Source organism: Hetaerina americana, unplaced genomic scaffold (genome assembly GCF_022747635.1).
Source record: "Hetaerina americana unplaced genomic scaffold, ioHetAmer1.1.p SCAF_7, whole genome shotgun sequence".
In the NCBI taxonomy this organism is placed as follows: Eukaryota; Metazoa; Arthropoda; class Insecta; order Odonata; family Calopterygidae; genus Hetaerina; species Hetaerina americana.
In genome coordinates this window covers 39,523,672-39,812,029 of record NW_027287316.1, presented here as the reverse complement: position 1 = coordinate 39,812,029, position 288,358 = coordinate 39,523,672, and the positions used below count along the sequence as shown (strand labels likewise).

Here is a 288,358-nt window from a genome sequence, read left to right as displayed (position 1 = left end):
AGGATGTCACCGGCTTAAATTCGCGTGGGGAGGGGGGGGGCGGGGTAATGGGGGGAGTGATTCCGTAACAAGTTGATGGACGTTTTGAGGATGGAGCGATGCTCGCGGGGCGCTGCGTGCGGGAGGGACTACAGCCGCGGAAGCCTTTAACTCGGGCACTGAATATGACCATAGGCCTCTTCTCTCTCCATCTTCCGCTCCTGTACTAAACTTCACCGTGGTGGGTTGTAGTAAAATAATGGATAATTATCCATTATTGAACATCTACATGATAGCCTGTAAGCCAACTGCTGGTGTGTGGTGGGGGGTGATGCAACACCAGGTACACAGCGTCAAAAATTAAGTTTTCTTAATTGTTTTCACAAAAAATATGTACTTTAATTAAGAAAATGTATGGTAATTAGCACAGGGACAAAAAAATACGTTATCTAAGTGTGAAATGAACTTATGCACATGAGAGAGGAGCTTTTAGGAACAAGAAGGGCGATAAAATAAAAACTAGATGAAATACACGTAATGACAACAAAGAAGGCTACTTAGAATGAAAAAAGGGAAATATTTTTCCCTGAAGCGTAGTCGCTTACAGTTAATCTGATTCACTATCGCTGGTGGGGAAAATGGTGACATAAATTCGTCTAACCTTAATATCTCTAATTTTATTTCTTGGGTTACTCCGCAAAAAGTTTGATTGCCTCAATCGCGATGCAATCGTCTCGGCTTCATCGTTTTTCAACCACTTGAACTCGGTTGGAAAATGTTCAGACCACCTATGTATATGTATCTTATGGTCCATAAAATAATTAGTCTATGGTTTCATATGTACCAAATTTTTTCGACCATTTAGCGCGTATGTTATTTGAACCGGACTCCCATCGAAAATATCCAACATTTACCGAGAGCATACTTACTCCAACACAACAACCATATTGGCAACCATGATTAAGTTCAATTTTGCACTTCAGTGCAAGGAATCATCATTATCATTGATTCATTGTTGGCTCTTTCGTGAGGGAGAATGAACAGCGCGTTCGTGCTGAGTGTATAAATGCGGACGGAAATCGAATGGAATGGGACAGGGGAGCGTGAACGAGGGAGCATAACGTACGACCTTCCCATGAAGTGTGCGGTGTGGAGAGGACTGTAGAGAGCGGAAGGGAACCGCGTCCCCGCTTGCACGTGCGTGGGACGCAGTCCCGGCTCCGGATGAGGCATCGCTCGGTGCGGGGGCGCGTCTAAATCACGTGGTGAAAGGATGCATCCCTTACCCCCCCCCCCACTCCTCCCCCTCCCGCATGTAATCCCGGGCCCGGTTCGATCAAGCGGGGCCGGTGTTTTGACGGGAAGGTTTATTTTTCTTTCTACTATGTTGCTGGCGCCGGTTTGGTCGACGGAGTGGAGTGTTGGCGCGTGTTCACGCATGCCATTATCTGTTTCTAGAAGGGCTTAAAAGATGGCCGCATGATCACTCGTGATTGTATAGGATTAATGAGTTTTTGGGAGTGGGAAAATGGTTCACATTTCCACCCAATGGCCCAGTTCTGTTGCCCGGGATGGCGATGACATTACCGGATAACCTGAAGAGCGCAGGGATCTCCATAATTTATCCTCGAGCACGCTTTCCGCACTGAATTATGAGGTTTTTTTTGCAGACTATAAAATCATGAGTATAAGTGATGCTCTCCGTGGGAGCATATGGATGCCAAGTACCTCTCTTTCTCGTACACATGCTTACCCGGATGATAAGTGATCAACTCATTTTCAACAAGAGTGAACCAACCGTATCATAGCATACGATTCATGACCATTCACTGTATTATGCCAATGGACGCGAATGGATGGTTTAGATGTGTTCTCTTTTCTGAATTGAGTGATGCACATTTCACGATATTTATAGTTTCGCTATGATACTCTCCAATATCTTTTTGTGCTTAGCCCTTTGCCCCGATCCAGAGATTTCCTGTGGTGAAAAAACTTCCAAAGCATACTAAAATTTCGTATTCGATCCTTATTCAGGTATTTTAAAAATTTCATCTAAATACTAACCCCTTGAACTTTTGCTAATCATAAAAAAGTGAAGTCTTTATGTGTCGAGCATTTTTTGCTCTATACCCTTTACAGTCTAGAGTTTATTATATCTATACTTTCGGTCTCTTTCAGACCACGTTCATTTGCTAATACGCATGACGCAAGTGTATTTGTTAACCGAAAAATTCTGAAAAAATCAGCTGTGCCATGGTAAAAGTCGTATATTATTTAGTCGGAAAAAGGGTTTAATAATTTGTAATGATTTCCGATTGTGAAATATTTGTCAGCATTTTCCAGAGGGGATACTTAAGCAGATGAATTACCATCCTTTAAATATTAAGGCGTGCATTTTGTTCAAGCCTAGCCTTTCGCGGCTACTGTTTATTTTCTCCCATCCTTCCAATTCTTTCCTCGCGCTAAATTTTTTCTGCTATTATTGATGGCGCAAAAGGACCTAGATGCCGGTCCCTCACGCCCCCTGACCGGCGCCATCACATTCGTTGACGTGAGGCTTACTCATGTTCGGAAGTCGGTGGCGTGATTTTGTGTCGTCCGCAACGCCTCCTTGCTCGCCTCTCTCTCAACCCTCTTCCCTCCTCCTAAACTCCCCCACCCCCAGTTGTCCACCCCGGTGGAACCCGTCGCGTGATTGAACGGGATAATTTTACAACAGGAATTGGCATTGTCGACGCCATCCTCCCCCGATCGATGGGCAAAGCACCGAAGACCCACACCAACCACCCTCCACCCTTGCACGCTCGGGAAGAAAAAAAGGGCCCTCAGAGGGGGGGGAGGGAGAAGCAATCGCAGCAGTGAGGCCCTCCACCTCTCACTCGCGCCTTCCATACTCCGTGTCCGTCCGAGGTTACACGGTTGAAATGTGTCCGCGGGTGGTCCCGAACCTACTAACCCCCTCCCCCGTCCTCGCGTTTTTGAAACCCGCGCGTTTGCGACGACGAATGCGCTTCGTCGGGTCACGGGCGTGCCTTCCGCGGGTCTGGCTGCGACGTCGAATGCGTTGAAACGACCCGGTGTCGGGAGAACATGGCCGCGTTCATTACCTCGCCTAATCTGTCACTGGAAGTGACCCAGGAGATGGATCTCTCTCTATCCCCCCCCCCCCGATGCAGATCCTTACAGTCGAACGAATTTCACATTGAGTGACCCGAAATTTGCACAAATGTCGGACCGCGAATCGTTAAATTCTGTCAGGTTTATTTTACTGTCAACTTCAGCTCAGACAGATGTTTAATTTAAATTATTGATCATTTACGACGAAGAGGGTTTTAAAGTCTATTTCAATGTGACGGACACTTATGACGGTTTACCCAATTTATTTCGCTTAACATGGGTGGCATTTATGTTCCAATGCGTGTGATCGGGTTCATCACCGCTGATTATGTGGACACCGGCAGATGTAAATGAATGGGAAGACAAAAGACCAGCAGGGTTTTGTTATTGATCGTTGACTATCAATTCCTCCAGTAACCCTTTTACTGAGACGTCATTTTCTTCTGCTAGAATAATTTTGTCGTGTCAACAAGATAAATGACAGAGCGTAAGAAATTTGTAAAATCGAAGAAAGCCTTAAGGAGAGGCTTTGATCTCATGCCTATCAACTCCTTGTCCAAAATCTTATTTGACTCTAATGACTGGTTATCAATCCTAGGATTTGTTTACAACGGATCTCCACGCAGCCCTCCTCTGCCTCTATTCCCTTAATGTTCTGTCGACATAATGAAAAGTTGAATGGAATGTTGAATGAACGGTTATCCATATTAGTCAACTTTAATCTTGGTTGCAACGTTGTATTTGCCTGTCAATACATCAGTAGGGTGAGAATTCCATCAGCAAATCCAAAGTTGTCGAAAATATTTCGGGAATACATTTAATCTTGTTTCTACAAAGGCTCTCTCGTGGGATCCCGTCGGCATTATGGTAAGCGAAAAGACGTTCGGAATACGATTTATCAGGGCGTTCAACAACGAGTCTTTTGAATGACAGGAATTATTCGAGTGGCATTGGCAGTTGCTACCATTAGCGATGTTATCATTTCCTTTGCAGCCATTCCGGTATGTTTACATATTCATATCCTTACGTTCGCGTCTTAACAGCACGGACACATAAATTCTGCATCTACCTGAAACCTTGAAAACCACCACCAAGGTGTATGGCAGAATTGATTCAATACCAGCCGTATGACATCAAAAATTAAGTTTAGCTTGAACGTTATATACCAATAAAAATGCAAAATATTTCAAATAACGGAGGTAATGTTAACCGCAGCTATGTTCACTACGATATCTAAGATTAAAATACTTTCGCTTTTGGTGCGTGCTATTTATGGCAAGGAGAATAATTATATAAGGGTTAGATAATACATTGACCATATGCTTGGTGACGTGATTTAAAAAGTGAATAGTTCTTAATTTTTAAGTTACAAATAAATTAGTGAAATAATGGAAAAATGTAGATAATGACTGCTCCAGGTACATGCACTGCGATATTCAAGCGTGAATCACTTTTAGATCACAAAAATAAGAGGAAATAATATGGACAACATTCTAGGTTGCCGAGGAAACAAAGGCTGTATTTTTAGTTAACAAAAATAGGTGAAATAATTTTTTTTAAATGTTAATAGCGTAAGGTACAACGGGATATAACGGTGCAAAGGCACGACGGTTTATAAACGTGAGATACTCTTTTGGGCATGCAAAACTGGCAGCTGGTAACAAGAAGGGCAATAAAATAAAGATTAGATGAAATAATGACCGCACACTAAGCTACTTAAAAGTAAAAAAAAGTTTCTTCTACCACTACTTAAGCGCTAATTCTGATACCATTTCGTCAACGGGAAAAATAACATCCTAAATCTTCGAATTCGCATTTAGTTATACGCCTACCGAATTCCTAATGTTGCAAAGCCTACTTTTCTGAAAGCTCTACCCTATTAGAAGTTTCGTTCTCATATCTTTTGATGAGTCAAATGTCAAATCATGAGATCATCATAATTTAATCTTATATGAGACATGCGTCAGATTTTGGCGATTTATAAAATTGGTGATATTTGTTTGATTACTAAGTTATACTCTCTTTACAACATACGTTGCGTCTGTAAATATACTGCGAATATGCTATAGCTGCAAATATCACATTTTAATAAAAAATACTTCATCCACTCGAGCTGAGAGATCACATTTTTGAAAAACCCATCGGAAACAAGTTTTTCCCTTGAAACTTAATCTGTATTCCATCAAGTAAACTTAATGCATGTAACCATATGCACAATGAATATATACATACATGTATTTCTGCTTTTGAACATATGTAATATATAATATATATTTATACATCTCGAGATTCATTTGAGGAAACTTGCAATATGCTTGGAAATGCCCGGATGGAGGAGTGCTACGTTCATCACCGCAGACGTGAAAAGACCATCGCGGGGTGAGTTTGCGTGCCGCGCTCGACTTTCATCGTGAAAACTCCTGGGACCTACGAGAGAGGGGCAAGAAAAAGGTTTTCGTGGGATCGGAAAGGGTGCCATGTGCTGTGGGAGTGAGAGGGTGGATGAGAAGTTTGGGGATGAAGTGGAGTGGGGGGTGGAGAGGCGTGGGAAAGTAAGAGTGGATGGATTAAACTGGGCCGGGAACACCGACGGGAGGGAGTGGGACAGTACCCCAGGGTGCACGCGTTCCGTTGAGGGTGAAGCCGGAGGATATAAGACCACCGGGATTGTGTTTGGGAGGATGACGGTTGCCATTAAAAGCAAGGAGTGTCGAGGGAGAGAGGGGTCGGGGAGAAACGTGGAGAACACCGGACCTACTGCCTGACGCCACAATCGCGTAGTTCTTGCCTTCCGAACTCGTTTCGGACGGAGCCAAGTTTATGTCGGCTCGGATCTAGGGAGGTCGGGACTTCCGTTTTTCTCCCAGCCGCGCGTGACTTTGTGCCTAGCCACCCGGTAAATTTCGGGTCGTATCTCTCGGCCCGAGTCGCGTTTCGGCTTGACTTTCAAACCGCCTGATGTCGACATGCGCATAATATACGGGGGGCTGTCTCGTAGGTTCACGGCGAGCATTACTTTTTTCTCAGTCCGGCCTGTTACGTAAAAAAAGGGAAGAAATATATGCATTTGAAGTGCGAGCAAGACATAACCGCTGTTGCAGTTGTTCCTGCTTGCGTCACCTGCATTTTATCGCTGTACCGATCCCATGATAACCCGTGACAGTATTCGCTAACGAGCCTCAATTTCCGTCTTCAAATGTCGCTCGGGTAATTATCATGTCATGCTGTGGTAATTGCTGCAATTTCGGGGAATTATGGGGGAGGACGTGCTATTATTATTATGTATGCACACCACTCCTTATTACGTATAAATAATTTCAATTTTTCAGTTAATATGGAGTCGCTGCATTACGGAATTTGGAGCAGAAATTAATTCTTCAAGGAAAAGCTAGATTTGAAAACTGCTAAAGTTGCTGCCACGTTGCTCTGGCCTTTTTTTTTGCTTTTCATCATATCCAATACATGCACGCAGAACCTAAGTTGGTAAAACCGCACCACTGATTACGAGCACGTACACTGAGCGCAGAAAATATTCACTGCTGCAAAAATAGTTATTCCCCTAAACGTGCATCAGACCTTTACATAATCATTACGACTAATTTTCAATTACACTGTAATTTTAGCAACCCTCATGTCTCTCCTGGTAGTTCTATGATAGGCTCATGTTTCCATAGTGCTAAATACATAAATCAAATGTGACATCTCTTGGCCCTTTTAATTTCGGATGACCTCGTTCGGCAGCAAAATCAGGTTTGGACAGTTGTTATATTTGTAAGGATAAATGTAAGTAATTGAAAAAATATGGATAGATAGTATAGCAGGAAGCCCGAGTAAAGATGTTCTGAACAGATTTCAAGAAAGATGATCAGGGATGTTGACTAGTAAACGCCAAAAAATTGGAATGTGACTTTGACAAGAATATTCAACAGAATTGCTTATCATTATTGTGATTTAATTAGAAAGGAATAGGGAAATTAATAAATCATGGCAGAAAAGCAAAACTCAGATTAAAGAATTACAGTATTGAAAAAACAACCATGGTCAATCATACTGCTCTATTTCACTACTTCAAGTGAATCATGGCACCTATGGTATAATGGTATATTTATCTTTCGCAGTGTTGCTTAATTCCCCCCCCTTTCTATTGTTGATTTTTATACATCAGTTTTAGACTTACAGAGCATATTCTGAGGGAACAGTACAATGGATAGAAATTTGCACCCCATACCTTGAGAGGTAAGGCACCAGCAGATGGTACCACTCCGAATACGTATTAGACTGCGAGATGGCGAATTGAAGAGAAAGAACGAAAGAGAGAAGAAATAAAAGGGGGCAGATAAGGGCGAAAGGGAAGAAAGAAAGCAAGGGAGGGGAAGGGGACAAAGGGCGGGGAAGAAGGGAGACATCCCCCGCTCAGCGGAGCCAAATAGTTGCGGTAAGAAAAGCGTATTGTTTTAGAGACAGCTCCTGGTTAATGGAGTCCTAGTTTTTGGCAGTGGGCTATAACTCTTCGTATTCCAAAGGCGTACCCCTCTGTCCCCCCTCTTCCCACCCCGCTCCACACCCCCGGCCACCCCTTCGGGGCCGAGTGTGGGGAACGTGGGACTTGATTCGTCCAGACGTGGTTTCCGCCACCAACCTCCTCCTCTCTCATCCCGTCTCCCTCGAACTAAGCCTCATCCCCGGTTTTCACCACCCTAGCCCCTTTTGTCCATTCCGACTTGCCCCCCCCGTCCCGCCCACTACTCCAACACCACACCCTATCTCTCGTCCCCGCATTTTTCCCCCAATTCGCCGTTGTCTTTGTCTACCCACCCCAGCCTCTCGAATACTCCGCAGCTTTCTTCGTGCCCTCTTATTCATCTCCTCGTCCCATCCTCCCTCATAATCCTTTTATATTACGGGAGGGGAAGGGTTGAGGGAGAAAAAATGTTTGCACATTTTTTACTCGCTTGAAAACGGGCCCGTTCCCCGGGCTGACTGTGCTTTTCCCGCCACCAGACGTTTCCTTACCCTCTCCCTTGTGTCTTCCTCATCCTACCCTCTCCTCCTCTTCCCGCCGGAGTCTTCCCACGCGAATGCTGACGGTTTTCGGGTGCGAAGGTTCCACATTGGTCGTCCCTTCTGCGCAACGGGCGGATATTGGCGTTCGAAAACATGACTTTTTTCTCGTAGGAAGTCCCAGCACTCGATGGCGTGAAATATATTACGTCCGGTGGGGCCTTGCGGGATTTCTTCGCTACATTCGGAGAGAAATAAAAAAGTAACTTCGCAAAATGCGCTGTTGGACGTGGTTTGGCGGCAATGCATCGGAGCTCGTGTTTCTAAACTCCGAGTCGATTTTGTAACTCAAGGAGCATGATTTATATTTCTATGTGCACAAGAATGTGCTCGGATGAATTTTGGACAGAGAATAATTCAACCCAGAGAGGAAAGAAAATTGTCCAGGGGTGAAAAAGATCGTGCTCTGGTATTCTTTTGGCCCAGAGTTTAGAAATTTTTGCATTAAGCCAGTAATAATCGATCAGTACATTATCGTGATTCGAAGCAGTTACGCGGTTAAAGTGTGGATCGGGGTTTAATCCAAATTATGCAAATTTAACGGACATAAACGAAACGACTACGCTTATTCAACTCCGAAGTTGGCAGCGTATGGGATGGAGATGACTATTTTAAAGTAGGGGATTTCACAAGGATTACAGAATGCCGCTTTCAGAAAAAGTTTCATGCTTAAAAACCTGCATTGTAGGAATTGTGCAAGAGGTGAACGGTGAGGAAGTAAATTAAATCGGTCGAAATAGGCAAAAATATTGCATCATCTTCTCGAATTTCAACCCATTTACTCTAAAAAAGTACGAAGCGATAGTTTTGAATGGGAGCGACGAATGGAATTTAAACGATAGCAACTGTCGCGCAGCGTGATCCAGTGGCTAGAAACTAGAAAACCATGTGCCGCGGATAAACATGACCGTAACTTATTGTGGAGAGATGGGAAAATGGGACGAAATGGGTAGAAGCACAGGATGGTAGCGGATGGAGGCAGAGGGTCGTAGCTAAAAGGATAACCAGGGCGAATAAAGTTGAGGAATGGAAGAAGAGGAGGTAAATGGGAAAGAAAATCGTCTAGAGAGGGACATAGTCTCTCCCCTTTCCCCCTTGGAGGCTGGCCGTTTTTCTAGGGAGCTCATCCAAATTGGCCGAGAACCAAAATGGCGCTTAGCGTCGAGGGCTGGAGAGGTAGGGAAGGGAGAGAGAGAGAGAGGTGTCCCCCCTGCAAATGAGAGCGACTTAAAATTGACTTGCGGCGATGCTTGAGATTAGTCCTATCATGAGGAATCCTTAAGAGTTTTCAGTCTCCGGAAGTGGCGGCGTCATTACTTCAACCGTCCCGGCTAATGTGGTGATTCGACCAGTTGTTGTCAACGAGGAAGAGGGTATTTCACTTTCCATTTATTAGACAAATCTTAGAGAAAGCGACACTCCATCGGAAATATGTTCGCTCATTCGCTCGAACGATACATTTTTCTCAACGATGAGACTGAATTTGACTACAGAATTTTCCTTTTTTCAACCAGATTATCGTATTTCTTTTACCAAGTCTGTACGAGATCTTCCAGGAAAACCCTATAGGCCTATCGTGGGTGGCCTATAGAAGAGGTGAAGGGGCAGCCTCTACCCCTACCCTTATGTGTAAGTTTATGTCCCATGTCTTAGGGCTTGGACCGAGGTGACCTCGACCCTCACCCATTCTAACCAACCTTCGAGATAATTACGGCGTTTCTAAGTTACTTACTTTGTTCCTGGCGTTATTGTATCAGTATTATTCCGTAACTTGAAATTTTAATAGCTTAATATCAATGTGCAATATTTTAATATCAATGTTACTTTGGTCACGGGTATTACAGAACGCTTTATGGTGATCATAAATTTTCTGTTTGGGAATTAATGTTTTTAAGTATTCGTATCTTTACTCTTGATCACTCATAGACAGTTTTTTTACAAATGTACACCGTAACTTGGGTTTTACAAAATTATTCTAATTACAGAAAATATATGTATTATTATGTATCATTCAATTTCTCGTGGTAGAAGTCATTTATTGATCAAATAATAATTTTATATTTTCCGTGAACGATAAAATGATCCTCATTGTATTTGGACTTGCTTCGTACGAATGTCGTAACACCAACTCAGTTCCAAATATTTTCATGATCGGAAGAATAATGGATTGGGTATAAGTCGATATTCACCATTCAACTCTTTCCTAAAATGGCTCTCAAAAAGAGGTTCACTTGACCCAGGGACGTCAAAGGCCACAGAGAGGGCATATAAAACATGGCGGAACTGCGGATAAGTTTCCCTGAGTGCGTACGTTCGGCACATTTTGTGAGCTCACATAAATTGATGTGTATTCATGAATAGAGGGTAGGACAGAAGCAGAACACGGCGTTTCATAAATCTTCCTTCGGAAACCGACCTGAAAATTGGCGAATTTTTTTCCCAAGCATCTATTTAGTCATTCGCGAGGGTATTAATACTGGAGCAGTCGGGAAAATAATGGCTGGTCCGGAAAAAAATAGATGATTCGATGGTATTATTTTATTACTATCCTTTTAATTACATGACACGTAACTCGCAATTCTTTTCATGGGAAATTTAGTTTTATTTATGTTGTCACCGCATCCACGGAAATCAGTCTCATTGGTTTTTCAAAGGAAGCATCCGTGTATAATTCCCCTGCCAACTTCCCCGTGCCCTTTGAGGGCCACAAAATGACCTGAAATATTTCCGAGGTCCATAGCGTGTTTGGATCGTCAAAGGCTTTTGGGAAAATATCCGATTTAAATTTATATCCAAAACGTTGAAACGAGCTTTCGACAATAAATTCTATCAAACATGATACATATAAATTAATAATCAAGGCGCCGTTGGTGCTTTTAATGCGTTTGGAAATAAATCACATTCTGATTATTAATTTGTGATTGAAAAAAATTTTTGATGCTGAAATTTTTTCCAACCGTGCTCAATTTTTTTCCTTTTTGATTAGGTGTATTAATAACGTATCATCAATCACCGGATACGTATTGATCATGGATACTTGGATTATGGAATATGGATAATCGGTGATTGGATAATGAAGGCGAAATGGATTATGTTTGACTAAACTTTTATGAGAATCAAAGACAGGGTACAGCGATTGCCTTGTGTTAAATGTTGTGCGCTATTAACAAGCATTCCCCAACTCAAAACCATTCTAAAAGCTTGGTATGAATTTAGACAAAACGATATGAATGAAAAAAAGCAGTAATTGAAAGAATCCGAGACAGAACCCTTAGCTATTGATGCTAGAAACCTCATCATCATGAAATCGCTCTTTTATCGGTTTTTTCAAATTTCATTAGGCTGCGGAAGTCATATGAATTGTAAATGAGGAAATGCTGGGTATAAATCAGCCAAAACAACTATTACATATACTTTTCATCACTTATTAATTGTTCTGAATGGAAGTAAAAGTACTGAAATACTTGTATAACGTGACCATAATGTCGTATTCCTTATTTTAATTTGAATACCACATGATAATAAAATGTTTTTATAACAGTTTTCCTTTTTTCTCGGAAGTTTTCCGTTTTTCAAAGTTTTCTAATTAATTCCCTTAAATATCTATCTTTAAAAAGCCTATACGATTAATGATTACTACCTTTAATAAGCTAGATAAGACTTATTTTAAAAATGTTGAAAAAAATTATATTTACCCCTTTATCTTCCGCTTTATTGTCACCTTCGTCGTTTATTTCCAAATATTGATACTATTGAATAATCTACTGCAATGAACGAACATCCGTAGTAAGACTTTTGTTTTTGTGTGACAAGGTGTTAGGAATTCCAGGACGAGTTCTTAGATAGATTTCTCTAATTTTTGATCTACAGGGAATTTCGGAAATTTTATTTTATGCTATGGCGTGTTACTGAACCCAGATACCTAAATTGATATCCCAAATCGACATGAAACAAATTCAAGATTAATTGGTGAAGGCAGGACCAGCAGGGTTCAATCGGGCTTCATCGAAATGGGATAATGATAAGTGAAAGATAAATTCTTGGCATTATCTTGTTTAATTGATGTGTTTAAATATGAGAATAAATGTAGATAGAAATAAATAGTATCGAGAGTGCGTAATTATCGTCAAGCGTGATTAAATAGTAAGGAAATGAGAATTCAGTTTTCAGATACGTATCAGACTGTTCCAAATGAATACGTATTATAGCTTCGTCGCCCCATTTAATTCCGTCATTCTCTTCCACTTATATTTTAGGAAGTGTTACAAATGGCGAATGAATGCATTTTCTACTATATTCCTGTGATAATGTGCTTATTATTTATTGACGCTGTCTTAGGCTAGAGGTCAGGATGTACAAGTACTGCCCAGAAGGTTCTGGTTCACATTACTTAGACAACGATGGGGACCTTTGGTTTTACCCGAATTGTATGGGTGCTAGATAATCATAACAAATCGCAGATGGCACAAGGAATGGAATCCACCCCGCAATTTCATGTGCAAAATTTCACAAACTGTTTGAGCAAGGTTAAATGATTTTAAGACACTTTTACAATGGGAACGACAGAGAAATTATTTCCACACAACCAGAGTTTCGTTGTTCGATCAAGTGAATCTTATGGTTACCCGGGTCATACGAAAATATTTTATCTGTCGTAGCTACCGTATTTCAAAACTTTACTTAAATCAATAATTTGAAATAACATGTGGTTTCTGAAATACTTGTTTTATTAGTTGGAAGTGGCACTATGCTCATCTATATTCTAGTCTTTCAAACCAACTTATTCGTTGATTACAGTTTTTTAAAGCATTACATGTATTATAAAGTTTATTGCCCTCACGTGAAATTAGGGATTTAAAGAGTAATTATATTGAATGCGTAAAAAATTTAAATAACCAGGAGAAAACACTATGGCCTCTCAATGGTCAACCCTATCAATTAGTTGCAGGCAGGGATACCGGAAACCATTGTAAAATAGCTCCTCCCTCTCTTTCAAATATCAAGTTATTTTTTTCCATAGCAATCGCCTCGCTCACCTTTGTTTCGGGGTTTTCAAATTCGGTCAAGAAATACAACACGTCCACCCGGGTTTAGAGTCGGCGAAGAGAATGGTTTGAGGAGAAATTCGCCAAGACCATCACAGCGAATACTTGAGCCGTAGAAGCGTGTCGGTGGGGAGGAGAACACGGGGAGAGGTGCCAAGAAGAGGCGGGAGATGGGATGCGTACTGAATTCCTCGCCAGCCACCACTCGTGTGATTTGTCATCTGAGTTCTGTTGCCGCCGAGTTTCTAGCGGTGAGTGTGGCTTTGCGCGCAAGACACGAAGTCGCCTGCGAAGCAAACTCGCCGCCGAAGAACAATTCTAATGCTCCAAGTTATTGACTCTCGAATAATTTCTGCAGAGTCACACCTTCTTCGCCGTATTCGATTAGGCTTGCTTATGGTGTGATCGAGATTTAGGTATTGAATAAATTAATAAACAGATTCTACCCATTATCCTTCGAATAATGTTACTGTTCACAATCTATTATCTCAATTGATAGCTGTGCTTTCACGCATTCACTCAGTTGAACGGGTAAAACTACCATTAATTAAATTCATCACGCACGTGGAAAATATAGAATAACATATCTACATCTACAAAACACTCCGCAGGCCGCCGCTAGGGCGTATTTCCAGCCTTTTATGCATGAATATTCATTGGTGTATAAATTTGTATATGTTTGCGTATACAGAAACACGCGTACCGTTACACACATTTTGTACGAGCATTTCCATGCATTTCTTTCATCATATCCGTACCATTAAAAAGGTAAAGGATGTTTTTCTTTTGGAATTCAGAGAGCTGGAGGGGGTTACATCTGATTTTTTTAGATTGTTTACCCTGCGAGGGGTTTTCTCTCTTAATTTTATCCTGGTGATTAATCTGCCAATCTCATGCAGTAGTGGAATAATTCTCTCGTTTTCACTCATAAATTCAGTTGTTTTGTACCTCTCTAATAGTTTTAGTTTTGCTTGCTCTCATAATGACTCACGTCCTGGTTACCTGACACGCTTATTCTTTTCCCGCGGCATTTTTTCAAGCAGTTCTCCTGATGCCCTCACAAGTTTATTTCAAATTCAGTGGCAATTTGCATTGCATGTATGCAAATACACAGAAGAAATGTCCGTTTGCATTATCATCATCATCAGTCCTTTAATTCGAAATTTGCTTGACTCCAATCCTTTATTCTTTCTTGCCCAGCATTCTAATTATCTTATGCTCTGGTAGCTCTTCTGTCCTAAGTCCCTCGTTATTTGTCCCTTGGACTTCGGAATTCCTCGTGGGACCTTTCCATCCATTCTACCTTCTATTATATTCTTGAAAAAATCGTCGTTTTTCAAGGCGTGACCAAACCAACTGGTTCTTCTTTTCTTTAACGTTCTCCATGCTGTCTTTTCCTTTTCTCTTCTTCTTTGTACTCCCTCATTTTTTAAACTTTATCTGTCGGTTTATTCTCCAGCAGTCATCTCCAACGCCAAGTTTACAGGTTTTATTCTACTCTGATCCGAACAATGCCACTACTCACATGAATTTTTTCACAAATTGCTTTCTTGTTTGTAGTCCTATCTTCTTTGAGCAGAGGAGTTGCTTAATCATCATCAACGCCTCCTTAGTTTGAGCTACTCTGCGCTTAATATCCCTTTAGCTTCTACCATTCCATGATTATGATGTTTCTAGGGTAGGTGAATGCTACCACTTGTTCTAATTTGCCCCTGCCAGCGCAGCATCTGCCTTCAGCTTTTCTCTTCCGCCAATTAGGATTTTTGTTTTCTCCTTGTTTTATGCTCTTTTTTGTTACTTCTCTTCTAACCCTTCTTTTTTTACGCATCTCCTTTATTTTCTTATTCTTTTTACTTCTGATTTCGTTCGTTTGTCTTTTGGGTTAGTTAGTCTCTAATTCCTAGCTAGGAGGAGGTTTGATGATAAATTGAATGCTACTGTGTGTAACCCTGTTCCGTTTTAGGATAACAGTTGGCGCTCTCCTTACTTAATAACTGTTTTCTTTAACATGAAGCTCACCAGGCAAAGGAGAGATAATAATAAAACTTTATTCGCAGTATGCAGGGTTTGCACGGTGTCATAATAAACCGAAAATTGTGTATCATCTATGAAATCAGTATGCAGCACAGGAAATGATGTTATTCACATTAAATAGAAGTGTTTTACAAAATATAATTTTATTATTATTATTATTTTATTATTATTATTATTTTATTATTATTATTTTATTATTATTATTTTATTATTATTATTTTATTATTATTATTTTATTATTATTATTTTATTATTATTATTTTATTATTATTATTTTATTATTATTATTTTATTATTATTATTTTATTATTTTTATTTTATTATTATTATTATTTTATTATTATTATTTTATTATTAATAACACGTTCATGAAATTCAGTCCCTGATTAAAAAGGTTTATTAGGTAGGTATGCTTTAAGATTTCGTTTGAGCGCATTCGAGGAAGATACTTTTAAGTCAGGAGGAAGCAGATTAAAACTGTTGCTCCGTGGTGATATGGTCCCTCATCGGTACATACCCTCCACAAAACATTCAAAACCATTTTGTTTCAAATAGATGCGATCAGTTTTTTTTCCTTTTATCATTTTTCTATGATGACAAATGGAGGTTATTCCGTGCCATACTCCTTAGTTAACAATGTCTGAGTGCTCTCATTTGTATATGATCTCATGTTAGCTGTCCAAAAGCCCAAGTAATAAATATACCCAGGATAGTTATAGACAATTAATGAGGCTTTATGGTAAACATTAATTACAGAGTCTATGTGATTCTACGTTACCAGTAATCTGATATGTTTTCTCTTTCAAATGTGTTATGCATACACCAGCGTGATTTAAATGACTGGTTTCAGGATGAAAATATTTTATCCACCCACCTTGTTTTTTATGTTATTCCGTCGGATTCCTGGGCTCGGAGCCCATCATCCTTCAACCCTTTTGTAAATTTTCGGCCAGGGAACGCGCGCTGGCGCGGCCGACTCGAATGCTTGTTCGCCGGAATTTTACATCCGATAGATATCACGCCCCGAAGGTCGATAAAGATTTCTATTTCGGCTTCCCGTAAACTCAATCGATGTGTACACAAAAGACGTAAACAAATGCTATCGCGTGATTTTAAATCGAATAACCCTTCCCTCTCCCAATCCCTATCCGTCCTCGCCCTTCACCCGTATATATATGTATATATATATATATATATATATATATATATATATATATATATATATATATATATATATATATATACATATGCATGGATGTATGTATTTTATATATATATATATATATATATATATATATATATATATATATATATATATATATATATATATATATATATATCTTCGAAATGGAACGCTCTTCGGCGACGCACAAATATATAAAAACACAGATGTAGATTTTTAGAATATAGAGACACAAAGAAAGGACACTCACAATTTGTTATTTGACGTTTCGACAGCACGGCTGTCGTCTTCAGATTCAGTCGTGATTCTGAAGACGACAGCCGTGCTGTCGAAACGTCAAATAACAAATTGTGAGTGTCCTTTCTTTGTGTCTCTATATTCTAAAAATCTACATCTGTGTTTATATATATATATATATATATATATATATATATATATATATATATATATATATATATATATATATATATATATATATATATATTGATGGGCCGCCATGCATATTTATAGCCCCAGGGGTGATTTCCGAGACACAGGTTGTTCCCCGGTTGCGTTGTGTTTGTGTGTGGGGGGGGGAGTAGGGTGGCGGGTAAAGGGAGGATGGGGGTGGGAGGAGGAGGGTCTGAAGGCATTTGAAATGACTTGCGGATATTATTCCTCCCCGGAAAAATTTCCTGTCTTGAATATCTCCGACGAAATGGCAAGCGGCAGGGTCGGGAGGATGCCGGGGGTGGGAAAGGGCGTATGGGAAGTGGGGCGGTGGGTGACGCCGGGGGACGTGGTTGAAGGGGGGTTGAAAGAGTGATTGGAATGAAGTGGGGGAAGGGTATTGAGAAGGGATACGAGGTCGGTAAACTTAACGTCGCTTCTTCTTCACTTGATGTGTTTTTCGTAGGCGGGATATTTCTTTCCATTTCCCGTCACCTCCTTTCTTAGGCAGTTTATTTGGAATTTATGTAGAGAGTTGTGAATGGTTTGATGCGAAATTATTATTTACTTTTCCCTTGCCGATTCATTTCAATCCAATGTTTCTTACTACTGCGCCAACTGAACGATGACACTCCGGTGTGACCTTGAAAATGTATGCAAACACTGCGGAGGGTAAAAATGATCACTCTTCGACGGTTCATTTTTTTCATTCCGCGTGCATTCATTGCTGAATGTTTACACAATAGGTTAGTGCAAATAATACTTAAGTAGTCGCTTATTTGATACGAATTACTTGAACGAATTGTTGTACCGGGATGCATACTTATGTAGTCATGATATATCTATAATGCTTTTCTATATATTCTCCTTTTATGTTTGAGCTCTTTATTTCCCCAAAAGTATGGCATCGTTCAAATGTGCCATTCACCGGATTATAGGGAAAACTATCTCCATTGCATAAAAGAGAACATATGCAATACATAATGAACAAAGATAAATAAAATTAAATGCGCCAATGAAATTTTAGAAAGTTTTCTGATTGTGTACGCAACAACATAGCTAAAATCGTGGTGGAAACGCTTGAAGACCATATTTATTTCTCTTGATTGATTTGAGGATTAAATTACATAAATTTTAAATGTGAATAATTATGTGTTTAATTTACGGGTGTGGTCATAATTTCATGGATGCCTCACGAGAAATTTTGAGAAGGTTTTGGGCTTTTGTGAGTAAGAACAACATTGTTTATATTAGGTCACAATGCATGAAAATCACATTATATTCAAATCATTAACTAAAAAAGATCATGCAACATTAATTTTATGCGTGGGTTAGTGTGTGCGGTGCAATTCATATCCGTAGGGTATAACAATATCCTCACAATTCCTTTCCTCTTTCTCGAATACGCATTTAGAAAAATATCGCATGAGAAAAGTCATACCCACAACCGTCCTATTATACTGACACCATTTACTAGTTGGTAGGTATAATATAACATCGCACCCTTTTTGCTAGACTAAGTTCGCAACCCATTGATTTGGCATTATCACGTATTAATATTCTGTCGTTGAATCTACGACAGAATCGTGCCAAAACCGTAAAATTGTTACAAAACCGAATCCCCAATGTCGCCGAAATTTCGTAAACTCTGGACATTTTGACGCTACTCTTGTATTAAATCTTTGACATTTTTCCTGTCGTCATCAAAAGTTTCTCGGAAGAAATTGGATGCCACGGGGTGAAAATTATGCCATAAAATTTCATTATAAGAGAAGATTGGACAACGAAGTTTTGTAAGGGGGCTTATGAAAATAGGGATCGGGATGGTACGGTGGCTAATGTACTCTCTTCCCACCCCAAGGTCCAGTGTTCGAAAGTGGCAAGAGGTTTCAAAGGCATCCCGATCACTACTTAGGATGCCATGTTGAGAGCATTTACATCTATCTAACTAGATATATTTACGTCGTATTCTTAAAGTTATTGTTAGGGTGCGTGGCAGGGTGTGACTCAACATCAGTCATGCAGCATCAAAAATTAGATTTTTCCAAATTTATAGTCACCAAAAATATGTAAAATAATTCAAATCATGGAGACCTCGGTAACAAAAATTACGTGCACCAAGTTATATGAGTGAAATACCCTCCTACGCATGCGAGACGAATTACTAGAGACATTAAAATGTAATGTAAAACAATCAAATTCCGGGATGAAACAATGACAACATATGGGCTACTTAGAATGAAAACAGTATAATAGTTCTTCCCTCTATCTTTTCACTTTACGTTTTTCTGAGCTCTAATCGTTTGCGGGATAAATGGCTTGCTAAATATTTCGCTTTTATTTTTCTACATTTACGTTAGCACCAAGTGGAATACTATCCGTCGGATGAGATGCCTAATTGTTCGACCATTTAACGCCTATAATTGAAAGAGTAGGCGAATACTGATGCAAGGTTTCTCTCTACTTATTCTTTCCCCATTCCATGATCATCCAACTCATACCAAATTACCCACCTATTCCTGACGGCGTCAATTACCGCAGCCATCGTTCTCCTCCCCTGTATTAACCCCTACTATTACTACTAGAGTAAATCGTCTTCTACGTCGAGGGTGTCTCTTTTGAGTTCTAAACATGAACAAATGCAATATTATTTGTGTACTAGGAAATCATAAATATTCTTAGGTAACTCCTTAGGAATATATCTATTGTGAATCTATGTAAGTGTAAAAATCCTCTTAAATTTATTAGTTTTTTCATATTCAGATAGCCTTATGTTTTCTAAATATTTCAGCTTTGAGTGGATAGTGATAGAACAGAAGAGTGATATCAATAAAAGATGAACCTATGCCAATGTATATGTAAAATAAATACGTGTACTAATAGTCATAACTTAGGATAGATAATTTAATAAATGGACGAGCTCAGAAAGCAACATACGAGTATATAGGATATACCGACCAAGTATTGCTCGAAATGTATGGTCATTTCATCCATCTATTCTATGTTAAAAGTAAGAAGTAAGCTTCTTATTTTTACATATAAAATCGATTTTCTTATTTTTTAAATAAGTATTTTCCCTAATTGTGTGTATTTGTTTTCACCACATGAATTTATTTTCTTAGTTTTCTAAAAAGTTAATTCGCGTTTCTAATCATTTTTCATTAAACGTATACCATTATACACGTAAATACTTACTTTTATAGTGATATTTAGATGTAAACTTCCTAGAAGGATTATATCAGAGTCTAACAACTTAGAGACCTGCATAAATTTAACATATTATGGCTCTGTGAAGAAGCAGTTTTTCAAAAGCGGAATAACTGTACTTACCGTCTTCCTAGTGTTAAGCCATATCTTGGAGCGTCGTAAAGTTCCATTATCGCTAATATGGGTTCAAAACGGTCCATGCAGATATAGCGGCTGGTTTGCAAATTGGGTCACACCGCACGCCGCACGTTAGCTCCGTAGCAAATCACCCTCCTAGGCTTTTACCAGTCATATCATCGCTGCCTGGCTACTTTTAGTTATAGCAAGGGTGAGACCGCGCTAAATTCGTATTTTGTTATAAATTTTACCTTTATTTTTAAGTGGAATAATCCCTTTTCATCCCACCTTTCGAAAAAACCGCAATTAATAATAAAACTTTTCCATTTACGCTCTTTGTTTGCCAAGTACTGGGAAGTTGATTGAATGAATTCGATTTCTCTTCAAATAAATAATCTAAAAAGCAAAGTATTTTCCAGCGGGTAAAGCGGTGCAAGTCAAATCAGAGGCGATAAGCAGATCTTTGAGATTTAAGAACTCGTCCTTCCTTCTCATCATTCACGACAGAAATATCCCAATTCTCACTATAGAAAGATATATATCATTCGTTTTTCATAATATGACTTAATCGCAAAATAATTCATTGTTTTACCCACCATCGATAACCAAAGGTTAGTGATATGAAAAGAGGTTGTATACAAGCCAAGTTATATGTAAAAAAATGCGCATATTATTATATTATGAGTACTCTAGTGTAGTATTTCGAACACTAGATAAGCGTATGCAGTGTAGAAATTGTCAGGTGTATAAAAAATATCTTATCCCTCTGAAAAGAGCTGGAGAATCTGTTTCCAAAATTATTACTCGTAATTAACTTCGAAAATTTGTCATAAATGTAACCATTTGCTCACCTACATAATTCCAAAGACTGGTGACCTACATCCCAATGTTTATTTTCCTATTTCAGCTCGCAGGGTATTATGCAGGCGTATATCCCATCGCTATGAAGAATTATTGACGACGTGTTTCAGCAGTATAGGCTAAAGTCACCAACATCGCTCCTACATAGGTCATTATATCCCCGTGACGCGGCTGGCTAATTTGAGCAGTGAAGGAATTAGGTGGAATCCGATTGGGGCACATTCCAATGAACAAGATTTTCTACGTGAAATCCCGTGTGCAACTCTGCTCGGTAGTCTAATTTTCAGTGATATCCAATCCCTAATAGATTTCCATATGTTATAGAACGCGCGTTCGAGCGAAGTAGATAGGCCGTCCGTGTGATGGGTCGTTACACTGTGGAATTTTTAATTAGTTTCCATTAGAGATGGCACCGGGTTTCCATTCCTTTAATCCCTAAAATCCACCACCTATCCCCGATTGCTCGTGTGACTTAAGCGATGATCTCCTCTATGTGAGACTGCTCAATTTTACGATTGTGAATTAGAGAGCGGAGAATGCGGGCCGGGAGACACTTGGTCATTAAGGTCTTATTTGTGGAACAAACCCAATCGCAGTGAAAGGTATTAGAAGCGTCGACGGCAGAGAATTTAATCTAAAGGTTAGCCCATTAATGGGACCTCAATTTAATTTGACCGGAAATCAGAGCGTAAAATAGTGTCTCAGCCTGGACAGCAGTCTCAGCAGCTCGGGTCTCGTCTCGAACTTTTGAATAAAGAACCTGAATTATTTATCCCTTCTTCACCTAATGTTTTGCTTTCCAATCCTTAAAAATTTAATGAGTGCAAAACTACTCAATCGTCTCACACTTTGTCTATTCACAGCGTCATTTTTCCATTTGCAAGATATTTTGTGCAATCTCTAAAACATGACGCTCGCGTACAATTAGATATTGAGACCAAACGTCAGAAAAATTGACCATTGGAGATTACCAATGGCTCTTAGATACTATATTTATACCTTAAGCATGCCTATAATTACGTTTATAACAACACTTCCGTGCACTATGATTATATTTTATGCCTAAGAGGTATGGTGACAAATGCCAATTACTTCCTCACAGCCTGGATTGCGATGGGCAGGTGACATCGAACAAGCGTCAACATTGAATTTTCTTCCTATGCAACCATATTTTACGTTTCTTGGCTTTTCTTCACGTGACTAGATAATTTAGTTTCTTCTTTCTCACCGAAATGTGGAAGGAAGCCCAAATTCCGCATTGGGGCACTGTCAAATTATAATAAAGGATTAAACAAGTATACCGTCTTTATAGCCGTTTTATTGTTCGAGAAATAATAAACTGTTTTTTAACTTCTTGCTCCACTGACTGGATGCCATGACTGATGGCATCCAGTCAGGTTTTCCGCTTGCATGAATATGGATTTGCAGGTCTTTTCGGGGATTTTTAGAGAATACTTTTTTCTATTTTTCTTACCCTTTAAACAACCTTCTCCTCTCTAATCCCTTACCCATCTCACTTAGTGCTTCCAATCCCAGTCACACACGTTTTCGGTGGATCGCGGGGTAGTATGCAGATATAGATGTATCCCTATATTACCGCTCGACTACTGACCAAATTGTCCCGGCTGTAAAATCAGGGTTATGATTTTAATCAATCCCATCTAAAATTGAGTAGTGCAATTTTACAGTGTCGAGAAACTTCGAGGGTAATAAAAATGGAAGATGTGGAGCTATTGGCTGTTAAAGTAATAATCTCAAGAAAGAAGATCCTAAGGCCAATAAAAATAATTAAGAAGAAACTCCTATACCGGAGTTGACTTTGGACGGTGCCTGTGCACATTCCTCTTCTTAGTTCAAGTGCCCTATTTGATTTTCTCCCCGTTGATGGTCACCTGTGTGACCGAAATACCGGTATAGGAGTTTCTTCTTAATTATTTTTATTGGCCTTAGGATCTTCTTTCTTGAGATTATTACTTCGAGGGTAATATATTATTGTTATTATATCGGCATAGGGCAAGGATCTGTCCCTCCTTATCCCGTTAATGCGTGAATCTCACGTCCCTTGGGGCTTTTTTCTGGGTGGGCTCTACCCACGCTAGTCAAAACCAACATTTGGTCCGACTGGTGTGGTTACGGCTCCTAGTTTTCACAGGTGAGACGCGTTTTACTCCCTGATGTGCCGCATTCCACCAAAGTAAAGTACCCAAAGGTTGATTTTGGTAGTTAAGAGGTGATTCTACTTCGAATAAACCCCTAGGTGTGTGAAATAAGCACTCTCAAGGTAGAGAAACGAATTCCTTCCCGTATGAAATCGATTTTTTTTTAGCGAAGTTCTGACATTTATGCAATATCACCGCTTGATTTGTCCTTGAAAGGCATCATCCCGGATTCTAACGTGGAACTCCGGCCAGGAGTCAAAATCTATATGTCCGTTATGGTACCCTGTTGCCCATATAATTTATTAGATTCATATTTTGAAATATTTTTACCGTACCAAGACTTGAATATGGGTCATCTAGAAAGTAATTAGGATGAGAGTAGGATTTTAATTACACTTCCCGTCACAATGGGCAGGGAATGTTAGGTCACCAGTCATTCTACTTCTACTCCACTAATTCCACGTTCACATGATACTCAGCGGTCCGCCGAAAGTGCTAGTGGAAGGGGTCTCTAAATATATGTAACGTGAGTATTTTACGGTTATTAACTACTCCACTGACTACATAAAGGAAACAAATTAGGAAACCCATTAAAAATTACCTCTCCAGGAAAGATACTAAGGTTCGCGTCCTAACCTTGATAAATATTTACCCGGGAGATTACCAAAGGAAATCAGTAGGCCACGTGCACAAGATCAAGGGGATCGGATTAGGTGCTGGTGTTAAGGGCGGCCGGCATTGGGCACTACTCAGAGCGCTACTCAGGGTAGGAAGGTGGGAGAAAGGGAATAAAAGGCTGCAGCGGGGTAACTTCCTGGTATGAGGTGTTTATTATGGGAAGCCACATGCCGCAGGAAATCTCTTCCCCTCGGTGGACGGCGAGTTCAACACTTGGAACAGTCCCAACCGAAGTCACCCGCTGCGCATGGCCTCTGACTTTTACGCAAACCACTCAAAACTTTCCTCATCTCTTCCGTTTAATTCTCCCTTTGCGTACCCTCACCGATATTGCTATGGCGCACCGACGGCACTGATGCATTTTCCATTTTCTTTCCTTTAAATCTACTCGCGGAAACTGTGCTTGGATCAATTTCTTCTAATGGTCACATTTGACCTATGGACCCATATCCAAGGATACTGAGGGGACGTGGCGCATTAGGCTTGGTGGGGCACACATTTGAGAATTATTCGAGTCCTCATTTAAGAAACTAGACTTCATTCAACGGATTGTGGGTAAACGGAAGGAGAAAGCATGAGTGTGGAGGAATTTCGCATTGTTTCGGCCGTATTTAGAATATGGGGCGAGTATTTGTGAACCATTGGGGAAGGTTCTAATTAAGAAATTGGATAGCGTTCAAAGAATATCCACCTGACCCGTGAAAAACTATTGCCAGAAGAAGCAACTGTTTTATAGATAATGGAGAAATAAGGACGGGAATACCTCCGGTAACTTAGAGCGTGTCTACTACTGAGTAGGTTGTTAGTAAGTTTCAGGAACTAATAATTTAGTTTTGGAAGGGGAAATTATTTATGCATAGCACTTCGCTGGTTGGGATTGGGTGAGTGCGGTGGTTAGTGTGCCGTCTTCCCATCCCGATGGAATTGGGTTCGAATCTTGACAGAATTCGTGGTAATATGGATTTCAGAGATCTTCTCGCAACCCGTTAGGGTGTTAGGTGGAGAAAAACTCGTGGAGAACGGCGTCCATCGGTTAGAAATTACATTTTGTACCCTATCGTGTCTGCAGTTAAAAGCTATTATTTTATGTATCAGATCATGTCAATGCATGCATAATAGGTGCCGTAACATCCACCGTCACTCGCCACATGCCCCGCTATTTTTACACATGAATACATACAAATACATTTACGTGTTATCTGTTTTATTTTTGTGTTGTATTGTGCCTTCCAAATGTCATATTGCTCTCGTGAGTGCTTCTACATCATCGATATATATGAAGGTAAATAAACGCATAAGCATTTTAAAACAAGTGTGCTTATATATATATATATATATATATATATATATATATATATATATATATATATATATATATATATTCTATTCTATTTGTGTTATATTGTGTCAGCCCATTATTGTGCCGCTCGTGTGAGTTTTTCCGTACAGTCGTTATATATATATATATATATATATATATATATATATATATATATCCTGTACCATGGGATATGATAAGTAACATAAAAGTATAGTTAAAGGCAGTGGTATTCAGCTTTTGAATAAAGATATAAAACTCGTAATCTAACATCCTGTGTAAAAGTATCCTGGTGAAATACACGCTGGGAACGATGTATACATAGCCGTAATTGATCCCTAATGGCAAACAAACATTTCGGTTTACCCCGCTTGACGTCGCTCGTACACGGGGCATGAAGTTGGTACGAAATGACCTCCCCTTAATTGACACCTCTACCCCGAGTGTACAACCCATCCAGGATGTCACAGACGTCACCATTACTACCTCCCCTTGACGATTACGTTTCCCTGCATCCAATCCATCGCCACCGGAGAGCGGCCCTCTAATGGATCCGCGCGCGTGGGTAGGGCGGCCGGGGTACCCTCGGTAATCCCAACACTCGCCCACCCTTCCCTCACCCCTCGACTCCGCGGCCCTTTCCGTGTCCTCACTGCAAAGGGGCTCACTTTTCTCATCCAACTCGCCTTTTCACACATTCCCGCATGCGAGGCAGCGCGAAAAACGCGGCACACACACTGCCAGATATCCCATCCGCCGCCGTATTGCGTACTCGGGGGGTAACGTTATGGTAATGGTAATAGTCTCAAGAAAACACAGGCGTTTCGTATCTTTCTGAAAGTTACGTCTTGCCTGATCTCTTCGTGAATACAGAAGCTTCCAACCAATTTCCTTCAACACGACCATCACCTTATTCCTCATCGTATCAATCTTTAACATTTCCAGCGAATTTCCTCTTAAACTTTTCAATTCCCTTATCCGCACATTCATCCATGGATACTTTCTACGAATTCTAAATGTGGCCTAACTAATGCGTAGTAACACCTTTCTCCGACTTTTTCATTACATTTTCCTACAAATCGAAAGCTAGCAGCTTTGAAGCTGACCCTCATATTCTTTCCGTGTGTGTACTCATGACAGTTTTGATGCCAGTGTGGCACTCTAGAATTTTGACCTGATCTGAGATAAGAATAGATGAGAGTTCATCTCACCTATGTTATAATTCACGACTTGTTTCTATTTTCTTTTTATGTTGCAACAGTAACAAACGTATCGTACGATAACTTAAACTCACTGAATGTGCTCAATCACAAATCGAAAGTTACTCTGATATTTGCTGACCTAACACCCCTTGTGTCTCCACTATATTCCTCCTAATGGTTACTCACAGCACGAGAGATAGGTGTACACTGAGGATTGATGAAGTTTCAATTATATACGAGCTATCAGGCAAGTCGTTAAGAAAGGTAACGGTCCGTTTACCTTTCTTAACGACTCGCTAACCAATATAGACGAGTTACGGAACGGCGGTACAGACGAGGGAGTGCGCGGCGCCCAAGAGCGTGGGAGCTGGCTCTTCTCTTATTTAGGTGGGTTTCGGGGGTAAAGGCTATCCGGAGATGCCTAAAGGGGCATTACTCACCGACGGAGGGGAGGGAAGAGTGGATCGCTAAGCAAACCTAAATTAGCGAGAAACGCAGGACGCGAGGCGGGAACATGGAGCCGTGACTATCGCTTAATCGTCGGACCTATATTTTAAACGAGTCAGCCGTGTAACTTTGCCCTCGGCCTAAAGGAGGAGTGTTTATCGCCCGGATTAGTAATTAGCTGTAAAATAGGGGGAGTGTCCCGAGGCCAAGGAGCTGGAGGAGGATGTAAACGGTGTGCACAAGGGCTCTCCTCCATAAACAAACCGAACTTATGTGGATACCGCGTCCGATTGAAATACTGTGCCTTGCGGCATTCTGTGAGGCAATTCGGCGAGTGTTAATTTTTTTTTAATATCTCGGCAGCCTGTCTGGTAAGCAGTGTTGCTGGACTCCGCGAAATATTGCGGATGCCATCCACACCATCACACTGAATAGCACATGGCAACAATGCATGGGACGGAATCGATTATCTCTTAGATAACGCGAGAGGCACGGGAGGGGGAGGTCTCGTGGAAGTATTCCAAGAACCGTTTCCTCCGACCCTACATAGATCCCGAATCACTTAATCGGTGTTCATTCTGTACCTTTAAACCGTAAATATTCCTGGGACGAACGGTTACGTAAGTGGCCATATCTGGTCTGCTTGACTCTGTGAGGGAAAACAAGGGAATGGCATTATTTCGGTGTTACCTGATAAAAAAAATCAGCTTAACGTCGTCCAGAGACGCTAAGTATTAAATCTAAAACTTCTAGTCTCAAGTATTGCGATAGATAAAATAGTACTGAAAAATTTAGCGATAACTTGGCTATTAAGGAAAGACGTTACCCGTGGGTTGTAAGCCTACAAGATATGGTGGCTGGTAAGAACGGAAAAAAGTTGACGAAAATAAATTCATATTAAAAGTGCCCTCCAAGGTTGGGGAAGAGAGGAACTTTTTGAGAGAAATTTGAAGAAGGCAGAATATGCTGGATATACGATACTGAGAGGCAATGGGATGATGTTGAAGACAGTAATAGGGGGAGAATTACAGGCGAGTAGAGGAAGAGAACAAATATTCACATTGAACGGAATGAGAAGAGATGGAAAGAATTTCAGTTGAAAACATGATATTATTAAATTGTTTCTCAGGATATTTAGAGTCGTGCTAGGCTTAGGAATACAGCAGTGCCAATCCCCGAATTTATCTAAAACCTACTCTCATCGATAGAATAACAACTAATCCTGAAAAATCTACTACTAAATAGTAATGCCCTGATTCGGGTTGATTTCGAAATCTTTACACTGTGTAAATCATAAATGCATGTATTAATGTGATTAGAGGAAGATTCTGGTAGACCCTTGACTATTTCAAAGCATCTGACAGAACTTTCGAGACTTCTCAATCCGATCTCGTGTTTCCACAGCATTTTTTTCTTACAATGGCCATAATTCAGTCTATTATCCATCAGTCTTTTGAACATCTATTAATTTTCCTACCCTTCTTTCCCTATATTCTCCATTATATTTTTTTATTTTATTCCCTAATTTTTCACCTTTTGGTCTCACTTTATACTTAAGTCCCAAATCAGCATGTATTTCTATTAAGAGTTGATTTTGTGCGGTCCACAAAAGTAGTTTACATACCATCTGAACGTCTCCCATTTCAAATTATTGTTTGCTCAACATTATTTCCTTCTTAAGTCTTTCTTTGCGTCTATTTGCTTTCATGTCGTCCTAAAAGCCCATTCTCTCCCTTCGTACTCTCCCGGCATCTAACATTCTCTCTTTTGTCAATACCTTTAAAAGCTTACAACCGCTGAGCATTTCCATCTTTCTCAAACGTCACTGACAAAGTTCCTATCTTCTTCCATCATATTGAAACTTTGGCGTTAATTTTCATATCCGTCCCACTTACCTTTTCCCACATTCCAAAAGTCTCTGGAATATACGCATCCTCATGTCCATCATCCTCAAAGGCCATATTTCGAGCCCATGTAGCTGCGGTCGATATCAATATCTCCTAGCGGGAAGTCTGTTTATGCTTCATTCCATCAAAAATCTTCAACAACCTTCCTTCCTCAAAATTGTTGGCAGAGTGTTTGAGATGTCTCCTTAAATTGACAACTTATTCATACAATTAGGTGACAAATTTAAAATAGCGGTTAATAGTGGTTATTATGATAAAAAACATTTGTTAAAAATGATATAAAAAGAAATAATTTAGCAAAGGGTGCAATTAAAAATTATGAGTACGATTTAATCTCAGATACGATTTATACCTCAACGCATCTAATCGCGCGTAAGAGGTTCCTCTCCGACAAAATGCATAAGCCTCTGGCATGGACTAGGAAAGGAGAAATTTGGTTACACTAATTTATGAACGAATGGACTCATTACCTTAAAGCAAAAGGATGGGTGACCAACCCAATTAGGATAGCAGACGAGTCATTTTCTTAAAGTCTCACTACGTCTTGTATTTTCTCCTGTCCCCGGGAGTAATTTCGTACTATAATTCAATTCCTTGCTCCCCAAATAGGCATGCAAGAAAGCTGTGGTACATACACAGGAAACTCCTGACAAATGAATCTTTGCTCTAAAAATACAATTCGCTTAGTATTTTAGACGCATCTAATCATAATGAAATTTCATTGTGCGGTGAAGGTATTTTTTTATTTTATATCATATAACCATCGTCTTGTTGATTCTTTGTCACTTTAGAACTTAATTGTCGTCGGCAAGATATAATCTTCAGTGCTTAAACTCTTCTGAGGGAGCAAATCAGAACGAGTAAAACAGTAACATTTCCGATACACTTTAAGAAAAACCTAGCAAATTGCCCGAAATTTTAGGTTGAAAAAAAAACATAATTATTATCTAGGACTCGCATACGGCAACAAACTTGATGGGTGGATTACCCAGACCTGGCTACTTTTCTCAGCTACCCACTGAAAATTAGTTGTCACAATTGACACGGTGAGAAGGCCTTTGAGCATCTCCTATCGTTTGCTGAAAGCAGATGGCTTAAGCAAGCTGGGCCTCTAACGTGCTCTTGGAGTACCCTCTCAAGGAGGCCTCACGTGGCAACTGATGTATATCTAATGAGGCTTAATGGAAGTAGGCGTGTGGGCGCTAAAAACTTAAGGGGTCTGCAGTATCTGCTCCATGCGGATGTTTAGAAGGAAGAGAAGGAATGGGAGAGGATTGTAAAAAAAAGAAGATCCATTATTACCTATTGAAGGAGTTCGGCCAGTTCTCGAAACAGCTGCCTCGTACTTCTACATATGCAGCCTCGCAAAGACTGCTGAAGAGGTGATGTGCGCAAAACCTTTCATGATGAGTTGAGTCTAGCTGACGAAAGGAAATAAACAAGGCGAATAACGTATTCCTCCTTGTCCAAAGAAAACTAAATTTTACGATATACGTAATACACTAGGGCAAGAGTATGCTTAGCATTAGTTTTCTGTTTACGTAGTTCGGTGAATTTTGTGCGTGAAAAGCGGAAAAATTGACGTTGAAGTTCTTAAACTTTATGTTTATCGGAATTTTGGGTCCCACTTTCTTTTTTTATCTCTTATTACAGGTAAATGCAGCTAGTAATGAACTCGCTAACGAGATATCACAAGGGCGCGTTTCTTTTTAATGACGAGTGCTACTCTCGCTAAGGTAATCCTCAACAGCCTTTCCGTATTTTACTAATATCCAAGTTACTTAGAAGTTTGACATCAAAATGAAACAGGTCATAAATTTTTAAGAGAAGCAGAAGTATGATTAAAGATGCAATTGAAGGAATTATTTTCAATGAAGTTTAAGTGAGATAAAATATAATATCAGGTGTGACATGATGGAAATATTCGCAAGGGAAATTTGCGGCTTGCACTTTACCACTTAATTTATGTATAAAAGGCTTGGAAAATTGTAAGTATTTATATTTACTATGACAGAAGGAGCGTATGGAAATTCGAGACATAATATACGATGACAATGCAGAGTAATTGTTTGAATGAGAATTTCGTAGTTTTACTTGATTGAATAAACATGTCTAAACACGCCTTTCATGGGGAGCACATATCAGGACAATATGCGGATCAGCTTTAAAGAAACTTGGCTTCATAAAACGGGTGGTGGGGAAATGTAATGAAAAAGTTAAAGAGAGGTGTTATTTTGCTCTAGTTAGACCTCATTTGGAATATGCCGCAAGTATTTGGGATCCGTGGGAGAAAATTTGGCAAAAAGAATTAGATAAAGTCCAGAGAAAATCCGCTAGATTCGTTAAAAATTGTTATGATAAAAACACAAGTGTGACAGGTCTCCTAGGGGATTTAGGCTGGGAACCACTTGAAGTGCGGAGAGAACAAGCGAGACTTAGACTTTTAGAAAGGTTCAGAACAAACGAGTTTAACTATGACACTGAAGGAATTCTAATGGCCCCACACTACTTAGGTAGATCAGACCACAAAGATAAACTAAGGGAGATAGATTCCAGGATAGATAGGTACAAATACTCATTCTTTCCCCGAACAATCAGAAATCATAATAGTAAGAAACCGAAGTCACTTTAGAAATATTAAAAACGTTGAATTTACAAGTCGGAACAAAATTAAACACTATAGAGATGTTAGGTATACTTTCAGGTGCATGTGTATGTAAGGTGTAGATTGAGTGTTTGCATGCGTGTGGGGTGTAAGTGTTCATGCATGAATTTATGCCAAGTTTTTTTTTTTTTTTTTGATATATGATTTTGTGGTTATTGCATGCGGTTTTTTTTTCTTTTTCTTTTCTAAATTACGGGTGGTGTCCTAGAACCCCCCGCCACACGCCCTTGCGGCGGCTTGCGGGGTATTAAGTAGATGTAGATGTAGATGTCTATGCGTACATCTTACTCGATAAGCTGCCAGTAGGACTTCGATATGAGCTTAAGTCACCAGCCATTATTAGGCTAATTGTTGATTTTTAACATTAGTGTTCGAATTTACTAAGGCGATAATTTGTACTTCTCTGGTCGGGAGCTGTTCAAGAGAAAAAGTATTCCATATACCGATATTTTCGGCAGACATATCCTCTCCACATCAAATTGCGATCGCATATCAGTGTACAGTGTGATGTGGGCTTAGAGTAATTCCCTCTCACATTATTCCCTCTTGTGATCCAGAAGCTAATTTATAATATTTATAGTTTTTTAACAGCTCAAATGGTGCATTTTCATGATTACAGCGGATCCTAAGCCTTTATTTTCAAAATAGTGTGACCCTTTCTGTTGGTTCAAAAAAATGTTATTCTTTTTGTATCTCCTTCAATTAAGAAATTAGATAACGTTCTCATGCGCATGTTCCCAAGCTCTCGACGCGTAATCAATGTGAAGTCTGACTAACATGAAATTGTGTCTCAAACTCGAATAATTTCCCACTACTATTTGATAAAGCTGAGATTCTTTAACTCAACTTTGCAAGCGTTCAAAACGTGTTTTCCTCGAGTTGGATCTGATGCTCGATTGACTCTGAGGAATTTTATTAAATCCGTTTTGCTCAAGTATACATACCCTCCTTGCCTGATACGTGTAAGGATGAAAGGATTCATTTTTCCAGCAACATATTACTGCATACTTTTTCATATACACTGTGTAATTGGAGACCCGCTCCAGACAGCAAAACTCCCAACTATTGAAATAGGAACACTAGATTGGAAGAAATTATTGAGACCAGGAACAGGAAAATAAACTGTTCTTCGATCCCGGATACATTTTTACCTCCCTTTATTTTGTCCAACACGCCTATCCTTATCCTCTACTCGCCACCCTTTCCTAACAGTAATGCCTCTATCACAGTTTTCCACATTCCATCACCAAACATTTTTCATGCTTCCCAAATACTGGCAGCGTACTCCAAAAGCGGTCTAGCTAAAGCGAAGTGACACCTCGATTTTACGTTTTCGTCACATTGACGTGCAGCCCGCCCAAGAATACCTAGTTTTTTTTCAGCTGACCCGATAATTCTGTTGATTCGTATGTGTTACCAATGAAAGGTTTGGTGTGAAATAATGTAAATTTTATGATGTGACAGATGAATAAATCAATTCCATGCTTCGTAAGATTTACTATTTTCACATCTAACGCCCAACGTCTTCTCTTTGGAGTGAAATGATTCAAAGGGTCTTCGGAAACGTACTTAAAATCCATAAATTATTCCGGGATTTGCGCAAAGTCAAACTCATGTCTACCTCTTGAAGCTCGTAAAAAACGCCCGCTGAGGCGAGGGAACGTAGAAAGGATGAACGTATGAGAGGGGGGGATGGGGAAGGAGGAACGGACTGGGAAACTTACGCAAAGCAGTCCGAGACAGCCCTAAAGGCGTCCCTTGAAATGAAACTTATACCTACCCATTTCCACTTTCACCTCGCCTCCCCGTGACTTCGTTTCGTGTACACTCCTTCACGGGTGAGAGCGGAGATTGCCTCCAAAATAGATGTTCCCGCGCGTTAAGCATCCGCGCTCCCCGCATCAAAATCCCCGGCCCCACCCACCCCGCGGGGAGACAAAAACTCTCCCTGTCCCGCACTCCTTGGCAGATATCGCGTCGGTCATTTGTCGGTGTTTGGGATTTCTTTCATGGGTCGTGGGATAAGGAGATAGAACGGAAAAGCAGAGAGAAGGGGAAAGAAAGAGATGGAAGTCAGGAAAGGGTTTCGGAGGAAGACTGCCTCTTCTGGGATGAGGGAAAAGCTTTGGCAGTCTGCCCCTCTCCCTTACCTCCTGCGTGTACAAACCGCTTTTCCCGAAACCCCCTTCCACAGCGTTAGAGCCCTCCTTCCCCCTCGCCCCCTCCCCCTACCTTATCGCCAAAAAGACCCGAAGGATCGGCGTAGTTCCATGGATGAGGGGAGAGGAGAAGTAGGCGAAAAAAAAGAACGCTAGCCCGCGATGTAGGCGTCAGTCCGGCGGAGACTAAATATACGTGTGCACGAAGCGAGAGGGGACCCATTGGGGGTACAGGTACGACCGAGACCTCCCCACCCCCCACCCTTGGTGCCCATAGCTGCGAACCCTGGGAGATTTACGGTCGCGACCCGGGAGGGCGAGTTCCTTTTTTTCGTAACTCCCGTCAATAAAGACGCAGATTCCTGCAGTGTTTTCTTTCGTTTATGCATACGTTTTTTTTTACAAATCTAGGCCCAGGAGTAGAAAAAAAACCTGCGGCAATAATTTCGGCACATATGAGAGTTCCCTTTTGGGGGGGTATCGGATCTGGCTGAGGGTGTCGTGACGGCCATTTCAGTTGGGGATCCTTGGGCACCTGCGGGGTCGGAAACGTCGTGTTTTGGAGTGAATTTATGTCTGGGTTTCACGTTTTATTTTCTTTTTTTCCAGTTCTCGTATTTCACTCCCGCCCATAACCCGCATCTCTTTGAGTCAGACGCCGACTTGGATGAGGCGAGTGTCGCAATGAACGAAATGAATATTTGATTTCCTTGCGCGGTTCGGGACTTTTCAGACGTCTGCATGTATCTATTTTAGTTCACATTTAAGCTAAACAACCATCCACATTCAAATTTTACATCTAATGTATTATATTACCCGCATACATGTATAAATATTACTCAATGTTGATAAGAAAATGACAGCTGTCAAAATTGTGAAATGAAATTGTAATTTCTTTACATCTACATGGCACCCTGAAAGCCACAACAAGGGAGTTTGGCGGGTGAATATTCCACAAGAGACATGCAACATTTAAATTATGTTCAGCCTGTATGTTATTTACCAATAAAAATACAAAATATTTCACATAAACTCGGTAATGTTAGCTACAGACTTAATACGCAGAGGTTTCCAAGTGCAAAATACTTCTCCACGTATGTGAGGCGAGTTGCTAGTAACAAGAATAACAATGAAATTAGAGTGATTTAAAACATTGACAACATAACAGGTTACCTAGGAGTTAAAAAGATGAAATTTGCCTCCTAATGCGGTAATTGTCAGTTATTCGGATCCCTTATCGTTTTGACACCTATACTCGTATATTACGTGTAGCAGAAAATGTGTTCGGATGACTGTCCATCGTCATTAGATATAACACAGTTAGATCTTGTATCAGTTGATAATTCCCAGGCATTGAAATGCGATGTTATACATAAATGGCTGTGGAAAATAAAATTCTTATTGTTTCACTCTATGTAAAATTTTCGCAAAGCATAGTCTATTACTACAATTCATATCTATGAATATTTTTACCAGTAAAGGCAACCTAAAAGTGAAAAGTCTATTCATTTTTTTGTATTTGCGACTTCGCAGAATGCATAAACAGATAAATGTGAATTCAAAATATAAATCAGTTTTTATCCTCGTCCATACTTGAATGAGTGACTAGTGTCTACAGATACCCGGGATCATTTTTCAATGAGAAATAGGTGATTAATTTCCTTTGAATCAAATTTTTAATTGGAAGAGGGAGGCTGCGAAGGAACATACTGTTTATGCTTACATCTGCATTTACATAATATCCATGTTAGCCACCACAAGGACGTAGAGTGGGGAGCATTAGGCTACCAGCCATACAAAGGCATTATTGAAGGTCACAGACATACAGAGGGCTTACCCAATGGGTTATCGTCCTAACGCACTAAAAACGGAGTCCAACTGCAGATCGGAGTGCCCCTGAAAAATCCGCCGCTTTTGGAATGAGAAGCTGACATCTTGTCTTCCCTGACGGATTTCAGAGAATTTAAAAGAAAAAAAACACGGAGCTTTTGAAATTTAATTGTAAAACTAGCTTGTTGTCATTTGAAATGAACTTTTGTTGCATTGTATGTGGACCATAGGGTTTGTTAAAATGATAGAAGATATTATGTCATGAAGAAACTGCTGGTATTTTCTTACTCTGAAATATTTTACTCTCGAAAAGAAAGTGTAGCAATTGACGACGCAACCAACTTAACACAATGCCAAATAATTTGTAAAAATGTTGAACTTTCATTCAAAATGAATATTATTGGTAATTTTTATTTTATAGGACTATCAATGCGGAAGTAGCTGACAGTTTATATCGGTGTTAAGTGCCTGCATTATATCGTTTCGATCACCGTCACTGTTATAAACGTCACTGCCGCGAAGGACTATAGTATGTTGCTCATTGCTTGATCTCCATTCTTTCTTCGACATTTCTCCTATCCCTACTCATCGAATTCACGCCCTGATAAATTGAAACATCTAAAATACCCTTAAAATAACTGTTGGATTCCACCTTTCTAAAACCTATCATTTCACTTAGAATTTCTACAATAATTTGTTAAATGCATTATTCAAAATATTGTAAAGTTAAAATTGCGGTAGATAATTGCTTTTCCTGTAATTATAATCTTAACCCATCGAAAAGGTTACCAGACATTCCAGTTTGCTAACCGAACCATACATATGTAATGCCTTTTACTGTCGTAATTACTGATCCTAATCGCTTTTGACTAAATATCAAAAAATTAGTAAAACCTCTATGGTGGGTAATATACCGTTGATGGAAATGGCGTAACTAGAGATGCTATCAGAAAAAAGGCAATGTTATTTCCTCTGCACCAGCGTTTAACTCTTGCGATTTTTATTTATCTCCCAATTTAAGTCGAGCATATAATATTCTTGCTTTCATTAGTCTCCGCCAAGGCATTCCAAATTTAAATTTGGGAAATCAAAACCTGCTAATGTCAGCTAATTTTACTTCTCGTCTCTACTTCTTTAAAGGTAGGTTAGATATATATCCAAAAGTTTTAAGTTATATAATTCAATGCTTGCATTTAGAGAATTTGAAAGATCACCTGTAGCTTAGAAAACCTGGCACCACTTATCCACAGATATATCGTGACGTAGGTGGGATTAATTTGTGCTCTTAAATAAATGGTTGAAACGCCCGTGCCGAACGCGAAATCCGATCTGGTTTTTCTTTGACGTCTCGTTCCAGGCATTCCCGATTCGTGGCAGTCCGCCCGAAAAAAGCCTGGCAAGGGGATTCGACACACAATCATGGGAGGAATCTTCCCAACTTGTTGGAAGTTTCCCGCCCCATGGGAAGACTCTGAGAAAGGCCGCCCCTCCCTCCCTTCCACTCGCGAGAACATCCTAGTTTAGTGCTACCGGACGTCAAGTTTTTACGTAATGCCCCGCTTCTTTAAACGTCCGGGGTCGTCCGGACGGGATTTAGAGATTACAGTCCCAATTCCTGCAAAGAAAATATGGATGTAGGGTAATATATATGTATATGTGTATATATATATTTTTCCCCACCGCGCCCACGTCCACGACCGATTCCCTCGACGCTCTTCCCCTGTCATCTTTTCCTCCTAGCGCCCTTTCCCTAGAGACCATACCCCCCTTTCCCTCATTACAAACCACAATTCCTTTATTCCACTTTTATCCAACAGCCCCATTTCCTAAGCCCATAATTCGTTACTATTCTTTCTAAAGCTGGTGGTTGTTTATCCACTGAAAATTTAAAAAAGCTTCGGTGAGCGTTGCGTTTATTTGTGGTCCTGTATTTAGTCTGTTCGTTCGTAAATATATTCATTATTTACGTTCACGAGTGCTTTATATATATATATATATATATATATATATATATATATATATATATATATATATATATATATATATATATATATATATATATATATATATCCACACACACGTGCATACATAGACAATGCAAACAATATCCCAATGATTGCTTCAGAAAAATTTTGAATCTTAAATTTTTGGGAAAACGGGTTAGGAAATATTTGTCCAATTTTTTTATGCCTTATAAATTAATTATGTTTCAAAAAGCAAGCTTAATGTAATCTGTTGACGCGTGTGGGTTGAAGTACTCAGTGGTGGTACCGGCGTTCAAGAAAAAATGTATAAGGGAGAAATGTTCGAACTTCCGGATGCATACTACCTTGATCAAAAAGTTCCCGGAATAACCACCGTGTGGCGCTCCCATCGTTCCGATTTGAGTTCTGTTTTTTTTGTTAAATTGGTACATCTGTTGTTGATGTTCCCTTTAAATCTTAGTGTCATAACTTGACATTTGCAAAAGTTACGGTCGGTTTTCGGTATGTCCATCAGTGCTTCCTGCGATTTTTCCATTACTTCCTCTCGGCTGCTAAAACGCGTTCCCCGTAATGGTTTTTTAACTCGATTGAACAGAAAGAAGTCACAGGGAGCCAAATCAGGTGAATTCGGTGGCTGTTGGATGGTATTTGTTGCATTTTTCGTCAAAAAATTACGAATAATGATAGCACTGTGCGACGGTGCGTTATCATTGGTGCAAAATCCACGAGTTTTCTGCCCACATTTCTGGTCTCTTTCGGCGAATTGCTTCACGCAAACGTCTCATAACGCCCAAATAATACTCTTTGTTTACTGTCTGGCCTTCTGGCAAAAATTCATGATGCACTACACCGTTGTAATCCATGAAAACCGTCAGCATTGCCTTCTTTTTTGACTGAAAACGACGTGGTTTTTTTGGTCTCGGCTCATTTGGTGAACGCCATTCACTTGCCTGATGTCTGGATTGCGTGTCGTACTCATAAACCCACGTCTCGTCTCCAGTAATGATCCTTTTGATGAATGTGGGATCGGATTCAGCCTCGCAAATCATGTCTTTTGCGACGTCAACACGGTCTCTTTTTTGCATGAAATTGAGGTCTTTTGGAACCAACTTTGCTGCTACACGACGGAAACCCAAATCATTAACCACAATGTCTTGGGCGGATCCATAGGCAATGTTCAAGTCCTCCGCTATTTCTCTGATGGTTAATTTGCGGTTATTGACCAACATTTCTTTTACTTTATCAATTTTTTCACCGACTTTCGATGTCGATGGTCTGCCACTGCGTTCATCATCTTCGATTGACTCACGACCACTTCTGAACCGCTCGTGCCACTGGTAAACGACCGTTTTTTTTAGAGAATCGTTGCCGAAACACTTTTCCAACATTTCCAACGTCCGTCCTCGTCTTCTTTTTTTGCCAAAACGTTCCCTCTTGACGCTTGGCTTGCAGCTGCCCGATGATTTAATCATTCAGCTGCTGTGTTTGCGGCTTCTTAGCCCGTCGATGAAGGAAGGTCCAATCAACTCCTTTTCCTTTTCAATGGTGGTTGGTCGTCGTCCCGTCCCGTTGCTGCTCTTGGGCGTTTGTGCCTTTCCCAGGAGACAGGTTTTAAGCCGCCGATCGACCGCAAGTGCTCTTCTTTTTTGCCTTCAAGCTCCTCGTAAAAGGCCGTCGCGCGAGTCTTGATGACATCTCCAATGGGCGCAGTTTCAGTTAAGGCGTGGAGAATTTCTGCGGCATAGTTCCAGCCAAGCCCAAGTACACTGTTGAGTGCCCCTCTTTCCGTTACCTCCAAGTGGTGGAAGGCCGTCTGAGTCATTCTGCCACTCCATGCCGGTGAAGCGTACATCAAGATTGGGCGAATTGCCGCCACGTACAGATACGTCTTTGTCTTGATAGAGAGGGACGGTGAACGCAGCAGCGGCGAGAGTTGTAGTCGTCTTCCTCTTGCCTTCCTGGTGGCAGCGAGGGCGTGACTTTTGAATGTCAGTCTTTTATCCAGTATCACGCCTAGATAGGTCACCTCTTCCATCCATGGCGCCTCCTCGGTGCCCACGAGGATTTCTCCTGGTTCTCGCAGTCCTCCAGGTGAAAAAAGAATCGTCTGTGTCTTTGCGCTGTTGACGCTGATTCGCCACAGGGCGTACCACTCCAGCAGTTTGTCTACTGCTCGCTGTAGGTATGTTGCCGCCATGTGTGCTCTCCGCGAAGTGGTCACTATTGCTGCGTCATCCGCATACAGGGCAACCATGGTATGTCGTCCAAGGTCTACCGGGAGGTCCGCCGTATATAGATTAAAAAGTATCGGTCCGAGCACCGATCCTTGCGGCACGCCTGCGTGGACCTGTTTCGGCTGTGACAGCGCGCGTCCCCAGGCGACACGGAAAGTCCTTCCTGTCAGGTATGATGTTAGCAAGCGGCGCTGCCAATTTGGAAACCGCTGTATTGCAAGTTTTCGCCTGAGACCAGCGTGCCATACCCGGTCGAAGGCTTTCCTGATGTCAAAGAACGCCGCCGTTGAGCAGCATCGCCGATTGAATCCGGCCGTCACCTGTTCCACGAGACGGACGAGCTGGTGTGTGGTGGAGTGTTCCTCTCGAAAACCGTACTGTGATGCCGGCAAGATTGAGTAGGCCGCGATGTGCTTCAGGAGATGTGGCAGCAGTACCCTCTCAAGCAGCTTTCCCAGGGTCGCTAGCAGGGCGATCGGGCGGTAGTTCTCTACGTTCCTAGCGGACTTCGGCGGCTTCGGCAATAGGATGACTTTTGCCGATTTCCAGATGGCCGGAAAATGTCCCATGGAGAAGCAGGCCGTAAAGAGCGTAATCAGGTGAGTTGCGAGCGAGACAGGCATCTGTCTAAGGGCCTCGTTCGGGATGTTGTCCTCTCCTGGTGCTTTCTTGCAGCGTAGTCGTCCAAGGGCTGCTCTCAGGTCGTTTTCGGTAACCTTCGTTACCGTCATGGTGCCCTCCTCCGTTGTTTCATCCTCTTCAGGAAAGTCGCTAGGATCATCCGGTACCAGTGGATCCGGAGTCGACGTGAAAGTGGCCTCCAGCGTAGTTGCTGCAAATTCAGCCTTTTCGTCTTCCGTGAAAAGAGGGCCACCAGGTGAGTCGATCGGTGGGTCGATCCGAATGCTGTGGCGAAGAGAAGCTGCCATTCTCCAGATGCTCCCATCTTCGGTTCGGAGGGAAGCAACCTTCCTTTCCCACGTCGTCTGCCTGTGGTCCTGGATGAGCTGCCTCACTTCGGCTCGTTTTCTTCTAAACCGTGCCCCATCCGCGGGACATTTGGTTCTTTGAAATCGTCGTCGAAGCCGATTTCTTTCGCGGATGCGGCGAAGGATGGAATGAGGCAGCGTCAGATGTCCAGAAGGGCGTATCAGTTTTATTGGCACGGTGTTCTGTAATGCTTGGTCCACGCCAGCTGTTATGACAGAAGCATATTCGTCCAGCATAGCTTGTGACGTCAGTGATGGCGGCTGTTCCGGTAAAATGTCGGACAGGATCTGCCTGTACCCTGTCCAGTCTGTTTTATCCAGGCATCGCACCGGCCGTGGGGGAAGTAACGTTGGGCAGCATCCCAGATAGGCGCAGACTGGGTAGTGGTCGCTGTCCAACGTCGGTGTCGCCACGAGAGAAAGCGAACTCGTGAGCCTACGGTGCAGCGCAATATCTAAGACGTCTTCGCTCCTGCCGTGATGCTGATGCGTTGGCCCATGTGGACCCGCGACGCGTACTCCATTGTTCTGAGCCCATGTGAGCAGCGCTTCACCCCGAGGGTTCGGTGTAATTGAATGCCATGCAGCATTCTTTGCATTTAGATCCCCGAGAAAAAGCGACGGCCGTGACCCGGAGAAGATGACTTCGAAATCCTGTGTGGCTAGAGGTCGTTTTGGGGGGAGATAGAGTGACCCCACTGTGAGAGAGCCGATCGAAGTATCTACTTCAATGGCTGTCGCCTCTAGATGCAGTCGAGCTGGTAGGTCAATTTTTCTCGCAGCCAGGTCAAGCGAAACGAGGACCGCCGTGCCCCCTCCTCTTGTTTGCCGGTCATCCCGGTAAACTGCATAGCCTGGAACGCCGTATGAAGTTCCAGGACGGAGATGAGTCTCTTGCAGACAGACGATTGAGATTCTTGCCTTCCGTAGAAAGGCAAGCAATTCAGGGGTCTTTCGCTTCAATGCGCCGCCGACATTCCATGTGGCTAGGATGATAGATTTATTTAATTCTCGCCTATGGTCCATTTTGGTTTGGGAAAATAGTGGTAAGGGCGACAGTTAAAGCTTGCAGCTGTTGTTGCAATAGCGCAGCAGAGGACGTCAATGCTTCCAGGATGGAAGAGAGGGATGTAGCCAAAGTTGGAGTCGGCATCTGCGAGTCTGCAGCCCGCCTCTTCTGGAGAAGAGGAATTTTTATTTCTTCTGCTGTCTCCCTGGCGACCGGAGCCGGCGTCGAGAGTGGAGGAAAGTCAAGATGCTTGCACATGGTCGGACGTTGGGTTGCGTTGGTTGGGTCTCCCGGCTTCGACGCGTTGAAGGTACCAAGCGTCTTCTGTTGAGGAGAAGGCAGCTCTGTTTCAGCGGCGGTGTTCTTCGCCCCCTGGGTTGGTGCGCCTTTCCTCCGGAGGCTAGCCATCTTCATCTCCTTCTGTTTGGCGTAGACAGGGCAGGTCCTGAAAAATGCAGGATGGTTTCCTCCGCAGTTACAGCAACAAGTCTTCTTCCTTTCCGTATCCGGACATTGGATGCCTTCATGTGCACCAGCACACTTGTAGCATCGCGGGGCTGCCGTGCAGTTGGAAGATGCGTGTCCGAATCGGGTGCACCGGTAACACATTTGTGGCTCCCTGTGCTGATATTTTGCCACCCTGACACGGGAATTGCCGATGTATCTTATGGCAAGCATTTCTTTTGTTTGCCATTCAGGGTTTTCCTTGACAACGACAAGGAAGAAGGTTCCCTGCCCTACCAGATGCACTCGTTCCACCGGAATCCCCATGGCGTCCATATCTTCTTTCAGTAGCTCAACTGGGTAGGTACACGGAAGTCCACGAACCGCGTAGAAATTGGCTCGTAGGGATTTCGGGCCCCAGGTCGAGAATTGTGCATTTGACTGCACCAACAGCTGCTTTATGGCCGCATAATCAGCCGCAGTCTTTAGTTGAAGTCTCGTCGAGTCGGTTGTATGGATTGCAGTAAAGGACTTGTCCGTTGCCTTGGATCGGACAAGTTTCAGCAAGGCCGCGTGGTCTACTACATCGTATATGATGAGTGCCGGGGGGCGTGGTTCCTTTTTTCGGCTTGCCGGGGATCCAGATGGTGCAGATGAATTTTCAGCCTCCATCGCCACGGGAGCAGAAGAGTTGTCCGTGTCCGGATCCGTGACGAGCGGTGAGAATTTATTACTCGTACTTACCGGGCGCTTATTAGTTGCTTCTTCAATGGAAAGGAATGGTGCGCTACGCTTCCCGGCTCCTCTGGGATCCTTGACGTGTCGCCAGTCGTCGTTGAATTTCGCGGCAGGGGCAGACGGCCCGTTCTGATGCATGGAAACGTCCATATTTAGAGCGCCGGCAGTATGAACAGGGTTTGAAGAAGTATTTTCCAGCTGCTGGTCGAGAGGAGTCCTTATAGTGTCCGCTGGCAGCGGCACGATGTCCATATTGGGCGCCACCGGCGCCTTGCTTCGCTGTCCCTCGATTATTTAATGATGTCAGCAACCAGGGTTAGAAGTATCCAGTAGAATATTCCAAGGGAGGCGTACGTCGAAATTTCTGTAGGTATATCCAGGTCTGATGGTCTCAGGTCAGGTCTCCAACGTCCGTGCGCCACTAAATCCGTTTTTTACGCAAAATTTAATACAAGTTCGTTGTTGCAAATTTAAATCCATTTCTGCAATTGTAAAAAATCGCCAACACACACAGAGATAGATGTACTCTTGGCTACGTAACTTTTGCAAATGTCAAGTTATGACACTAAGATTTAAAGGGAATATCAACAACAGATGTACCAATTCAACAAAAAAAACAGAACTCAAATCGGAACGATGGGAGCGCCACACGGTGGTTATTCCGGGAACTTTTTGTTCAAGGTAGTATAGTGATACATCAGTGCTTGCTGATGAAGCATAACTTAAACCATTTCAAAATTGTCGGGTACTTTACTTTTATTTCTTCAAAATGTTATATTTTTCTATGTCCAGGGTCACCCCCACCTCATCATGCCGGTCATCGTCAATTGTGTATTTATTACTCGATGAAGTTCCCTTAGCAATTCTCTGGTTTTCCGTCTCGTTAAATAACAAAGACATCAACGGCTAACATCTCGCAGCTTGCGTCTACGGCCTTTCACGGGAATTGCACCGCGAACACCAAAATTCGGGACCATATTTTTTCCACCCGAGGTTTTTTAGTTACGCGACCCGTAAGAGACCCAGCGGAGGGCCATAATTTGCCATCCCCTTCCCACGGGCTGCATTAAGCGGTTCCTATCCACTCTCGAACCCCCCCACAAAGCTGCTCATCGCGAGACGATTGGAGTATGGTTCATGTTGGCACGTCTGGCCGTGCCGCGACGTGCGGCGGGCGGGGAGGTAGGAAGAGGATCGGTTATTTTCTTTTCTTCCGGCCGTAGGGCCCGAAGAGGAGGTGGTGAAGGAGGGAATCCGGGGAAGGGAAAAACTTATAAATAAACCTTTTGGAAACGGTCGTTATTTTTATGCGAGCCTTGTCTGGAGGCGGGGGGGTGAAGGAATGGGGTGGGGAAGGCGGGAAGTCAATCTGTTAGTTGCGTGAGTGAGTTTGTTTTGATAGAGTGACTCAAAGGGTGGAGGTGCAGACTTATATGGGGAGTTGTTATCGTATAGGGGTGAGGTGGCCATCTCTAAGGCTTAGGTCGGCGTTATGTGGGTTAGAAATAAAGCAGCGAAGGTGGCAATCGAGTGAAAAATATGGGGAGGAGGCAAATGCAGGTAAATTTTTAAAGTGAGGACATTGGCCATTCTCCGATTGATGAATTTGTAGCATGTTGTGTGAATCAAACTGTTTCCGAAGTCAAATTTATTTTAGAGCGGTATGCAAATGGTAAAATGTATCTCTTTAATCTCGGACAATCTTCCCTAAATATTTTATGCACGCTTCTTTAGCGGGAAACTTCAAATGAAAATTTCCGGGGGTGATTGTTTTGAGCTCCATGAAAAACAATATAGGGGTGGATCCAAAGAGTTTTGCAATGGATCAATCCCTCTCCTATCGGGCAATATTTTAGGGCTAAAGGAAATTCAAAATTGCTATTATTTATGTGCGCTAAAATAATTTAGCATATATTTTGTTCCCACTCATAAATTTAAATGCCATAAAGTGCATTGCTTTCCTTTAATTGTTGTGATTATTTAAAAAGGTTAACATGATTTACATTCCTCTTCGTGGTAAAGATTTTATGCAATTATTTTTTAATATATGCAAAAATTAGCCCTCCCCCTCCAAATGTTTTCTAGATACGTACACATATAACGTATATATTCGTAGGGTAATAATTATTTTTGTTCCGTTATGAATGTAAAGTAGAGTGAGAGAAATTTGGAAACATGCTTGGGAAGTAGGGTCCTGACCGATGGAAAATAAGGACCGGTCAGCAAGATTTCACAAAAAGGAGATCTGTCACTAAACACGTCAAGAAATATGATCCTGGAAATTTGGAAAATCATTTCAAGGTATATGGAGTACACATTTCCGAGGATGTCCGACTCTGCGTGCTGACTACAGGAGGAAGGAGATTGAATGCGATAAGTGACTGGTGGAAATAAAAATGGGCATATCGAGTGGCTGAAAAACAAGTCCTGCGGAGAGTGGGTGATGAGAGTAGCTTTTAAATAACACTGAGAAAGAGAGACCATAAACTTAATGGACATCTAGTGATACAAAGCAGCCTGCTTCTGACTGTATTGGAGGGGAAACTGAGGGGACGAAACGCAGGAAGGAGTCTGAAGGACGAAATATATTGTGGAGGGCAATAGGACGAAGGGACAGAAATACGCAAGGAAGAAATCATTCAAAAAGAGCAATAAAATGGGCGTTGGAAGTCAAAACAATTAGGAATAAAATTTGATTAATGCTTCAAATATATAGATCAATGGGATATGTGTTACTGACTAGAAAACTTCTCCTATGTTCTGTAGCTTACCTTATGTAAGAACATACCATAGGGCAGTTAAAACTCACGTAAAGTGTTTTTAGTTCCCTTGTGCAATTAAGTCGCACGTTTCAACGATTTGACTAATATACCTAAGCACCTGTAGAAATCAATTGTGGCCAATAAAAGAAAACAATCAGTGAGAACTTAAGCCACTAGTGAAATGAATGTACGTAAACATCCACGAATGTATATTTATTCGGGAATAAAAAAGGGATACTATTTTGTTTTGCTCTAAAACAAAGAAATGAAATTTAGGTACTTCGTTCAAAATAATTAGTGTCGTAATTCTTATGGCTTAAAAGCTAAAAGGAATTATGTTCTTTAAAAACCATTCCTGCAGAGATAACAAAGAATACATTGGATGCCATTGGAAAAATATTTATTTATTTGAGGGTAGGAGGGGAGTAGGATGACTATTTTTGCCAGGAGGTGCCATTTGTATGACGAAAGTTATTGAAAGCACTTCTACTCTTAATGACCACTTCTGGTATATTTTCCTACATTGCTCGTCTATCGTACCACACGGATTACCTTCTTCGTTGTCCGTATCTCCAGCTATCGCCAATTAGTGTTTTGCAAATGGTGAGGTGAATGGTATCGTGTAGGCTGATGATAAATCAATAAAGATGTCGGTCATTATTTAAACAGGGAGATAAATTATTTTTGAGTTGAGAAATAAATACTTATTTTTATAATAGAATTTACAATTATGTAAAATCGTATTTAATTACAAAGCATCATAATTTTCTTTTCACTAATTCATATTGTATCTCTTATACTAACAACCTTAATAATATTTATCACCTTAAGCGGATAAATTTATTTTTTAGACGCGTACACCTACCCCAGGAGTCATAATGACCCCAGGGGTAACATCAATTGTCGCATCTCAGTTGATGAATATTACTGAGGTGAGGTTCGAACTCGAGACGTTAGAATTGACAGGCGAGTGCACTACTGGGTTAATTGCGACGCTTGATGCGCATAATGTGAATAAAATAGGTCACACGGTAAGGGTTGATGGGATTTGAACGAGGCAGGACTGAGAAAGCGTTTTTAAAGGGTTCGAAAGAGGAGGGGAGGGGGGGGGGGTTAAGGAAAACCTCACAAATGGGAAACGAACTATTGGCATATGTTGATTGATTGGCCTCGTGGGCGGAAATTACTTCTTCATCTGAACTCTATCGACCAATCAGTGCCACCGTAATATCGGGTTAAAGTCCTGTTCCATCACGTCATTAAGCCAATGGTTCCAAATTGGATTTTAATGTGGTACGCGGAGAACCCATCACGGGATTATCAATGTTGCAAGAAAAAAAATAAGTGGTTCAAATGTAACTAATGCGCTGAAACAAGAAGTTTTCATCAAATGGGCGGCGGTTGAATGTAATATGATGAATATATTTGCTGAAAGCGACAAAATTGAGCGAAAACCGCAGAAAATAATGTTTTGCTTTTGGGAAAAAATGCGTCTTCATTGTGCTTCTCTTATCATATAAAAAGCGACAGCTGAATTAATTTAGGCAATAATTGACCCATTGGGGTGGTGGAATTGAACCCTTAAAGCTAATCAAAACGCAGATGGTAATGACCACTCCTATCTTGCAAACCGCATGTGCATATCAAGACCTAGACATCATCAGCAGGTGCGGAAATTACTTGCACGCCTGATGGCCGTGCCTATGCATTAAATCATCGTGTCGTGTTTGCAAGGAATAAGCGATTGAGAAGGCTTAAGTAGCATTATTAAGTCCCCAGCCTGAATAAGTGGTTACAATTTGGGATCCCGAGTCAAAAACTGAATTTCGGAATCGGAAAAGGCACGCAGAAAATTCGTTGATCTCATAAAAAATCGTTATAATCGAAGAGAAAGCGTGCCATTATTATTGGATAGAATGGAATGGGAGCCGCTAGAGGTGGGAAGGTTGTATGCACGGAATAAAATATTAGATAAATACAAATAATTCGAGTTTCGAGCCGATGGAGAGGGAATAATTATAGCCCCGCGTGATACTGATTGGCGAGCCTAGATGGAGGGGTTGAAGGGAAATGACTGTCGCGCAGATGGATATAAGGAATCCTTTTTATTCTCACAATTCGTGACAACAGCAGTAGGAAACATCACATGCGACAGCTCTTACTCCTGAAAATATAATGATACCCAACGCTAATAATCACCAACTATCCTTACAGCAAGAGTATAAGGCTTCATTTGGAGACTTTTGACATGTGTTTGTGGAAAAGAAAGGAAAAATTAATATGGGTAAGGAAAGGAAAAAAAGCGAAGAATATCTAGGCATTGCAGGGGAAGATTCACGGTTTTTGAGAAAAATTCGAAGAAGTTTGGACGAGTGGGTGTGCAAGGGATTCTGACTGGCAATAGGGTACTAAAAGTGGAAATAAAGGGGGGAGAATATTCGAGGGACGAGGAGGGTGAGGAAAATTTCGAGACATTTGGACGGCAGGGAGCGAATGTAAAAGCTTGCAGAACGAAGGAACCTGTTATTGTAATGGCCGTACATCAAAACGGTATTTTGCGTCGTGATAGTCAGGGCTTAAAAATGTAGTGTTGTAGAGTATTACTAGTAGTAGTATTAGCATCGAAAGTATATGTCTATCAAAAACCTACCATAATCTGGTAGACTACTGCTAATAATTTTCGTGCCTGCACTTATAAACGATGACGTAACACCGCCAGACAAAAACCCCTCATGGCGATGCGTAGGGATTGATTTAAACAAACAGATGCCGTCTCTATTTTTTGTTTAATTGAATTTAATTCATCCCATTTTGAATGGAACTTGAGCTAGAAAATGAGAGAAAGAAACGTCCGATTCGGTGGGCCTAGATGTGTCGTCGTGACTATCCGATTTGTGCGCGCCAAAGTCAATCTCACCGGAGCGCTTTGCTTCCAGGGAGGGGAGAAGGGTGGTGGAAATGGAAGGAGGGTGAGTGAGGCACGGGGTGGCTCCGTTATTAGCGCTCGAGTTAACGGCCTTCGATCATGCTCCATCCTCGCCGTCAAAACGGGACGCCATTTTCCAGTTTTCGCGCACCACGAACGAGGGCAAATGACTGCCACTTCATTATGCTGAGGGGAAGAGATGACGCTGAAGAGTCCCCCCTGATACCGCCGCCTCCAAACCCCCCCCCCTCCTCCCCCGCTACTAACCCCACGCCCGACGTTATGGGTCATTTCGCCGACCCGGTTAAATGGATGGCCCCGTCTGGGAAGAGGGCTTTTATACATTCACGTATACGCGTGCCGATATTACGCCCGTTTTTATTTTATGGTGGATCATAAGACACCATCGAGATGGGGTGGAGAGATTTTTTATTCATTCATTCATTCATTCATTTATTTATTTTTCTATCTATTTTATTTTAACGCTAATGGATTGCCGACACTCGCGTTCGTTCACAGCGACCATCTCGATCAAACGCGCCATAAAAAAATTGAGGCAGGAAAGGAGAGAGAGGGGGAGATAGGGAGTTTTGTGGGAGTTGGGAGACCGTGCACAGTTAATGTCGGAAGTACAATTAACGCCGAAGTGACCTGGGTGTGAGGGAGTTCCCCTTCCGCAACCAAACCCTCCGTACAAACACACCAGGCCCAAATGATGGGTTTTGGGTGTTTACGCCCGGGCATCGAGTGTTTAAAAACCCTTTTTCACACCGGCGGCGGCTCCAGCGCTCGAAACGAGCCCCCCTCCCCCTTTCCTTCTCTCCCTTTCCCCCTCATAAAAGAATTTTATTAACTCTCATATCCGATTTATTATCAAAGCTCTCCTTTTAATCATCCTCCCGACCCGAAATCTCAAAAAGGTACTTCTATCAAATCTTTTGCCCTCAGCGGTCGGACTCTCCGCGGTGTACCGGTCTATTGACGGAGGGCCTCTTTGAGTGTTAATCCGTGAGATATGTGTCGAACATTGAGTGTATTCATGGGGCAGCGCGGTGGCGAGTCGATTGGAAGAAAAAGATATAACTCCGGTCTCGGAAGTTATTGGAAAAAATACAATTGTGTTTATTGCTAGAATGAATGGTCTCTGAAGTAGTGCTTACAAAGAGCGATCAGTCGAGTGATTCATATTATATTTATTCTTTGGTCAGGCACGAATATAAAAGTAGGTAAATAGATGCAAAAATCAATACATTTAAAATTTTTTCAACCACAATCGATTCGTGATATCAAGAGTATCTTATTTTCCTTAGTCGAATTTGTCGAATTAGTTAGTGAGGAGGTGGATAGTTCCTCAAGGCTGACACATATTTCCGCTGACATTATTTTCGAATTAAGTGCCATTTCCTTTTTGAGTACGCTAGTAAACAATCCGTCCGCAGTTAAACACTGCGACTTCTCCGTTCACTCTCTCTTTACTAGTATTGTGATGACGCTGAGTGCAACTCCAAAACTTCTTGTAATTTAGGGAATGTTTTGCTTGGTTCTGGAACGTAGTAACACAAAGAAGAAGAAAGGCGTCATAAACCATTTTTAGTGGGCCCCTTCTGACGCTAATCCTGCTTACGAACAAGTCTAAAGAAAAGCGTTTCTGGATCATAAAAGCCTCTTGCATCTGTGAAACTATCTGCTTGTCACAACATTGTTGGAAGTTTCATTTTAGTAGCCGTCCGTATATTTTTCGTTTTCCCCGTATTTCTCAATACCTGTCATTCATAGGAGTATCCAGAGAAATAATACGAGATTGCAGCTTACTAAAATACCACCTGGATATCTTTCTCTCCTCAAACTCATTTCAATGGACAAAAATTGGCAGTCTTAGGTTGGAATTTTCCGAGTCGATGACGAGGGAAGGAATGGGGTATCGGGCTTTTTTTTATGTGTTCCCTCACGGAATCTGTACTCCAGGTGCATGGCGTGTTGCAAGATCAAATTTACCACCAGAAAGCCTCAGAGACTTTGGTTTAAATTCTCTCCCACTCCTAAGAGGGGAAAACCGCATAGCGGCGATTCCCAATCTGTCGAACCTTGGCGTGGCATTAGCCGATGATAAGGCGCCAGTGCGGTCATCCTCACGTAATGCTATTTCGGGCTTGCACGGAAATAAGTACGATTAGTGTCTTGGAACTGCATTTTACTTTGATAAATCCTCTTCGTGACCACATAGCGAGGATTTTATGATAATACTTACGGTTCTAGAATTCAGTTATCACCAAGGAGATCGGTTTTATATGGATAGATATACACTATATTCCAATGTTAATGTCCAATGTCCAATGCCATGTGGGGAGTTAGTAACATACGTCCTTCGGGGATAAGTGGCTGATAAAGATCTCATTTTTTTTACTACCTTATTTCACTTCTTGAATGATGTATAAAAGTTCCCAGCGACTTTGCGTCGATATTAATTTTTCATACGTACTTCAGTAATGTTTTTATGAAGCAAACATTTCCATTATCTATCGTTATATGACGCGTAATAGTGCATGCATATTGCTATACATATATCCCTTTTTATAGTTATATCATGTATCACTATCATTATTTATATAAATATCACTAATAGTAATTTTTTCTTTTCAGGTGAGTGACAAGTTTTACTGCGCGCAGAACTTCAGGGAGTTAAGACTCCTAACGGTGAGTTGTTAATTTATGAAGAAGGTAATTTATAATCCATGCTTTCAGGCAACTTTCGAGGATAATGGAACTCCAATTTAGGTTATAAAAAAACACCCCGAAAGAAATTTCCCGTTTACACGACGTCGCCTGTGGCCTTATTCATTGAATTTTCAATTCTCAGCATTCAGTTAGTTTTTCGGAATGGAATTCAACAGAATTAGGTTGATGTACTATTAACACAGAATCTCGACGAAAATTTTTCGCCTCGTAAAAAGTGAAAACTTCACCATAATCCCTCGGAGGAAAAAGAGAAACGAATTAAAGAGTTCTACTGCGTAAACGACAGGCGGAAAGTAATATGAAATTTAATGACAAGAAACATGAATAATTCTAACTTGGATTCGAATGGCGAGTCAGGTCTGGCACAGTAAAATTGTACCGAGTTTTGTGATGCGAGTGGTGGAGAAACAAGCAATCAGTCATAGGTAATGAATTTGTTATAGGTAGTTACCAGGGTTCCATAATATATATCAAGGCTCCAGAAAGATAGGCATATACTGCTTATGATCATCTATTCTTCCTGCTACTGCATTCAAAATATACGTTATCTTGAATGAGTTGACATTCTAATAACTTAATATTGGGTCCGAGAGGTTGGTATGAAATGCAGATGAGAATGACCTCAGATAAATCATCTTGTGATTTTGATGCTGCAGAGCGGATTAATTTTACTAAGACAAATTGCTATACTCGTCAACCAGCGATTTGTTTTTTTGTGAACTAACGACGGAAAATCTTCCCTTCAAATATATGCATGTGTCCTCACGTGATAGTTCCCAGTCTCAAACTATGGAATACAAAATTGGCGACAATTTTCCAGTGTTCCTGTTAATTATTTGACTAAAAGTTAACTATGAATTACTTTTATTTATTTTATAAAAAGAACAAAGACGCGACGTGATAATCGATGAGCGTCAAATCACGATGTGCAAATCCAACATGTAGATTTGAAATTAAAACTCGTGAGGCAATAAATGCGGGCAAATATCTTTCCAAGCCCATTGGGCGGAGAAGTTTTACCCCAGTTTTTTTTATTTAGTTGTTAAAAATTACATTTTATCTCTGACCGTCATCGAGGTCATTGATTAAAAGGAATAAAAAAATCTCCTCGCACGGGGGACGGGGGACATACATTTTATTCCAAAAAATTACCGGGAATTAATTATTTTTACTGAAAAACAAAAAAGAAATCCGACTTGCTGACAATAAAACGGGTGGAAACTTCGGACGCGCGGTCTGTTGGGCAGAGAGAGGGATGCGCGGTCTTCCCCCCCTTTCCCTCCCCGTCAGGGATGAGGCCGGAATCCTCTCGGGGAAGAGGAGAGATCACTGTCAACTGGCGGCCGGGACACCGCGTCCCGGGCCGACGCCGAGTCGCGGCTCATTAAATCCCTACGTCCCGTCCCCACGCCTGACGGTTCAAAATTAGAGGAGTCTCCGCCCGCGGGGAGAGGGAGGAGGTGGAAGGGAATTGGAATGGGAGAGTGTGGAAGGGCGAAGGAGTGGAGAGGGAAGTGTTCAAACCCGTTGACGTTTCGGTTCGATTCCCCGGGGGGGAAGGAAATTTGCCGCGAACCTCTCCCCTCCCCTCCCACTAGGCCACCACCCCCAAAAGTCTCCTCCCCCCTCCCTACCCCCGACCCCATTCCCTACTTGCGCGGCACAGAGGTGAGGAGAGAAGGTGGCGCGGTGAGGATGGAGAGAGAGGGAGAGATTCTGCGCAGTTACTCCAAAGTAATTTCAAAAGTGCACCGTTTCCAAAAGAAATGGATTGAGCCCGAGAGGAAACTTCACTGGGGCGGTGGCGCTAGGGACCCACCCGATGGAGGGAGTGGGGGTGGACGGAAGTCGTACTCTATCGTGACCGGAGCTCCTTCCCGGACCCGGAGTCCCGATACCCTCGTCCCTATCCTGGGGCTCACGATGTGTGCCGTGATTTCTTCCCGTCTAATGCCTCTCGTCTGATGGAAAATGGGGCTCACGATTTCCTTTTTGAGCAGCCTGAGGAAGAAGACGGTGGGTAATATTTACATGCCTGACTGGAAACCACTGGGTTATGAATACAAGTCGTATGGGTTTGATGCCGACGTAGAGGGAATGGTTCCAGTCCCTCCCCCCTGCCCCTCGTTGCATTCGTGTGAGAAACTACAGGGAGAAGTTGGAAACTTGACTCCCTGGTAGTCCCGTTTCCCCTGAATTGGGGAAACATTTGCCCTCGCACATTTCGTGATCTCAGCAGTAGAAAACATCACGTAACTCAATTCAAACGACCCGTAAATAAAATGTTACTTGTCAAAAATCACCATTTACCTACCCTAATGGTAGATGGCTAACCATCTATCCTTACATCTTCCGTATTGTACCCTTGTCGTTGCTTTCAGAGTAAGATACAAATGAAGTTACGTGAATCTCTCAATTGCTACACTTTTTATCGAACAGAGAGCATTATAAATTCCATCTTCCACATCACAGGATGTTTTCATGACATTAGTTCTCGTTTGTGGTTTCTTAAAATAAAGTAAATATTAATTTGAAATTCACCAAATTACAGTTCAACTGATACAACATTACTAATTTTATGACACTACTGAAAACATTATTAGAGGAAGCTTATATGTACGTATTAACTGTAATGGAAAACAACCAGGCGATTGGGTATAACCAAATGCATACAGATTTTTATTAAGAACATAATAGTAGAGAATATAGAAAGGGAATCTACGCAAAAGTCCAAGGAATGAATAAATCTGACAAAAATGTAAGGACTGTTGCCAAATTGCATTTTAAAGAAGCGCTTTTGACGGTGGAGCTCTCGAGAAGAAAAGAATATGAATGAAAAAAGGAGAGGCTGGATGACTTCCGTCAACCAGTCATCGGAACTTTGTTCCAAAACTAATGCTAATTCGAATGAAACTCAACTAGCTGGAATTTAAGTTGGCTTTGATGAATGCAAATTAAACATGATATACTTGAGGAGTATTTCTGGTATAAATTGGGGACTTGAACGAATATGAATTGAAAGCACCGCACGCGCGCTGGTTTGGTCTTATTGTGAGAATGGATACGGTTTCACTCCCTAAACAGATGCATGTGAGAAAATAAAATGGTTTCCAGAGTCATTGGCAAATTTGATTCTCAAGACAAGGGACATCAGGAGTCTCAGAGCATTTATAAAGCCCTGTATGCATGTGACACATAGGGAATAAGTATGAAAGGATAATAAATAATACCCGCATGTAAAAATTGGTAAACCTTAGTAAATTTCCTTAAACTAACCAAAGTCGGGATTTTATTAAAAATATTCCTAAAAAAGGGAACGCTATGAATGAACTGTAACTTTATCTGTATTTATTGACCAAGACAATAACACTCACTTGCTCAGTATTCAACAGAAGTTTGCTTTGGCAGGTGAGGGTAGAGCTCACTTGATATTTAACCCGAAGGATGGGATAACGTGGTTTACTCAAATAACCAAGAATAAGACGTGAAAGTAGGTGATGGGATATTAAGGTAATTTCTTTTTAAATACCAAAATACATTAAACCAAAATCTCATGATGATGATGGAATAACATAGAAAATTTGTACCAAAGGAGAGTATTTCCCGTAACAACCTAAAACCAGACTTCTTCGAATTTGGCCACCCCGGTGGGGACAGTTGTGAAGGTCATTTGTTCATGCAAATCGGCTCGGGAGTGCCCCTCCGATTATGCTAATGCAATCCCAGTTCCCCACAGCACGCGGTGTCTCCCCTCCCTAGGGAGGAAGACGGGACGAATAGGGTGCAATTGGACCTACCCCCCCCCCATCTATGGCGCGCGGTGCGATCGGATCGCGATATCCGAGGGTGGGTGCGGCGGAACGAAATGGATCGGGAGATCGGAGGCAGGTGGTGGGGGGGTGCACGCGACACAATTCGGGGGTGTGAGGGCCTGGTTGTACGCCCGTCGGAACCGATTTAGGATTCGTGGGCGGAGAGTGCTCGGGGAGGTGGAGACACCTGTCTGCCGACTCCGTCCCCACCCGCGGACTCTGGAAGCCACCTCCGAATCCCCACCTCTCCATCCCCCTCTCCCTCCCCCTCTCCCTCCCCCTCTCCCTCCCCCTCTCCCTCCCCCTCTCCCTCCACCTCTCCCTCCCCCTCTCCCTCCCCCTCTCCCTCCCCCTCTCCCTCACCCTCTCCCTCTCCCTCCCCCTCAGTCGGGGGAGGGTACCCTGCCTGCCCAACCCGCCAATCACATTTCCGCGGCCAATAGGGATGTGGCGTGACTTCCCTCATCGGTATGGGGGACGAGAGAGATGGGGGGGGGTACGTAGGGGGAGGGGGGCAAGGGTTGGGGGAGGTGACCACTCAGCGGCGGGTCGGAGGGAGGGGAGGGTACCGATGCGGGTGGGTCAGTCGCGTGCCCAAATATTCTTGGTGGTGGACGGAACCCCTTCCTACCCTTCCCCCGTGCCTATCCCACCCCCACATCTCTCCTGAGCCTCTTCCATCTCCCTCCCCCGTCCCGTCCCGTTCCTCCCAGGGCCGCCAATCAATACAAACTGTCACTTCCTGCTAGTCCAATGCCTATTACACGCGTGTGTGCGCATCGCACTGCGTATTTTTGATGACCCACCGACTGTCTCTCTCTTCCTCTAGGGCTGCGCGAGTATTCGAACATTAATATCATCGTATTTGTGCATACCACAATTGTGAAATATATCTCGAAATATCGAATGATATTGCAAAATATCGCATAAAGTACGGTTTTGCATTTGGCATAGCATGAGTATCGCTATATTGTACATGGCATATGTAACCTAATAATCGTATAACACATTATAGCGCTCGTCGTAAGGCATCGCAGGACATAGTTTTGTGATTGCATGATATTGCAAAATGATACCTGTATACGACACTTCCGGATGAATATGGCATAGCGATGTTGCGTGAATATCGCAATCGATAGCTTGCTATATTTTACAGCACCACCTCACGAGGACACGTAGGCATTTCGTTGTGCGTGATCTTGCGCGTCCTCTGGGGAATTGCCGGGCCGAAATCAAATCCACCTGGGGAACCCTGGGGAGGGGGTATGGTGTTTTCCGCTGGCAGAGCGGGCAGGAGTCAGCGTGGCTACAATTCCTTCCCCCCCCCCAATTTCCCAGTCCTCATCCGCCCTCGCTCTCTCTCTCACTCCCTTGCTCCCGGACATCCGTTTCTCGACACGCCAAGCTTTGCATGATGGCCGTTGGTGATCCAGGTGTCCGAGGAGGTCCCGTTCGCGTGGAATGCCGCCACGGATGTACGGGGGCTGTTTATTGGGTATCGATTCCGCAGAAGTGAATGTCAATGAGGAGTAAGGTCGAAGAGTCCTAGTTCGATTAATATTTTTTTCTTTTCCCGACCTGGTATTGTGGTTCTAGTCCATGACCGGATGTGATTGGCAAATACTGAGAAATGAGTGCATTCGAGGATTATTGATGGGCGTCAAATGAAAGTAGATAGTTAAAATATTTAGATAAGCGGATCGGTTGAATAAAACTACAACTTGAACAATGTGCTAATTAGATGGAATACCAGTGCTTCTCCCTGAAAGTGTTTGATTTCTTAAGTGAAATTCATTTGGATAATCTACCGCATAAGTCGATGAATATTTTTTTATTTCTCTACGGAAGTATATTACTACGGGCAATTGTTTTGTTATCAAATATTCATGTTTTAAGTTCTCAGTATTCGAGGATGCTGAATATATTAATGTAACGCAGGATTAAATGTATTTTGAGTTATTATATAATTAATTTGAGTATTGTTGTAATAAGAATCATATATGTCAACCCTGCTTAACCCCAGAACCTCTATTTGATCGTTGAAACGTTAACTTTATATCCATAATTGTCTTTTTTGTGTTTAAGTTTTTTAATGTTTAACAACATGTTATGCATATGTTTGTTACGCTACTGAGTGTTTATTTTCGGATGATATATACTCGTATATTTGGTGTAGAACGAAATGGTCGTGTGGTAGGTAAAAGGTTGGGCCCCTGACTAGAGGGCCCCGGATTTAAATTCCATTTGGTACCACTTAAATCCAAATGTATGATTTGCTGGCTAATAGAGGTTCCTTTTTGTTAGTATTTAAAAGTAACTAAAGATGCGATTCTTTAGACTTCCAGCCTTAGCGGTACCTCTCCAACGCACAAACATTCCCTGCCAACGGTTAAAGCACTTTGCCGGTTAGTATGTCATTTCGCGAGTTTTACATCTTTGCCAGCTTGTCATAATCGAAACAAAACCCAAGGAGTAATACCCCGGGTCCGTTTCACTAGTCTTAATAAAGTGGCATCCTTTCTGAAAGCCTTGACATCTAGCATATCGTTAATTACTGGTACTTCGATTGGTGGCACTGAAAAGCGAACTGGCCTTACCACCCGAAGTTCGGGAAGCCTAACTTAAACTAACTTACATTATTAATACTTAAATATGCCTGCTTTAACCTCACCTATCATAATCAACCTTCCGATTGATTACCATAATGAAGATTTAAACTGCCCATTACATTCACTCAACTGTATTTGTCTCGGTGGCGACTTCATAAACTATCTCAGGGGCTATTCTCAATTATGGCGTCGAAATAGTCGTATATTTGAATGGTTCTAGAATAGAAAACCTCAAAATATCTAACCCTTACGTAAGTAATGAGATTTTAAACTAAGTTTCCAATAAAACAAATATCAAAACATTGGTGTCATCATCTATGCGTTTTTTGTCCATGGAAAAATTTGCTGGTGGAGTTGTTGAAAGCTAATAACAGGCAATTCTCTGCTGAGAAATGAGTCCATAGAAGCCTTAAATATTTTACGGCTTTGTGTGGAAACACACGCGTGCCCGGTTTGCATACAATTGACGCGTTTGCCCGGACGTGAAGTAATAATGGGTGGGGCGCGATGTTTTTGAACGCCACGGATCAATTCCGACCGCTACCGAACCTGTTTGAAGCAAATAGGTTGGTTATTTGTGACGTGCTCCGCGTGTCGCGAAGATCTCTCCATTGTTATTTCCACCGATCCGACCCATTGCGTGCGCAGCGCGAGCAGTTTCGCCTCTTGTTTATTTCAAAAGTGGACGTGATTAGGCGCGCCATTATCCGGAATGTAGTCATTTTAGCAGGCCTGTGGGTATAAAGCTCGTCGAGTTTGAAAAATTCGATACTCCCACTTGAAGTTGATGGCTGTTGAATGGAGTGTCTGGGAATCTTCCGAAGTTTTGTGGTTGACGCAGCACGTCAGCGTCTGACTGCGAAGGCATAATAAAAAAAATATGTATTCCCGAGGAAAGTTATCGAGAAACAAAAACCAGGAATAATGGCTGCCCCTCAAGGATGTATTGGGTGCCTTACTCTTGCAGACATGCATTAAGCAACATTCTCCTTCGACCCTGCCCACTCCTTTGCATGTTAACGCGATTTCACTCAAATTTTTGAGTCGGTTTTCATACAGCAGCGACAGTAGTGGACATACTATATTTTCGGGGTTTTGTTCAGTATAAATGACTGTTATTTAGCGTGAATACGAAAAATGAAACAATATCGTGCGTACTGATTAAATAAGGTTAATGGAACACCTAGAGATGCAGTGCAAAGTAAATTTAATAAAATGAAATGGATATGTTTGGTGAAAACTTTATATTACGTTATTCCATGACCTTTAAAATACCGATTGGGACATTGGACACAACACGTTTCCACATCAAATGTCGCGGATAGGTTTCGTATTGGTTTCGTTATTTCTACTGTATTTTCAGACTGTCACTAAAAGCGAAAGCTAAGAAAATAATTTCTTTTATTTGCAAATATGATGATAGCCATGCCGTATGTCGTATTATTAAGTTAACATTTGCCATGTGAGCAGACTTTCATATTCGATCTTTAGATTCCTCTGCTACTAAGTAAGTGGGGTAGAATAATGGAATGGTGTATCCTATTATATATGACTATTGAAGTCCTAGGCTTAATTGGCAATGAAGCTTAAAAAAGAATGAAGTTTAAATAAAGGAAGTGCATTGAGCATTCGGGGTAACTTATTTCTAGGATTAACTTTGAGGCTTAAGAGATCTGGGTCTTACCTACAGCTGGCAGTCCCAATAAAAGTTCATAAAATATTCCTAAATTTAAAATAAAGAGTGTTGATTAAGTTCTCTTCTCATGGATATTTTTCGCTGGTAAGAGTAGCAAAGTAACATCCTTATCTGCAGACTTGGAGGCCGCGTGTTCAAATCCCGCCTAGGTGGATTTTCTTTTGTCTACAGCTTTCATTAGACATTCGACCTTCATTTTTTGTACCATTTAACGGGTTGTGGGAAAATGTAATTAAAAAGTAAGAGGGATGTGTTTATTTAATTTGGTTATGCTTCCTTTAGAACACGCTACAAGTACCTGAGATACATGAGAGAAAATGCTAATCAAGGATTGAGTTAAGGTTCAGAGAAAATTCAATAGGATTGTTGAAAATTGCTACAAGAAGAGAGTTAGCGGCACGGGTTTTCCGGAGGAATCAAGGTTGGAGCCTCTCAATTCTCAAAGAGAGCAGGCTAGACATACTCTTAGAAATTTACAGGGCACCGGAATTTTCTCGCAACACTGAGGGAGTTATAATGGCACCAACGCAAAACATAACAAACCCGAAAAAATTAAATTAACTTGATTACTAAGACTTGATGTTTGGCCAAACGCAACGATGATTACATAGCATTACATATATGAATATAGTGTATATATACCTGGTTCCCTAACACCCCGCCAAACGCCCCTGCCTTCGGCAGGTGTTATTGCCTTTGGGGGAGCAAGCATTTCGGGGTATTGTGCCGATGTAGATGAGGAGGTTGATGTTTGTGAACGTCTATGTTGTTGTTTCACGTTTGTAAGCTCATGCAAGAGACCAAATATTTGCGGTTTTTGGATTTATGCTAAATTATAAAAAGAAAATAAACAAAATAAAACAGTTGAAGGGTGAACCACAATATTAATAGTCCCTGGAATCCTCTGCATCTGATTACAGGGTTGGAAAATTAGCCTGTAGCATCGAGAGATAGATCCAATGTGTACATAATTTTGTATCAGTAAAACTACGTTTTCGAAAAAAATGGCCCATTTGCTGTTTAATACCCAATAAACAAAATAGAAACAACATTACAGCTTCAGGTTTAACTTTGTGGAATTCCTTCATTATGAGGGTAAAAAGAAACTTTACAATAACTTATTGTGGAAGTGTATAGTTTATTTTTACCCTCATAATGAAGGAATTCCACAAAAATTCCTCTTAAAAATAGAAACTAGTTTTTGGATGCTGTTTGGTGGCTTTGATGCGTAAATTCAGGAGTAATGCCATGCTTCTAGCTGTAGTGGAGCCATTATCCTAATATTAGACTGACTATTTGGAACTCACGAGCGAATGCATAGCATATATTTCTCTCTCTTTGGTCGTCCCTCTACGAACACACACCAATACTATATTTTTTTTATATTTGGCCACGGATATGGGAAAATAAATGCATATGCACCCGAATCGTTTCCAAGATGGACGGCTTCCAGGCACCCTTTACACTGCATCGCATTGCGTCGGTGAGCTTCCAGGAGGTGTTTTCCTACCAGCGTCAATCGGTGGTGAAAATGTTTCGTATGAATTTGCAGCGGTCCATTTTGGAAGGCCCAAGAGTCCCACGCGGGTTTTCCGAAGGGCCTTGAAACCACGGGGTGGAAAATGGGGCGGGGACTGGTGGGAGAGGAGGGTGATGGAAAGAGGGAAAAATTGTTAAGTCCCCGATAGGAGAGGAGATGCTGAGAGGGATACAGGGATCGGAAAAACGTCATTCGACCTTACGCGGGGAGTGGATCCGGTGCCGCCCCAGCGCCGGAAATTGAATGATCGAGTCTCGCACTTATCCGCAGGTTTCAACGATTTTTCCCTCCAATTCCGATTCCCATGTGCCCATATACAAAATTGAACCCGCTTGGTTTTCACTAAGATTAAATTCCTACCACCTACCTACCTACCATCTTTGGTAATAATGGTAGTTACTCATAGTTCAACATATAGGCACAGAAATACTCAATTTTCAACGTTTCGGTCACCTGGTGAAAATTTTAGCGGAGACAAAAGATGGATTACCTCCGATTAGAGGTGTATGTCTAAGCCAGACTAGAATTTATTTTATGTTTCTTTCCGCACACATGGGCTTGGCCGTATCCTCTAATCATACAATATATATCAATAGCTCAAAGGAATCAGTTCACATAATATGTTGCACATAAGTGAAATTGATATTTCGTAGCGTGAGTATACCAAACGCTTACGATTAGGGAGAGTAAGATCGTTATGTAGACAAACCGAAAGGTAAAAGCATCGAGAATAGTAGGGGAAGTATTGAAAGTAAGAAATTGAAAGAGAACGTGTGCGGAGAGGGTTGAAAGAGATGAGTGGAGTTGGACAAGTGACAAGCTGGGGTGGATGAAAGAATAATAGAAAAGAGAAACGGCATCAGGAACAAAGTCATTCGTCTCTCGTATCCGCGGGTTGTTGTCCATTTAGTGCACACTACCGGCGGTCAGATCCGATAATTTTCATAACTTCAAGAAACGCTTAAAATTGACCACGGATGGGGGAACCCTTTTCCTTAAATACGAAGATAAAAGCATCGAAATGGGCAGGGAAAACGGATTTGTGATTTTCTGACACAAAAGGGATTATGTCATCGGTTCTGTACGCGATGATTTCATCAATAGAATTTTATCTATGTTTTTTGGATGTGCTGTGAAAGGAAGGGAAAATTCGATTATGATACTCAACTGATTGTAAAATTTCCCTCAGAAATTTTCTAAGCATGCTAATGGAAATCTCGAGTTACCGTCTTCTTTTCGTGCAAAAACTATTTATTCTCATTTCAAAAACTCGTACTTAGCGTGCTGTTTCTACTCTTGAATCCGTAGCCGCCCGGGGCTTCCTTCCTTTCTCATTGTTATTTTCCACATTCAGTTAATGCGCATTTATCATTTGCAGATATCCTCAATTTTTTAATTTTTATATTTTTTCCTGGCCTTTATAATTCAGACAGAATGAGCACCAAGCATTGAAAGCATCTAGTGCGAAACGCGCCATTCCATAGCATGCGTCAATCTCTTTATAATTTTTAGAGACTTTTTACTTATTCCACCATTGGAATATTACCGTAGCAGTACACTTTTTCGAAGCATCGACGATTTTTGCTCGTAAGGAAGCCCTCCTCCTCGACGTGACAAATGGGTGCGTTTGTTCCATCTCCTCGAGAATGAAAATCCTCATGGTCACGACATTTCCCACATTTCCCCATCTAGGTGATGAAAGCGGCGGGTGTTCTAAATGAAGACCGCTGTCTCGTCCAAAGCCAAAGATAATTTTTCAACTAATAACCGTGCTTCCTGGTAAAAAAGGATGAAAGTCGCCAGACCCCCGTGTCTTTCCCAACTGCGGAAAGACGTGACCCAATGACAGACATTCTCCTTTCGCGCAGGCCGTGCGTGCCACGAAATCAAAAAAAAAGAACGCTGCAGTACACTTCACGGCAATCTGTTCTTTTTATAACTGTGAGAGTCAACCTATTCATTTGATATGGTTGTCACTACCGTCATGATCAATGCAAATGTTGTAATCCCCGTTACGGCTCTCCATCATTCATTCGACCGAGTAATAAGCCCGATAATAAATCTTAATTGCAGTGACCACCGACACATATTATCGCAGACAAATTTCACTCGCAGTGACGAATTGTGTACAACAATTAACCCGCACTTATGATAATGTCAGAAATTCGTTTACCATAATACATCAGTAGGAGCAATCTTACTTTTTGTCGATTATCCTACTAAGTTTAAAGGATGGGAAAGTAAACTTAAAAATTCAGCTTTTGAAATTTTTGACACTCAGACTTAAACAAATGGGATGGTAAACGTAATTAAATAAAGCAGTGGGAAAACAACATACTACTGCATGTATAATTGTGATCAATACACGGGATGGTTACCCGGAGACCCATAAAACGAAATGCGATGGTGTGTGTATTAGCGTAACCTTCGTTATAGGATGCGAGCATCTAGCAGCACTTAGGTGGGATTCACTCTTCATTCCATCTCCTGTTTTTGTGGCTTAAGGTTATACTATAGTTATACGGCTGATATAGTTTTCAATCACAGCTTTCGAGATTCTTAAATGTAGGTTGACGAGTGAAAATTTTGTAAATAAAAAAAACATTCGTATATATTTTTACCTGAGTGTAGGCTCCTAATAACTTCGTCCACTTCAAAAATAATTTTGAGTGTGCTGTAAACTTTGTCAGCCATGGATTTAGCATAAGATTTTGATTCCATACATTTTATCCCTACGGCTAACTTTTGATGTCACGTAGTTCCGTGGGTTTGCATTGTGACTATTCTATCGTTAGATCTACGGTGTGGCTCGCTTATGTATTCTATAAAGTGGAAAAGAGGTGGATCAAGCGTAATTAATATTTAGGGAATCAAATCCTAATTGTAATGGCAGTTTTCAGAAAATTTCTGGTCATGTGCGGGAATACTCATAAAAAAATAAAAATTTTCTCCCCTCTATAAATGCAGAAAAATGTAAAACCTCTGTAAATTTCGTTTTTAATTCATATTCGTATTTAATTCATGGACATCTATGAAACAGATGAACTATAATGCAGTAATTGGTTTTGAAACAGTATCAAGACAAAAATTTTAGGTACTTTAAAAGTATGAACGCAAAGCACCTTCTAGATAAGCGTTCTCGTAGCAATGTTCTTCATTTCGACACTAAGTGTTCCTGAAGTTCTCTATTTTTATTGTTGGCTAGTTTATGTAATCCAATAGAGACCACTACATGTTTTATTGATATAAAATATGATAAGTAAATTCTGTTACCTAATCGGCCGAACGGCTCCAAGTTCCTCTTGTTTAACATTCTCTCGTTACGATCATCATGATTCCTTGTGACAGCGATAACTTCACACTCTTCCCTAATGCTCTTTATTTTCGTCAAATACGATAGTAGTATAATCTTCATTCTAAATGTTATGCAACAGAAAAATTTCAATACAAAATACAATAAAAGGCAATGTTTATCTTATACCATAGTAGTATGATCCTCATTATATATAATAGTAGTATATCAATGCAACAATTTCAGAGTGTAAAAATCATTCGCCTTGAATGGGACTCGAACCCAGATCCCTCAATATCCGGTCGAGTGCTTTAGCCAATTAAGCTACCGAGGCGTCCTCTTAAACTCTGAAATTTTGGGGCTTTTAAATGAACTAGATGTTGTGACGAAATACCGTACATGCAATGTCACATGCATTCGTAGTCGTGCGCGAGGCGCCACTGTCCATGAGGTTAAAGGCAACATTAAACACTTATGGTGTTAATACTTTGACAAATTCCAAAGAAACTGCGGGAGATGCCGCAACAGTAAATTTTAACGGAGTCATCCGCTAATGTGCATTTCAATGCAACAAGAGGACGCCTCGGTAGCTTAAGTGGCTAAAGCACTCGAGGGAGGGATTGAGTGATTGAGGGATCTGGGTTCGAGTCCCAGTCAAGGCGAATGATTTTTACACTCTGAAATTGTTGCATTGAAATGCACATTAGCGGATGACTCCGTTAAAAGTTACTGTTGCGGCATCTTCCGCAGTTTCTTTGGAATTTGTCAATAGTAGTATACGAGGGTCATCCGGAAAGTAGTACCCGTTCGTGAAATAAAGACACAAAAGTAAATATTAACAAACATAAAAAATTTTATTTGAAAGAGGATACTTTAAACTACTTCTCAACATAATCTCCAAGCAAATTAAGGCATTTGTCATAACGTGTGACAAGTTTCTGTATTCCTGCTGCATAGTCCTTCGCCGCCAGCTCATTGAGATACGCGAGGGACCCATCTTGCACAAATTTTTGCATAATGCAGATGGTGTTTAACAATTTCATGAACAATTGTTCGAGAAACATTGGGAAAATGCTCACAGATGTCATCAATTGTGACGCGCCGATCGTTCCTCACGAATTCGTCAACTGAGCTCACCAGTTGGTCTGTAATGACAGACGGTCTCTCCGAACGATCATCGTCGTGTGTGTTCCCCCTCCCCATGTTGAAGTTGCGACACCACCGCCGAACAGACGACTCGTCCATTACATTGTCTCCATACACCTCCTTTAATTGGCGATGAATATCACATGGGCGAACGTTTCTTGCATTGAGGAATTTAATCACTGCCCTCACTTCACAACTGGCGGCGTTCTCAATTTTTTTAAACATTGTAAACAATCACAGAAACAACACAGGCAATGCTAGCGTCACGCAACTTGGCTCAGAGAAGGCAGACAAGCCACTGAAGCTATCTGACCTCGTCCAGCGGCTACTCGCGTCGTCAGCACTTCATGCGGCACGAACGGGTACTACTTTCCGGATGACCCTCGTATATTGAATATTATAAATGGAATGCTCATTCTGGTCCTGCTAAGTCAGTCAGCCACATAAACAAAAATAATAACTATAAAATGTTGCGATTATAAACTTACATATATTCTGTGCCAGGTTTTGCTCCAAGCTCTCGTCCATTCATATGTGATAACCAGTCTTTTATTCTCCTTTGACATGCCTCCATGCTCTCTTATGAAAAAAAACTACTTCAAATTGTACACGGCAATGAAACTACAGCCGAATTTCGAAGTCTGGATAAATTATATATTGAATTTGATGTTTTGAAGCTCTACTTTGTGAAAATTTATGATCACTGAATAAATAAACTTGATATTGTTTTTTCCATGAAAAATGCGAAGTTCATTTATTCAGTGAAACTATATATTGTCCGGAATTTGTGACAAATGCGAATATAATGGAACTAAGGAATAAAATTTAATTTTTATATTTAAATGAACTACATTTCAATCAATAAGAGGGTGAATGTATATGATCTCATCTCCCCAAATGGACGATGCAGAGATCACAGAGGCACGGGTTGCATAATTTATGCTAATTACTCCGAATAACTACTCCGTTTTTTTTTCAATTTAAATCTGGAGCGAAACATTTGCAGAATCCTAGAACTTACTTATTAAGACATCCGGCGTGATTCATTGGAAGGAAATTATCATAAAAAAGAGTTTATAGCATTTTTCCACAGAATAAGTTTAAGAAACGGCTTGCGTTTCGACTCAATGAGTCGTCATCTTCAGGTGCAAGACTTTGTACCTGAAGATGACTGACTCTATGACCCGAAACGTGTGTTCATAATTAAAACTATTTGGTTGTAAAAAATGCCATGATTCTTTTTTAATGAACTAATTTAGTAGTCTTTCACCGTCCGACCGTTTTCTAAGTCGAATTATTGCAATTTTTACCGGCTCCATCGCTCAACTTTACTCGGTAATGGTTTTCCCGCGTCGCCGTTGCGAGAACATTTCTGCGCAGTGCTCCAGGGAGAGAGAATGCGATCCAAAGAGATGTGAAAGGGGTTTGTTTCGGAAAACGAAACGTCAAATTGATTGCCCTGCCGTCCTTCCCACAGCGATGCATGATCCCTCATCCCCCACTGCCAACCCCATCCTCTTCACCACTAACCCTCCTCCCCATTCCCTGCAGCCCGCTTATCCCGAAAAAAAAACCCTCGTTTAGGAACCTACGCTCCCGTGGCCGTGGCACCCGAGGAGAGCTTTTCCATGTTCGAGATAAAATCCGTGCGCATTTTGAGTGACGCGGCTTCACCGCACGTCTCACGTCACGCGTCACCGATCCTCGCGTGCTGTTGACGGGATGTCGGTGAGCGGACGGGCATTACGAAGAGCATTAACGCGCGCTCTCTCTTAAAATTATATCGGGCCGCGGCACAATGGGAGACGGTCCCTCGTTGACGGAGATGTACCTGTATGCGGCAGTGGCGTCCCTTCGCTCTCGGGATCGGGGAGGCTGGGGAAATTTTTTGGGGTGGGAAAACATCCCGGCGCCAACGGTGCATTCACGGGTAGGGCTCGTCCGTCGCCGATAACGAGCAAAATCATCGGTTCGTCCGGGGGGATAGGGATAGAGAGAGAGATATATATCTATGGCGTCAACAGTCCGATCACGGGGAATATCGGCACGAGTCGAGGGACCTGGACGTTACAATAGGGATGAAGATTTTTACGGTGATCGCGCGCGCATTTTCCTAAAAAATTTTGAATGAATACTGTTGCATCCATTGAAAGAGTTATTCAAATGTCGTAGTTTCGCCGGATCGAGTCACTCATCGGGGATTGATGTTACGTTGGCTTTGTTAATGCTTACATTTTGGTAAATCCACAGCCTTTGACGCACTTGGAAAACACAATTGCCTGTCTTGAGTCTTGTCAAAACTGGGAAAATGAAGAGCAAAAGTTTGAATTTTTGTTTTCTTTTTTTTCACCGAACGATAGAGTGAATTTATTGTTCCAAAAATGAATTTTTGTACTGATATTACTTCCATATTTCTACTTTTCGGCGTAGTGAGTTACTTCCCTCCATCATGGTTGATTGTGTAATATAAAATAACAATTACCAAGGAATATTCAAAGATGACGACTTTTTTTAGTTAATGTGGACATTTTTAAAATATTTGAATTCATTTCGTATCTCTGTATTCATTTTCACACTTGCAGCAATGCAAAATATTTTTAGAAAGCTCCCAACATTGTTTTTTCTCAAAGGTTACGTTATGCCTTTATCTTTGTACTAATAATTTGGCATGCTATTTTGGAAGGAATAATTAAATGTCATTCATTATTATACTTGAATATTTTTATAAAAGTAGTGAACGCATAAAATTTGAAACTTAACTTTAAGGTTGATTTTTCCTTTATGTTTTAATAAGAAAATCCTCTCCAGCAAGAATTTTAGGACCAATGAATTCCTCATTGATCATAAATGGTCTAAGAGATCCTAGAAGGGGATGTATAGCTCTGTATCCTTCGAGAGTTTTTACTCCATCCAAGTTCTTTCTAATGATGGCTTGGTGGACTAAGATAGAATAATGGACTGGTAAGTCTGGATGAAAAAGCAATATTCTTCAATTAAAATATTTCTGCAAATATTTTCCACGTTTTTTTTATAGTTTCCCAAGCTGATGAAATCAGTCTCGGTTTCTCTTGCAGATTGAATCATGATAATTTTGTATAGAAGTCGATATATTGTGATGCTTTTATATCACAGGCTTTTCTAAATAAGGATTTTATATACGTATATTTTTACTGAAAATATGTGCGCATATTGACAAAGACTAACAAAAAAACATGCAAAAAGGCCATGCTGAGATATCGAGATTCGGTATCCGTCTCTGAAAGTTCAATTTTTATCCCCATGCAGAAAATTATTCATAGCCTTCCGATAAAAATAAATTTTCCCTGAAATGATCTCTTCTGCGTTGTATGGAATACTTACGTGATCATCGAGGGTCTTGATATTTGGAAATGAAGAAGAAAGGAGAAAATGAAATGGACGGAGAGGAAAACAAAGGGTAAAGTTCTAACTATGGTTGGGAAAGTGAGGCAGCTGTTGGGAGAAATTCAAATACGGTTGGACAAATGAATGCAGAAGATACTAGGACGCAGTGTGTTACTGAAGATTGTAATAGGGACCAGAGTGTAGGGGACGTGAGGAAAATAAGGGAAAGAATTGACATTTTGGGTAGGACCAAGGGCGTTAGAAAGTATGCTGAGATAATGAGTGATTCTCGTAATTTGAAGTATGGGGTCTAAAGATATTTGGTGTCATGTTATTTCAACATCTGAAGTACTATGGTGTGTAGTGCCAAGAACGACCAAAAATCTAACCTAAGTCGATAGATTATTACTAATAATCATTTACGTGGCTTTGAATGCTGTATGTTGCATTTACAATTGTTTTAAAGGACTTTAAATTGGACATACTTATTTGAGGAAGGATTCCCGTATTTAAAATAAACCGAGGTCATGAAAGCGAATTATCGCTTTGGCTTATGAATGTTAGAAAATAATATTTTTCATCAATTTTCCTATTCCTTAGTTCTATCTAAGGCATGGAGTACTTTATTCAGTTTTTGTCCAATTTTAACTCCGATGAGCCTGCCATTCTAGACCGACCCGACCATTGAAGGCCACCTCAAGTGTGGGGGAAGGAGGAAGTTGATGCGAAGTTCGACCTACGTCGTACCACCCAAACGTTAGAGACGCGTTGCTCCTGCTGAGGGAGCTCATGACTATCCGCATTAGGTGTCCAAATCCGCAGTAAGGAGTCCTCGAGGCCCAAATTTGCAGGGATGGAAAAAAATGCTACCACAGAGGATGAAGCGAAGGAGGTAAAAAACTTTTTTGGAAAGATTTCGGAACCGAAAAGAGATTCTTTTAATACCTAAAGCCCGTTTTAAGTGAATTGCACTTTTAAATCGCCCGAGTAATTTAATCCGTCATCCCGCGTTTGAGGATCTCGTTCCCCAGGGGCGAGCGTGTGCGGTTGAGGACCCACCGGGAATGTGGGCAACGTCATCAGCAGAAAAAGAGAGAGGTGGAGTGGGGAGAGAGTTTTGGGAATAAGAGCCCGTGCACGTGGTCTCCTTGGCTAAACACATTCAAGAGGCTACTGAGCCTTCGCAAATAATTAAATTCATTGACTGCGGCATCCTATGCAGTAGCCACGTTGGAAGATGGGTGGGGGTATGGACGAAAGCTCTATGACGTAACGTCTGCAGGAATTTGGTTACCACTATTGCACATGATCAAAGGCTCGGAAAAATAAGTGCTAGTAAAGTACCTTCCCGTTCCTTCGGACGCGTAAATTTTACGAGAATAATTTCAATGGAACCCCTTGAGAAAACGAATTCTGAAGCCACCCCATGCCACCGCGTAAAAATCTTTGATAATTTTGATGATTGATTATATCTCGCTGATAGAGGTAGTATATTTAAAGATCCACACCGCGGCCACGCTATCAGTCAATCCCATCAACATGACTCGGCATTAAGTTACCCCCTTACAATAGGATGCCATCTATCCCACTCCCGACCAATCGATGGCCTAGGCTGTCAGCGGCAGCCGCGATTGTAGCCTAGGGTAAGGAAAGATGGATTGTCCGGTATTACACGGCTCTCGATAAGCACAGGGGTAATTTATAACTAACGGTGTTACGTGCCCTTTTCAATTCATCACCTATGATTAATTCGATCGTGAAGGTGGAGGCACCAGTGAGCTACCGTTGGAAAATTAATTTGCTAGAAATGACTTCGGAAAAACGTAAGAAATGAAAACATATGTATGGCATCAATATAATGTAGGTTACTTCTGGTTATATTGCTCCTCACATGCTCTTTTAGGAAAACATGCATTAAAGAAAAACAGGCTACGGAGTTATGAGATGAATAAGTTCTTAAAATTATAGCAATTTGTCGTATCAGTCACGAAATTTCGAGAAATCGAAAGATACTATATGGTAGGAATATTTTTTAAGAGAAAATTTATTTCATCAATAAATCAGTCAAGAGTTTTTCTGCATTCTTTTAACTGTATATTTATCCTTTAATTTTTTTTGATTGAAACTAATTTTTTTGGGCTAGTTTTAGCCAAGATGGGACGAAATCAAAAAATACATATTCTTATATAGACCATCGTACATATAAAATTTAAAATTCATCGATGCCATCACTAATACGAAAAAAACCGACAATTTGCTATGTAATTTTTAGAAACTGAAAAGAAAGATATAAATAATGAAAAAGTGAAGGACGAACCAACACCAAGAAAGGCATAGACAAGAATCTTATTTCCAATAATGATACAACTTATTTCCGCAGTAAAGAAACCCGTATTTTTGACCCTTGTTTCTATGCATTTTTGCATCAAAACTTATAAATATATAGGATGAACAAATTTTCAACGGAAGGAAATAATCATTTGAATAAATAAATATGTGAAATCAATGTTTTTACGTTTTAGGTATCTTCATTGGCTCATTTATATGTGCCACTGTCTCAAACCTACTAGTGCACAGATTTGACAAAAAACTACTAGAATGACTTATTTGATACGTGAAGTTTAACTGGACCGTGCATTTTACCAATGATAAGGCACTACTTCATTTTCGCTGTCCGTGCACTCTTTCCACAATATTTTCACCAATTAACCGCAATCTCCTCTCCTCGTGAATATTCTGATCGTTGTATTATAAAAAACTACTTTCAAGCAGGACATACTCCATGTGTATTAATTGTTGTACATTTTTATTGGTATTTTTTAATTATATTTCGTCTTTTTGGTCTCACTCCTGGGCTTATCCCTAAAAGTGATTGATTTAATCCCACAATTGTTTAATAATCGTGTTGTCCTAATATCGTTTCAGTTGTTTTGCTGCAAAAAATGTAACCCTGACAGTTAAATGAGCAAATGGAAGTAGTTTGACGATCAATTGTGCCATTATTAAAACAATCACCACGTGTGCATTGTGGAAAATTATTTCCCCGTATTAATTCGCCCTCAGTCAAAGAACAGACGCAGACTTCATGGAGTAGCCATTTCATGGATAAAATAATGAATCATTTCTGGTATTTATCCAGGTTGTAACTTGAAAATGGGCATGTGAAATTTCATAGCAGAAAAACCTGTGTCTAGTTGTGTCAAATATTCCTTACCGACGAGATAAAGCACTTCATATTCAAATAGGGACACCATCTTGGCGGCACTATCATGATCTAGTCTAATATAGCCTATTATTATTTCTATCTTTTTCTTACAACACTTTAAGTTTTCCGTCTCCCTTTTGAGGTACAGTAGTAATAGTTAGTCTACGCTTTTAATACAGCATAAATCTAATATTTGAATTTCAATATAAAATCCCCTTTGCGCGAATGGATACAGGAATCAAAGGGCAATTTTTTACGTTCTGGAAATCTTGCGGGAGAAAGGAGATGGTACCCCCTTTACACCCGACTTGCCCGGCATACCGCACACACGGCCCCTAGGACGTTTCTATATCCCCTAAGAGTATCGTTGGGATATCTTTTAGAGAAAGCAGTCGAGGAACAAGGCGTAGAATGGGCAGTGGAGATGGTGGGAAGGGATAGACGGTGTAGAGGCGGATGGGGATGGGCTTGAGTGAGTAGTGGGGGAGGAGCGGGTGATGGATGGAGCTTTCGGGTGCGACCACCACCGAAATCCACGCCGTCAAATGCACACCTCGCCCACCGGAAACGCACATCGTTGCGTCACCGCGCTTGAGGACCAAGCTCGATTTCAATGGGAAACTTGACAATTCCACGCTTTGACGCCCCTGACGTGTGATATAATTATCCTATATCAGGTGCAATGATATAAAACTAACGGTACCATCGATTTCGTACCTTGTGTAAACAGACGAATCAATGATAATTTTTGCGTGCACATGAATCCTTTGCGCGAGATAAGTTATATTCGTTCCATTTGGTCGCAGATGATTTATCTTTGATCCTGTGGTCTCAGATAAGAACATACGAGCGTACAATTGGTGTAAATCAATTTGAAGTTCAGGGACACGCTTAAATAAGGGTGAATACATTTTTCACTAAAAATTTGCATCACATTTTGCCGTATTTAGCTCGATGAATGTCCTATTAAATCCCAAATGCTTCGTAATATAGGAAAAGAAATACGTTAGGTAGAGCTTCCACAGTTAGCTTGATAGTAAAATACCCTAATCTTACTATATTTCATATCATTGATCTTTTATTTACTCCATCAATTTATCATACATTTTCTAGATTGATTTACAGATTTTACGTATTATTTACCTTGATTTTTTTGGGGCTTTGAAAAACATTATGATAAATTATCTAATATGCATAATTAACTGTTAATTTGCTTTTCAAAGTAATACAGCATTTTCCTGAACCCGATCGTCGAAAAATATTTCTCCTTTGTTTATACGTGATGTTACTTTTAGCATTTGTTTATTGTTCTTTACCACCAAGTTTTGCTTTAATGTGACCATCAGTTAAATCAAAAATTTCTGGTTATCGAATTACCTTTATGCCCATCCGTATGTTGTTATTTTTGCAAAATAACTGCCATGGTCACCGCATTATGCATCGAGCATGCTTTATTTGCCGACAAAATCATTTGGTTGCCTAATGAAAGATTGGAAAAAAATAAACGTAAATTATCATTTCATTGATGGACTCAAAAAAAACCGTATTTTTATGATAAGAGAAAATGGTTTTGATTAACGAGAGGAATGAACATGAACGGTCCCGTTATTGTTTTCCAGAAGGCGGCGGAAATGGAAACGGGGAAACTTCACGGCACCCCATTTTTTAAATATACATTTTCCATTACTCTTTCTCCAAAAGCTAATGCACAGTACCTTAACCGATCCATGCCGAGGAGTACAACAAAGCGCTCCAGTTCCCGGCGAGCCAATATCGAGGAGAAACTACGCAACGGAATCACGAGAGAGACCTCTTTTTCCCAGTCAGGCATAGATAGCTCTTGCGACACGCGGAACCGTTTATGTACGTGTACATACTTTCGTCCATGTTCTCTTCAGGTATTGCGCCGTAAAATTACCGCCGGACGGGAATGAAAGTTTATCGATTACCGTTAATGAAACGCACGCGGGCAAGAATTGCCCTAATGACTTCACCTACGAAAAAATGTTACACACACATATAAACATATATATATATATATATATATGCATATATATATATATATTAAAAACCATTAGTAATCCAACGCTCAACAACAAAAAGGTCAGTCGTCCAACACTATATATATATATATATATATATATATATATATATATATATATATATATATGTACATATATATATATATTTATATATATATATATGTACATATATATATATATGTGTGTATATATATATATATATATATATATATATATATATATATATATATATATATATATATATGTACACACATTCTCTTTAACGTATCCTATCCTTCCTCTCCTTCCCTATAACACCTCTCTCCTCCCTGAAACCCTTCTCCATGATAAATACCTGCTTTCATCAACGGCCTCCCGTAAATATCAGAAAATCCGTCATCTCCTTTTGTTGGCCGTCGCGCGGTGCGATGGCGAATGCGGAGAGACGAGGAATTTGGTTTGAATCCTTTGGTGGGGGTGTGGGGCACGTAGGGGGTAAGAGGGCAGGGGAAGAGGATGCTCGGGGGTTCCAAAAAGGGGTGGTGAGAGGCCCAGGGGGTGGCGGTCGGGGCGGGGGAGAGGGCTTGGGGATTCACTGTTTCTGCAAGCGGATGAAGTGGATGGATGGGTGGTGAAGGAGAGAGAGAGGGAAAGACAGACAGAGAAAGGGATGCAAGAGTGACAAAGGGGGTGAGTAAAGGCATTGTGATGCCTCAGCCTCTCTCCTCCTCTCCTCTCGCCTGTCCACCACTCTCCTTCTGCGCCGAGAATGGAAATCAAGAATTTAAATCAACACTTGGAAAGGAGTGAATTAAATGCTCAAAAGTATTCGGCGAGCAATCTGGCTCAGTGGAAAATTAAAATAAAAAATTCGTTTCCCTCTTGGGATTTTTTAATATATTAGCGTGCGACATAATTGCACGATCATGATCAAACGTCAAAGGCCCGCATGAGGATGCTTGACGCATTGAAAACTCGATTTTTTTTCGACAAAATACATTTTTGGTCTCGTGATGCGTGTCGCTGAATATATATTCGGTGTCAGAATTATCACCTTGATCGATGAGGACGAAATAATATTATTTATATTTGCGGAATTGTTTCGGTGTTCATATCAATTTCATCGTAGATTATTACTCCTTCGTCGACGGTATAGTTTTTCGGAATAATCACCAAATTACTATCGGGTTCACCGAAACTTTGGTGTCGAGAAATCCTCCGTCAGTGGATCTACTACGAATTATTTTGGTAGATGTGTATCGAGGGAAATTATCCCGTACATTATTGCCACCCTTCCATCTCAAAAACTGTTTTGACCACCCAGTCAGGAAATAAAACCCCGAGGGACGGAATACAGCCGAGTAATATCATTCTCGCCCTTTAAGTGTGCGTCGTAAGGTTCCATCAAAAGTATATAAATCTATACGCCTCAAAATCGGTAACGAGACGGAAAAGTACCTTTTGTGAAACAATCATAATTTAAGAGGGAATATTCTCTCGTCTAATTATTATTTTGTGTTATTCCTGTAAAAAGCTAAAGTAAAAATGTCCGTAGAATTTGGGATTTATCAGTTCAGAATATTCAGACACGTAATTCAAATTCGTCACGTACTAGGTGGTTTGAAAATGATTTAATGTGGAGGCATTTAATTTCTATTCGGGCGATAAGGCATCAGTTTTGCACGTTCGCGTTTTTCTCTCATTCTCCCGAGAGAGATGGGCTATCTTCGTTTAAAAATAAGATTTCGTAAAAATATGCTACCATGTAGTCTTATGATTTATATTTTGACAATTCTCATTTTCTGATTATATAAAATGATAAGCTAGAAATTCCGATTCGAATATTGCATTGAAGGATTGATGAAGATGGATCCAAATACAAGAAATTATAGTAGATTGGGGTATTTTGATAACAAAGATAAACTTTTAATTTTTATTTTACGCTAAATAACACAACGAAAATGATTTTACGGCCCGTTTTTTTAGTAAAGCTTCTCAAAAAATAAATTGACGAGTAGTCTGTAGACGTTAGTTAGAATTAGCAACGCTAAATAAACATTATTTCCTCTGCAGAATCAAAATATATCACTTGCCAGAAGAATGGCAATAACATTTTAAGTAACTCTGAAGTCAACCCGAAAGCATTGGTTTTGTTAACTGATCAGTTTTCCATTGTTTACGAAAATTATGAATCACTAGGATCTCTTTTCAGATTTCCGGTTAATCATGTGTCACAATTGTCATAGTTTTGAAAAAAATTTCATATTCCCTACGCACCTTTTTAAAAATCTCGAACTAATCCCCTTTCCCAGGCTAATCCCAAGTGCTTTCATGTATCACCACAAAACGAGTTCTATGACTAAGGCGGAGTAATTATTGGCCCCTTACGGATGAATTTTTAATAATAATTTTTTTCCCTTCCGAATGAATCATTTTCAACAAAAATTCTTTGGAAATAACACCTACCAGTCGATGGAAAACCCTGCGCCAGTGAATATGGTGCGGCGGATGTGGAGGCGGCTAGAGGAGACAAGTGGGGTGAATCGAGGTATAGGGGAAAGGGTTGGGGCGAAAGGTAGAGGCTTGAAAATGGATATTAAGTCCACTTCATTTTCATGGACTGAATTTAGGATTTAATGCTTTCCATCTGCGTGGAAATAAAAAATAAATTGAGTATTTATTTGACTACAAAAGGGCATTGTGATACAAACCCCATCATAAGAGCCAGCAGCATTATATGGTCATGCATGGAAATTTGTCCATCGGTAGATAAAAGTATGAAGGAAATGAGTGGGGAGGTATGGAGGAGAATGTAATTAGAATATGTAGTAGGTTACAATAAAAATTTACTACGCAGTAATTAGTAAAAATGGATGATTTTTGCATTTATAGAGAATGATGAAAGGGGCTTTGGATTAAGGATGTTGAGAAAGACCTCATTATAACTCATAAATGCAGCGTGGCAATGTACGGCACGGAGGCATGGTCACTGAAGCAGGATGATAGCTTTCAATTGGAGGCTTTTAAAATGTGGGTGTGGAGAAGGATGGATAAGGTGAAGTGGACTGAAAGCAAAACAAACGATGAAGTGCTGGGCATGGTGTGGCAGGAGAGGGAATTGTTGGGAGAAATCATAAGGAGACAGGAAAGATGGATGCAAGGCATATTGATTGGCAGTGCGATATTGAAGTCTGTGATCGAGTGTAGAATGTTAGGCAAAACCGAGGAAGGGACATGAATATGATAGGGATGCTGGATGGAATGGGAGGAGGAAGAAATTACACAGAAACGCAATGGGGCTTATTTCAATGTTCAAAGTCTGAAGAAAGAAATTACAGGCATGTTTTGTTTACAGAGACAAGGGAATTGTTGCTGAACCATTTGGCAGCTTGCTGCAATCAAAAACCTACGTAAATCAGTAGATTACGGATAATATTGATTCATACAATATCCGCTCCATGGAAACTATTATAGTTTGTCCATGAAATCAGTGATAAGTGAAGTGAACATTTAGTCATTGCAACACTATTACAAGCAAGGATTATGAAAACTATGGTTTTTATTTATCTTGGGGTAAAACATTGGATGATGATCATGTTATGGATATCTTTATTCTGAGTTGATAGGCTATGATTGAGCAAAATATTATTAATAATAACGTATATCTCAATCAAAGCTGATAATATCGCTAAGTCGTATTTGATTTTATTGGGTTTATTTGAGGACGTAACAAAAAATATAGAGAGAGTACTCGTGAGATGGGTGAAATTAAGGATGCATACAGTGCATGTTTAAAAGATAGAGATAAGGTACATTTTACGCCATATACGAGGGTCATCCGGAAAGTAGTACCCGTTCGTGAAATAAAGCCACAAAAGTAAATATTAACAAACATAAAAAATTTTATTTGAAAGAGGATACTTTAAACTACTTCTCAACATAATCTCCAAGCAAATTAAGGCATTTGTCATAACGTGTGACAAGTTTCTGTATTCCTGCTGCATAGTCCTTCGCCGCCAGCTCATTGAGATACGCGAGGGACCCATCTTGCACAAATTTTTGCATAATGCAGATGGTGTTTAACAATTTCATGAACAATTGTTCGAGAAACATTGGGAAAATGCTCACAGATGTCATCAATTGTGACGCGCCGATCGTTCCTCACGAATTCGTCAACTGAGCTCACCAGTTGGTCTGTAATGACAGACGGTCTCTCCGAACGCTCATCGTCGTGTGTGTTCCCCCTCCCCATGTTGAAGTTGCGACACCACCGCCGAACAGACGACTCGTCCATTACATTGTCTCCATACACCTCCTTTAATTGGCGATGAATATCACATGGGCGAACGTTTCTTGCATTGAGGAATTTAATCACTGCCCTCACTTCACAACTGGCGGCGTTCTCAATTTTTTTAAACATTGTAAACAATCACAGAAACAACACAGGCAATGCTAGCGTCACGCAACTTGGCTCAGAGAAGGCAGACAAGCCACTGAAGCTATCTGACCTCGTCCAGCGGCTACTCGCGTCGTCAGCACTTCATGCGGCACGAACGGGTACTACTTTCCGGATGACCCTCGTAATATCAGCTACAGCCTATAGCAGGATATCACAGCCTTTTGCACAAATAAATTCTCAAATTATTCGTGACTCGTGAATTGTTCGTAAATGGAGTTTCAAAAGGTAATATGACCATGTAACCACGGAGGCATTAACCTTTTTTTGTTTATGAATAATTATACAAGTGAATTAAGAATATTTGAATTTATGGTCGAATTATTTCCCTTAATTAATCAGTGTCGTCTGGTATACCGATATACATATACTAGGTAGTGCGCGGCCTTAATATTCTCTTCTCCGATCGCAGTAGTATGTACTCCCGAGTGTTCTGTGCCTTAGCCTAAGTCTTTCGCTTGTTTGGTCTCTTTGTAAATGGAGATGCTCCAATCCTATTGTCTTTCATAACCCTGACACACTTATTTTCTTTTCAAAACAATTTTTGACAAATAAGTACTTCATGTTTTATGAAAACTTTTTTCTGCTCGGAGTCGGTTTCATTCCACATTCGGCATCAACTTGTTCTAGTCTTTTGTATATCGCCTACTTTATTACGTATGTGTACATATGATTATGCTTGTGTGTGTATGTATATATCCATGTCTATATATTATATATGTATATATATATGTTTATATATGTATATCTATGTATATATATGTATATATATGTATATATATATATGTGTATATATATATAGGTATATATATATATATATGTATATATACATATCTATGTGTATATATGTATACATATGTATATATAATATTTATATCTATATATAATATTTATATGTACCCTGTGAGTGAGTGTTTGTACATACAGTTTGTACATACATGTATAGCCCGTTCTATTTGTTTCATTGTAAAATTTTATTTTCAATTTTATTTCTCAATCCTTAAACTTGCTCGAAAATTTGACTAAATCGCGTGAGAGTAACCAATAACAGTTGATTTCACCGTCGACATGCCGTGACCGTAAATGACATGATATTGTGTATGGACGAGGTTGAGGGCAGGCGTGAATTAAAGGAGATGGGGGAGAAGTGAGCAATGGGGCGCGGTAGAGGCGATCGGGGGGAAACAAAAGGCCGACACGTTTTTTTTGCGATGACGCTGGGGTGAAGAAAATGGGGTGAGTCTTTGTTTGTGTGCCCGGGGCACTGCACCCCTGCGGACATCACTCCGTGCTCGTGAAAACACGATGAATTATTGTGGCGCTCGACAATGGATCCAAACGGAAAATAAACAGAATGGGTTGCGAATGGTAGCGAGAGGATCCGGCGCGAGAGCTCAAAATAGATACCTTGAGACCCGAAAGCATCGAGTGAAGGTCTTGCAAAACGAAAGTCACAAAAACCACGTTTTATTGGGACAAAAAATATATGCCCTCGCTAGAAATAACCTGAATTGCATAAAAGACCGTTTCTCTGCGCAACACCGTGCAAGGTTAACTGACCGTACTTGCAAATCGTGCGCACACCAGAGTTCAAATTGAATTCATAATCTCTCTCTCAATTTTAACACAGTTTTTTTGCTTCGACAATGGAATGGGTTACGAATATCAGTCGTCCATGGCCTCAATTCGTGACTTTATGAGAAGCACATTAGGATTCAACCAAAAAAACAAATTTTCGTATGAACTACAAGAACTCTTCTCTCGTAATGATAATCGGTACGATATATCTCATTTAACAGTGACAGAACAATTTAACGCGTAGCTCATTTCTTGCAAAATATCCTCTCTTATTTGTGTCAAGATGTGTTAGGAGCAATTTTTCATTGAGTATGTTTTTCTAGCTAATACACGTACTTGTCTTATGTTGTTAACCTTATGCTGCTCTTCAGAAATAGTAATCGTGTTAGTAATTCACATTTTAGGTATTTCAAATTTGAAAATCATTAATATTCCCAAATTCTCGCTTCAAAGGTTTTTGAAGCTGCAGAGTGCTTATCATGCTGATTGCGTCGGTAACTATTCACTTCTATTATTGATATTCATGATGGACTGAAGAAATCAGGATATATCAAGGTCCAAACGTACAGTCTGTATTTGAAAACTACAGTTTAGGTCAATTGTTTTAGCTTTGATTTATCGTTCATCCTGAAACTCTAAAATTTGTTCACGGTTTATATTCTTCCAGGAAAATGGTTCTTTTTTACTGACACTTTATAGCTTATGACAGTCCCGAAAAGTACTCGTAAAAAACTCTGTGAAATTTTAATGTATCGTGTAACAATTGAAAACCCCTTGAAAATTCTTATTCGGGAAATCTTTTACGCATATCCAGCCGAATATCTTCTTTTTAGAATAGCAAAATTAGCAAAGCACATTACTAACAAGAATGAAACCTCCGTTTTTCCCTTTTTAACAAACGACTTTCTCTCGTGAGTGGAACACCATCGTACAAGCGCGAGGCGTTTATTTTAATTTGTTTTTGGGAGAATTTAGGAAGCTATTAAATAACCGCCGAAATTTTATCCGAGCCTACCACACATATTAAATTAAATTTACAATCTGGAGTATTTCCTGCGTGTCATTATATTAGGGACCATGCGTATCTTGGAAAAATGTGATGATAGTTGAAGATTAAACTGTTCTTATTAAGCACTAGTCTTCAATGGGTACTTATTTAGTTATTGAGTTAATCAGATGTGTGGTTTGAGGGATTTATCATGGCATTGATACAATGTTAAATATGCAGGTTAACTTTGTCTGCTGCCATAGTTAATACAGAGACATATAGTATATGCGTTTCCTTAAAGCCTTTCCCCTTTTGGGGTTGGCACTGTCGAGAAAATATGACTTAAGGTAATAGCTGGAAACTCACTCTATTTATAATTTTTTGCCCTATCCTTTTTTTCCGTTTTTCGCCGCTAAAATTTTCAAAGTGGTGCTTCATGCATACTGTTTCATCTTGTGACTACTACGTTATATACGCTATCTTGGCAGCCAGTTATCCAAAAATCACACATGAAATTCTCTGTCAAGTCTGGCCATTTCCAATCATGTACTCTCCTCTAATTATCTGCTTTATTATTTCAATCTCATCCATTCTCAACATCAAAGAGTAAAGCACTATTTTAAATGTGTCTTCCTGTCACCCATGGATCAAATACACATGTTTTCATAAAATACTAGTGATATTTTTTTAGCAACATGCCATTGAGCCAAGATAAATAATTACCTTCCTGCGATTCTCCCCGCGACCACTACTTTCAAATGAACTACAAGCCCACACACCAACCGAAGTTCGCAACGGAAGTACTTGTATACCCAAGGGATTTTCTATCTCGTCAGATGATTTATCCCCCAACCGTCCCTTCTTCACCCCGTGCGCACCTACTCCCGTGTTCGCAAAACCAAAGCTTCCCCCAGAATGTGCATGCAATTCTCAAAGGTCCCACGACTCTTAAGACACGACTATACCACCACACACCGTACCAGTTCCAACCTTCCGGGAAAGGAAGACTTTCTTTTTAGTTTTCAAATTTTCTCGTAAATTTCTCTTAAACGCTCTTTCTCCGCTCCCCAATTCCCCTCTAAATTTCCTCAACGAGGTATTCTAGCTAGCGGGAGTAAAAAAAAATTCCGACCAAACACAGAAAACTTTTCCGCATAATCCATTCTTCTTTATACCCTTCCCTCTCTAATAGGACCGTTTTGTACTCTAACGCCGCAAGAATATTGATGACCTCTCTCGAGGGGAAAATAAGGGCCGAATAAAAATAATTGCCGGAGAAGTGTTTTGCATGGGAATCATCCTCTCGACTGCGGGTAACAATTTTTGGTCATTTCGGAGGCGGGAGACGTGAAGCGTTCACTAACCTCGGTGGCTAATGCTAGGTGTTGGGCGAATGGACGATTACGAGGGGTTGGGGGTGCTGAGGGATGGAGGGGTCGTGGGGGAGGGATACGAGTGGCCCATTGGGAGCTTCGGAGCCGAGAGCGATTAGCGAAGAGATGGTTATTTGTCCGGGGAGGGAGGAGAGGGAGGAGGGAGGGCGTTGGGGGATGGGTGGCGGGGGAAAGGGGAAAGAGAGAGAGTACGAGGGGAGGGGGAAGAAAGGAGCGGGGGCTTATTGTACCCTAGGGTGGAACGTGGAGCAATTTTGCGCGAAAAGGAGTAGGTACCCTTGTATTTTTCACTGTCCATCGGTCTGCAATTCATAAAACACATGTTCTCCCTAACGACCTCCTAAAAATTTAATGTAAAACTATTTCATTTGCGTTGAATTTTTGTAATCGCATTGTTCAAGGCCACAGGATCTACTGTCATGCATTTTTACATCGGTTGTGTTCACGTTATTCATCTCGCAAAAAGGGCAACTCATATTTGATTTTTTCTAAAGATAATACTCGTGAATTAACATTATCTCCCAGACAATAGTTTTACGATAATTACATTGCGAGTATTAGGTATACAATATTTTTGCAAACACTTAATTACCGTGAAATTATCCCTTTCCAACCCCTACGCTTCGTGTTTAACACTCCGATATAATTTACAATGGGTACTCGTACCGAAGTAAATGCATGTATATCATTGACGATATGGGACTGAAATTCAATCTGAAATATTCTAGTAAAATAACAATACAGGTTGATTTCAAAACCGAAGAAAAAAGGTATTATTTCCCATCGCGATTTGATAGAAACTTACTCGCTATCGACCGATCGATTATCTGATTCTGCGGTGGAGTGGAGCGTCCGATAGTTATGAAAAATGTAAGCAGATCATACGTAAATGAAAAGGAAACATGAGAAAAGATGGAAACTTGAAATAATCCACGATATCGAAAAATTAATAAAAATTGTGAAATAATGAGGGAGGAAGGGCAATCGGTGGATATAAATGAATTCATTAGCCGAAAATTATGAGAATAATTGCTTCAAGTAGAGACCTATGTGAGGAAATCGATACGCCAATCAACCAAATAAGCATTGACACTGAGAGATAGGAATTGAAAACGATTTATTTTACTTGTAAGAACAGTTCATTGGATTACTGCACTCTTGAATGAATGGTGGTGCACATGAAAATACAGATGTTAATACAAATTCGCGCGTAAAAAGACGAAAAGCACGACCAAAATGACTACATCAACGACAAGGAAAAACTTAAAATAATTTCGGAAAAATTCTTTTAGGACATAATACGAAATGGGCATGAGGAGTGTTTGAAATATTTTCCGAACAAAGCTTACAATGACCTATTTTCATGCATCCTTTGACTAAGAATCAATAGAAAAAATTATAAAACAGTACACAGAGTATAAATGACATCCCTTAATGGATTACTGTCAATTGCATTAAGTGAAGCGTAGGTGGAAAATAGTTCACTTAAGACAATGAGTAGCACTATGCGACTTCAGGCGGATGGTATGAATCGGGATAAGAAAATCAACGGGAGTGATCGGTACATCCATGCTATGCGTTAGGTTGGGATATTTTCTTCCACATTATAGTCTAGAATTATGTTCCATTCAGACAGAGGAATTTGCTGACATGGCGAGTGTATAGAATCAGTGGGAGGACACCAGGGAAGGAGGAGGGAAGGGACGCTAGGAGAAGGAAAAGCGTGGGAGGTGGAGATGGTGTGAGCAATCTAAGAGCCTTGTAGCGGACGGATATATCTTTATCTCTCCCTCACACCATAACCTCTCCCCACAGCGCACTCCCACTCCATTCCCTCACGCGTCTTCGATCGATTTCCTTTCAACCATCCGAGGGGTAGAGGAAGGAAGGACTCATGCCGAAGTGGAGGGAGGCGAAAAGACGAGGTCCTGGGGGCCCCTTGCCTGGGGGACCTTCTCCTCCCCATGCAAGGCCCCCTTTTTCTTCCTCGCCGAGTGCCTCTTCCGCCATTGTCGTCGAGGGCGTGAGATAAGTTTGGTGGCGGCGAAGTAAACAGCCAGCGTCGGCATTAGTGGTTAGAGCGGAGGGGGGGAAGATACTGTGGGAGGGACATGATGACAGACGGGATATTCCACGTCCTGAAACAGCTTCTATTAAATATATAACTGTGTTTAGGATCTATATTAAAATAACCTAAGGAGTTCCTGAAGATTAAGAATAAGTGAATACTTGAGAAATAGTAACAGCAATAGTCCCGCCAATAGGAATTAAATTTTCGAGTACCGTGCATTAAAGAGGGATCATGACATTTTTAATTCGTATAATTATTGTGTCAAATCTATTATGTAGTTAATAATATGTGCAAAGTATATGTGGTACAAGTTTGATCGATTCGACTTTAGTATTGCGTCAGGGGTAGCCGTTGTTAAGTTGAAACATGCTCGGTTCATCTACGCTTAAGATGGAGGTAATACTCCATGCTGCATAGACACTTTGCTATCGCCTTAAAAAAATGTTGGACGATGCTTATTAAATCCTGTAATTCTTTTTCTCTCCTCTTTATTGAACAATTCTAGTGGAATTATTGTTGTAGTAATGTACCTCTTAAGAATGAGTATGCTCAGTCTAACCACCGAAACATTTCTGAGCATCTTCTAATAAGACACTACTTGACACCCTTCACTACGGTAGACCTTTAAGTTCCAAATACTTTTATATCCCCTTATGCCTTCTAAAATTCCTATTCTGTTCCTAAATTTACAGTAAAATATAGTAAAAAGTGCCAAAGATTTTATTCCCTTGATTTTAAAATATTTTCCGGATATGTATAAAAGCGCTAATCGTTGATTTATTTATGGATTTGGAAGCGATAATTAAAATAAAGACCAACGGGTCACGTTGTAAACGTTTAGTTGACTGTGACTCGAAATGAAATGAATGAACCAGTCAAAAAATGCCGTTCTACTTCATAAAAATCCTTCCACTCTCTTTTTAATGTGTTATTCATTATATTAGTTCCCCAGCATCTATATTCCACTACCTTTTAGCGAAATAAAAATTTTAATTTTATTTTCAAATGATTTTTGAAACTGAAATGTTGTTCCTTATCCGTTTTTGTACAAAATTTAATTGAAATATTCAATGAATTTTGGACAACTGAATCTTAGATGATGGTTATGTGGAATCTCAGTTTTTGACGAATGCTCTATGCCTATACTTGTGGGAAACTTTTCTCACCAGCGTTTAAAAATAGATTTTCTGACATATTACGTGACTGCTTTCCACTCAAATGACAATCGAACAGAATCAGAACTCTGAAAAATATGAGAGAGAGATAAGACAAAGATAATCTCAAAAATTTCGAATCCAGACTGTTTGGCATTCGAATTCGGATCAATTATGTCTGTTTACGCAAGCAATGACATATTTAATCAATTTTCCGTGGAAACTGCGATTCATTTATCATGATTTAGATAACTAGTGTATGGAAACTATTGTATATTTCACATTCACGTTCAAATCCACCCCATGGAGGCCAGATAATTGATTGATGATCCGATAGAAAAGGATAATCTTAGGTTTCATTGCAGGTACTGAAAATGCTATTAATAGTTTCGTATGCATACTTTATCTTGACCTTATTTCTGGTAGCTCTCCGTGAAATTTTCGTTATGCTAACTATTACTAATATTATCTCTAGCATTAGAAGGTTTGTTACTGTAGGTAGAGAGAATATTGGGGAACATCATTTAGAAAAAAAAAACAAATGTCAAAGTTTCACCTGGGCTTTTGGGAAGAGATAACGTTACTAAGAGCACTTCAAATGTGGAGAGAGTGGATTGAAGAGCTAATGGAGCTTTTAAAACTTTCATAGAAGTTAGAACTTTAATTGTGTTGAGAAATGGAATGCATAAATGGTCTTTTTGTATGGCATGAAATATAAAGAATGTATGAAGAACTGAAGAAAGAAAAAATGTAGGCCACACAAGAGTTGACAACTGGGTAAAAGTTCTCGCTATATTTATTATTATATTAGGTATCATACAAAACGTATATTTCACATTAGGCTACCTAAAATACCTCATCATCAGTCTTTCAGTCCTAAGATTGGTTTTTCGCAGACACCATTCTTCTCTATCCAGGTTTTACGTCCTTCCTATCTTAAGAAATATTACTAAGTTTCAATGATTTCATTCCCTTGATTACAATATTATTTTCAAGAGACGTGTGGTCATCAGTAAGAAAGCATAATTCGTTAAATGTCATCGACTTGGAACCGATAATCGATTGGGTATAGGGAACCAGAAGGAAATCAAAACCTACCCATAACTACAATCACTACTAATTGTAAAAGATTGATTATACCTGCATTTTTATGGTTACATTGTAGAGTTAAAATAATTACCAAACACAATAAGTATCATAAACCCATTTGTAACTCTGAGCGTGATACCTGCTGTGCATCCCTGTTTCGACGAAATTACTCCAGTTCTTCACTTCTTGCACACCAGAGAAGTGCGTGTTCTGAAAAAGGATCATTCTTCGCATTTCAGCTCAATTCAAAAGCACGCATCCCTCCGGAAATTAAAATGTGAGCATCTCCTCGGATTTTCCTCCGCCCCCCATTCCCCTCCATCCCGTTCAAATCTGGTGCAAACGAAATTGAGTCGTACGGGTCTGACGGCATCCGCTCACGTCAATAATCCAAATATCTATCCGCCATGCTGCCCGGTTCCCAGACGTATTTTAAATAAGGCGGGCGTGAGATGAATATGGATTAAATATTACCTACCGCGAAAAGAAAAAGGGAAAAAAATCTTTTTAAATGGCCCATTGGAAGAATTCGACCGAGATTTGATCATTCCGTTCCGATTCCTCTTCGCCCACCCTCGGAAGCACGCGGCGGGAAGAGGACGATAATGGCAAGTGAGATCGATGGAAGCGCTCCTCCCCATTTCCCTTTTAATGAAGAACCATGGAAGGCTCCTCCTCCCAGTTGGGCAATAGACACACGAAAAGCCCTAGAAAACGACAGAAATAAGCATATCACGCTTTTTCGGGGTAGCGGCCGCGCTGCTCTCATTTCCCACCCCCTCCCTCGAAGCTGTTTGCCCCCACGGCACGATCTCTTCCACGGAATACACAGCGCCGGATACAAAGGGGTGGCATAATTATTATCCGCGGAACGGCAGAAATCCTTCTTTTTTTTTGAGCGCGATTTTCTCCCCATTCCCCCTCCATTTTCTCTCCCCGCGATGAATAGGAAGAAAAGGACCCTCCTTTTTTTCTAACCACCCACCGCAACTCCACCCCCATTCCACCCCACCTCCTGCTACTTTCTCGTATTACTTTTTTTTATAGGGAAACGGGGCGATCGGGGTTTAGGTACGGCCGGGATCCGCGTGGGGGGAGGAGGGCGGAGGTGGGGATGGAAAGGAAAGAAAGGGATCGGTGCGATAATTACGACTCATCCTTTTCCTATCGGAAAGCGGAGGAGCAGCGCCTAGTTCCCGGAGCGTGACCGAGTAGCACTTTCAAGCCCGGAAGATAATTGCGTGCCTACATCTCTGCTATATAGTCCTAGTAAACCCCTCTCGTTTTATGGTCTCGCTTGTTCTAGTAGCATAAACGGTATTCAAATGACAAGCAAGATCTAGCGAACCGCACACCTTCAGATTTGAGTCCCCAAAAATTGCATCTGTCATCACCTGTTGGTTAATAGTGGTTGAAGGGAATTCAGAGATTTCAAAGAGTTCAACTTGATCAACCCTCTGAATATCTACAGAATCCTTATGGTTAATTTTAGTTTCCAAAGGCGTGCGTTAATGATACAAACAGATTCCTGTGACTGGCATGGGTTCTGCAGTAACCTATAATTTGAGCGATGAACTCTGCTGGATTAAACTTGAGCTGGTGGAGTAGTTCACATATTTTGGCTTGGTAGGAGGGTTATTAAGATAAAAAGGAAAGATGTATTTGCAAGAAGGCGGGAACTGATAGTAGGAACACTATGAAAAGGTGTAAGGAAGAGGATAGTTAGAGTATAAATAAGGAATGTGGCGCTCTATGGATCAGAATGATTTGATTGAATTTTTTTGTGGTCATAATTAGGTCAGTTTTACAGCTGCGACAGTTCCAGTGGTAATTTATACGTATATGCACTTCGACGTATTGAATCTCAGTTATAGGTTTGGTGCCGGCATTACTCATTATTCCCAAGATCTAATCATCTTACATAATTAAGTAAATCATCTTACATAAGTAAATCATATTAATGTAGGCATATTAAAGTAAGTAAGGCATATTAAATGATAGTTCGATATTTAGCAAATATGTAGGAATGATCCAGGGATCCATTGAATAAAATTTAAACATGGAATAAAAAATGTTTAAAATTTATTCCATTCCGCATTAAGGGAATGGCGAGTTTTGTGACTAGCTACAGATGGCCTCGGCATTTTTTTAAGGAAACCCATGCGTCAGATTTACTGCCTCCAAGATCAATGAAGAGTGTGTGCATCCCTAATGAGAGGGATTGGGCCTATATTCAACTAATGACTCTCGCAGATCCAGTGACGACTGCTTATCAAAAATTTGAATACATAAAATTAAAACCACATCAGGCCATATTGTTTTTTCAACTAATGTTTGTCCAAGATTCAGTGATCGTCGTTAATATGAAATTCAAATACAAAAAGTTAAAACTACTATCAGGTAACTTCATTCATTTGAAATGAAAGGACAACTGTTCCCACCTAGTAGTTAAATAACAGTGGAAGCGGTCAAGCTCTGGAATATTTAAGGGATAACGTAGAACTCCATCCTTCTGTTTTCGTTCACTTAGACATCCGACACGTTTGCTTAGTAGGCTGGTTTCGTGAGAACTATGAATTAGGTCTTAACGATTTATTCATCAAAAGGCATAAATGTGCTGCTCAAATGGTGATGGGAAGGAAGTGAGGAGCGTGTTCAATGAGCGTCGCGCAGTCCCGTGGCCTGAGGCGCGCGGGCTTCGTTTCAAAAAGTGTTGTTGCCCTTAAGAGCCTCCGGTCGCGGGCGGTAGCGAGTTCCACTCATCAGCCGCAGCCTGCGGCTCCTCCGGGGTGATTAGATCAGGACGGGTGGCCCCAGTACTACGACGGAGAATTTTGAGTTGGAATAGGAAATTATAGGAGAGGTGAAGGAGGGGAGATGGGATTCAGACCTAAGATAGGAGATGGGAGGCATGATACTCTGCAACAGAGGGCATAGTTGGTCTGGCTATGGACGGGAGTGTGCGGTAAGGGCGGAATCAGATTTTAGCAGCTGGAGCCTTCCTTAATATGTGGACAGAAGCCAAAAATCATACTAAGTAAGCACAAGGCAATATAATCAATTGATTCAAGCTTGATTTATTTTGAACATTTCTTCATTTTTAAAAATTGGAAAAAAAAATTTTTCATACTTCCCACAGTTTAATTTAAATCACACAACGCATTTCAACGCTTGAAAATTAATATTTCGACTTAAAAATACGTAAATAATTAAAAATTGCTGTGCGGTTTAAAAGAAATCAAAATTTGGGCAGTCAAATCCTCTTCTGAATAAAAAATTCTCGAAGGTTGGCATGATAGGCGAGGCTAGAGCTCACCCTGACCCAAGTACTAAGGCGAATGGGATGCTCATTCAGGGTATATGGGAACAATACATGTATCTACGCCCCTTGCAGGTTTCCAATAATATCCAGTGTCCAGAAATTTTTAAAAATCCAAAGTATCTGGGTGGAGGTAGGATACTCCATGGGAATCACCCAGACCCTCCGGAGAGAATACGATCACTTTATCCACTATACAGTCACGCCGCTGCCATCCAGGGCAAATCTATTGTATTCGCTCAAACACGAATCCGTGGGCTAGAATCTTTCTCAAACACCTCGATCATTTTGGGGTCGGATGAGGGAACGACAGGGATGCACCTTACTCTGAAAGTTGCCATGAGGACTTGCGGTAGTATTTGTATGGTCATTAGTCGTGAGGACAATTCAAAATAAGTAAGTTATAGTTTACTGCTTTCAACGTTAGGGGTCAACACAACAAATTATTATTATTAAACAGGAAAACTTATTTTATTTGCCACTTCGGGAATACCTATGCTGTGGAAACCGTCATTATAAATTAATAATAAATTTATTTTCCAAGATTATTCGGGTCTCCCACCGGGTCCACGTTCGTAGGTTTGCCGACGTTTCGATGGCCGAGTCGTCCATCGTCTTCAGGGCCCTGAAGACGATGGACGACTCGGCCATCGAAACGTCGGCAACCCTACGAACGTGGACCCGGTGGGAGACCCGAATAATCTTGGAAAACATTATTCGCCGGGAAAGTACCAGATCATTCAATAAATTTATTGCAAAAAGAACATTACATTTTCAGAGCTAAACAAACGTTCGCAATCAAGCACAAAATACTAAATGAAAAGGTAAATCATCTTAAAGTAAAACATTTTTCGTCTTTTACAAACATCCAAGATTTTACCACCTTAAGAAACTTTTTTCAAGGTCTAACATTTTTATTTCCCCAGGAAAGATATTAAAAAGGCAAGATATGCTTTTATTCACGGGTAATTTTATATGACGCACGGGATATTTTCTACGATTTTCTCCAAGAATCGTGTGTGGAGAAAATAATACCTCATACAGAATTTCTGTGTCTGTCTGTTCCTCAGTCCATTCCACTTAATGTTGTTGTGGTCTCATCTACCAATGTAATACGGGGGGTTAGCGTGATTCCCTTTGTGTCAGGTGGGCGTGTAGGCGGTGAGGCAATAGATGCTTCCACGACCCTAAGGGTCACCGGTCAGTGGGGAGGAAGTGGGGAAGGAGATGTTTAACGTTGAGAGGAAGGGGGTTGTCGGGTTCCAGCAAATTACTGTTGTATTGGATCGCAAGGGATGAGAACACCGATGGGGAGTGGTCGGAGATCTCTCTTCGCTTTCCCGCTCTTTCTGCCTTAAGACTTGGAACATTCTTCGCTTTGAGACTAAACATTTTCTTTATCACCAAATATTAATTGAAAAGGTAAATCATCTTAAAAGAAAACATTTGTCTTCTTAGGGCTCGCCCTCTTAGATGTGAAATCAATATTTACTATCAGTTAATGGCGGTGAAAAGTATGCAGAGCTAAATGATTAGTTATCTTAGGTAATATGCAGTATGTTATTAAAGGATATTTTGCATCTCGCTAGATGGGACTTACAAATGAAGCAGTGCGTATTTCCATGATCCATCAGAAACCTACCCTAATCCAGTAAAATACTGATAATAATTTTATGTTGTTCTCTTAAGTAGTGATTTATTAGCCTAATGGATAGATGACTCTGCTACTGGCTAGAGGGCTCGGGTTTGAATCATATCGATGCTTTAAACTTCACACAGGGCTTTTTAGTTTTTCTGATGGCAAATCTTCCTAGAAAGCTGCAAGGGAATTAGGAAAAGGAACTGGCTCTTCTTTTGAGATGTCTAAAATTTACACTCCCTAGCACGTGGAGCGAAGTGAGGCATATGTTAATATATTAACATATACGAAATAAATATCAAAAAAAGAGCGATAGCATCAAAAATATTCATTCCATTCCAGAACTCGTTGCCCTCCTCATCTCCTGGATCTGACGTTTGGATCAAGCTGTCGAGAACTATTGGTTCTCCAATCTCCAATCGAAAAATATATTCCCATTTATTGACCCCGTAGTCATAAATATAATAGTTAAGAAGGCAGTATTTATGAATATCACTGTGTAATCAAGGGTGAACGGAAAAGATTTGGGAAAAACGATCGTATACCTTTTACCCGTGTTTGTTTGACGTTTGGGAAGTACGGTAGCTTGAAGAGCCCACCAGCCGAAAGTCGACGGTTATCCCTTAAAATAGTTCCAATTTCGAGTATCCATTCCAGGGGTGGGACAAAGGGAAAACATTGCTTATGCTGACAACGAAAGCTGGGATTGGGGCGTGGGGAGAAGATATACGCCATGTGGAGGACGAAAACTGGATGGTGCGGCAGGGAAAGGACTTAGGACCGGCCGGCTGGATATTGGACCGGTAGGAGGCTGAGGATTAATGATCTCCCCTAATCGCGAGAGCTCCCCCGATTTTCCCCACACCCACCTCCCACACCCACCGCCACCCACCTCTCTCAGACCAACCATCTTGTCCTTTGATATTTGTTTTCATTTTCTTGTTTTTTTTTCACATCTCTCCCATTGTTATCCCCTCATGGATGTTTTCTCTGTTGAAGATGGAGCCTCTTTTTTTGGTATATTTTTCCCTCATTCTCCTTCTCATAAGTTTCTTTCTACCCTACCCCCGGTTCTGCCGCTGCGTGTTTGCTGACCGAGAGAGAATATTCCGCGAGGTAAATTCGGATTCCGATGGAAACCGCACATTCTGGAATTTTTCAGCGTCGCCAACGCCACCTCTCCCGCGTGGTGGGGGGGGGGGAGATGAAAGATTAAAAAAAAAGAGAAAAAATGAAGGAGGAGGGGCGTGTGTAGGGGAGGGATCGGATGAAAGTGGCCGCTGTTGGACCGATATCCCCACCGATATCCCCCCTTCTCCCCCATAACCACTCCCTCGTTTTGACCCACCCCCTAACCCCGTCCTCCCCAGTCGTCTACCTTACCCTCGAACTCCCCACGCCGAACATCCCTCCTCGCCCCTAGTGACGTCTCTCCCATCCTTCCGCCCACCGGCGGACAGGGCGAGACGCAACCCCGCCCCCCATCTTCCTCATCCACCACCGCCGCCACCCCTCCTCCGTCCCTTTCACTCTTCCGCTATGTTCCCCTTGACGTCTTCCACGGTCCTTCTGAGCCATTACGTCAAGGAGGTGGACGGGTTGCTGGGGATGAGGGGCGGAAGGCGGGCGTCGGATGCCGCCTGCCACGTTTCCGTCTCTGCAGATGAAGATCGAGGTCCCCATCCCTCCCTCTCTCACTCTCTTTCCTCCCCCACCCAATCGAGTAATTTGCCTGTGCGGTAGCCATTTTGAGTTCAACGGTCAGGGCATTCCTCTTCCCTCCCCTCCTCCGATCCACAGAGCATCGCCGATATTCCTTTGAATTTATCTCTTGCCATTTTATTTGTGTTTATTCCCTGCTCTGTTGTTGTGAGTGGAGATATTGATAGGAGAAGACCCTGAGGCAATGTATATATAAGTTCCTTAATAGTTACTGAAACTGTATCATAAGGATATCTATTTAGATATTTATGTGTTAACAAATCAAATATACAAAAAGATAAATGTATAGGTTTAACTACTCAAATTAATTGAATACATGTATATTTGTACTTTTAAGTTTTTCTTATATCGATATCAATCATTAGTCTGTATTACTTCCAATGTATCGTTTTCTTAACGAATCAACAAGGTAAAAGGATACAATAGAGTAAATATAAGTAAAAATCGACGGGTATAGGTCACAGTCTCCAGCCTTTGACATTATTCTGCAGCTTTGTGCCCGAATAAAAATTTAATCATTAAAAGTATTGTAATATGAAATAAGCAAATATTTTTCATTAACGTGAAAATGAAATTACAGGTCTCTTACTATATTCATGCTGAAAGAACTGAATCGCATTATTCAATTCATTTTTGGCAAAATACTTTGAATAACTATTTAAATAAAGAGTTATTTTTTTAATAAGAGGCGAATATTAACTCAACATGTACATTTGTTCCATTATAATAATAGTTGAGGGATTATTTTGTATCTCATTTCGGGTGGAGAATGGTCATAAGTATTTAGGGTCGGAAAAGAAATACTTAGTTATTCCACATATATTTTATTAAACGCGACTTAGGTTCCGACTTACAAAGTCATCATCATGTGTTTTGTTACTCTCATTCATTATTCTCAAGTTAGTGTCATTTGTAAGTCGAAACCTAGGTCGTGTTTAATAAAATTTATGTGGAATAACTAAGTATTTCTTTTCCGATATGAATCGCTTCCACAAAGTGACGCCTCAAACCATTCTATTCAAGTATTTAGGGTTTGTGTTTTGTAACTCTCTATGATATTCTGGTTCTGAGTTCATCATTACATATTTTTATTTGATATTGCTTTTTGAAGTCTCCTCTACAGATATACTGCCAAGCTGGCATTAAATGCTTTCATATTAATAAATATTATTCTATGCAAGCATATTACCTTAAATTTTAGTTTTTGCAATATATGATCTTGAAGAAGGGATGTATTGCGAACTATTTTATTCATTTTCATGCGTCAGGTTTAGGTTTGACCACGACGCGTACAGCTGGATTACTTTCAACAGGGAAAACTTCATTTTGAAATACCTTAGTTATCGCAAAGATGGCCATATTTTGAGGGGATGGATGATATTTTTTCATTGATGTCGTTTGTGGTAGGTACAAGATAAGAGCTATTTATGTTCCAAATTCTTTCTCCAAACATTCTAGCAATTTAATGGTTTTATTTCCTGGTATTGAAAGTCATTAAGACTCAAAAACCTCCACTAATTTCTTAAAGTAAAATATTCTCGAGCCCCAGAGCTTGAACAATTACTTTTCATTTCTCTTCTCATAAGTAATTATTCGGCTGTAAAAAATATCATTCGAAAGTAATTATCGAATGAAATACAAATTATTATTTTTTCCAAGGGGAGCTATGCTATCACTAAGAAAAAAACGTGTGGGTTTCCCTCATTAAAAATGAAGTTTGCTCTACGGCAGCAAGACACTATTGCCACTTGATGACTCCTTTCAATTATGAGTCACGCCGGGGAGTTTGGCTAATGAGGGGAACTCAACATGGGCGAATTCGGTGAGAGAGAGTCTTGATGTACTAAAAAACGGCGGACAAGTGCTTAAGTAAAACGCTTTCTATCGAGACGCAAAATAGCACTGTATGTATCTAAAGTCAGTGACAGCTACACTATTGGCTATATAGGTTATTTTAACCGAAAAGGAAAGATCGCATGAGCTTTTTTTACGAAGTGGGGCCATTTTTAATACCGCTTTGTTTAAGGGAAATGCTCACGCCTCTATTTTCTCTATTTTTTAATGACAAGGCTGTATTCACCAGAACATTGTTGCATCCTCATTCTCCTCGGAAATTTTCATCTTAGGTAACTAAATAACGAATGTAGGGGGCTGGAATCTATAGCGATGAGGTGCGCCGTAACGCCTCTTCCTTTTATTATTATCAGGGCAAGAAAAATATAAATAGCCATTTTTGTCTTGCAAGATGCAACGAGGGCGTGTAGCAGGGGGTGTTATGTCACCAATCATTGGGGTAATTATTAACTGAATATCATAGACTATGCTGACTGCTGCTGAGGTTAGGAATTGTGAGGGGCGAAAAGGATACCTTGTAAATATAGGTTCTGCAGTAGATTTCCATAGATGTCTTGCTGTGATCCTCGCTTACCATTATACTCGTACTGTGCCGCTAGTATTTAATCCTTCCGTGTCATCGTTTAATTCGAGTGATTTTGAGTTTTCCAGAAGTCTAAGCTGTTCCTGAAATTTTCCTTTTTCCAATGAGTTTACACAAAGGTATCTTTATTTTTTCGTAATGATTCTTTACAAAAAGAGACAGGCCTTCTTTGTCTCGTTTTATTCCGCAATTATATCCTCCTGCGTAAGCTCCCACATTCTCCACGGACATTCAAGGCGAGGTGTAACGAAAGATCAGTATATTAAGGAATACAACCATATTAAATACGCAAAGAAAATATTTAAATCCTAATGTAATTTTATAAGCATGTTTTTAGTTTCTTCTGATAAATTAATGAATTGGTATCATCTCAAAAAACCATTTCTCGGGTTGATCGGTGTGGTTTGATGTCATTTACAGATTATATATCACTATGTGCTTTTAATACGAGGATTAGTAAATTATTTTGTTCCTTTCAGTCCCCTCATTCCTCCATAACTCCTTCCAGCTACATTTTTCACGACTTCTCGTAATTAGTCCTAGACATTCTTCTATAGTCATTGCTTTCCATTTGCCCTTCAATAATGGTATTTCAGTAAGAATTCGTTCCTCGGGATGTGTTCAATCATATTCCCTCTCCTTTTTTTTCAAGTGCTCTTCATAGACTTTCTCCATTCACTCACTCTTGGAAGTGATTCTACATTCGTTGCCCTGTTCCTTTGTTTTATTCTCAGTATTATTCCTTATTACCGCACGACTATTACCAACAAACTTCTTTCCTTTACCGTCTCGTTCCTCTCAAGACATATCCTTAGAAAAAGAAACTTCATCTAAATATTTTAAAGAATCGATTCCCTATATCCATGCTTGTACTGTAGCATATATCTTTGATAACCATGTAAAAGAGCAAATCATGCAAGGGCAAAAGTATATGCTGAATGAGAAGTGCTGAATGAAAATAATATCATGTTGATGTTGGCAGTTTCTACAGGGGAAGGAGTTAAAAACAATCTTCTAGAGAGAGTAATGTTGTGGTATCATGGGCTTTTCAGCTGACTCCATGTAGAAGTACTCGTAATTACACGTCCGTTATTCCTTTCTCGCGCATAGTTGTGTCCGTAGTTATAGGATCGATTCTCTTCGTCCGTTCTATTTAATTCTCCTCACGAAACGTTTTCCATTCAGCATGCCAGTGTTTTACGAGGCATTTCTCCCGCTGCACCGTAAGAGGAATATAATAAAATGAGTTTTCAAAAGTTGATACATTTGACAAACTCATAGAAACTGCGGAAGGTGCCGCGACAATAACTTTAAATGACGTCATCCTCTACTGCGCAATACAATTCAGCACTTTAAAACTGTAAAAACCATTCGTCATGACCGGAATTCGAACCCGGAGTCCTTAAAATGTTGAAATGTAAGAGCTTAACCTCGGTAAACCTAACTGGCTGTGCTCTCGGTCAAGCATGGAGGGATCCAGGTACGATTCCTGGTTAAGGAGAATAATTTTTTCGTTTTGAAATTGCATTGCATTGACATTTGGTTTAACCATTTTCAAAACGTTGAAAAGGCTTCGTTGTCTGATATAATCCCATCTCGTCCCCTGAAAGAGATGAAAAGTTACGATTCCAATGATGGGAAAGAGAGTCTTCACACAACAATGAACTCCCTTACCTTTCGACAATATTTGTACTTGTTTCCCTGCAAGGTTATTTTCCCCAGCAGCTGTCAATTAAATCTCGTCCGTCATATTGCATCCCTAATAAACCTTCACTCATAAATCAGCTTAATATTTGCCTTCAACTGTTTCACTTCAATTTCGAATAACTCACCACGGCGAGGTCCAAGTGCAATTTTGATGCAGTTCATGGAAGGAAATCGGTCTTGCATGTTAGCTGACTGGGTACTCACTGCCTTTTAGAATTCACCCGGGAAGTTTTCTTTTTTCCCCTCTTTATAATGGCACTCTGTGGCGGTCCGTTCCCTCGCGGCGTGATCGTTAGATGGCCGATAACGGAGTTTCAAAGGCGTCTAGTGGTTCCAAGTGCACGGGAATGAGGAAGGAATAATTGGTGGCCCCTCAGCCACCTGTTCCCTTTTCCGCACTCCACGGGAGAGAACGAGAGATGTGGACAATGGAGCATTCGAAAAGGCCCCTCATCCCACCAGTCGGTGAAGAATGAGACGCAAAGGTCACGTGACAAGGGCAGTTGAACGGGGGGACACTCACCGTGGCGTTGTATTGACACCTGAATTCTTTAACTTGAGTTCCCTTGTTCCCTTCATTTTTAACAGGAGTGGAAAATTGGGAGATTTTTTTGCCAAGCGAGCCTCAATTCAGACATTCAAGGGTTACATTTTGTGACGCAAATATCCATTCTCATTAGCATCGAAAGCCTTCTTTTGCGCCAAAAGTCATCCACGAGGCAGCAGCCCGTTACGGGAAACACGGATCGGATCTAATTAACGACGCAATCACCTTAAAACGTATCGAAACCTTCGTTTTATATTGATTCCTTGTCTCAGCTACTTTCATTGTTATTGCGACCCTCTAAAATATTATTTTGTCATAAAATATCTTCTCGTGAATAAAATGAGACCATTTAAGAGTGCTCTTACACCGAGCAATTTGGAATGACGGTTGTTAGCCTTCTACGACATTGGCTGTTCGGGTGTTGAGAAGGTTTGAGTAGCGAACCTTTGAACGCAAAGAATGATCTAAGAGAGAGGGAATCTTTTACGAGAGATTTCGAATCCTCGCCGAAGTCATGACGGGGACAACTAATATTTCTCGGAGTTCATCTACATCAACATCTACTAAATACCCTGCAAGTCACCGTAAGGGCGTGTGGCGGGGGGTGTTAGGACACCACCCGTTATTAAGAAAAAAACTGCATGAAAAATCCACAAATGTATTCAATTTATACGAATTTCTAAAAATTTAAAGGATACGAGGGTGAGTCAGGTGAAAGCCTTAAAACTGCACTGCAATTTTGGATCAACTTGACCAACTTTCGTTTCCTCTAATGGTAGTCATGGCTTTATCAGTGGCCCACAAGTAGCAGAATGATGACAGCAAGCAATAATACGGGGCAAAAATAGTGTGAATATAGCCGTTTCATTTTCAACCTGCACTGCTGAGAAAATGCAATTTTTCTTTCGTTTATTCATCTGTGAAACACATCTAAATTTATCGACGAATAAAAACTCTGAATGGTGATTCACTTACATCACATTTTCAATGATGTCTGGACTAGAAGTTCTTAAATAGTGTTATTTACATGTTGGACTCCCCTCGGCCTGGACAGGAATATACCGTATTGTGATGGCAGAGGCTTTTGGAGTAGGTAAAGCTATAGATTTTCAATAGAATTCCGTAAACCTTCGAAGCGCTGCAATACTTCATTTGTACACCAGCAGGGCTACATATGAAACATTGTATGAGTGAAAGCCTTTAGTATTCAAGAAATTACGGGATAAAAAATATTTCATTTTTATGGATTCCATTTGTCTCACTATAGTATTAATATGAAAATATACTTTTATTATATGCGTGCAAGAACTATAAATATGAATCTAAAAGCATATAGGTAATAAAATTTCCTTCAGTAAGTTTTTTCAGAAGTTACTCTTTCCATCACGAAATATTTCTCCACAAATTAAACAAAATGGCTGCACAAAGCTTGCAAAATGTGTATGTCATTCGGCCCAAGGAAAGTATTTGAATGTTTCAATCAATCAAAAGGGAATTTATAGATGGTACTTACTCGGTGTAAACGCTTGTTGAATCCAATTTCTACGAGAAAAAAATCATTATTCCGGATGCTAAATGATTTCTGCTTGTAACCGTAATTGTGTTACTTTCAGTCGCAAGGGAAACGCGATCGTTGAGTAAATAAACTCATTTCCGTCGGCGTAATATTTGCACGAAAGCAATCGATTTATCGTTGCCGTTATTTTCCATTTTTTCCTATTCATTTCAGTCCCTTTTCAAAATGATATTTTCACGGAAAATCAAAAAACTAATATTATCAATAACTGAATGGGGTTGACAACGAGAAATTCTCCAGGAGCCAAGCGTATGCTGATACTGTTCCTGACAACAGGAAGTCTTTAAACTTCTCCCTGCATTAATAACTACCGGAGGGAGCTTTCTGGCGTATTAAAAACTACTTTTGGATTAGAGCTACATAGATTTTTAGCCTAGTTTATACGTTATTTACAAGGATGTTTGTATGCTAGGTGGATGTTACGAATTTGCATTGCATTAAAATAAAACTATTTTTCATGTGCTGATTAAATCATTTCTAGCAGTTTGGAATCCAATTCGGCACTGTTTTTTATGCATATAGAAATATATATTAAAAAAATACATGTTTGAAAAAAAATTTTAAAAAAATGATATGTCGGTCCTCTGGCTCTTATTTACAGAGGAATTCATGAAATGTATGATTCGCTACTTCCGATTAAGAGATTCAAATGTAAATCATTCCTATCGGAAGTATCATTCATGCAAATAATAATATCCTTAGAGAAGATAATCAGTAGTTACCAAAAATACTAATGCATTTTTGTGTAGTTTCTTTATATATACCCTATCTTGTATTTTCTCTTGATAAAAAACAGCATTTGATAGTTTATCTACGTATAATCTACATCAATAAATCGCTTCATAATATTTTATAACAGTGCATGTCGAGAGGGGTTTAAAAGAAACCGACAAATTTAAGATCTGATTGATTAACAACTGTATATTATGTTAATTAATGTTCCGCCAGTTGGTCAGAACTGAATTGGTTCCTCCCAGTTGTCCTTTCCTGGACATGGAGAGAGCTTCGTCTCATTTTAATTTCACAAGAATGGGATACCATTCGTTCAACTGCAGTACGCTCGGACGTGCCGAGTGAGATCATACGAGGGTTCCCATAGCGCAGGCACGACTGCGGCCAACCGCGGACGGGGAGACCCGTAAAAATTCAATACCCCTCACATATTAAATAAACTAATAGTCTGGTCTATCCGCTGCCTCCCTCCCCCCTTCCAACCTAGACCATCGATCCCTCGCAGGTAGTCGGCAGGTGAGGGAGGCGAACGGGTTATGGTGGACTCTCCCTCTCCCGAGAAACACACTAATAAGACGCGGGAGCTCCGTTTGTCGAAGTCTGTGGAATCCGCTTTATTTTCCCTCCTCTCCTCCACCGTCAGCCTCCGAAAAACTGCGGCGGGAATGTGCGGGGAGAGGGGCGAGATGGATGGGGTGAAAGGTTTGGGAGGGAGAAATGCGTGCGGAGGGTGGCTGGGAAGGAGGAGGGGTTGCGTATACTGAGTTCGTGGACGGAGAGGTGTAAAAATACATCCACACACGCACAACCCTTCTCTCCATCTCCCACTCTCTTCCCGACCCCGTGGGAGGGGTGAAAGGGGTGCGTCGCGGAGGTCTCTGAGAGTTGATAAAAGATGGCGTCCGGGACGGGCCCGGGTGCGATGGAGGGTTGGCGGAAAAGGGGAGTTGAAAGTGGGCGGGGTGATATGGGAAAAGGTTGGGCACCATTTCTTTCTCGCCATTCCCAGACCCAACAATGGAGAGAGAAGGGGTGTTCGCTCACCCCTTCCCCTTAGCCCAGCCCATCAACCCTCTCCCACTCAATCCTCCCAGCCTCGCAAACCACCCACACCCACCTTCTCTTTTGTGGTTGCCCTACCACCCCCTAAAAAGGGTCCTCTCTCTTTTTCTCCCTCCCCGAGAGGAGGAGACGCGGGGTTGTGCGGGAGGAGAGACGGGGAAGCCGAAAGATGGATCTCCGATTTCGAGGGTGCCAGGGAGGGAGACAGGGTGTGGGGGCGGAGTAGGAGGGAAGTGGGGGGGGAGGAATGCGGTGTCGCTGCGTCGTCATGGTGTGGAGAGGAGGAGTGAGGGGATTCCTTGTGGAAGGGGGAGTGTTTTCTTTTTTATTGGTCGGGGGGTGGGTTTGGGGGTGCTGATGGTTGGGTTGGCCGGGGGCGGGAAATGCTTCATGCGCCGGGGGGGGGGGGGTGAGGGGTGACTCGACTTAAAGCTCTGGGTGACGGAGTGCGACCAGCGTTGCGCGCGACGCAATTTTCGCCATAATGGTGGCTGTTATTATGTTATATTATTCACCTTCTTCCGTGCGAACCGCCATGGAATGCGTTTATTTCAACAGTTTCTCGCATTCCCCTTTTTTTCTTTTCTTCCGCACATATTTCATCCTTTCTGGATCATCTTCTATGCTTTTCTCAGTCCATATATCACCATTATTCTTCTTGGATTTTTTCCTGGAAACCTTTAAGAGTTTTATAACCTGCAACTATGTGACGAACGTTTTTTGCGCCTTTGATGGGCTTTGTTATGATAGGATAGTTTGGAGACCTCCATTTTTTTTCTTCAGTTATAATTATTATTTATATTCATATTTGATAAAAAATATTTATTTTGTTTCCTAGTACTCGTTCATTGGGTCTGTGTAAGTTTGAAGTCAAGAATAATGACGTGAATCGGATTGGTGCAGTGAATATAGTGCTGGCACCCCAACCCAAAGACCCGGTTTCGAATCCCAGTGTTGGTAGTGTTCTTTACAGAGGCATACCGATCCCTACCATGCTATGTGGCTTCGTTTCATGAGGTGAGCACTTTCAGTGGAGAACGCCATCCATTGGATTGAATGACAAAGCGTAGACGCATTTCGTTAAGAGTATCCTTATGTCGATCCCTGGGTTTCCGTACGAGTTTTTCCATTCTAACTGCATGCCTGGACTATAAAGAACACTTGCAATAACTCGAAAAATTCTGCACCTGCCTCTTGTGACATGGACTATAGAACTTATTTGTATGTTTTTGCACATAAAAAATCAACCATTCAAACTGCGCATACAATTTTCAGGACGTCTTTTGTATGCGGCGCCGCTTCGATCCTGCGTAAGCAATATGTACGTGGCCCCGCGAGAACCCGTCGAGTCTTATTATATCTCTTAGAATTCTTATATATGTACCAATTGTGTGTGTGGGGGGGGGGGAGTTTCGATTCCGCGGTGCTTTTGTTGGCGGGATATTATGACTCCGCACGCCACCGGGCATTTTTCATCCACGTCCATACACACCCCGCGTGGCACCGCAGGAGCGTGTGGCAGGGGGCGTTGGGATAACATCCGTGAAAATCTAGAGGGAGGAGGAAGCTCGTAAAGTGGAGATATGTATTTTTATGTTCTGGCACAGAAAGCCGGAGAGAGTTAAGGGTTCTGTTATACCCAGAGTTTCTCTTTACGTTTCGCAGTAATAACCTTTTGCTTTGGAACCCTTGACCTCAGGATTGTTGATGTACGAAATGGCAAGAATTTAAGACTCATTAATGTGAAAAAGCATGATGCTATGACAAGATTTATTTGCCAACATAATGTTAATGTTTCATCTAATTCGTCTATGCCATTGTATGATAATTTAAACATTTGCTATGCTTTTATTATTTTTTTAATTTAATCATATTTCTAAAAATATTTATTTGCTAGAAATGAGGTGATCTGAGTCCTGTGGCTCACAGTAACCTATCGCCTCGATTGAAATTTGTGTGTTTTTCGAAATTGTCTCACCTGGGTTTTGGTCTTAAAATGATAAAATGTGCGTCTCAATAGGGATTAAAAAACAGTATTCATCGAGCGCATATAAATGACGCATAAAAGACAAAGAATATTGATGGAGGAATAAATTAAAATACTAATACCGTTCGTTTAGACCCTTTCATTGAGAGTTAAATAGAAGAAAAATTTGGAAATTCATCGCAAAGAAAACTTTCAAAGTTAGTACGAAATGCGGAGAAATTTTCTTAAAAAAATAAAAGTCTGTACCCCAATGTTGGAACAACAAAGCGTGCAAATTTTTCTAAAAGTCTTCATTTGGAAAATCTTAACTCAACTGAGGTCTTCGTCAGATGAAATTGATTACAAACGTCATAACTATTCGAGTTAATCCCTGATGCCCTGCGAATAATTACCGCAGTTCCATTCTGCATCGATCAGTCAAACAATGGTGGCAAAAGGGTAGAGCCCTTTATCAAGAAAGAAGGCAATGTAAGGGAAGTAACTTATTCAAAACGTACAAGTATTTCAGTAGTCAGTTTTTTTGTCTTATTTTTTTCGTTTAGATGTGTTCGAAATAACCCGGACACTCGCCTAGGCGACGTTCTATTCGGCCTTCCACGGACTCAGATATTCCCTCTCAATGCCGTTTCTTATTCTACTCCGCTGCCTTCCGAAACCATTCGCCCCCCCCCCCCTCCTTCCTCTTCCACAGCTCGGTGAAAGGTCGGTTTCCAATACCCGCCACGCTTATGAATACGTCAACTGCGCTTCCCGTCGTATCGCAAATTGTTCTCGCTCCTCGTGAATTTCAACCGTGGTGGGAACAGAGGAGGTGCTTTTATTGCATTGCTATTTGCCAAGGTCATTGGCTCGGTAGATCTTAAAACGGTGGGTAACCGAATATGATTTTATTGCTAACTAATATGTGCCGTAATTTTACAAATGCTCTGATGAGTTCATTTGTAAAGTGACCATATGGAATCGAACAGTCAAGCATAACGTAGTTATTGGTGAAAAATATTAATTAATCATGATTAGGCAAAGTCTTATGAGAAATAAGAAGATAATATAATTTTAAAATGCGACGCAATTGAATGTTGTAATTTCCTATCTTTAACTAGTTACCGTCGGTAACACCCTTAGTAATGTATCTCAATTAGAGAAGGGGTCTAAATGTATCCTCGTGTTACCTCTTTTAATGTGTGTGTGCGTGAATTATATTGCACTGAGTATTGAATGAGAAATAATTACATACAGTTCAAGCAAGTCATGACCTCAGGGGAAACATCTTTTGCGTGATAAAAGGAAAACACCATTTTTTCCTAATCGAACTTTCTCAGAATATTGTGAGTTGTTAAGTCGTTACAAATATCCGTACCAAATTTGGAGTTATCTAAATATTTAATTGTAATGGAAAAACACCTTTCGATACCTTATAGCATTGTCATGAGTACACAATTATTTTTGAAAATCTTATTATTATATATCATCTCTATGGACATCCAATGTTTATTTGATTTCGCCTGGCACCATACAATTTAATCACTCCCTGTTTTAAACTTGTCCCGTGAAACTATGTGGGACACAAAAGAAGTTTAGAAAAGAATATTTTTCAATTACTTTTCAGACTGTTATTAAGTCACAAAACGTGTTTGCAGTTGCATGTGCAGCGCATTCATCATATAGTAATGAGAATTTTCTGAGCAAGAAAATTTATCTTTGCCACTCTTCATCATAAACATTTTGCACAGGCCGTTCGCTTTCCCCTTTTCAATTTCACCTTTTTTCCTCTCGCTTCCTTTGCTCGTCTCCCTCTCTGCCGCCGATTATTTCATCTCTTTCGATCTGCGTGTCGTAGGTCGATAATCGTTTAGGTTAAAAATACTTTATCGCCGCGTCGCGGGCGACAAAAGGCGACAGTGGTGCCAAGCAAACGTTAAGAGGTCAATCCAGACCGGCCGGCCACACGCACGGCTCATTGAGTGGGGGATATGGGCCCGGCGCGTCCCGGATTGGCCACGCGGACCGGCAAGGGGGAAGTAGAATCGGCCGAGGGAAGAGGGGCGGGAGGGTCCTTCCACCTCCTTCCCTCGAAATCGCTCTAACATGATCTCGAAGGTGCTCGACGAATATTAATAGTCGGAGCTCGCATCCGCATAATGGTGCCTTTCGATATGCGGGCGTAGAGGAGGATGGAAAAAATAAAATGGACGGAGAGGAAAACAAACGAAGGAATACTGGGCCCGACTGGAGAGGAGAACAGACTGTTGGAAGAAATTCAAAGAAGGCAGGAAAAATGGATTCGAGGTACGGCGAATATTGAACAAGCGAGGAGTAGGGTAGGAAAATAAGTATTATGTATGTTTGACGAATGATGGGAAACAGGAATGGGTATGTGGAGATGAAGCATGATTCATTGGTTTAGCCTCGTGATGAGCATCCACTAAAAATCTTCTTTAACCGATTTAAATAAAATACTAATAATATTCACATGAATTTCTAATCCTTCAGTTCAAAATTGAGGAAGCATAATTATCAGATAATGCTACCGTAAATAGTTCTAAAATGTAACGTTGTATTTCACCAAAATGTGCCATGATTTAAATTAAATCTATATGGGTAGTAAAATACTATTACCGCATTATCTGTTCCGTTCATTTTTTTCTCGAATTCTTTCCAACCGTTAACTCTCTTCTCGGAACATATCTAACGGTTTGTTTGTCTATCTCCTCAATAGATAAAATTTTACGGGAAACGCCCATTCATTCGATAATTAATTCGGAGTGCACGCGATGTGTTTAGATAATCGATTTGGAATTGTAATGAATTAAGGTAATATTTAATTAACGAGGGACATTCAAAATATTCTTCTTTGTTTGCCATGAGTTCGGTTAAATCCGTGCAGTTGATTCTGTTGAATTTCAATCAGTTCGTTCGTTTTCCAGGTAACAAATATTTGTGGGTCTCCCTGGCGAACGCGGCGTATATCACCGTCAACCCGTGGTTATCCTGGATGCGGTCGCGGATTCGATTAGCGGTCTGGTGACCTTTCCCAAACTCACCGCTGCGCCGAGCGCAACGTAAGTGGTCTTCAGGTCGAGGATTGCTTTTGAACAGCTCTCTATTGAATTTCCTCCTGTCTGATAACTCACTTCGATAATAATTTGCAAAGAGCAGAGACTGGTTCCCAAAACAATGGCTGAAAATCCACACGCAAGTCGAATATCAATGAGGTGGATCATCCAATGCCAGTCTTTACATTTCAGTTCATACAGAATTTGAACAAATGCTTACCGTACTAATGACATTAATATCTTAATGGCATGAAGAATTCTATACTTCACTATTCTGATGTGAATATTTGGATTTTCTTTTAAATACATTCCGCGGCGTATTCTGATATAGTATTATCTACCATTCGCGGTGTATTCTGATATAGTTATGTCTTCGGCATTTCCTAGAGTGATGATTTAAAGGCATAGGCGTTAAAGGTTATCATAAAAAGAGAGTAATTCTTAAACCTTATGTTGTGAAAAAGCGGGTTGAAAAAACAAAATTTAATTTCGATAAATTATTAGTAACCTTAAATTATTACCTGCACAAAAACATTCAATTCGAGTTTAAACTCAATAGAAGAGGAGTACAATGGCGAATTATAACTTTGTAACTTCACATTGCTTTTAATTTTAAAATTATATTTTTTCATTATAAAATGAATCGATTCAATGAAGTTACTCCTCAAAAAAACCAATTATGGAAGAGTGGTAATTTGAGCGCCGTATTACCTTAGCATGTGAGATCAAAGTGAGAAGGTAAATTGACTGCCGAACCAATCGAAAAAGCAATCATTCTAAACCTCAACGAAACACAATTCGAGACCACAATAATAGGATGTATAACATTGAAAATTTCAATTTCCCAAGTCTCCAATTGTCAATTACTCTAGTGGCCAGTGACTTACCTGTAACACCCAATACCGTTGCACCGTGAGATATGCAAGTACATTTTATTTTATTATGATAAAGGCCGAATAGTGCTTTCGGCTACATTTGATTAAACTTATCTCATGGGGAAACAATAGTGCGTAGTTGTAACTTAGTGAGAGTAAGATTCTGTATCAAGGTTAAGGAAATTACAAAAATCTATCAAATTTAACGAAATCAGGTATCTTATAACAGTGCGTTGAGTTCATAAAGTTTGTGATAAAATTAATGGCATCACGCAGCCAAAGTATTTTATGAGACGGAATGAGACTGAAGCCGCATCTCAAGTTTGAATAGACCCTGGAATTTAGTCTTCAGCAAGCCAAATTTCGAGTGCCTTTCAACGCCATCATCGTCAGCATTTCAATTCGACGAAATTGGTTGCCTGCTTAGTGTTTCATTTTTCTCTGGCCAATGTCAACATCTCTATTATGCCCTTACAGCTTTTCCGCCCCGGATCTCTTTTCATTTGGCCTACGTATTTGTCCCTCGGACTTCCCTGCTTGGCCTTCCCTTTTCCTTATGTTTCTTTCCTGAAGTCCCCAAGAAAGCCATTGTCTCACGGAGTCCCCCATCTAGCGAGTCTCTCGTTACCCTTACGGAGGTTCACAGGACCTTTTCTCTTCTGCTCTCCTCTGTTCATTTCCCGTTTCTCATTTTATCCCTCCGTTTTATCTTCGCCCTCTGCCTTCAACACTAAGTTTCGAAGGCTCTGCTCCTTTTGTCCTGTAGACCACATTCCCCACGAATGTTTTCACGTCGTGTCTTTCCCTTGTTTGATACCTTATCGTTTTCCGAAAATCCTACAGCCGCTTTAATGCGATTTTATGGACTTATTACGGAGAAAAAAATGGCCAGAACTTGAGTGACGTTTGAAAAAATATTTTTAAATCCGATTTTAACGTGTTAAAAGACTTAAATATCAAGCATAAGAAATTTAAAAATGACGCCCACTTATGTATTCACTGATTCCAATTGAGATCACTTCATGAAAATTATCTTTCACGCATTTCTCATATCCTGAATTCTTCATCTCTGGTTCTTACGGTTCATTTTTTCCAGTTTTCGTTTAATTCTAATTTTCAGGATTTTTTTTAATATGCAGTTTTTGAAATTCCCTTAAGTTGAATTTCTTAATGTAGTCGTTATTGCTTTTTTTTTAAGACTTCTGATACAAAGAAATGGGGAAATATATATTGTAGAGACAATTTGGTGGTTTGAGAGGAAGGATTACGCGCATGCGTGGTTCATCAATTCAGAAGCAGTTTATGGCCCGTCGCCTGAACCCTTCTCATCGTGGATATTCCCTCAAGACACTCTCGGCTGCCTTGCGGATGACGGGGTTTCCTCAGTTGATGGTTTACGTAGAAATTGTTTCCTCCGTAACGCCGCGAAGGCTACTTTGAAGTAAAGGGCTCTGTAAATAAGAGCAAAAACAAATGCATTTCTATTTCAGCTATTTCATCCCGGGTCACGTATTACAGCGCATGCTTTGAACAATATAATTGCCAATGACTGAACAGCACATCCTCAAACTACGACGAAGCCTTGAAGTTAGATATTTTGCCACATTGTGAAGACCCGCTCCCCAAATTACAAGTTCGCTATATCCAATGACAGGCTAGGAGGTCTTCAAAAGGCCAACAGATTGTGAGAAAATTAATTCCATACCAGAGGTTGGTTGGTTGGATGGCCATGCAGCTGAGGGGGACTTAAATTCATTCGATGGGTTGGTTGCTTCTTCTCTCGCCCTCTTTGCAAAACTTCTTTAGTAGCTCGATCTTTTCAGTTGATCATCATTCCCTAGTCGTACGTGTGTGAGTGTGTGTGTGTGTATCTAATCTCGTCGCTCCAGTTTTATTTTCCCCGCGGTTACCTACGTAATAAGAGCCGGAGGCCGCGTTTGTATTTTATGTTTCCGGGAATGCGTGAGAGGCGGACAAAAACGAGGGAACCCACTGCGGAGAGACGAACGCAATGGACACTGCCGCAGAGCAGTCCGACGGCGAACGTAAAAAAAAAGATGATTTCAGAAATGCCACGTCAACTCCAGAAAGTTGACGGCTATTGCATATATATATATATTTTCCATTCTCTCTTTTCCGCACTCGAGGAAAGAATCTGCCGTCCGTGCACCAAATTCCGTGGCCTTCGGTGGGTGTAGTAGTGCACTCGGGCTCACGGCAAGAGTAGTGACTTTTCTTTAGTGTCACCTTTGATTTCATTTTATTACTCGGAGATTTATTTTTAATTATGAGCGGATTCTGTATTACGGAGAACGAACGACTGGGAAAAAATACGTATCATGCGCCACGACCGCCACTATGACAGCACTACCATGCGCACAGACTTGCATATGCACGTACAAAAAGAACCTATCCACTGTCTCAGGCTTATAATTTTTCATTTTTTAATAATATTCATGTAATCAAATGCGTGCTGAATTGGAAAATTCTGTACTTTTTCTACGTCTAGCAGTTAGAACGTACTCGTGTTTTCTGCGGGCACTTCTCTTGGTACGATGCTGGGCAAATATTTTGCTTTTAAGTTGACGCTATATTTTTGTGTACTTGATCATCCGACACAGCAACTGTCTATAAAATTATAAAATTCTTAATTTAGTTTGACTTAGTTTTCCCCCTAAAAACTTCTTCTTCTCTTGAGACCCTCGACCGAATGCGTACGTATTTAAATGCGCATTCAATTAAGTCTATATGAATTATGCATTCTATTTGCAGTTCATTACTAGTATATGCCTAGCCTAAGTTAGGATACATGGACTTTAATTTTATTAATGCTTTCATAAATCAGCATATTAACAGCCATCCTCCAGGTTTCTCTAGCTCCTTATACCCTGGTAATTCATTCCCTATATCTTTAAACAATAGTTTCCTGTCTCTTCTCTGTATTTTACTGCCGCTTGACTTGGCCATTTTACTCGAAAATAGTCCACATTCTACATTCGAAGCGAAGCTTCATTATTCAGTAGCATGAGCAAAGTTTTCGATCAATGCACGTTCGTTTTTAAGTCTGTTATTGCATTTAGGCTAACAAAACCATAGATGGTTGAATTAAATCTTGAAAAAGACCATTCTGATTCCTTCTTCCATTCACTTACATGTGGGGCATAATATCGGTTGCCCCTTTTTTCCAATTGGAAAATTTATGCGACTCATCCAATATACATACGTGGCCATTTATGTAAGTTACTTTGGCTTTTTTCTTCTTCAAGTTAGATCAGTTTTCATCTTTGTTGCATCATCATATCTTCCACCTAATGACAGTTTTTTCCGGACATAATTTTTTTTACGCAAGATTTTAGTAACAACTATATAATACGCTAGAACTATAAACGATTTTTTTGTCAATTGTGGTGAAACGAAAAGAATTTGGATAAAGAACTGCGAATAACGCGAAAACGAGTGTAAAATATAATCGCGATGGGGTTTCTTCATATCATTGTAAAACGTAAAGGTAACTTTAAAACTAATTTTATATGGATTTGAAAAATATGTAAATTTTTCATAAAAATGTGAGTTTACTTTGAAAGATAAATCCGCATAATAACTCCCGAACATGAGAGATGAAGAATAGTCAAGTAATGGTGTATTCGGTGCCGAAAAGTACAGGTATAGGTAGAAAGGTTTGTATAACTCCTAATAACTAATACAAACTATGAGAGAGAGAGAGATTAGCAACGTAGTTACGCTGATGAGGGCGTGGAGAACTGAGTTTGCCATATGAAGCAGTAAAATGAGGATACTTTGGGAGGAAGAGAAAAGGTTTTAAGGGAATAAAAAAGTTATTGAAGGCATTTGGACCAGATAGAATACAAGTAGATTCGTGAACCTATTCAAGGGAGGGAGTAGATTTGGTGAAGATGATGTCATGGACGAGAGGACGTATGCGTAGACCGTTGAGGCGGTACGTGACTATGCTCTGGTAGATAAGAGGAAAGGCAAAAGATTAGGCCCTGGGATCCATGGAGGCATCATGATGAGATCATAAAAACTTGAAAAAAGGATGATTGAACGAAGACAGAGAAGTAAAAAATAGATGGAAGAATTCATTTTTATGGCAGGAAAAAATGGATAAAAAATATGCGCATGTTATGATACGCATGGGGAGATGAAAAAGGGTAGTGCGTAGAGTTAACAGTTCTCGCAGAGTGCACACCTCGTCCATACCTCTGGACAACTTCAAGCGATGTGGAAAGGAGTGGTAGAGGAAGGCGTATTTGACAAGTAAATAAAAATAATGGTAGACTGTATAAAATAACTCATATACTGGTAAGAATTGTAAGGCCAATCTTTATTATCCCAGTGGAGATAATTAATATTGGTTATCCTCCTTGAATCTATATATATGAATACGTCTTGTTGTCAGCCATGGGCACCATTACAAAAGTAGTAATTGGGCTACTTTCGGATAAAAATGTCCAGGATTAACCCAAAAGGTTATAAAAGAAAATGAAAAGCGTAAGGATTATCTACTAAAGACAGAATTATTAACTAAGAATTCGAACGAATACCCAATTGTAACGTTTATGGAGAATTGAAAAAATGATAAAATATACTTATAGCTGTACGATTTGAAAAATTGGGGTAGAGTGAACCCCTTCGAACAAATTTGGTTGAAAATGTAATGTTGGACCCAGACATTAGCCATGATTGTAGATCAAGTTACGGGGTAACCGGGTTGCTACGTGATTTGACGGTCAGAGAAAAAGAGAGTTACTTCAAGGGTGTAGCCATTCAAATTGGCGTTAATGTAGGGCAATGAGACATGGCAGGTGAATAAAGCGGGAGAGCATGCGGAAAAAAAATTTCACTGCAATGGAAATGAGGATGATGAGATCTGGGAGTAACTTAAGCGAGGCAAAATTAGGAGCGAGCAAATTAGAGAGGCACGACAAAGATGGGGAGAATTATTAAAGTATGCGCGTTAGATGAGTTTGCAATGACGTGGGCATCTAATGAATGGGGAGAGAGGAGAACTACTTTGGGGGCAAGAGTGATGGAAGTTCTGGGGAGGAGGGAGACAAGGGTTGGATGGGATGCGTGGGCGACGCAGAGACCTTGATGAGAAGGGAACTGCGACGGAGGAGGGAGCGAAAGATAAGAGTGTAATGGAGGAGGGTGGGCGGTCACACAGCTTCCACCACGTGCGCGCAGGGGAAGCAGTGAAAGGAGGAGGAGAAGGGGGGGAAAGGGGTGTCACTCCCCGAATAGCGTAATAAAAAACACCCAAGTACTGAACCCTTGGACTTATAACCGTTGGTACTGTTTCGACGGAAAATCCTCGACACTGAAAACCGTCTTGATGCTCTCTGAAATCTGCTAAAGAACTTCATCACCTCCAAACGCAAGACTGACTTACGCTTGCCATCGCAATTTGAGGAAATAAAATGCATATGAAGAGACGCCAAAAATAAATGTTTTAATGATTATAGATAGATCTAATAAATATAATATAAACGTCTTAATTTGGACGAAATTGAGACCATAAGGACCCTTCTTCCATTAAAGCCTTCATCAAGTATATAACAATAATAATAATCAAAGGAAATATAAAGCGTCATAAGATAAAAAGAAAAGAATGGTAATGAAGTTTATGTATCCACGTGAAAGTGATTCTAGACAACTCGGGAGGAATCTTCCGTTTGTACCTCAATTGCTTATATTTTTCTGTTCGTAAAAATTATGATTAGTTTTCTCATTATTATATTTTGTGGTTTTCGGCATAGAATTATGGAATCGATTCGTATTAGAATGAAAAACTAAAACTCCGTGATATCATAGTATTATTTTTAAATACGATTCGGGTTTCGGCGTTCAACTTCATCTTCAGAACCTGATATGGACGTCGGACGTCGAAAGCCGATTCGTGTCTAAATAAACATAAAGTACCGTTAAATCACAAAGTTATAGTTTTTCATCCTTTCTTGTTGTTTTTTCAACTATTTCAAATGGGCTATCAGTCGCAACCTATATTGTCTGAGCTTTTAGAAAAAGTGTGCAGTTTTTTACGATTAAATGTCTTTTACTACAGCAACAGCAAAGGGAGTTCTACTCACAATTTTGTGTGCTCACAAAATTCACGGTCTTTTGAAGTGGTTGCCAAAACCGAGAAGTTAAAATACGATGTGAATGATGATAAAAGTAACTTTTTGATGCTAATTTTTACACCTTTAACTCGCATGCATTCCATCACCCATAAGTGTTTCGAGGGTGAAGCAAGCACTAACGAAAAGGAACGTTGAAAGTGGTGACAGCATCAAAACTTTGCCTGGGTGATTGCGTTCAGAAAAATAATTTGCATGAATTTAATAATTTTGGCATCTATTTCGTTAGTGTTTTATTCGTGGTCCTATCTCATAATGGAGATTATTGCTTTTAATATTCATGCGTCAAAATGATCCATTAATTCATCTGATTTGATCAACTTCAATTTAATCCCACGTAACGACGGTTTGAAAGCGCTTTATTGTCAGTTTTTATTTGATCGTGGCAATGTGAATTGAATCGTGCTCACCGATATTGAACTTTGAATGTCACGAATGAAAAGTTTCTCCGGCGTACTTCATATAATTGATGCGTTCTCCAAATGAGAATGAGAAATATACCTGTTCCTAAGCAACAAGTCTATTGACACAAAAATGAAGAAGAATATGTAGTACAAAATTAGAACAGATTAATTCCACATTGAGAATTTACGATAAATATTTTTAACGAGAGGAGTTAAGGTTTAATTGAAAATTTCAACGAAATTTGAAGAAAGTTTTAGCTTAAAATGTGAAGAAAATAAAGTGATTTATGAAACTATGAGAGATATAAAGATATACTTCCTCAAAAGGACAAGAGGCTAAAATCAGACTAAGGACAATGTACAAAGAACTCTGGGAGATTCACTACAAATGTGTAATGTAGTAGGAAGTACGGCGGCTAAATTAGTTAAAAACACTCGATTGGAAATCGAAGGATCTGGGTTCGAAATCTTTTAACGTGAATGATTTTACCAGTTTGACAATGCTGAATTTTAGTGAAAATAACTTGGAGTCATCATATCAAATTGCTCTCCCTCCACATCCGGTACGACCTTTTCAGTTTTTTAAAATATAATTTTTAAAAACCTAACTTTATGCCAATTTTGCGTAATTAGCTATTATTTTGTCTGCCTATACTGCAGGCTTCAACGAGTCGGCAAGGTAAGCGGTAAATTTTGGGCATAGCTTCGCCATTGACCATTGATTTGGGATGATTTGACAATATTACACCCTTGAAATTACTTTCATACTATGTTCCTAGATTTTAGTTATTTTAGCCATTGAGAGCATTTTGTGAGTAGCTATATCAACAAAGTCTCAAGCCAAGAATAGCATATCAAGGTCCAAGCAAATGTCCTGTAAATAACTTTAGGAATAAGAGATCGTTGAGACGACTTGGGTTACAGTAGCCCAAGGGTCATATTATTATTCATCATAATAGCATAAGCCTTCCAGGTCTGAGTTTATCATCGAAGTCTCCTGCGTCTGGAACTGCTTAAGAAATTAATGCAACTACGAAAGCACTCCCAGAATCACGAAATTATTCATCTGGACCTTGTGAAATGAGAAAGTTCGTGAGAGACGAACGGAAGGAGGGGAAAAGCTTGGGGCAGCGAGGAAGCGAACAGGTTTCCTATACAATATGAAGGGCGATAAAAGTATGATTACAAATATAATTAGCGTAAACGAGAATTTAGACTGAAAAAATGGACTTGATCATTTACTCATTTATTATGTCTGGAAAAGTGAAACAAAATTATTTTTATGCACTCACAAATATAAATATCTTCATAAACGAACGCACTTCAGCGATGATACAAATATATGTTTTAACTCTATATCAACACTTAACTAACCATAGAAGCAAAAAGATAGGACACTCACGAACATATTTAATTCTGAAGACGAAGGTCTTCGGAATTAGAGGAACCTCAAATATATGCGGGAAAATAAAGATATAAATTTAGAGAACCGAGGCGTGACGCGAGAAAGTAAGTAAAAAACATAGATCACACAAAAAGTTTCCTCGAAGATATTAAATCGTCGATCTTCAGAGCTACAGCCATCTTCAACGGGAGAGAGGAGGGAATAGCACATGTTTATGTTTTTTTGAACATATTTTATATCAGAGACGCAATAAGCATTGGCACAAATATAAGAGGATACTGGCGGAGATAAATTATCTTTCGGTGGCCAGTCAATCATCATCGGAAATAGGGGAATGAATTACCGGAACCATGCATTCTTCTACGTCCGACATAGCGACCTGACCATAGAAAACGTAAATTATCGCCAACATCTTTCCTGTCTACGTGCTTTCATGAATCCTCGTCATAGGCAGTATGCGCCTTCGTGGTGGTTTTTCAATTAATGATAATATTAACAGGTATGAGTGGCAGTAGTTAATAACTGGTGAAGACATATGAGTAGATCAGCATTCACCCGAGAGTGCGAGAGAAACTAGGTAAAACCTCGCAGGAATCTACAGAAGTGTCCAATTAAGTTATAAATATTATTAATATGCACACTTTGCTGAGTATTGGGCAGGCTGGACAAGGTCATAAGTAATGGTAATTATGATCCGTCTATGGCCTTCATTAGCCAAATACAGTCCTCGGACAAAATATTAGGATTAGACTCCCGTAACGTCAGATAAGAACGCCCCTTGCTCCCGTGGGGCAACCCGCGACTGCAGCAAAAGCCATAGTCGAACGCGCCAACATGGTCCTACCACGTCGTCACCTGCCCTTTTCCTTTGCCAGCCCTCCATCATTCAATCATCCGTTCGTTCACAACTCCCCGCACCTGCGAATTATCAAAGGTGGGCGGGACCCCCCCTTGTCGGCCCACGAGGCTTCACACACGACCCCGGTGCACTGTTTTTAAAAACCCTGCGAACACAAAGGGCATGTTCATGGGTGGGTAGTTCAAGCGGGCGTAAGGCTCCTTTATTTTTTTACGGTGCTAGGATAGGCAGAGAGTGTGATGAGGGGGAGAGACTAGGCGGGAGGGGCAGGAGGGCGAACGGCGGAGGCGGAGATTGTGGTGCGATGCTATTGGGGTGGGAATGGAGCCTTTGAGAGAATGAATGGAATCTCCTGGGGTGTGGAATGGGCGAATATGAACGGGGCTGGGGTGCAGGGGAGAGGGAGGGTGAAGACATAATCGTAGTGAGACCAAGAAAAGGTCCGACCCCTGGAGATTTCTTCGGGAATAAGAAACTTCTACTGGGTGGAGGAATAAAAGGTGTAAAGTTCGAATTAATCGGAAAAATCGTCGGGGTGGAAAAAAATAAATCTCTGGGAGGGGGAGGAAGGGGAAAAACCCTGATCGAGGGTGCTGAGGAAAAAACAATTAATCGAAAATCCACTTCGGGGGCAATTAATCGAAAGAACTCCCCTCAGTGTGTGGGTGGGAGGGATCAGAAAGGAATGGGAACCGATAGGTTGAAAAAAAAACGATTCTTTGCGTTGAACTTCTCGGAACCGACTTCTTCAAAGATCAAAATAGGTTATTACTCGAGTTTCCGGGGCATAGTAGAGTCTTCGACGGAGCCAAAAAATATGAGAATCAAATTATCTCTCTTCCAGGAGGTAATTCCACTCTCCTGGCGAATTCGAACTGGCAAGGCTTACGTGGTTGGTGGGGTAATGCGTTTGGATGCATACGGGCTTGTTTACTTAACTCGAAACTGGGTTCATCATGTTGCATTCAAACGGATTAAAATTGAGAAGTAATTTCTTGACTTAATCACGTAGACTTTAGACGGGTTACGGAAAGTATTTACAATTGGAAAATAAGTTGTAAAACATTTAGTTATGTCTCCTAGACCGTGGAATTGAAACAAATCTGTAAACTAGTTAGTAGACTGGACACTTTCTGTATTTTTAATTTATGCCAAATTAGTACAAATGTTCGGGAGCAGGCACGAGCTAACAAAACTGCGTACTTTCAACACCATTACTCTTCTTGAATTAATTTCTTGCCAAATTTTAACTTAATTATGTAAAAACATGCCCCGAAAGGCCAACCATGAAAAAAGTTAATAATTATCCATAATATGTACAATTTTTGCAGGGATTCGGTTTGTGGCTGTGTCTTTAAGATGGCGGCCGGATATTTGTTGCCAGTTTTGAAAGCTAATAAACTAGTTTAGGAAGCTGTTAATTCCACTTTTCCCTTGCACCAGTACAGATCATCGATCGGTTAAAGGTAATCCATTTCTTGTTAATGTAAGTTGAATCAGATTCCGATGTTCATCAAATACAAAAATACATTGACATCCATCCATCTAAAAAGTGGAGCAGGTTTTTTATGCACAGGAATGCCTACGGTTGGATTTAAAAATTCAAAATTGGTCACCTTGGATTTAAAAGTGTCGCAGGCCGTTCCGAAAGTGACGGCAGCATTGAGCCCTTAAATGATTAATACCATTGAAATGGAGAGTAAATATTGTTCGAGTTGGATATACGTCTTGGATATCCTATGAAATCATCCGCAATGTTCTTTTTTTGCTTTGAGTTTTTGGCAAAATGGTTCCAGAAGAACATGTCAGCAAGTGCTGAAATTTTTGGCAGGATATGATTACGAACCAATCATGCAGTATGACAAATTTATATTTTTCTTAAATGTTAGTGGGTTTCAGAGAAATTAATATTTCAATAGATGGAAATGTTTCTGTTTGCACCTTTATATGCACTCTTTTAAAATGCCACTCTACGTGTCCGTAAAGTGTGTCTCGTTGGGATATACATGAGGGCAATCAATAAAAGGAACTCTCCAATCAGTTCCCAACGACATCTTCAATAGGCAGCATGAGAGTTTGACTTTAAAAAAAAAGGCTCAATACACAGTAGGAAACATCGAAATAATTATTTAGCGAAAGTACCAAATCGCTGCAAAAGCCGTCAATCTTGGTTAGGTGAAAACAAAGCCCAAAAAATACGCTACTGTGTGTAAAAAGTTATTTTTTGATCACCGATGCTGTTGTTAATTCTTATAACACATCTAAAACGTGAGAAAAGGACATTTTAGTGCATCAAAATTGGTGCGAGAAAGCGGAAATAGATCATATGCATCGTGGAACAATGAAAGATCGCATTAATTACTAGTTGTTCTGATAGTTTAGGATGTGCAAATCGGTTCGAAAACTTGAAATGATCTCTCCAATCCGCCGTCGGCATTTTTAATGAGCGCTCGTAAACCAAAGCTTCCCCATGAAAGTTTCAAAAGCCAAAATATTTTAAGACACGGGAACGGCAATTTGGATTTTACGCCGGGGAATAAAGCCCGTCGCGCGGGCGAAATATCTCCCGGGGTACTATTTGGGGGGGACGGGGGACGGAGGCGGGTGGGAGGAAAAGTGAAAATTTTATGATAAAAAACCGAGGACCCTCGGAGCGTAAATAATAATGCCCGAGTCGGGAAAACCGACCCACCCTGCGACACCGAAAACGGTCGCGGGAAAACACCGATAAATCCCCATTTGCTCGGCAGTACCCCCCTCGAAATGTTTGTTTGTACGTTATTTGTATGTATGTATATATATATATATATATATATATATATATATATATATATAAACCGACCATTCATAACTTCGTTTTTGCCTTTCCCTCCGCTCCCACACCTGGTAAAAAAAAAGGATTCCCGACCTGACCGTGTACGCAGGATACCGCTTTGTAGTGTTTCCAAAAGGGTGGGGAAGGAGAAAGAGTATGTGGGCTCACAATGCCCATGGCAGGAAGGGGAATACTAGGGGTACTTTGGGAAGGAAAACGGGGTACGTTGAGGTGATTGCGGTAGAGGCGGACGAACCACAGGTGGAAGGTCGAGGGAGGAAAGGAACCATCCTGGGACAGGGACAACGCCTACCTGGCAGATAATGTGAACAAATCTAGTCTTCCCTGCGCGAGAATAAGTCAACGCAAACGCTGAAATTGGACTGGGAAATGAAATGTTTTCCTAATAAAATCCTTTCTCATGGGCACCGTGAGATTGATGGGACACGTGAATGGAACGCGTTTTAAATCCGCGGGTGAGGCGACGTTGGCCCATGGAGCCCGGAGACCGAGTTTGCAACTCCTAAAATTTATCACTCTCGTCTTAAAGTTTCATGTTGACCTCTTACGTCGGAATCGCATGGCCTCAAACTAAGCGACTGAATAATTCACGTAGTCTCCCGTGTCCGTCTTTTTCAGCGCCGTAAATTCATTTTCCTAAAACCCTGCAAACCATTTGTTTGTTGATTTGTATTTGGCAGAGGTCCGATTCCTCCACTGCACTTGATTCATACGTTTAGAAGCGTGCGCGAGATGGAGAGCGATGGCTGTTTAGCCAGTTTCTTGCAGGAGCGAGGGCGGAATGGACGCTTACGCCGGAGTTGTTTCCCAACTGACAGACACGTTCGTCTATCATGAAAGTCGCGGCCTAGTTTCGGCAGCAGAAACTGTATGGAAGCACTTTTTTCTAATGAAAATTATTTAACGGAAACAATAAATGTATGCGCAAAAGGGGTCCGAATCATCAATTTCTTTTGTAATTAGTGTGAAAAACGTATTTTTGGTATGTTTAAGGTCACCATAGTTCCCTGTCGGCTTTCCCTTCTTGTTAGATTAAGAATTCATATATTATTTCTAGTTTTAAGTTTCACCTTCTCGTAAACCACACTTCCACCTCAGTCATGTTTTTTTCTTCAATGCCATGCGTTTCTTATGTACAATGACCGGTAAAGGAATGAAAGGAAAGGGTACTTACCCGCTTGGGCAGTCAATGAACATTTGTGTGTTACTCTTTTTAAGCCGTTTTATAACTCCTAAACCAGTCATATACCAAGAGGATTGGATCTAGTTGAATAAATGTTGTCATATAATTACGAAAAAAACTACAAGTAACATGTTGATGAAGTCGTGACAAGGTAATCAGTCGAAGTAAGAGAAACGAATGACATCAATTTTGTATGGATGGGTATCCCACACCGTCGACAGTGACTTCTACCTGTCACTAGACTCATTCTCATTATGATGAACACGTAACATATAAACCAGACACTGTGGGACATAATTTATGCAAATGGCAAAATGCAAGCATAGATGAAAAGTGTGAGAATGATGATTCCCTTGCTATGATCGGCTCCTTGCGAAATATTTGACAATAAGGTTATTTAAATCTTTTATCATCCTACGTACCTTGCAGAGTAAAATATGCATTCAAATATTCTGTTGAATATTATTACTCTATCCTCCTCCTCAGGGTAGAAACAATTTTAGTGTTGTTATTCCCTGGCGGTGTGTTCACAAGTATTGACTTGATGGGCCCGAACGAAGCAACTTTAAGCTGTTCAAATACTTCGGGTGTGACTTACATCAAACCTTCAATTGAGTACACATATCAGAAGAAGCTATGTTTCATTTGATGAGTTGTAGGAATTGCAATGAAATGTCAAAAGAGAGGTTTTTTTCACTTAAGCTGGGCCAAATATGGAATGCTCAGCAAATGTTTTGCAGCCTTGTGAGAAAGCGTTAATTTAGGATTCATAAAAAAATTTAGAGGAAATTCGTAAAATTTTCCCTCAAGCGGCTTGGGACTGTTTCAGTTTAGCCCAAATCAGCTGATCGCTGATCTGACATACACTGCGATACACTCTCGTGGTGGCCTGCAGGGTAAGATGCGGATGCATTCCCAAGGTCACTAATGCAATACGTAATATATGAGGAGTTTCAGCATAGGCCAGGGCGTCGCATCGCCCGCGGGTCACAATCTCGAGCGTAGCATCCGTGACTTCGTGACCTCGGCGTTAGCTTAGTATAATTAAGCAGCTGCTTTTTGATGTATATTAACCGGAATTTATCCATCTTTGGTATCAAATGATTTCAAATGTTAGGGGAACAATTTAGCGGTATTACTTTCAATGATGTATCTCCATTTCATCATAAGAGAAATTTTCGTTTAAATAAACTTCGAGTATAACTTAACGAATGCATTCTTTACCAAAAATTCCGTTTTTTCTTCATTCTGCCCAATAATACGACGTCTCCAGCTTACCCTACTCTTACAGAGTGTCTGATTCTGCTGGTGACCGGCGTGGTCATAGGTGTTAGGGTATTTGCGTAACACCATGAGGCATCCATCTACAATATAGCATCGTAAATTCTAAGATTGACGTGCTGCAACTTTTCATCCTTCTATCTGTAATTGTCTTCAATTATTGTAAATCTTAAATTCTATGTTTTTCATTCCCCTTATTTAAACCTCTAAAGCGTAATTCCTCCCAACCTTCTTGTCGTGTTTATTCTTTTCTGGAAATTTTTAACTTTCGCGGGAAATATTAGAAAACCTAGAGAATTTTCTCTGAACCTTATCCAATTCCTAAATACGAGGATAAATACGATGTAAATGTTCCCTCCCATTATTCCCAAACACTAGTTATGTATCTCAAACTCGGCCTAACTAAAGGGGACTAACACCTCTTTTGTACTCCGTTATGCATGGAATTTACTTGAATTTTTCCCACAATCCTCCGAATGAAACCTAAGACTGGCCCACATCTTCTTCTGATGAGTGTGCTCAATGAATGGTTCAGTGTACAGATACCTGTAAGTATAACTCCCAAGTACTTGACATATTCAGAGTTGCTTAGTTCAGGCATCTCTATTCTAGGCTCTAGAACGTGTTCCTTTTTTATTTGCATCATAAAATTTCAATAATATGTGAGCTTGAATGCTTAATTCTAATTTAATTTTGAATGCTCATTCATTCTTAAATCGCTGCTTAATAATAGAAGTTGAGTAAATTTGAGATGCGAGTAAAATTATATAACATTTTAAGAAATATATATTTTTTGAGAACTATGATTCAGTGTATGATTAAGTGTCGTTTCACCAAAGCATCTCATTGAGATATCTCAGGTAGATGGCTGGACATAGTATTTCACGAGAAAGTCTTAGGAAAATATGGCTAAGTATGATGTACTACCGTAGAGGTTAACCTAAGAGGAAAGCATCAATTGACGTGGGGGAAGAAATCGGGTAAGTTACCAAGATCCTATCTAGGGTATGCGAAACTGCTCGCCAGTTTTTCTGTTACCTTGCCGCAGAAGTTTAAAAAGCCTATGACAAGTAGCATCATATGCATGTCCGGCTGTCCTTGGCCTAGTCTTCATAGCGTCTCACACATTCCATATGCAAACATGCGTTCACGGTGTGAAAAGTTCACGGATGCAGGGCACAGAGGCTCTGCGGAACACATGTACTAGTGTGAGTTGGCAACGGGAATTTCACATTTTTAAGAGATGATCGCGTCTCAACTACTAAATAGCATCCGGTAATCAATTGTCATTGATTCAACCGAGATTGAATCAATGACAATTGATTACCGGATGGAGGAAGAATTTGAGACTGCCATAATGCGACGGCGGGAAGAGATAACGGTTTGGGCAAAATTTAATCCACTCGCTATTGACATAATTTTCTATGGTTGGTTTTAATTTGAAGGATAATCAAAGTGAAATTTCAAATTAATAGTTATAACAACTGTCCAATTAGTGCATTCATATAATTTTTATTGATAGATTTTGCCACATTTTTTAGACCTTCATCAATAATAGAGTTTTTCTCCCCATTGTGATTTATCTATTTTACCTCCCATTTCTCTCATTAATTTCTATTTTTCTCACTCTAGCTTTTTTCTAATTACCTATTTGCTCATTTTGGTATTCGATGGCCCATGTTACAGGAAATATATACTCGTATATCTGGAACAGGAAATAGAGGAAACAATATTATGTGCAGGTAATATGGTTGTGACTCTGTATTATCACTCAAGTTCAAATATTTGATGGAACCCAAGAGCTGGTTTTCTTTTCTTAATATCACCAGCCTAATAATTCAGGGCAATGTTTCGGAAGATTCTTTGATTTTTCAAACATACGCACATTTGAGAAGTTCCCAATAGAAGATAAACACACGCTTCATTGCTTTGCAAAAATACATCTGATAAGTGAAGGCAGTGAACTATTCGGATGACGCAAAGGAACTGGATTTTATAGGCAGTTGAATGTTCGCAGATGGTAACTGACTTGAGTGTATTTTTGGAAATGAGGGTAAACTCTTGTACTTCTTCTGTGGCATCATGTATAAGTATATTTCAGCCACCCTGGACGTATACTTGGACCACGCGTGGCTCTTCTTCATGCTCTTCCATCTCACTCCCAGTCACAGTTTCATAAACAAAAGATCTGAAGGAAATGGATGCCGCCTGGAATACGAAATTAGTTGTGTGAGCCCCTTGGCTTGCTTCTACACTTGTATTTGTTGTTCTGATTTTGGTGAACATCAGCAATTCACCAACGATCGTAAGAAATCCGCGGGAAGGGAAATTAATTAAACGAATTGACCAATCAGATTGTCCTCGCCTAGGCGTTAATTATCTTTTTGTGATTGGTCGAGCTGTGCTTTTCAGAAACTGGTTAAATTCTCATTTTATCCATTTAGATTATCGTCAGTGTGACGCAAATTTTAAGCGTTCAAGTTGGCTATCTTTCGTAATTCATGGTGTTTATTTGTGATGAATGAATAATGATTGTTTATTGGACGACTTATTTTCGAAATAGTTTTCCATTTCATAATTAGTTTTATTAAATATTTTGTTTATTAAAGGAATCGCAATAAATGACAATCTCCATTGTTCGCAGATGATGAAAAATCCATATATACGGATGTGTAATACGGTCTCAGAAAACACTAAATCCAAAATTAAGAAATATAAGTTGTTCATGTATAAAAATCAAAGGTGATATTTTTTATATCTTGTTTTAGATAATAGTAATTATACATGGCACAATTTATTAACCTCATGCAGAGATCCCACTTTATCGTAATATCATTAGTAGTAGTCTATCGGTCGGGGCAGGTTTATCGTGAGCCCAGGGAATTAGAGCACTATTACAGGACCAAGCCCCGTCGATCGCAAAAATAAACACCCTACTTTACAATTAACTATTTTTTAGCTCCAAATATTTTCTAACTTCTATTATTAAATCCGAAATGTCTAATCTTTTAACTCCCCTTACTCTCTCACCCAGTTTCCTCCTCGCTATCACAGTTTCCACCATTCCATCGCCGCTCAATGTGCTCCGCGCCCACTTTTCCAACCTCATTTGAGTTTCATCAAACACGTTTCTCTCTTCCTCTACCATTCCTAGAACTTCGTTTATTTCCATCTCTATCTATTCTATATTTTCCACTATTCTCTGCGCCAGCGTCTCAAAATTCAATAAATTACCCTTTTCCTCTACGCCTCAACTACCAAAATCTCATACTAACTACTACTAGTCAGATCAAAAGTTAGATTTCCATTATATACCAAATATAAAAATATCATCCTTGGTTTTATGACTTTAATTTTTTATAGTTAATTTTGGATATGATATCAATTTGTTATAAATTGAGATTTTAAGATTTTAACTACAAACGAGGGTTGAGTTAACATCAATGATAAAAATGTGCTGTACCCTCGACGAAGTTGACCCCAATGAAGAGTTTTCATCCTTCCCAAGGGTACGGCAACATTTTGGAGGGTCTGCTGTAACCGAGAGGAAAACACGAAGCCACAGAATTATTTTTTCTCGTGTCTCAAGGCAAGTTTATGAAGCTGGGGCAACGCTGGTGGGATTAAAGTCGACGTGGCACGAGGCCTTAATAGCTCGTCCAGTGGATTCCGCGCGTTGGCAAGCATTGAATCTCTCGGCAATTAGCAAATGTAATTGGATTAAGTGATTTCTCTGTTTGTCACGTACAGAGAGGATTGCTACTGAATGCAAAAAATCACAGTGTGGTGGGCCCTAGTGTTTCCATTGCCATTACTTCACCCCTCTTTATCTTTTTGTCATTCTGTTCTTCTGAAACTAAAATAGTCGTTTCTCAATAAATTTATGGGTTTGTGTATGTTCGTTCCCCATGACATTTTTGACCATCTCTGTCAATTGCAAGTGTAATCAAATGGGATTCCGCTGCGCTGTTTAAACATATTGCCATCGCCAGTTAAATCTAAACATACGTGCATTTCTAGGAAAGGAATCATTTCATATTTCCCCTAACAGACTATGAGGGGTAGATATAATTATAGTGGTCAATATTAAGTACTTGAAAGTCTCGATAGCATCGCGACTGATATGTATAATGCACGTTCGGAGAAATTATGCGTTGAGCTGCATCAAAGTAGCTTGCTTTCATCAAACAGGTATCTTTTGAGTATATATACGAACGAAAAGGTCATGTGCCCTTTCACGTAAGTTAGACCTAAACTCGAATACCCGCCGAAAGTTTAGAATTCCTTGCATAAGGATATAATTTCTGAAGTGAATATGGTACAGCAAACAGCTTCTCGATTCGTGGAGAATATTTATGACCGAGAGGGAGAGAGAGAATTTGGAAGAGCCTCGATTGGAAACTACAGGAAGTGCATAGACTACATCCATGGCTTATCCTCCTGGTGTAATACAGACTGTATGAGTTTAATGGTCACAAGATGTAGTAATTCAAGCCATGAATAACATTGGCAGATTACAGCAAGGGGTAATGGGAAGTCGATTGCCAGGAAAATGATATGGATCCTTTTTCCCTCCCACAATCCGAGAACATGAGAACATAAACCAACCCAGACTACTCGGATTATTGGAAAATGAAGTAAAAGCTATATGATGCTCCAGTTTAGTAAAACCTCTGTTTGCGCAATGCACGGTGACTTGGAATTTCCTGCTCCACGCCCTTTGGGCGGCGACTTTCAGGGTAAATTTTTGATTTTACAATTGTAGATTGATTCAAAATGTCCACAATTAACAGTTTATACATGTAGAATTTCATCAGAGTATTACAAAAAATACCAATTTGATCTTTCCACGCAACTAGGAATGATTCACCAAGCTTAATTTTTTTATCAAGTTAATAACAACACGGAAATAATTCCTGTAAATAGCCACATGCGTTGTGTGTTGAACCACTATCATGGAAATAATTTTACTAACTCTGTGGCGTTCATTGTTTACGGTGCGAGGAGTTTTTTTACACATATATAAACGTTCTGAGTTGGTAATTGCACTCCTGTATTTAGTTAATCTATAACATTTTATTACTTCCCAAGACTCCTAAAGACACCACGGAAACTGACGTTTTTCATTTCCTCTGTTGTGATAAACGCATATGTGGTGTAGTGAAACTGCATACGGTTTCGACTGAAAATAGCAAACTTGCCCATTGTCTACCAAGAGAGATTCTAATTCTTTGGCGTTTTGAATCATTAAAACGGCGAGCAAGGGGGAAAAATTGTAGGATAGCACGCAGTCATGCGTCGTAATTGAAAAGCACGGCGAACGACGTCAAAATCAAGTCAAGTTTCCCCTCAGCGTTTTGCGGGTATCCTCCCCCGACTTTGGGAATCCATTGTTAATGTTTATCAATGCAATCCGAGAGAGCGAAAGAGAGAGAGAGAGAGAAACAGACGTTCGATACTCTTCAGATTACTTACGGACCCATGAGAGCGCGAATCCGGCTCTCGCAGTCGGGACCCAGGGCTCTGAGCACTGGGGACCCTGAACGCGAATACGGTCACCAGTCGGGTTGAGGGGCGAAGAAGGGAGTAGAGAACGAATTCGGATACGCATTTTCGCCACCCGCACCCCACAACTCCCTCATCCCCCCCACCCCACAGTCCTCCCACTCTTTCGCCCCAAGGAGTCTGGGGTACCGTCGCGTTTCAATCGGGGGAGGGTGCAAGGTGAGAGGTGGGTGCGAGAGTGAGTCCGTGGGTGTGCATGCGAGACCGAAGAGAGAGAGTGTATGTTTGTGTGCGTGGGGGAGGAGAGGGGGAAGGGAAGGGGAGGAGGGGGTTGATTTGGGTAGGTGGACCGTGGTGGGAGTTAGGGAAGAGGGTGGAAGGAGTAAATCAGGCGTATGAGGGTTAGAGGGCTTAGGAAGGAGGGGAAGGGTCGGGGAGGGGACGGGAGAGGGTGGCGGAAGAGGTGGGGTGGGAAAGGGTCACGTGACGTGTGCGGATGCGTCACTGCTCTTTCGTTGCCATGGTAACCGTGACCTGGATCCACGGCGGCTGGAGACTAGGCGTGGAGCGTGGCGTGGAAAGGAATGGAAGGTCGGGAGGGGGGGAGCGGGAGTGGGCGGGGCGGAGGGAGATTCTAGAGGAGGCGAGAAGGAAGCAAAGTTATTTCCCTACACCAAAAATTTTGTCGTATACACATAATACAATAAACTCTAAGGCCCCAATGAGCGGTGCATGCGATTTTCGCTTTTTTTGTACTTTGCTAGGATCGAGTATTATATAATAATATTCCTTCCGCAGTGTTCTCTCTGATGGCACAAAATATTGGCTATAAATAGCCAAGTGTTGTAGGAGCGTGATGTAGTTACGTGCATGCAATCATCTGCTAGGCCTCTTTTTTAGCACGCTCTCGTGCATGTATTTATTTTCAGTTAGCTGAAATATGAGTTCCGGACATCTTATTTGCAAGACAGCGAAACACATTGCAACTCCTGGTTGACCTGTAACTGGAGTATGATAGAGGAAAAATAATAATTGAACCTGAATTCCTAGATTTAACCTAATAACTGGTAGCTCCTCTTGCATTTTCCAAGAGGTAATAGATGATTAAATGTATTTATTCGAAAATCCTATCTTGTAGACCCTACTCTCGTTAAATCTTTCCTCGTCAAGTCCTTAGAAGAATAAAATATGATGTCAGGCAGTTGGAAAAATATATGGAAATCTAAGTGACACATGATGACCCGTTATCGGAATTTTACGAACACTAATTAATAAGAGTGTGATGAGATCCTTAAAGGATATCCTTGGAGAATATTTCTTAAAGCTGCAATTCGATCTGGCACACCGTAAAATGTAAGAAATTAATGAGTCCTGACACCATTTATTGCCATCAGCAGACTCCGTATGCGCAAATTACATGAACTTGCAAATTCCTGTGTAGATGAAAGAAACCGGCTGGCGAAACCTAAGTACAATGCAGTAACCTTTGCAGAACGGTGAATGCATTGCGAGGAAGCCATTATTTATGCGCAAACATGTACTTGCTACCTAGGTAAACTTGGTGAGGTTGGAGGGAGAGGAAAGAGGGAGACAGATTAGCTGAGATAGGGAGGAGAGGGTGGGGCGGATGCGTGGGCGGGAGGAGGAGTTTGAGCGGAGGGTGAGGGGGTAGGACGGGGGCTATCAAATAGACGGCGGGAGGGAAGGGCGGAGGTGGCAGGGCGGGGCGTTAGGAGAGGACCCGGGGAGGTAGTGGGCCCATATTTCTTGGAAAAAGGAACGCGGAGGCAAGAGTCGATGACGCGCCCATAAAGCAAGCACGTTCTATCAATAGCAGACTCAGATAGACCCCCCATCTTTTTCTTCCTGCCGGCACCCGCAGCATCCCCTTCCCACGCCACTACTCTATCCTGCTCTTCTACGCGCCGCAAGTTCCCCCCTCGGGCGGGCTCGAATGATAATCGGAAGGGGAAGGAAATATTTTTGCTTTCCCTGCCTCTCCGTCCCATCTCTCCTGACCGTCGGTTGCCTCAAAATTCCACGCGACCTGCGAAGGTGAACGGAAGAATTCACCCGGGGATATCATATCCATTCCAGGTCCAACCCACTGAAAATATTCGTTCATTTGCAGCAAGATTCGAATCTTCCTCCGGAGAAATTGTGAGGAGGGTGTCGAAATTTTAAAAAGTACGCGTGACAGGATTGTCGGAAATTCATAGGAATATTTTATTATCGGCGATTGGAAGAATCTGATGGATTACAATAAGCTCTTTTTAAGCAATGGTCCCGGGTTCGAGTCCCGTCTTTGGAGTCATTGTTGAGTACACTCCGGTTAGGTGAGGACGCAACAGGAAAATCTGAGTTTCGGGAGATTCATTGTGGTTACTAGATCGAATGAGTTATCGGCACGCATAATCAAATAAATATTAAAATAATCGCAGTTAGTGCATGCACGACTGTTATATAAACACGAATCATTCTATTTTTATGCAGATGCAGAAGAAATAAAGTTTATTTTGACCTGCGGTAGTGCAAAGGTACCTCATGTGAATTTAACTGCCGAATTGACAGGAATAAGTAATTCTGTATCGTGCGCACATTTTGTGATGACGCAACGCTAATGAGTTTAGCAAACAATACAATATGATCAAGCATTTGAACTTAATTTAAATTTTGACCTAAAGTATCCGTCACCAAATATTTTCAATTGTTAGTAATGTAATAATCCTCCCTACGTGCTCTAATTGTTACTTGACGTTTAAGCAGAAAAGGCATTAGGATAGAACAAAGGCTATCTATGCCATTAATCCGCGTAGAGTTGTAGCTTTGAGCATACCTGTATAATCTTTTCAGCATCTTCAGTATTTAGCTTACACATTATGGCATATACGTAAGTCATGCAGTAGTATCTCTTCTGTCATTTATACTATAACGTTGTCGAGAAAATCTTCATCTGCCTGAACGCAGTGCAAATATCTTGCGAAAGTTCCACCCGCGACAGAGTTTTTGTTCCTCGATCAAGACTTTCGGCACCAGCTTCGCGAACACTTTCCTCATCGCGAGATCCTCTGTTACAATGGTGTGGAAGGTTCCGACTGAAAGGCCGGTCTCCTCACTGATAAGGGCGATGATTTAACGCCTGTCAGAGTCAAAATCGTTTTTCACTTCGGCCACCTGATCAGCGGTTCGAGCACCGCGTCGGGCGTCCGACGCGGTGCTCGTCTTTGACGAGCTCCCAATCTTCCTTAAACATTTTGTGCGACTCAAAAACTCTTGTGCAGCTTAAGGCATCATCCCAATAAGCCTATTTAATGAGTTCAAGGGTCCCCGATGTTGATTTCCCGAGTTTAACGCAAAACTTCACAGCGTAGCGTTGCTCGACGGTGCGCTCCATGCTGGCGCGAGGACACCACAAACAACCACACGTCACAAAAATCCACATCCTGTCTCAACGCATGCCCGGAGGTACTGAACTAAAGTGCGCCTGAGTGGTGGAGGACCCCTTTACCGAGCCGATCGGTCGGACCCCCATCCACCGCTCCGTTGAGGTTACAGCGAACCAGTCACGATACTTATTGTACGGACCCTGTAGATGTGACATAGTGGAAATCAGTACCAGTATTCATAACATGAACATATTTTTATGCAAAAGGAGAGAACGGAAGTTTTACTCTCCATTATTAAGTAGATCAATAAATGCCTTGGTAGATAATATTATCACTTAATATACCATTATCAATTCATAACTATATATTTTATCCTTTAAAACTATGTTATCACGTCATGTCAGGCGCTTTTGATTTAGGATAAGTTGAAAGAGTGCCTATTAAAAGATAACTATCGGCGGCGATGATTTACGAAATGTTAGTGATTAAAATTACAAGAGATAAGTTGTGTTTCCCGCCTGATTTCACAGTAATAACCTTTTAAAGTTGTGCAAAAATAAAAAAAGAGCAATAGTTCTCGTTCACTTAATTCAAAACCTTAAAGTTTTCCTATTTATCATTTTAATTGGACGAAAGTGGATGTGTAATTATAATGAGCATACACCGACACCATTTTTACTATTGAATCGAAACTTATTCTTTGGAAAGATCATTATGCTCTGAAAAATCCAAATTCACGTTGAATTCATAATTTTTCTCGCTTGTGGTCTCACGTTTAGACTCTTAATGGTATATTTATCAGAGTATTGCCTAAAGTATAAATACAAGTGTTTTTGTCCTCTACTTCCCTGTATTTATTTAAAATTCATTCGATTCTCTACACTACTGTATTCTTCCAACTCGGTTAGCTGTTTTTTTCTTCTTCGGGTTTATTCCATCAATTCATTTCTACATCAAGCCTTAAATCAAGTTATCATTTTTTTCATCTAAATCTTCAAATAACTTCTCGAAATTCGTCAAAATCGCACTTTAGAGGACCTCGTTTATTCACATTCTTTGCCTTGGTGGCAGCTTCCCTTAGAATATAAAACGTATCGGTTATTTAGCTATTATGTACTCTCTCCACTCACTTTTTTAAGATTATTGTCGCAATCGCTTCCTGCTCACGATTGTCATTTCTTCTCATTGCAAAGTTTTAATAGTTTTGCTGATTTATCTTCTCCGGTAAAAAAATTAGGAATACGGATCGCGTGGATACAATTTAAACATATGAAATGAATCCCCTATTTTAGTTGAAGCAGGGTAAAATAATAATATTCCATTTAAAAAAAGCCTAGAATGCGGTTATTTTTGAGAAATGTACTCCGTTTTCAGTATCCAGAGGCTTTAATAATGTTCATTCTCGTTCATATAATCAAATCAAAATTTCATCCTTTTACCTCACATCTGTGGCTGAAAGTGATGCGACCGGTCTGAACGTAAACGCCTTATTCCATTTGACCATCGATTTCTTTCCAAAATAGAAATTGAAACACACAGTAATAGACGTTTTACCAACAAACTTGTTATAGAGAGTAGTGGATTCAACAGATAACGAAGATATATGACAGTTATGTATGTATATATATATATATATATATATATATATATATATATATATATACATACATTAGTCTCCTTAGAAGACTCACGCGTGCATCAAATTCCGTCTTTCCCGGACGACGCGGGCATATCCTCTCCCTTCCATTCATCTCATCCTTCCCGCTCCCCCTCCCACATACTAAAACCTCCCCTTTCTCCCCAGTCGTCTCTCTCGCATCGTCTTCCCCCCCCGAACATTTTCCCACCTCCCTATACTTTTATTCAGTGGAAAAAATAAATCACCTCGTCTGCATTTCGCGTACGCGTCAGGAGAGGTTTTACGCTTCTCAATTTGGATGAATCACAAGAAGTGAATACGCCTTTCACTTACCTGTATCTGAAAATTTATGATATGATTTTCAAGGAGAAAATAAAGGACGTACGCTTCTCAACTCAGTATTACTCGAAACCTTATTACTACCATATTTCATCCAATTGCCGCTCTTCGTATTTTTATCCACCCCCGTTGATTTTATATTTGAATGTTGTGCTGAGTTTTTTTTTGCATCCACGAGCCTGGAATTATTGTATTACTTCAGTGGATCAAGTTTTATCTTCGCTTGAGGGGTATATTTTGCTCGCTATAGCTAAACTCGAAATATGATTTTTTTGGGTAACAGCAATTCTTGGGAAAATGTAATTGGTACTGTGAAAGTAACGGAAACGAGTACATCTGAGGATCCGTAGCGAGATTTCTATGCTAATGGAATTTAAGTTTCTAAGAACTGCACTGAACTCAGATTTACAGTAATCTTTTTGTCCGTCGGCATTGATTTGTTTTTTTTCTGATCATCAGTAGATAATTACGAACTCGTATATCAGCAGTTTAAATATATTAATCGAATATATATATATATATATATATATTAATTAGCTCGTATAGTAGCAGTTTAAATGCGGATAAATTGACCTGAGATCATTCACTGAAACAATTGAGTTGGGTAGGTGATTGACGGCTTAAATGCGTGCAAGACGATTTGAGTTTAAAAAAATATTCACTCTGGATGAATGATTAGTATTGAAAGTTGAAATGAGCTGAACTGCTGTTATGATTCCTTCATTCTTGTTTTTTTTCCTGGCTGTTGCATATTTACTGTCCAAGCATTATCTTTTTTTTCTTCCTCTTTCTATTCCTATTCTGCCCTGATCTGATACATTTAAAAATACATTGCAACAAGATTTAAATTAAAATCCGTAACGATAAGTTAGATATTATGTATCCTCTAATTTACAAAATAATATTCTGTGTGATAAATTACAAATTTTAAAAATATTCATTCAGTTTTCTCGTAGTTTTGTATTCATGCTTGTTCCGTGAAAGTTGAAGCTCACAAAAGACATCCATGCAAACCGTATCTATTTAATCATGGACCATTGGAAGAAATTTCAAAAGTCGCAGGAGTTTGCACTTGGGTAAATATCATCTGAATCCCCTTGCAAAAACCTGTATCTTCTTTTTTCGATCTTTGTTGAATGTTACGAAATGAATGGCCTCAAATTGGGCAGGTGTATATTTCTCTGCTATGAGCATTATCGTCATCCAATTTGCTCTGTTCTCTACAAACAAATCTCAACAAATATATAATCCAATACGTGCGATTGGCATCAGCGATAAATTTAGCCATTCTTAGCAATTAGTAAGGATCAGTAACAGCATCGGAGAGTATATTCTATACTTATTCATAATTTTCTAGTATAACAGTAAATGGTGTATGATTAAAAGCTGAGCGGACTTAGCAATATTGATGATAGTTTTCCAGTAGAAAGATTAGTATATTTTTTTAGTTTTCACTCTTCTTTTGCCCGTTCGGGCGTCAATAACACCTTAAGGATTGTCTCATGAATCCATGGATTCTACCACAATGGCCTTTTTTTTGCTCTTCTCCAGGTTATCTCATTAATTTTCCGGTATTGATGCCTCAAATATTCACTCACCTCGTCCATTACCCACTCCTAAGACCGTTCTCTCCTCCATTTTTGAAGGTGAATTTTGAGACTTCCCATAAACAGCGCGATCAAAAGTCGATTCATTTTGCAACGTACGACGACCCAATCCTCGATAATTCATCCGCTAAGACTACTCCTGTGCAAAAACGCACCTTTATGCCGCTCATATGATTTCGTCTCGGGAGTGTAGTGGAGAAGGCTGAGGGTAGAGAAATGAGCCTTGCAAATTCCATCTTCTCCCAGTGCGCGCGTTGTATTGAATTTCGTTAACGCGGCTATTCGTCAGCGTCGCACCCGCTTCCCCTCAGCACCCTCCCATCTCTCGCCCAAACTATCCCCTCCTCCTCTGCCTCCTCCATCTCAACCCTCCTTTTTGACTCGTCGTAAGAATAGTGGCGGAGGGAACGGAATGGGGGCGTGTGGGGAGGGAGGATGTGGCGGGAAAAACTGTTGCGAGGGTGGGTGGCACATACGTAACTTCCCCGTTCCTATTCTTATTCTATATTCCCTCTGCCATCAACCACCCTCACCCACCCAAGCGCTCCAATCTGCTACTACCTTGCGTATAAGGGGCATGGCAACTTCGCGTTCGCCATCCCCCCCACCGTGCATTCCCCCATTCCACTAAAAGTCCTGACAGAAAACGTCAAGCGATACCATTTTGGTGTTCCGCACCAAGTAAGAGACAAATATGGAGCTTTTATTATTCTTTTTTTTCTCTCTCTCTCTACCTCTCTCCCCACTGATTCCGCGGCGCTCATTACGAACACATCGTCGCTCGCTTGAAAATTGCGTTCTTTTTTTTTTTGGAGGTGGCACAATGGGGAGTTGAGGAAATTTGTACGTTCCAATTTGCAGTATCGCTTTACAAACTACACCCTTCCATGAGTAGGGGAGGAGCTTCACTCTGACTTCATTTCAATTACGTCACTCTCTTTCAAGGGTTGACATTATTACTTCCGCTATTTTTTAAAAGGTATTTTAAGATCAGGCTAACCTTTTGTCAACTAGGATTTCCAGGCTTGAGAAAAAAATCACGTATTTGTTATTTTTTTTGGTAAAATTTGTGAGCGAAAAACGCGAAAGCGATAAAGTGGTGTTCCTTTTAGGTATAGTACGTGATTCTTTTCCTTTCAATTCCTAAATGTCCTATCTTCCTTGCTTCAATCCCCTCCCCTCACCCATTTTCAATGATGAGCTTTGTTCATCCCCTGTCTCAGGGCGCCTTAGAGTGGCTTCACGGGGTCGATCCGAAGATAAATGATGTGGGAGAGGGGGGTTAGAGGGAGTTATGGACTCGAAACTCGTGGGAGGACCGGTTGGATCGGCAAGCCTGGGTCGGGAGCAAAATCGAGGGAATCATCTCATTGGGTGTCAGATTGAAATTGAAGCGACTGATTGATTTTTTTTCGATGGGTTTTAAATCTTGCGCAAATCCATGTTTGGAGACTTTTCCATCCCAATGCTGTCTAATAAACGCAAAACACGTTCTTCGGTCCTACCAGAATTTCTTTCATGCATTTATTTTTTTCTAATTTTTCATTAATAAACTATTTTCCGAGCTGAGTATTTCTGAAGTTTTGATTGAACTTGTCAAAGTATTCACTTGGGTCAAAGTTAGCATAAGGGATTCTCAGAAAATATGTAAATGTTACATAAGAAAAGTAACTAGTGCCAATTTAAATTAATTTCAATCGTAGAGTTTGATATTTTATATTTAGATCTATTAATACAGACTGAATTTTTCCAATTTTCTTCTACTTTTTATATTCCCAAAGACAAAAAGTTTATATTTGAAGCTTGAAAGTTATTGTCCTTAGAAATTTTTGCAATAGACCATTAAGATATTATAAACGTTGATCAGAAATAATTTGGTCTTTTGAAATGTTTTAATCATTAGGTTATCCGAAATATATGCATTGATTAACTATGATAAAATTATATAAATTGTAACTTTGGAGCATATTTCTCCAGTGCCCTATTTCAGCAAAAATTGTGATTCCTAAATTAGAATTCAAATGAATTTACTTCATAGTAACCAGTTTATTGTGTAATTAGCAAATGCGAGCGATTTTTCAGGGGGAATGGACGTTCAATAAATTTGTTTTAGAAGTGATAAAGCTGAATTCTATAACCACAGATATCAACCTCAAGGCTGCTTTGAAGGATGGGGTTAGATTTTGGCTAGTAGTAAGCGAAATTACGTGTGAAATTCACACATCAGGGGAGGGGACCAATTCTTTTCCCTATGCCACCTACAGTTTCCCAGGAAGATGGGACCCTAAAAATCACATCACGCAGCGAATTGTGAAGGTGATGGCACCTAGACTCGTCTCCGGGTATTGAGCCTGGTACTTCCGGCTGTAGCCCAGCGCTTTACCCACCAGACTCCTTAAATTTTGCACAGATACAAACATTAAGGATAATTTTAAAATGATGAATCTTCCAGGAATAATGAATCTCAAATTAAATATTAATTACAACAGTGAATGTTTCCGGAATCGAAAACGTTTAACGGTATTTATTTTGTAGGAAGTTGGAAACCATTTTCTTTGTAAAATAGCTCTCTTCGGGATAAGTTGGAATTTATTAGTCGATGCAAAACCCTAATTTTATCATAATGTACCTCATATTTTCTCCAATTTTGAGATGTATTTCGAAATATTTTGAAATATTTCTATTTGTTGGAATGTAATACTAATGAATTGGCCTGAATAACCCCAAAACAACATACTTTGCAGATATCTCACATCAAAATAAAAGTGTATTCTCCTTCGAGCAGTCACGAGGGTTTGCGGCGGTGGGTATTTCCATCACCAATCATTAAGACCATTGGTATTTAAGCTAATGATTGCTTCGGATACCAAATTCTAAATAAATAGTAGTGTGTCGCTTTCTGTCAGTCCATTGCGAGTCTTCATGAAAAGGGCAAATTTTCTCTACATTTGGTTAAACTCAGTATTTACGTCCTCCTGGACATGATTCCGAACGCTATTTACGTAATCTAGATGAATTAAAATCAACGCGAAATAACACCTCCATTCGAATATGTTTTCATTATCCGTTTTATGAGTTTCTTTTTACGAACGAGTAGATAACAATTCATAAAACGATATGAAATAATCTCGGAAATAAGATCTTCTTCGTAAGTAAAGGGGGGTCGTTGAACCTACTTTCTGGAGAGAAACGTTTTCTAAAGGCGATTACTTAAAATGCCAAAATATTGCGCATGGCATTCGAAATTATGTGGTCGTCCTAATATATAAAAAAAAATTAAAAATAAATGCTTTGGACTAGGTAATGTTTTTTTCCCTTACAAATTAGAAAAGTTTGCTGAAATTCTGTTGAAACTCTTGCCACACATTTTTAACTTTTCTTCTCAGAAGTGGTATCCCTAAAAAAAGTAATACGCTATAAAATATTATTTATCCTCATAAAATATATTATAGAAAAGATTCCTTTCGTTGAAAAAAAAGCCTCTCTGTAAACTGAATTGAGTCCACCTAGAAACTTTTTCAAAAACAAATTATACTTTATGACTTCATGGCGTGATTCATTTTAAGCAGACAGGGATATGCTTCCAACCAATGGCGGTTATATTACATTTGACATAGTTTTAAAAACAAATCTTCCCTGAAGTAACATTCTACGGCACCCAAAATATTTTTTTCAAATTTTTATTCTTGTTTTGTTATGCTCACCATGTTATTTAAGAATATTGTCGTCTTAAACCTGAAGCAAATCTTGTGTTAAAGGGATTAAATACGCCAATTATTCAATTTATTTTGTGCATCGATGATAAATAGCTTGCTATTCCGCAGGAGTGTTTCTCAATCAGCTTCTCTCAATTTCAAAGACGCTGAATGTGATTTTAGGCGGCCCTATGAATATTTATTTTGGCATTAGCCTTAGGGCATGTCAATACTCCCTTACTTTCTGATTCTAGCATGTTTATGATCAACGTTATTTTCGTCGTGATCATAGTACAAACAAATCGTACGATTGATTTCTTGTCGTGGTGTAAGGACGTTATTACGACGCATTGCGACGCAAGGGTCGTACAAGCAACATTGGTGGAATCCATTTTTGTAAAACAATACAAAATTTTCTATTGTTAATCTTTCAGAGCCCCTCGTCTGGGATTTTTTCAGAAAAATCTGTTTGTGTACTTACAATGAGATTGTTTTCTCAGGTATTATATCCAAGTTAAAAGTATAAAATTTGACTTCCGTTCGTTCCTATCACAATAAGACGTTCAGAGTGAATGTTTTAGTTTCGTATTCAATGAACCAGTACCTAAAATAATGAATTAATAATAAATAGTCGTAACGAAATCTCCTGTGCATAAAATAGAGATAAAAAAAAACTTGAAGTTGGCGCATATACATTTTCATGATGTTAAAATGTATTCAAATATTCCAAATTACCAGATTTCAGACTTTAGCAAGCGTTTCAGGGGCCGTTATTGTGGAATAAATTGCTCGCAAGCTGTTAATATTATTTTCGGTGCTCGGCGTTCTATACACTATTGACTACCGATTTTGGTGATCTGGGAAAAGGTGCTGTTATATTTTGAAGGATGTAACGCCGGCCACATTGTAATAAAGTTGATGTCACAGTGCAGATTTCGTGGTTGATACATACTTAAACCAGAAGTAAAATTTCATCACTGCCTGACCGGAGGCGGTACACCTTTTGATAGCTCCATCCTGGTGGTACGAGGGTTAATCAAAAATTATGACTGCATGACTTAAAAACGAACCCACTCCTCCCTTTTATTTACGAAAAAAAAATATGAGACCATTGGGAATTGTACGAGGTGAACATTTTCCATCTCAACTTTGTGGAAGTCCCTCGTGATTACCTTATTGCGGAGCCATCGTCGTAAATTATTTTGCAAACGTTGGATACCCTATCTTGTTTATTCTATAGCTAATTGCAACAGGGAGAGGAAGGATTACCTGCGGAAATTAGCATTCTCTCGCAACGTCATCATGTTGATTACGTATCCATATTGATGACGTCGAGCGATTTTTACTGCGTCGCCGTGTTAGTGACGTCACGGGGTTGGCGTCGACTTATATACACCGAGGGTCTTGTTGAATCCTCGCTATTCGATTCCGTGCCAGTGATCGATTCGTTTTCCCCGACCCAGTCGCGCATGATACGATTTCGCCGCATTTAATGATATCAATGCATCGGCTTGAGGAGAATGCCCAGCGAAGCTTGGCGAGTGATGATTGAAAGACGGAGGTGGTAGGAGTTCACATTTCTTACTGATCCTGAGTGGTTTTATATGCTCAATTTATGAAAACATACCTAAAGTCATCGGTATATGGAAAGAAATCATCTTAATGGTTGTACACTCAAGTGGAATAGCGCCAGATACTCTCAAAATGTTAGAAAAGCATGCATGATAATACCTTTGGCCATTAGAAGTTCCTACGTATTCCTTGTTCCACATCAGTTTTTCCCTTCATCTGAACTTCAAAAACGTATTTCAATATGTTAAAATTTATTAAACGCAACCCGACTGGAATGAAAATTGAGGTATTTCTTTTTTTTTTAATTGAGGCTTTGGAAGTTTCATTTATATTATGCATTACATATTTTTTTGGGTTTCTCTTCGAATGGTTTTTTGTAAATATTTAATAACAAGAGTGTCCTCAGGAGAATTCTTCTGATGAAACTCCCGGTAAGGGAAGCAAAGCGTTGATTATTTTTCGAGAGAAGCAGCTAATCCGGAAAATGTGTAATCTATTTGTAATTATACGAAGCAAAGTGATGCATTTCAGAACAAACTTTTAGCTTATTAATAAAATATAATCTGGCGTTGCTAAGTAAATAGCAATAAAAATGGCTCTTTTCCTAAACAGCATTGGATTTTTCTCGGTGAAATAATGTTTGATAACCATGATTAATTTTTTTAGCGGGTATTCTCCACGCTTAAAATCCTGTCCTAAGGGATTTTTCAAGTGACTAAAATGCGTTTTGTATTTCCCTCAGCCATCCAATTTCTTGAGAATCTCATTGCTTTAATTTTCTTGCTATTAATTCTCATTCCATGCCTATCGTACGAAATTTGCAACGCGCCTGAGAATGATTGTATCGTCATGTATTGTAAATATGATCCCGCATACTTAAAATGAATACGATTGCTGTTTGAAATAATGCGTGCGCCCATACGAATGCAGAACTTAAGCAGAGACCAGGAATTGGACGTTCTCTTCCATTTAACATTTTCAAAATTGTCTCATTCAAAATGTCAGCCCACCGACCTGCTTGCCCACCATCCGACGGTATTTTCCCATCCCCTATCGCCCCGCTGGGATCTCCTCCACTACAATATGTAGATATGCACCGACCGTCAGCCATTCTCTAGCGCGACAACCCACGAATTTTAATGTGAGCACGAGCCCTTTTTACATTTTGCGAAAGTCGTTACTCCCATCTCACGAACCGAGACTTGACTGAAAAATGAATCGGGGCGTTTCTTTCGGGGACGGCAAGGCATCACATTATAGGTCAAGCCGAAACGGCATCTGAAACACTGGCTTTCGATATAATTATCAGATTTTTGCCTTCTTGAAAATTTTGCTTATGTTCCGAGGACTATTGGGACGAGATAAGTATATCTTTGTCATTTTTAAAATCACAATTGCACTTGATTTCAGAAAATGCTTCTTGATGACTGCGTTATGCTTGTCGACAGTTGAAACAAAATAAAAAAACTCACAATCACCGTAATATTTTAATTAAAAACAGTATTTAAAAGAAGATAAATACTTGACTTCATAAACATTAAAATATTGACCATCATTAACTGCTTTCTACATCAGTTAGAGTGCACATATTTTTAAGGAAATGTGCCTATATAAAGATTATATAACCCAGGGAAAATGAATTTTAATATTTTGTAATTCATGGCCAATTCTTTTTTCGTTTTTCCTATTTCAATACACATCCACAGCTTCAGCTCATTCATTATTTTACATGGTTCTTTTTAAATCAACCTAATAATTGTAACAAAGAGCAGCTGCAGGGATTAAGAATTGGTTTTGATTATTCTTTGCATACGTCAAATACGAGACACAGTAAAATTATGCTCATGTTTAAGATAGGAGGTCCTAGTGGCAATTGCCTTAGTGCCAAGTTAACACTGAAAGAAGAATAAATATTCCTTTTACGTTAGCTATGTCACAAGTTTCCGTTGATGGAATGCGAGTTCATCGTTTCAGCAAGTATTCAATGCGACAATCAACCGCGAAGGGTTTATTGGAATGAATCACTTTGTAACGAAACTTGTCACGACAGGTTTTAATAATGCGATGACGGAAATGGCCATATCGCATTGCTCACAACCTTACGTGAAAAACTATTTATCGATTTAACAAGGACAATATTATTAATGTACATCATAAAAATCGTGACAATTTAAAGAGCTACAGTTACAAAACGTTTAAAAGAGCGTGTTAAATGTTAAGATTTATGGGACAGTATTTTACATAGAAATTCATTCATTGATCAAGATCTTTAATTATTTACTCAGTAAAACACTCTCCGGGACAATTTGACCGATGCAAGATGCAATGGTGGCCTTACCATGCGAATGCACTTCAAGTCATATAATTAGACCACATGTTGTGCCACTGTATGATATACAATTAGGATAAAGTTTTTTACGTAAATAATTATTTGTTGGCTCATAAATCACGTCATATTTTCATCTAACGTCGATACTTATCATATAAGATTAGAGTTGGTCATAATAAAACAAAGATACAAAGTTTTCAACACACAGGTAGGCTAAGGCAAACTAACCTGGGAAAAATACAATAGAACAGATACAACAGTTCACCTGTTTATTGAGTTTTTTTGGAAAAATACTGGCAAAGTATTATGATTAAAAGAAGAACTTCGGTTGGTAAATAAGCTTCTATAAAGAGACGTTGATTGACGATAGTCCACTTAAATAATGATCTTAAGTAAACTATAGTGAAAACTGTATCATGGAGCGTATGTTTGTATGAATCGGACACTTGACGGCAGAGAAAAAAGAATAAGCGTACCTTGGAGGTATTTTTGATGTGGTTCTAGGGAAGAATGGGAACAATACAATAGAATGGTCAGAGAGGAAAACAAACAAAGTTCTGGGCATGGTCGGGGAAAATATAGACGGCTGGATGGATTAATTCGAAGATGGAATGACAAGTGTTTGGATGAGATACCGAGAGGCAATGGGATGCCGAAATCGACAATAGAGGGGAAGATTCTGGGAAAGCGAGGGAAAGAGTAGACATTTTGGTTGTATTAAGGGAGATAAAAAGTATGCAGATATAAAGAATGAGTTATTTTAATATTTAGTATGAATTTTAAGGATATGTTGTGCTACGCTAGGAAGAAATTACTACGAGTGCAGTAGTATTTGAGGCCATGATTCATCAAAAACCTACCTTAACTCGGTAGACTACTTCTAATATTCAGTGTGCGAGATCACAAAAATGATGAGGAGGGGTCTTATTTTTTTAAATCTGTAGCCCCATTGTTAAGCATTTTAATTGGAGACGTGGCTTTGGTGTGGATACATGTCATAAATACAGCCGGGATGTCAAAGATCTCATGTTTGGGTCCGTGTAAAACCATAAATATCGATTTTTTAATTGATAAGGATTTTCTCTAAGCCTAGAGTAGAGCCTCATTAAAATCACTCTAATTTCGAAGGAAACTCCATGGAGAATACTCAAGCAGTCACGCATATCAGTTTTTTTCTCGTTAATTTTTGGAAATCTTGATGTAAAAAAAATTAATTTTCACTCGAAGCCATCCATATGCACGGCCGTCAGCAAAAACTGCCCGACCACTGAAAGATTTGCTTTAAAAAATATCGACCGAGTCCAGTGACTTTTTTTTGGATCTAATTTTCACCAAATTATGCACTCCACTTCTCGTTAAAAGCGCCCAATTGCAGTTTGGAGGGGATTTTTTTCAACTGCTGCCCAGCCAATCCAATATTTGGTTACAATGTTGAGGGCATTTTACTCACGTAGCGGTGCAAACCTGGCCTTCATCTAAAGTAAGCGATTGAGCTTTAATATGACAAAATGCATTTTATGTATTCATCGGGAGTATTCAGCCACATTATTAATGTGCTGGTACTGGCTTTTGAAAGTTTTTGCGGGTGAAATATTTTATTTTTTTATTTAGCATGCGCAGGGGTTTACATCGGTAAGCAAGAGGAAAAATTTCATGACATGGAGGCTCTCAAATATCTTGATCTCTAAAACTTTGGAAATATTGACGTATTCGTATTGCTGCCAATTAACTATACTGACGGTCAATTATAACTTGCCTAAAGTTTATCATAACATCTTAATCTGAAGGTGAAGATGACTAGGTAATCCAGCAAGGTTATTGTTTGATTATTAACCGGATAGTACCAGGTTCAATTCGAGTGTAATGCTTTCAGGCAGCATCTAAAATCCAAGCGAGGTTATTTTCTGGCAGTTAAAACTTTGAGAGAAACTGAATGATGGGGCAAAAAAAGGATAGGGCTTGTCCAGAATTTGAATATTATATCACCCTGAATTTGAGAATATTATATGCCTCAAGTTCTAATCAGCGGTGATCTCTAACCTCACCAATCAAAGCTAAATTTCGGAATGATAACTCTATGGAGTAAACGCCGTTCAAATAGTTGCTTCTAGTTCAAATTAAGTTAATGTTTGGTCCTAAATATAAGTAGCTTTGTCTCCCAGGCGCTTCCCTTTCTCTAATCGGCAATATTAGCATTTGGCCCAAAGAAGCTCTCATTTTTTAATTGAACCCATTTTGAATGATAACGCACTAATACTGTCAAGGATCTATGTACTAGCTCGTACAGTGGTCGGGATCAGCCAAGTATTCCACGGTCAGAGCAATTCTATTTTGTTTTTTTCAAAAAGCCCTCGAAGACTAACTTAATATAATATATCGCATTAGGTACCACCATTTCCATTAATTTTAGGAGGCATATAGTTACCTTGAATCCTTGAATGTAGGTATCGAATAACTTCAAACTTCGACTGATTCCTGGATCTAATCCACTTTCAATAGTCTACCAATAGTCATAGCCGCGCCGATTGGAGAAAAGTGAACACGTTTTTTATGTTGGTGTTCACTGAATGGAAATCAAATGGTCAATGATAGTTTTATATCACTCAAAGTAGGCTTGAGTGCCTTCGCAGCCATTTATTGTCAATTAAACAAACGTTTTCACCTTTCTCCAATGCTCGGAACGCCGATGGCTGTTAACATGCTTTTGAAAGTGATAGCATGCTCGTACTAGGGATATAAACAGTTCTCAGTTTAGGTCTTAAGTAATTTTATACCTAAATTCAAGGGATCAAAGTAACTAGGCACTTGCTAAAATTAACCGATATACTAGTAACAAATATAGTAGAACGTATTCAATTACTCTTCGAATGTTTTTGAAAGAAATGTATAAGGATTACTCTGACTCCGGGATGCTTGGCTAATTCCGAAAACCCATCCGGTAACCGAAAAGGACGATCTCTCTGTTTGAATTCGCGTATGACTAATCATCCAAATAAGAAAGGTTCGCCCAATCCTCTTGACAGATACATTTTCCGTCAAATTGGATCAGTTGACCTAAAAGATCGAGCCTTTCAGGTTCGTTAATGCTCATTCTTTTGCAGTAAATGGTTCTGAAAATTGGATGCGCGTGATCCAGCCAGTTGGGGCGTCAAAAATTTTATTATCGCGCAATCCTTTTGGTTACCAATTACTTCGATAAATACTTCGAGTTGGTACTCCTATCCTGTAGTATCCCTTTTATTACCCTCTGCCCCTAAACCTAATCCCGTTGAGCATCGGTTCTTCCAGTTTCCTCGTGGATTTAAGCCTCTCCCTTTACAACCTGTGATAACAAGTTGAAAGACGAAAATCGTGCAATTAGTTTCGTGCGCATTGGATCTGGAGGATCTTGGAACAAGTTTGAGAGAAAGAGAGAGAGAGGGAAAGGGGTAGAGAAATATAAAATTCGATGGCGGGGTGTAGGAGATTTATTGCTCAAACTCTTGGAAAGCTGGAAATGTGGGTTGAGCAGGTATAAAAAAGGGAAGTGGCATCTTAAATGATGAGGCGGAAGAGATGCTCATTTGAATGTGAAGGAGGAGAAAAATGTGAGTTATTTAAGAGTGAATTAAGTGGAAGAAGGAATATCAGGAACTAAAGAGTTCTGCTGGTTGTGCTGGGAGAGAAAATGGATTTTCCTCTCGAGTGACGTTTCAATCAAGATTTGCTCGTGTTTAGGTTTTCGGGTTGCCTAAGCAGGAATGAAGATTATAAAGAAATTTTTTTTAGAAATGTCACCCCGGAAAAAATTGCGTCATCTGTTAAATGATAAATTTTTCCTACCGCTTCCGATTTCTCAATGATTTGAATGTTCAATGACAGTAAACAATTTACTTGGCAAAATCAATTCTGTGGTAAGATCAGAAAACAACGTCTCACCCATGAATAATTCTCTCACGCGGGAGACTAACTTGCGTGCCATTGTTTTCAATCGATTTTTATAGGATGGTATAGAAATTGTCAGATAATTATACACCCAGTGAAAGTAATCCATAGTCATATATAATCATTGGCATCTCAAAAAATAAGGCATTCGATATTGTTATAAAGGTAACAGGCACATTCGGGTAAATCGAATGCTATCCACCCAAATTAGTTAATTTTTCAATCGCCATAAACATTTATTTTTATCGTTGCCCAATGAATTTTATATAGTTCTGCCATATTTACAGATCCCTTCCAAAAATATTGAGATACAATACATATCGTTAAAAAAAATCTTTAGGATCCAATTGCGGCTTAATTGGTTATGATAATGCCTTTCACTTTTGGCGAAATAACTAAAACTGATTCGGATAGAAAAGGAAACGCGACGGTGGGTCGGAAAATGATGGAAACTAGGAATTGTTTGGCTTTCCATATTCCCACGAGAAGTAGATCAACTGGCAGCTTTAAGGGAACTTGCAATAAGATGCGCACTGCCTCTCGGGAATGCAGGAAACATTCGCATTTCTTTTGCTCCAGAAGTTTGTGTAATTGAAAAAGCACAATTCGAGGCGAGGCTTTGAGGATGTTTGCAAATATATCTGTGCTCGGTAATGTAAAGGGACCTGGGAAGGAAGAGCAAACGGTTGGTGGATAAGGTGTATGTAAGCCGCGCAAGAATTTTTTCAAAGAGACTAAAAGACGAGAAATACTACAAGTCTCAGAATGTATGAGCAATGCAAAAATAGACGTAAGAATAATGCAAGGGGGGTAAGGTAGCAGGCAAGGAATTAGTGAAAGAGAGTGTTTTCTATGATGGCATGAATTCAAGATTTATTTGACTGAGCATAATCCAAAAGAAATCTACGATTAAACTAAGATTAAGAAGTATTAATATTATATGAATACTTTGATCAGCATTGGAATCAACCAAATTTTGATAAATTCATGGTCAAATGCAAAAAGCTACGTTGAATGTCAAATTGACGTGGTGATTGTACTGGCATTTAATTTGAATCCGCCAAAAAAAGATTGGAAAATTTATCTTTGTCTGCCACTCTTTTTTGTTTGCCCTAATGGTCAAAATATCCTTTATTAACGACATTTAATCCCCAACTTCTTTAGGAATGCCTACCTTTGTAAAATCTTTGGCAAAAATAGGGATAGAACATTGACGTAACATGTTTTTAAATAATTGATTTTGCTACAAAATATCTGAGAACACAATTATCTTTTCTGTTTAATTTCAAAATTGATTTTTAAGTTGTCTTCTTGACGCAAGAGGATAAATAAAGAGGATTTCAGGGTGCCATCTTGAAACATTAAAAATTAGACGAGAAAAGAAAAAACTTATAAAAATTCATGTTTTCAGGAATTCACTAACTTTTATCAGGCTAATTATTTATTCCTTTCACAAATAAATGTGTTGCATTCTCATTGCCTTAATCAAGAAGGATTTTCTTTAAACAAAAAAATAAGAAAAAGAACGGTGAAAAACTAGTTAGCATGTTCCATTGCTTTAGTGTGCAATACAATTCTGCTAGTGTACCTCCCCCATGACGCAAAATATTTTCTACCGTAAAATATATGAGTTTTTGTCAATTTAAATCATATACATAAATACAAATATACTTTACTTCATATTGTATTAAAATGTTTCAAACTCCAAATCAAAGTCAGGTCAAAACAGCATTCAAATATATATTGGGTATGCATACATAATTATACATTTATATATATATATATATATATATATATATATATATATATATATACTAGCGATAAATATGTGAAAAAGGATTAATGAATATTCTACGCATACATTTGTATAACTAATATATATATATATATATATATATATATATATATATGTGTGTGTGTGTGTGTGTGTGTGTGTGTGTATGTATAGTGTATGTCTGTTTTAATTCATACACACAAATATATGTGCATATGTATGAATATTTGTATGCATGTATATATTTTTGAATATGAGTGCGGATAAGTGTTTTTATATGTGCATACATATCTAAATATTATTAATATGAAATATTGGTATACATATTGTTGTTTAGCTCAGAAATACTTATGCATGGATGCATGTACAATATTTAAACACACGCACACACACATATATGTATACATGTAAATGTAATTTCGAGGAAAACACCCTGAGCGAGCGAGGGAGGCGCAGGGGATAAAGAAGCGACCTGGAAGGTGAAGGGGGAGGGAGGAGGAAAATGAGTGCAGGGTGAGGAGGAGGAGGATGAGGAAGGAAAAGGGGTTGGTGGGCGGAGTGTGTTTGGGGAGAGAGGGGGCCGAGGGAGGGAGTTTCGCCGGGAGGAGGAGCGGGGGGGAGGAGGGCGGAGGGAGGGAGGCGGAATAGAGGACGGAGCCTTCGCCGAGAAAATCGATGACGAGCGAAGCGGGCCGCCTCCCAGCCAGGAGCAGCAGCGGCAGCCAGGAACACGCCTTTCCTCGCCTCCCCCCGCCATCCCCCTCCCTCCCGATCTCCCGAGCCTCCAGGGCTGCGGGGAAGGGGAAAAGGGGAGTCCTCCCACGGACCCCTCCAGCCTTCCAACGACCACCTCTTCCTCCCGCCAGCCTCCACGCTCGAGCATCCCCTCCAGAGCCTCCAAGAGCTCCAGCGGATGCGTCCCACTCCAGTTGGTCGAAAGGCCTCCCTCTTGCTCCTCTCAGAAATCCTCACGATCTTCCTCCCCCCCCAACCCGAATCCGAATCCTGACCAGCGACGGGATAGGGAATGATAATAATAATCTTTTTTCCCTCAAGTTTTCCTCATACACTTAACCAATACTAGAAATAAAAAAGATAATGGAATCTTTATGTAGTATCTGTGGTAACAAACCAGGGGTGGGGTGACCAACATTTTACTCTAATCCGTCAACACGAAAATATAATGTTAATAATTTCACAAAATGTGTGGGAATAAAAGTGTTTTTACGTAAGTTACGCCAAAAACAAAGGGTACCCCAAATTATTATATGATAAACAGAGAGAGTAATCAGAAGAGCAGACATTGCATACATTAATCATTAAGGAAAAAATGCACATCTCATGTTCCTAGCACAACACATACGTGACTTGATGAGCCATCGCCCACAAATTTACCACTCTTAAATAACATTATTTTTTTGATTAAGTGGTAGAATGGTTTGTATTCCTTGAACACACTGTGGGGGGGAAGCCAGGGAATAGTCAGTGTGTTGGAGAAGAGATGGGAGTGTGAGTTGGGCGATGGAACTGGGTTGAAAACAGTGAGTGAGGTCTACTATTTTTTATTCCAGTCCAAATCTCGCACCCTCCTCCTCTCCATTCCTTGCGTTCCCTTCTCCTCTCCCCTCCCATCATTGACTCCTTCAATCTCCCCTCCTCCTCCACCACCATGCCTCCCCAACATGCCTCCTCCTCCTCCTAGCCCATCGCTGCAACAGTTGCAGCGAGGGTGTGGTGGGAGGAGGTTCAAAAATAAAAGAGAAATATTTATGCGATGTGAAAGGTGGAGGAGGAGGAAGGCGTTCGGAGTGACGGAGGAGGAGGAAGGAGCGTATGGAGGGTACGGGGGAGTGTTAAGAGTGGGGGGGGGGAGGCGGGCTTCGCAATGTCGGCCGCGTCGCTCCCCAGGGTAGGATCTGAATGAGTCGGTGAGGGCCTGAGCATTCGGCGGCCGTGAGAGAGAGGGAAAAGGATTCTGTGTGGGGGTAGAGCGGAGGGGGTTTCTGCATAGTGTAGGAGGGGAGGGGGGAGAGTGTGCAATCCCTTTTTCTCTACCCCTCTTCACGTTAGGTGAGGGGGGGTGCGGTGGGGGGTATTTCGGGTGGCGGCTGGGGGTGGTTTTGTTGGTGCGCGCTCTTGCTGGAATGTGTATCCCTCTTCGCGCGTGAATGCGGCGTACTCGACATCGAAACATGGCGGACGCTGGGCGTTTTTTTAAGGGTGCCAATGCGATATCGTGAGATATGACGCAGAGCTCCCAAGCACCAACAACTTCTCCTCGCAGGACACCGTTGCGTTACGCGCCTTGAGTAGAGAAAAAACGGCTTCTGGAAGACGTTTGACTGCAGCGGAATCAAAGCCTTGGTGAACACATGTACTGCTCGCCTCGTGTTAATTTTGCACTCCCTTGAGAGGTTTATTTTAATTTCTTCCTTCACATTCTCCATACTCTGATGGGAAATAGTGTTGCTTTCATGGTGATATATATGGAATGCACAAATACATATTTTAAATCTCTTGAGTTCATACACCGAAGTTGGTAATTTTTATTCTTCTTTTGCATTCCCTGTACGTATCATTAGAGAATTAATTGAAATCATCAGTGTAAATCCATAGGCACACTAAATAAATGAAATTAAAACTTAAGTGAGCAAATATAACAGTCGCTTAATATTTATTTCCTATGATCTTCAGTTAATAATTGGGATTTGTTTTATGAAGCCACTCTATGCGTGCAGCAGAAATCAAAGCATTCACTATTGGATAGGGATTTTTTTACTTTTAAATAATCGCGCTTTTTTAGGTAATTTGAACACTATCTGACTCTGTATGATATTTCTTTTTTGTGCGTGTGCATTTAAACAAGTATAAAGTCATTTATAATATTATGTTTGCCAATGAACCGAAGTGCATTAAATTAATCAAGGAGATTTAGGCCTATAGCTGTTCATTTAGTGTACAAGAACCATTAAAACATTAACTATAACTGACGCAAACGAAGTAAAATAAACTCCTATTTAGGCTTTCAATATTTGTATATGTATAAATATATGTGTATTTGTGTATATATATGAATAAATAAATAAGTAGTAGTAGTAGTTTTGAGGGGAGGCGACCGACAGCTAAGGTCATTTGCGCCATAGGGGATGGATAGGAAAGGATGAAGGGTGGAGAGAAACCCGGCGTCGGCATTAGCCTACTCTTTACATAAATAAATAAATAAATATATATATATATATATATATATATATATATTACAAATAAAGCAAAAGAAGCATGGTGGAAGACGCAGTGCGAGGATATGGAATGTCTGCAGAGGAAGGGTGAAATCGGTGCGCTGTACAGCAAAGTTAAATCGTTATCGGGTAGTAAGAAAGAAAGAGCTATGCTAACAGTTAGAGATAAGGCGGGTAAGGTAATAGTTTACGCAGGAAAGATCCAAGAGAGATGGAAGGAGTATATACAAGAACTGTATAGTAAAGAACTCAGACCAACAAAGTTAGACATTGAAAAAGAAAACGACGTAGAGGAAGACAGCTTAGGTCCAGGAATACTAGACAATGAGATAGAAAGGGCATTAAGGGAGATGAAACTAAATAAGGCCGTGGGGGTAGATAACATTCCCGTGGAACTTTTAAAATGCTTAGGAAAGTGTGGGAGGAAGAGGCTATATGGGATGATCCGTAGTATTTATGAGGAGGGAATTTGGCCGGAAGACTTTGTGAGATCAGTTTTAGTTCCTATTCCGAAAAAGGTAAAGGCCACGTCATGTGAGGACTACAGGACAATTAGTTTGATATCCCACGCAGCTAAAGTTGTTCTCAGGATCATAAACAAAAGGATACAGAGTAGGGCAAATGATTACTTAGGGGATGATCAGTTTGGGTTTAGGAAGGGGAGAGGTACGCGTGATGCCATTGCAGTAATGAGATTATTAATCGAGAGGAATATAGAACACAACCAGGAGGTATTTGCCTGTTTCGTAGATTTCGAAAAAGCGTTTGATAGAGTGAATTGGGAAAAACTAATGAGTATATTGAAGAAAATAGGAATAGATTGGAGGGAAAGGAGGCTAATCCGCAACCTGTACATGTCTCAGACTGCTCAGGTGCGGGTGGGAAACGGGGAGTCAGGATGGGCAGTGTTGGGAAGGGGTTTAAGGCAGGGTTGCCCATTATCACCGTTGCTGTTCAACCTGTATGCAGAGGAAATGATCAAAGAGGCATGGGAAGAACTCGAGGTAGGAATGAAAGTGGGCGGGGGATTCGTAAAATCAGTTAGGTTTGCTGATGACCAAGCTTTAGTTTGTCAGTCAGCCAAGGGGCTGCAAGCATTGGTGAGTGAATTGGAAATTCAGTGCAACAGGTATGGGATGAGAATCAATATTAATAAAACAAAGGTTATGCGATTTTCTAGAAAGAAAAAGGCCAAGCTTAACATTAAAATAGGAGGGCAAAAACTAGAGCAGGTAGAACAGTTTACGTATCTCGGTAGTGTTTTGGACCAACACGGTCAAAGTAGTAGGGACGTAAGGAGAAGAATTGCGCTAGGCAAAGAGGCTTTCACAAGGAGGAGGGAGTTGATGACGGGGACTTTGAGTAAGGATGTTAAGAAAAGACTCGTAAAAACTTTGATATGGAGCGTAGCTATGTACGGTGCGGAAACGTGGTCATTGAAGCAGGAGGATAGACGTAGATTGGAGGCTTTTGAAATGTGGGTGTGGAGAAGAATGGAGAAGGTGAAATGGACAGAGAAGAAAACAAATGAGGAAGTACTTGGTATGGTGGGCGAAGAGAGGGGTTTGTTGGGAGCAATCCTATGGAGGCAGGAAAAGTGGCTGAAGGGGGTATTGACCGGCAGTGGGATGTTGAAGACTGTGATAGAGGGTAGAATGTTGGGCAAAAGAGGAAAGGGAAGGAACAGGATAGGGATGCTGGACGGGATGAAGGGAGGAAGAAAGTACTCAGAGATGAAGAGGGACCTGATATAGAGTAGGATGATGGATTTTGTGTTTTGTTAGGAGTAATAAAATATTTGTTTGGTAGTTTTGTCCGTCCAAAAACCTTCCTTAACCGATAGATTACCTTAAAAAAATATACCTATATATATATATATATATATATATATATATATATATATATATATATATATATATATATATACATACACACACACACTCTTAATTCTGAAGATGCAGTCTTTCGGTCGAAATTTCAAATACTATATATTCGTGAATGTCTTTGTGTTTTTGTGTATAGATAAGGTTTCAATCAAAGATTATAAAAAAACCATTAACAAGGTAATCAACGGCGTGTGAAATTCACGCATCAGGGTAGGGGGGCCAGTTCCTTTCCCTGTGCCAGTTCCTTTCCCTGCGCCAGTTATGGTTTCCCAGGAAGACCTGGTAACCGAAATATCACATAGCTTGGGTGGAGCTGCAGGTATCCTGTGAAGCTTGTCCGGGAATCGAACCCGGGCCATCCGGTCACTAGTCTAACGCTTTACCCCTGGACTACCGCGGCCCATTTATATACAGTCAATATAACATTTGGATGACACAACAGAACACAAAAATAACATAGAAAACACGTAATAGGATACTCACATTTTAGCAAGTTAGAGCTTCAAGTCAGATTCTGAAGGGAATCCCTCTGAATCTGACCTGAAGAAGGCCTATGAGAAGGCCGACAGCTCAAACCTTCTGATATATGAGGGTCCTTTTACATTTATTTTTGTCCTTTAGATTATTTTTGTGTTCTATTCTTCCGTCCAAATTTTATATGTATATAAAATATATATAAACACACACACAAACATACACGCACCCAGACACTGTGGTTGGGACCATCGTAATATTAAGTCATCGTAATATTAAGTAAGTGAGTGTTTTTTTTATTTTTCCCTTACATGTATTTGCAGTATGAACATACAAATTGAACCCATGTTTAGACACACCTATAGAAAACTCCATTTTATAATGTGAGATTGGCGGTATATATCTGTGGTAATGTATTTTTGAGTAATAATTTCATTCGTTCATATCGATATTGGTATTGGCTTTCAAGTGGGTTGATTGTTCCCACTCCATATAATATCTCCTCATCCTACCTTCCAGCCCAACAAGCAGAACTATCCCTATTCCCTAAATATTATTTCCCCTCCCACCACCACCTTCCTCATCCATTCCCATGGAGAATAAAGCCACCTTGACGTTGTGGAAAGGTTCCTTTGCGTGTCCTTTTGACTTTTGGAACTGCATTGGCCGGGGCGATAATTGACCTGGTAAGGTCACAATCCCAGATAGGTCGTAGGAGTCTGGGAAAGGTCCACAAAGTGTCCGTATCTCTTTGAGGTTGGATGCTGCAAAGTGACTGGGTTGGCCGTATGAAGTGATGGTCTCTCGTTTAAACACTATCAAGGAATGCAATGGGAAACCACATCAATTAGTACAGCAGAGAATCTCCAGTTTGAGATGAACGGGATCGTGTTTATGTCGAATTACCGGAGGGATCAGCTTAAACGGATTACGGCAGATTTTGAAATACATGAACGATATAATGATTATGGGCAGAATTTGCTCTTTTTCAGGAGTAACGTTTAATTTTATACTGTCTTATAAATACTAAACAAAATAAATAAAACTATTTAGTAAATACAATTCAAAACATTCCATCCTACAGGAAATGAAACGAGATATTTTCCACTCACGGGATACCACTAAGTGCTTACAGATAGGATCAATTGATAATATATTTTTTTAATTTTAATAATGTTATTAAGATGAAATAGATTGTAAGGTAAATGAATTTTAATGACAGGTTGTGCCAAGCGTAATAATAGGACGAAATTGGTAGGGTTCGAGCACCAAAAAAAAATAATGAAACAGAGACTTCGGATCGGAAGACCCAACTTCAAAGCCTTACAAGTGACACTCTTAATTGAAAAATGATTTCTCAGTTCTGTCATACAAATAAGTCAGAGGTAAGAAAACCATAAATTTCTTAAAACTCAACTGTATCCTGTGACAAAAAATCACATCCTTTTCGCATGAATCGGAGCATTGAGCAATTGAGACGGAGATCCCAGCCATGGGCCATGGTCCTAATAAACTCGCGATCTATTATCATGAATAACGAAATAGATATTGTGATATGAGAACGGCTATCACCTAATTTCAGGTATTAATCTAATAAGAACAAAAAATTGAAGTAAATATAAATCAATGGAAATATAAAACATCCAGTACCACACTCGATTCATTTAAAATAGTGTAATGTATGTACACGACGGTATGTAAGGCAATAATTGAAAGAACCCAAGAGGCTATGGTCTAATGGTATTTCAGCTATGAATGGACTGAGTAGTAGCATTCAAACGCTTGATATTTTTATCGCGTAAATCACAAAAAATCCCATTTCTCAATGAACACCTAATTATGTCATTTTACACTTGAAGGATAAATGCTGCAGAACGAACTAAACAAGAGCAGGTGAGCAGTGAACGTTGCTGGTAATATTTTGGAAGCAAAGTTGGATAGGCATTTAGACGACAAGCATTAGTGAAAGAAGTAGTTACAATAATGATGAAATTGACGAAGAAAATACTAAGTAAAAACGTGAAGGGAAGGTTGTATATACTAATTTGAAACGTAGCACTGTATGGTTCCAAACCTCGTCTTTTGGAGTAAGTTGGACAGAGACTAACGACGAAGTATTGAAAATGTATTTCCATGAAAAAAAAAGTTGCAACGGGAAATCCGAAGATGACAGAAAATTTTGAATGGAAGAGATATTGAAACGGGTAGAGGGTATTAAGGTTCGCGCCGGAAGGCAAAATGTTAGGTAGTTGGGGAAGAGGAAGGAAGAGGATAGACTGCGTGAATAGCCGGCATGAAGAAATGAAGATAGTATACAGAATTGAATTAAGAAGTACGAAAGGAAATTAAGTGAAAGTACATATGGGAATTATTTGTCCATAACAGTTAGTGACTGCACAAACATAACCTTTAATGGGTAAGTAAACAATGGTGAAGAATGGACACGCACTGTCAAAAAATAATAATAATAGTAATTTACACTTAGGTCATTGGTGTAAAGGTGAAGGTGGTTTAGGCAAATGACCGCCCAACACCTAACCTTAACATGTCGGACACCTATGAAAATAGGACTGGGGAATCTTGACTTCGGACCCGGCCAAAAAAACTTCTCTGCTAGCAGTATTTTCAATTATTTATGGATTCCATTTTGTTTACGAATAAAAAAAGTGAAAATTTCCCTGTACCTTCATGCTGTACGATATAATAAAATCATGCATTAATTCAGACAAAGCGAAACGTTGAGCCAATGCGATACGGAGAAACCGTAGTGGGCAGTGGCTTAAGTGAATGCCTAAGGTCAAAATCACGATGCTCAACGATAAAAATCAATGGTCATCGCCAACGGGGCACACCGTTCACCCTCCGTCTGATGGTAGAAGGGGTCGAGGTGGGCGGGTTCGCTCGTGGAGCGCGTGTAGACGAATGGTGGGCACCCCGCTCTATCGGACGCACGTGGGTCGAGATTTATTTTAATTCATCCCCGGTTGACTCCCGCGCTGAATGGAACACTTTGGCATTTCGACGAAATCGTGAACTCACCCGTCTCCACGCTGGCCTTTTCGAGGTCCTACCCTGACGCCCTCAGGGTTGGACCTCGAAAGAGTTAAAACCAAGTGTCGTGGACCGATTGGGGAGGAGAGAGAGGTCAATCCGACCCGGTCTCACCGGGAGGAAGGTTTTCGACGCACGAAGCCCCCGACGCCTCGCGCACCCCTCGCCCACCCCCGCTCGCCAGCGCGTGTGAGATCGCTTCTCCCTGGGCGAAGGGGACGGAGGGGTGGAGCGTCTCTTCCCCGTGTCAAGGTCAGCGTTGGAGGGAAGAGAAGGTCACGCGGGGCGCAGCAGGTCTCGGCTGTGTGGAAGGAGGACGGGGGGGAGGGGGTGGGGGTTCGGCTTGCACTGTCGGCCGTGTGACTCCAACCCCTAAGCGGCGCTCGCCCCGTTGTCCCCGAGATGACGGCTCGGCTCTTTTAATTCCAGTTCGACTGAAATAAACAGAAGAAATCCTTCCCAGAACGATCAATTATTGGGAAAAGATCATTCAGGGCATATATATATACACGATTCAAGAGCGTGGCTTCCCTTCGCGCACGCTGATTCGTCGACTCCACTCATGTCACGCAGTTCCGATGATAAAACTAACATAAAAATCCCACTACTGCACCAGGTATAATTCGTGAAGGTTCTTTAAAATCATTGGAAATGAACAATTATACCTGTACCCAAAAACTATTGTTTTTAATGCTACTAGAAATTTCACCGTTATTCGGCATCATCAGGTATAAACATTGAAACATTCTGATGAACACGTATGCAATACGAAGGAGATGTGGCAATGGGATATTTTAACACAAATCATGCAAATATTTTCTACTCATTGTTTTAAGTTCAATCTTTTTTTGTTAACCCCCTCTTCCCCATATATCGTGTGAATACATGCATACCTCATTTTAATTCTTAAATCTCGGAACAGGACGCTGTATATCAGTTTAGCGATCAGTGCCAATATCATTTACTGCTAGATTTGACGTAAAATGTGCAATATGTAATAAAAATGTGCATCAGCATATTTCCTCTTGGTCGTATAAAATATGTGTAGTATGATAGTTCATCATCACAAGTAATCTATCCATCGAAGATAGAATTTGAAGGTTCTTCAAACTATAACTAATTACGCATCGCGTGAGCTATCAACTTGTTTGACCTACCTTGTTACCTTCTTCAAGCCGTAGTACTATCCACCTGCATCCATACGGTCCAGAAAGCCAATTTCATGCCTTCATCTTGCTCGCTTACCAAATATTCCCTTCGCCCTTTGTTTTGGCCTTCCACCATCTTGTTGTGCAAGTTATGTTATAGTGAATGAGGTGTCTCATAACCAGATTCAGGGTTTTCTAAGTGTTAATCTCAGCAAATGTCACATAAATAATATAATTACGTGTCTATAAAGAACAATCCATGATATGAAATTTAGCCATTGCGTTTTGGATAACATAGAATATTTAAACTTGGATTTTTTATTATTTTGGTTCAAATAGCTTGTGGATGTCTATTTACCGTCATTTGAAGTACTAGACATTTTTACGAATCCTTGATGTGTTATATGATCAAGAACTGTACAGACATTTATTCCTTGAGTAAACTGAAAATCGAATCTGATCTCATAGGAAATGTTGAAAAATATTTTTTTTATAAGAAAACAAATCAAACGTTCGAGTAGAGAAATTATATAAATACAATTTGTATACGAATCGACAAAAACAGATTTCTCTCACGTCCCACTTATTTACTTTCAATCTGCTCTTCCGAAAATAATTCAATGTGAAACAATTTAGAGAGGGTAAAAATTTGAGTCTTAACATTTGTCAAATATGAGATCAAGGATGAAACTTTTGCACGGTTGCTCCATAATGAATCTTGGACGCTAAATGCCGGTGGTCATGCTGTACCATTCTACGTAAACTCTTATTTTATTTTATTTGATATCCACACTTCTGTATTTACCTGAAAAAAGGTATTAATTGTGCACTAGAAGTTATTTCAGAAGTAACGCAATATATGCCTGTACTGAAACTATTTTTTTCCCACCGCCTTGAACTCAATGGAGGTATTTTTTATAATGGACTCGTGCAGATTTAGACGTCCGTGGAGATCCTGGTAATATTCTTTTACACAAGTACTTTATCATATGAATATGTGATTTGGTTCCCGATCTAAAATGTATGTAAATAAAATTCCATGAATGCATTAGAGATAAAATTGTTTCAAATCCAGTTAATGCTGAATGTATTACTTTGAAAATTCATCGAGTATAACCGTTGCGTAAAAGAAAATTTTATTAAGCGATTTCGCGACATGCCACATCGCTGAGTGCCACATATTTGTGTGTTGGGGACTCCTTCCCCGAGCTTTCCGTAAAAAAAATTACAATGGTCTTTTGTCGGAGCGTCTGAAAACTGTATTTTTCCCTTCCCATTCCTTCCAGGTGCGCGACGGAGCGAGTGAGAGCGACGTGGGTGGGGCAAAGGGCTCGGAGGAGGTGCGGAGGAGGCGGTGGGGGCGCCGGGCGGTGGTGCAGCGATGGCGGAGGCCCACTCCTACTTGGGGCCCACTGGGATGGTGCTTATCCTCCTCTGTGTCGCCCAAGTCACATGGTGAGTGGCCCGAGAATAGCATTGCGACATTTCTATTTTTCCTCACTCCTGCATACCGGCGTCCTAGCTGCCCACGTATATATAAAATATACCTACTAGGTAAAGTGAAGCGCCGTTATTACTTCTTTCACACCCTCTCACCCACTCTCTGGCCGGGAATGGGAGTGGTGATGAATATTTATGTCGGTGGATGTTGCGCAAAAAGAATCTTCCCGCGGAATAAATGGGGAAGGGCTGAAGGAAATAAGGGATTAAGGGATTATGCATGAGTGTGTGTGTATGTATATATATATATATATACACACACACACATATCTTCGAAAAAGAACGCTCTTCGGTGACGCACAAATATATATAAAAACACTGATATAGATTTTTAAAACATAGAAACACAACGAAAGGACACACATATGCAGTTTTGACGCTCCGACGGCACGGCCGTCATATATAACCATAGTAATAAGTAGACCCGAGTAACACCTCCGCAGTGTTTGTCCCGCGGAATCCCGTCCCTCGTGAATTTCGTCGATATCTTTTTGAGTCTTTTTAGCTCCTTGACGTGTAAAAAAAGAAGTACTGAGGAGCCGCTGGGACGGAAGGAACCCTTAAAGTTTCGTTTTTCGGCGTATTTTTCCTCACTCTTATACGTGAATATTGTGCGAAGTCTAACGAGAATTCTCGAGATTTAGGTGATTAAAAAAAAGAAATATTTTTTCCCTTCAGTCCCTTCAAGGTTTTCTCTCCGGGACGAGAAATTTCGCTTAGATTTCGCAGGTAACGACGAGGAAAATTTGTTATTCTGGAAAACACGCGGGTGTAAATGGTCCATTTAGACTTTAAAAAAAAAATTTTGACGCCGTTTTATATTCATTGTAACGTGCATGGGAGTCAAGAGGCTGTTGTATTACAGTGATAAATCATTTCTTAAACTGAACCGGAACATGGGATTGGCGCTGAAGATTAGTGCCCACTTATAACACTTCCGTCTTGTTGAAGTTCAGGTATTGGGTATGGGTTCTCATTCTTAGTTATTCATTTGAACTCATATAATCAGTAAAAACTTAAATATATCCTTTCATACAATTTCCTTGGAATGGATTATGTTCACTTTTTTTAGGCTGTCGTGCAAAAGCAAGGATTTTAAGTGAGTATTTAAAAAAATTCAAGGCTTTAATAAAACGTTTGTATGTTAGCTGTTTTTTTTGCTTGTGCATATAGAGATGATTAAAAAGGAGCATACATATTTGCAAATAGAGGAATCAAAACTACTCTTCCTAACTTAAACTTGGATGACCTCAGTAAACGCAACCCCGTATTATTTGGTAAACAATCTTAAGGCGAAATATCAATGCCTTTTTAGCTAACTTCTAATATTTTGCCAATTTAAAAATGTATTTAGTGCTGAACAAGTTTTATTCTTTCATGTGCAAATCTCATCTTTGAACTATTGCAAACAAATGATCGGTTGAATACAGTTACATTGGTCTAATGATAGGTTTAACCAATGAATAAGCTATAATGACAGGAAACACACATCTGTCTTTCCACACAAATGCTTAATGCAAATTTTGCCGATGCCCTAAATTTTTTACCCTATAAAACATTTAATCTACATGAAAAGTTTGTAATGTATCCAAACTTGTAATTTAGCATATAATGATGAAAATAGATAGAGCTGCTTGTTCTGATACCATAACATTTACAGGTATATGACGGTATCATTTTATTTGCCTCCACAGATGCGAATTGGCTAAAAATAACGGGAGAATGATAAATGATAATTATTTTAGACCTTGTAGTTATTTTAAATCATGATATCCTCTTAATAGGACATCTTTTGAGATACATTTTTATGAATAGGACCGCTACTAGGTCCCACAAGTTTTCAATTTTCTATCTATGAAATTTTAAAGGAATAAATTGTGTTTCAAACCCTTCCAAATATGGCGCATTGTAAAAAATTATTATTTCCAAAAAAAAAGCTAAACGGCTTATCGCAAAGGAGAGCCATAAATTCAAATCAATGCCAGTAAAATATGAGAATTTCCGGGGCAAGCCACAGAAATAGATGTGAAAAATTCATTTGTCATCACTTGCAACGCAAGTAGTAGTTGGTCATATTTTTCATCAGTTATTTGAGTGAATTTAACAGATTTATTAAGTTGAAAAAAAGAATTTCGCAGTAAAATCCGCATCGTGGCCTCATCCTTTGCCACCGGGCTAACGCTCAATCGCTTTTTAATTGAAATCCATTGCAATGATCTTATTTAAACCGCCAGTTTATAAAGTATTAGGTGAACGCATTGCCAAATATTGAAGTTTCTCGGGTATTTTTATTTCCGCTTCGCGCTAACTTGAATTGATTTTGTTATTTGTGCATGAACACTCTTTGTGCATTCATTAATCGGTTACGTTGATGTGTTTGACAATTCTCACATATTTAAACTTTAAAGTTTAAGCGGAAATGAAATTCCTCAGGTATTCAAATTAGTCTAACAAAACCAGTTCAATTTCGTGCAAGGAAACGGTTGAGGAGACAACAGATATGATCTACGATAAAATGTCCACTCATATCAGTACTTGCCACTGTGCGTGGGTCTTTTTTTATGAGTATAAATTTGCCCTTCGTAGGCTTCCATTGTTTGTACGGAGCTGTGGAGCGTTTTTTTATGAGCCTTGTGCTGAATCATGTGTTAAAATTTCATTGTGTAAGTCTGCATGGTTGTTTGCTCTTATATTCTTGTGCTGTATAGCTCCTACTATACTGTTGTGATGTATGTTTCTGTGTAGTCAATGGTAATATTTCTTATAAAAATGTGTCGCTTTTAAGTAATTATCGAGTGCTTAATGTAAGTATCTTTATGCATTTAGAAAATATATGTGCTTTTTTGTAGACATGTGCCTTTGTTTTTTTTTAATTATTGGGGAAAATCCTTAATAAATTATAGATTAAATTGCATTTCAGGAGATTAATTGAAGGCTGTAATCCTTGTTGAATTAGTTTTGCATAAAACTTTGATCATTTAGAATTACAAAATGTAGTTTTTTTACAAGATTCATAGTATTATAAATCTTTTGAGGTAATATATGTGAAGGGGAAGAATTATGAATCTAAAATTTATTTGGGTATTTTTGAACATTCCTTAGTATTTTTGCCAAATTTCCACAAGAAATGAGTGAAGATCAATACCTCAACATATTGAAAAGTAATAAGACTGAGCGTGAAAGAGAATACATCGTAACTACCATTAAATCTTATGCATAATTGCATGAAAAGTATTTTATTTCGAAAGAATTAAATATTTCAATTAGATGATAATAAAGGACTTTCCTTGAGTAATGCGCTCTATATATAAAGGCTTTTAAGGGCAAGATGACGAAATATAGGTAACTAATATGTGAAGCATCCATCATAAAATCCATTTGAATATTAAACAGGTCCTGTATGTGTTGAAAAATATTACACTGAATGTAGAACCAGATGAAATGACTATTTTAAGCATAATTTAAGAAACTCATATAGGGTTCGTCCGGAAAATAAGTGTACTGAGCTCAGGAAAAAAAAATTATTACACTTTTACATATCTTAAGCTAATATTCCTCAAAATAGGACCCTTGTGAGTCGATACACTTGTTCCAGCGGCGTTCCCATTCCTGGAACGCTCCCGCGAAGGCATCATCGGGAACCTCTCGAAGACACGTCGTCACGGCCTCTTTGACGGCGTCCAAAGTCCCGTATCGCGTTCCTTTCAAACTCCTCTTTATCTTCGGGAACAGAACAGTTCTCTAAAAAATGTGGATCATTTTTGCAGTGATCCGCAAGTTGTGTCGCGATTTCCAAACGATTGAGTCTTTGATCATCACTGAGCACTTTCGGCACCAACTTTGCACAAATTTTTCGCATCTGTAATTGCTCCCTAATAATCTCGTGCACTATTGTTTTTGGCACATTACACTGCTCTGCTATCATCCGAACACTAAGACGACGATCAGAGTTCAGTACATCGCGAATTTTTCGCACATTTTCGTCGGTGAGTGTCGTTGATGGGCGTCCAGGCCGTGGTTCGTCGTCGACCTCTTCTCTGCCCTCCACGAACATCTTGTGCCACCGAAAGATCATGTTTCTGGACATGGCTGACTCCCCATAAGCCTGGTTAATCATACCGACAGTTTTGGTAGACGATTTCCCAAGCTTTACCGCAAATTTGATGGAATAACGCTGCTCCAAAAACTTCGGCATCGCGTTCCGTGACGTGGGTCGAGCGTGGAGGTTCGCGTTAACAGAGCTCCTCACTACACCACAGCTCAGAGCCGACTGCCTTTTTCAGCGTCGCTTGCCAACATACCCCCCTCCAATCGCAGCCCGTCAGAGCGGTGCTGGGCGCGCCTGGAGCGGCGGGAAAAAATCAGTACACTTATTTTCCGGACGAACCCTGTATATGCTCTTCTAGGGAAACCATTTGTCTATGACGACAATATTGTAATAAGCATGCAAACTGCAAAATAATGGAATATTTTCATGGATCACAATTATCTCATCATCATTGTGTAAAGCTTGAAAAAATAATTTAGAATTGCTGTTCATGTGTATAATTTTGCTCAATATATTGGTGATAATCACCTATTGCGTTGATATACCAAAACATTTAATGAATTTTGCCAAATACTGCTATTCTCTTTACGACTAACATTTTTACATGCCCAAGATTTCATCGTAAAATATTTTACCGATAAAAATTTTAACCGTGAACTTTGTATGTGTTCCTAACTACGTATATTTAAGAACCATATTAACCGTTGTTTCGTGAATTTATAATTCATTCAGTATTTAAAAAAAAACTTTAAAATATTTCGGTAAAGACACATGCGTCACGGGTTAAACTACTAGTTATACAGTCACGAAAATACAAGTACATACCAGTCACGAAAATATCCCTCCTTTTATGTTGCCGCCATCATTATTCCGCTTGAACGGGTTGTTACCTAAAAGGTTGCTTCCCTAATAGTGTTGCGTCATTTTATAGGAATATTAAGGAGATTATAGGTACTACTACTCTTTTGTAGGTACTACTACTCTCTTTCCATGACTTATTTAAGCGGATCTGATGAAATCATTACAAAAGTTCTTGTTTCTAATGGAAGGAAACATTGCCCACTTTAAAAGTACATGAAAAACAGCTTCGCTGACTTGAATTATGAGTGTAAAATATTGTTTCACCGTAGTTTAAGGCACCTTCACCTTATTATGATTGAATGCTATAGGATAAATTTGTACTTTTTACCCACACCAAAGTCTGATTGGAATTTGAAATGTGGTATCATATGGCTCTTGAAATTTTCATGTAGGTCATATCGGACGCATTAGTTTATCCTTCATCTCAAAAAATATTTCAAGTTTGCTTAAGTTAAATGTGTGGTTATGGAAGAAGATTTAAAATCAATCTTATCTGGAGACTTAGAATTTTCATTTCTTTTATTGATACAAAAAGAAAGAATTTCCAACTTGCTTGACGCACATGACAGGAACAGTGATGGTACACGTGAGGAACAAAAAATTGAATCCTCGGCAGCAATTGAATCAAAATCTTAATGCGGAGCTCAACAAATTCGGTCGGTTATTGCCCATGCAATTGGTATACTCCAATTTAGGTTAACAAATTTTAACTGGAAGCATTCCTGAACAGATTTAGCGAGTTTTGGGAATTACATTAAATATATTCGCACAGATTGATATTCACGTTGAGTTCACTGCCGATTCTCATGGAATATGCTCTATCTCACCTAGTAAACGAAATAGATAGAAGAATAATGATCTAAAAATTCAAATTCTTTGATTATCGTATTCAGAAAATAAATATAGTCTAAACAAACGAAATACATTCTAAAAATGTTGCCCTCTGCCGAAGCATTCTCATTTTCGGCTACATTTTTACTCCAGAATAAATGAAAAATACAGTTTGTGATGAGTAGTTTGCTTGTAATTAATTATTTATCAACATCTTTATTTAAATTTTGTTAAATGAATGGGTGGAAATGTCATTACAATTGGTTTTATGGGCAAATGGTAAAGTTCAAGCCATTGAGACTCGGGAGGCCACCTTATCTTTACATCGTAGTCTTGCCCCTTTTGTCGGGCTGCTTGATATCATCGCACTTAACTTCTATGTGTCATTTGACTCTACGCAAATTGCTGCTTCTCCAATCTCCAAACTTGGGTCAGTGTATATTCTTCAACTAATTTGCCACATCGTAATACTCGACGCTAAAATTAGCTTTCTAATTGTGCGTCTCATGGCTAAGTGTCTCCATTATTTCCTTCAGCAGTGACTGACGATTATTCCTGCCATAAAACCATACTAAAACATGGAAACCACAATTGGCGAATCAAAAATATTACGGAAATTTCAAAAATAATTACTAATTTATAGGCTCATTACATTTTTAATAAGAAAAAATAATTGCAGTCTTTTAAAATTATTATATTGAATTATTTTCCTCGAAGAATACTCTTCAGTGAACGGTAAACGATATTTTTTGCAAAATAAATATCGTCAGAGATAAGATTGGTTTATATTTGAACATTCAAGTTATGCTCTAGCTGTGTTGTTGATGGTGATACCTTGTCACGGTGTCTTGGGGTTGCAGTAGAGGAAAATGAATGGATTCACCTTACCATTTCACCTTTCCAGTATGGAAAATGTTAAAAAAAAATTTTATCGAGACTCTCATGGTAAACGCGGAAAAAAGTATGCCAAATATCAACGGTTTATTCAAATGATTTGAGCCACGCCCCGAATTCATTTGGCGAACGGTCACAAGTCATCGCTGAATGCCGAGGAGCGGCGTGGAAGTGGCCCATTGCGACGAATATAGAGTAACTATTTCCACTCGAGAAAGCCCGGAGGTGTGTCTTAACTCTCCAATCAAACCCAAAACTCATAGCCTGGGTTTTATGTTTTCCTCCGCACCCACGAACCATATCCCTCCCCCGCTTTCCTCCCGTAGCGAGCCCGGAACCCATACCCATCTCTCCCATTATCGTCGGGCTTCTTTTGTCATTCCCCCGCCCTCTACCCATTCCAGGGAATGTCCCGGCCGCCACCACCTCTCCCTCTCTGTTTACTCTTCAGGGAATCCCGCCCCGAGTGCCTTTACCCTTAAACGCCCCGCGCGTGGGGATAAAACCCTACGTTGTCGGAGTCCTCTCCTCCTAAATGGCGCGGAAAATTCCTCCTTCCCATCTCCCCAGTCCTCCACCACACACCCCCGCGCCACTTCTCCGTCGCTTTTGATTGCGTGCACCAGCGGTTCAGAAACTTCACGCATCTGCTACCCGCTCCTAGTCCAACGATGCCTTATCCTGCACACCCGTCCACATTCTCCTCCCCATACTCTCTCCCTCTCCCCCTCGCAAGTAACGGCCGGAGTTGGGGTTATGGAAGAGGGGGGGGGGGGGGAGAAGTGGCAACTATCGCGATGCCCAATAGTTTGAGGCAATTTCACTCTCTCTGGGAGCTCTGGAATTGACCATCAACCCAGGACGCCGTTTTGTAATGTCCGGTCCGTCCCTGGGATACATATTTAGGGCCGCTCCCTCTGCTTATTCCCGGCGAAATTTGGGTCGTTCTCTCTAGCTTATTTTTTTCGCCCATCCCCGGCGGGAGTTTGCGATACGGAAATAGTTTTCTAACGGATCCCCGCCGTTATGGTCGGGAACAGCTGACGAGGCGGTGGGGTTCACGGGCAAAAATGCATTAAGCCTTACCGAAACGGGCCTTAAGAGTCCCCCGCCCCTTGTGAGGCCCTCGTACCAAGTCCCGTCCGCAAAGCTTTATGGCGCGGCGGTCTTCGGGGATATATTTCAATAAATATTTACTTCAAAACTTCAATAAAAATCTCCCTTCCGTTTTTATCCCCTTGTATAATTGCTCATTCAACGAAATGGTTTATCATATTCTTTGACGGCTAGCCCCGGGATCAGTTGATATTATGGGAGAATTAGTGGCGAGCGAAGCCCATACACGATAAAACCTCACCAGAGGCATCGTCTTAGTGTTCCTTCTGAGTAATATACGGCACTGAAGGCCTGGATTCCCTATATCATATTTATTCCTTAATTGAACCTTATCATGGAAATAGTGTCTTCTAATAAAAAAGGAAAATCATTTCCTGCTTGTAGATAAATGCTCTTAAAATATCTTCAAAATGAAATAGATGGAAATAAAAATGAACAAAAGAGGCAAAATTCATGGTAGGGAGGAGAACATTTTTGGTGAAATAAATTTTTCATAAATGCAGGAAAAATGAATAATGTATGAAAAATGGAAATGCAGGGCATATTGAGAGGCAATTGCAGATGAAGACTGTGACAGGGTAGAATTTTGGGGAATAAGAGGTATATGGATGAAAAAAAGTAAATGTATTAGACGGATTGGAGGCTGGAAGTTTTTATATTTAAAGAACTTTGTACTGAAATCCAGGTTTTTGAGGAATCACAAGTATTTACTGTTTTGTCGAAAGGGGGGAAAATGTGGCAGAGTCCTTAGTTCTTAGAGCCATCAAAATTCCACATTGACCACAAAACTATTCTTAAAATAAATATCTCTGCGTAATAATAATAGACTTGGAAGGAAGTATTAATTACGTCAATAATATTTCAATTAAAATTCAAAAGTTAAGTCAAATTATTACACAATTTAGTGTTTTCTGTTTATTAATAACTTCCGACCTCTCCGACCACTGCCAGAGATGGATAGACTTTTTATGAAGTATATTGAGCGTGCTTTTGGCATTGAGGGAATAATTAAGACCCCGTACTATAGACTACAGATATTTTAACAGTTTAATCGAGTGTCAGAGAAAATTAGAGCAGTGAACTTCTCTTAATTTAAATTTTAATAATATCCTCGCTCAATTCGCTAAGTCAAAAGTAGGTTAAATACTTCCACGTTTTGATCAGAAAGGTCTACCATTTACCTTTTGTGAAAATTCTATAAAATTGTCTAAAAATTCCCTAAAATTACATGAACAATAGTGTCCTAAAATCACCTTTCAGTTTCACGTGGTGTCTCGGCATTTAAGAAATAAAGATAAAATCTATTTCAATTTAGTCAATCAGAATACTACACTTCACAGAAAGTTCGAAGCAGTTTCCAATTCAAACGGCCAAAATTATACATTTCCCCGCCAAATAAAGGGACTGTTCTGTTGCGGATCGTCGCATAAGGGCCAATTAGAGCCTTATTCCGAGGAAGCCGTGCTCTAATGAATATAAGCAAGATGGAGAATGACACTCGTTGGGAGTTATGAGGTTTTGGCTGGAAGGAAGATGTATTCAGGTAAAAAATAATGTACGCTCAATGTACGAAATTTATGTACGACTTCCTTGCAATTGACACTGGCGCAAAAGTACACGTAACGCCTTGCAGTTAGTTGGTTGTTTGAGAGATAGCGATGGTAGCTTGATCACTTTTGAGTACCCACAAAAACAAGGTGACGTGACATCAAAATACCCTCAGCCGTCGGGGTCAGACAGTAACAAATCCCAATTACTACTAATTGTGAGCGTGACAGGCAAGTGAGACCGGAGGGCATTAATGTCGCGCGTAATTTTTCTCCCGTGTTAAATCCGATAAACAGCATGAATGTGACAGAACAGTTTGAACTGAAAAACCGTTTATCTCCCTGTGTTCCATACACTCGTTACTTGCCATTTCAAACCCACGCCAGAACGGTCTGAAATAATTCTGTGCCAGTGATTCCATGCAGCTTCAAATTGTCTCTTTAAATTCCAATTATATCTCCAAATTCCATTCAAAGTAATATTCTTTTTTATTTTAGTCCGTAATGTTTTCTAAGGTAAACCTCAATTTTTAGAGGAAACCATTTTCAGTAAAAACTTCTAATGCAAAAATGTCATACTTCCATGTCTTAAGTAATTAATTTTTTTCCATTGGGCTAAAAAACATTTAAATCTTCTCTCCGTGGAAAGACCCTTTTAATCAGCTACTGCACAAATTCACGCCGAATTCGGCTTGACTAAAATACATTTAACTTATTGTTAGTTTTCAAAAAACCAGCGAACTCAGGTTTACATAGCAACCGTTTTTTTATTGAAACCAAAGAACGCCTGTAAATATACGAATCATTGTTGGCGTTAATTTTATGTAAACAGCGAATACGTTTTATTGTAAACTGAAATTAAGAACACACTGGACAAAATGATTATTACGCCATAATTGAAGGATCAATAATGAACCACGACAAGCAATCATACTTCTCACAAAATGATTCACGCTTGTTTTGGAGTAATTTACGTTGGCGAAATTAATCATTAATATTGTAGACCATAATATAAGGCAATCACAGTGACTAGATTTTGATACCATCTGTTAGTGTTTGGTCATAGATTCTGTATTAGTTGTAGTATTTAGGGGAGGCGACTGACAGCTGAGGTCATTTGCGGCAAAGGGGATGGATGGGAAAGGATGAAGGGTGGAGAGAAACCCGGCTTCGGCATTATCCTACTCTTAACGAAAGGCGCCAAGGGGTCCGCAGCTTAACGTCCCATCTGACGGACGGCGTACTCACTCAAAGTGCCCTCCACAAAGCACCTCAAGTAGGGATCGAGTTATATGTCTGAAAAATATTCAACATCGCCGGGATTTAAACCCGGGCCTTCTGGGTGGGAAGCCAGTACGATAGCCACCGTACCATCTTGATCCCTGTATAGATTCTGGAATCAAATAATAAATCAATAATCAGATTAATTGTAATAATACTGCGTGATTGGCAGAGGTTACATTGAAGCATGAGGAAGTAACTAATGAGTGCGGTAGGGTACTACATCCATGAAGATCATTGCCTTTGGCCGTTCGCATCAGTTCTCACCAGGCAGGAGTGTTAGGATTCTCAGCGTATCTGTTAACTCGGCGGTAAATGTTGACTAAGAAATTGATTCATGGGCTATACGGTTATTGCGGACTATAACTCGGAAAATAACTCGGACGTTCAGAGTTTTTAAATTCACTGTGACCGAATACTTCAGTAAATGACTAATTGGTACTCGTATGTACTTTTTTAAATATCTATATCTTATACTTAGCCCAGGATTCATAGTGGTGTAGTATCCAATAATATTCCATTATTAAATCCTTTATACAAATCCTAATGTGCAATGAAAGGCGTGTTTTAAAGACCTATGTCCATATCCTCAGTTGTCACTCCAAGCTCTAATCTCACCCATTTCATCACCTACTGAGAGTTTTCATTTACAATGCTCTTCAAACGGTATTCTCACGTGGCGCGTAATGTCCAAACCCTCCAGTTTTAACTCGTGGATAGAATTCTGTGGCTTTATCAGCTATATCAATTACTGGCAATATACCCAGCAATATTCCCAGCAGATAACGTGAATAGTGGTAGTGAAATTAGGACATAATGGGGGTCTTTTGATTTTTATTTTTGAGCTTTCAGCGTAATGTACGAGAGAACGTAAGTGATATACATTCAGGAAGACAAAAAAAAATTGCATTGATATAAAAATATGAAAATGGAACAAGTCGTTTATATCCAGCTCTAGAGGACGAAATTTTAATTCATAAATATTTCATTTTTTATGATTAATATTAAGAGGTAGGATCCAGCTGTTCCACGCCAATTTGAAATTTAATTCATCCAATATATGAGAATTAAGGAATAAGACGGCTTTAATAAGAGTTATAAAATCTCATCTATAGCTGTGAGTAGTGCGGCAGCGGTGATTCAGCACGCGAAAGCTGGTGAAAACGAAAATGAAAAATGTGGCTGTTGAAATAAAACTGTTAAGCGCTCAAGTGGTCTACATTTTTGCCTTGTTTCTGGAGCAATATAAATTAATTTAGCATACCTTTGTGTAATTTTATCAATGAAAATTCTCGTTTACTCGAATGCTCTTCGCTTTCCGAGAAAATAAGTGCCATTAATTTTTGTCGTGGGTGATATCTTCTGCGGAGAGTACCACTTGCCAACACGTAGAATGCTTGACGCGGGTACTCGCTGAACAGGGAAGCAGTTCCTATCGAAACTACGTTGGAAACCAGCTGCTTTTCTAGTCCATTGTTCTCGTAATGCCTCCAAATACAATTTTCTCCCTCTGGGTGCCTGCAAGACGACCTGTAGAACTCTTGTGAATAGAATTCATGCAACGTGTGCTCTAGATAATACTTTGATCGGAGCGCATTTAACCTGACTGCTAATGATTAAAAGGAAACGAAATTCGCTCTTCGTAATTGGAGCAAAATATGCCACGAGAGGTTTCCGACAGTTCCACAGCCGAATCACCCGACTGTGAGGTCGTGTTTGGGAAGGGCATGGAATTTTCGTAAATTCTATAAAAATACCGATTTCGAGACGTCGTGGACTGTTATAAAGAAAATGTTTTCCGGTTGTTGAATGCAAACTTCCGTACCTATTGGTCGATGCTATGACGTCACTAGGACGTCATATTTCTTTTTTATTTCTAAACTCGAAAATTTCGACTATTTCTAGAATAGACTCCGATGCAGCGTTGCCCCATTTGGAGGTGCAACTCTGCAATTGAACATTTTCGTACTCGTTCATTGAAGTCTTTGCTTCAAATTGGAATTTCTGTAGACCGATATTCGATGATGCTTGCTAACTCACATTCCAACCCAGATTCATAACCGGCTAGTCAAGATTTTATTGAATACTTGTGCATATTTACTGAACATTCCATCCATGCACGTAGATCAAGGAACAGTTAATACAAACAAAAATGTGTGTCCATGATGAAAATTATTTTGCAGTTTCTCACAAATTTTCTTTGTAACAAAAACATATCGCGCCGCAATCTGAAAAGTTTTGAGAAAGCAATATGACTCTTTTCCATTACGGGTATCAAAAAACTCTCTCAAAGATCATTTGTAGCTGTTAATTTTATTAAAAACATATGCCACTGTATAGAAATTTACCATAGCTTACATTGGTGTTTGTAATATTCGGTATGACTCAAAAGACACGGATTAAATTGACAGAGAAACTGGACGCCGAACCATTATAATACTAAATAGCATAAATAAAGAATTGCATATATAATATATGTACATATATGGTACAAATATATGCATATATTATGTTTCACTCAAATTAATTATCAATTAGGTTTCCATAAATTAGTATGTTACGAGTATTTTTTCAAATTCTTACTCAATTTCTAAAAAGCTTTCAAGTTATAAGCCATTTTTCCATTTAGAACTTGAAATCTAAAAAATATTATTTCATAAGTATTACTCTTTAACACCTAATAATCATTTTCCTCCTTTCTCGGTGGCACTTGAATACATTTCTACCATACTGAATTTTATTATATTAAGTTTAATATCATGTCGATTTTTTCCTTTTTCCAAGAAGGTGCGCTGCCAATGATAGGTTAACAACTAGTCTTCGTTTATAATGAGCATTATAATTGTCAATGCGCATTCGAAGGTTTTTGTTGGAGAATGTAATAAAATTCACTTTGGTATCATACGAGTGTAAAAATTGAAATAAATTAAGAGTGCTACTATTTCCATGATGGGAGACACCTAGTGTTTTACTGCCAAACCTCCCATGAACTTCTTTTGTCCTCCTACAGGGTTTTCTTTCAAGTTGTATAGTGTGTTTGCCTTGGTTTCTATTTTAGTATCTTAATTAAACATTTTAATTCCTAGGTGTGGAGTGACGTCGTTGTAGTTTTTGCCTTTTCTCTTCTTCCTTCTCTCTCTCTTTCTAGTTATTCCATTCTCTTACACTAGCTCTGCATCTGTACATTTCCCTAAATTATTTTTTTCATTTTACGTCTTATTTGTATTTTTTCAAATCTCTTTTTTATCCATCCTTCGGGCAACAAAAGTGTCACTTTCACACACGACCGTGTCGTATTTCTCTTACAGTCTGCCTTCCTCTCTCTCCAGGGGCAACGCGCCCAAAACCAACTACCGCGAGAAGGAGAAGCAGGTGTTGGATCAGATCCTCGGCCCTGGACGATATGACGCTCGGATCCGCCCCTCCGGAGTCAATGGAACCGGTGAGGCATGCCACGCGAGGCACTCTAGAACATTATTATAGCTTTATTATGTTTCTATTAACAGTAACTCACATGCATAAAGATATAGATGAGTAATCTCTTTACTACTGTATAATGATGATAATGATAGTGACACTTATTCATAGCCATGATGGTACTAGGCCAATAGGTGTGCGTGTTTGTGTGTAAGCCGATGCCTGGCTACGCGCGCTCACGCCCAAGTGTGAACCTCAGTTGGGTTTAAAAAAAAAATCGTTTCGGTGTAAAGAAATCGATTTATACTCATGTGTTTATTAATATAGATATGTACTTAAAGAATGCTGCGGTTTTGTGCGACGTACATGTTATTGGTGTTCATTTTTTTCTTTTAAATTGATGAGTTAATTGAACCTGTGCGTCTAATCATTTCAAATTAAATTGCTGTGTTTGTTACTTATGTACAAGGTTGCTGCTTACGACACTTGAGTGATCAAACTGTTAATTTTGATGAATCCCACTCTAATGGTAATCAGTATGCATGTGTGGCGTGCGAAACCGTGACATCTTTCAGTCTCTGTGGCAATATATATGATGATTTATGTGATTGTGTCGCGCTTTTACGAGCATAAAAATGGTCTCATTTAAGTAAAATTTTTCCCATGTTGTTTTATATCTTATCCAAAGGAGATAAGTAAGAGTATTACTCAATGTATCATTGTAAAACTTGTTTTTACAGAAGTATAAATTGCTATTTATTCTCATTTAACGGTTTCAATAAATTTTCACAGGTTAGACCAAATTTTTATGCATGTGAAACGCGTATGTCTCTGTCTTATATGCATATATTATAAGATCTCTAAGCATTATCAAAGGTGTGTTAAATATGTTACTAAGAAATTTGTGTTCTCTAATGACTTTTCCACAGTGAAATGAGGTAATAAGGTTTGTGTTCAATGCATTTAAACATATTGTGTGAATTTAAACGATCAAGATTCTTATGATGTTCTGTTTCTCGTGCGAACATGTTTTATTATACGTAAAAAGTGTGCAAAAATATCCCATATCTCTCACTCTTGATACTTTTGTTTTCGATGGATAGTTCAATATTTTATGCGATTTTATGCGATTTGTTGTTAGGAATCTTCTGGCTTTGAAATTAGTTGACAGATTTTCAAATTCATAAATATAACCTATTCCGCATTAGTCAACTTTTATAATTGCATTCATGCATTTTGATGGAATCATAAATGACACACGTCCGTGTAACTGGTGGCGTTTCCTTTCTACGAAATTATAACGATTTAGGAAATTATGGTGAATATAGTGAAGGAACAGAAATTTAAAAATCAGCCGTTTTTTTTACTACTACTACTGCCTTAAGCATGTAAGAAATGAGTTTTTAATATCACATACACTCAAGGTGCACCTATCTTGACTAAATTTCATTCAAATAAAATGTGCGAGGAAAAAGGTTTAATATTTTGATGAGGCACTTTAAACAAATTAATAGCACTTTTTCTTTGGTGTGAATGATTATTCTTTATTTATTGCTGTCAATTTCAATTTGAAGCATTTTCACTTTGGTCCAAGAAAGGTTAACCGTTTGATTTAGGTTAGGTGAAAGTAAATCATGCGTTGAACTGTCTATTTCATGAGTATCAGTATTTATCTGAATTACACCAATGTATTCATCTAATAGCCTTGAATGCAAGTTTGAAATGGAATGCTACGTTATTTCAACCATAAGTTTTAAAAGTGACACACATCTCGGTATGAGTCGAATATTTCAGAGGTGACCACATTAATATTTCCTGCAAATACTTTCTAATGAACTATTTTATTTTACTCTCTTCTATTTAAATGCCAATAAAACTACAATGTAAACATCTAAGAAGATTCCAGGATTGGATTTAATCGTTTTGTTTTAAGATCTGGAACTGGTCTTATCATCCCTGTTGCTCCACCCAACCATTTCGCCTGTAGCACTCTTAACCATTGTATAGAGACTTTTACTTTATCATTTATCGAGCTAAACTTGTAACCATACAAGGTTCGATTAGTGTATTTGCACATACTTCTCCCTGATACCCTTCACTCTTAATTCATGTTTGGGATCAATAAGGAAAAGCAGATGCTTATCAGTGGATAGGGCGAACCGACACGACTCGCAAGTCGAAATTATGTTCGAAGTTTGATTCCAAGAGAAGCCGAGGCATTTGGAAATGACATTTAGGTGAGCGTTAGTTAACATATTTCAAAATAGAAAGTTTAACTTAAATTGGAACAATTAGGTGGAGAGCTGGCAAATGTCGACGCCAGTTTCCCGTCAATCCTTCTCTTTTCTCCCTATCTGTCGGCTCGACAGGATAGGTTTCAAAACTTGTGCTCTGTTTAACAATCCAGCAAGGAACTTATTTTATTTTTGTTAAAACTTTGCACGCTATGAACAAATTAATCTTAAATGTTGATTCAGAAGAAACACTCCGGCATATGTATCGCGCAGATTTCGACAGCTGTTTTCGAGTGATTGTTTGCGCAACTGAAATATATGTGATGGATCTTAATAATCTACAGTTAACCTTATTTTTGCAAATTGTCAATTTTAGTAGTAATAGAAGTAAAGTGTTTTTTAATTAATTTAGCTTCCAATAAAACTATATCTTGTTTAAAAATTAACAGACCTCCAGCTACCTTAAACAAAATAATATGATGTTTGCTCAAGTACTTTAAGTGCTTGATTAATGAGGTGCTAAGTAATATAAAACACCAAGAATATGAGGACTTATATATTCATGTTGCTGACGCTTGAATCAAATCGTGAGGCTTAAAGAGGCACGTGTGTATATTACGTATTTGCCGGAGGTTTTCACATTGTTCTACATTATTCTCATAAATTATCGGTTGAAGTATTTAATTTTGATTTTTACCTCCGATTTTTAATAAATATTCGAATGGAATGTTGATAGATTTTTTAATCGAAAAATTGGGGACGCTAAAAAATGCCCTGATTATAAGAGGGATTCTCTGAACTGTTTCCTAAGACAGCCGATAGGTAGAATTGTGAAGGATTTTGTGGAGGGATTTACAATTTGATGGTTCTTTTATCAGTATCTTAATGACCCCACCGGGGCACAATATTTTGCATTAAAATTGCGCGTCTTGGATACGCCAGTCAAATAGGGTAAGTCATTAACAGAACTGTTGAAAATAATTTCAAGGTAAAAATAGTATGACCAATGTTATACGTAGTCCAAATAGTTCCTGTTTTTTGTATAATGGAATCAGTACTATTATGCTTATTTTCCCGCATCGTCGGATAAGTTTGTAAATCGATAAGAATTATAATCTCTCTAACTTCCAATAAATATCAACACAAAGTAATGCTTGTGCGTGCAATTTCATGATATGAAATTTACAATTCTACGCTCTATCGAATTTTGGCTATCTCAAAATGTAATATTAAAGTACTGGGCCCTATATCAATTTAGCTCGTGTACAAATATTTCTGGAAACCAAGTGTATGGTGTAGAATACGAGATGCAATATGAAAATATAAAGTTCCTATTTATGAAAAAATAATTAGAATATAAACTCAATGCCAAAGAGAAATCTCAAAGAGAAAGCCCTTTGTATAATAAAACTAAAAGACTTCTCGTTCTAACGGATGTGAGCTACACGAATGTATGATAAATAGGTTTTTATGCAATAATAATATTTTCCCTGAATTTAGCCAGTATTATTCAATTGAAAAATTAGTCTCCGCAACAAAATAAAGATTGGCAGTCAGAATGCTTATTCGAAAACTCTTAACCCAATTACTTTGCAACTCTTCTATTATTATTTGGTAGTGTAACGTTTAAGATAGGTTACAGACGGACAAAATCTAAACGCCACTCTATTTAGAAGCCTAGGCATGTAAAATAAAATCTCACATCCCACTCTACAATAAATCATTCTTCAATTCACCATACCCTCTCCCCTCATTTCATTCATTATGTCTATCCCTATCCCTTCTCTCTCCTCGTTTTTCCAACGTCCTCCAAATTCCATCTCCAATCGAAATGTTCTCTTTCTTTCTTACCTCCTTCGAATGTCTCCCAGCGATCCGCTCTCCCACGTCATGGTTATCAATTCTTCGTTTGTTTCCTTTTGGTCCATATCACCTTTTCCATCCTTTGCCCAATCCACATCTCAAAAGCCTACAATATTTTGTTTAATATCCTTACTCTCTGTCATCAATTGTCCCCTACTTTTTAAAGCTATTTCAACGTTTAACTTAACTTTCCTCTTTCCATTAATCTCAAAAACCTTATATATGTTACGTAAGCTTTTCTATTAACCTAATTTTTTGGGATTAAAAATAAACAAATAGACGGCTAATAGAGTGCTTTTCTATTAGCCCAAAGCGTTGAAAAATTATTAGCTAGGCGGAGGAAAAAGGAGACCGGTAGACAATTTGGAGTCTTTTCTTCAAGGGATGTGGTGTCTCTGTACCCAAATTCAAACTAAAGTTGCGGGTGACTAGTGCACACTCCTGGAAGGCTTAAATAACCATATTTCCCCCTGCACGCCAGGCAACAACGCGTCTTTATTACTTCGGGGAATCGTATACATTCCCAGGCGTTCACCAAACACGAACCACTGCAACGGTTAGAGCAAGAGGAAGAGATGTAGACAAGACTGCACAAAGGCCGAAATTTCTTTTCACATTCGTTACAAGGAATTAGATCGTCCTTTCTCTCCACCCCATCCCGCATGGCACCCAAAAATTCAATCCCTAGGTGTTTTATTGCGTCTCGACGTCCTCGCCTCGCCCACGAGTCGCGGGCTCTAAAAGGTGTAGAAGGTATTTTACGCACATTAATTCTCTCTCCTTCTTTCAACGTTCATTTTCATTTTCATCGCCACTCCTCCCCACATTCCCGCACTGCTCGTCGGAAGAATAATCTTTCCCGTCCGCCATGTTTACCACCCTGCCGTGACGTCGCCCTCGTTCCTCATTTTCTCCCCTCCCTGTCCACCCCCCCCCCTGAACGTTGCCAGGGATTCAGGGATTCGAAGCGTAAGCGGCACACGAGAGGAGCGCCATTTTTTCTTTTTTTATCGTCTCTCTCTCTCTCTTTTCTCTCGTCCCTCTCCTCTCCCTCTCTCCGTCCCCCTCATCCTCCACCCCCTGCGCCGCTCTTACTTAGATGGTTGGATAAGCGGTGCTAATGCTGCAAAGCATGCCCGGGCATTACGTCGACGGGACAAAGGAGGGGAGGGAATGGGGGTGGGAAAGAGGAGAGGGTGTTGGGGCGGGGAAGGGAAGATATGGGACGTGGAGGGCGAAGGAGGAGAAGATATGAAAAGGCCGGCAACGTTAAAGAAGAGAGCAGGAAGGGAGGGAATGAGGAGGGGGGGTGTAGAGGACGAGTGTCCTACTCCAATTGTCCCGCCCAACTCTAAAGAAGAAAGCTAAGGGGGAACGAAAAATCCCGAATTGCAGATGAGTTTCCATTTGTCGTAAAAACAATTTCCATGAATGGAGCGCCGCGATAGTCTCCCGGTTAGAGCGCTGTCGCACGTTAGCTGAGGGTCCACGTTCAACTCGGGGAAACGTCACTGTGGGTTGGTCTAGCTGCTAGCGTACTATACATATTCCCACCCCGAAGTCACGGGTTCAAACACTGGTGGTAGCAGGAATTTTTCAGTGGTATCGCAAACCTCACTTCGGTGCAGTCAGGGATCCGCGTCGGCACTGCAGGTCGTCAAAAGTACCCTTACATTTCCAAAAATGACTCTCCTTGACCAATGCTACTTCTCATTTTTTGCGTGAGATCGAGTTGATGTAGTGGCTAATGTACTTGCTTCCCTTCCCTAGGTTACGGCTAGGAATGAATCACCGGTGATGGCAGAAGGTTTCAAACGTATCACGACCCCAATTTGGGTGCCATGCGGAAAGCACTTCAAGAGGAGAATGCCATCCGTTGAATGGGACGGGACCTTTGATTCTGGTTACTTTGGTGCCTTCCATTAGGAGTGTATAACTTTTGAAGCGGGTTTCTTTTCATTTATCTCTCTTTTCCTGAAAAAAAGTTTACCCACAACCATATTATTCCAACTTTCTATAATCAAGGAAATGATGTTCGCTGTCGGTCGACTTCCATCACAACTACTACAGAGCTGTTTGTTTATTTAGTTCCAGATATTTGTGAGAAACCATTCAACGGAAAAAGAATTGGTCTACCTACTCTGAATGCTTGATAGAACCGAAACCTTGTCTTTGAGGCAAGAGGATGAGCGTAGATTAGAGGCTTTTGAGTAGTGGGTGTGGTAAAAATAGTCTTCTCAGATGACTAGACTAATGACGAAGCTTAAATGGGTGGTGGATGAGAGATAGTTGCTCGATAAAATCCGAAGAATCCAAAAAAAAAGTGTGCAGAGAAATATTTTGAGTAGTAGAAGGATATTAGAGGCAGCAATGGAAGGCAGAACATCGGGTAAGTTGGGAAGATGAAGGAAGGTATTTAGCTTTCTGGACAGCATGAACTCTTACAAAAAGGCCGAATCGTTTCTATCATCACCTAATACTCGTTAAAGGACGTTCAAAACCTTCCTTTGATAGGTAGATTACCTGTTGTGTAATTCTTAATACGTGCATTTCCCATGCAATAGGAGCAGTTCAGTAGGAGGTGAACTCTACCATCTCGTAGGACACCAAAGCATGGATCGAAATCAGTGAGTTTATAAAGAATCCATTTCATAATACTCACTCATTCGAAAATGTGGTCTAATTTAGTCTTTTTCCTATGATATAAACAAACTAGCATAATAACTCAAGTATTGAATGTTGATGAAATATAAATTTTTACAAACCCCTCGTATGAGCTGCGTCTAAACACCATTTTATGAAAGTGAACCATAGAAAAATATATAGATTTGAATGATTAAAGTATACTTGTAACTGTGAAAATCATCTAAATAATACATGATTGCATTTTTTATAATAAATAAGTGAAAATCTGCTGCTAAAATTTTAAAGATCTTGTACCAGAGAATAGGAAAATAACAGGAGAAACGAGCAAGACAGTAGTCATCGGTGAATAACAGACGCAAAGTTTTATAATGATTTCTTCCAAATGAATCTCCGTTGGAATAATTTCCATTGATAACATTGATCGATTCCCACATAAATTTTCAGGAATTCACGCAGAGTTAAATTAGTCACCTGTGACTACCTAAATGTGAACTATTGGTGACGAAATAAAAAATACGAAACGATAGTGAAAATGGTGTCGTTATAACAAAATAGGTACAGACGACCCACAATTGACCCACAATTAGAGCCGGCGAAGAGAAAAGAAATAATGGGGAAGCGGCCGAAGTTGAAATACGAGGGTCATCCGGAAAGTAGTACCCGTTCGTGAAATAAAGACACAAAAGTAAATATTAACAAACATAAAAAATTTTATTTGAAAGAGGATACTTTAAACTACTTCTCAACATAATCTCCAAGCAAATTAAGGCATTTGTCATAACGTGTGACAAGTTTCTGTATTCCTGCTGCATAGTCCTTCGCCGCCAGCTCATTGAGATACGCGAGGGACCCATCTTGCACAAATTTTTGCATAATGCAGATGGTGTTAAACAATTTCATGAACAATTGTTCGAGAAACATTGGGAAAATGCTCACAGATGTCATCAATTGTGACGCGCCGATCGTTCCTCACGAATTCGTCAACTGAGCTCACCATTTGGTCTGTAATGACAGACGGTCTCTCCGAACGCTCATCGTCGTGTGTTCCCCCTCCCCATGTTGAAGTTGCGACACCACCGCCGAACAGACGACTCGTCCATTACATTGTCTCCATACACCTCCTTTAATTGGCGATGAATATCACATGGGCGAACGTTTCTTGCATTGAGGAATTTAATCACTGCCCTCACTTCACAACTGGCGGCGTTCTCAATTTTTTTAAACATTGTAAACAATCACAGAAACAACACAGGCAATGCTAGCGTCACGCAACTTGGCTCAGAGAAGGCAGACAAGCCACTGAAGCTATCTGACCTCGTCCAGCGGCTACTCGCGTCGTCAGCACTTCATGCGGCACGAACGGGTACTACTTTCCGGATGACCCTCGTATGTCAATGTGGGAAAAATAAAGGCGAAATGGGGAGGCAGACAGTGAGCCCACCACTTCATGGCTGACGTTAACAGGGCAGGTAATGGAGTTAGGGCACTCAAAACTCGGCCAATTTTTAGTCGCCATACTCGTTTTTCCCCGGGTCATAATCTTTATCTTTCCCAAAGAATACCTCCCTGCCTTGAAACAGGGTCGTTAAGGGTCTTCCAGATTACCATTGTGGTGATAACTCATTGAAATTAATATAATCCCAAAGAGGGTGGGGAGGAGATTTCAAATGCTCATTTCCGACGATAATTGAAACGCTCTCTGACCCGTAATGGAAAAAATTTCCCAACAATCGGATACGCTGAGAGAAAACCTTGTACAATAAAAAGGCTTTGTTTATCGGATTAAGATATTAAAATTTCTATTCTCATTCCTTTGGATCTCTTCATCTATGAAAACACGCCACTTCGTTTCGCATGACAAGTTTTCATTTGCGAAAGGCAGCCACAATCACGTTACCGATTGGCAGCCTTTTACGATTACCACAACATTAATAAATCATCTAAAAACACGCTAACTTCAATTACGACGGGAAATGAAGGCCTTCGTAAACCTCCGTAAAAGCAGTCTATGCCAATTATGTCCTTGTTACGAATATTTTGTAGGTATTTATGCAGTTCATTTGAAAGATACGCTTTAACTACATACATCTGACTGATGGCGACTTTCGGGGTGGCAAGTCTTGAAAAACATTACTAATTTGGAATATAATTAAACTTTACAGATTTAAAAAAGGTTATCTAACCCGCATAATGATGATACTAAGGGTATGAGTTACGATCTCCTTCTGTGTTGTGCTCATTCTCTCTAATTAAAGTGACACACGTAAAATCCTGAAAACGAGAGAACGGTCAGACCGGCACAGAAGTAAAAGCAATCCTAAAGATAAAAGGGTTCCAACAGAAATTAAGGGAATGGGGTAAGAGCGAAAATATCAAGGTGTGCGGCGGAGCAGTGAAACGTGGGAAGCAAATTGGATCAAGATGGGAACAAAGAAATAGGCTGAATGGCCAGAGGACATTATATATATTATATATATATATATATATATATATATATATATATATATATATATATATATATATATATAGGCACACCTATACATCTACACTACACATACACCTAAAACTCAATGACAAGGTCAGTATGCTTAGACATAGAAAGATAACATGAAGTAAATGGGGATAGCTTATGTTCTTATACACTTGATAGTTCGATGGAAAGAATATTAAGGAAATTTAAATCGAATAAGACCGTGGGGGTAGACATTATTGTGGAGCTATGGGTTTATCTGGAAGAAAAAATTTTATTGACTAATTCGTACCATTTCGGAGGGGGGAAAGGTCAAGAAGATATCTTCAAATCAGTGTTGATTCCCATGCTAAAAAAAGGGAAGGGCAGTCATATAACGGGACTGTTGAGCAATAAGTTGGATTTTTCAAGTAGCTAAATTGGTACCTATGACCATAAATATGAGAATGAAGAGGGAGGAAACTTATCGCTCAAGGGATGATAACTTTGTGTTAAGAGAGGGGAGAAACACGAGTGATGATATAGCAGTAATGAGGTCACTAGTGTAGAGGGGAATAGAATACTATGAGGATAGAGTGAATTGGGTAGAATTAATGAATGAATTACGGAAAATCGAAGTAGATTGGATGTATAGGAGACTTGTCTGAAACTTGTACCATCTCAGACCGTTTAGGTGTGAGTAGCGCATTGAGAGCCGGGGTGAGCAGTGTTTGGAGCATGAATCAGACAGATATGTCCATTATCACCTCTAATTTACAACCTAACGTGGAGGAAGATGGAAAAAGGTATAGGAAGATCTGGAGATATGAATAAAAGACGGAGGGCTGTATATAAAATCGGTTATATTTGTGGATGATCAAGATTTTGTTTTTCAATCAGCCAAGGGGTTGCTGAGCACATTAGAATGTCAGTGCGATAGTTATGAAATGAGAATAAATGTAAATAAAACAATTATGCGGTTTTCTAGGAAGGGGAAAGCTAAGCTAAATGTTAAAATAGGAGGGCAAAAACTAGAGCTAGTGGAACAGTTTACCGATCTCGGAAGTGCTTTGGACCAAAAGTATTGGTATTAAGTAGTAGGGGCGTAAGGAGAAGAATTTGCACTGGGCGAAGAAGCTTCCACAAGAAGGTAGGAATTGATGACAGACTATTTGAGTAAGGATGTTAAGAAAAGGCTCGTCGAAACCTTTATATGAAGCGTGGATTTGTGTGGTGCGGAAATATGGTCATGGAATCAGGATGATAGACATAGATTGGAGGCTTTTTGAAAAGTGGCAGTGGAAAGGGATGGAAAAAGTTAAGTGCACTGTCACAAAAAAATTAACGAGGAAGTGCTAGATAATGTGGTGGAGGAGAGAGTATTGTTGGGGGAAATCGAAAAAATGCAGGACAATTGGATGCAGAGCACTTTTAGTGGCAATGATATATTGAAGACTGCGATAGAGGAAATTCCGTCAGGTGAAAAAGGAGGAAAAGAAATAGAATAGGTATGTTGGACGTTATGATAAGAGAAAAAAGTATGCGGAATTGAAGAAGGTTTAATATAGTGTCGGATATCAGCTTTCTTTATGCTTAGAAGAGGCAAATAAATGCACCTTTGTGCTTTAGTATAGCCTGTGTTCATCCAAAGTCTACCTTAAACGGTAGAATACCACAAATAATAATATTAGATATGTACCTAAAGGAATCCACGACTGGAGCTCGAAATAATGGCTGCCTATGGGTATTCTCTCGCCATTCTTCCAGTAACAATTTGTCATTAACATTATGAGTTGTCGATCGATTAATGCATTTTCATTCAAATTTCAGCCAATTAATCAAATAAATGCAGTAGATTATTTATCACCTAACATTTGAAAAAGTTGAACTTTGCTAGGATATCTTCTGTGCATATTGACGAAATTGTTGTGCGTTATTAAGAAATTCGGGGAACTCTTTCCATTAATGTTGGATAATCTAATAATATTCAAAATTAAGAATATAAAATTTTCCGAGGTGTTCTCCTTAAATATAAAAAAGATCATTGTCTTATATACTCACCATGCCAAAATAATCTTCTGATTTGAGTCAAATGGTTTTCTAGCCTCAAATATTTAAAACCAAAATATCAAATAAAAGAACGTGCTTTAGAGGTATGGGGGCATTAAAAGAGTGTGCGTCAAGAGTTTGCCTACTGAGCAGTTCTTTTGTTCAAATCTCGTAATATGACGAAGAGTAACTCTATGTGAAAAAGCGGTGCGGGTATCTGGCCACTAGAACTCCGTGGTATGATGACTCAGGGAAAGAAACCAAATGTCTACATTTCACGCACCTTAGGGTTTAGTCCAGACTTTACCTTAAGCTAACCAATTGAAGCCAACCAACGGGTTCATCCCTACAAAAGTCAATGTTTTACCAGAAAGGGTACTAATTGCTTTTCATCAATACTTCGTTTATATTTGGCCAAGTTCATTTTCAAGTCAATTGCAGTAATCTAAATGAAATCCCGGTGGATATCCCAGAGCGAAAAATTTGGCGAAACCAAAGAAGAGGAGCGTTAAGGATTCCAAACGGGATAAGTTTTTGATTAACCCTCAAGATATTCCCCACAATATCAAGGAACTAGTCCAAATTTCGCATAATGAGCCATGTCCCCTCGAGGCGAGTAGGAATGAAAATATGTGGGTGGGGAGAGGGGACAGAAGGTGAGCCAGGAGCCGCTCTTTAAATATTTTGCGAGAGCGCATACGTAAATGCTGACCCCAACCGCGGCCTAAATGTTAGCGGGGACAAGGTCACGCCTCGCCGACGGGGCAGCGGGTGGCCCACCCGGGCCTGCGGTCCATCACGAGGTAGCTTCGTCGGTGACGGCTGGCGAGGTAGGAGGATGCGGGCTGGTGCTAGAAAGGGCGACCATGACGGTGATGTCAAGGAGGTCCTTTGATGTGAAACTAGGAAGAAGATAGCCTCGATGTGAGGGGACACTGCTGGGGTTGAGAAGAGTAGGAGGAGTCGGGAGTGGGGAAGAAATTGGACAGGGGTCAGACATTAAAATTTTAAAAAATAAATACGAATGACTCCGATCATATGCGAGAAGGAGGGGTGAAAGTGGTGCGACAAATGAGATTGGCTCGGGGAAGGCCAGAAGTATTTGCTCAACATATAACTCTCATCGTCCCCTATATACTTTTTTTTCTGCCCCTACCGTTTCCATCACTCCTTCCTTCCCTTGCACTTCCGTTTGTTTTGAATTGAAAGATTAATGAGAGCAGAAATTTTTCTCTTTTCGTCTTCTTTTTCTTTTATTTTCGCGTCCGCGAGCTAAGTTTGTACTTTGAGGATGGAGATATAAAATAAAACAAGGCGACTGTCCGGGAAGATGTTTTTTTTTAACCTCTCCCCCTCCCTCGCCAGCGGAGCATTTCTCATTATTAGAATGGCACGTGAGAACCCGGCTCTTTCCTCCTCCTGCCCTGCCAGTCATTTTTGCAGACATTTTTTTTTTACCCGTGCAAATTTTTTTTCCTTACTACCGAGACCTCCACCCCGCATCTCCCTCCATCCCTCGGCCCGACTACGGCGGCTTTAAGCAAAACATTATCCACGTTGGGAAGGGGGGTTCTGAGGATGTTGAGGGGGGAGGGAGAAATAGAGGAAGAAATAAGACGGCGAAATGAGCATCTCAACCCCTTTCCAATCTCTCCGAGTCCATAGCCATCCGAAACTCCCACATCCACATTTCCACCCTTTGCCCGCCACACCCCCCACGACTCCCTCCCCTGCATCTCCCTTTCACCCCCTGCATTACCACGATCTCCCCCCCTCGCCGCAGACTCCTTCTGCTAAGCCCCACGTTCCCCATTGAACTCAAACGACCCACCAACCTGATGACCCACCCTCGTCGCGCGTACGCCGATCACTGCTCCGGCAAAGGGACGAGTTGAAATGGAGACGTGAATATCCTTACCATGAAGAGATGGGATCATTAGGATTTGCGCCAGTCTTTTTCGTAATTCCCCGACCACAAAGTTCAACTTTTCACCGCCCACCATCCCAACATAAGCAAGCGATGAGAAAGGACGAAACCTAAGTGATAAAAAATTTTACAGTGCATAAAATAAGTTGAGTTTAGTGCGAATCACGTGATATATACTGCAGAAGAATTTTAAATGAATGTAGAAAGAATGTAAAAAAAAGGAAGTACTCCGAGTGGGTGAAGAGAGAAGCCTGCGGTGGACGCTTACGCTAGAAGAGGGACATATTCTAATTGGACATATTCTGAGACACGATAGCTTACTCAAGGTCATAATTGAAGGAAACATAGAAGGAAAGAATTATAGAGGAAGGTCAAGGTTGAACTACGGGAAGCAGATGATGGAAAATGTCATCGAAAGGTGTTGTGCGGGAATAAAGAGATTGGGAGGGAACGGGATAATACAGGGAGCTGCTATAAACCAATCCTCAGCTTGATTATTCATGATGCCTTTGCTCGTGCCTTTTCAAAGGTCTACTTCTTTGACATTAACATGTAGCGATAAATAGAGGAAAAATTTCATATATATCTGTAATCATATAGAGAATGCATTGTTTTATTCCACGAGAAGTTATAGAATTCGACGATATATAGTATAGGTTAATTATTCTATGCTGATAAAACGGAGTTGATCGAAAGGGTGACGCAACTTATTTTTAGTATTCTAGTTTTTCTTCGGAAATCAACGTTGTGACACTCAGTAATTGACGTTTTGTACAGGATGATATTTTTGTTTGCCCACGAGAATACAGGTTCCGAATTTCTCTCCTGCTATGAGTCTTCTTCTTACAAACGTTGGCGTTTAAATGGAAGAATGATAGATCGAGAGAAAAGGAATTCAGTGGACGGGGAAAATATTTTTTGGTAAATGAGAAAATTCAAAAAAATTATGAATGGAAACGGCAGATAGAATTTAATTATCTTGCGTAATTTTATTTCATATTTTTCCATTAATTGATAAATAAAGGGGGTAGTGCGAATATGTACCAAATAAATTTTAATATTCACCCGCCCAGGTTTACACCCTCAGTGCATCATTAGATTGATTGATACCACAGAGGAAGTAATGGTTTAGAATTTCTTCGATCATGACTGAATAATTATAGGTTTATATTTTTTAGTATATCCGACAGGACGAAGGCAGGGTGGTGAATAGTAGTGTCAGGATGAGAGCAGCGTGATATATTGGTCCAGAACTCAGTAAAAAATGTAATTATTCGGGAGAAAAAACGTTTCTCAATGGGAATGGATAAATTCAGTTCATCCCTACGTTAGGCTCAGTTACAACTGAAATAAGCCAAGAGTGGAGTATTGGATGGTGAAAGATGGGTACAGGAGCCCAGGAATGAGACCCTTTCACAGTGTAGACAAAATTCTCAGAAAAATATGAGGATATTCGAGAAAATGAGTTTATTTTTTTTCGTTCAATTTCATTGGGTAAATTCAAATGAGAATTATTTTCTGAGCATTGTGAATTATCCTTTATGTAGAAGCCGGTTTTACTGTCAGGTGTGCCAGCTTCATAGATCTCCCATCCCATTTAGTTTCAATAGTTTTATATTTATAAGATATAACGAAAGATAAATAGAATCCTAGGTTCCGAGTACGGCACTTCCTTCTCAAGAAAACGACCCGTAGTGTGAATAACGTATAATAATGTAATCGGTAGTAATCGGAATATTTTTAAGATGTCCTTGTCCTGAGATCTGATTGAGGCCATTGGTAAAACAGCAATCACAAAATTGTAATACATTCGATGAAAGATACAGAAAATATCTTGTATTTATTTGCCAATTTGTTACCATAAACCATTAATAACCTTACGCTTGTTTAAATGTGGAATAAAAAAGAAATATCTAGGACATATTATAATTTTAAAGATTTTAATTTTGTGATTTCAAATTAGCTGGGTAATTTAATTTATAAAGGAACTGAAAACAACAATTGCAACAGCGATGGGTCAATAGAATGCGAGTGGGGTAAAAAAATCTGTCCTAGATATGAAAATATTGTGCTTTAGTGTTAGAAAGAGAGGTCTCCCGAGGGGTGGGAAAAGATCAGGTGTTCAACTTGATTTCCAAAATGCTCGGTCAAAGACAATGTAAAGCCCACACAAAATAAATATAGTTTCGACACTGTTTTCAACTATCGTTGAGTCATTGCCATTGCTGCCATTCAGTGACAGGATAGCCCTTGTTTGCTAATGTTCATAGTCTCTCTGAGAGACCCGGAGTGCATTCGAGTGATTTAATGCCTACATAAAAAATGCTCACCTTTTCCCAATCCTGGGCGCTTCCATGACTTCCTGTAGAATTTTAAGAATGATGTTACATAAGTTGGTTGAAAATCGGGTCGGAAATATGCATGGGCATAAGAAAGTCTTTTGCTTAGAACGATATGGAGTTCATCCGCTCTTGCCAGAAAGACTCAAGTAATAATCTTATAAAATTTTAAGTTTCCTGTTAGAAAAATATACTTCACGGAATGCATCATAAAATACTCCCTAGATATTTTATGACCGAGGTCGACGCGGTACCAGTTGACGGAAATAGAAAACAGGAGAGGTAAGGGTTGAAAGACGAGGGGTTGTCTGCGCTGGCCGCCGAATTGAAAGAAGCTAATGTCGGGACGAATGCGTTTGCAGCGTTACTTGAAGCCACGAGGAGAGGGAATTGGCGGAGTAATGGTCAGAGTGGGCGGTGAAGGAGGAAGGGTGAGTGCCAGCCACCAACGAAGACGGATTGAGATCGGGGAAACGCTCGCCCCGTTAGAGTGCTGGTTCTCGGACCCCCGGACGGAAGAAAAAGGGATGAAAAGAATCTGTATAGTGTTTAGTATCTCGTGACTCGAATCGCGCCTGCCCCCAGCTAGTCGGTGATGGGAACTCGAGCTTCTGGGTTGCAAGCGGTTAAAGGCCGGAAGCCCATTTGGATGGCATTATCACTTCCCATCCGTCCTTCCTCTTTTCTTCCTTAGAGCACACGTAAGATTGAATTTAATATTTTCAGGCTGAAATGGCACTTGTGTTAAAAGCATAGCGCCTAGTGTATCCAGACACCAGCGCCCGAAGTAAGAGCAGCACCGACCCTGCACATTTTCCACATTGACGTTACACAGTCAAACCTAACTGCTAGCTGCAAGCTAAAAACATGCATATGATGAATGGAATTGGTTGCAAGCTACGATGTATTTTAGCATAGAGCAAAATAGCGTTACGACCTAATTGTGGGTGACGAGCAGCCACGCGCCACGCTGTCAGTAAATTGAAACTCAAATGAGGCTGGTGGAGGAAAAAAGCAGGAATGTTGGACGGGATTGATGGAGACAGAATTGAAGAAGGTATTTATATAGTCTAGGATCTCATGTTATACCGTGTTATTTGAGGCAAAGAAATGTAGCCTTGTATAGCCTATGCCAATCCAAACCCTTTCTTAAACAGCTGACAAGTATACCACTAATTATTGAGAATTCAGGAATTATCAAATTTTCCAAAGCACACGAAGAAAGCGATTAGTTGGCTGCGTAAAACTTTTAATGTATATGCTCTACTTTGTTATCACTTTTTTTTGGAAGTAAATTGGATCAGAATTGTCGAAGTGTTGGGGGCATGAGGAGAAAAATTACGCTAGGCATAGAAAATTCCGCTTGGAGGAGAGAATTGATGACCTGGACTTTGAGTGAGGATATTAAGAAAATACTCGTTAAATATCTGATATGGAGCGTGATTTTCTGCGGCCTGAAAGAATGGTCGTTGAAGCAAGGCGAATAATGGAGGGTTTTTAAATGTGTGTATGGAGATGGATGGATAAGTTGATATGGACGGAAAGTAAAACAGACGAAAAAGTAATATGTGTGATGAGAGAGGAGAGGTCAATTTTGGGAAAAATACAAATAAGCCATGGAAAAGTGCATAGATGCATAGCAATTTGAGTGGCGATAGAATATTTAAACCGTGCTAGAGAGGGGAACGAGGGGCAAGCGGGGAAGGGTCAGGAAAGGAATAGCCAGGCTGGATGGAATGAAGGGAAGAAGGAAGTATGTTGAAATGAAGAAGAGTATAGTGGATGTCCGGTTATGTTATGTTAGAAAATGCAAAGAAATACATCTTTGTTCCTTTACATATAACCTGAAGCGGTAGAATTTCAATGATAAATAATAATTCAATATATATTCTATATTCATTATATATTTTACGTTTTGGTTATGACTTTTCAAGTTTTAAGATGAACCTCGGGAGGAATGTGAGCCGTAAAAATGACTTGAGGGAGCCGTAAAAATGACTTAAGGGAACCTTAAAAAAAGATTCGATCAAAATATTCATTGAACCCTAAGTTTGAAGATTTGCGTAAGCGTGAATCATCTTGTGTTTCCGCCGACCCAAGCGGAGAGAGAGGGGGGAAGGTGGTGGATCGAAACATCTTGGCGGACGAAATAAGGGTTTCAGTTCGAGTTCAAGGGGGTAGAAAGGAAGGGGACGATGAAGAAGAAGTTGAATAGCGAAGGCGACTAGTCGAATGCCTGGAGAGGGACACGTTGGTTGGCGGTGGGAACATTTGACGCTGGGCCGCGAAGTGCCACTCCGTGACGGACGAGAGTATTCGCTGACCTTTGGCCTATCCTCATCCAGCCCTCCCCCTTGTTATATTGAAAGCTAGTAATGAGGTCGACCTTTGATTTTGAATGACGACCACGCTCTGCCTAATTTAAAACCTCCCACTCGTGTTTCAACCGAGTTGATGCATAACACCCGGGGAACCAGCCACTCATTCCACTTCATGAGAGCCGGGGAAATGTATTTGATAGGAGGAATAAAAGTTTGCCCGGGAATTCCCATTCAGACATTTCCGAAGTGGTAGCTAGTTTCAACTAAGCTCCACGTTAATCCGCGTGTAAATTGAATTGGCGCAAATATCATTCGAGTCCGTGATAATTAGTCGTTTCATTCAGCAAGGTTTCATAATTAGGCATTTCAACGGAGTCTAGGAGCATTTGCGTTTCCGCGCCAAACTTTGACATCTACTTTCAAGGAGTTAACATCGGGCATAATATTTTCTTCGTGAATTTATAAACTGAAGATGGAAATAGAGTGAAGGTTAGAACGTAATTACTTTTACTTGAATCAATGTTCTACTCCGCTTTAATTTTGCGCGATGAACTGAATTCATTATCAAGAGAAAAGTATGGTAAAACATATTGTCAAGATGCAAAAATCAAATCGAAACTTAATATAAATTAATGGTTTGTTGCATCATTTTACTCGTTGTGATGAAAGATGGAATGGCGACATAATTATCCCTGTTTCTACTCAAATTTAATTAAAATATTGGCTCTTAAATGTCGCTGAGTAAGGTGGTTTCAGCTATAATGAAAATGTTTAGAAGGATTAAAAAGATAGATATGCCCATATTCACAAAAAGTAAAATAAGGTGCACGTATGCATTAAATTCTTCAGTTCTTGTCTTAACCCATAATACTTTGCTAACAGGATGTTTCAGCTAGCTAAAACGTTGATTCATTTTCCGCCCTGATATCATAAATTGTATTCTTGAACAATTATTTGAACACTTTGACAGCATTCGGAACCGTATGAAGTGTATACTGTAGAACCATTAAAAATTCGGACTTGCTGCGGAATTGCCTTATGTCAGAGGAGAATGAAATCTGGGGGGGGGGGGGGGGGTGCACGCCTCCTTATGAAAAAGGAAGTAGTAAACGGTGATTTAAAAGTCGAATAAATAAAAAATTAATTCTAATTACTGGAAAAAGTTTCAATCAATCAAAGTAACATTTAATTTGGTAAAAAAAATAAGTTTTTAAAAGTTTAAAGGTCTCTAATGGTGTCTCGATTACTCTCTCTCCTTCCATCACTTCGTAGCAATGATATTTTTTTACTTGGGAAAACTAAAAAAGAAAGAAAAATAATAAATGAGGAAAGTTGTAACGAATTCAAAATGGAAAAATTTAGGACGTTCGGCACAGTATAGCTGGAAACCGGTATGTTTAAGCTTTCGATAGAAATTTATCAAATCTACCGTTTTTTTATTTCATCTGGAAAATATTTGACTCACATGTATTTTGGAATAATTTTATCGAGCGAATAAATTGTTGGATTATACGTGGAAGGGTCGACACCTCCCCCCTCCCCTCTCCAGAAAAAAGTGTCAGGCGACTCCCTGATATCCGTTCGATTCAATCCTTCAAACATGTAGCAGCGATCCTAAGATCATCTCGCTTCCGAAACGAGAGGTACGTCAGGAGTACGTGGTCAAACGGAGAAGAGAAAGTCTGCCAAAATCGGGACGTGTGCTCACGCAAAACAGGATGATGACAAAATGGTCTAGTGATTAGCGATTCGCGAATCTCCAGAAGACGGGCGGGCGGCCGTGATACCTTCCCCCGCTCTCGCAGCTAGACGCCATGAGGGAGAGGGAGGGGGGAATGTCGTAAACAACCACGTCCGTCTGAGCAGGGGTATTCTTTAAGAATAAGTTCATGGGGAGAGGAATGGAGATGAATAGAGGTTTTCAGGTAACGTAAACCGGCGTATTCGAGTCAATATCTGGTTACCCTGGAGCGTATGTGTGTGTTCGCGAGCGGGTGTGTGGTTGTGGGTATCTCAGAAGCGGAGAAAAGCGTACTTCACGCGTCGACGATCTCCCCCACTCCAAACCCCCCTCCCATAACTCCTCCTCCTCCTCCCCCCCCACTACTCCACCTTCTTCTAAAAATCTCCAGATCTCCTCCCCTCGGCTCTCATACCAGGCTTACTATTAATCCGTGCGATAACACCCAGCTGATTTACGAGTCTCCTTTGCCCTCTGGAGCGCTTTTCTCCGGAATTCTCTTCCATCCCCCTTCCCACCCCCACCCCACCCCATCTCTCACCCCAACCCTCCAGCTCCACCATTCAGGGGGGGGGCGGGAAAGGATGATAAAAATGAAAAAGGATTGCGAGGGAGCGGCAGAGCGACCGAAGCGTGGGTCGGAGGCGGTTTGGGGCGGGGTGGGGTAGAGGGGCGTTTTTATTAAACCCCCTAATGGGATGTACATTAGGAAAACTTATATCTTTTAGTCGCATATAGTTATATACTCATATAATACCCATATACGTTCGTGCGTTTTATTTTATCTTCCCGTCCCGGTCCTCTCGGGATTTACTCCATGATGAATTCTCGGGAAAAAGTAACAGGAGCGAGGGAAGGGTGGGGCATGTCCCGGAATTGGAGTGCTGTGCGCCTCTCGCTGATGATATTTTCGTTGTGTAGATGCAGCGCTGTAAATTTTCACCGTCAAGGGAGGATTTGAATTGTTTTCTCTTAGTAATTCAACTATTGAAATTTTACTTGTGCCCTCATATCTAGGGTCATAAGCAACGACAGTACCGTTGACATATACATGTACACGTATCAGCCGCTCCGATACCTCTCCCTGCTGTTTTTCGAGTAGGTCACACTTATTTTCTTCTCAGTTCGTTTAATTTTACCTATATTTCCGAGGCTTCTTGTTTTGATTTTTATCCATATAACTCCAATCATCTTTATTTTGATGTGTGTCACCTCTGAGCTAGAAGGAAAAATCAGTTTCGAAGCGTTTGTCGGCGATTTCCATTGCTCTTTAGGAAACCCTACCCTTGGATAATGACTCCAATCAATGTGAAATTAATAGCGTTAGGATATTTTATATTTATCACCGTCATTCGCCATTTTCGTCGTCATTTTCTAATCAAATGTATCAAAATATTGGTAAAAGGCGCTCATTAGATAAACTTAATATGTTTACCAAATGTATTCATCTCCTTAATATATATTGCAAATAAATTTGCCCCCCTAAATGACCGCTATGATTAACGTCTCCAACTTCCTCATTTTAATATCCCTTCCTGCCTTCCTTATTTAGTATTCATTCAAGAGTGCCAAGAGTTTTTTTTTGTAAGTAAAAGAAGAAAGAAAATAAGTCTTCCTGGAACTTCAATGTTGTAAGGTTCATTTAATAATCCCCGTTTACTAATTTTCTGTGTCTTATGTAGATTTACCTAATGCTGAGTGAAAATGTGTAAGTTTACATCGTTGCAGAAGATAATCCAGAACAAAACCATCGACCTCGCCTCTTCCATGACTGTCAACCAAAGGTGACTCTTAAAGACTTTCATGGTTTTATTTAATCCATCCGATAGGTATGGCTGAATATATTACAAAGCATTCCATTTCAAACTTGTCTTATTTTGCGAGATGTCACGATTTCGTGCTTTCGGGTTTGAGTTGGACCAAACCTGATGCAATCGTGTTCCTATGAATTCTCTTATCTGCTTCCCTTCATCATATCTAAAGAGCTGACTAATGGCATATATGTGAATCGTGTTTTAAAAACGTCCTAATCAGTGGTCCTTGAAAATATCTACTTGTAATTTCGTATGCATATAGTTTCAATTCTAGCATTTTTAGATCCTCAGTTGGACGGTTCCTAAGTGAATTTCATAATAATGCAACATAATTTTTAGCTGTTGAAAGTAGCGAGTTGAAAATATTATGCATTATCCTTTCGCTCTTCCTGAATATTTTTAAGTGAAACAACTGCACCAGTACTGTCGACATAGATTTGACCCAGCGCAGCGCTGGCTTTATTTTTATTTTTTTAACAAACCCAAACTAAACACAGTAGAATTTTTATTGTGTACACTGCTCAGTAAATTCTAAATAGAATGCTCAACGAAATAGATTTATGCCTTTCAATTTTGCAAAATAAAAATCACTTTTCCATATTCCTTTCGGGAAATTAAGTATCTATAATAAATAGACCCCTCACAAACCACTGTTCGCAGGAGCACGCTATACACAGATCACTGCTTCTTGTATCTCTGACTCACAATATTGGCACGTGACTCTTATCAGGTCATCCAAATAAAATCAGACACGTGATAGAAAATTTATGTTTCTATTTTTGCTTCTGATAACGCAGGATACAATATTTTACGAATTCTATTTATTTTGCAGCGGGAGATAATGGTTTAATGTGTCGATTTACTTAATTATATGGTCTAGCGACGACATTTTTTTGGAGTTTGCGTCTTCTCATTTTACTCCTAATATGTTCTAGTCCGATGTGACTAAACAGTATCTAGGATGTAACACCTTATAGCAGTAAATTCTTTATAGTGGCATTAGAAATTCATATATAAAGTTTATGTAGGGACCAAGATGTTGTTAATCAAATCATAGATTAGGACACCGAGCCATGCTAATCGTTGTGCCGCGATTTCAGCCTCTAATTACTCAAATGAATCAATAAGTGAGTCATCCATAGTGTATCGTATGGATTTTAATTACGTTCTTCCTTTCAGTCGAATGCTTGCATATTCATGGCCCAAAAAACCAGATGTTCAATGTCTCCCGCTTTGAGTTGAAATGAATCTTGCTTAAAATATGTCCATCGTACGCATCTTCTTTTAAAAGCCGTCAGATTCCGAGAGGTTAAGAATCTATTTAACCCTGTGGAATTTAATTGTGAGTCCCAGGATACGCTTCGTAATTCAGCTCTCTCAGGAAGTCATGGGAATCAAATGAGTGGACATAAATTGCATATGTTTTAAACCATTTTCTTTGGCAGTTATTGCATCATTTATCATAATGACTCCCGGCGGTTAAAACTCTTAAATTGTTAATTGGTAAGAAATCGCTTCAAACGCATTGATTTTGTGCAGGCGAGCTTGATGAAAAAAAAATTTAGCATGTCTAGTTCTTTTTTGTTGCTTCAAAGAACATGTATAAATAGTCCGAAGATTGCTTTCCTAGACTTAGTAAAATCGCTGTGGACAAATTTGAGACACCTACCGTTTTCCGCCTTTCATTAAAACGGGAAATAATTACATCAAAATGGGATGGAAAACGTATTGATCGAATGGAAATGAATGAGGGAGCATTCCCATGCAAATTTACCCAGCAAGATTCATGCTTCCGTTAATTCATTTTTTTATCCTTCAAAATCAACAAAAATTTCGTATTGCCTATAGGAGTCACCAACTCCCCCCCCCCCTTTCAAAAGGCACGATCTCAATCGAATAAGCTTGGCTTTAGTCATCCGCATTTCGTAGGTCACTCTTAGATCTAGCCCGAGGAATGACCTAGCCTACACGCAGGTGCTCACATGCCTCTCTTTCTCTCTCTATCGCTCTCTCTCTCTATTTCTCTCTATCTCTATCATACAAAATAAAATAATAATAATAAAATAAAAGATGAATCGAAACACGTACCTCACTTCGCTTTGCCGCGTGCAAGTCGCGTTCGTGTCACGCGAAGATCACGCGAGAATGCGGCAAACACGCTCGTCTCACCGCTGTCTCTCTCTTTCTCTATCTATCTGTCTCTGTTACAACGTCACCACAATCACCAATTCACCAACCATAAGTATATATTGAGCACCACCTTGTATTGAACTAACTGTACCTTTTTACAAGCAGCTTCTCACCACACCAAGACGCTACTACGCATTTGCCGGCGCAAATTTTTTCTCACGCTCCATCCTCTCTCTTTCACCACCACTGGTCATTTCCCTCCTCCAACCCAATCCCAACCCACTCCATCCTCCCCGAGCTACACCTCTCCTTCGCCACCAACTCCTATTCCGATCCCCCACCCTCTTCCTCCGTAAGAACATGATAAAATTCCCACTCCCCCCATCACAAACTCCCCTCCCTACCCTCACTTCTTCCAACATCCCAAACCAATAAAAAAAAGGTGGAAAACAAAATAGTTGAACGAAAATTTTTTTTGACTCAGACCAAACCTCCCCACCCCTTTCCCTTTACCTCACAAGAAGGTCAAAGACTACATAAGAGATATGGAAGCGAAACGTGGGGCGAGGAAAAAAAGGCGTCTCCTCTCCTGAGAACAAGAGACCCCCGCGCTGCTGTAGCAGCCTCGGAAAAATTCCTCGATCCGATGCGATTTCGCGCCGGATAAGACGTATTTCTTTGGTCATAACTCATTGCCTCTCTTGCATACAAACTATGTAGCCCGATAAGCGTCTTTCCCCGGGAATGTGTAGCGCGTGGAGATAGGGCAAAGGGAACAGCCATTGTTTCCTATGCCGTGGAAGGGTAAAATTTTTAAATCAAAATGAATGTGCATTAATAAATATTAGACTCAGAGAGCGCCTCACTATCTCATATTGCTTATTGCTGAGGACCAATTATACCAGCATCATTGCTCTGTGACCGTTGTGACTGTAGAAAAATGGCATACTCTTCCAAGAGAAATCGTATTCTCTTTCCCGGAAAGTGATGAGTAAATTAAAAATACTTACATGCGTGGCATAAAAATATGTGTTAAATTTTATTATAAAAATTAATTATTTCTGTAATATCATTCTCACAACTAGATCTGTTTATGAGTGACTGTAAATATTGCAGAAGTTTCAATTGATTTTTGTATTACCCTCAGGTAATAGACAAATGTAATGTTTTGAATGCAATAAATAATATTAGTCGAAATGCAAATGTCAAGAAATTATACTGAACAATGAGATAACCCTCTATCCTAGGTGATTATTCAATCTTTCCATACATTTGATGTAATTCAGTCGTTGCATGAGAAGGTACTTTAATTTGTTATCATAAAGCATTATCTAATGTGAAAAAATAGGTACAAAGACCACGCCATCGGCTTAGATCATCTCTCGACCACTCTTCTTGGCACGAAGAAGGTTATAATATTAATCACGTAATGCTTGGTCAAATTAACATTTGAAAACTCTTTATAATTATGTAATGTTTCAGTCGTAAATTACCTGGATGGGTATCAATTTTTTCAAATCCAAATGCACAGTTATATTCTGTGTTATGCCTCACAATAATTTGGTTTCAAATACCTCCACTTATAGTATTACCAGGGACAAAACTTTTTTATTCCCTAAAAAACCAGCCTTCTTATGCCCATGCTTAATTTAAGTATTTACGTTTTAACGGGTGAGGGTCCGTTATGCACGAAAATATTTTGGAAAAGTCGAGTTTGCGGGGTATTTTTCCCCTCCCTCCTTTGCTACACAATCGATTCTCCTTCATTTTAATGAGAGATTAAAGTGCATTGCCACTCTCATTTAACCTGCAGTTGTGGGAGCAGCAATTTTTATTCCTTTGGAAATGCACATACAACAGTTATCTTCCCATTTTGATTTCGGACGCCAATAAGCTCTTTTGCCTCAAGTTTTACTTCGTTTCCGGACTCGAGGTGACTTTCATGAGGCATAAGTCAGTTCACCGACGTAGTGAAATTTTAACTTGGCGGATCTGTTTCCAAAGAAGACGTTCATTTTCCTCGTAGTTTGTATGCATACATTATACTTGTGTTGAAAAAAAATATGAAACAATGCCATTGAAAACCTGTCCTCGTTTCGCCTCCATGCTTCACTCCTTGTTGCACAACCTTGTTAGTCTTCAAAGACGACTCTAGAAATAAAGAGAAAAATCAAGCAAAACGGTGCGACAAATGAAATAGCCAGTCTTTGACCTTTTTTGTGTGTGCTGGGTGACTGATGAATGATGGAGATTGTTAATGAAATAGGAAAGTAGTTAGAATGATTCTAGGAAATAAGTAAAAGAAAGAAATAAGAAATAGATTGCATTAATTGTGTCACGAGGAAGTGGGTATGCTTGCCTATTTATTGGTTGACTAATGCCATCTCTGTTGATGGGGGAGAAGTTTTAAATATATATATAAATATAAAATATATATCTTTCAAATCTCCCTCTTGATGAACACGATAACGTGGATAGAACCTCTCACCCTCCCTTTCTCTCTCTTTCTCTCACTCTCTTTCACTCTCTCTCTTTTTCTGTGTCTTTATGTCTTTTATCTTTTATCTTTCTCCTCTCCTCTTTCTCCCTCTATATTCACACCAACCCCTCCCTTCCCATCTCCTCGTTCCATTCTTAAACCCCCAAATCTCTTTCTCTCTCTTCTCTCTCTCTTTCTTTTCACGACTGCACTCTCGACAACCCTCGTCCTTCCTGCCTTACAATGGAACAATCCTTTCCGACGAAATCCCGTTATCACCTCTTATAGATGGCCCTGCTATCGTCAACGTTAACCTCTTTGTACGAAGCATAGCAACAATTAGTGACATCAAGATGGTAAGTTAGAAAATTTCAAATACCATTCCTATTTTTGGAACGGGCATCTTATAAAAAATATATGTATATATATGAGAACATATGTATACATATACTTTCTTTTACGCCAATTCCTATATAATTTTCATTATTTTTACTAGAAAGTTTTTTTATGATTTATGTTAATTCTTGTTTTTTTTTGAGAATTGCTACCATTAGTTAATGGTGATGGACAGAAACTTATATTAATGAACATTTTTGAGAGAATATATGATTCGTACGCTACCTTTTTTGAGTTCAGTATAAAATGGCAACTCAGTATCCCCATGTAGTCTTAATTGGAACGGAATGAGTTTCTTAGGGAATGGAAAACAAACCTATCCTTTTTTTGTGTGTTAGTGACACGCTCACCCTTTTGAGAACCCCATAACAAAAAATAAAGGACTCATTAATGAGTCGTGAATAAATGTTTGACCAGATTTGAAATGTTTGACTGACCACCCAACCCTTTGTTTGTCACCTTTATGTAGAAGCAACCCTCCCCCCCCCCCAAACCCGCATTCAACCATCCGCATTATGAGCCTCGTCCTCGTCGACGAAGCCATATTTTGACATCTCCAAACCCATTTGCCTCTTAGCGTGAAATTTGTTTCATCTTCGTCCTCATTGTAAACTCGCCAAGTTGACTAGACGTTTGATGCGCATCTAGTAATTAAACATTAATTTGTGGACTTTTTTGTTAATCCCCGGTGCGCATATCTTCCTTCCCTATGGAACCAAATTGTACATTAAACCCCACCTCATCCCACCGAAAATTCTTCCTAAAAAAAATTCCTGATGTCACCACTGGTTGAAATATATAATCTATCATCATTTAAATTTTAAGTGAGAACAATAAAAAAAGAGACCGCTTGTGTGCGTTGATTAGTGCAGTGCATCATATATTGCATATTTCTTTTCCAAATTATTATTTTTCTTTTGAGCTCCTTTTTGCGCCATCACCAGTCTTAGATTGAATCTATCAAAAAATATATATATAATACTAATTCAGCACTACTGACGATGATCTATCTCTATAAATGTATACATGACAGACATGTTTCATAGTGATGAGGTCAGACAGTGTATGCTATTCACCACTCGCGGTATGCCTACGCCACCATATCTCTATTCTCCTACAGTGCCTTTGTTTCTATTTGCAACCGGCATTTTTATGCATTCTTCATGCACGCAAATGACGCCATTGTAGATAGCTTGCCCCCCCCTTATTCCCCCCACAGCCCATCAATATATATTCTTCCCACAATTTATCCGCCAGCCCTAGTATTTCATCTCTTTTTAGTACATGCAAATTTTTATCGCAAAAATATTTTTGTTATGCCTAGAACATAACGTAGTGATGAGTATGACAGTGCATAAAACTGACGCATGATTTGCCAGTTCGATTAAGAATCTTTTTTTACAAAACAAGTTTCAAGTTTTCTATAGAGAATGAAAATTGAAATTGTTTTTATCATATTATATTGCTTATGAAAAAGGTAAGTAAATGAACAAACGATATAATAAAATGTGTAAATAATGAAAAATTAATAACTTCAAAACGTTACCGATCGAGTTCATTCATTGAGTGAGAATTATGATCTGTCACAGAAAATTTCATGATGAGTTTAAGTAATCGAATGATACCTTTATTTCAGTTTGAAATTAATATTTTTGGAAATGCTGTTTTAGGTGTCAACAGACATTTTCACCGTAAAGTCAAAATAAGATTTTTAATTAATATCTATTTAGCTCTAAATAATTATTATAATCGGTCGGAAATGTGAAACACTTAATGCAATTTTAAAACTTCATGTTTTGAAGTGTCGTTGTGCTCGACGACCGTGACAAAGGAGCTAATATTTAAATTTCAGTTACCTTTTAAATTATGAAAGTAGGTGTGCTGATGAGCGATTCCGTTAAATTAGTTTTAATACTTAAGAAATCAGTCTTTTTTGTTACAATCTTAATTGTAACACTCCCATGCATTTTTTGCCAATAAATTTAAAAATGAAATCTATCTCCTATAGAAAAAATGTAAATTTTGAAGCTTGAATGCAACAGTGAATAAAATGTTATCAGGTAATTATGCGCAGAATGTTTTGTTTTTATTTTTAAAGTCTCGAAACAATGAAAGGAATACATTCCTTCGCAAATGGCGCCATACCCCGATTTTCCTCCGTGGTGGCAGTCAAATATTGCTAATATGTAATGCTTATGTGTTCGCCTTTGATAGATATAATTAATAAGATCAATGTTGACGTAGCTTGTCTAAAATTTTATTTGAAGTGGCATTTTTTTTAGAACGACTGGTAGAATAGTCTCAGTGGTATTACTTTCCATCAATGGTTTATGTTGCTGGGACTGAACGCTAGATAAAGATATTTTGAAATGGTGATGTGTGTGGAGCTGAGATACTATATACTTCACAGTTATAAAATGTTTTCTTTCCATCAGTGAGTTCCAAATTTTCAGCTTTGCATGCATATTGCTAACGGCAATGCATAGCTCGTTTTTCAAAGCCTCATGCGCAGTGTAATTCAGCATTGCAAATCAGTATAAAAATTAACAGTAGACATGAAAATTTGAAAATATTTTTCATTACAGATTCATCCCATAATTTTTTATGGTAAATCAACACTAAATTCACCCATGTTTCAAAGATATTTTTCATGTTCAACAGGATCATTTGTGATTAGGAATTTATTTATTGGTCGCAAATGGCAATTTTGCACATTTACCTGCAGTTTTTACATTTGGTGTTCATTTTTTGGGATATTCTTATCTGAGAATACTTTGTGCAAACTCACTTTCACATTTTTGTTATCGTTATTGAAAGGTTACCACAGTTCTGATCTATCAAAAATTCATTTTTAAAAGTTAAAAAAAAAATTTTGCTGTTTTTTTATTACTACGGGGCCTAAAATTAATTTACTTTTGTGTAACCAGAGTGCATTTTCCTTTGAGTTTATTCACTTATATCTTCTCAGTCGTTCAAAATTGTGTCATGTGTATATATTTTTCTTTAGAGATCCTTAAAAAAAAGTTTCGTTATCACAGGCATGGGCATTTTGATCTTTCAGGCCCCCTTCAATAGCTCAGCTATGCAATGTAATTCACACATGATCAAATAATTTTTGTCACTAATCGCACGGTGTCATCATTTGAATTGGGTGTTCTTCTTATTCAAAAAAAGTATCCTGTATGTATTAATTGTACTATTTTAATTTTCATGGCGAGTAGTCAATCACAGTGTACTGTTATGGTAGTTGTGAGGTAAAAGCGATTTTATCTCTTTTTTTAACTGGTTCATTGAAACTCCATGACTTTTAATTGGCCATAAGAACAACATGAATAAAAATTACCTATTTGTCGAGGTATCCAAAAACTGATTACTTTATTGTTTGGTATTATGTATGTTTGGTTTTTAGGTATCATATGTTATAAGCTCCAACGTTAGTGTTCTAGTGAGTGGAATTTGGCCTAAAATTTAGCTTAATAGCTTGTACTAAGACTATATTCACACGTTTTGTGTGTAATACTGTGTACATCATATAAAACTCTGCTGAGATTTTATGTGATGTTTACAGTATCCTATTTCTAGACACACTTGATGCATAAGCAAAAAGAATGGTAAATGGCATTTGATATATATTTTAAATATATAGTATTGTACTAAATAGCTAATATGTGGCTAGTAATATGTATAATGGCAGTTAAGGTGTTAAAGAAAGAACCACTACATTTTCATAAATATTCAGAAATAAGTGTTCTTTCCGCTTCTAAAACAAATCACTCAAGTTGTCAATAAACTATCAGTCATCAATACAGTTAGTATTCATATAGATAGTGTTTTGTCAGCAGTACTTAATAATGAGACTAAAAGTTTAATTTTCTTTGTGATTAGCAAAATAATATCATGAAAATTCACTCGTGCGATACGCACGCCGGCACATTGCAGTACTTGAATCATATGTTTAAAAGAAAAGATAATTTCATTTTATAATACTGTGGTTGTTAGTCAGTGCTCTGAATAGGTCTGCATTGGCTAAGTTCTTTTCTTTCCAAATCAAAATTCGATCTGAAAAAAAATCATCCTTATATTCGTTCCTTTCCTACGATTCTCTCTTAATTCTCTCTCTCTTTCTCTATCTCTCTCTCTCCCTCAACATCTGTCACGCCTCTCACCTCTCTTCTGTCTCCATTTTCTCTCTCGTCTAACCTCTTTTAATCCTGCTATAGTCATTCTTCTCTTTCCAACCCTCTTCTTCAAAAATCGAAACACGAACCTTCGGGTTTCCTCATTAACCGTGTAATTCTTTTTCTACACACCAGATGGCCCCGCAATCGTGCACGTCAACATATTTGTCAGAAGTATCTCAAAAATTGATGACGTCACGATGGTAAGTTTCCAAAACCCTCCCCATGAACATATACGGAGGGTCGCGTGCTGGAATTATATATATATATTATATATATATCTATATATATTTATATATTTGTCTTTTCTTTTCTCTTCAAGTGATAAGTGTTTTTTACACCCCTTTTAGTTGATGTATAAGAGCAATAAAAAATATAATCAAAAGTTCAGTTTTTTTAAAAAGAAAAATTGTTAAAAAGATGCTCTGTCGACATCTTTTCTTTTCTGTAGCAGTGACACTTGACTAGTCAATCACTGCTTCAATAGCCACCAGCTTGACACCCATCCACGATTTAGATTTAAAAGAGAGAGGCTAGTGGGAAGGTCTGAAAATCCCTTTCCCTTACCCCTCATCTCCTGCCAAATCCTAAATCCTTACCGTATCGAAACCCAACCCAGTTGAAACACACAACCTGCCGCTGTCATCAACAATCCCTCTTTCTCTGTACATCTATCTCTTTATCGCTCTATCGCTCTATCTCGCGGCTTAATCTATCTTTCCATCTCTCTCTCTTCCTCAAATGTTCTTGCCCCCCCCTCCAAAAACCCTTCCCTTCCTGACTAAGAGATCGTTCTCCCATCTCTCTATCTCCTAACTCTTTTATTCTTCCACACACAAGCAAGCACTCCATTCCGACCCGCCACGCCCATCTGGGAGTAATAGTTCTCGTCGACGCCGTCACGAGGCGCTGCTCTCACTCTCCCGCCGTCGAGGATCGTCTCCCGTCCGTCGAATGCGGCGCTTAAAAAAATGAATAAATTAAATAAAGAAGAAATGAAGTGAAGGGTTTGAGGAAACGATGTAGTGTTCCAGAGGAAGCCCAAAGAGGGTCGAGCTGAAGATTTTTCAGAGGTCGTTAGTGGTTGTAGAAATGTGATTGGCGAGTGTGTCCATGTTTTAAGAGGCTGTGATCATCATCATGTCGTATCTCTTGGGCTGGTGCAGGGCCTTATCTCGGGATAAAGTAATTCACAAAGGGAACCACGCACAAGCACCGCATCATTGAACCGTTCGCTCATCTTTACAGGCGTAAATTTTTGCGTCACCTTTTGCGTTGAGCTGCAAATTCAGTAGCTTGTTTTACTTGATGTAGTGATCAATAGAAATGCGAAAACGATAAAACACGGAATCACAGGTGTAACACAAATGTGACTTTACCAGTTAACTTCCCAAATTATGGCAATAAAGAAATCAAAATACCCCACTGGTTTTCTCTAGCATTTCCACACAAAGTGTGTGGAATTACAAAGTAAATAATTTAATTTCATTTCAATATGTTATGTAAATTCCATAAATTTACGCCGGAGACAACAGTTTTTTTTATACAATAGGTTAGGGAAAACTTTCGATAAGGAGTGTTGCTTTATAAAGTTCAGAAACTGGGCCTTTGAGGCAAGAGAATAAGTGTATCCTATGAATAAACGTGACTTGGGAGCTTTTGATCTGTGAATGTGCATTAAAATGGAAAACATAAAAAGGACAGGAAGGAAAACAAACGATGAAGTCCTAGACATTGTAGTGGAAAAGAGGCAGCTATTGAGAGAAGTTGTAATAAGATAGGACAAATAGACGCAGAAGTTATTAAGAGGCAAAGGAATGCTGAAAGTCGTAGTAAAGGGGAGAATGCTGAGGAAGCGAGGTAGAGGGAAGAAAAAAATAAGTATTTTTGGTGGAAAATATCGGAGGTAGAAAGTATGTAGAGCTACAGAACGAGTTATTGTACGTAATATGGATTTTAAGGATATTTTGTGTCGTGTTAGTTAGGAGTTAGCTTGGGAGTACTACTGTATTGTGTAGTACCATGGTCAATTATAATCCGGTAGACGATTACTAATGATAGTAACCTGGTAGGCTACTCCTACCCTAATCCAGTGGGCTACTGAATAATAATATAACGAGTTAAAATTCTGGGTTCCTTTAGCACCCCTGAAATGTTTCTTAAGGGTGACAATTGATATGGTAATAACCAAATAATTAACTTGGGGTTCCTAATTTAGCAAATTTTCTACAGAAGGTATAATCCATAGCCAAATTCTTTTAAAAATGTATTAGCATTCACACACACACACATATAGTACCCCTGTTAAGATGTCGTAGTTGAGTAATCAAAAGATGAAGGCAAACTAAGTATCAGCTACACCGCTAGGAAAATTTTACAAAGGCATCAGAAACAAACTTATATTTTAAATCAATGAAAAGGTGAAGAGTACTCTTAATAGGCGGGCATGATAATCACCCCTTTGACAAATATTTAATCAACCCCCACAAGGCATCGTTTCACAGATAATCTTTACATTTTGTAACATTTACCTTATTCATGTTGCCGCAGGGGAAGTTAATGTTCTTCAAACGTTTGTAAAATGTTATAAGGTTAAATGCCCGTTTGAACTCTCCAAGAACATCAAAATCTGTGCCCAAGATATACTGTTTAATTGGGAATCGAAAAATATCCTTCCAGATTTCTCTGGTTAACAAGGGGAACCAGCTAATGAAAGCAGTGAGGAATATATGAGAAGGCTGAAAGATTGTACATTTAATTCGAATCCTGGGATTGAATGAAATTGCAAAATTAAGTGTTCTGGGAGGATAAACAGAATGAATAGTTAGTAATAGATATGGTGGTCCGTATTTGATCATATGTGCGTGTTCGATATGTGTTTACAGCGACAGGGAAAAGGCAGAGGGCCTGTAGTAATGAAACAGGCTGAGGGCAGATAAAGTCAATTTGAAATTTTTATGCTGAAGTAACCCATTCATCTAAAGGATAGCTATTGGCATCAACTGGAGCAGCTGGAAGTATAATTCGTGTAAGTTGGATGTATTTCGTGAAACAAATAAGCAAATCTATAAGAATTTGAAGAAATAATTGGGTTATTAATATAACCAAATGTGAGGAGGGAATTTTTGTCCGGAGGTCAGAATAAGTACGCAAGGAAAATAAAAGTAAAGGCTGATGTTGAGTCTAGCTTTCCATGTTTAAGAAACGTGGTGTTTGAAGAAAGAGGAAAGGTGTATTTTTTAGGTCTTTGTTGCGTCGGTATGGAGGAAGATTGAGAAAATAATATTTTGGTAGGTGAAGCGGATGAAGAAGGGTTGCATATGGTGTAGAGAGAGAGAGAAAGGAAACCAGTGGGATACATTAAAGAAGATAAAAATAGAAAGATACATTATCAGTGGTAAGAAGGGAAACGAGAGATAAGTGATTCCCACATAAACATAAATATAAAAGGCCTTCCTCAATAAACCAATGGTTGCATTACAGTTCAAGGGTATTTAGTGAATAGAGTGCTGACTAAGATCCAATGATGCCTCTGGGCACCCTCAGCTTTACGGGAAAACCAGCGGCGGAAAAGGGAAATGAATTGGTTCCATTGTAACCCAGATGCCGTATAGGGCTTTTGATTTTCACATGCTGTTTAGGGCTAATATTAGGTGAGCTTCAACCCTTACCTATCAAATTAGCCTTCTGGTAGATCACTGCGGTTTAGCTTCGCTTGGACAGGAAAGAAAAAGGTGGATACGTATTCAGGGCGGAGTGAAGCGTGGACAGAAACTGTTCTCAGCTGTAAGATGATCAAAGCAAAAGGTTTTTAAGCTGAACTTCATAAGTTCAGAACGATGCGTTACAATTTCGAAAGTGTTCCCACAGCTTTAGAAGGCATGTTGGGCTTAATTGACAAATATTGGAATTTTTAATGTTGAAAATAGCTGATGATAGGTCAATGCGTGGCGGGTTATTTAGGGAAATGCTTCCGAAGACTTCAAGCTCCCATACATAAACACATGCCCCAAAAGAAAAACCCGCCTCTCTCTCTCTCCATTTCACTTCATCCTGAAGCCTACCTTATTGAGATCCCCACTACCACTCTTTTGCTTCTGTCTGTCTGACTCTGTCTGTCTGTCTGTCTGTTCATTTGTCTCTATATCTCTCTCTATTGCCTCTCTGTGTTTCTGTGTCTTTGTGCGTCTGAACCCTTAATGCCTGTCTTCTTCATCTTTTTTTTATGGTTACAAAAAGCGAATAATAGACACATGCCTTCACACATTAGGGAATACCGAAGGAAAACGGTTCGCGGTTCATGTAAATTCAAAGATAATTTCCCGTAATCCAGCAGAATGAAATTCTGTGAAATCAAACCTCGGTTTTGATCGTTTTTGGAACGAGTACCCAGTGGAATGATTAAAGGATTATGATGGAAGAGCAGCAGACTTTGAGATAAGATTTTTAAAAAACATCAAATCGGTAAAGACAATATGAAAAAAAATCAGTTATGTCAGTCGTCCTCCGACTCACCATGAGCACAGACATTAGAATAGCATTCCAATGGGCGCACACAATATCCATAGAGCATAATTAGGGGTTCAAAATAAATCAACGATTTTATATGGTATCACATAGCCCTCACTTCCAATTGTAATTGCTATAGCGGTCAGTGGTAAACATGTTTCAGATTTATCGCAATTGTGGAGAAATTTTCATTATACTATCTACTCTTTCTATGAAGGAGAGAGTTGGGGTATCTTTTCTTACGCATGAAAGAGACTGCCAAAACTCTTCACTAGTAGTTCCACATTTAAATTTAACTAAAATTGACTCTTGCAATTTCTCCACCTCTAGAACAAGGCCAGTCTGTGGTATATGTTTCCAATTTTGAATGTCATTTTTTTTTATGAATACCTCAATGCAAATTCTCAAAGTCAATTTTTTTACCATCTCCTCATAACAAATACATCATACATCTATAAGAAATTGCCCTTGGAACACTCCAAGTCTGTAAAATAAATTTAAAACTAAAAAAAACCAACCAACAACCATTGTACATTGTTAAATTTCTTTTCAAAGAACCAGTTGATTTTATGAAGTTATAGTGGCAATTTAATTGACATTAAAATGTTTACTTAAATTACATTAAAGTTTTTAAAAAATATTTTTTAATCAGTCAAGCAAATTCACAAAGCTTTCTCAAATGTCTAGTATTTCAGTTTTTTAAAATGAAAATATCCGCTTAAAATTGTGAATTTGGAATTGTGGTTAGATCTAGAGCATAATTAAATCTTGAACAAGAACTGTGCAGACCATCCAGAGAGTTGAACTTTCTGTGGTACATTTCTCCTTACCCTAATTTTTTTCAAAATACGTATTTCAAAAAGTCCTAAGGGGACGAGAAATAGGGAATAAACACTCAGAAATAGAATAAATTCCTCCGTGTTTGTTCACATGAACGTTCGGCAAAAGTAGAAATATTTTTTCGCTGAAATGATGTTTCCAGTTCGTGCTTCTGTGGAGTTAATTTCTAGTTTGAATCTGAAAGATAATCCTTTAATCAACATTTGTTTTGGAGCGGTAGGATCATTATTACTTTCAAAATAAAAATTGATATGATTGGCATATTATCTTAAAAGACTATTTTCCCGTAAAGAAGCCGATTTTATTTTAGTAAAAAAACATGCCACAGGCAATTTGTAAACAGTTTGCAAATGGAAATTAGTACCTTTCTTAAGAAAATAAGTAAGCAAATAAGTGATGTTATGATTATTGCGCGTAGTAGCCGTAGCAAAAGTATTATGTAAATTATTATTTGTTTCGAAATGTGAAAAAAACAACTGACTAGAGAATTTATGGTTTTTGATTTAATTCTCACGATATCACAGGTCTATTTTTTATAGTCACGATATTGTCTATTTTTTTATGGTTCATGTGACAGCAGAATAGAAATTGCGAGAAACTACCGCACACATCTTTATTCTTAAATCGGATTTAAAAAAAATAATAATAAACTCACCTTTTAAATACACGATAAACGCACTGCTTAAAACACTCATTTGTAAAATAAATTTAATTAAATAATAATTAATATTTTATCATTATGATTAAAATGTTTCACGTCGATCGTCTAAAATAATTTTTACATGATAACTGACGTCAAATTCTTCGGTCCGTTTATGAGCGGCGGCTGCGAGGACTTGAATGCCAATACTGCGGATATCTCTGTTTCTATCCGCCCCTATCACCCACCGCCGCCTTTCTTCTGTCTTCTCTTCTTGTACTTCTTGTCATCCGCTCCATATTATTTGCGTTGATATGTATATATATATTTTATTCCTCTCTCCAGTGTAACCACACACCGTGTGACTCAACTCTTTGCCCGCCCCATCCACCTCCTCAATTGACCTGTTATATATACTCTACCTACAACTCAGTTTCGCCCTTCTTCGCAATTGCAACCGTAGAACGAACACTTTTCTGCAATCTGCTCACTTTTTTTCATTATTTTCTCTCTCTCTCTCTCTCTCTCTATCTATCTCTTTCTTTCAATTCCTCTTTCTCTCTCTCTCTCTTACTCTCAATCTCTCTTTGCTTGCCTCGGATCTTCCACCAAAAACACCCACCGCCTCCTTCTGGCAAAAAAATTAAGAATAAAATGAAATAAAATTGCACAGAACCTCCGCCTTCCCCATCACTGATTTCTCACTCGGCACACCCGCCCGGAGGGTCCGTTCCATGTAGAGTCGGCCTGTGGTCCGCTTTCTTTCTCGCGCAGTAGCAGAAAAAAAGAAGGAAAGATATGAGCAAAGACATTAAAAAAAAAGAAATTAAACAAAAGATCCCTTTTCGTTCGTCGTCGTCGGATAGACTCCGAGCACGCATCTGACACGTCCTGGGGGGTCTCGGGGTCGTGCGCGCGAAAGAAAAGAAGCACAAAAAAATGAAAGGAGAAAACGTCACGAGCGATACGCTTCGAGGCGAAAGGCGGCGGCGTTGCCGTGTCTCCCCGGCGGAGGCCGCGTTGGAGACCGCGGTTCCTTGCGCGGCGGGAACGATTTGGCAACGGTACCATCGACTTCGATCGGACTGTATCGTTTGAAATCGGTAGGGAAACCGCGGAGCGCTCCCCCAGGGCTTATTTATTGTTTGGTCGCGTAATCTTTCACGGGGATGTTGCCCGCGAAAGTGTTTGTGCCGCGTGACATTGGTCACGTGAGTTTTCCGCGCCATGGTTCCGCCGAAAATGGATCTTTCAACGTGCTGTTTCTGTAGCGAGCTTGGCAGTCCTGATGCTATTTGGCGGCTTAAAAAGTAACGTTTTCTCTGCAAAAGAAAACCAATCCCGCGTAGCATTTGGAGAACAGTTCGGTTCAATTGTTGCCTCGCTAACCGTATAAGAAATAACTCCTTTGCGGTACCACTCCGTTGTTCAATGGACATATTAAAAGCTAGCTTTTGCGTATGAAGCCATTCGAGTTGAACATTTTATACTTTGACTCTGGAGGAGCTTGGAATGTTAACCAGAAGCTTGTAGATAGAACGCGCAGTTGATTTGGAATGCTGCATGCTGAAAGTCAAGGGCGTGATGCCTACTCGAGTTATTATACTGGCTAGACAAGACTTCTCCAACTAAGTTGAAACTGATAGTGCTAAAAGCCTGTTAAAAGCCATATATTTTGTTCAAATGGACCATATAACCTCTTAAATGGAACCGACTGCTCTATATATGAGTGTGCCAATATACAGTGCCATTACATACTCTGCCACGGGATTTTTTTTTTTTGCTTTGAACGAAGTACGACCGCACGAATATAAAGGCGGTGAGCGTCATTGGCGTAGTTAAACACTTTTTAATGCCTTGGCAACTAAAAAAACTTCTTTATCATAAAACATTTCTCTAAACCAAGTTTAAACTTTTCTTTGTAAACATTTTTAATAACCTTTTGAATGGACTGTGAACATTACGTTCCCCAAATAGTGCTGCTGCATCATAGTCAAAATGCATAATTAGGTGCTAAAGTGGGTTTCATCATAGTTATTTTAGTAAGTTTTTAAAACGAACAATAGTGCTCTCTGCTCATTTTTTTATATTCTTTCGTCTTTCCATTATCTAAAGCATGTGCAAGAAAAGTGTGTAATCAATTGCATCGTGCTCAGTTGTCATGTATTTTATGGGTTTATAATATATGCATTTCAGGTTTATATTCCCATACATAGATATAAATATATATATATTTATTATGAAAGTTCTTTTAATCTTCAGTATGCGGAGAAGGATTGTTTTTCAATATCATTAATTTTTACATGGCTGACACGGATGGCATCTTACTTTTTCCATATGACTGTATTGCAGTCACATTGGCGAAGTTTGGATATTTTCTGCTCTGGATAACCTCACCCGCAGACACATTTACCCAGAGGACTCAAATACAGACATTACCTCTCCGGGAAACCGAAATATGTTAGTGAGACCCAATGGTCTTTCAACATATTTATTGATGAGGCAAGAATCATACTTGTCTCGAAGGGATATCGTTAGCCATCTCCACGATCAAGGTTGTTGCCACCTCTCCGGATCTGACCCTGTTTCTCAAGGGGTTGAATTGTATACACGCTAAGGCCTCAACAGTACGCAAGAGATTATGGAGTCGACTGCCGATGCTTGAGTCATTTCTGTTGATGTATATGGATTAGGTTTCGTAGAATTAAATGAATTGTTTTATCTGTCACGAAGGGAGTGTTTCACTTACATAGCTGAGAATCATATAGAACACCGAGAGCATTGTCGGAGATCATGGGGCAATTTTAGCGTGTGTAATGGTGACAATAACAGATTAGGTCATCTTTTTGCCTTTAATCTTTGTCTAAAGGTTTTCTGCTCCAAATTATTCATGACTCTGTAATGTTTTCGGTGATATGTGAGTAAATTTCATTACGGGACATTCCTAGAAAAAGAAAATTCGTTTCCAATTTAAACAGTGCGTATTATTTATCAGATGTGTGTACAATTTGTTTGGGCATTATTGTCCTCCAGCATCTAACATTTTTAGAGATTCGACCTCGTAGGTGTTACAGAGTCAAATATATTACTTTAAATGATTCTCCTAGCTTCCTGGCAAGAATTAAAATATTCCTGAAGGAATTATGTCAAATTCCATCAAGAAAACCGGTGCATATGGTAGTGACTCGGATATAAGTCTGAATCCTCAGCTAAATGACACCGCCGTAATAATATATCGCATCCCTGCCGTTTTCGTTTTTTTTCTATTTAAAGACCTTAAGTGTTCCCCGATTCAGGGTCAGATTTCAGGTGGCAACCCTGTTCACACTCCGTCTTTCAGCATCTCTTCTGTCACTTCAACTCCATTTCTTCCAGTCTTACTTAAGTGTTTCCTGCCATTTCAACTTATCATTCCTCCCACTCCCTCCCCTTTCCTCTCCCTAAATGTTTTAAAAATCTCTCGCCTTCTCATTTAAGGCAACCTCCCAGTACGCATCAAGATGTTTACTGCCTTAATGCCCTCTAAAAGTAAAAGGACCGTTGTCACATTTCATTCCTCGGAATAACTCGAATAATTCCCCTCGCCCATTTATCTCCACTCGCCTCTTCTCTCTTCGTCAATTTCAACTCCTCTTTGCTATCCCTTCGCTTTCCCACATCCTTTCAACCTCCCATAATTCCTCTCTCTCTCTCTCACACACACACACACTCGCTGACTCACTCATTCACTCGGAATCTCTCTCTCTCTCTCTCTATCTATCTATCTCTCTTTTTCTCTCTCTCTCTTACTCAAAAAAAACTTTCCCTCTCGACCAACCCTTTTTATCTCTTCTTCGCCATTATCTCTTCACCATGTGCCAATCACGTTTTTTCGATAAACGCTTTTTGGGTTTTATTTCCTATTGTTTTAGAGTAGAAATTGTTTTTTTTATCTTCTTTTTATAATGTAGATATTAGACGGAGGCTATTCACACACACACGCACACATTCACACGCATTCAAAATGGAACACGAACAGAACTTTTTTAACGGTCACGCGTTCACCCTTCTCGACGTTGCTCTGGGGTTGCTCACCGTTTTAGAGCACTATTCCCGCAAAAGTTTTGTTTTTCCCAGGGCTTCGTCTCTTTGTCGGCAACCGTGGACGATTATCCCAAGCGCGTCCACTACTTGTTATTTTTTTTGTCTCGTTCCCACATTGATAATGTTTGACACAACATTAATTTGTTTATTTTATAAAAGCACAATAACCCGGATTCTTTTCACTCCCCCACCGAATGGCCTCATTGGCTCAACTTCATTTTATCAGGCCATGGATAAATGATTGGACGTGTATAATTGTGTTTGCACATGCGCCCTAAATCTATGCCACTAAATAATGCTGCCATGATACAAAAATCCATCGTTTGAGCCAGTTAATATTACGTCCGCGTTATTCTAAAAAAAACATTGCTACATTCATGTATGTAGAGACATACTCTGTCCTAGGAGCTGAATTGCTCTTGCATCGAGGTTTACAAATTACTTCACTAAACCAAAATTAATTCTTCCTTGATGTAAATATTCAAGAAGAATTACCCGCTTGTCGGATGTGTGTATCGTACAAATGTGTTTCCGGAATAAGGCTTAAAATTGATTTATAAATAATTCTGATAGATTATGTTATTAATTTAACATTTATTTAATATAATAAACCTTGATAATATAAAAGTATTAAATGAATTACCAGATTTCAAGACAGATTTTACTACTTCAGATTGTTATTTCGATATATTGGCTAATCAAATCGGCCTGTATTTAAAATGAAATGAAATTTCTGGCGTTGTAATAGCACGTGACAAGTCTTCCATTCCAGCAGAAATATCTTCCAAAACCTTCACTGCTGACATTCAGTTGACATATATCATCACTTATTTGATTGCCTCATTAGACTTTTAGAAAACCCTTTTCTCCGTAGTTTTCTTTAGATTGGCCAATATGCTGTAATTTTTTATTATCCAAACATATTATAGATGCCCCTTCATAGTCAACCTATATTCACGCGCTGTTACGACGTCATGATGTCTATCATCGCGATAGCCGTTAAAAATACTTCCACTGCATGCTCCCGTCCTCTAAACCAGTCTTAAATTATATATCTTAATTAAAGAAGAGGAAGAGAAAAAAACCTTTTAAAATAATGCTTGTGTTGCTATATTCTTCCCTCGATTCGCCCATTCGCCTGCCCAATACCACCAACCAATCAACCAACAATGCTTCCATATCACCTCATATACCACGCACAGAGGGCGCACCCACGCTTGTTAACGTCAACGTATTCCTACGATCAATCAGCAAAATAGACGATTATAAAATGGTGAGTCTGAGGGTGGAGGGAGTGCGAGTTGCAATTGTTCGTCTAAGTGTTTCATCACGCCACCGCCGCGCACGACAGTGGCGCGCATGGCGTTATTCGTTTTGAAAAGACACGTCTTCCGTGACGTCACTAACACATTGTATATAGATACATGGGCGTGCTTTGTCTATTATATTATTATATTAACTAAGTGTGTGTCTGTGTATTGTTTTTTGTTTTTTTGTATATTTATAAAAGTACGTTTATCGTATATAACTATTTATTGATATAGTATTGTTTTAAACTAACAGTATGGCTAAGAATCTCGTGTTTGTATGTATTTACGGCTGCGATTCGCGTGGAAGATATTTAATGAATTGTTATTGATTTGGGAGAATAATTTGTTATGACGAGAATGCTGATTAATCGTGTCTGATTGGTGACGCTCTGGATATATATATATCTATGTATATATATATATATATATATATATATATATATATATATATATATATATATATATATTGCTGTTGTTTCTTTATTTTCGTTGTGAGACTGACTCTTTTGACACTCCCAACCGCTGTGCCCAAAATGCTTCCCCACTCAAACCCCCGGCTCAGTGAAAAACTTTCCTTTCTCTGCAATCACCAACACCGAAACAGCCGGTCGTCCTCGGATATGATGAATAAATAAATGCATATTTTTTCTCCATTTCCTTTAAATGCTTGTACGCATCGCCAAATTGCGATCCTTTCTTTGTTTATATTTACCAATCCCTCACCAATTCAATCCCCGTGTAGTGAGACCATAACATACGATCTAAATCTTGTAAATCTCGGGCAAATCTTTTCGTGAGACAAATGCCACCAAATACATGTGCATGTTGCGCGCATTTTGGAAGTAGTGGTTCCTACTCCCTCTTCGCCCGCAACTGGCTTTTGCAATAAGCTGAAATGAAGGAAGGATGTAAAAAATATGTTAACACCGTAATCAGTAGCGCGGTAGATGTTTTACCCGTCTCGAATTCATAGAATGTTTCAAGATTATGAGGCAAACAGATGGAAATTGAGTTAGATTAAGACCGATGTCGATCAAAGTTACCAATTAAATGTGGGACTCTATAAAGTGTCACGACTCCCTGGTGTCAAACCCCAATATTGAACTAAATGGAAGGTGGAGGCACACGGGGCTCATGACTCTCTCTTCCCTAAAGCTGACGCCCTAACCTACCACAGGGACATCCCCACATCCATGAAGACGTCGAGCTCGATATCGAAACGCTCATTAACAGTTTTGAAAAGAGTAACAAGATTTGTTTAGATTTTCCGCAAATAATATTGAAAAATATTGGAGTAATCGAATATTATTCTCTTAAACCACGATGCTACTGTAATCCTCTGAATCAGAGATCTAAATTCACCCATTTTGTATCATATGATTTATTTATTATTATTTATTTCTTCGTTCCCATCATTGCTCCTTCACGCTAACGGTACTAGCATCAGCAGTGACGCATCTTGTGAATTCCTTTTTCAATCAAAGCATATGGAGAAAAGTCGGGATTAATTTTTTCATAAGCCGTAGAAGATATATGGCCCTCTTTTCTCCTATTCAACTTGATTACTGGACCTCATTTTGGCCTAGATTACGTGGTGTCTGCAAACCTCCGCATCGGAACCGACATCCTGAGAGATTACCTCCATCGTATAGGCACCGGCATGTTTGCTAGCTCCTTCCACATCCTTTGAAACGATGCTGTGGGAACTATTTTCGGAGTCTCCCACCTGCATTTCAACTGCTTGTCAGATTCTACAAACGTTCTTTATATTATTAATCTTTCTTTCAACGGAGCTCTCTCCCTCCCGTCTTATCGGATGGAACCTCTTTGCGTTCCATCTCGACCTTACTGGAGCTGACGGATATTATAGGCAGTGGGTCTTATGAATCGGGTGTTCTCTGCGTCCTGGGCGCCCCACGGGTGAGTCTCAATGCTCCGCGTGATAGCGCCTTGCCTAGAACGAAATAAATATCACCATGGCCATTCATTTGATGATGTTTCAGTGCTCCCTCATTAATGCAGTGGGTTGCAAATCCTCTTTTCTGAAACTATGTACAACTCTTTGGTCTAATGTTACGTTGGAACTAGGCTGTTAAATCAAGTATACTAGTGGAATTGTGAGAGAATTTTTTTTACTTCCCCGAACGAGATTTTCCTTGACTTATCGCTAGGTGTTATCTTTGGATATCAAGGGAAATAGTTAGCCCCACAGAATTCCGAATTGAAATTTTTGTAATTTTTCCCTCACATAATTAGTTCACTACCGAACTCATTCGTTCTTTTTACTAACTAATCTCATTTCGAAAACTATTCACCCGTTTTTTAACTTTATGATACGAGGTCCTTGATCTAGCAGAGCTGGCTACAATGGGTCATCGATGGGTTATATTCTTAAAGCCCAATACGGGTGTTAGATAAGTTGATGTAATTTAAAAAATTCTGTAGAAAAATAGCTTAGCAGCGTAGTATTGGTAAACTGTCTCATAAAAAAATCATTTCATCCAACTGAACCCTTCTGCGAATTCAAAATGTAATCCACTTTCACCTGACTCCGTTTATTATTAAGAGGTTTTTACTCTGTAGCAAGCTAATTTCCCAGAATTGGATACTGAATTAATCATGTTATTCAAACTTTGATATCCATTAATCAGTGCAACTCCAATTGCCCTCTTGGAAGTGGGGAAACATTTCGCTAATCTGGATGGAATGCCCTGCCATTTCCTCGTAATTTGCTCTGAATATTAATTCCATGTCACGTGGAATACAGTGAAGGAGTTTTCAATGATCATATCATGAGAGAGAGACCAATTCAATCGGGGCATCACATTTTGAAATATGCCCTCGAAAACAATTAGCAAGGGGTCACTCGTATTGTTCAATATTTCATCGTCCTGAAACCTACCATTTTGATGGATTTCCGCAACACTCTCTCTTATAGAAAGATTAAGTTTTATTGTTTCGTAGAATAATTAAACTAGTCATGAATATATGCAAAGTATGAGCAATGGCATTTTTATCTGGATGCTCAGTGGGGAATTTCTCAAGTCGGCTTGTGGCTAGTCATTTTTGCTTTTAATAACACAAATTTCGGCTCTTTAATAAATGAAAGGGGCACATATGGGTGCATATCGTTACTTCCGATTTAAACCTTAAACTTACCAGAAAATTCCTCATCATTCGTCTTATTGAGTATTTATTTAAAAAACCTTTAACTGTTTGTTTGGCGCAGGAAGCTGTGGTAGCCTCTACTACATGGCGCAATAATGCCTTGTGAGTCTGAAGATGTCGAAACATGCGAAAAAAAGGGCAAACTTGATAAAAGCATTTGCGGACTCATAAATTTTGTGGATATTTAATACAAAGTATATTCCTTGCGACATCAACGAGTTAGTCTTTTATGTTAAGGCCTTTTGCTATTGACGGGAATTCTTGGGTCAATCTCAGGTGTATTCATGTTGGTGACACTGTGCCAGTAATGGATCCAGCGGTAGATCACCCTTTACCCAAGACTCTTTTCATAATATATTTCTTTTATTAAGTTTCAATAACAATTTAAAATTAAGTAAAGTACTGAAATATTGAATAATTGTTATTTTAATATTATATTATATGTCTTACTTCAATCCTCTCTCCCTCCACTGACCCTGGATTTGATCCAGCACTGGACAATCTCAGCTGTATTCATGTTATGCGACTTTTAGTGTACCATATCTTCCTGAGATAGCGTAGGGGAAGGAACTGTGATTGCTGTGGTTTGGTTTGTATTTATATTTATATTTTATCCGATGAAAGTTTTGGTTCTTCCTAGCGAAGGATGTGAATGAAGTCCTTAACGGATGTACCATCAGGTCAAGTATTCAGCCATCGACGTCTCTACGGTTCTGACTCAGCGACGGCATGGCTGCGGAAGACTGCTCAAACGTAACCATCAGAGCGTACATTTCACTCGGTAAGAATCGGAGATAATGCAACGAGTGGGTGACTCGTGTGCTCCCTGCAATTGTTCTGCGTGCCCCATTCGAACGCTTTCGATCAGATCGCTACCACCTACAAGGGAGTCCGCGGGTGCACACGCACGTCTCCCCTCCCTTTACAGGAACATCATCGGACCCGGGGTGGTGGCAGAAACCTTGTAAAACACACATAAAAACCTGACTTGGCAGGTGATCAAGTTGTCTTTCAACCCACCCGTGCGATCGGTTTGAAGAAAAACGGTGAAAGCCGGCAGACGGCATCGCATCATTCGACCGAAGAATATACGCGCCACTTAAAATCTCTTAAAATATTCTTTCTTGAGTCCCAGCGGAGAATGCTCAAGCAGCTCATGGTAAAGAGGAATGGCGTGCCGTGCCACACTCGGAATTTTTCATGGAACGGCATTTTTTTCCCTCTTCTCCCTCTCCCATGGAGATTAAGATTACCTAATTTTATATTTCAATCGGTTCCGTCTAATGTCAAAAGAAGGGCTCCGAATATTTCTGCCTCAATGGTACAATATGTTGATTCGACTCGTTCTCCTGCATAATTATTCTCGATCTTCACTCAATACGCAAATTATTAATAGGTTATTTAAGGAGATTTTGTAATTATTTAATTGAAAACTTGTAATCATGGCATCGTCTATATTATTATCATTCACACATAACCGTGGCATGGGGGACGTGGTAGTCTAGGGGTAGAGCGTTGGAATAGTAGAGGGTTCGATTTCCGGGCAAGCCTCTCTGGGCACCCTCAGCTTCACCCGATCTGTGTGATTTTTCGGGTACCAGAATTTCTGGGAAACCTTAGGCAGCAAAGGGAAAGGATCTAGCCTCGCTACGCTGATGTGTGAATTTCACACGCCGTTAAGCTTAGTACTGGGTGAACTCTACCATTACCAAACCGACCTTCGGTTAGTTTACTGTGTTTATGGTTTTTATCACCAAGGCGGTGTGATAGACTAGTAGGTAGAGGTTTATGTTGATGAGAATCTTGGTGTTTACTGAGATCAAATATGACCAAAATCTCCCATTTTCATTTATTTCGTTTGATTTTCCGAGTAATAGGGCATACCGCAGGGGGGTATTAAGGAAAGGAGCTGCCCTTCCTACCTTTAGTGACAGCCTTTAGAGCAGTGCTTGAAAGAGAATAAACGGTATTCTTGCCTATAAAATCTAACTAAGAATTAATTAGGGTCGTACCATCATAAATACAAAGGAAGATTATTTTGATGATATTAATATCCTAACGAGCGTAAAAACGGTCTAGTCAATTTTTTCTTATTTTGCATATTTCAACTTTTACTAAATCCTAAATTTGATACATAAGAAAGTCATTTTTGAATTGAATTTCACGCCTAACACGATCTATTGTATCCGTTTAAATATAAAACCGTTTGGTAAAAGTATCAGCCCCGATAGCGGCGGGATAACGTCCTCGTCTGCCAATCCGAGGGTCGCGGGTTCGATTTCCGCCCGGGTGGGTTTTCCTCCTCTAAGGGCTTGGGTGTTTGTAATCGTGTCCATTGCTATAACTTTTAATATTCCATGTAAAGGCCGAAAAGTGCTGTTTTCGGACTAAGGCGAAATGAATAAACTATCTGCTAGAAAAATATGGATGATGAATTTGGCTTTCCTTTCTCAACACTTTTTCAATTTGTTCAATCACCGGAATGTGTAGTCTTAACTTATTTCTAATCACAAGAACAAAATTTCGTCATGTGACGCGAAAAATCCTGTTTAGCTAGCCTTTAAAAGAGATTGTGGAACAGATTGATTCCCCACGGCAGTGAAATAAAATTCAAAATTTCACACTTGATATTTCCACATAAATCATATCTTTTTGGATGACATAGGTTTCAACGCGTAGCGTCATCATCAGGTGGTACACACACAGGAAATGGATTTCATATATACCTATTGGTATATATTAAATGCATTTTCTACCCTATGACGCTATGCGATGATGACGCTATGACGCTCTTTAAACCCGGTTCATCTAAAAATATATAATTTAAGTAGGAATACAAAGTGTATATTTATTATGATATCTGGAAACCACATCATATACTCGTATCTAGCGTATCGGGAAGTGAGTTTCGTGCCGTAGAAAAGGGTACCGAATTTAACTTGATGTGGCAAAACAAGTCATGTTAGAGGTCTAGGCAATGTCAGGTAAAAACGCACGTTCTCTCATGAAAGATGACGCACTGCCTCATGGATTAATCACAATCGTGATAGAAGTGAATTGTCACGAAAGTTTCGATTCTGAATTTGAACGAGTTTTCAAAAGGAGGGTGGTCTTGTGGCGTATTCGTGAAATGTTTTTATTTTCCAATCTCACCTTTTCAGACGTTACAGGGACGTCCGCTTCCCTTCAAATCCCTTGGACTCAAGATGAAAGCTTGTTTCTTTGACGTGGGTAATCCTCAAGTAGGCATTTCACAACACGAAGAGGGGAAACGTGATTAATTACTCGGTGCGAACTAAGTTTCAGATCCACGGCAACTGGAATAAAGCCGTTCATTTTCGATCGAGAGGGGTGGAAGGACAAAAAGGGAATAGAGTATCGGGACCTATTTTCAGTTCCATGATCCAGATGGCTTGGGGCAACGTGCTAGAACGTAGCCTGTGAGGCACGCATGCAGACTGTATGTTTATGAAAAGGGACCTTTAGTTGGAAGTAAAGATTTGAGTCTTTGGATTCGGGCGAATTTCTCAGGCTAAAAGCTTTTATTATCGCTGTTGCACGTTTTGACTGAGCTAAGTTTACGCCAGTGTCCTGAATCGTCCCGTGAAACCGGCAATAAATCTGTGTAGGTAATTGCATTATTTTAATGTACCGTTTTGTTTTTTGTTCAAATTGTCTCTTTAAACTTCACTGTATGGAGAAGAGCGCTCGTTGAAAACGAACACGAATTTGAAATAGCTCGCGGAAGCATTTTTATTGTTTTTCAACCGAAGTAACTTCACTGCCGATTTCTGATCCTCAAGCCCTTCAAGATCGTAATAAACCACCAATTCATGAAAGTGAAAATTGTTGATATATCACAAAATTTCGGAATATCTTACCTTTGGAGTGAGATCTCAGAAACTTTTCGGTAGCTCCATGTTCCAGCGTGCTTTTGTTATTTTGACCGAAGTATAGTTACACGATGAAGTCTTAACTTGAGGCACTCATCTTCAATTAACTCAAATCCGGTTTGAAGAATGGTATTTCATGGAATTTTAGTAATATCTGATGCATACTCTATTGCGAAAAATGGAATTGCATAACTATAGAAGTATATTCACCTTTTTAATATATATATATATATATATATATATATATATATATATATATATATATATATATATATATATATATATATATATATATATATATGTATATATATGTATATATATATGTATATATATGTATATATATGTATATATATGTATATATATATAATATATATATATGTGAATGTGTTTTTGTACACACATTTTCACACACAGATGCCTGAATAGGTATGCATTTACATGCGCACGTACAGTTATATAGGTACATTAAAATTAAAGTAATAGAATCATGAAAAGCACCACGGTCCACCCAGCTCTTCCTCTCTCTTTCTCTCTCGTTAACCGCAAATTTTGTTAATCACCTCGCTGACGATCCGCTTTCCTGCCGAGCATACATCAGGAGCACCCAGGAGGGAATTAGCCCGTCCAGAGGTTTAAAAATTCCACGACTCTCCACCACTGCGCGTCCTACCATCTACGGCGATCTTCTCTTTCGTGGCCACCGGAAGCGGGGGGACTAACTAAAGGATTATTCAAATCGGTGTCCTTTTACGCGTTTGTCATCCGTCACACTCTTAAACGTAATCGATAAAAACGCTCTTAGCAGATTGGTGAGTAATTTTTTTAAATGTTTAAGAAATATAATTCAAACAAATATACGGTACGGTATTTTATTAGATAAATAGTTTCAAAAATGTTCCATCTTCTTGGGCAACTAAGATCGTTAATTTACTTCAAGAGATGAATAGTGGCTCCATTAAATTACTAGGTGAGAATTGCATTAAATTGAATATACTGTATCCCGTCCCTAACTGTTTCATTTATGGCAGGATACACAGCGCTGGAAAACGACTTAAATCTCAAGGATTAATTTATTTTGAAATTCTCTAAACGTAAGATGTGAGCAATAATTGAAAAGGTGAAGGAATTTGGGTAATGATAAGCGATAGAAAAGAATTACGCACCTAATTGGTTTGTCACAACTGCTCATCGGAGTCGGATGTACATGGCCTTGCAATCAGTCTATAAAATAGGTTTTGGGTCCTGCAAAATGATTTATAATGGCGAATAATATTCAATGCAACTCTTGCACAAACTGTGCATTACGTAAAGGAGATCGTGAAGGAGTGGAGTGTTTGGTAGACAAAATTTATCAAGAAGAGCCGATGTGAACCAATCTACAAAAATGAGGTTTTACTCGGGAATATTTTGACATGGGGGACTACTTAAGTTCTTAACTCGCCGTATTGGGGGAGAGCATGGGAGACTGAAGTCGCTGCTAACGCGAGCCCCCATGGCCACGGGCATTTACTTTTCTGCGCGGCAGTAAGGCGGAGTGCGAGGGGCGCCAGCGAAATATGCGGATGGGAGAGAGAAAGCGGCACTTGAGTTTTGATGTGCCCGATTCGGGAGTGGGACAATTCGTCGTGGGCGTAAAAGCGTCCGGCGCCGCTGGGGCTGGGCGAGGTGTGGGCGGGGGGGGGGGGCGGGGGGGGGTTGCTGGGGTGGGTGGAGAGCGTGAGGGTGATAAATGGGCCGCCGAAAGGATAGACGGGGTGTGTGAGGTGGAATTCTCGAATTGGTTGGAGGGGGGGACGCGGGAGGGAGGGAGAGGAGGATAGGATACTTCCAGGACCCCTCCCCCTTCATGGTCTGGCCCGGCTGGAATGGGTAATCGACGATTTTATCACGCGGGGGCGTTGGGTACGATTTCATTTTCGAGCCGTTGGAATGGTCGCACGTGTTGTTTTCCACGGCTGTGATCACGAACTGAGCGAATGGAAGCGGATTCTTCCTTATATTGGTTTATCCAGAAGTAAATTTTCCTCAAATTTCACTCTGGTCTCGCCTACCAATAGACAGCCGGGATAGAATTTATATTTTGTGTGCCAATATTAACCCTCACAAGATTTTTAATCATCCAGTAGGTTGAGCTGTGAATTTAATATTCGTGTCTCCTACGGTTCATAATCCTATTATTCTCTCTAATCGTATGAAAATTATATTTTCCGTTTTTTATTATTCTCTGAAACATGGTCACTGAAGCAGAAGGATAGATGAAGATTGGAATCTTTTGAAATGTGGGTGTGGAGAAGGATGGAGAAGGTGAAATGGACAGAAAGGGAAACAAATGAGGATATGTATGGTGGGTGAGGAGAGGAGATGGTTAGGAGAGATCTTAAGGAGGCAAGAAAAAAGGATGAGGGGCATATGCATCGGAAGTGGGATGTTGAAGACTGTAGTAGATAGAGAATGTTAGGCAAACGAGGAAAGGGCAAGAATAATAGGCATGTTGGACGGGATGAAGGGAGGAAGGAAGAACACGGAGATTAAGAGGGGTTTGTAGAGTAGGATGTTGAGTTGTGTTTTGCTAGGAGTAACAAAAATGTATTCGATAGCTGTGTCCATCCAAAACCTACCTTAGCTGGTATATTCCCGAATAATAATAACATGCTATTTGGAAACCCTTGGTGGTCTGTGCGACCTATTGGATGCCATAAGTTCTTTGTCTGTCATCAAGTTTACCAGGTAAGCAAAACCAGCAGAATAGACGCTACCTCAGGGCTCGAAGTGGGATTCGAACTCTAGACCTTTGCGTTAACCGTTGAGCCCGTTTCCCAGTAAATTAATTCATCCAGCTTTTCTTAAGAATTGGTTGGCTCACTTTGAGTTATGCTTAGGCATTATAATGCCACTTTTCAGGGTTATTTTTCATAGGCTAGAGTCACGTTCTGCACGTTTCCTCAAAGTTAATTATCACGGGATAAACTGGTATGCGAATAACCATTTAGGTATAAACTGTTTCAGGATAATCTCCAATCAACTCCTCGCAAGAAAGAGCATCATAATATCAAGAGCCTAAAGAGGGAAAATTATTTCAGATTATTCTAAACAAATATCGTTAAATATTTCATATGGAGGATACTTTGCCGTAACTTCACGTTTAACATGTATTCTGGGATTGAAGCGTAGTTTACTTCGTCGGATTGTCGTCCATATCTTCAGGCAAACTTATGAAGTTGACGTTGGGACTGGCATCAATACGTTATCTGCACCACCGGTAAAATTTCCTCTATAATAGGATATCTTGTGACTTTCTTCCTAAGATAACATCGGAATAAATGGAATAGGAATTAAATAATAGTAGAAAATAGAAATTTTATGTTGGCTTGCCACGGTCTGGTTATTAATTCTATATTTTTCTCGAAACCAATTCGTGGAAATGATTCTCCTTATCGGTCAATTTGGTGGGACCTACTACACTCTGATGTCGGTCGGCAGTTAGAATTAGTTTTAGTCGCTGAAATCCTTCGTTAACTGAAAATGAAAAGAAGAGAAAGGAATTGGCAATTGAATTAGTCGAAGATGAGGGCGGGAATCAAGATAACGAGAAAGCATAATGGGATTTTCGAAGGGAACTGAAAGAATCAGGAAATGGATGAAAGCTGCAAATTTTATCCTCGCAATCAATGAGAAGAAATGTCGCAAGTATTTTACGTGCCTACACGGAAGAAGATTAGAAATACGGAGTACTGAAAAGGCCTGCGGTTTTGAAGAAAATGCGTCACATAATTCGCAACTCGCTCGATTTATTTTTCGGTAGCAAAACGGAGAGGACCTTGTCCCATCCACTACCTACCACGCTAATTGGCAGGGAACCGTGGGCATCGGTTTTTATTTTTATTTAATTAATTTTTTTTTCAATTCGTACGCGTCGGCGAAAAAATTTCGCGGAAAATTAGCGCGACTCATTCGCACGAATCGATGTTTCCCCCGCCCCCTTCAGTCACTACGTCCATCTTCTACACTCCTCAGGGGGGGGGGGGGTTTAAGTTGGTTGATGGGGAGGTAGAATAGCCGGGGTGTGGGCGTCGTCACAGAGTGGATGTTCGCACTAGGGATGAAAGAGAGGGGAGGGAAGGTTGGAAGGGTGGGGGGAGAGAAATGGGACGTGGAATGAGGCGGTAGGGGGCGGGCGGCTATGATGGAGTAGGATGAGAGGCGGCGGCGGAAGGGGATTGAAAAAGCGGGACGGTGTAAACATCGTAAACCAGGAAGGACCGCACTCCGGCCCGTGGGCGGTTGACGACTGGGCGGGGAAAGGTAGTGGGGGGGCGGGGAGGGGCAAACGGAGAGGGAGAGAAAGGATGAGGGAAGCGGGGATGGGAGCGAAAACGAGGTCAACAGCGAATGAAGAAGGCGGCGGCAGCGGCTACAAAGTTACTCTCCTCCTTCTTCCATTCCACACACACACACGTATTCCCGGTGTGTGCGGATTCACTTCCATTTCTCTCTCTACAGATTACTCCGGCCCGGTCGTGTCGTATTTTTTTCCGTCCTCCACCCCTATACCCCCGTCGTGCGGGTGGACCGAGATATTGAGAGAGAGGGGGGATTAGGGCGAAGTGCGGTGCTTTGGGGGGGTCCGTTTCATCCCTTCGCAGATTCCTTCCGTCGCGTCCGGACCCCCTCCCCTCCGCCCCCACGACGGTCCGCTCGCTCGGCTCCTCCCGGTCTCGCATTGCGGTGGGTGCGAGGGAATGAACTCCCTTTCTCCCTCGGCCAATGATCAGCAACCGATTTCACTTCCCAGTTTTCACGAGGCTTCTTAACGTGAATTCGTCTCCGCTTGGACGGGTGTGAACGGAGTGAGAGTATCGTACGATTTCGGGTGATACAAATTTTCGCGGCCTATCATCATCATCATCATGTGTTCAATTTGAATATGGATTGACTCAATCTTCTCCTTTATAGTATCCACTCCCAATACACCATGATAGCTCTCCCGTCCCAAAGCTCTTTTCCCTTGGTCTACCTGTTTCTCCCTTGGTCTACTCTAGGAGATTTCTATAATTTTCTTTACAAAGTCATTATGTCTGAAGATGTGTCAGAAGATAATTAGCTTCTCATCTTCGTTTCTTTGTGTACTATCTCTATTTTCTCATTTGTGTCTGTTTGAGCTTCAGCACCAAGTTTCAGATACGTCTCTGCTCGTCTCTTATTTTCGTTCCCAATGACACATTTTCCCGAGCCATTCAGGCCAGTACTCCATTCACAATTTCCTCCACGTATTACATTATTTTTTGTAAATTTTTCTTCTAAGAGCATATCCATGGTCTTTTTATGATTCTTAAATTAGGTTGAACAATTTTACGGTGGTAATCCGTCGAGCTCCTTCCTTCCTTGGCTACGCTACTTTTGAGGTAGGTGAAAAATTCTTATTCTAAAAGTCTCTCCTGTTAACGCAACATATTTCCACAGATTTTCTCTTCCAAAATCAGCGATATCCTGTTTTTTACGCCACTTTCATGTCAAATCTCTTCAGAGATTGTTTGATGCTACCTGCATACCTTCTGGAGTCCGTTCCATCATTGCAGTGTCATTTGCAAAACTACTAAGTGAAACTTACGTAAGCTAATGGAGGCAGTATTTTCAAAATATCTCGTGGTTCATCGAGGAAGCTTTAAAATGGTTAAATTAAAGAAATCATTTCATTAAAAAACTGGCCAGTACCGCTGTTTCCACTCCCACTCGCTGTTCACTTCTTTGCCAGATGTAGTTTATTTAAATATCTCACTTCACTGAAAAACTGTTGGCATATCTGTATAAAAACTTAATTATGGAAGGAATTGTCAGCTTCCGCAGATGAGGGCAAATACATTTGATTTTATGAACTTTAAATTAGTTTGGTAAATTTCCAACCCTGTCCTGAGCGAATTACGAGTACCTACCTGTCTTCTCGATTCTGGTAGTAACTATAGTTTGCCTCGACTGTTTACGGATCCCATGAGGGTATTCGAGGTGTCTAGTAAATAGAGTAGGAATAACATGTGGATTTTCTACCTCGGTCTATTTTCTTAAGAATTCTCTGACCCTAGATCAGGAAATTGTTATATTCCGCCACGTAAAAAGTGTAAATTGTGACGGTTCGGCTTTCAAGTTAAACCACAGCAATCACCCCAAAGTTGATTTTGATAGGAGTTCACCGCGAACGGAAGCCTTCGAGGGGCGTTAAGTTCAAACTTTCGGGTTAAGGGATCAGTTCCTTTCCCTGTCTCACCGTTTTCGTTTCGTGCGAAGTTACGATGAACATAAGAACGACATTTTATGGTTGGCGAAGCAGGGAATAAAATCCGGAAACTCTCAGCTACGTATCTTTGCGTTCTCTCTTTATCCATTTAGCTACCACACTTGCGATAGTTTTTAGTGGTTTTCGTCAAATTAAGTCATTGGACATCGGAGAGGTGACGACCAATAGGGATGAGGTCCTCCCTCTCTCCCGCGAAACCTTTTGCAGGCCAGGCCGTATCTTCGCGAAAATATCTCCATCGGAAGCCCAAAGGATATCTCTGCTCGGTGCCCCATGCGCCTGAGGGCAATCACGTCGCGAGGGGTTGTAGTTCCCCAAGTCAACTCTCAAGCAGTAAACCCCAACGAAGGGTGGTCCCACGACGCCGGAAGAAAGCGATGAATGTCACCGCGTAGCTTGGAAGAGCGGCCAAAGCGCGAGGATGCGGTGTGGTTAGGGGGGGTGGGGTGCGGGGGCTCCGCTTTACGGCAATGTGCCTTTTCTCTCGCGGGGGCTCTCTCCTCCACCCCTCTCTCCTCCACCCCTGGAATGGGATAAGAAAGGGGGGGCATTTCGCCAACGCTAGTACACTCCACTCCTTCATCCCCCAACCAATCTTGAGGGTGGAGTAAAAATATTAGAACGACAGTAAATTAATATGGTCAGGGACTCGGGGCATAGAATAACACTGGAGGTCTTTCGTCGTGAGGGTTTATGGGCTGTTCGGAAGCGGATAGGAGCGTAGGTGAAACGGCCAGGGAAATGTTTTATAGGTCCCCTCGGCGTCGCGTTGGAGAAAATTTTTCAAGTCCGTAAGGAGATTCTGCGCTTGATGCGGATCGATCCGTATTTCCCCAGTTCCCATCTCTTCACCTCAGCCTCCAACCCGTAGCATTCCGTTTGGATTATTAACGCGTTTTCCATGGCCTCTAGATGGCCAAGGACAAATTTAAATGCATGCTCGTAAGGTTTGAACGCTGCGTTGGTCTGATAATCTCGAACATAAATGCTCGAATGGAAGTGGAAAATGATGTCTAGCACGGCTCTTTCGGTGACAATGAAAAGCCTTTCCATGCGTCCCCTCATTGTTCTTCAAGCCTACCCTGCAAGAATAAGTAGAGCCGTTCGCCAGCTCTCCTCTGTTATTACACTGAAAGAGCTAGAATTAAATATGAGCCAAGTACATATTTTATAAGGATTAATAAGCAGTGCTTAGTCTTTGGGAATGATTTTAATTGTTTTCCATGCTTTTTCACGTTGCGATAACGCTATTGTTCGTGCTGTTGTTTAGAAAATACGGATTATTCATTATTTTCAATATTCACAAGGATGCCCCTCCCCTTCCCTCAACCAATCGTGAGAAAGGAGTTTAAAAAAATCAGAATGGCAGTAAGTTAACATGGGCAGGGACTCCAAGGCATAGAATAACCCTGGACATCTCTCTCTAATCTTACTCATTGGCTGTAGCAAACGTCGAACGTCAAACAACGAAGTTTTAGAAAGAAGATGGATTGTGTACAAAACCCTTTCTCGTCGTAAAACAATCTTCCTCCAGCTGCCGGTTTATAAAAAAATGTTGGAGAGTCATCTTTCTTTTTTTCACCTAATTTAATGGCCCAATGTGTTTCTTGTCTTTGCTCTCTCTGCCCGTTTCAAATCTTTTTCCCTCTTCATTTATTATTCCATTGTCATTCCCGCAAGATACGTCAGCAAATTCGTCAATATGGTTTCCAAATTTTCTCTTCCCAACTTCATGGTTTTTATTTCATTCACCCAGCGAAGGCTTCCCGTCATCCGTCTTATCAACCATTCTAACTCTCTGTCTTGGAATATGTCAACAAAGTTGTTTTTGCCACACACTTGAAAATCAAGTTTTTTTTACGTATAAGTAAGATTCACATATTGATTTTTGGCATAAGCTAAGGACTCTACTGAAAGGGATTACATGGCTTTTCGTAACTGAAACCCTTCCTCAATTAGCCGATTAAACTTTCAAGGCATGTTCAATTTATTCAGATTCTACCGAATCTGAAAGAGTCTCATTCTTTTGTCATATTAGCTTTACGTTCAATTTTAGTCTATGCTTTTTGCATTTCCTCCACAAAGACTCCTTCAAAACTTCTTCCCTCGTATCCGGTATGCTTCGCCCATATTTCTGTGTCGCGTAATAAATAATGGAAATAAATTAGCATAATCAGGATTTTGCGAAATTTTGGAGTATTTAGACCTATTTACTCAAAAACAGAAGCGTTGTGAAACAATAGATACCTTTTCCAGGATTTCTAGAATTCATCTGTCCATCGGGTCTCCAAACGCCTTCAAATTAATATTACTCATATTAGTGTGTTTTTAGGCAGGTATTCCATCAATTTGGTTTAACTAAATTTAAGTTAGACGTAATTTGTGGCTATAAAAAACTCTGAACTTGGCACCCTAGCAAATTTCTCCAATGAAAGGGGGGAGGAGGATAATTTAAGTTCTCTACTGTCATGTACCATCTGATTCGTGAGTAGGAAAAGAATAGTGGAAGAAATGTGCTGACATAAACCCTAATTTATTAAACTATTTTAAGTCACAATGTCTATCAGTCTTTGTAAGTAAGTGGTAAGGAGAACGTACAACTATTATTGCATCATTTTGGAAAAAACATACGCATAGATTATAATTAGAAAATATCAATATTTTCGTTGTTGTCGATTAAAATTTCCACCTTTTTCGACGACTGCCGAGTCAAAAATTCAGATCGTTGGGGCTTGGACATTCCGTCGAAATGCAAAGCGGATTAGTTGAATATAATTCAAAACGCGACAGATAACCATTAGTCATTTCAATCATTTTTCTTAAAATGCGTTATCAAAAAATTTACAAATTTTTTACATATTTAATTATAAAAAGAAAGTCGCGATTCAGTCTGCAGATAAGGTTGTACCTTCCGAAGGATAATCGATTAATTCAAGCCCTAATATGAGGGTTAGGGAAGCCCTAATATAAGGTTCAAATTGCTGACGACTACCATCGAAAAACATACTCGCCGCGATTCGCGAAGTCTTACCGTGATTCACACGAAGCGAAAAAGCTATTCGAAAGATGTGATGCAGTTGCGATTTAGTGCGCACTCTCAGCGCTTTTTATTTATGTGATCCGTGGATATCAACGCGAAGGGTCCAAATTCTCAGATACGTCGCTCGACTGTATTTGTACAAGTCTAAAGGCCGATGAGTAGTAATGTCTAGTTAGTAATGTAATAATTAGTTAGTAATGCCGTAAACGCACGCACACACCGCCGTGGGAGCTATAAATAAGTCTACCCCCCTCTCACTGACGAACTAACGGCGATTCCCATGCCAATAAGATTGTACTCTTCAAACGGGGGATATGCCATTCACTATTATTCCTCCTTTCTTTGCCAGAGGGTTTTTTTCCCTCCACGAAAAACTCCGAACGCGTCCCCACGCAGCGTTTTATCCCGCTCGCCCTCCCCCACCTCAGCCGTTCAACATTTGTACCGAATTGTTTGCAATCCGACGTTTGGCTATCGATTCCACCGGAATCCGAAGTTCATTGAACTCTAGGATAAAAGCATCCCATCGCGAGGAGAGAAAGTAAATACGGGAGCTAAACTTTGTTATTGGGACGAGGAAACTAGAATTTACTCGGGAGATGGGCGAGTATTAAATGATGACTCTGCGGGAAAAAATGATAGCGGCTAAACGAAAATCGATATCTTATTCGCCGCCCGTAATATGTAATGCCTAAAGCCGATGGGGATAATGCCGTCACTGGATAAATAATAATTACTTCGCCTAATTTCCCTTCGGAATTATGTTCCAAAAATTTAGTTAACTCTTTGCTGTTTTCGCGTCATGTCTCCTAAGATAGTTTTACCTTTCCCGAAAATCACCTCAAGACCGTCCCTTGATTTGCACTAAGGATAGAGTGAAAGAAAAAAAACTTTAATGATCCAAAATGGGTGCAACTCATAGAGAATTTCAGGAAATTCAAAATCAATTCCTTTGAGCAAGCGAAAAAAGCGTTTAGTCGAGTAACGCTATCGATTTAAAAGTTACATGTCATTGTAATACTCATATTTTTTTAATCTGAGGAATTAAATTTTTGCTTTCTTTCATAATATAATCAAATCTTAATTTAATCGTTGATTGATACAAGCGATGCACTCCCGATGAAAATATTTGTTGTATATTAACCCATGTGTAGCAGTTACCTGTTCCAGCTGAAAAAGCTTATAGATGAACCTTATAATGGCGTTGATTATTAGTTTGTGAAATTTAAAATGAAATTGTTTTCACATTTTGGCTTCCGAATCTTTTTTCAAGTCTTTGCTTCATAGAGTTGTCCTTATCACAGAGAGTCTTCCTGCCACACGTATTCCCAACGATACGCTGTAGTTTAATGTGGGCCTTGGTTTCTCCATGATACATGTAGTATTGAGATGTTACAAGATTGCAATTGGCCTTTGGCTACTCTTATAAAAATAAATGCCTCATTAATAATTATAATGACGTCCTGTTATGTTATAGCCCTAAGAATGATTTGTGGTATTATTTGCAATTTTCATTATTCTCTCACAAATGCTTTCGAAGAAATAAATGCAAGAGTCAATCTTACGTGGCCTCCTGTCGTAATGTGAAAATAATAATCCGTTCCATTATAATTGGGGTTTCTAGGTATCCTAAAAGTCATTTGTTTTTTTCCGCGCGGATTGATTAATAAAATATGTATACTTTGAGGTGAACTCGGTAACATTTCCAATTTTCCAAGCGTTGCGCGAACCAAAATAATCACGAAGACTGCAACGTGGTTAGATGTTTGAGATTGTCGATGAGATGGTAAAAATTATTGAAGTTTGTTTTTCAATACATGTCTATATTTCTATTCGACCTAATTCGCACTCTTGTGGATATTTACTCCAAGGTTGCCCTAAATAAAATACTCGAATCAAACCCGTTTTATCCTTCCCGACCTTTATCACTTTTAATTTCATTTGACCTCGAGGATTGAACCGCCAACTCTCGTAGTCAATCACTGAATTCCCTTTCGTTCGCCAACTCCTCCTCCTTCAATTTCCTCCCTTTGATATGTCACATCCGAAAGGTCCTCGCTCATTAGGAAATTAAATCCCCTCTCCCTATGGCTTCCTCGTTAATTTCATCTAAGATTCCTTCAAATTGTCACCTTTCACCCTGCCCGTCCATCATTCATGTTCCCGCCGACCTTTCCTTGGTCATGCGAATCAATATTATGAATCAGCGTTTCCAAAACGAGAGAGGTTCAGGGAACACCGCGATCTACCAGTCTATCCCTGGCCTACATTATGTTTCGCCCGATCACCTTAAAACCGCATGAGTCATTCAACGGTCTTCTTTTGTCGAAGAAGAATGGGCCTTATCCTTACGCATTTACATCTTCCCCAGGGTCGTCATCTAATCATTTTCTATGCCTAAGGTTTACATTTGGGGAAACTGTGGCAAACATAATTTCATCTCCATTAAATAGCTAAATGATTGAATAAGTTTTCTAAGCTATTTATTAGCATTCTATTGGTCTCGACGAATAGGGCACGTCGGATGTGTTGGAGGTGGGAATGGAACCCATGTCGTCTTTTAATTTCATATTCCTTCCCTCTCGTAATAGTTGCGCGGTTTTCATATAATTTCTCTTTAAATGTTAATGGCAACTTTCAAATGATTCTGTGCTCATTTCTTCACCTTTTCGTTTCTATCTTTTAATCAGCTATTTAAAATTATTAAATTTCCACCTTCCGAGACAAATAAAGTGCGCTATTCAATGCTTTAAATTAATATTTTGCCGCAAAAAACCTTTTACTGGTAAAATCTCCCCATTAAATAGTCACAACCGTTGAAATTTGGGGTTTTTTTGCATAGCTTTTTATTATTATTATTATTATTATTATGAATACACATGTGCTAATAGACATTGTCAGGTGGCACACAAGTCCCAAATAATTGCAAAAGATAATACATAAAACCAGACAAACACAGATCTCTTTAACAAAACAAGTGAATCCTCATCCCATTTACAACCATTAATCAGCAAGAAAAAAAAAGATACATAAAAAAAATTAAGCCATAACATATAATACCATACACCACACATAAATCAAATTTTTACATATATACCTTACATCTATTCTTAAAAGTATACACTCTGTTAGGAAAGGGCTCGAATATTTTTGCAGGTAAGGTGTTCCACTCAACAATTGTTCTATTTAGAAAAGAAAATTTTTTTTTATTTGTCCTCTGTGCCCGGCATTTTATCTTAAATTTGTGATCATTTCTGCCTATAAAATTTGGGTTCCCCGCCTCTTTCCTAAGATCTGCCCAAGCTTTCTCCCCCTTCAAAATTCGGAACATTCCACAAAGTCTGCTTACTTTTCTTCTAGATTCTAGAGGTTCCCAGCCCAGCGTTTCTCGCATTTCAGACACACTCTCCATCCTCCTATGCTTCCCCAGTACATATCGGACAGCCTTTCTTTGCACCTTTTCCAGTTTTTTAATATGACCTTCTTCATGAGGGTCCCATACAAGAGAAGCGTACTCTAAAATTGGTCTTACTAGGGTCTGATAAGCCTTCTCCTTGGTTGCTCTAACGCTCCCTTTGAGGTTTCTCATTACCCAATGAAGAGTTTTGAAAGCTTTCTTATAGATGTACTCCACATTTAGCCCCCACCCTAAGTCCTTAGTTAAATATACACCTAAGTATTTGACAGTATCACTTCTAGGAATGACTTTTTCTGAGAATTTATATTCCCTATGGTTTCCATTTACCTTATTGCTAAAAGTGATGGATTTGCATTTGTTAACATTAATATCCATCCCATTTTTTGTCACCCAATCTGCCATTTTATTAATGTCCCTCTGAAGTTTGTCACGGTCTCTGTCATTTTCGACTTTCCTGTAGATAATACAGTCGTCTGCAAAAAGTCTTAACTGAGAATTAATATTTATTGGGAGATCATTTATATATATTAAAAACAATAGCGGGCCAAGTACGCTTCCTTGTGGGACTCCCGATGTTACCCTTGCTTTTTCAGAATACACGTCTCCTAATTTTACCCTTTGTGTTCGACCTTCCATGAAATTTCTGACCCAAGAGATTACTCTTCCATCTGTGTGTAGTGGCAATTGGCCCATCTTAAGCATTAAGCGATCGTGGTCAACTTTGTCAAAGGCTTTTGACAGGTCGACTATTATAGCATCCACCTCTATTCCCGCATCCATAGAGTCGAACATTTCTTGGCAGAACCCTAATAGCTGAGTTTCACAAGAGTGCCCTTTTCTAAAACCGTATTGGCGACTATACAACCAATTCTCACTCTCCCACAGGTCCCAGAGATAATCAGCCATTATCTTTTCTAATAGCTTGCATACAACTGATGTCAAGCTTACCGGTCTATAATTATCAACTAGTGCCTTATCTCCTCCTTTGAAAATTGGCGTAACATATGCCTCCTTCCAAGCATTTGGCAGGGCATTATTGTTTAAGGTAACATTGAATAAATGATTTATATAATTTGAAACTACACTACCGCCCAATTTAAGCAAGTCAATTGAGATACCATCTGGCCCTTTTGATTTATTTGCCCTCATTTTCATAATTTTTTTATAAATTTCTGCGCTCGTCGTTTTAATACTTTTGGTATTCAATATTTTTTCGCCTCCTTGTTGACTCAGAGATGAATCTACAGGATCCTTTTTATTTACCATATCCTTAAATACACTTGCATACCAATTATTAAACGTATTAGCCTTTTCCTTATCATCAACGATTAGTGTCCCATCCTCTTTTTTTAAAGCTGTTATGTTTTCCCTGTTGTCTTTCCTCCTCCGGAGGTACTTGTAAAATTTATTTCCATTTTCTATCCCGATTATTATCTGTAGAAAACTATCTTTGGCTATTTTCTTTTCTCTATTCAATTCACGAACTAATTTTTTGTAAATTATGAGCCACTCCGAGCTCTCGTTCCGTTTTTTGTGAATCACTCTCAGTTTTTTCTTCAAGGATCTAATTTTGCGGTTGTAGAACTCTGGATCAGTATTTTCTTTAAGGATTTTTTTCGGGACAAATTTATTTAATCCCTCCTCCATTATCCCCTTAAATGTTTTCCAGATTTCTTCTACATTCTGCCCACCACTTACCCATTTTGAATATTTTTCCCTTAAAAAGGTCTGGAACCCTTCCCTATCACCCCGTTTATATTGCCAAACTATCTTTTTGTTTACTAGCCCCTTATACTGAGCCCTCTCCCAGTTTAGATATATACGCACAGCTGAATGGTCACTTATTCCCGGAAGGACATCGACTTCCCCTACCCACTTTTTCGGTCTCACAAGTATGACGTCGAGGATGTTTCCCCCGCGCGTGGGTTTTTCCACCATCTGTACAAAACCCTCCTCGCTTATAAGACGACTAACGATTTCTTTGGCCTTCCCACCCCCCACCGTGACCTCGTCTGCCGACCATTGAATACCTGGAAGGTTCAAGTCCCCCGCTATGAGGGTGTGATCCTCAGGGTTAGCCGAGCATATGTCTGCTAATACCTCGACTGCGTACATCCCTTCGTTGGGGCTTCTGTACACAGCAACTATTTTTAAAATTTTCCCTCCATTCCTACCTTTAACATGAACACACATCATCTCACAATCATCTCTTACCCATTCCAATGTACTTATTAGGTTTTTATCTACACATATAAATATCCCCCCTCCACGACCATCCCTATCCCTTCTGTAAACTGTCAAATTTTGGGGAAAAATCTCGTTTGACATAATATGATCACTTAGCCACGACTCCGTACCTATCACAATATCCGGATTACATGCATCAACTAACGTCTCGAAATGGCATACTTTATTTAGAATACTTCGGCAGTTTACCTGTAAAACTATTAAGCCCTTACCTTCCTTTCCTTCGGTATTGCGAGGTCCACCTCTTGTGCCCATTACAGGTTTCCCTGCTCACTGAGCTTTAGTACGACATTTTTAAACAGATTTGACAAAACCAGGGATCCCTTCCTGTTTAAATGCACTCCATCGCGGCCCAAGTGACTATCACCGACCGACTTATTTTAAGTGAAGGCTTGCTCATTTCTTTTGTTCCAAGCAAATTTGATATTAGTAAAACTTCATATCAGCAAATTCCAAAGAAACTGCGGGAGATGCCGCAACAGTAACTTTTAACGGAGTCATCCGCTAATGTGCATTTCCATGCAACAATTTCAGAGTGTAAAAATCATTCGCCTTGACTGGGATCCGAACCCAGATCACTCAATATCCGTTCGAGTGCTTTAGCCACTTAAGCTACTGATGACGAAATGCCGTACATACAATGTCACATTCACAATGTTCATATCAGCAATTGAGTGGGGCGATTAGATTCCCAGTCTAAACGCTGTAATCACTGTCTCGTTTACGTATCTCGTTATTCTTTGCACTAAAGGAATCATAATCTCGTTCAGACGAAGAATTTCGCATGAACGGGCAAGCGTTGTGAGTCGCAGTAAGTTTTCGCAAACGGAGATTGCAAAAATTAGCGTTTTCTGGCTGAATAAAATCTAATCCCAAGCATAGGAGGGAGATTTTTTAAGTACCATGTTCATCTATTATCTCCTCAAACGCCGTACTCATAGGAACAAAATTACCGCATAGGAGGTCAGTGATCTTGGTATTTGTCGGAACACACGATGAATTCCATCTGGTCCGAGCGCCTCCTTAGGGACTTCAAGTTCCTACGTGTGTAAGGTCTCTCAAAGCACCTAACCCTCAGATTCTTGATGAACCTTCTCTTCCCTCATAAAATATTAACGACAAAATCGGCCGAATGCGGGGAGATGTGTCGGGAGGCGCTCATACGACGCGGAAGACCTTAAAACCTTTGAACTTCCCACCTTTAAAAAGTTAAAAATAACTGCTTTCAACAACTCAGCGTCATCCTCGGGCACAAGTAACGCACCATAAGCAGAGGCTAGGTCGTTTAAGCTCGTTTGTATTAAAGTATTTTTGAAAGGGGACGTTTAAAAAAAAACCCATCGGCATTCACTTAACTTTAACCAGCCAACTATCGGATATCCGTTATTCTTTAAGGTTAGCAAACTCCAAGTACTCCAGAGTAACTTCCTTCCTTTGAGTCATATTCATGAACCTCAACTCGCCATTTTGATGCGATGCGCTGATATAGCCTGAAAGGGAATGCGGTATCGAAGTCGGGGGAAGCGACCAACCGCTCCCGTAGTGAAAGGTGCGTTTTCATCCCCATGATGGGAGGCCTAGAGGACTGTGTATTGGAGGGAATAGCCATTCAAACTCGTGCGTCGTATAGAGGGAAGGTAAACAGTGCTCTCAACTATGACGCCCGTATACGTGCGCCGCGAAGGCGTGGCATTCGCTTTGATGTAACTCATATGGGTCTCTGCATGCATTTGTTTCGCCGCGCTCTTTAATACGTTACTCAGTCAACAACGGATAAATGACTCCGCTTTTCACTTTTTCAATGAACTCGGACTCTGACGGTATAAGATGCGGTTTCCCGTTATCGCCAGTGGTCTTTAACTTTCACTCTGATGTATGCTAAAGATAAAACGGGAGCGGCTTTGGTTTGAAAGTGGTAGCTGATGAAGTCAGGTTTGCAGGAAATCCAGAAATTCGTAGCAGACAGTTAAGGAATTGCATTATTGTCGAAAATAATGAACAGGATAAATTCAATATGGTTGTGATGATACTTAGGTGCAATACGAGGAAATTGATGAGATTCTCAATAAGGGGGAAGGCTAATGTAAACATTGAAGTTAAAAGGGCCGAGAACAAGTGAATTCCTTCACATATCTGGGCACTATTTATAAGGAAATCGGTGCGTCATCAGGAAGATTAAGAAGAGAATAGCTTTGGTCAAAAAAGAATTCCCTAGGAGGATGATTTGTAGATGTGGAGCGGAAAATAATTCACGAAATGCACAACATACAAAATATTGTTGGGAGAAGAGAGGAAATAGCTAGTCGAAATCCCAAGAAGATAGCTAAATTGGATGAATGAGGTTATGGAATTTTGAAGTCTTAGTGCAAAATGTTAGGAAAGTGGATGAAAGAAAGTGGGAAGAAAGGAATTCTGAACTTTATGAAGGCAAGTAAAAATTACGATGTAGAACTGAAGGAAATTAAGTAGTGCGAGCGAGTTTAGACTAGAAAAAAAAAGTTCATGTGATAAGTAATACGTCATATTTATTAGCAATTGTTGAAGACCAGCGTGCAATGGTTTGTCTGCCTATGGCAATAACTGAAATCGGCAAAAACCATCATGATTTTACTTCGCGAGAGCCGAGTATGTTTTCGAATTATTTCCGAGCGAAACTTCCTCGTTAACTTACTGTCGCTCTGCATCGCGCCGGCAACGGTAGCGCACAAACAGAATAGTCGGTTATCTTTCGGCCGTGAGAGGACCACCCTTGTGCCGTTAGGAACCGTGCGACGCGTCCACATGGCAAAACATTCCTGTGCGCCCCCCCCCCCGTGTCACGCGTAGGTCGACGGGTGCCCGCGAAACGACCCTGGCCTGGGTCAACTTCGATAAATAATTCGCCGACGTTCCCAGTCTCCTCCCGTCGCGCAGTCGGATGTCCCGTCCCCGGAAAAATCCCCACCCCTCGGTCCACTCCCCCCACCCACACCAACATCCATTCGCTTTTCCTCGCGTCGCTCCTAAACTCCTCGTGCAAATGTCAGCGGCATTCGTCCTTGCCAGTCTCCATCCCGAGTCATTCCTTCCAACCGCTGTGCGTAGGTGAGCAGCGTTTCAGACTCTTTTTTTCACCTTCGGATGAACGACACGTCGTTTAAATGTTATTTCCCAAGCTCGCCGCGCTCTGGTGACTTAATATTGCGTCAGAGTTTTCCACCCCATTTCTTCTCGCGATCATCAAGTCAAACGGAATTTTATCACAAAAATTATTCCATCTGGTGATTGATTAATCAAGGGTTTCAAAACCTGATTACTCTGCCACCCATTCATAAGTCGACAGATTGATTATTTTTCTCCCAATTTTTTTGCATTAATATTTTTCATACTTTCTCGAGACTAATAGTATCCAATACAAACGCGACGGCGTCTTCAACCCTGCTAGTAATTAGTATAGTAATATAATCCATTATCAATTAATAAACAAAACGACTGATTGGGAAGTCTCTCCCGTGAACTATGAGAAGAATGGTTTTATATTTTCATCAAAATTGTTTGAAAATTGGTTTACTGTTAATGGAATCATTTAAATATTGCATTTAAGACCAGGTCAAATGGTAACCTTACCGTTATTGCTGACATTTTATCAAGTTAAATAAAAAAATCGTGACGTCTAGGCAACGGGAGTATATTGTTTCATTTCATGGCAAAAACTTTAAAGACCTTTTTAAACAGTTAGTCTCTCGTTGTCTCTTTGCTGCAATGTAATGCGTAAAGGAAACTTTCTTTAAAAATCAAAATAAAGTGTCATCTTCTTCAAGATAAATTGTACGAATCGAACTTGAAAGAGAACGCTTAAGAGCTTAGGGAAACTTTGAGGGAGAATAATTCTTTCTCTTTCTCAAATTGGGGGTGACTTGAAGCTTTCATTCTTTCACAACAAGCCCTGACGTACAGTTTTATTATTCCTGTCATCTCCGGTTAACCCCTCCACAAAGCGACCAACCGTTCCTTCCCCCCCCCCCTCACCCCCCTACCCTCCCGTGGCGTCATGAAACCCATGACGTCCCCGCGTTCCTCTCACCCGTCCGCCTCCCCGCTGCGTGACTCAACCGCGCGTCAGTTTATACGTCGCCGCCGTATTAACCCCCACCCCATCGTTTCCGCGGTAACTCCCTCCCTCCCCCCTCACCAGCCGTCGGCGACGGGCTCTTCATGTCCCCTCGTGGTGCTTTGCTTGGCACGGGAACCGACCGGTGGGGAGCGCGGGGTCCGAAAATACACGGAGCGAGAAAGAGCGGTCGTCCAACCCTCCCTCCACGACCGCGAATTCCTCACCCACGCCTTCGTCTCTCCTCGTCGCCCGCTGTCTCTACCGCTTGAATCTCCCTCCCCTCCGACTCAATGGAGTCGCCCCGCTCTCCTCAACCTCCACTCTCTCCCCCTCCCCCCACCAGGCGAGGCTCCGTCCGTCAAACGTGGGTCTCAATTCCATAACTCTTCGATCGATTGGCATCGAGTGAAATGGAGTCCATTGTTGTCACATTGGTGCGGAACTCCTAACACTGTTCATCACGGAAACAGTTGATGGGGAGTATATTTGGCAGCACTACCGTATCTTTCGCTCGAAACGAAAGGGTTGTAAGGTTATGACATCGAAGCCCTGGCTTCGCACGTGTCGGACGCGAAGTATGTGCCGATGTCACAATGACCGGAAGAACGCCAAAGCATCTAACTTTCAGAGAACAGTTGAATCGAATCAACAGTTATCGCCGACCCCGGTGGCGGCGGGGTAACGTCCTCATCTGCCATTCCAAGGGTCGCGGGTTCGATTCCCGCCTGGGTGAGTTTTCCTCCACCTAGGGCTTGGGTGTTTGTAAATGTGATCATTGTTATCGTTGTTAATAGTTCGATGTAAAGGCCAGAATGCGCTGTTTTCGGACTTATACTGAATAAATAAATAAATAAATAAAGTTACACATTTCACGAATTTATGTAATGTGTACGACCCGGTGTTGATCTCGTCGTGATAACTTCCGGTCTAGAGGTTTCATGGCTTTTCAAGGCTTAGCGACGTGAATAGAATTCGTTTCGCACATTTTTTGAAAATTTGTGGAATACCGAGTTCTTAATTTGATTTCGGTATGGAGAGAATTCCGCCGAGTGGCGCAGGACAAAATTAAGTTCGCGTTTAATTAAAAGTGCTCTCTTCATCCACGCTTGAAATCTATAGCAGCGTTACCAATAATGAATTTTAAAGCTAATTAGCAGAACCCAATGCGTGAATAGTTGATTCCTCGAAGCTCTTGAGTTTTTTTTAAACAGTTTTCAATTTAATCACATTTTTATATTGATTTAAGTAATCCATCCACAGTCATGACACTCTCTGTTGATTTTTGCGTTATATTTATTGTTCAGTTTATCCTTTTGTATAAGTATTATTTCCTAAAAAGGTATTTAAGATTGACGAAGAAAAAAAAGATCAAAATTAAGTAGCTTATGTTTTTTCTCCTCCTATTAAACGCATATCACTTTTGAACCCAATGCAATATCGACGAAATGCGAGGGAAATCAATCTTCTCTTCAGAAATTCTCGTTTATCAGAAATAAATGAATGCCTTCTATTTAAAAGGGGTAGGGGGGATACCGTCATCTATTTTAATAGACTCTCAATTTGGCCGTCATGATGACATTTTCTACATCAGTACCTGAGAGGTTATTTAAAACTTTATTTAAGCGGCAGGTGAAGAGATAACATGAGGAAAACACTTATCTTTAACATCATGGACTATGGCGCAATGCGCTTGATAGCGATTACTTAATGGCATCGTATATACCGACAGTGATTCATCAGGTCATCTTGTCCCTTATCAATTCACATGTGAGGGAGAGCGTTCAATAAAAAGGTAGCGTAACTGGCTACGACACTCGGCGGTAAAACGAGGTCGTGTTGATTCCCAAAATACTTAGCCTCATAAAAATTTCCGATTGTATTTTGCTGGAGTCTTTCCCCTCGCATTATTGCAAATTACACTTTTGTGATATTATTAATAAATCCAATATCTTGAGATTATTATTGCACAGTGCTCCTCATCTCGGTTATTTTCTATAGTTTAAACGTGACACGTTCACTGCGTTACAGAGATTAGATCTTCAGGCTTCCCTTAAAATATTCCTTTGCTCTTCCCAAAATCAAGAAGCCTTTTTTTCCATTGGATAACCGGCTAGATTGCATTTTAACTTCTTCCCACTACGTCGCCACAGCCACAACTGTCGCACGGACGAATCGCGGTGCATTTATCACGTAGCTTTAGCCGCTCTCTCCTAGCGGGCTACGAAGCCACGTGGCCCTAAATCCCAACAGCCTTTGCAATTATTTCTCTTATTTCGGGACCCCTCAAAGTCATTTCTGTCCAGCCCATCCCACTCTTCATCAGTCATGTACAACCGGGCACTCCCACCCACTCACTGACCACTCCTCCACGTCGTGTCAGGGGTCATGAAGTCCCTCTTTCCCAGCGCGGTGGGCGAGTGTGAACTGGAGTGGGGAACCGTCGCACGCATAATTTATAGAAGTCTCGCGGTCTGTCGTGTGTCTTTTATTTTTGCGGAGTATTCCCGTAGAATGGGACGGGGCTCTGGCGAAGTCGTTGGCGTATCTGGATCGAGGTTTTTGGGGTGTGTGTGGGAGAGAGGTGGGTGCGAAGTCACGGAGTGAGGAGGGAGGGTATGTCATACGAGAGGGCGAGGTGTGCGGGTCGCGCGCCCGGAAGGAACGCCCGCGATTACGAGCGCCGTGTGCGGACGGAGAGTACAGGCCGGGAGGCGCGTAATTTCTTCCCCCATCTCCCTATCCCTCTCTCTCTCTCTCTCTCTCTCTCTCTCTCTCTCTCTCTCTCTCTCTCTCTCTCTCTCTCTCTCTCTCTCTCTCTCTCCAGATTTGAATTATTTATCTGGAGGAGTCGCGCTGGCTTAAGTTCGCTCCCGTTTTAGGGCATAAACACCACGCGGCGTGACGCGAGTCGACGGGGAAGGGTAACGAGAGCAAGGAGGAACGTCCATGGAGGAGATTTAGAGCGTCGGGGAAATTCATCGGTGAGTTTAGGTATTCTAATCCGTTGACGGAAAAGGAACGAGAAACTAAGTCGTCCTTCTCATGATTCGTTATTAATTTTTCTATTATTTTTAAAATCATCGAAACCTCAATAATTAAACGTAATTACTAACTTTCGACGGATCTCGTTAATAACCCCTTTGATAAATCCCTTCGTGTTTCTTATATCCTGAAGTAATTCAGAGTCACTGAGGATCCAAACAAGAGTGTCCAATGAATAGCGGTTGCCAAATATTATGTGTATTATACTTTTTTGTTGTATTTAAAAAGTATATTTTAATCCTGCTAAATTTTAATTCCCACTCTTCGATGGCCACGCGTACTCGAAAAACCACAATGAGATGCAAAAAAGACAGAAGTAGAAGTATCAGATGGTAGCCTGGCCTAAAATATGACGACAACGATCATAATGAGATCATAAATTTGGTATTTTAAAAGAAAATGGAAGATAGTATTTGGGTAAAAAAACCACGTTGCTTAATCGGAAATCTTGAAGTTGGAGGGACAAAAACTTCGCGTGTAAATGCATTGCAGTGACTGGGTAGCGTTTTACGGTCATGAATAATTTATCAAAATGTTGACGAATTCCTACTGATTTGAACTCGTAAAGGCATCTGGTCTCGTGCTTACTCTCGAGAGATAACGGAGAAGATGTGTTTTCGCAAACGTATTTCGGTATGGAGTCAATGTAATAAAATTAGACTGTATTTAATTAACAAAAGGAATATTTATATATTAGGATACCAAAATGTCAGCTGAAACATATTTTTATCTTTTTTTAACATGGTGGAAAGGAAAGTAATGATAAGTCAAATTGTAAAAATTGAAATTATTTCAGCCTATTACACCAAGCTTCCTTATATTACTTTATTGATAGAAGAAAAGGGGAATGAAGAGAGGTGTGGTCAACCCATTATTTTGGGCAATTTATCTGCCATCAATTCCACCACCGAATAAGGGATAAACGTAGGACGGTTTTCATTACTTTTTTTAAAATCATTTTGAGAGCGAGAAAATGGTTAGATATCCGTTACCCAGCTCCCTTTCAAGAGGATCTTATAATCAATCCCCTAGCGAGACTCTTTCAAACTCGTAACCACCTAGAACCTCTTCAAAACATCGATACATCCTGACATTAGTCGTTTCTCGTAACTCCAACCCTTAGATAATCCCTTCCGTTCTCTCCTTCCCCCAAAACTCTCCGAATTGCACAATTAATTCAAGAGGACTCGCGCCACAGCTCCAACGGCCGGCGTCTTCAATATTTACGGTACATTCAGAAGGGGGGGAGGTCATTATTTTGGACCAAGTTACGTCGCACGGAATACGAGTCGGACGCGAGCGTTGGTGTTGGCCGGCGTCACCGAAGGGGGTTGCACCACCCGAGTCGAATCACTCCCTCCACTTTCGTGGAGAGTCCACATCTTCGAAGGTTTATATGCTTAATACTTGCGTCAGCTTGATGGACATTTAACTTTTAATAGCAATGAATAATAATGATGCCGTCCTACAGGGCACGCACGCAGGAGAGCTTCGGGGGAGCGGTAAGGAGAAAGGAAATTTCAGTCTCATGGCTTAGAAGAATCGATTTGACTCTTCCCTTCTTCATGCTCGTTTAATGAAAGCCGTCGAGTTTCCGAAGTAAATTCGTCGTTCCCCGCATTACTTGGGCTCGTCTTTCAACGGGTAACCAAGAATTTCCCTGCCGCTAACATCAATTCATCTCGTCACATACGTATCATGATGTAAATTTCGTTTATTTTCGTTTATGGTGCTGTTTAAAAAATGCTGGTTTTTCTGTTTATAGTAGAGGATCCAGAAATTTGGCTTTGCTCCCGCCATTTCGGAATATTCATCGCTTAATAAAATTCAAAATGAATATTACTTATATTCGTGACACTATTTACTTTTGAATTCATTTTGTTCCACGAATATTACATTATATACCGCTGGGTTCTTTGTGGTCTTCAAATCACTGCGGTTGGTTTCAATTTTAACAGACTTATCTTCTTTATTCGCAGAAAAACAGTGTTAAAATTATTTTTGCTCGTTTATGAAAATAGTATCTCTAAAAGGAAATAGTATTTCCCTTAGAGGTTTCCCAATTCCCTGTAAACTAGTTCCTGTTAGCCCATATTTCTACGTAATGTTGGGTAAAATTTAAGATACGCGAGGCGAGACTCTGCTTCTCTTCGCCTTGTTCACGTTCTCACTCCATCCGCTGCCTGCCAGTGAGTTTATTGAACTTTGAGATCCAGAGGGTGCTTGAAAAGGAGAAATATTTTTTTAAATCGTAAATCTCCCGCAGACCCTTAGGATAATCGAGAAATTTTGGACAAAAATTCATTCCACGTTTCCACTCCTCGGGGGATATATTTACTTTTGGGGAACCTTTGGATCGCAACCCTTGGAATAGACGCACACCTACCCAATTGTCAGCTCCACCAATTGTTTTGGTGGTTGATCAAAACGTTTGGAAATGTAAACCGGTAACCGTGTTACCATGGCGCCTCCCACGACGATATGTGGATAGATACTCTGGTTTCCATTATCAAATGCTCCCTATGTTACGTCATACTAGCTTTCATGAGTTCAAGAAGTATGGTTGCCTTAGTGAAATATTCTCTCCGTGCCGAAAGCTAAATACCTGGCTGGTAGTCTAATTAATATGTTTCAGCATAATTCCTTAAGAATATTTAAAAAATAATAAGTACGTGTTATGAAGAAGTAAACGGTTATTGAACATGTCTCATTAAGACATGGAACCAATTGATAATGTTACGTTGATAATGGAAGCCAGATTGTCCATATATAGCGGGCAAAATGAGATGGTTTCAAATATCGATTTGAAAAAAATGATCTAATGCTCGATCAATTCTCATCTGCCTATTGAAATGTGTTCACCTCCACCAAAATGCGTGTATGTTGATAAAAGAATATTTCTTCCTCCAAGCACGAGGATGAGACCCTGGAACCAATAACGAAGTGTTACACTCCCTAAGGCCTATCACATTATTCTCGTAGTCGTAAAATTACATTTCCCTCAGCTAAATTACATTCACTCTAGATCGTCATGAGACTTTCGATGGTTTGACACTCTATTTTGTGAAAATTCATGATGGCTGAATAAATAAACTTAGTATTTTTTCACACAAAAAACTAAGTTTTTTTCAGTGATTACAATGAGACTATTTTTTCTGAACTTATTGCGATTCTAAAGGGAGGAAAGTGTTTGATGGTGAAATTATGGCAACCGTGTTTTCAACTCTCATTCTGTGGGATCATTTACTTCATTTCTCCGCATACAATAGAAAGTTGCCACACCCAAGCCTTTGCTGGAGTCCGCGTTCTACGTATGATGTATAGATTAGCATTTTACTTTTTAGTCCTCTCTTCCAATACGCACATCATCGACTCAACACTGTCTTTAAAATAGTCTCCTACATGTACACACTCCAATAAGACGAATTACGCGAGCAAGTGATAACATGCAGGCATCTAAGACATTATTCTGCCAACCAAACCGTACACGTTTCTCGTCGTTGCGTAAATCTCCCAAGAGTTTGGTAAATATTTGGACAAATCATTCCATTGGGTCAACACTTTCTATAGAGCATAAGGAAAGATCCATTTAATTCGGAAGACCACGTCTTGGGGGGGGGGGGGTTCCGGAAATCTCAAGCCCACCATCTGGCAGGCTTGCTTGAAGCACGAGGAGTTCATATCAGGCGTTTTACAAAAACATTTTTCGGCAATTGCTGTCATAATAGTAGGTATAATATTAGAGCTGTTGAGCCAAATGTTCGAAATCATCGTAAGTAATTAATAAAATATCAAATGACATTGATGTAAATATTTGATAATTGGTTCCTTCACGTGGCATTCTCTTCCGAAATAAATAACCAATGGTTCAAGTCGAACATGATATTTGAAAGGTCTCCTCATTCTTAATTCCGATGCATCTCATAGCATTTAATTCCTATGTTTTCTCACAACTTAAAGTTGGCCATGGGTCTCTTTCAAATATTGGATAGAATTAAGGAAAATCTGTTGATTTCAAATAAGTTATGATTTTGCATTAGGTCTCTCTATAAGGTATTCAGGGATGTCTCTCACACGTTTTGCCATCTTGAATAGTAGCAGGTTCTTGGATAAGAAAATGAAAAACACTTACATCGTGGTCTCTTAATGAACATGGCTAACCAAGGCTTGAATTTTTTTGCAAGACCGCATGCTCGTGACGTTCGATGACGTTCGATGAAGCATGCTCCAAGTCCATCGATCTCTTTCGAAGCTACAAGGCTTCGATTAAGATTATTGGTCTGAGATTGACCCTGCATTCATTCGCGGCTTGACGCAACTTCCTCAAACGCCTCTTTGCAATTTTCTTTTCTCTACGGAAGCACTTATTTTGGCAGGAGTGACATAGTCCACTATGAGAGTGTTGGACCACTTTAGCAATGAACCCTTGTGGTCGGCTTTTCCGTCTCCTTCTGTTCGTAGAAGACTTACTCGGGACCTTACTTTTTGGGTCAAAAAATCCATTGCCTCTCAAAGGTCAGCGAAGCAGCGGAGGCAGAGGTTAGGTGGATAAAGTGCAATTCGCTGACCCTAGGAAAAATAATAATAAAAAAAACTCCATCCGAAGAAGCCTTAGGAAATCGGCCAAGTAGGTACGCCCGTCTCAATTCTAGTTTCCTGGCCAGGATGTGGAAAAGGCCGAAGTTTGACAAGTGGGAAGATGGGTCTTAAGAGGTCGGATCGTTCAGGTGGGCGGGATATAATTCCCTTTTTTTATCTGGAGTCGAATTTCGTCCTCCAAATGGCAGCGGACGGAAAACGTCAAACTAAGAAGGAAGAAGGGACGGATGGAGGTAGTCACCTTTTGTGAATTTTATGAAGGCGCGTAATCCAAACCAACAGGAAGATAAAAACTTCAATATTAATATTTCGGTCAACATGAGTGACCATCTACATGAAGAGTAGTGTGACAAGGCGTGTCCCGGGGAAGATATCAACTTGGTAGCACTATCTTAAGTTGGATTAAATTGATAGTATTCCTCCTCTAGAGTTATGTTATTAAAGCGTAAATGGTCCAAATTTAATAATAGTATTGTATTTATCTGTACCTTATTATTTACCTGTATTTATCTTTAACTATAACACGTGTCAACTTACGTATGTACTCTCAGTTATGTATCAGATGAATTCAGAGAGATATCTTTTAAAACAATGAAATTCATGGTAAAACAATTATCTCGAGGTAAGCTAAACTGCTACATATTAGTCTGATAGAACGTGATTACGATCTTGTCCACAATTTAAGTAAACTTGACTTCGGGACTTTGGGTTTAAATTGATCTCTTTGCGAGTCAAACCTTATTACACAATTCTCCCGTTAAATGTTCATCTATTCTGACCGAAATATCGACAGTGGAATTTTCAATCTTCCTCTTTGCTTTTATTTCAAACGTTCAAGGTATTTAAGACCTCATAGCAAATGCGGGGTGACGGAATGTCACGCGATTGAAGTACGACTTTCAGCTCTTACCTTGGTTGAACGTTAACCAAGCGGTCCTCAGCTTTCATCTTCCCACCACCAACACCATCACCCCTCTCCATCACCCAAATCACCACAATCGGTTTCTCTTCATTATTTCTGTCACGAATCCCATACGTGCACGCTGGCGAAGGTGCCGATCCGCGGTCTAAGCACCACCATCATCACCCTCTTCTGGGGAAAAACCTGCACGGCGTCCCCGCGTCCCTCTCCCATTGCGACGTCTCTGACGTTCGAAACATGTGTCGGGAGGAGAACAAAGGGACCCTTAATCACGCCCCGAACCCTCACACCCTGCGAAACGTAATACCCCATCCCTTTTCTGTCTTCCGAGGCCGGTTCGTTATCGCGTTCGGCTCTGCGGGAGATTTCTCTCACGAGCCTGTTCCAATACGTGTCCGACACGTCCGGAGGTAAGCTCTGGGCCACCGTGAAGTGTGGTCAACGTTTCTCGTGACCCCATCGTCGACCTCTATGCTGTTTTATCATCAAAATTATATGCTCGACAAAAGGCGTTATAAATAGTGGGTTATAAAGTGATCCCACATGCCTTGCAACATGCCAGAGTGATTATGTCCTGACGACAGCAATATACGACGATGGCGTCACGCCCAGGATTGACTGGACTTCGTAGTCTAGAGCTTTAGTCCGGGGTGTCCAACGGTACGTATGACCTCTTGACCCCTTACCCCGAGTGCTTTTTTATCCCCACCCCCATTCTATCAGCATCCTTTCTCCCGACGCGAACTCACACGTCTTCACACACTGTCTTCACGATCTTTCTCAAACGCCTCCTTTAGCCTCCTCGATATTCTCCCTTCGTCCGACCCACGCATTCGGTGTCTCTATGTGATAACACAGTCGTGACTCCCTTCACTCTTTACCCTTTTCTTCCGCCACCCGCCCCCTCCCCATTCCCCGATCCTCCCACCCTCCGCATATTTGTCTGGGTTCCGTCCGTTTTCATTGTATCATCCCCTCTGCTCTGCTCGTGCGTGACCCGTATGTTGTGTTACGCCCTCTCTTTCTGTCCTGGTCTCTCACCTTAACTTCCCCGGGTGAAGAGCCTTATCGATGGGACATCTCATCTCTCCGCACGCCTCCTTTGGTGCCCATCCGTCCCATTTCAACACTTGGTGGCGTAACGATGATACGCAATGGTCGCGAGCGTAGCGAGTTGAGAGGTTACGTGTCAGTCGTCACCGATTACGGCTTTGAGGAAATAAATGTGGATGAGGAATATTTCTTGTCCAGTATTTCGCTGATTGTAGTGCCGACTAATTTGTCTCAAAAAGTAAATGAATTCCTAAATTTCTTACGTTTGCTCATTAATAGATTTTTCTGCTCCGATGGCCTTTTGACTTAATTTTCACCCCCTGTTCCGTCTCTCACCACCCTTAACTGTCTCCTCGCCCGTAAATTTCATTCTTGAACATCCCAGTGCTCTTTTCCCCTCTCTCATTGTAAATACCATTGTCCGTTCTTTTCTGAATCCCTCGTCCACATATAGTACTTAAATATACCTCCTTTTAAAAATCATCCGTGATGTATAACCTCTTCTCGTTAGTATAACTCTCTTATATTAATTGTTTTGATCTCAAACCAATGCACTAGTTCTGTTTTTTCTGTTTTTCTGGAAACGAGTAAATAATTTGAATTTTTCGTCACAGTTTTCCTCATGTACTGTGTTCATACCTGACCGAACTACATCGACAGTAAGTGAGTCTGAAGAGGTCATCGGAGCTCATTAAAAACTAACGCAATTCGTGAGCAGTACAATAAGTGTTTAAATTTAGGTCATCAGTACTTTGGAAAGGTCACATATTCTGCTTCACGAGTTTTGCCTGATGACGATGCCTTATTAACCGGAAAGTTAATTCCTCCTGTAAAATGTTTTGTGGAGAAAACAACGCCACCACTTTTGTCTACTGTTCACCCTTAAACCCAACGGCCGTGGGTGAGTAAGAAAGGATAAGATCTCCCATGGATAAAGGAGTGCTGCCCGTGCATTAGTCTCCAAAGAAAAATAAAAGTAAAACATGAGAAATTACCGTTTAGTTGTTGGTCCACTACCGATTTTCCTCCAATCGATGTCCCCTTTCTTACTAACCAAATTTCCTATTCTTTGTGTTTATTTTTTTCTCTTCTTCCCTCCCATCCCCAATCTCTTTCTCTCTCTTTCTCTCTCTCTCTCTCTCTCTCTATCTGTCTATCTGTCTACCTCTTTCTCTCTCTCTCAAGACAACACACGCAAGCGACAATCTTCAGCAGGAGTCTAAAAAAAAAGACCGACTCTCCCCTCCCCGCACAGTTTGTGACCTTGTGCTGAAGAGGGAAAGCCTTGTAACACAGTAGCGCGGATTAGTGTTTGCCTCGTTGCATGTTCCGTTTTCTGTCGTCCATAGCCCGCTGCGTGTCCAGTTTGCGCTTCGAATGCACGGTTCCTTTATTTTTTTTTTCTCTCTCTCTCTCTCTCACTCTTTCTCTCTTTCTCTCTCTCTCTATCTCTCTAATCCATGTCGTTTCTTGATGTGCGACTGTTGGTTGTTGTTCAGGTTGATGTTGTTTCTCGCATGACTTGCCTGAGCTGTTCCATTTGCTCCGTGTTCTCCCCGCGTTTTGCCTGTTCGTGTGTAAATACATTTTTTCCTTCTTGCTTCTCTGTGTGTTTCCTCAATCAATCCGTAGTGATTTGTTGTGTACCGTAGTTTGTGTGTGTCATTTGTTATATATATACTATATATATATATTTTTTTTTCAAACTGGTCCATTTTCATGTGTATTTAATAAGATTGTTGTTTTACATTTGAACAATATCTCACTGAAATTAAATGTAACAATACCCGCTTGGCATTTTGTGAACAAATTTAATCTTTCACTTTTTTCAGAATTTCAATCATTCTATTTTATTGATTCTCTGTGATCAATTGAGTTCAATATTTTGCTTGTAAAATTTCAAAGCCAAGTGGGTTCAGAACGATTCAAATCTCAAATAATCGTTTCTTTGGAAATCTAATGTCAAACTTTGCTAAGCTGAAAACTTGATTTACATCTCATATCTGAAAAAAAACTTTTCATTAACTTATGCTAGTTCCTGTATTATCATATTGTTGAAGCTAAAGCGGTGGGTTTTTTTTGTGGGTACCGAGGTAGTGATTGGAAAAATTCCTCTTCAATGAGGGCTAAATTCACGTTGTAAAATATTCAAGAAGTCATAAAAAAAACTTGCAAAGAATGCGCTTCCGTACGGACGCGATGATATTGCATCTTCCGGAAATCCGATAACTCATCCATGGCCATGACGCATTAACCATGCTTTGATTTTTACTCTCTAAAAATCAATTTTTCATTTATATTATTCCGTTACAAGCTCAAACCGGCGTTCATCGTGGTTACCACCGCAAAATCTATCAGGTCGCGGATATCATGTCACTCATTGAAATATCAATAATTCCCGTTTCCACTTTGGTCTGACTGAAAAATAAAATCAAAAACGGAGAAATTGACGAATGAAAAGATTATAAAATAAAATATCGTCAAGAATTCAATAAATGAAAAGGTCACCTGAGTTCTTTGTCACGTGAGGGATCGTAACACGATCTTTTAGCGTGATACGAAGAAGTCATATCATAGTAGTCAAAAGTTGATATTACATGATAAATCAATGTATTTCATTGGAATTATGCGGCAGGCAATGAATTATAAGAGAAATATTATAGTTTCTCTGTAGTTCAAAGTTAAAAAATCATAGTTAAGAAAAATTTCTTGGTTCAAAATTATTACTGTGTTCCCGAAGAAATTTTATTTATATTTTGTAGTAGTTTCAAAAAGGTATTTATATATCGCTGTTTGACATTAAAGTTGAAAGTAATCGTTTATATGTGACCTGTCAATTAAATTCTTGGTATTTGAGCAGACGAAAATTATAATTAATAAATACCGTATACATCTATTAATCCAATTCTATATTCTTAACTAAATTATTTTGCTATTGATGCGCTCATAGGTGGTTATTATTGCGCAGGGTTAGGTTACTCAATCACTTAGTTGTCAGCTGTGCGGTGTCAATCGTGAATTAAGGTTACAGAGATTACTCTGTAAAGCTGGTATAAATATAATCGCCGTTTGAGTCATTCGCAGGTGAAATTTTAATTCAAGATTTACGTACTCTTATAAATAATCCGTTGGATCAATGTAACTCTTGCAAACACAGGGCTGTCATCTCACTGATATATTTTCTCAAAATTCAAAACTCATTAAACCCCCAACATAACTCTCACATCATGCATTTGTTTTGCATGTAAATTTAGCCTATATTCAAATGAAATGTTTTCATTGACATTACTTTTCCTTTACATTTTCCTTAGCTTTTTGATTTCCGTGACTGATTCCATTCCTGTTAGAGAATTTGTGGAAGGAAAACAAGTCTGAAAAAAATACCTGGAAAGTGATAATTCGTTTTAAAATAGTATGAATGCAGTATGCCATGATTACTCATTGCTCATTTTTAAATTCTAATATTAATTGCATTTAACATCATACACCATCGGTCAAAATTAAAATCATTACTCAGTTGCCCCTCTGTATGTATTTCTTCCAAAAGCTTCTCTAATTTAACTCGATTGCTTTGATCAAGCTGCAAGTACTATTAATTGTACTTGGGGGAAAAAATTGCTTTAATTCTATACCATTTAGCAAAAAGTCGTGCATGAAACAAAAAGTAGATGTTTAAACAGTGATTTTATAGCAATTATCATTAATGAAATTGACTTTTCAGCTTTCTAAAGGGAAGAACTACTTTTATATCAGGATAAGAACCGGTTTGAACGCGATTTTCATCAGTTGTCCACAAGTTTGATAAGTCATTTCAGCGATTTCCATTTTGCTCAATTTCCCTCCTGATTGAATCCAAGAAGATTCATTTGTGCAACCAGCAACTCAAGACAATTTGAAAGTAAATCCTGTACCTCCTATATCACGGTAAGAATTGAAAGTGGACAAGGGAGTGAGATGGCAGTCCTCAATTTGTAATGGATATTAAAATTCGGGGATCATGTAGCATAGAAAATTAGGCGTTCAACGTAGCCCTTCCATCTCGAAAAGTCTCCAAATTTACAAATTGCTAATGCATGCGTCATTAGATATTCAAATGTTTCGGGAAACAATGTTCCTAGTTTTTTTCCGAATTCATTAATATTGCGGTAGACGACGATCCATCCTTTTCTAAATGAAAACGGCTTCGTATGTTATTTCTGGGTTTATAAATTCTACCACCTCTGTATTTCAACTCTGTACAGAATCCATCTTGAGCAATTAGTTGATCTGCGTTCAAGGGAATTCATGCACCATCTGTCATAAAATGTCGAATTGAAAGCAGTTTTGGATTTTGTAAATGGGAACCCTATACAATGGGGAATCTTGCCCTCCTTGTCAATTTTACGGATAATTCAATAACGGGTCCATGCCTACATCGTGGGATTCCATCTATCCACCATTGAAATGAAGCACGTTTGATTAACTGGGTGTCGATTTGCGACGAGAAATTTACCGTGAAGGAAGGAGTATTTTTTCCTCGGCTACCGAGACCCCACAGCGCCATTAGTTCGGCGTCTTTGAGCTCAATTCCGTAGTTATGGTGATGATTGAGATTGGCTTTACTAGCTCAAGAAGTCACTTAAGAACCAAGGAAGCAATTCAGCAAGAAAAACATTTGGGGTGTTCATTTCTACCAACTCCACAAAGAGGCCTGGGCTTATTCCTAAATTGCTAGCAGATATCAATGGTGGCCTCAAGGTGCTTCCATAATGAAAAACGAACATTTAAAACAGTGGCGAAATGACTACTTTGGAAGAGATAAAAAAAATTGTAAGGAGACCCACTTAGGTGAAAAAAACAAAAGGGTTGGGAATATTACCATTTTTTAAGTATTAGTTTCTGTTATTTCTAACCGAAGTATCAGAGAGCTATTCCGGCAAGAACACGATAGAAAATTTAGCGCAAAGTAATAGAAATGAAAAAATACGAGGCCGCGAATTATTTTGTTCCCAATTTACGATTCTCTCCAAAGACTACCAAATCATTTGAAATTTCCAAGGTTAAAGTGACAGTTTGACCTTTGAGCTCATTTTTATGCATAACATAAATAACGGATGAGAAATAGGTACTCATTGAATGGCCAAATAGTCTCTCTTCGTCCCGCACCTTTTGATAGATTATGATTAATCGTGATTGGGAACAATTAGCACATATTACACTGATTTAATTTGTTAATTTTTTGATCATGTTTTTCATTCTCCGTTAATTGTACTGGATACTTGAAAACTTTTAAACCACGAATATAAAATCTGACTTAAGGAATCAGGAAAGTTCTGATTAGATACTCAAAAAACATTTATTCAAAAGGCCGGTCTCGGTACAACAAAAGAACAAATAGAGTCCCACGAGCCGCAGCTTCCCTTCCTCCCGCCCCTTCCGGGAATAAGTGTTTCTGAGAGCATTAGCTCTTAATATTTTCTCGGCATTTGCAAAGGAGGGAGATTTCCAGGTCCTCGTTTCTCGAAGTCCCAGTCCGAATTCCGCCACTGACGCTCGGGTGAACGCCCCCGAGTCCGTCGGTCCCGTCGTCCCTTCCGTGATTCGTCAAATTCCAACGGCCGCGGAAGATGCACTCTCATCACTCACGTCCTTGCGGGGGAGCGTCGCTCCGTACCACCGATCGTGTGATCCGCACTCACACACACCCCTCCCTCCCTCCCAAATCCTCCACGTCCGTTCACGTGAGGGACCGCGCGGTACCATTTACTTCTCCGTCCGAGGGCGGCTCCGAGAAGTAATTGGGGGCGCGGTGCGAGGAGAAAGAGGGGGAATTTTGAGTGACGTGACGGGGTGTGTGGAGTGGGGAGAGGCGCGCTCGGTGTGTCTCGGAGTCGAGGGGAAGCTTTGGACGGCAGGGTGGTCAGGGGGGGGAGGGAAAAAAACGCTGTGGGGATGAAGGGTTTTCCGGGGAATGTTCCGTTTGAGAGGGCGAGAGAGAACGAAAGGGATGAGGGATGGGAGGGGAAGGAAAGTAAAGGGTGTAAGGGGCTTGGGTTTCTTTTCGTTCCTCTCCTTAATGAGACGTCTGGAAAAAGGGAGTTTTTGGAGGGAGGGTGGGTGGGTGGGTTGGAGGGTAGGGCCGTGGGGGTGAGGGGGTGAGGGAGTGGGAAGGCAAGGGAGTTTGGGCGGCAGAGAGAATCCAACTCTCTGCTTCCCAGACACACACACGCCGAGATGGCGTCACTTGTCTTTACAGGAGTACAGCGTGCAGCTGACATTTCGAGAGCAATGGCTGGACGAAAGACTCAAGTTCGGCGACTTGGGAGGTGAGTGAGACGTTTCCTTATTTATTTATTTATCAAACCAAGAAATGCTTCTCGGATATTTGCTTCATTTGGGATGTTAGGGGTCCATTACAATCCAGAGAGGTTGAACCAAAATGACCTTGTGAAATGTTTTTTTTTCTTTTAAAAAAATAACTGCAGGAGGTTCCTTCTTGGAGGTTAATTAAGTACACAGATTTTATTCAAGTCATATTTTTCATGAAAAGGCAAGTGCTCTTGCCCTTGTGATGGATTGAAGTTAATTTTCATATTAGCTCATATTAATTAAAACTAATTTTAATTTGGAATGTAAATCTTGCTTGCAGGTCACAAACTTATCCAACCAAAAACTTCTCGCTATATATGAAAATATGCTTGGGAAATAATTATTTCATCCGAAAAAAGTGTTAATTTAATTCCATGAATGCTTATTTTGTACGTTATTTCCATAATTTGGTTTCCGTGCCTATAATAACACAAGGCGCCCGTTTGCAGTAAATTTAAAAGAAGGGAATATATCATTTTGCTATTCATGAACCAGGCACGAAAATCAATGCAGTTATTGAGGCATTTATTTAAACTCCAATAATGAGATTGATGAATCTTGATATTAAATTTGGAAGATCAATATTTTATTTCATCCATTATTTATTTTCAAAATTTTATTAATAATTTGCTTTCATCATTTGCATCCGCTTCTAAAATGAAGGATATATACATTTTCTAGTGATTGAATCAACATACAGCCATGTGGCTTATGTCAATGTAATCAGTGTAAATACCACTTGCCGTAAAATTCATTATGTATGTCCGCATTAATTTCATTGTGCCCTGTACTTAATTTGACGATCAAAATTTTCAGTGGATGCAGTTGATAAAACATGTATTTGATCTCTCTGGAGACCGGTCATGTAATTAAATTTATTGAAATTAATTTTGGTTTCTGCATGTACAAAATACGAAGTATCTTAAAAAATTAAAATAAACTTCTTGCTGAGCAGGATTGAAATCAAATGAAAGGAATCCAGGTAAAGGCTTCACCATCACAGAGATAATAAAGATAACAGCGCTATAATCCGTTTTGCGTGCCACGCCATGGGGATGCGTTTTTTTACCTTGTAGCTTGTCGGAATTGAAATGTCTAGAGATGTTCCCTCGTCAGTAGAAGTCGGATCTAAATTTTATTATGATAGGTGAGCTCAGATATGATAGATGGCTAAACGCAAAAAAAAATTCATTGCCTCAAGGTTATGTGCATAACGAAGGAGAGGTTCGAAAAAAATTTTCCCGTACTCCAACGATTTAAAGAGGGCCATGGATGATAGTTTCCTTCGTGCCTGCCTCAAGTATGATGACGGTAGTAGAACCGTTTTGAGAGGGCAGTTACGCAAAGTCAACGCTCATAGAGTCCTAAAGTTGTTCTCTATGCCTTTACTAAGCCATCAAGGCTAAAAAGTCCTGCAAAAGCTGAGCAAATTCCATCGCCGTCTCCTGGACGTTAAAAAATTCAGATTCACGAAACTGTTGCCTTTCCACTTCTTCCATCCGAAAAGGCCCTCCTCCTCCTCTCATATTGGTAGGCATTGAGTACATACACTTTCACTTTCGCCTCATTCTGTGGGACCCAAGGGGGGCGGGGAAGGGGGAGAATCGCGAGGTGGGGGATGACCGCGAGTCATTTCTGATGGTTTGGAGGGTGGACGGGGGGGGGTGGGGGGTCGGGGGGTTAGGTTTGTGAGGGGTCGTGAGTGGGGGCGATGGGAATGGAGGGTGAAGGGTGTGGGCTTAACGCTCTTCTTTTTTAAGATGCCCCGACGGAAGCTCCTTTGCGAAGAAGGATTCGTTCACACATTCGACAACTCTTCTCTTTCTCTCTCTCCCTGCCCTCGCCTTCCTTCCGAGAGATAGCATCGAAAGCCCTTAAAAAGTAAATAGGGAAAAGAATGGAAGGAGACCGGCCGGGGGGGAGGGGAGAAAGGGGTATGCCCTCGAGGGGGGGGGAAGAGTATGGGGGAGGGCCAAGAGGAAAAGTGGGAGGGTGAACGGGGTTGGAGGGGGAGTCTTGGCACGGGGGGAGGAGTAAGAGACGGTGGAGGGAGCCGTGGGACGTGGTGAGCGGAATCGACGCTAGGATGCGCCACCACGCTCGAGGATATTTCCTACTCCTTCGCGCTAACTCCATCTCTCTGCTCCCGGCTAGAGATGGCGAAAAAATAAAAAATTTTCTTTCCCTTTGGGTATCGACTCGACACTCATTTCTCGGATCGATTCGTTTCGATACCGAACCTGTATTTTTAGGCGAACTTTTTCTGTGAATCGATTCGAATCGTGGTTCACTTGCATGTAAACCATCCTCTACTTATCATCATGATATCCTTATCAAGAATAGTAACAGGCAAGAAATTGGTTCGTGCTGGTCATCTCCATGAAATTTTGTCAATATTTCCAATTCTTACAGCCAATGCATCTTGCAGATGGAAATATTGTATTCATAGGTCTGTCGTCAATAAAAAATTGAACGTTAAACAACGATCAAGGGAAAATTTTTAAATGCTAAATTCTGTTCTGATCCTTAGTGTTTATTAATGCTAAATTTATCCGCTAAATTCTTAAAGTGAAGTAGAAACTTGTAACTAGTTAGTTAAAGTTGCTATCTCTGATATTAAAAAAAAACTCATGTTTATTTCATCAATGGGTACTTAAATCAATTGTAAACTAACTAAAGAATAGGTATAATGTAATATTTAAACTAAGTTCTGAAACAAAAAGTTTTCGGTGAAAATAGAAACTCAGACCGACGCCGGGTTTCGCTCCACCATACCTTCTTTCTCATCCATACCTAATGGTGCAAATGACCTCAAGCTGTCGGTCGCCTCCCCGAAATCAACTACTACTACCTAGCCGCAACGCTGTTAGTAAGCAAGGCATGGACAGTCGAGGCCAGGCTGTAGAATAGCTTCCTCAGTAATACCAACAACCGATGAAAAATTTGAAAGTTCATCACTTACCTTCTCAATTTAAATTATCAATTGAATCTGAAATAATCATTAATTTCAAATCTGATCAGATCGAGTTAAGTTCGGGAATAAATGGTACTTTTGTAAATAGGCCGTAAAACGTATTATGCACATTGTGAATAGATTTTTTTGTTACAATATCCAGATCGCCTACTCCACCCTTTCCTCTTAATCCGCAGGGAGGCTCAAGTACCTGACGCTGACGGAGGCAAGCCGGGTGTGGATGCCGGACCTGTTCTTTTCGAACGAAAAGGAGGGCCACTTCCACAACATCATCATGCCCAACGTCTACATCCGCATTTTCCCATACGGCTCCGTCCTCTACAGTATCCGGTAAGCAAACGAAAGACTAAATGATACAGATAGAGATCCATTACCCCGTCTGTGGAGATTAATGAAATTTAAAGATTTTTACGGGATGTTAATCTCTTTACCTCGTAAAAAACGTTAGTCATATCTCTTTTCAGCGTGTATGATCTGCTTAAAGTATTAAATTAACTGACATACCTTCAAGATAAAATATTGGGGTCAATATGAAAGAAGCTATGATCAACGCTCGTCCTAACAGTGCTGGTTTCTCGTCTTTCTAGCGCAAAATCATTTTTCCTACTTGGATCGACTTTCGATTCGACTAAATGGGGCATTTACTTTTCATTTTTAAATTATTTATTTATTTTCTGCAATTATTTTAGATTATGTCAGACAAAAGCAACCTCGAGGCTTACATGAGGATAAATGGCCGATCGTTATAAATGTGGCAATGATTTATATAGTTTTCCCGGGTCTTCCACCGGGTCAGGGGCTCCATGTTGGCCGACGTTTCGTTTATCTTGTTTATTGTGGCAATGATGTTGGAGTCAAGGACTCCAAAAGTAGCCGGCAGTGTTTGTTTGTTTATTTGCTGTTTTTGTGGCTTAGGTGTGTCAACATTGACTTATTGGCTCCATCTATTTGTTTAGTGCTGAGTGGTGTTTCGCAAGGAAGTTGAAAAGAGGAAGCTTGCAGCAGTTCGTAACAAGTGTGGAGCTGGCAGGAGAATTACCTTGGGAAAAACACCAGAAGGGATACAAATATTTCATTCGCCAGCGTTGAAAGGTTGTGCCTGAGCGGGGCTTGAAGAAAAGAGCTTCATTAATGAAACATATAAACTCTAAAATGATTCTTTAAATAACAGGGATTTTTCTACCTTCAAGAGTCTGCGCAATACAATAGATACCATGAATTTCGATGAAGCTATTTGTGGATTTTCTGTGCTTTAGGTGCATTAATAATTTTTTGAGGTTGAATTACATAGTTTCAGAATGATAAAGATAATTATTGAATATTAATTTTTTGTTAAAACATCAATAAGACGCTGAATTACATTCGTCGTTGATTAAAAGTGAAATTATTCAACTCTGTTCATTTTTTAGATACTATTACCGAGAAAGATGAATGTATTCCAGTTTGTAAATGGGGAGAAATGGTCCTTCGTATTCACTCATCATTGATATACTATTTAAAATTTTTTGAGAAAATTTTAAATTAAGAACAAATGATGGAAATATCTTTTTCGTTCGTCTGAGTATGAAAACTTGAAGTTTCAGCTTTGAAAGACTCCTTAAATCCTATTAAATACCCTTAAATGACTCCTTAAATCCTTGTCGTTCTTGCATGACGAGTGAAAGTATCGACGTAGCACGTAAACGCTGCACTCAGTTCTGAGAATGCACATTTAATTATTTGAAAGTGAGGTTGATAATATGAGAAGAAGTCAGACTGAATAGAATGACAAACCTCATAACTGCTCGGGCGTCTAACTCTTGTGGAAATAGATGGTATCTTTTTTCCCCTCCTCGCGAAATGGTTTGCATGCCAAGTGCCCGTGTTTTCATAGATGCAATTTCCGCGCTCATACCGGAGCCCGCGACAGTAAAATTTATGGCCGACCCATCCATTTGCATAAAGATTCGGAAGTGAGGCGGTGAGCCGGCGAAGCGGGTTTCCGAACGTTTGCGACGCTGGTTGAACCACGCAGGATGGATGAAGCAACAGGCGAGAGTGGTGCAGAAATCTTCATAATTTGCTCCTGCAAGTCCGAAATCCACCACTCGGCTCGAGCCGATTTATGAGGCCACGAAATAATTGTTTACGGAACGATTTCTTTATTCGACATAATTGCGGCATTTGAAACTCGAAAGTTTATGGGTAAATGATTTCGGTAAAACGTTCTTCGTTAGAGGGCCGCATAGCCTTAGAGAGTTATTAGATATTTCCAAAAGTATAATAGACAGTGCAAAAATTTTGATTCACCCATTTATTTTCCTCAAACGTTTTCAAATTTTTGGTGAGAATTTCCACGAATGTGTCAACCACAAAGGTGAATTTTAGATGGCAGGAGTAGGTTTCGAACTACTAGGTGCAATAACGTAAGAAAATCATTTTCACCAAATAGTACCGATTGTTGAATCGCATTAGTAGGTAAACATTTCCGCTGTCAAGTTACTTTTAACTACAATTGTTTTTTTCTTCCATTTTTCCTTTATTTTTCCGAGGATTTTTCTTTCCGCCAAATGTCTGTGAATTAATGAGGTCACCGAATAATTTTTCACTCTAAGCTATAATATGAATCTGCTCACCATAAAAGCTGGGACGCCAAGAAATAAAAATAATCACAGGAATACTTAATGATATGCAATTTAACGGAAGACGTTCGGAACGTGCAAAATTGATTCAACAGGTAATCCTCATCAGGCATCAAATCAATTTTGATAATCCTTGCGTGGGAACAATAACATTTTTCATAGGAGTTGGATTATTGATAAACAAGGGATTTTGATAGGGTAGCGGAATTTATTCTTGAGAAAGCTGTTCGCAGAAATATTCATGTAAAAAACTTAATTGATGGTTTTAGCGATGATTTACATTATTGTTGCGTTTTTTCTGTATTAAAACTCCTCTTGTTACAATTCAGAACATTCTCAGTGATTATTCAGAACATAATGCCTTAATTACAACGCATTTTGTTAAATAAAAACATGATTTACGTGCTACACGTTTCTTTGTGGGGCAGATGGCTTAGATAGCTAGAAGTAGAGGCATCTTCTTGAAAAAATATTTCGCCCAAGCGTGTTGGAATATCAGTTTTAATAATGAACATGCAAATATTTTATTTCGGGTATGTATTTTTTAATTATTTATTCGAATAAGCAAGTTTTTTTTAAAGTTGATTGATCGCTAAGTTGAACTTGAAAAGGTACGTATCTACTTTTCTGCTACTTGAGTAGTCTATTTATGGCACATGTTACGGGAACGTTTAAGTTTTAAACATTATTTCATCTTTTCGTAGTGATCGTTTGGTCGTAAAACTTACCTCAAATTTCTTTATTTCTGTTCATTTGCATCGTGTATTGAAGAAATATTCTTCAAATCTGATGCCCCTCTGCTCGTTTCGATGGAAATTTTTATCGGGCAAGTGACTGATACGCTGAATTTACCTGTTTTTCTTTCCTTCCAGCATATCGCTCACGCTGTCATGTCCTATGAACCTGAAGCTCTACCCACTTGACAGACAAGTTTGCTCTCTAAGGATGGCTAGCTGTGAGTTGGAAAAGTCTTTTATTCTCGTTTTTACTTCTGTTAATTTCAAGAAGAATATGTTTTATTGCATGCATAGTTTTTTTATTTCGTTCAGTGACTAACAGTTACATATATATATATATATATATATATATATATATATATATATATATATATATATATATATATATATATATATATATTTCGTTCAGTGACTGAAATGATCAACAACGAGAATATTGTTTGGAAACCCATATTTTTTAAAACCACTGACACTTGCAAATTTTACTCGCATTATTAATTCATTCTAAGTAGTAATATTTTAAATTTTGGTACTTCGATTACTGTGGTAATATGCATTAATTAATCAATTAATGTATTCATCAAATCCAGGTTTACCAAAAAATGCTTTCAATTGTAATTACATGTAATAATACGAGACTCGTCACTAATACGAGTGACGAGTCTCGTATTAGTGACGTAATTAGAGTAATCTAATTATTCGGAAATCGTTATGCATATGAAAGTTAACTATGGTATATTTCATGATAATTGGAGTTTAAGAATAGATCATGTATAATTATTCACCACAACAACGGGTAACATTTTTAAAAGATGTTGAAAGCAGCAAATATCCATGGAAATATTTTGAAAAATATCTATCGACTTTAAAAATATTTTTTGCAGTTATCACGATGAATGCTAGCCATTGTCTCTATGATAAAATATTGTCTACTTAAAAAATTGCCTAAATTCGGGTATAAGTTTATTTATGCAATTATCGTAAAAGTAATTATTCGTTGTTTTGGTTAAAATTATTAGAACAGATGGATAAAAATGAATCCCTTTAATGAAACAAAACAATTAGAATCCCAATGTTTGGATTCAGGATTCAGAGAAATGACTTTTACTTGTAAATATATTTCAACTCCATTTTTTTCCATTCGCCGTAGTTGTTTTAAAAAAACCGATTTTCCATTTTAGACGGCTGGACGACTGACGATTTGGTGTTCCTTTGGAAAGATGGGGATCCCGTGCAGGTGGTGAAAAATTTACACCTGCCTCGCTTCACGCTAGAGAAGTTCCTCACTGACTATTGCAACAGTAAAACAAACACTGGTGAGTAACAAACCTGCATTTATCCCTGAAATGCATTAGCACATACATATAGTGTTTTTATTTTAAAAGTGTCGTACCTGCCGCGCTCGTTGACCTCTATGCAATAATATATGTAATAATTTGATTGATGTGTGGTGTATTGTATTTTATGAAATGACTTATTTTTTTTTATCATCTTTTTTTTTGCTGATTGATGGATTTAAATGAGATGGGGATTAGCTTGTTTTGTTAAAGAGATTTGTGTTTTGAAGTCTGATTTTATCTATTATCTTTTGAGATTATTAGGGACTTGTGTGGCACCTGACACTGTCTATCAGCACATGTGAATTTTTAATAATAATAATAATAATTTTATGAAATAATTAAACAGACTAAAGACCTTTTGATTTTATTTTTAGAGGTCCTACATAGGACTTTAGTGAGAAAAGAATACAAAGTGAAATAATATTTTTATTCATCTTTGATGAACAAATATGGATGTACGTCAAGATTTTTTACATAAATGCATTTATATATATATTTATTTATTTATGTACCTCCCTCGTACTAATGAAAAATATAATTTTAAGTAAGGAAGCAAAATAAGATCGGTGAATCTAAGGAAAGGATTTTACCACATGAACATCCACATATTCCTCTTCATAACATCCTCACACACGTGTACGCCCCTGCGCATATCATAAATTGTACATGGTTCATTGCGAAAGTAATATACATGGTTTTAATAGCTTCTCTGGGGAAAATTATTTTCTTGATCGTACTTGTACTAATACTTTAAATTCTACGAAATGCTCTCACCCTGCGTCAATACACTTGCGAAGACGTGTCTGCAACGCCTGGAAGGCGCCCTGAAGATGTATTCAAAACCATCTGTATAAGTATATATGTAAAAAATGCATATAAGTATGGTACGATGTATCAATATCCATGTGAATATCTGATGCACTGTTAAAAAGCGCTGCGGGAGAGGGTGTGGTAGGACACTAGAGGTAAATTCTTATACGTCTGGCCCACGGAGTCGATTGTGTGAAGGTAGAATTATAGTTAAGACACATATTGTAGTTCTCCTCTGACTTGAACCCTTTTTATTATAAGAGAGTGTTTTTCATGTCTCGCGGAGTAAGTATTTGGTGCATTGATGTCCGTAAATATCCTAAAGTACATAAAGCGGCATACCTGGAACAAATTCTTAGCTAGATCAGAGATTGCGTCTTTTTTGTTGCTTGATATAGGTTCAAAGTTCAGTTGTAATCATTTATGTGTTAACCTTATAAAACTATAAGGAAATGCGTAAATTCTGGAGGAAATTTTATTGTTACACCAAGTTCTATAGGGGTCAACGACCAGTTATCTGGCTCTAATGAGCTTTGAAGAATAAGATCCCACCGAAAGAAATATATAGGGCAAGTGTGTACAGTTTTTTCATTTACAATTCTTTACGTAATCACCACGTGTAAAAATACCACCACTACACTTCATTTTCCTCGTATTCATCAACAATTGTTCCTGAATATTCAGCGAGAAGTCTCTAGTAGAAAATTTGGCTTGAAAAAGTTGAACTTAATTTCAAATTAAGGATAAAGTTGCGAGATACAAGCAATTTTCAAATTAATCAACACATAATATGATCCAAAAACTTAATGAACGCACTCGCACCGTGCGAAAGTTCCAGGCGTTTAGTGATTGCCAACCGCATTGCGTATGAATTTCAATCAGGCATAAATCTGTCTATGTGTTAAGTCTCGACTGCTGTCCCGGATGGAGCATACTCATTTCTAAATAAAAATCTTTAGACAATGACCAGTATGCTTTTCGTGTTCTAAAATATCAACCACTTAAATTACGCCAAACCAAATGTTCGTTCAAATTGATGTTCGGATTCATTCAAAAACTATTGTCACTTTGCAGGTGAGTACAGCTGCCTGAAGGTCGACCTACTGTTCAAGAGAGAGTTCAGTTACTACCTCATTCAGATCTACATCCCTTGCTGCATGCTGGTCATCGTGTCCTGGGTCTCCTTCTGGCTGGACCAAGGCGCCGTGCCGGCCCGGGTCTCTCTCGGCGTCACCACGCTGCTCACCATGGCCACGCAGACGTCCGGGATCAACGCATCCCTACCGCCCGTCTCCTACACCAAGGCCATCGACGTGTGGACGGGGGTAAGAGTGCCCTCTTGCCAGGGGCCCCTGAGCCCAGGCGCGCCGCGCCTCTTGAGTCAATTCCCTACGAGTCTCACGCCTTTGCAATTGCCAGCAATAAACATCTCATTGATGCGTAAACAGTTATTTATAAAATCCCGTTGCTGAGCCTTTCCACAAAATCAGTTGCTCCGCCAGACTTTTTGGTGTTAATTATTTATCACTAAAGCTCAGAGAGGGATGATTAAATTGTCAGTATAACATTAAATTTACTGTAAAATTGTTTTTATAGAATGATTTGGTAAGATCGCTTAAATTATGCAACTCTAAAGGACCATCTACGATCTCACTTTTCCCATGTATTTTGAATTGCCCAGTTTAAATACACAATACTGCGAAAAAACCCGTTCATTTTTTTTTCTAGTTGGAATCATTTTTTTTAAATCTTCGGCTAAGAGTGGCAATTCTTTTATTTTCCGCCATATTCTTGTTGTCACTCCAATTTTATCTGTTGACGTACAACATATTAATTTACTGAGGGTAGCTTAATTCATTTTTATAATGTCTATATTTGTGTTTTTTGTTAAATGGCTTATGTATGACAAGAAATCGTATTGTACCATTTTATCTTTACCCTAAATTTGAACTTAAAGTAGTATTTTCTTGTATATCTTTTCGCAAAAGTAGGTCGGGGCGTTTATTCAGCATCTTTTAAATTTTAATACATACTTTCAACCAGAAAGTGAATGTAGCATCATTCCTGCTCAATAATGACAGCACTGCATGAACTAGTATGAGAACACAGCATAAAATTATGGGGACGCGATCTTTTTAATATTTCATAACTAAACATGGTGATCTTTCAGATCGAGGTCATATTCTAAGACGAAAGATTATTATGCTATTGACGGTTCCTGCATATAGTATATGTTGATACCTAGTGGTAAGGTTTTGTTCCCGATGACCTTTTGAATTTTTTTCGTTTCACCGATCTGCGAGTACAGTACTAATTAACCTACACGAGTTAACAATCGGTTACAGTTTTTGAACTACATAAAATTGAACTTGTACGAAAATAGTGTAATGATCAACGCATCTCAAGTAGTCGTCAATGTATCAAATGAGATAATCAGAAAGTTTTACACTATAAATATATTTTGTAACACTTGCGGTAATAATATAATTTCAACAAATCACATGGATGAACTAATTTAAAGTAGTGATTCTCCAACCTTTTCGCTTAATTAAAAGGAATATTTCTATTCCTGTGGACGAATATTAGATAAGCAAAATAAAATGCAAATCCACGTTGATAAAAATGGGATAACTTACTATCGTATTCATAAATAATGCGTTATGAACTCTCATTCCGAAGCCTCGAGGAGGGGACTTGATTGTTATAACGACGATAGAATGGAAGATGTATTATTGCTGTGCAAGTCAATCCTCACATGCCGCCAAATGATTCGGTGTCATTCTCTGCCAGGAAATGTCTATTTATAAACAGGTTTATCAATTGTCAAGCGTAATTTGTAAAAGGAAAGTAGAATGATAATAAGATAGTTATTTAAATTTTCTGTGATTTTTCACCTTTTTTTTGTGGTTGTCATCAAATGTGGATGCATTACATCTAACTTAATCTTGTTGTCTAACCTAAGTTATAACTTTTATAATTAGCAGTCTAAGGTAAAGTGTAGGCTTTGAAATATTCCTTCAATGTCTGAAAATAAAAGGTGGTACATTTCCCCGAGAAAGCGAAGCTATTTCCGATATGTATTGACTTTAAATAGGTAAATTTTCTTAATTATATCACATTGAAATCATATAAGTTTATAAATCTATGGAATTTTATAAAGCCTAGAGCTGTGCCACGTTCACATTATTTTTCTGTAGATATCCATATCTAAAAATGTCATAACTTCATTATATCAAAATTGAAAAATTGCAATCCATTCAGTGTAGTGATTTAAATGTCTCCAAATGGTAAAATGTAAGCGTTTCTCTACCACAGTGACTTGAAAGTCAAACTATGAAGTAACTGCATTCAAGCTTCACTTATTTGGGTTCATTTCAAGTTTTCGGTTTAGGGTTTTCGTCTTTCGTTATCAACTTAATTGTGTATGAATTTAATTTCGCCTAATCGATGCTTATCTAGCTTAAATAACCTCCGAAGAAGCACGTTAAATGCTTAGATCGCATGATAACGCTCGAAGTAATAAGGACGAACTTCGCCATTATGATAGTCCCACAAAGACGCTAATACAGCAAATGGAATTCCTCCCGCGACATAGGTTCGTAAAGGTCCAACCGCGTCGACTTGTGTTCTACCACCCCGTCCCACCTAATCTTCCTTTTTTCTATTCCCCCCCGCCTTCCTGGTGCCCTTCCACGACGCAGGTGTGCTTAACGTTCGTGTTCGGGGCGCTACTGGAGTTCGCGCTGGTGAACTACGCTTCCCGCTCTGACATGCACCGTGAAAACATGAAGAAGGCCCGGCGGCAGCAGCGTGAGTGCGAGCAGATGGAGATGCACGCGGCAGCCGTGGCCGCGGCCGAAGCGGCCGCCGCCGCCGCTAACATGCTTGAGGAGGGCGGCCCCGCCGGCGCCAACTCCTTTCCAATGGTAAGGACAACGACAGCCCCCAAACCAACCACCCCCCACCCTCGAGGGAACTCAACTCACTGTACTCCCTAGTGTTGACAAATTTCGTGTCTCAAGATTCGAGGGTACTCATTTTTAGATCGTGTCACACGGTACTTACCAATCTACTTTCGACCATTGATTTGCATTAAGGCAAACTTCTGTAATCTTTTGTTTTCGACGATATGCTGATTGAAAAATAATGTTGATTCCAGCGCAACAGTTAGTACTTTGTCTCTTGTAACGCCCCTTGTACAGCTGTGAACGGTATGTTGAAACGCTCCTGTGATTGGTGACCGGATTCAAGAATTGCATTAGAAATAAGAATCGTATCGATTTCTGTTTCCAGGACTGAAAATTTAATTGGACTCATTTATCGAATACGAGCGTCTCTATTTTTCGGTGGAGTTTTAAGAGTTCTGAATTCATTATTGAAATTCATTACTGAAATATTCGTGTTAATCGGCCGAAATGGACGGACGATTCAATAATATCATAAGATACTACGCCTGACGTACCTCTCTGTGCAATTATTACACAGATGACGCTAAATTTGCAAAGTTCATTTTAAAAATTAAGTCGAAGTTAGTTTTGAGAATAATTTGAAAGTTTGCACGGTTGTTAGTTTTATTAATATGGAATTTAATTATGCAAAACCTTAGTCTTAATAAGAATTCCAAACTGGATAGAAATGATAGTTTTCCATATTTTAAGTGGTGATGTTATCATTTCGATGATACTCTCATTAATATTCTTTGTTCCATGAAATATAGGTGTTACATTTATTTTTCTTTATTTGATAATTCAATATGAGTTCGGAATTATTATATGAAGGCATAATCATTTTTGTAATCATGATGATATTATTCTCTATCGATTAACATATGGTAATTTCAATTTTTTTTATCTTATTAATTATTATTTGCCTTATTTTTTCGGTAAAATATCTTTATCTGGACTACACATTACAGTGGTTTTATCTCAATACGTAATTGGTTTTAATTACTATTCAATCACTTTGGTCAATAACCTTGATGAACTAGAGCGGTAATATATGATACTCGTTTAAAATTTCTATTTTTTTAAATTATCATTTAAAATTGTAAAATGCAATAGTTATTGAAACTAAACGTTAAAATAGGGCATAAATCAATGTATGTTCTAGTTGAACGGTATAGGGTCTCAGTAAATGTTTCAACAATACTCAGTCGGAAATTTTTCAAACGTGTAATTAGACTCTAACAGGAGGTATGTTGGAAGAAGAAAATTTGAAAATACCTCCGCAGTTTCATATTTATCAATAGTCATTATTGTTTATTTCTCTTTATTTATAACAAATTGAATTTATTTAAAACTAATTTTTTTCTCTCTTTTAGATGAGTCTAAGAGTATGTTGAATGACAGGCAAACAGATTCATTATATTTGTTTATTTATAGCATAAATTCTACGCAATACATTTCTTCATTATTGAGGGGTTGATGAATGAACATGAACGAATAAAAGAGTTAAAAAAATAAAATTGATACTTAATTTGCAAGGAAATGTTTTCCTACACGGTTTAATGGGCGATGATTTTCAGGGTAATTTTTGCATCAGTCAAGGGGTTTAATAGAAATGTCCTATGACGGAGAAAGAGGAAATGGCTTGTTTTCTCAATGATTAATAAGTTTCTGCAACGGTTAAAGAAAGGAAACAGCTTATTTGTTAAATGGTTAATGAGTTCCGCCCGGGGTAATCTTTTTTGAGAAAAGGATTGACCCAGGACACGCGAAGTTAAGGGCTACTTTGAGTCACATTTGAGGCCTTAATGTTCGCATGCTATCCGCCAGATTTCACGTTTGGTTTCCGCTTTCCATAACTTCACTAGCATTTTATTATTTCTCCGTATCCTAACCTAGACAACCTCATCCACCTAGTCGTTTCATCACCTTACCACAAAGCCATGTGAAAATTTTGGATAAAGTTCGTATAATTCTAATTATTTGTTTATCTTTTCAATGGTAAAAATAGTTTTCGTTGAAAACACGACTCAAAATAATAATGAGAAGACAGAACTAAGGCTAAGGGAGCTTTTCACTTTCACTCTTTGTACTCATAAAAATATTTTTATGGTATACTCACCTTTAATCATTTGTTTATTTGAATTGATGAGTTGTCAAACATTTACCGTCGTTCAGTGTAAATAATGTAACTTTTTGATTGTGGTGGAGTTTCATTTTATAGGAAATCAACAATTACTTGCGTTATTTGTGAATTATAAATGCAAAATGGCACCTTAAAATAATTGGCCGTCACTAAATATATCTTCATACAAATATTTATCCACGCAAGTTATTTTTCAATTGGACACTCACGTGTGTTATTGTCTGCTATGGTTCATGAACACCAGAATGACTCGTACGCAACTTTTTCCCAGGAGTTGGACGATAGTAGAGTAACATCTGGTTCTTTCCAAAACCATCCCTGCAGTATGTAGGATGTATCACTTCTACTATTGTTTATTATCTGACAAATTCGCTACTGGAATGAAGAATATTTCGTAAATTAATCTAAAAATCAGCGGAACTGACTTCATTTTCTCAAGCTGGAAGCGGAGTGATAATTCACTCCGCTCACTGTGGAAATTCCTAAAAATCTATTTCCCGAGTTCGAATCCTAGCAATGGTAATATTTTCATTTCAGCTTTAATGTGTATATCACGTATTTTCAGAGCATTAATACTTCTATCAGTGGCTTCTTAAAACGATGTAGATCCCTGGGAGTATTTACTCACTGGGTACGACCCTCTTTCTCCTCCTTTCCATTTTACTTCCCTAAAGATTTATCCCAAAATACGCACTTTCCCCGTACTCGTACCCTAAGGGCACAAATGACCTCAAGTTCCGGGCGCCTCCGTTAATAACCACTCATCCGGGCGGACTGTATCAGTAGCGTTTTTACAACATTTTTCTTTGCTGAAATTGATTTTGCACTCAATTTATTCCCTTATTAGGTCCATGTGTTTATTTATTGAAATAAACTCAACAATTGAAACTTACAAAAATATCCCTAAGATATTTTTTTATTTTATTTATTGCCAATAGCTATGATTCAAATTAAAATATCACAACTTCGAATTTTATTCGCTTAATTTCCAGATATTATGCATTCTGTGGGAATTCAAGAGATAAAAATTACTTTGCGTTTTAATGAATGAAAAATCGTTTAATGTACGCTCATTTTTGAACCCATACAATACGCTTTTATTCATTTGTGAGTGCCCATGAAATTTTGAATTATGAAATTGATTGGAAGCTTATAATGGATGCATAAATTTGTTTAAGCTAGCAGTATAAAATCATCATAACCAATTATTTTTTTAAACGCATAACCTTCAATTGCGTCATGCGTTTCGTATAGATGCTTGGCAGAATATTTCTTGGCAAAACATATCATGCATATTAAATTTGCAATGCGTTATTCATTAATAGATCTTGAGTTATGCAATGAGATCTATCAATTATTTAAACAAAGAACATGCAGCAGCTATCGTTAGGTTAAAATTGCTCGGACGCTTTCAAAAGGACAGGGAAACTAATTTAAAGTAGCTCCGGCCTAGCAACTTGAATTTGAACTATTTTCTTTATCTTCGTAAATATAAAAATAAATAATCTATATATATTATATACTGCATCTTTACAAGTATAAATAATAATGCACTAAGATTATGCTAGATTGCAATAGATATTAATTTACGACCGTGTTACATTACGCGCAAAGGTGTATCATGACTTAAGCTTCCATCTTGGTGTATTTCTTTCTTTCAAAAAGATCAACTTATAATTATAAATATTATCTATTGTACGACGAATTGAACTACTCGTATACATAATTTCCAAATCATTAATCATCAAATGCAATTAATTATGTTTTTCCTTCTTTTGCTTTAATTTTGTCAAATTTCCGTTCACTGTAAAAAATTTGCAGTTGAAATATGACGTCATTTTCAGCTGGCGGGGAAATGTTTCAAAACTTAAAATTCTTCATTATCTGCAAAACCAACTCTATTTGTGTTCATATAATTGCTATAAGTGCTAACATGTGTTCATATTGTATCAACATGATGAAGAAAGGTCAAGTAATTTAATTCTCTCCATTCTTTCTTTTTCTTGACATCTAGAATATATTTTCCCAATCAAATGAACGTATTTTAGATATTAGTTGGCAGTGCCCCATGAGAGTTAAACGCCTGTGTCAATCAAATTTATTTTGAGTGACACAATCTTTTATCAGTTTATCGCTTCTTGAGTTTTTCACGAGCATGAATTTAGAGCTAATGTGCCGAATATCTGGTATTTGGCACATTAGCTCAATTAATTCGACAGGCAGGTAGAAGGTCCCGCGTTCGGATTCCGAGTATATCAATATTTTTCATAAAAATTTGCTTCTCCTCCTTCTTTTCGGTCATAAATTTGCTAACGTGTTTTCCATTATCCTGTACCAAATATGTTTTTACTCTCCTACAAATGATTATTTTTAACGCCATGATAAATTTTCAACTATGAAAACCACTTTTCCCTTCTCAAAAATTATAATCTCGTTAATGGTGTCGCATTGCAATTGATTTTCATTTATGCTTATGAGCACTAACTTTTAACCATCGTTGAGAGTACGTGACCGTTGCGGTGATATTTGTCACCCTATTTGAAGTATCCACCTCCTTAGTCTTGTCCGTGTTCTTGAAGAAAAGCCCAATCGTTGATGTCGACCGATTGTGGATGTGAATACTAGATCAGCCACCTTGTTCCTGATTTTCAATGATTTTACTTTTCATTTCTACTGCTCTATTTTATTTTGATTCTCTCATGGCTTTCTTCTTACAATTCTCTCACGGCTTTCTTCTCTTTTTCGAGGTCAATTTTTATACTCCGAACAAAGTATTATTCAACTTGGCCCAAAAATCACTAATAACATGTTGGAACACTAGTTAGGAAATATGTGTGACCACTGGCGACGCAAAGATGCTAGCAGAACGAGAGCTGGTGACAAACTACTGTAGCAAGCGTGCAATGAATTCGGCGATTCCCCTGCCATCGTTTCTCGTTAAGCAAAAAGTCGTTCGTCAAGTGAGTCGTTTACAGGACCAATATTTTTTGTTTATTATGCAAATCACTCGCTGCACGAGGCTCCACTGCATATGTGTGTTTGTGTGTGCACACATATACGAGGCTGTTCAAAAGTATCGCGACTTTTGTGTTTTTTTCAAAAATTATTTATTTATCCATGAATATCTATTCTGTCCCCTTCAGAGTAATTCCCATTATACACTTGTGCCAACGTTTTTTCCAATCCTCGAAGCACTTCAAAAAATCAATTTTTGTGATCTTGTTCAGCTCCTCCTTCGATGCAGACTTTATCTCGTCAATCGTAGCGTAGCGTCATCCTTTCTTGCGTCTCTTCAGTTTTGGGAACAAGAAAAAGTCACTTGGGGCCAGGTCCGGGGAATGCGGTGGCTGCGGCAGCATTAGTGCGTTGTTTTTAGCCAAAAATTCGCGCGCAAGTAAAGATGTGTGAGCAGGGGCGTTGTCATGGTGCAAAAGCCAATTTTTATTCTTCCACAAATCCGGGCGTTTGTGGCGGATTGCTTCGCACAAATTGCGCATAACTTGCAGGTAATATTCCTTATTTATCTTTCTACCCTGTGGCAAGAACTCATGATGTACCACGCTTCTGCAATCGAAGAAAACTCTAGGCAAAACTTTCACATTCGGCCAAATGTGCGCGCTTCTTCCGGTCTTGGCTCGTGCTGCAGCTTCCATTGGGATGGATGATTGAGCTTTAGTTTCCACGTCATAACCATAAACCCATGATTCGACACCAGTTATGACTCTGTGGAGCAAATTTGGGTCGTCGCGGAAAGCGTCATTAGCAATGTTAATGCGTTGCTTTTTTTGGTCGAAATTGAGCAATTTCGGTACGAATTTCAAGGCAACCCGTGGTCTGTCTAAATCATTGGTAAAAATCTCACGAGCCAATTGATATGTTTAGGTCCTCAGAAACTTCTCTAACGGTGATTCTAATGCTATTTTCTTCACTTCATCAATGTTTTCGTCTGTTGTTGACGTGCTCGGGCGTCCGGCACCCTCTTCGTCCTTCACATCTCCACGGTCCTCGGAGAAAATTTTGTACCACTGATAAACGTTGCTTCGGTCCAAGGTAGCTTCTCCATATGCCACAGTCAACATTCGGAATACGTCCGCGCACTTAATTTCGTTTTTCACACAAAATTTGATACAGATTCTTTGATCCATTTTTTGGAACAGGCATAAATCGAAGACAAGCCAAAACACGTCCTACCAAAACTGCTGTCAACAACTGAACATTCAAAATGACCGAACTTTTCGGCATAAGTGAGAGACATAAGTACCGCCATTACGCCACTAAAAAATCGAAAATCAAATATACGTAACCCGCGGAAATTCAAAATTCGCGATACTTTTAGGCAGACCTCGTGTATATGCATACACACACACATTTACACTTCCCTTGGGATCAATATTTTTCTGATTAATCAAAGATTACACACCTCAGCTCACATTGAGCCCACCTCAAACACCAAAGCCTCTAATACACCAGCTGTCTACCATCGTACACTAAACGCTGTCTTCGCGTACTCATGCTCCAACCGCGGTCACCAAAGTTATCTGATGTATTGAAACTGATAAAGCACTTATCTTAATACCCTACCATTCCAAAATCCACACCAGAGCCTCACAATAAACCTGAATGTAAAACAAATCCCATCTTCGCCATTCCTTATCTCCCTGCTCATCTTACCGATTCTCTCCCACCCCACGGTACTCCCTCATGCACATCACGCAATACAATCTAACTGCAAAATCGGTCATTCTTCTTCGATAGGTTTTGCACTAATTTCTCCCGACATCAGTATCAACAATAACCACCCTTTATTAAACACTTCTTCCGTTATAGCCTATATCAGTCCTTAAAAATACTCCCTCTGCAAAATTGAAAGATTGTATTAATGTGCATAATATTGCCTACCTTCTCCCTTCAGACTCACCGCTAAAACTCAAAACCCTCGAGTTGACATGCATCTGGTTCCTGGCAACCTACTCGGACCCAAGGACGAACCTTGCTCACTGTGGTGGTACACCCTTCTCCCTCCCCATCAATCCCCACCCCTGACGACCACCCCCAAAAACTTCCCACTCCCTTACCCCTATACTACGCCTGTCTTATCCATCATCTATATCGTCATTTTTCTTCCTTCCGCTGAGAAAGGTGCCACAGAAATATTCAAAAAACAAAACTGAGTTTCTTTCCCTATTTTGTGTTTATAATTTTAATTTTCGATCTCTCGCTTGTGACTGTTTTGTGAGAATTATAATATATGTATATGTGTATATATATATATATATATATATATATATATATATATATATATATATATATATATATATATATATATATTTATATATATATAAACACAGATGTAGATTTTTAGAATATAGAGACACAAAGAAAGGACACTCACAATTTGTTATTTTACGTTTCGACAGCACGGCTGTCGTCTTCAGAACGATGATTCTGAAGACGACAGCCGTGCTGTCGAAACGTAAAATAACAAATTGTGAGTGTCCTTTCTTTGTGTCTCTATATTCTAAAAATCTACATCTGTGTTTTTATATATTTGTGTGTCGCCGAAGAGCGTTCCATTTCGAAGATATTATATATATATATATATATATATATATATATATATATATATATATATATGTATATGTATATATATAAACATAAGTGTATATATATATACATATATGTATATACATATATGTATATACATATATATGTATATATACATATGCATACATATGTATATATATATGCATATATATGTATACATATGTATAAATATTATTGTACATATACTTATACACCCATCTCTCTCTTTGGCAGAAGCCCCTGGTCCGACACCCGCACCTCCACCACCACCCGGACGCGACCGAGAAGGTGGGCCGCGGCGGGGGCGGCGCCGGGGGGCCGTGTGAGATCCACATGGCCGGCCCGCCCTCCAAGCGGAAGAACTGCTGTCGCACGTGGCTGTCCAAGTTCCCGACGCGCTCCAAGAGGATTGACGTCATCTCACGAATAACGTTCCCTCTGGTGTTCGCCCTCTTCAACCTCGTCTACTGGTCCACGTACCTCTTCAGGGAGGAAGCGGAAGGGGAATAAGCGTAGAGCAGACTTTTATGCGGGGAGGAAGGAGCGAGCGAGAGAGAGAGAGAGCGAGATGGATAAAGCGAAAGAAAGGTACCGAGAGATCGAGTAAGCGAAAGAGAGAGAGAGGATAACGTGGAGACTTTGAAATCGTGTACAGACGGGCTCGGGTCAAGTGAAAAAGGAGATGGTCTCCCGCTTTGAGGAATTGAGCGATGCTTAACAAAGAGGAAAAAAATAATATATATGTATGTATATATATATATATTGAGAGTAACGGGATTGGGAAACCTAGAAAGAAAAATGTATATGTATACTTAAATATATATATACATATTAAATTGCATGCTTATATATATATATAAATACATATGATAAAGCGAGAAAGGGATAAAGAGAGAGATAGAGTGTAGGTGTAAGAGTGGGCACGTTTTGAAAAGTTTTATGTTTCCTCCCTGGAGAGGGCGGGGATCTGGAGATGGAGTGGGAGTTGAGTGATGTGAGAGAGAGCAAATTTAAGAGAGCACAAAGAGAAATTTGCAGAGGAGGAAGTGCGGGGGGTGGTAACCGAAACGTTGAGAGAGGGAGGAAGAGGGAGAGGAAGACGGCAGAGTGGGAAAGAAAGGAAGAGTGAAAAGTCCTCCAATGGAAAAACGGCCCGGGCCGACCACTCGAGCACGGAAGGCCACCATTGTCGCCGCATGTCGCCCAGTGTCCCTATCCCCCCTCCCCTAAACGCCGAAGCCGGTATCTTCCGTACCCCTGGCCGCCCAACCCTCATCTCCCTCCGTCAACCCCCGTCCCACCACGACCCAGCGGAGATGTAATGAAACCAAAGTGTAAGCGTCGGCCGGAGTGGTGAGGAGTAGTGCTCTCATCGACGGTCCGTCGTCCCCGGGGGGAGTGGGGGGAGTGGAGTAGTCGAAACCCGAGACAGCGCGCGGGACGTCCAGGTCCACCGCGGCTCAGGGAAGGTGGCGGGGTCTCTCGAAAAGGGCGAGTTCCTAAGGGTTGGTGGTGAAAAGATTGCGGAGGAAGGGAACTGCAAAAAAAAACTACTCGCGAGAGCACGCCCTTTTTGCTCCCGATGTCGGGGGAGGGTGGATAGGGGGTGGAGGGGGCGTAAGTCGGGGGGCCCACTGCTGGAAGGTGTAGCATGGATGTGTGTGTATGTGCGTGTGCGAGTGTGCCTTTGTTTGCCTTCGGGAGCGAATGTGCGTTTGGAGTGCGCGGCCGGTGTGTGAGGGTGTGGTCCTCGTCGAAGTACTATTTTTTTTCCACGGGAGATGAGAGGAGGGTAGACGGGTGATGGAGGAGTTCGAAAAGGGTCTCCGCGCTCCCCACCTCACACCCTACCCTGGTTCGCCCGAACACCACGGCACTTCAATGGGGGAGGGGTCTCCTTAAACCCCCTCACCCCCACCCACAGCCGTCGCCATCTGAAAGTCTCCCACCCCGACCCTCTCTCACGTCGCCATGTACGTGAAGAACGACTCCGAAAGGCATTCGCACAATGGGAACGGGGAGAGAGACAGAATCAACGGGGACCCACTTGATCCACTCGTCGAAGAAGGGATGAAGGGACTATATATACATATATGTATGTATATATATATATATATATATATATATATATATATATATATATATATATATATATATATATATATATATGAATAAACACAAACACTGACTCGAGGATGTGTTGGGCGTGTGTGTCCTTTTAGAATCTCCAATTTTGCATTAAGGTAGCCAACCATACATATTTCTCCGAGCGCGGTGGAAGCACGGACTCCGGCAGGATTACGTCTGCGGCCCGCGTTTCTACTTATAATTTTACGAATACAGTGTGTATGATTGATGAAGTGGTTTACTCGATGGTATTTATATAACGAGGGCTACTCTGGGACGAACAAACTCAGAAGAATGAAGACTGTGTGCAATGTAAATAGAGAAAAGTGTGTGATAGTGATTTAACGATCGTTAAAAAGATCCTAAGGGATGAGATAAATTTTAGAGAAGTTTTCAGTGCTTTTAAAGGAAAAAGGGGTTAGGTCGAAGGTCGTGTTATGGTTAAGCCAAAGACAAAAAAAACATTATCCCTCGACTTTGGAAACTGCACGAATCGGCCGCAGCCTTTGACTTGAACTTGGAACATTCACCCAAATTCAATATGCTTCAATTGAAAAAAAAGAGTCGAGACGGTGAAGGAAAAAACTTTATTCTCCTAACATGGGACTGCTTCCTCGTTTTTTTTCGGAGACAACCACAATCTTACTCAGCTTGCGTGTTTTCGAAGATGCCCGCTGCGCAAACCTATAAATATTCCTTTCCGAATTCTTTTTTGACACTTTATTATTACGAGTTAGGTGCGAGGGTAAGGGACAGGGAGGGTAGCATTTGGCGTCCACCCCAAGCGCGACCCAATCCCTACTTCCACCCCGCGCCCCGGTTGCTGTTGCACGCACGAAACGTTTTAAATGGCGGTGCTATATACATATATAAAACATGTTCCCCTTTTCCCCCACCCAGCCATCCCCTCATTTAAAAAAAAAATCCCCACTACGACAACCGACCATTAAGTTCGGCCTCCCTCCGGGTTCCTGTTTTTACTCAAAACGTTTTTTACATGCACCCGAAGGTCTCCTCAGCGATTTAAAGGCCTCCTCCTCTCCGTCGGGACGGCGTAACTAATTCCCCTCCCCTTTCACCCGCTCGCTCACGTCGAGAACTCCGTCGTTCTCCCAGTTCACCATTTGGCGCAGTAGCCCCTTCTCCGCCGCCCTGCTTAGCTAACCCTGCTCGGGGACGACTTCCGTGGGCCCAATATCCCTGTTCCACCGCCTCCCGGTGTGATCCGAGCCGACCTGACGGCGACGTCGCTGGCCCAAGAGGCGAGCCCCGACCGCAATTGATCCGTACGGCGGGCCTACAGATCCGTACGGCGGGACCTGTATGTAGGTGTCCTACCGAATATGGGCGATTGAGTTCGTCCCGGACCGAACGAAGGGGATGGAAATAATATCTCTCACCGTCGGGGGTAGATTTCGACCCACTTGAATACACTTCGATGTCAGATTCGTCTGAAAAACTACGTTTTGCCCTAGCAAACTTAACCGGAGGGCGTCGCAGTCGGCTCTCCTCGATCGATTGACGTTCGACTTAAAATAATCCGTCTGTTCCAAATTATCGACCATTTAAACTTGGGCTTTGCATGCCATGAGTCCCTCCTTAAAAACAAATATAATAAATAAATATATATATATATATACATATATGGCTAGTGAAAACTATTCCTCTGTGCTTCCATTGGAAAAGAGAATGTCTCTTCAGAGGGACGCTTTTCATTTTCAAAATTCATATCTCTATCCTGATTCTCTATGGTTCATTGAGCGTTTAATGTCTAATAAAATCTTTCTTAGGAATTTCTCCGAGGCTAATCATTGGTCTTACAATTTTTGGGAGCGGGTGTCGTTCAAGTGGAAAGCGTCAGTGAAAAGAGGTCTCGAGGAAAAGGCTAGCCTCTCCTGAAAACAGCATAAATTGATGTATGGTCAAGCCCTGGCGTAAATTCATTTGAGGAGCGGTTAATAATTTTGAATGCTGGAAAAAAATACGCCCTTTTAGGTTTTTTTAGTCCTCTTTAGGCCTCTGATTATTTATCGTTAACTCTTATTTTTCATTTCCTTGTGAGGAAGATCAGTTAGAGGTATCGCGGTATGATCATTTCCGAAAAAATAATCAAAAGTTCTGGTGAGCTCACACCTTGCACTAATTCCGAAGATCAAAGTGCCCTTCGATTCGTTTGGGATCCTTGGGGAAATGTCCCTGTTACTGTTTTTGCAGGCCGGGAGGCTCGGGAAACGAGTGAGAGGGTTTTCAAATTCTTGAAATGAAAAATTGAAAGAAAATATTGCGAGCAGGCCGGGAGGATGAAGGGAGATAACAAAATGGAGCGGAAGGTATTTACAGCGTTTAGGGAACGATAATGCACAGCTCCAACCGGTACTCGACGGTAACCCATAAGTCTGGCACTTTATGCGTGCAAAAACGACGGAGAGGAGGCATGAACTAATTACAAATAACATATACATTAAATAAACTTCAATCAGTGACAGCAAAAAAAAATAGGATCATTTTTTTTCTCGCTTTCCGACAAAAACCCACTGCCAATTTCTTCTATACTACTATATTCATTTTTTTAAATTCGTGATTGGGGTTAAAACACTTGACCCAAATAAAACCCCTGCTGTGAGATATCGAAGGAATGATAAACCGTGACATTGCGTGGATACGGACGGAAATTATTTTTTCTGACTTCGACCGGAGGAGACAAACGGACGCAATACGGTGAAGGGTCTCTCGTGGAGATGGCGTTGCGTTGCGTCGTGTCGCGTCGCGTAACGTGGCGTCACGTCGCTATTCATTACTTCTCGACGCGTAATAATCGGAGAGTTTAGACCCCACCGTTGCGTTGCGAATCTCATTTCGATCCGCACCCGTCGTGGCCAATTTTCCACGGCGACGGTGCTTTCCCGACTGGGCGAACAGATTGAAAAGAAAAAAAATCGAAACAGGAGCCGTACGCAAACTCGCGACTGACGACGCGGAGGAATTTCGAGTTGAAGTGAATCCCGCAAAAACGGTCAAAGACTAGAACAAATTTTGAAAAAAAAGGAAAAAAATCATTGCGTCTACATAGGTGGATGAAAGGCATTGTATACATAATATAAATATACATATATATCTATATATTGCATCAATTGTTACTGCATTTATACAAACGCTGGTGTGAATGCAGAATTTTATGTCAATTTATAATTTTTTACGTGATGTCCGAATGAGGCTTGGTGTATGATGCTGAGGCGACACGAATTTGCGAGGGTAAGGGAAATAAGGAATAATATATACCCTCATCTTCGGCGTCCCCAACATCGACGGGACGTCCCTTATCGCCACGAGTGACCCAATGAAGCTCTGGAGGCTTGTTCGTCTGTCTGCCTGCGGCGAAGCTCCACCAGCGTTACCGTGGCGTCGGTAACGGCTACCATCGACGAGAGGGCGCGTCTGCGGCGCTTTCTCTCTCCGCCGTCCCTCCCCGTTGATATTTTGACTTCAAGCCTTTATTAAGTCACCGCTATCCAGTAAATAAAGCGTGGGAGAGATCTCAAGACAGCTGTGGGGGTCATTGTGGGGACGGAGGAAGGAAAGAGAGGCAGGGATTTAGGGGTGCGGCGAAAGGGAGGAATTTGTGAGCTCGATGAGGGGGGATAGGTGGCAGAAAACGGAGAGAGAGAGGGTTGAGTTGTGAAGGGTGTGCGAGTTTAAAAAATAGTGCTATGATTTCTAGGCATAAAAAAAAACATTGATAAACAGGGTCATAGGTATGTGTTAGGTGACAAAACGTTTTCCGTAAAAAAAACGACTTTATGAAGAAAAAAATGCTTAAAAAAGACATCCCTAGGAAACAATCATAAGGTGTTTTATAGAATTCCAATAGTGATGAGGTGGAGAAAAACACATGCTCAAATCATGTAACCTGTAAAAGGTTCCGGAAGAAATGGCGAGGTTTCAATATAAAATGAACTGAAAACACATAATTAATGTAAGTTATATTCACAAAGAAACGATCATACTTCAAGAAACGTGTTAAAAAATTTAAAAAAAAATATTTTAACCATCGGAAGAAAATTAAATAAGAGGTGAATTAAATAATATTGTTATTAGCACATATATCTATATAATCTATGATAGAGCACTATATAAATTATTTAAAAGAAAAACTATTTAACACCGTTTTCTTATGTATGGAGGCATGTAATATTGCATTTGTACAGTAGCATGTTATAAACTGTTCATAAGCAAAGCAGCCCGGTGTGAAGCTTTCTTGAAGATGTGCGCTATGGGGATAACATTTGGAAATGGAGATATATATATATAGTTGGGAATAGATACTTAAAAATATTTAACTTAAAAGGCGTGTCTCACTTAATGGATCACTGGTGGTACTATTCGGTTGGGACATGTATGAGTGGGTTAAAATGCGCACTTACTAAAACTATTAAAAATTCATTGGCAAAACATTAATACGTTAACAAATAAACATGTATCTTAATCATCTAAAAAAAATCACACAAAACCTTGAACGGTTATGGGGGTTCTCATTCGTACCATTTCTACCTTCTCTTCACTCGCGTTAAAATGAACGTTCGAAAAAATAAATATGCATACATATATATTTAAAAAGGTGGACGCCTCGGTTGCACAAATAATGAAAAGAGCGTTTGTGTACACTGGATTGTGTCGATCGACTTTTAAGGGCGAAAACTCCGAGGTACTGTTCTCAGCGGGCATTGTTAGCTCAGTATTATCAAGATGGCTTCCGTCCGAGCTGGCAAACATGAGGGGGAAAAAAAGAATCATTTTAAGAATTGAGTGTTCCATTTGAGAAAATGGTTTTATAGACAATGCACAGTGAAATACATTTTCTTGTCAGATGATATTGTTAGAGTTTTAAAACTGTATGCAAAAAAAATAAAAATACGGAAAAAAAATATCACGTGAGCTTTTTGTGATGTGCACTGTTGGAATTTAACTCCCAAATAATTAAACCAACGACGCCGACGAGGACTGCATCAGTACAACTCATTCAAACATTCAGATGTCTAGCATTTCATAACCCTAAGACCATTGATATATTACAGTAAGAGTGGCCGATGATTTCAAAGATTATAGAAGTACTCATTCTTTTGCCTGTGACAGAGTTAGCTCTGATCGAATCATTACCACTTGGTCAAGATGGCTGTCGAAGCTAGTCACAGGCACTCTAGTCAAAAGACAATACATAAATATCTTCCGCACTTATTTGTTGTACTCTTTTCATTATATGTTGAGCTTTCAGTGTAGCGTTTTGTAGTTTTGTTCCTTGTGAAGGTGCTGAAACAATTTTTAACGTGGAGACTTTGTGTTCAATGAATAAAGCATGGAAATATCTTCCAGTGGTCATTATTCAAACAACAGCTCAAAACTGAATTATTCTATTGGAAGAGATGCTGAACTATGGTAGATGCCTTTTGTGTGAGGAAAATCGAAGGTCATTATGTTTGTTAGATCCATATCCAATGTGCAAAATTGGTCTAATAAAAAGTCCTTATAGTTTTAATATATCCATTTCATTGTTCTATACCAAATTTCTTGATAAGAAATTGGCCTAGTTAAAATATTTGATCATCATTAACAAGAAATTTGTATCCGTTTTCTTAAATAAAATCCTTCACTACGAAGTAATAGCTGATAAAAATCCCCTCTGATGAATTAGGATGAAATTTTTCCATCATGAATAGGTGTTCAAATATTTTCAATAGGTTTACAGCTCGTCAATATAAATGCAGGTAGATTGAGTTCCTGAATAAAAGCAAACGAATGAACCGTGATTGCTGATACGTTCTCTTGCTTGAATTGAACGGCGTGGCATTAGCAAGAAAAGCCGTAGTTTCATTAAAATTTATATTTATCTGTAAATCAAATGGGGGAAGAGATTTTTTCTTTTAGCTTCAATATTAAGAGCATCGTTTTTACGCACCTTAATTTCAAAAAAAAAAAGTTTACAATTGTCTATATGAAAATTGTAATTGCTTGCGTCATTGCTTGAATTTAAAATAAGGCTACGCTTGAGGAGAGGATGTCTTGGAGCTATGGATTTTACTCAGAAGAGCGACTATGAATACCAAGATCAAGGTGGGCACAGAAGGTAAGTCGTTTTAAAGCTTGTCTAAATGTGTTATATTATTTTTTCTTACAGATGACCCTTTGAAGAAGTAAACTCAAATAAAACAGGCCCTTTACCCTTGTTTATTTCCGTTTCTACATACGTACATATAAACACCAATGCGCATCAATACATGTAGAAACAAACATCGTGCACAACTATACACTGCAATAATCACCTGGGCTTTAGTTTTTGCGGGAATGAATGCCCTAATGCTTCTTTATCTCGAGCTTCATGACAGCAAGTGTACTATCAATAAAAGGTAATCTGCTCTTATTTAAGACACGTTTTGAACAGACTGCTAACATTCATTACGCATCTCGTGCACTTTATATTTCTTCGCTTAGAATGTTTCCACCTACAGTCCTTCTTCTATGAAGCATTTTCTCCTCCTGTCTCCATCCATTTTAGCGCAAATTCTCTCTTTAATGACTGTCTTCACCACTCCACTACCTATTACTATTACCTCTACCCTTTTTTCTGCCTTCTTTGTATTTCGCCTACAGCAACTTCTCTTTTTCCACATTATCTCATATCTAAAACTTGATCGTTGGCCTTCGCCATACCCAATTGATTTCTTACTTCGTCACCATGCCCATATTTCAAAACATCCATTCAGGACTCTTGCCTCAAAAGGCATGCTTTGGATGCTAACAGCGCTGCACTCATTACCTTTACTTAGATTTCCTTTACTTATTAATACAGTGAAACTATTTGTCATCTGTTCCCGTCCTCTTCTGAATTCTTACTTCACCAAGGTCATTCTTCTATTAATGCCCCCCTGCTATTCCTATTTTTCCCTCAAGAACATCCAAGTACTCCATGTTCTCTATTTTATTTCCTGTCACTCGAACGGGGTTAACTTGGCTTTCCTGCATCTCTAAAATCTCATTATGTTTTGTTCTCTTGTGGTTAATCTTCATTCCGTTCTTCTTTCATTGATATTTTTAAGATCTCAACGATACCAGCAATCTCTTTGCTCTCTGACAAATTATTGAGCGGTCACCTGTAAACTTGAACCACTTATTAATCACGACAACTGTTTTCATTTCCCCCTCAAACTCTTTTAACTCCACCTTCAGCATTCCCTTTGGATCGATAAGTACCGGCAATAAAGGACAATTCCGTCTCATTTAGCTGGCCATGGATGCCCACCTTAATTGTTCCACTGGTACTCTTGTTCACTCGCTTTTTGTGGTTACGCATTTATGTTATGGTTTTGAAAAATCCTCTTCTTCCTCCAGACTACTATATTCCGCAATACTTCCATCAACTTTTCCCGCGCTAAAATGTCAAACGCCCCCTCAATATCAAATCGATAAACGGGAAAACTCTGATTATATTCTATTGAACAATATAGCATGAGGTAGATAGATCTATGAATACAGCATGTATATAATTATTTTCCAGTCCTCATTGTTCTTTTCTCTGAAAGTTTATTATGACTTTTTACTATATTTAGTGATATGCCGTTTGACATTAAAAAATATGGTTGCGTCATCAAGGAATTGCTCCTGTACGTATACCAGATTCAAAACATTTAAAAGTTTTTTTAAATTTCTCTTCTTAAAGGACTTGTTAATAACTTAAAAGTATTCAAAATAAATAAATGTAAATATTCATGGATTTTGTGCATAAATAATGTTTTCTGACGGCTATTCAATGGGTAGCCCTTCTTTCTTTAATTGAAATCACTAAATATCATTTAATTTTCATTAATTTGAAAAGTTTACTACTCCATTTATTCAAGTGATAATGTTCAAGCGGTAAAAATGTGCTCCTTAGTTTAAATTTGAAAAAGAACTTACTGTCCTGACGTAGATCACGAGCATCCAAATGATGCCAGGAATGTGTGTACATGATGCCATACGTGGGTGATATAAGTGCTCATCGGTGTATACTACCTTCATTCATTACAAAAAACCCTTGTTCAATACTATAGAGTGAATATAATGTCCACTGAATCATTAAATAATGGATGAGCTTCAAACTAAAAAAGTTATTATTGCAAATGGGCACAGTTCCTATATGAAACAAAGTTTAACTTTAATTTTATATACTTTTTTCATGGCTTTAATATTTCTGCTAATTAAAGGCGTATTTTCTTGTAATCTTAAGTTGTGGCTAAAATTCCCAGACAGGAATTGCTAGGCTTTCGGTTCACTTATTCATAGTTTGCAGTCATTAATTTTAGTCTGAAGTGTGCGAAATATAATAATAATATTCTACTTAATCTGGAATTAAGAATGTATTTATATTATAATAGGGTCACAGTAGGGGGTCGAGCGTTGTACTACAGACCGGAGGGGTCGGGTTCGATTCCCGGGCAAGCCTCTTTGGGCACCCTCAGCTCCACCCAAGCTGTGTGATTTTTGGGTACCAAGTCTTCATGGGAAACCATAACCGGCACAGGGTAATGAATTAGTCCCCTTACCCTGACGTGTGCATTTCACACGCCGTCGTGCTTAGTACGGGGTGAACTCTACCATCACCTACCAAATCGATCTTCGGGTTGATTACTTTGTTTATGGTTTTATTATAATAATATCCTCTACCATATTTTAGCAGGTATTTTCAATAAATGTGGATGCATCATCAAAATCGATCTTATAACTACTTTTTTTTCATTCTAGTGTCCTACTTGTGAAAATTTAAGGCCAGGGATAGAATTGTGTTTATCCACATTTCTCTTTTTTTTCAGGCCATGTCTCGCCTGAACACCAAAAAAATTATGGAACATCATCTTTCATATATGGCTGGAATTAAAAGTATCGGAAAAGTTTCGGCGAAATAGGATTATTTCCGATATTGCTACAAAGTCTCAAAATTCTTCAAAGTAGTTCAATTCTTGAACGTCGACACACTTTTGTCAGCGACTTTCTCACGACTCGAAGGCTCCCTGGTAGAATTCCGGAAGGTCCTTAAGGTTACGCGAGCAAGCTTCTTTGACGGCACTCAGGGTCCAATGGTGGTGTCCTTTAAGGGTGTTTTTCTCTTTTGGGCAAGTCGGGACTGTAAGGGGGCTGGGGAATCGTCGTGACGCCGTTGCAGGTGTTCTAAAGCAAACCCTCGACTCTGCTTTTGGTCGTCCATCAAGACCCTCGGGACGAGTTGAGCGCAGATCTTTCGCATTGCCAAATTTTCAATGATAATGGTGTGCGTCGTCATTTTATCAATGCGAATACCAACTGCGATCATGGGCACACTTAACGACGGTCTGAATATATTGAATCACTCACATGTCAGAAAAAAATTGTTACCGATACTTCCTAAACAAAGCTTGTAATAACCAACCAAATTCTGAAAAAGTGCAATTCAAATATTTACTCCCATTACAAAATTAATAGGTAAACCTGTTTATTTCATTTTAATTTCCTCAGTGAATATGAATTTTAGGGTGAAC

At 39.8% G+C, this 288,358-nt stretch overlaps 1 protein-coding gene across 2 annotated transcripts; it reads left to right on the top strand.

Moving 5' to 3' along the window:
* The first annotated feature begins 158,349 nt into the window (after positions 1-158,349).
* On the top strand, positions 158,350-278,267 carry GluClalpha (glycine receptor alpha 1). 2 transcript variants are annotated; one of them, XM_071595140.1, is made up of 10 exons: positions 158,350-158,437; positions 172,390-172,502; positions 203,179-203,246; positions 256,425-256,494; positions 259,688-259,841; positions 263,005-263,087; positions 264,051-264,185; positions 266,094-266,344; positions 268,721-268,945; positions 276,927-278,267. In XM_071595140.1, exons 1-10 carry the CDS (start codon positions 158,364-158,366, stop codon positions 277,200-277,202), a joined length of 1,449 nt encoding a protein of 482 aa, XP_071451241.1. In that variant the 5' UTR covers positions 158,350-158,363; the 3' UTR covers positions 277,203-278,267. The 2 variants fall into 2 exon arrangements, with proteins under 2 accessions (XP_071451241.1, XP_071451240.1); XM_071595139.1 differs by lacking the exon at positions 203,179-203,246 and adding an exon at positions 198,758-198,825.
* The last annotated feature ends 10,091 nt before the right edge of the window (positions 278,268-288,358 follow it).

What these genes read in the sequence shown, in the direction of transcription:
- GluClalpha (XM_071595140.1), top strand. Translation starts at nt 158,364, where the DNA reads ATGGCGGAGGCCCACTCCTACTTGGGGCCCACTGGGATGGTGCTTATC. An exon ending in CAAGTTCGGCGACTTGGGAG is followed by an intron (nt 256,495 to 259,687) that starts GTGAGTGAGACG and finishes CTTAATCCGCAG; the next exon opens with GGAGGCTCAAGTACCTGACG. An exon ending in TCCGTCCTCTACAGTATCCG is followed by an intron (nt 259,842 to 263,004) that starts GTAAGCAAACGA and finishes CTTTCCTTCCAG; the next exon opens with CATATCGCTCACGCTGTCAT.